This window comes from Lepisosteus platostomus, chromosome 9, assembly GCF_059453375.1.
Source record: "Lepisosteus platostomus isolate fLepPlt1 chromosome 9, fLepPlt1.hap1, whole genome shotgun sequence".
NCBI classification, from domain to species: Eukaryota; Metazoa; Chordata; class Actinopteri; order Semionotiformes; family Lepisosteidae; genus Lepisosteus; species Lepisosteus platostomus.
In genome coordinates this window covers 5438565-5673385 of record NC_142619.1, presented here as the reverse complement: position 1 = coordinate 5673385, position 234821 = coordinate 5438565, and the positions used below count along the sequence as shown (strand labels likewise).

At 40.0% G+C, this 234821-nt stretch overlaps 2 protein-coding genes and 1 long non-coding RNA gene across 4 annotated transcripts; all 3 read left to right on the top strand.

The window, feature by feature from the left end:
* The first annotated feature begins 5930 nt into the window (after positions 1 to 5930).
* Positions 5931 to 71126, top strand: fbln1 (fibulin 1). Of its 2 annotated transcripts, XM_088646652.1 has the most exons (17): positions 5940 to 6234; positions 14824 to 14932; positions 17761 to 17896; positions 19472 to 19622; positions 21427 to 21486; positions 21841 to 21933; positions 23335 to 23472; positions 23964 to 24101; positions 25248 to 25391; positions 25906 to 26031; positions 26347 to 26472; positions 27236 to 27355; positions 27761 to 27892; positions 30103 to 30226; positions 43851 to 43993; positions 48067 to 48207; positions 70357 to 71126. In XM_088646652.1, exons 1-17 carry the CDS (start codon positions 6180 to 6182, stop codon positions 70494 to 70496), a joined length of 2076 nt encoding a protein of 691 aa, XP_088502778.1. In that variant the 5' UTR covers positions 5940 to 6179; the 3' UTR covers positions 70497 to 71126. The 2 variants fall into 2 exon arrangements, with proteins under 2 accessions (XP_088502779.1, XP_088502778.1); XM_088646653.1 differs by lacking the exons at positions 43851 to 43993; positions 48067 to 48207; positions 70357 to 71126 and adding an exon at positions 37529 to 38173 and having other exon boundaries at positions 5931 to 6234.
* Positions 71127 to 83762: 12636 nt separating this feature from the next.
* Positions 83763 to 180219, top strand: atxn10 (ataxin 10). The gene is made up of 13 exons (XM_088646651.1): positions 83763 to 83920; positions 84784 to 84972; positions 98866 to 98951; positions 113807 to 113903; positions 119640 to 119807; positions 123038 to 123118; positions 124647 to 124809; positions 126656 to 126764; positions 128421 to 128590; positions 143718 to 143781; positions 177908 to 178133; positions 179030 to 179070; positions 179226 to 180219. The coding sequence occupies exons 1-11, from the start codon at positions 83790 to 83792 to the stop codon at positions 178090 to 178092; spliced, it is 1443 nt and encodes a 480-aa protein (XP_088502777.1). The 5' UTR covers positions 83763 to 83789; the 3' UTR covers positions 178093 to 178133; positions 179030 to 179070; positions 179226 to 180219.
* Positions 180220 to 187967: 7748 nt separating this feature from the next.
* LOC148654443 (uncharacterized) lies at positions 187968 to 191870 on the top strand. Its single transcript, XR_015941451.1, has 2 exons — positions 187968 to 189369; positions 189809 to 191870. It is a non-coding gene; the product is annotated as an uncharacterized LOC148654443 (long non-coding RNA).
* Positions 191871 to 234821: the final 42951 nt, after the last annotated feature.

Below are 234821 nucleotides of genomic sequence, written 5' to 3'. Positions count from 1 at the left end.
AGTCTTTGAGAAGATAAGCTCTCATTAATACATTGCCAGCAGTTTGTCATACTGTATAGTTTATACTGTTGATTTTTTTTATGTGACCATGAATAACAATCTCCTTAGAATTCTGGAAGTTTTACCCATATGGATCCTGATATTTAATTTCCTGTGGCTACCCCTCGGTTTTACTACTTAATCCAATACAGGATCAGCCAGAGCCTTTCCTGGCAAGCAACGGGCACAAGGCAGGATACACCCCGGACGGATAGCCAGTCCATTGTAGGGCAGACACACCAATTTTCCAATTTTCCCAAAAACCAGTTACCCTACCAGAACCTGGAGGATGTGGAGGATACCCACATGAACACTATATTCATGGAGATGGTGCAGTTCTCTGTAAATGCTTTCTCAGTGATCCCAATGATAGGGGTTACCGCAATAATAGGCCATTTTTCTCCGTTTTAGGATTTTATTTCTGACACCAGGGTTGGGTTGTTCCCAGGCCTGCTCTTGGAAGAAGACTGCATCTGCTGGTTTTCATTCCATTTGAGCTCTACACTTCCAAGGCGACGTGAAGACAATATTGATTTGCTTGCTCGTTTAGGCTTGAAATCTCATACTTCAGCCATTAGGGAGCGTCAAAAAACCCTATTCAGGAATACTTGTCCTAGCAACTTCAAAACGCAGCACTTTACACAGCCTCTCCTCAGCTGTCTTGCTCTTATTTCCAATTAAACAGCTCTTCCTAGTTGACTTATTGATAGTGGATGGCCGGTAGCTATATCGCCCAGCAACTCACAAGTGGCAGCCCACTGTAGCTCAGCAGGTGAGAGCCTGGTCAGTACCTGGATGGGAGACCTCCTGTGAGAGTTATAGTTGTTTCTGGAGGAGGTGTTAGTGGGACCAATAGGGGGCGCTCACTGTGTGTGTCTGTGTGGATCCTAATGTCCCAGTAATGTGAGGGGGACACTTCAATATAAGTGTAAGGATATTATGAGGATATAGATAAAAGTGAACAAGTGTATTTATTTCTTCTAAATTCATCTAGAGTTGATCCCAATTACAAATTCCGTTTTACATTTTTACAGACCAGAGATCATATTTACAAAAATACCCCAAACAGAAAACTGAAATCACTTTTGATTCAGCCTTCTGCTGGAGTTCCTGTCAGTAGTTCTTATACACACCCAGTGTCTGTGCTTGGCTCAGGAGCCTATGCTGTGAAGCTGCCAGTTTAGGGATTATGACTGAAAGCCTCAAAATCCGAATCCCCCTAAAACATTTTATGTCTCGTACCAGGTTATAAGCTATTAAAGTCCCCAAAATCTTCACAAAAGCAGAACGTTTCTTGTTTAATTATTGTGAAAGGATGTTCATTTAATAATGAGCAGCGGTGCCTTCTAACTATCTAGAACAGTGTTAATTCTTCTTGTACTTCTCAAGTCTTGCTTTAACACTTGGGGGTCTTTCATTGGTGATAGCCAGTTTATTACAACTCTTGTTTCAGGAAGTACCAGTGACCAGATCTGGGGACCACAGTTCTAACACCTATAGCATTCAGACATAAGCATTTAGAACCGAGTTATATGAGGTGGTATTTTATCCATTCTGATTTCTTCACTAATTTGCAATTCAAAACAAAGCATTCTGATTTGCTACTAGTTGTAAATCCTCAAGAATCAGGGACATATCACCGGCCCAGTCTCACTGTTTTAGAAAGGGTGAGTCACTGTGAAACATATCATTCTTAAGCTTTTCTGTAGGTGATTATTTTATGAGGGACTCAGAGCTCATAAAATAATTAAAAGTAACCCAGGATTGTATTTAAATGCCAGTTGAGTTGCACCATAAAAACGATAATAAAATATTAATCAGATAGTTCTAGATTAGGAGTTAATCTTCACTTAATGATTAGTAAATTGCACATGTATGTACAGCATTTAAAAGGAACTTAAATATAAGCAGTGTTAAAGATCTATATTCCATTTTTCTCAAGTAAATAATGCAATTTACCATGCAGGTGACATTTATAAGCAGCACGCTTACATCAAGTGAATTTAAAAAATACTTTTGATTAGTGTGAAGCAGGGGTGAAAGCTAAAACTGTTTTTAACTATAGTTCATAATTTGATATGGTTTCTATATTGGTGCAATCAAGCATGCGTCTTTGAAGTTAGCTCACCATTATCCATTTAGTTTTGACAATTTTCCATCTGGGTTGTCAGGTTGTATTTCAAAGCTTTTTGATTTCATTTATCGTAATGCTATTCCATACAGATGATGCCTTCAGTTCAATTATTGTTTTCAAGCATTTTGGGCTTTTCACCTTATGTCCTACTGAGAGCTTTGACCTCTGACCCCAGGGTACCACAATAACTTTTACATACCGTGTAACCATTAGTCTGTTTGTGAGGTATTAAAGTCTCCAAAAGCATAATGAGCGCGGAGTGTTGATCATTTGATTATTATGAATGTTCATTTAATAATGAGCAGTGCAACCTTCAAACCCTAGAACAGTGTTAATTGATGTTACACTTCTCAAGTCTTGCTTCAACACTTCTAGAGCTTTGATTTGCAATTTCCAGTTCAGTTTACATCTCTTGTTTTTGGTATTGAAGTGACCTACAAGTGTCTGTCACACTTACTTATGATCCACAAAGTAATTTCATCTGTATCGTTGCGTGCCTTGGGTAATGTGCCATTCTGTGCACTGGAGGCATTTAAAACTAGCAATGGATTTCCAGAAACAGGCAGGGAAATTTCAAGCTGCTTTCATCATTAGCAGAACCACTGCTGTTTGACACAGACGTGGACAGGCAAGTTAAATCAGGCTTCAAAAGGGGGAAAAAAGTGCCCTTGGAAAGATTATTGCCATTTAAAACTGACCTCAGTTTCAGTTATTTCCTTTACCAAGGAAAGCTTCGTCTGAGATTGCTGTTTCTCGTTAAATCTTTGTGGGGGGTAAATGGAATGAAAAAGCTTTGTGCAGAGGGTTGTTTGTGAGGGCCTCAAAGATTACTTCTTCTTTAGATCTTTTTGGGCCTGTAGTTTAGCAGCCCTCTAGTCTGTTTCCAATTATGTAGCATCTGTTCAAAAATGGTCCTTTCTAACATTCTGTGGTCAACTCAGATGAAAAGGATAAGATAAGTGTGCTAGGGGCTAATGCTTTATTTATTGTGGACTCCATGATAAGATTCAATTTGGTTACAATTAACATAGATATAGTATGAATCAAAGTCCACTTTAAAACTTAATACCAGGGTCAAGTAATGGCTAAGTGACAAAAAAGGAGAAACATCAGTTTAACATTTCAGCATTCTTATAAAAAGCCTTGTCTGAGTTGCTTCCATTGTGTAAATAGCTTGATGACTTAAAAATAATAGAATTTGCAGAGCTTAGTACTGCCTTTACCCTTCTTAACAGTGTTTGAATTTGGACTGTGTTTAAAGGTGATACTTTAAAATCAGTGTTAGAAATGTGGACAGTGTCATCCCGCAACTGTGTTCATTTGCTCAGGAGTTTTATATCATGAGCACGCAGTCGAGTTTGTGTGAATGCCGAAACACTCAAGAAAATCAAAGAAGCACAAAGAGACTTGAGGAGCATGACTGTACACGAGTATAGCATGCTTACCATCAAAAAGTAGTTGGTCAAAAGGACAATCTTGCGCTGAGCACATGGCAGCACTTTCAAGCTAGTATAATCTTGGTGCTTTTTTCTCCCAAATCCAGGGTGACTGAAATTTCATAGAACCGAGCCTGGTATCAAAACCAGGTCTTTTACTTTGATTGTTTTTAAGCTTGGCAAAATTATTTTTGCCCTGGGGGTTACATTTGGAATCCATTTTCTGATTATTTTTTCTCAACCAAATGGTATACACCTTTGTCGGTTAAAGATGCAATTGAATATGTTTATATGTTTTCTTTAACACTCCTAAGGTGTTAGTAAAACAATGTTTTTCTTTCACACAACATATGCTCTAGTACACAGATGTCGTCATAGCATATATCTGCAAGAACAGACGTATTAAAATTTTACAGATGCCTGATCTGTGTATGACAATTTCAACAGGGCCTGGGGCTGCATATGTTAAAATACTTAGGAAGTGCCTATGAATTTGATGAACAATAACAGCTTTGAATGACAGCCTTACCTTTAAGATCAATGCTGGGGGTTGATGAATTGAAGATGTATAAAAGATAAGGTGAAATGTCAATAGTCTGTTGGGAATCACGATGATGCAGTGGTTAGTGTTTCTGCCTCATAGCAACAGGGCTCTGAGTTTAATTCTAGACCTGGGGTGCTGTCTGTGTGGAGTTTGTATGTTCTCCCCTGCTTCACATGGGTTTCACATGGGTTTCCCTGCTTTCCAGTCCAAGACATACTGGTAGGTTAATTGGCTTCTGGGAAAATTGGCCTTGGTGTGTGCGTCTGTCTTTCCTAAGAAGGACTGGCGTCCTGTCCAGGGCATATCCTGCCTTGTGCCCGTTGCTTGGTGGGACAGGCTCCGGCTCCCCTGCAACCCTGTACTGGTTAAATGTGTTAGAAAATGAACAGATGGATAATAGCCCAATAGCCTGTCGGGGGTAATATATTTTTTTATCTGGCATTGTTTGGCACTCTTCATTATACACTGAGTGTGGAAAATTGTCTTTTCAGGTAATACAGCTCTGATTGAATCTCCCAAATCTTTCTGTGAAGTAGATTTTCTGTGTTTTACAAAAGGTTCTACTTTGCTGTTAATATTCTGATGTTTGGGGGTTTTTGTTTGTTGTTTCTTTGATGGATATCAAGTATTGAATGGCTAAAATAAAAAGCAGAGAAGCCATTTTGGAGCACTCTCCCAGCTAAAAGTCTTAACAGACTTCTTCTTCAGCTTTGGCTCATCTTTACGTCCTGCTGTACTCTCTATCTCTCACAGGCTTTGCTCTGCATTTTCACAGAATTGAAGTTCTTTCTTACTTGCTGTTAAACGGTCATGAGACAGTGAACTGCCTGTGGCTGTGCCACCGATTTCATGAGTAGCTTTCAAGACAGCACCGTCTCCTGACAATCTAAAGCTCAGCGATTGTTTGGCAGATGACATGAGGATCACTATCACCATCACTTTCAATAATGACTTATCTAGTTTATGGGGTGGTGGGGAGCTGGAGTCTATCCCATGAAGCTTTGGGTGCAAGGCAGGGTACAACCTGGATGGGATGCCAGTCCATCCCAGGGCCAACACACAGACACGAACACACACTCACGCCAGGGACAATGTTCCCAGAAGCCAGTCGTCCTACCAGCATGTCTGGTGGTCATTTGGGACAAAACGCATGTGAATGCAGGGAGAACACGCAGACTCCATGCAGATAGCACCCCAGGAAACCCACTGCATTCAAAATTTAAGAAGTCCTATTATTGAATATTACAGAAAATGACATCAGGCTGTCTCATCAAGACTGGTAAGTTAAAAGCAGGTAATCGGTTTATTGGTGCTACAGCTTAGTTACTTATTCATTTCAATTATTAACCAATTTGTTTGAAGATGGATTCAGCGAACCATTTTGCGGTTTTTAAAAGTTTATTTCCACACGAATGTCTACAGTAATAGTGGGACATCAGTGCAACAAACCTCACCACAGGTTTATTAACTGATCGGTTAATTGCATCTCTCACTCCTTAAAATGAGGGTATCCCTTTGAGACTCAGTAATGCGCGTAACGCGTTGATGATATAGCAACTAGCAATAGGATACAGTGTTTTAAATCAAGATGTGCAAAGCTTGCGGAGGTCTGGGTAAAAGTAAAATCGCATTTTAGACATATCATTACTTTTATTTAAAGAGGTCGTGAAATCTCACCGTCGTTATGTTGAAGCTTATCTTCAGTTCTGAATTACTAAACGTCTCACTGGTAGTTGAAAGAAGCCCAGCCCTAGTCTCGGGAGATAGCCCCCACACGACCCCCCGGAGAGACGGGATAATTAGAGCTTCGCTGCTAGACAGTCGTGCTGTGTTTTAAGCCATTTATCTCAGAGCGGCTGTTGAATCCCTCTCATTAAAGTGCGTGTGAGATGGTGAGAGTTGTTTACCCAATAGAGAAGACTGCTTTCAACACAGAATAAACTGGACACACAACCAAAGAAAAACAGGCTGAATTTTTCTTTTTTGGAGTTCAGTTTCATGAATTTGGTTCCTTTTTGCTTTTGTAATGGCACTCTCAGGCGTGTTGCTTTTTGCTTTATTCGAAGTTCTCAGCGGCCAAGGTAAGAAACGTTACCTCTCGCCCTGTTTTCAATAAAAAGTGAAGTTTTCACGTGGAAAAGGACTTTTTCTTGTAATGTTGGGCATTGGAAACAGTTTATTATGGGTTCATGTTGATCACCTACTGACCGCATTTATGCACGACTAACAACGCGAATGCCCGTATTTCACGTGTGCTTTTTTTTATCCGTTTGCAAGACTTCTTCAGCAAACGTGATAAACGTGCTCCTGTTCTGTCTGACTTGCTTATAAATGAACGAGAGAACCAACAAATACTTATCGCAATAGCGTGCAGAATTTGACCGATTAAGTATTAATTGCTTCTTTATGTTAAATGTCAGAAGACATTTATACCTACGAAAGATTTTGCCTTGCAGGGGAAATGCCTTTTTTTCTTTAAGCAAAGCAACAGGATTGAACGCCGGGCGAGGGGCATTATTCTGGTTTCTAGGCATGAACACCGGACACGCTGGATATGTGACTAATGGTTGGTGAAAAGTGTCTTTGAACGCGTTACCCGAGGCTCCAACATGCAGATTTTGTGACGGGAAATGAGCCCCAATTGTGCAGATGAGACCACAGTTACTGATCTCATCCGCACATTGTCCAAGTGTGACATCACTTCGTATTAATCGCCTTTTAAATATTCTAATACGAGTAGGTGTAGCTATGAAATAAACAGGTGCTCTTTCTTAATTTGTTAAATCAGGTTACTAATGTTTTCTATAATGCACATGTGTACAAAATGTTATTTTATCCGTTTAAAGACACAGTAAAGGGTTACCACACTGGTAGTTGACAGAGTAAATTCAATCTAATCAACACGCTTGGGAATTTTAGCTCTGCCTATAGGATTTATGTTATTTCGGTACCTTGATCAAGTCAAGAGTTCCAGGCAAATATATAAATTAAAGGAGTTAAGCACCTTAGCTTGTCTGGCAGACTATCCTATATCATAACTCCATGTTCACTGGTAGATCTCCATGTTCTAGTATCTTTTAATATCCTGAGCAATTTGCTTAAGTTTTCTAACTCTGGAGATCAGATCACTTAAAAGAGTCACAGGCTCTTATCTAGTATATATGCTAACATTGATTCTTCTAATTTATGAATATCAAAACATAAACATTATTTTTGGCTGTTCAGAACATATGTAGTTACAACGTTTTTGTCTAAAAAAGAATACATATTTGGCTTGTTTTCTAAATGAATACATATTGTAATTGCTGTACAAGTAGTTATTGAGGAACAGTCAATATGGCTGCCGTCATCTAGGTGGAGGGGAGTTCCCATTACCTGTAAAGTGCTTTGAGTGGAGTGTCCAGAAAAGCGCTATGTAAGTGTAAGCAATTATTATTAATTTAATGTTTTTTTTTCTGTTTGGAAGGCATTGTCTGATATGGAGCAGAACTCCACAAAAGTAATTTGTAGTGGGTCTGTATCAACCTGCATCTATAGACTCCATAGAAACCTTTTTTTCCCCACTCCTGTTACAATACTTGGCTTTAATTGGTAGATTAATTGTGATAATTATCGGTGTAGACTGACAAACACAATTAAAAATAAAAAAAAACAACTCAAACACTGGGAATGAAAAGCAAGACCTTGCTCTTTTTCATCTACAGCTTAGTCATTTATAAAGGGTGAGGTGAGTCCATCAGAAAGTGAGCAGATATCACTCCCAGGACACGAACATTGGAAGGAGAGCAACATGGATACAATGCTGTTTTTGCACAAGTGTTAGACTGTAGTTCTATCAACTTACATATGGGGTTTTACTGAACAGGATGGTTATTGAATTTGTTTGCTAAATAAAATTATATTCTGTGCTTGTCCTAGGAATTGGACTGTATAATTCTAATCATGACCTGACCCTTTGTGTGTTTCCTCTCACAGTACAAAACCATACTAGTAGGTTAATTGGCTTCTGGGAAATTTGGCCTTGGTGTGAGTGTCCTGTCCAGAGTTTATCCAGCCTTGTGCCTGCTGCTTAGCCTGAATAGGTTCCATCTTCCCACAACTCTGAATTTGGAAGAAGTAGTTAGAAAATTGATATTCTGTTCAGTTACTTCATAAGCTCCGTTCTTTCCCTCTCAGTTGCTATGCTGCCCTCTGGACATTTCATTACATATCAAACATCTCTCTGAAAAGAAGAACTTCATCAGGGATCAGACACAGGTGTGTTTGAGAGCCATGCACACATGGGCAGATGTATGAAAATACTATTGTTGGGATTTGGAATGATTTGGAATGAAAGTATTTTGTAACAGCACACCATTAAATAAGGTTTATTTAATTACAGTGATGGGCTCTAAAAAACATTTATGTTAATCTGGTCTTTCAATATGGGAGTTTAAAACTTAATTCAAGAATTATTTAATCTAATTTCCACAATAAAATACCAACATTGACAGGCTTAGGTGATTATATTCTTTAGAAGTTTCACAAGTTGTTGTTTTTTTACTGTAATCAGATTGTAATTGTTTGAGGTAATAGGAAGTAACCTTTAGTTTAAAAATTAATGCCTGTTTTCAAATAGCTGTCATGGCGTGGTTATATTGGAGCACTTGAAATGTTGCAAAGGACAATGTGGACGTCTCGGATGAGTTGCCTACACAGAATTCCACCCGAAATTCAAAATGCCCCAGCCAAGATGGAAAGCAAATTTAGTAAAGAAAAGTTGTCATGTGTAATACGTAATGGATAACGAAATCACACTTTTAAAGTCAGTGTGTGGCGTTGAATCAGAAATATTGCCTGGCACAGAACAGGTGTGCTTTCCCTCTAAGTAACTCTGTTTTTCAAGTGGTTAGCTGTGAAGAAATCGTTTTCTTTGGCCCATGTGCAGTAGAAGAAACGACCAGAAGACATGTTGCTTCATCACTTTTTCCAGTCTGTGAGGAATGCTTTCCCCCCAGCCTTTGTGTTTTGGAAAAAGATATCAATAGCTTTTGTAGTGGCCCTGTCAAGTAGTTTTGTCTACTTTTGAAGCAGATGTGTCTGCCATGGATAAGTCTTAATTGTTGAATAGTGGGGAACTCTGGGTTCTGGCTATTTTGGCTGTAGTATTTCTATTAATGATATTTGGCACCAGTCCCTAGACAGCACTGTGCAAAACCTGTCCAATAAAACCAGTCTGCCAAAACTAAGAAAGTAGAAGTAAAGGAAATATTCCTGACATTTCTTATGGGGAAATGCCAGTTTTCTTCTAGGCTTCCAAGTAGTGAATGCTTATTACATTTGTAAGGACTGTTTTTTTTTTCTTCTCTCTTTGAAGCCGTTCATGTCCAGAGAAAAGGAATGTCATACCAGGCAAGTGCACTGGGACAGGCGAGCCGTTAAATTTTGGTCCCACCACCAAAACCAAAAAAGTCTGCAGGAATTCAGCCCCCCTTCCTCAGACAGCTTCTGCTCATAAACCGGTCAATTAACTCCAGACTCCAGAGGTATAATCCAAAACTGTATATGTAAAAAATGAGATGCCTGTGCAAATGGGCTCTGGGTGGTACAGAACTGGTCAGGTTTGTGTGTTTCAGCCTGAGGCTTATTAAGCTACAGTGGTGTATTTATTTATTTTTAATATTTTGCATACATTTTATAGATCTTGGGTTCGCAGGGCCTCTTAGGGACACTTGCCAGCACTGGAGCTCAGCAGGTGTGAGCCTGGCCAGTACCTGGATGGGATTTATGTGTTCATGATACTGGAAATCTGTTTCCCAAAACCTAAAGGGAACCTGCTGCTATAGTACCTGTTTTTCATAGGTCTTTCAGAATACGTTGGGTGTATCGATTCCTTCTCAGTATCATTTGCAATAAAATGAGAACATTTCAGATTAATGTTCTCTGGGAAAGCTAAGGTTGCTGCTGGAAGAGGTATTAGTTAGGCCAGCAGGGGGCGCTCACCCTGTGGTCACTGTGGGTCCTAATGCTCCAGTATAGTGATGGAGAGACTATACTGTAAAAACGTGCTGTCTGTCGGAAGAGAGGTAAAACTGAGGTCCTGACTCTCTGTGGTCAGTAAAAATCCCAGGGTGTTTCTTGGAAAGAGTAGGGTTGTAACCCAGGCGTCCTAGCCAAATTTTCCATTGGCCTTTACCAGTCATGGCCTCCTAATGATCCTCAGATCTGGCATCTTTACTCTGTTTTCCTTCCCACTGATAGCTGGTGTGTGGGGAGCATTCTGGCGCACTATGGCTGCCGTCGCATCATCCAGGTAGATGCTGCACACTGCTGGTGGTGGAGGGGAGTCCCCATTACCTGTAAAGCGCTTTGAGTGGAGTGTCCAGAAAAATGCCATATAAGTGTAAAGAATTTGTATTCATTTATGGGGGTGCCTATTATTTGCCTTCTAAAATGTACCGTACCACTAAAAGGAGTGCTGCTCTTCTCCTCTGCAGCCGTTCCAATGATAAGCCCTATTTTACACTGCCAGTGAGGTGGAGCTGACGCACAGGCAGAGCGGACGTGCGCAGAGCTTGTGTTCACACCAGACATGACTCTGAAGGCACATTCTGCCCGAGGAATGATGCTCAAACCCGGTTATTTCTCAAATCTGACCTTCTCACGGTCTCTTTTATCACCTTTAGTGACACCCGCTGCCCTCTCTCGGGCTGCAGTGTCTTCAGACACTGTCCCCACAGCCACTCAAGTGCTGAAAGTCCTGCTTTCACATTTTTGCAAAGGCGGGTGGGGGGTGGGGGTTAGATTTATCGCAGGTCTTCGTCTCTTCAGCCCCATGATTTAATTTATGATGCATGTGCAATCCCAAATAATCTGTTAAATGCGTAAGCAGAGCTCAGCTTCAGTGACACTCAGATAAATCAGCACAGCATTAAGCTATAGATCCGCAGTGTATCAAATTCAAAACCCCAGATTAATACCAGATTTTTACAGATGGGTTGCAAACTGTGCTCCTTGGCTACAGTCGCTTTTATGAGTGTGTGCACCTCCCTTATCGCCTGCAAAGGGAGAGAAGGCAAACTTGTAGTGACAAGATGTAGGCTCTGACATTCTCATTCAGCTCAATAGGCGTGTTCAGTGTAGCAATAAGAAATTGAACGTTCTACAAACTACTCCCTGTTAGATGTATGCTTTACTGAGCGTCCTGGAATACCTTGTGCAGAACAAAGTTTTCTGCTCTCTTTTTGAAGTCTTTTAAAAACAATGCTCTGTATCACATCAGTATGTGCGCTAAAGCAAGAATTCTATTGTGTTTCCCGTGCCTTTACCAACAGTGAGTGGATGATCAATGCAAGGTATTGGCTGAGATGAATGTCTTGATTGGAAGCTATCTGCAAGTCAAAGGCTGACGTGATTACACAGATATTTAAGGCGAAGTATTGACACAGTTTTTCATTTGTTTTGGCTGTAGTTCATCACCCGACAGTCGTATTTTAACTGGATTTTTGCAACAGTTTGAAAGATCTGTGGACAAGTATGCCAACTTTAGGTTTTTCCAAAGACGTCTTGTGAACCATAGAGGCTTTCTCTGATAAACCAATGCTCCACTCTTCTTTTAAAAAAAGAGAATTGCAACTGAAAATCATCCAAGAAAATGTGTTGGTTTTTGAGAATGTACTGACCTCTTAAACAGGGCTCCACCGTTTAAGCAATAGTGATTTAAATAATAGTGTTTTTTACAATTAGGGCAGGTAGTAGCCAAAACACATTAATTAAATCAGAATTAAAGTTAATGGCCAGCTAGGATGACCTTAAGTTAATAAACAGTCATCTGCTTGGATGTAACTGCTGTTGAATAATTGCATGTGGTGCAGAGTAGACCTACTGTGTAATTGGATGAGCATATATTACAAGAAGAAAAAATACTCTTGCCACTGGCAAGTAGTTTTTAGGTGTTATTACTTAATTTCAGTGCATGTGTTAGCGTGGAATTACATGTTTTCATCCAGTGTATGGAATGCTGCATGATGCTACATGTGTAGGGATAATGTCCATATGCATATATGCATGTGCTCAAAATCAAGTTTTGAAGACTGAGACACAGGGATGTAGAGATGAGGGTAAATCATTGCATTAAGTAGACAGACACAAGCAGTAAAAGCTGTCATTGTAGCTATGCAAACTGAAAATAGCGGTGAAGCATCCACAGACTAGGGTAGACCCTGGGTCCCCAGCATCTCTGAATTGGACAAAGCAGTTAAGAAGATGGATCTTCAGAAAAGAGCTCCAGTATAGGGTTCATGAAGCCCAATGCTCTTTGCCTAGGATCTATCCACTGGTTAGATCCCAGGCAAAGATCAAAGAGATCCCAGGATCTCTGGATTTACATCCAGTGCTGTGGGGATGACAGATGTATGCACGTCAAGCCTTTGGGGAAAGTAGAGTGCTTGTGAAGATGTGCATGTTGACAGTCCTCATTACCCCTACTGATGGACATGGGCCAGAGGAGGTATTTTAAACTTGATAATAATGGTAATGTTGCTTTATTAGCCCTATACAATTTCTTGCATTAGGAATTCGTCTTTTCGCATACCCCAGCTTGCTCTCCGTGAGACACAGGCACACAGACAGGGAGAGAAGCTTGGGGTCAGAGCGCAGGGTCAGCCATTTATACAGCGCCCCTGGAGCAGTTGGGGTTAAGGGCCTTGCTCAGGTGCCCAACAGAGTAGGATTCCTCTGCCAGCTGTGGGATTTGAACCAGCAACCTTCCAGCCACAGGCGCAGATCCTTAGCCACAGAGCCACTTCTCCTGACCACCTGTTGATTTTATCTGTAAAACCCACGTCATCTGTTAAGGGTTTTGTCCTAAAAATGACTATTCCTGCATTAGCACGAAATATTAGTCAAATTTATTTTTAATTTGGTCATTTAAAACCTTGACCACCGCACCTTGTGGGCGGTCACACACCCTGTTGTTTGAGTGTGCAGGCGTTTAGAATGTAAGTTTTTATTTCTTAATTCAGGACCCCTCACCTTTTGCAATGAATGTGTTAGTAACCATACAAATGGTCACCTCTATAATTACACTAAACATTTTTAATGGGTATCTTTTCATTCAGTGGTTGTTCTGCAGTTTCATTTTGTTCTGTACTTGGCTGGGATTATTCCTGAGATGTTGGCTCATCTCATGTTGGTCTCTGTTAGAGGCCCCTGGGCTGGTCATTTAAAGAATATCACAATTTAGAATAGTTTACCATTAGATTTGAGCTTCTGGTGTTTTGTATTCAACACCATAGAGATTTATAAAGTTCTTTTGGTTGAGACCTTCCCTTGGACCTGTATAATGTCTTAATAAAAGCATCAGAAACAAAACAACAATGAACATGTTTGAAAAAACTGAAGGACATGCACTTCTAAGGTACCAAGGTAGCAAAATCCAATCCAGATCTCTGTGTCAATAAAACCACCAATGTCTTTAGTGATATTGAGTAAATCAGACTCATTATCCACACAAGCCAAGCAGTGATGAATACACACATCTCACTTACCTTTATATCTTTTAAAAATAATTGTATAATTGCACTATAATTGAAGTTACACAAAGCAATGCTTCAAGGAAAGAACTCCTTTATATCCTACAGTGTTGAGTTGTGACCCCTTTGGAATTGGCTATATTCCTGCAGTAATTGCTTCTAAAAATCTGGTCTTATCTTCATCTCTGTTATAATAATAGATAAGTAGATAGAGTCTTGACCTTCACTTAATCTGTGCACTGTGGCCTGACCTGAAGCAGGCTGTTCACGTAAGACAGCCCACAAATATCAATTGAAACCGTTACGTAAAGAGGAACTGGCCAGAATAGACCCGAATCCATGTGCAGGACTCCTCAGCAGCTACAGGAAACATTTGGTTGAGGACATTGTTGCGAAAGAAGATTCCACCAGTTAAATTAATTTCAAAAGTTCACATTCTTTTTTTCCAGTGTAGACAGTGAATTTTTAAACTGTGTCTTCAATATAGACAAGAAGAAGTACCATTGTTTTGTTCTATCTTGTTTGATCAAATTGTGTTTATCTATTACTATGATGTGTTGAAGATCAGATCACATTCTGGGGGCCATTGATGTAGGAGTACAGATTATTCCAAAAAGTTCCCGAACTTTTTCTCGTGACCATAGCTAACGTACAGTCACCTGTTCTTTCTTGATGACAGAAAACTCAAATCTAATGACAGCTGCAAAAAATAACCTTGGTTCTAATCCAATGGTTGATCAATAATGCCACTCTAGTAGCAGCAAGAAAAGGGTATTTGAGGTTATTCCTAATGATCAGGCTTGCAGTGTGATTGAATCTTTCACAGCCCTCGTCTGTTTCCTTGAATGTGCCCAATGTGAGTATAGAGTAAAAGTCTGGTCCCTTGCCCAGAGTTTGCCAGTGGTGCAATTACAGCAGGGTTCTCCAAAGGGTGGAGTCACAGGAATACTCCTGGCTGGTGAAAAAAAAAATGATTCACCATCTAAAACAACTTCTGTGCATGGTATTTCTGTTTGCTTGTGTGAATACATGGATCTTGCAGGCATTCCCAGGGAAAAACAGAATTTCTGACCGTTTACAGAAGAGAAACTCCAATGATGATGATGCCGTATGATTTATTCTCAGTCCTGACGCATGGCTTCATATTTTTACACGCAGTGAACGCGCAGACGTCCTTCGACGACTGCTGTAGAAATGGACGAGATTGGGCCACCCAGAAACAGGATTGCTCGACCCTGCCATTGATGTCAGAACTCCCCACTTGCAGGTAAGTGGAAGAGACCGGTTGTGTTACAGCCTGCGCAGCACCACACAGAACACGAATGGGTGGCTGGGAGATGTGGGTGCTCAAGGACCACCTTAAAGAGAAAAGCAGACTAAAAATCTTGTTCTAAGAGTTCAGAGGTTTTCCAAAGCAATGGGTCGAACCTGTAACTAGAGAAAAGAGTCATTTTCATGTTGGTCTGAGGGTTAGGAGACTAGGAATAGGAAAGGCTAGGGGTAGCATTTAAAAAGTAGGTGAGTCGGAAAACCACACAGACATATCAGAGATTCTCTTGAAACAAAGGAGGAAATTTAGGGAAAAAAAGGCAAGAATTCTGCACCTCTTTCATAGAACGCAGTATCCAAGAGTAGAAAAATCACTACGTTTTGCAAAGGAGTGGTCTATTTGATGAGGGTGCCGTGCCATGAGTTTAGTTGCGTAGGAAGTGTGGGAATTGTTTCAGCCCTTTTCTTGGATGTGCGATATCTGCTGGAGGCCTAGTTTACGTTCTCTTGACCTAGTACAGTGTGAATTGAACGTTGTGTTTTGCTCTTACTCAATTGTTTTCACTCAAATGAAAAACAGCAGCAGTCAAACGTCCACAGACAAGCCAAAAAAAGATGATTTTTGTTACACAATCTGCCGTTCTGAGGTAAAATTATTTTTATTGGCAACGCAAATGATCCAGAATTTGTACAAATCAGAGAAAAGGGGTGGTGGGCCTTGGTTGTCAGTCCAGGAAATACCTTGGAGGTGAAGCTATACAGAGAGAAAGGACTGAAACTTGGAATAACAGGAAGCCCAAAGGATTATTTCAGGCAGAAAAAAGAAAGAAAAGAAAAACACTTCTAAAATTTTTCCCATAAAAGGCGTAGTGGTTATGCGCAGTTGTCTCATGGAAATACCCAGTTAAAAAAAAAATCCTGGTGAGACGAAAAGATGCTTTTTTATGAGCCCAACTGTTGTTTAGAGGACTCGTGGAGACCTGATGCTATAAAATTCGAAGAAGCTTCATGAACAGACTTCTGTTGGGCCTGGTTTCAATTTGTCACCAGAGGCCTTGCGGTCACATTGTAAATCAACCTGTCAAGACAATGACGTCCATGTGGGCAAGGGAAGGTGGGAGCTGTCAGGATGTGCCTCTCTAGTTTAAATTCTCCAGTAACGTGCTTCTTTCTTCATCACATGTGTGATGTGTCTGACGCACTAGCTGTCCTATTGGGTTCCAGGAATAAGGAAATAATTTATCTGTTTCATTCAAAAAGATACATTTTAACTCCAGTGAGGTTTGCTGCCCTGTCAATAGGGACCCAGAAAAGGACCCATAATGCACTTTACCACAACCAAGACTGTCCTGAATGACATATGTTATGTTAAATAGACACATATAGGACCCACAGGGTGAGCACCCCCTGCTGGCCCCACTAACACCTCTTTCAGCAGCAACCATTTTTCCCAGGAGGTCTCCCATCCAGGTACTGACCAGGCTCACACCTGCTGAGCTTCAGTGGGGCTGCCAGTTGTGAGTTGCAGAGTGATATGGCTGCTGGCTAAGTACACTATAAATGTACTGTGAAAAGCCGAATGCATTTCAGGACAATGAAATGAAATTTGTAATTTGAGATCAAAACATGTGAGGCAGAAGTATAGAATTTCAGCTTTTGTTTCTGGTTATTTTGCATACTGTACATGTTGAGCCATGTTGGAACAATGTCATTTGTTGTGTTCAATTTCCCCATTTCAGATGAGCATAGTTATTGGGACAATTGCCTGAGAAATGCCTGAGAATTTACAACAGGTGTTCGTGTTGCATAAATCTGAAAACTAGTTGCAAATGTTGAGCCTTTGGTTTCAGCCTTTGGAGTTGACCTTTTGGGTCTGCCTCTTCAGTTAGGAGGAACAGACCAAGAGGAAGACGACAGAGCTGTTTATGGTGGAAAAAGCAAGCATTTGTGAAGATGAGAGCAAACATAAATTCAAACCAGGACCACTGTAGAGAGATTGGACATGGCAAAATCAAGAATATGAAATTTCTTCAAAAAAGAACAACTCTGCTTGAGGAGTTAGGAATGGACGAAGACCTGGTCGTCCAAAAAAAGACCATAGCTGTTGATGACAGAAAAATCATTAGAGCTGTGAAAATATCTAAAAAAGAAGAATGCAGGAGAGAAAGTTACTTAATCACTATGTGCAGAAGACTTCGACCAGAATTTCAAGGGATACAGTTCAAGATGCAAAGCTCTCATCAGCACTAAAAACAGAAAGATCAGACTAGAGTTACAAAGTGCAAAGATGAACCTCAACAGTTTTGGAAGTTTTATGGTCTACCCAGACAAAGCCTTGATCAAAGTGACAGAAATGTGTGAAGTGTGAAAAATGGTGGGGATGGGGGTAGTGTCACATTAACTGCTCACATTATGTATCATGATTGAGGTGTGTTGCACTGGCTCTGTGGCTAAGTATCTGCGCCTGTGGCTGGCAGAGGAATCCTACTCCGTTGGGCCCCTGAGCAAGGCCCTTAACCCCAACTGCTCCATGGGTGCCATATAAATGGGTGACCCTGCGCTCTGACCCCAAGTGTCTCTCTCCCTGTCTGTGTGTATCATGGAGAGCAAGCTGGGGTCTGCGAAAAGACAAATTCCTGGTGCAAGAAATTGCATATGGCTGATAAAGTGTTCTTATCTTGTTACACTTTTAGATATGACCTGACAAAATGATGAAAAAAACATTTCTGTACAACATGACCACAGCAAATTAGATCTAATACTGTACCCCCTTCTGCTCCGATGACCCTAAGCTGCTGATGATGTCTTTTTCTTTTTTTTTTCCAGAATAGCACAGGAGCAATGCTGCATGGCTTTCCTAGAAGATAATCATTGCACAACTGGCATCAACATGGCGAAAGAGCAGGGGGTCTGTGATTTAGTCTTAGCAAGTGGATCCAGCTGTGAAAGAAGACTTTCCAAGGTCTGTGAAACAGGGACCCAAAGAGCCAGTCATTTCCCAAAGATAAACACAAGCCTTTTGTTCAATGTAAACTAGGTCTTATTTCTCCCAAGTAATGCTTGACGTCACACTTAACAGGGAACATCAGCTTTGAGAAACAGACAAAATGCTGTGCGTATGCTTTTATTTTAGTGGCTTTGCGTGAGCTGTCATCTCAGTTTGCAGTATCTCTTGACGGGAAGGATATATTTTCTGTAGCTTGGAATTGCCCAACTGTGCTCATGTGCTACATTGCATTCTGCCCTGCTGTTGAATGGTAGATGGAAAGCACTAAAAGATCAAATGTATAGATGTGCAGGCTGTCAGACATTAATATATAAATGAAAAAGCTGGATTTGTGATAAATTGTTTTCAGAAAGTCAGCAACTCCAATGACTATTTTACTTTATATCTTTTATCTTCACATTTGCCATACTCCTAAAAGAGCAACAAAGGGCAGATTAAACTGTTAGGAAGACTGTCTTGTGACTATATATAGGCCTGAGCACATCTGAGAAGGTTGGCACTGCTGTTCAGCGATGCTTATGTACTCAGTCTATAAGCTAAGAAATGAAGAACCTTGACAAATTCAGCTCCTGTGACTACAGCACTTTCACATTCGATTTTGTTGCCCCCAGGACTCTTTGGTGATCCCTATAGTGCTCATCAGGCTTTGCGGTTGAGTGATCCTACAATATCTATGCTTCTAAAAGCTCTGTGTGCATCTTCCAAGCCCAGGTTTCAGATATGCAAACGGAAACAGCACAGGGTTTGACTGTTCATTCCAGTACTTTTGGTGAATGCTGGCGGAAGGCTTTGTTTCGGAAATCAGTATGTTAGCATAGATGGAATGTTAAATATTAAATATATAAAACATGCTTGGCTATGGTGTTTTACACTTTGGATTATGCTTCACTATCCTTCTGTATACTTTGCCAAGGCTTATTTCACCCTGAAGACTCTCTTCCACCACCACCAGTGTGCAGCCCCACCTGGATGATACAACAGTAGCTATAGTGGGCCAGAACACTCCCCACACACCATTGGTGGGGAGAAAAACAGAATGATGAAGCCAGTTCAGAGATGGGGATTATAAGGAGTCCATTATTTGTTAAGGGCCAATGGGAAATTTGGCCAGGACACCAGGGTTACACCCCTACTCTTTCTTTCGTCCTGGGATTATTAATGACCACAGAGAGTTTTATGCCTCATCTAAAGGACAGCGCCATTTTACAGTATAGTGTCCCCTTCGCTACTTCGATACTGAGGCATTAGGACCCACACAGACCACAGGGTGAGCACCCCCTGCTGGTCCCACTAACTCTTCCAGCAGCAACCTTAGCTTTCCCAGGAGGTCTCCCATCCAGGTACTGACCAGGTTCACACCTGCTGTGCTTCAGTGGGGCTGCCAGTTGTGAGTTGCAGGGTGATATGGCTGCTGGCAAAATGTAGCTGACTGTTGTAAAGGACATCAGCAGTTAGCGTTAGGAGATCAAAGTCAATTAAGGTGATAAAAACAGTAAAAAGGTGGTAACAGGTTGTGGTTTTGTCTTATAGATGTGCTGTGACTGCTGCCTGTTGGGCCGAGCTTTGCATAAACAGGGCCTGAGCTGTGAGCAGAACCTGTCTTTGGGATACCACTGCGGTCTCGTGTCACGAGCCTGTTGCGATCATAGCAATTCAGAGGCCGACGCAAAGCCAAGTCAAGGTAATGCAGCCTCCAGCGTTGCTTGAGTGGTTTAAATCAAAGGCAGTCAAACACAGGGAGACACAAGAGCATGATGGCTCTAATGCTGTTGTCTCACAGCTCTTGGGTCCTGGGTTTGATTCCAGACCGGGATCACACAGTCACACAGACGGGGAGAGAAGCTGGGGGTCAGAGCGCAGGGTCAGCCATTGTACAGCGCCCCTGGAGCAGTTGGGGTTAAAGGCCTTGCTCAGGGGCCAAACGGGATTTCTCTGCCGGCCACAGGTTTGAACCGGCAACCTTCCAGCCACAGGGGCAGATCCTTAGCCACAGAGCCACTGCTCCTCTCCGCACCCTGGACGAATGGAAGAAATCTTAAACTAAAGAAATTGAAACTAGAAATAGCAATCTTAGGTAGCATAGTCACTCTCATTCTCTGTTATGGATGCACAAAATCATGGTATAAGATCTGGTGTGACTGTCTCAACTGTCTTGTCAATGACATCTCCCACAGCTTAAGAATCAGTGAACGGTCTCAATGGTGGGCTCCACAGTGGCAGAAACTCTGTGTGGAGTGTATATGTTCTCCCTGTGTTAGTATGGGTTTCCTCTAGGTGCTCTGGTTTCCTTCCATAGTCCAAAGACATGCTGGTAGGTTAATTAGTGTCTGGGGAAACTGGCCCTGGTGTGAGTGTGTGGGTGTTTGTGTGTTCTTTTGCAATGGACTAGCGTCCTGACACAAGTGTAGCCCGCCTTGTGCCCGTTGTTTTCCGGGATGGGCTCCGGCTCCCAGAATTGAAAAAAGCAGTTAGAAAGTGGATGGCTGGAAATGTCCAGGGCATGTTTTGGCACTTGCCATAGTACTACTTACTGGGGCGTTGGTTTGTATATTTTGGAAAGGAGATTGGAAGGTCTTCACATATCGGTCCACCAAAGGGAGAAGTACCGACCAGGTACTGATGAGATCTGAAAAGATCAGCCATCAAGGTGCTGATGCTGAAAGAACTTCACTGGTTACCTGTATTATCTAGGATAGATTTTAAAGTTCTTTTACTTTTTTTTAAAGCTATAAGTGGTCTAGCACCTATGTACCTTACTGAATGTCTGTCTTTCTATGTTCCTGAACATAACCCGAGATCTGCAAATACTGGCCTTCTGCAAATAGCACATGTGAAATATAGTAAGAGTGGAGAGGTTGCTTTTTGTTTTTATGTTTCTAAATAATGGAACTCGCTGCCACTTTTTATTAAGCAGTCAAGCTCGGTACATTGTTTTAAAAAACGTTTGAAAATACTTCTTTGTTCTTTCTATTTATCTTTCTTTTTTATTTATCTTTTATTGTTCTTATTTTATTACGACTTTCCAAATTTTTATTTACAAGCATAAATTGACATTTATGTTGCTTTACTGTATGGCTGTGTTTTCCATTACAACTGAAAGTATATCTCTTCATTTTAAGATTTTATTTTTACGCTTGGTTTGTAAAGCACTTTGAGCTGCTATTTGTATGAAAGGTGCTCTATAAATAAAGTTTAATATTATTAAAATATTATTATACTCCTGCCCTTTAACTTTATCTACCACTTCTGTCAAAATAGTAAAATTCCTGCTTCTCGACACAAAACTCCCATCTCTAATGAATCCAAACTATGGCCAATATCCAAACTACAACCAAATTAAAGTTTCTGTAGTTAATTATGTACAAAAAAATGAAAACAAAATCTGATGCTGAAGGGGACTTCTTTTGAAAATATATTTAAATGAATGAAGAAATTATTCAGTGCTGGAAATATTAATACAGGAAGTGATATTGTTTTTGTGACAGAAGACAAAGCCCTGCCTGCATCCGAAGTGGAAGATCCTTATCTGGATGACCAGTGTAGAGGTACAGTGAGAGTTTATTTTACGCTAAAACCATTCGTTTCTCGCAAGACAAAACATGGAACTGGGAACTAAAATGTCCTTATGAAGATCCAAAAGAAGGAAAATGGCTTTTCATGTTTTTCCAGCTAAGCAGAGATTCTGAACGTTTAAACATTTAGAGAAACCTTTAACATTAAAGTCCTGATAGTTGAATTCTTAAAAGCTGCGCAAGCCTTCCCACAGTTATTCATTTGACTTCATTGACAATACATCTCGCCTCCATCTGTAGCATGTCACTGTATTTTTGCTCTGTTTTTGGGAGAAACGAAGTGAGACGATTTAATAGCGGTCTTGAATGTCTCACTCTGACTTGCAGGAGCAGGCCAGTGTTCCCAGCGTTGCCACGGCAATGGAACTTGTTCCTGTTTCGAAGGCTATAAGTTAAAATCAGATGGCCAGACTTGCGAAGGTGGGTGTATATCGGGCTTTTCCGAGTGGTTCTCGGCTTCGTTTCGTCGTGGAATGAATTTAAATATGTGTGCTATTAGGTTTTAATAACATTTGAACTCTATAGATGGAATCACTGAAAGATAGAGTTACAAAGGCATGGTGCAGTGGTGAGTATTGCTGCTTGAAGCACTGGGGCCCTGTTTTCAATTCCAGATTTGGGGTGCTGTCTGTGTGGAGTTTGCATGTTCTCCCCTTGTTGGCGTGGGTTTCCTCCCACAGTCCAAAGACATGCTGGTGGTTAATTGGATACTGGGAAAATTGGCCCTGATGAGACTGTGTGTCTGTAAAGGCTCCAGCTCTCCTGTGACCCTCTATTGGATAAAGATAAGATCAGATCACTTTATTAGCTATATACAATTTCTTGCATTAGGAATTTGTCTTTTCACATACCCCATCTTTGCTCTCCATGAGACACAGACAAGGAGAGAAGCTTGGGGTCAGAGCATAGGGTCAGCCATTTATACGGCACCCCTGGGACAGTGAGGGGTTAAGGGCCTTGCTCAGGGACCCAACAGAGTAGGATTCCTCTGCCAGCCGCAGGATTTGAACTGGCAACCTTCCAGCCACAGGTGCAGATCCTTAGCCACAGAGCCACCGCACCAGCAGCAGTTATAAATAAAATTGAAAGATGGATGAATGAATAGAGCTACAAGCTACATAAATCTGTATAAAATTTAAGTTTTTAAAATAACATTTTTTGTTTCTTTGGATATGTAGCTATATGTATTTAAATGTGTAGCTCATGAATACAAAAGACATTCTTGATATTAGTGTAAATAGGATGATTATTCTTTCTTTTGAAAATCTTTGGATTTTTTAGTGTTCATCAGAAATATTATTTCTGATGTAGATATTCTTTCATGCTTTGGGCTGATGTGAGAGACAGAAAATAACAATTAAAAAGTAAACGTGAATCTGTTCTTTCTGGAGACGTTTACAGCTGTAGCCTTTTCCTTTCAGCCATTTTCAGTCAAGTCTGGTTGTCCTGCTTGTTATCCTAGACGAAAATACGGTATTGTATCCATCTAACCTAAATCTAAAGGTCCTTTCTCGTTACACATTTCAAAGTACACAGCAAGATCACACATGCTCTTTGATGGCGTGCCACTGAATTAGAATTTCAAGTGGGTAGCTGTGTCAGCATGCGTAAGCTGCAAAGGAACAGGTAAAGGGTTATTCCATGTCGAAAAGAGACCCAACATTTCGGCTGTGGGGCCTTCTTCAGGTGTCAGGAAAATTAGAATTTGCCTTTGGGTGGGGGACTGGGATTTTCATCTTTCAAGCTTGCCTCCTTAGCCTGTTTCTGCTCATTGCGAGTGCTTGAGCCAGACGTGAGCCAGAGTTCTCCTTTCCCATGCAGATATAAACGAGTGTATCCTGGGGTCCCATTCCTGTCGGGCTGGAGAGCGGTGTATCAACACTCAGGGATCCTACAGGTGTCAAAGAGAGATCAGCTGTGGAACTGGCTATGAACTGACTGATAGCAACCTGTGCAAAGGTCAGCTCCAGACTCCTCCGTGAACAGCAAATACTTTCTACGATATGTTATACTCTTGGTGCTTTCTTTAGTTCAGAAGTTCCACTTAAATACATCAGAAATGGGGGTCCTTTTTCACGTATTAAAAAGTGTGTGTTTCTGAAAATTCTTTGAATATCACATGTATTGTGTCTTACAGATTCCTAGGATAAGAAGGTCTAGCAATAAATTCAATGTATTTTAATTCAGCACTTCAGAATGTGGGTTTATTTTAAAACACCTAAAGAAGTTGTTCTTGAGGACCAATTTTTTTGTGTCAGTCCTACGGTGAAGTGGCATTAAGCCCCTCCCTGGAAAGTAAGGACTCATTTAATCATTTTAGTGTTGATAAAGGAAAATGGTCTCTTTTTTGAACAACGTCGGGTTTTGAAGAATCTGAGACAAGGGCCAAGGAGAGATGGTTTTCTCCCTGACTCTTCCTCGTTTGTTTTTTATTTATTTTTTTCCCCCAGACATTGACGAGTGCGAGCTCGGGACTCACAATTGTCCCGCGGAGTTCCAGTGCCAAAACACAAATGGGTCATTCCGCTGTCTGCCGCGAGAGCAGTGCAGAGTGGGCTTCATCCAGGATGCTCTGGGGAACTGCATCGGTAACATTTCAGCCTCACGTTCTCAAAAAGGAGTGAAATTCCGCTGGCCCCTGGGCTTTCAAAGGGAGCCCATTCCAATTTCCACTATTCTTCACGAAGCTGAACGGCGATTTCTAAACTCGTCCAGGGCTCATCCGGAACTTTATTCACACTGCTTTTTTCTTGAGGAAACAGCGAAGCAAAAGCCATTTAATCGGTTTACCTTTCTATTAGAGGAAACCCCTTTTAAGGTTAGGGTATGTGTTAAGAGTGCACAGTCCTAGTTGGCAACCTTGGATAGCTGGTACAGCTTGAATACATTTGTGTTACCAGTTTTGAGTTACAGGACTGTAAAGTGTTAGCTAGCTAGTAAAGCATGTTTAGCTTTACTGCCTCACAGGGCTGGGGCCCTGGGTTCAATTCCTAGGGTACCATGTGTGTGGAGTTTGAATTTTCTCCCTGTGTTCTTACGGGTGCTTTGGTTTCTTCCCACAGTCCAAAGACATATTGGTAGGTTAATTGGCTTCTGGAAAAAAATGGCCCCGATGTGAGTTTGTGTGTGTTTGTCCTGCTATGGACTTGCATTCTGTCTAAGGTACAGTATATGCCTAGATAGAAAATGAATGGATATAAAGTAGTAGCAGCAAGCCTTTTCTTGGTGCGGCTGTTCTATGGGGAAGGTTCACTGCAGGTATGGTTTGTTTGTATTAAGGTTTCTGGTGTAACATGAAGGCAGCTGAGAGTCTTGCCAAGACCGTTCTAAGAAGAATTTAAACACAGAAAAAAAATCCAGTACAATCCAATAGGAAGAGTACTTTAATCCTCAAGAAGCAAAATAAAAGGATGACAGACTTGTTTAGTTTCCCATTGGACAGCAGTGAACCTCATGCATTTTGTGCTATAAGGGAAATCTAGTCACTGTTAGGGATATTTGCCAAGATTTTAGCAGGGTAGTACAAATTTAGATTTACGTTAACAGGGCGACTTAAATTAATATTGTAAGAAGGTGTCAAATTCTGACTGACCGAAAGGGCTCCTCTCTTCTCTAAGATAACAGTGTTAAGAACTTCACGTTCAGTCCCGTCGGAGAGCACGGCGATCACATTTCCAACACGGCAGTCTATTCCGGGCAATTGGCATGTGCTCTCTCTCGCCTATTCCTTCTAGATATCAACGAGTGCTTGAGTCACAACGGACCCTGCCTCCCAGGTCAGACCTGTATCAACAATGTGGGCTCGTACACCTGCCAGAGGAATTTCATCAGCTGTGGCAGAGGGTATCATCTGAACGAAGAGGGAACGCGTTGTGTGGGTACGGTTCTTCTGTTGTACACTATGCAATTAAAGCTAATACCGCCTGCAAAGAAATTATAGACGGTATATGATGCCCTCCTGATTTATGAATATCTCTGGGGAACAAAATAACAGCATATAACAGGAAGATTTTGGATAATCTGGATAATGTGAGGGAGGCACAGTGACGCAGTGGTTAGCGCTGCTGCCTCGCAGAACTGGGCCTCAATTCTGGACCTTGGTGTTATCTGTGTGGAGTTTGCATGTTCTCCCCCATTCACGTCTGGGGAAAATTGTGTCTCTGTGTGCCCAGTGATGAACTGGCATCCCGTTCAGGATGTATCCGGCTTTGTGCGCATTGCTTGCAAGGATAGGCTCCAGCTCCTTCCCGCAACCCTGAAATAAGTGAAGGTGTTAGAAACTGGATTGATAATCTACCGCATCTTGCTGAAAAAAATCCCCAAATCCTGGGAGCAAGGCGACTAGCATCACAGACGGTGCTCACTGTGCCATCTGCCTGCTCTTTGCTCCAGATGTGGATGAATGCAGAGGCCCAGAGTCTGCCTGTGAAGGCCACATCTGCATCAACCTGATGGGCTCATTCCGCTGTGAGTGCAGGATGGGATACTACTTCAACAGCATCAGCAAGACCTGTGAAGGTGAGGCCTGCCTGTGGTTCGGAGACAGATAAGTGGTACAGCACACCTGCCGAAAATGGTAATGGGGCTTATAAATCACAAAGCAAATGCTATCCCTTCGGGGACAAAGTAAAAAAGAGGTTTTATGACCTAAGTATTTCATTTTATATTTCTTAAACAAAAATGATGTTTTGAGAAAAATTCCTTCAATCAGTGTATTTGTAAAGTGGCGCCGGCGCTTAAACAAAAGCCTGAAAGCATTGCGATTTCAGTTGCCTTCGGTGTTAACTGAATGCAGTTTTTCTTTGTGTTTCTCTTTCCTTCCCTGTGCTCTAGATGTTAATGAGTGCAGACACTACCCAGGGCGTCTCTGTGCTCACAAGTGTGAGAACACTCCTGGTTCCTATAAGTGCAGCTGTACCAGTGGCTTCAGACTTGGCAGCGATGGTAGAAACTGTGAAGGTCCTGCCTCGTTTTCTCAATAGCACTTCAATCCTGTGCCCATAGAAGCCTGTTTTCTAGCTCCCACGCTTAGCCACATTTTTATGATGTATTTACTTTTTGATTTTCATTTGATGTGTATTTTGGGGAGGGTGGTGTCATAGGGGTCAGCATTGCTGGCTTCCCAGCGCTGGGGCCCTGAGTTCAGTTCCTGGGGTGCTGTTTGTGTGGAGTTTGTATGTTCTCCCTGCGTTTTTGCATGGGTTTCCTCCGGGTGCTCCGGTCTCCTCCCACAGTCCAAAGGCGTGCTGGGAGTTTAATTGGCTTCTGGGAAAACTGGCCCTTATGTGAATGTGTGTGTCTGTCTGCCCTGTGATGGACTGGCGTCCCATCCAGAGCGTGTCCCGCCTTGTGCCCGTTGCTTGCTGGGATAGGCTCCAACTCCCTAGCGACCCTGAATTGGATAAAGAAAAATGGACAGGTGTATAGTGTGTATCTAGAACTAATGTCTGTGTAACACTCCAAAAAACATCACCAAAATCAGTCATCATCTCTTTAAAGGTGGTATTTAAAATAATGTTTCATAGTGTGCTCTTTCAGAATACTTTATGAATTTGCATATTTTGGACCGTAAGTTGTGAACGAAAGGGTTAGTTTGCTTCTGTGTTTCAGCAGTTTAATTAGTGAAAAGTCCAGCACTATTTAGTTACTACTGTATATAATTAGCAGTATGTCTGTTTTTGGATGCATATATCATTAAATAACATTCAGTATATATTTGCAGATGTAAACGAGTGTGAGAGCAACCCCTGTAGCCAGGAATGTGCTAATGTGTATGGATCGTACCAGTGCTACTGCCGCCGTGGTTACCAGCTGAGCGACGTGGATGGAATAACTTGTGAAGGTAAGAATTTGGACAGCAAACTGTCTTCATACCTGCACTGTGTTTCTGTAACCTATGCAGGTTGGCCTAGTGAAAGGTCTGCTGCGTCTTTAAGAAAAAAAAAGCATTTGCCAGAAAAAGTCCTAAAAATGTTTGTTTGAATTACTCTGAATTGTTTTCAGCTTGCTTCTGATGCTGGTTCCATTTCGCTATATATCAGCACGTCAACGTGAGGTCAGAGCGCGTTTGAAATACAGTATTTGTACCATTGCCTTTCGAAAATGTATATTCAGATCTATACTGAAAAATCCCTCATTGTGGTTCCAGTCCCGTCCCCCCCCCCATCCGTTTTTCTTCAGATGTCGTGTTAATGGCTCTGCAGGCAGAGCAGATGTTTTTTTATAAATATTGCCTTTTCTTGGCTAGATATTGACGAGTGCGCTCTGCCTACCGGTGGTCACATCTGCTCCTATCGCTGCCACAACGTCCCTGGCAGTTTCCAGTGCACCTGCCCCACCCACGGATACACGCTGTCTCCTAATGGCCGCACTTGTCAAGGTGAGGAGCTCCCAGTCTCAGGGGGTTTTGCATCTCAGGTGGAAGGTTATACTTCGCTGGCTCAAAATATACATGGCTGTATGGCAAAAAAGGCGGAGGGAATAAAGGCAACAACACTATCCTTTGTGTGTTTCTTATACTGTGTTTTTTTTTACTGAAACACTGCTGTTACAGGCCAGGCAATGAAAGGCATGAAGTGGCAGCGGTTGGCATAGTAACTGCACTGTGGGGCCTTTCATTTTCCAGAAATGTACTCGGGTTCTTAGTTTCCAGTGATTAAAAGGCAGTGTTGGGGATGTTGGCGATACCAAAAAAGGTGGGAACTCGGAATTGAAAAAAGAAAGAAAAGAACTCTTCAGCTGCTCAGCAGCTTCCCTGGCCTGTCTCGTAATGGGCCTTTAGTTTCGTTTTCTGGTCATTCTTAAATCCGGGCCTCCCCTCTTAGCCACCCCTTGGCTCTCTGGCTCAGCGGCTTAGACCTTCAGCACGTTTGGCTACTCTTTCTAGGTCTTTCTCGCAGAGCTCCCTGCCGCGTTGTACACAACCTCTCACCGGCTACATCGCACACCACCTAAGAGTGGAAGAATAAATCGGGAGGAACCCAGCTGTTGGCTGTCCTGACTGTACGGACAGCTGACACCTCTCAGGAAGGGATTAGAGCTGACTGCCTGTCACAGGCCTGAACTCTAGGTTGCAGTTTTGAAAGATGTCTAAACCCCTCAGGGCACTTCCAGCTGGCTCATTAGCTCAAGTGCTTGCTCAGAGTTCAGGTTGAGCCATATCACCAGGCATTGCCGGTTCAAGACTGGGCTCTGTCACTAGCTGACTGTGACTGGAGTACTCCTATGCAGAGGCGTAGAGTAGGGAAGAGAGTGATTCACATCGGTCGACCTTGAACGTCTCCCCGTTCAGAGCTGCCGGGTGCTTCCAGAATAGCGGTGACATCGGCGAGGGATGTACTGCCCCTCCAGTTTGTGATAAACCTCCTGTAGAGGCACTGGCGGAGCTCACAGCGAGATGAAAGGTGAAAGTCCCCTGACAGATGAAGAGTGGCTTGTGTCCTCATTCCGGTCAGGAGTGGTGGCTTTGAGGCCATAAACTCTTAAACAAGTGGCAATTCCACATCGGCTGGGAATATATATATATATAAAAAATGGAGATTCTAAATATTGAAAAGGGAGAATGCACATATCCTTTTAACAACTGTTGCTGCTAAGAAGTATCAGGCGAGAGGCTGGCATTGCTTCTGGTCTCATTTGTGTTTAAGAACTCAGTGCAGGACAGTGTGGAAGTGATGTTGTGCATTCTAGGGCCATCTTTTAGCAGTGTCTGATTGTAATTCTCAGTAGTGTTTGGGATATTTTCTTGGTGAGGTGTGGTGGTGCAGTGATTAACATTGCTGCTTCACAGCTCTGAGGCTCTGGGTTCAATCCCCGAGGTGCTGTCTGTATGAAGTTTGTATGTTCTCCCTGTGTTCATATGGGTTTTCTCCGGGCGCTCTGGTTTCCTCCCACAGTCCAAAGACATGCTGGTAGGGTAACCAGCTTGTTGCTTGCTGGGATGGGCTCTGGCATCCCCACAACCCAGTACGGGATGAAGCAGTTAGAAAATGGAATGATGGATTTTTGCTGGTGACTTTAGTTGGGAGGCAACTAGAGTAACACATAGGTTCTGCTGACTTTACAGCTGTGTAGGATATGAGTAGTGGAAAACAAAAACACCTTAAACTTTGTGAGTGTTGGAGAAAAAACAGCAGTAAGCCGGGGCAAAAAAAGAAAAAATCTCACCCATGTTCTCTGCCCAGACGTCCCATCAAAACAATGAGAAAGCCACCAGAAAGGATTAGCTTTTCCTTTTGTTGTTTATACGTCTGAATATTTTACACATTTGTTGCCTCTGAATGTGTGCAACTTTTTTGGAGCATCTCAATCCTCAGCCCATTCTTTAGGATACATATGTGGAAGGTGGGTCTGTTGCATTGTGCTGAGACTTAGTATCTATAATGTGGTTCTGTGCTCTATGGTGGAATTACCATTTGAATTGTCACATAAACTGATTCATCACCGTGATTGCTTGTGCTACAATTGATCTATAATTGATTCACCACCTGCTGATTATTTTTTTTAATTTGCATTTCGATACTGCTAATTTATTTTTTAGGTTCTACCACTGTCTTTTTTTTTTAAATGCACCTTTTGTGTTTTTTATAGATGTCGATGAGTGTGTAACGGGCATGCACAATTGCTCTGGCTCGGAGATCTGTTTCAACATCCAGGGGGACTACCGATGTCTGGCATTTGACTGTCCAAAAAACTATCACAGATCTGGGGAATCGTGAGTTTTTTTTTGTCCTTTTCCTTGTAGTACTGTAGCTGTTTTGAGGAGAAACAAAGCTTGTTCTGACTTTTAATCAAAATGGTTTTCCATCAGTACAAAGAACACAAGTTCCTGTTTTTGCTCTGCACGCTATTTCAGCTTTAATGACTGAAATGCATCTTTCGGAAAATGGAAGTTCTCAATCATAAAATTTTATTTCCATGTCTTTCTTGTGGGTGCATACCACTGGTTCGTAAAAGCATAGGCATATGTTTTTCTAACTCTTTGGGTTTTTGAAGTTGGTGAACTTGTGCTTGCATGTACAGTACTAAGTCGAACGAGCTGTAACAATGTCAGGTTGGCAGACCTTAAAAATGTCAGAGTGGGGGAGGTGGAGTCGAATAGGTAATTTTGGTTAATACATTTTCTGATATTTTCCACAAGGTCACTGGAAGGTTGACCTGCTTTTTGATATCTTTCTTTCCTATAATTCTCTGTGCAGACTGACTGACCTTTAAAGGCACATTTAGGAGGTTTCTGAACATCCAGCTATAGTTCATCCCATTACTGAGTTTGCGTGGTGTTCACTTTCACAGCCGAAATACTTATATGTTAAGGATATATATATATATTCTGTAGGTAATTTTCATATCCAAGCCACATTGTCCCATTAGTCCAGAGCTAATAGATAGATAGATAAGACTTTATTAATCCCGTAGGGAAATTGATGTGTTACAGCAGTCCAGCCCAAGACAAACAAAAACAAACCTCAAAATAGTTACAGTGCCTTGCGAAAGTATTCGGCCCCCTTGAACTTTTCAACCTTTTGCCACATTTCAGGCTTCAAACATAAAGATATAAATTTTTTATTTTATGTGAAGAATCACCAACAAGTGGGACACAATTGTGAAGTGGAACGAAATCTATTGGATTTTTGAAACTTTTTTAACTAATAAAAAAATGAAAAGTGGGGCGTGCAAAATTATTCGGCCCCCTTGCGTTAATACTTTGTAGAGCCACCTTTTGCTGCGATTACAGCTGCAAGTCGCTTGGGGTATGTCTCTATCAGTTTTGCACATCGAGAGACTGAAATTCTTGCCCATTCTTCCTTGCAAAACAGCTCGAGCTCAGTGAGGTTGGATGGAGAGCGTTTGTGAACAGCAGTTTTCAGCTCTTTCCACAGATTCTCGATTGGATTCAGGTCTGGACTTTGACTTGGCCATTCAAACACCTGGATACGTTTATTTGTGAACCATTCCTTTGTAGATTTTGCTGTATGTTTGGGATCATTGTCTTGTTGGAAGATAAATCTCCGTCCCAGTTTCAGGTCTTTTGCAGACTCCAACAGGTTTTCATCCAGAATGGTCCTGTATTTGGCTGCATCCATCTTCCCCTCAATTTTAACCATCTTCCCTGTCCCTGCTGAAGAAAAGCAGGCCCAAACCATGATGCTGCCACCACCATGTTTGACAGTGGGGATGGTGTGTTGAGGGTGATGAGCTGTGTTGCTTTTACGCCAAACATATCGTTTTGCATTGTGGCCAAAAAGTTCGATTTTGGTTTCATCTGACCAGAGCACCTTCTTCCACGTTTGGGGTGTCTCCCAGGTGGCTTGTGGCAAACTTTAGACGAGACTTTTTATGGATATCTTTGAGAAATGGCTTTCTTCTTGCCACTCTTCCATAAAGGCCAGATTTGTGCAGTGTAAGACTGATTGTTGTCCTATGGACAGACTCTCCCACCTCAGCTGTAGTTCTCTGCAGTTCATCCAGAGTGATCATGGGCCTCTTGGCTGCATCTTTGATCAGTCTTCTCCTTGTCTGAGCTGAAAGTTTAGAGGGACGGCCAGGTCTTGGTAGATTTGCAGTGGTCTGATACTCCTTCCATTTCAAGATGATCGCTTGCACAGTGCTCCTTGGGATGTTTGAAGCTCGGGAAATCTTTTTGTATCCAAATCCGGCTTTAAACTTCTCCACAACAGTATTACGGACCTGCCTGGTGTGTTCCTTGGTCTTCATGATGCTCTCTGCGCTTTCAACAGAACCTTGAGACTATCACAGAGCAGGTGCATTTATACAGAGACTTGATTACACACAGGTGGATTCTATTTATCACCATCAGTCATTTAGGACAACATTGGATCATTCAGAGATCCTCGCTGAACTTCTGGAGTGAGTTTGCTGCACTGAAAGTAAAGGGGCCGAATAATTTTGCACGCCCCACTTTTCATTTTTTTATTAGTTAAAAAAGTTTCAAAAATCCAATAGATTTCGTTCCACTTCACAATTGTGTCCCACTTGTTGGTGATTCTTCACATAAAATAAAAAATTTATATCTTTATGTTTGAAGCCTGAAATGTGGCAAAAGGTTGAAAAGTTCAAGGGGGCCGAATACTTTCGCAAGGCACTGTATAAAACAAAAGACAACAAAATAAATATAAAAATAAATAAATTTAAAAAAAGACATAGGTGTGTGGAAAATGTGATTATCATAGTCACTGTAAAAAAAAAATGTCCAAAATGTGCATAGGTTTATACAGACTGTCCAAAAAGTAGAATGGAGCAAACATGCTGTCCATAGACAAGCAAATGAAGGGCTAACAGTCCAAGCCTAGGGCAGCGTTATACTGTACATCCCGACAGCCACCGGGAAGAAAGACCTACGGAAGTAACAGTCCCATGAAGCGGATGAGAGGCGTTGTTCATGATGGCTGTGAGCTTGGTCAGCATTCTCCTATCCTAATGGATAGGGTGTCGGTCCATTGCTTGGTTTAACCCCCAGCAATGCTCATCCCCATTTATAATAATAATTCCTTACACTTATATAGCGGTTTTCTGGACACTACCTGTAAACTCTTTGAGTGGAATGGGGACTCCCCTCCACCACCACCAATGTGCAGCCCCACCTGGATGATACGACGGCAGCCGTAGTGCACCAGTACTCTCATTGTTAAAAATAATTCAGTAGTTAAATTCTAATGATTAGATTTGTTGATTTAACTATAAGCAAAAAAAATGCAAAACAAACTTTAGTTACAGTTAATTAAGATGCAAATGTGATAATCAGTTCTTGTATGAATGTTGTAAGTGAATTACAAAATTAATGATAATCATTTAAACAAAATGCAGTAGTACTAATGGCTTAATCACACATTTACTATTCATTATTTCCTTAGATTAAGTAATGAGAATGAGCAAAATCTACATCATCTGGATGAATCTATTTTAATTGTTTGTTTTAAGGAAAAAAGAGATAATCAAGGTTTCAGTGCTGGTGAACCTTCAATGGGATATATAAGTATATCTGAAATAGTTCATTTTCATGAAACAGTTTAATTATTCCTACCATTTTATGGCAGTCTCAAACATTCAAATCTAGATCAGTTAATGATCTGATGGTTAAGAAGCAAAGATTTAAGATGTCCTGCTTTGGTTTATCATTTGAAAAAGAAAGGCAATGACTGTTTAATGTTTGTTTATTCAGAGTAATCTACGTGTATAATGATCTTGTGTCATTTCGAACCTTGGTCAATGCATATATTATAAGCAGTTTCATTTTTCTTAAAACTGAATTCAAAGGTTAGATCTCAAGTATATCAATACAATTGAGGTTGGTAAATACTGCCTTAATGCATCAATGTATTTTATAGTGCACTGTGATCTCGAAACAGTTACTGCATCTCAATGGTTAGAATTCTGAATTGCCTATTGTATTAGGATGCATTTGAAGTTAAAGTAATGATGATCATAACTGTGTGCTATGTGACAAACCCATGGGCGTGTCATCAAAAGATGTTTAAAATATTCTGGTCCAGGTCAACAAACAAACACAGCTGTGAGGTTAAGCTCCTTATTGCAATTTATTGTGTGGGAAAAACAAAATAGCACAACCCAAAAATACAACAACATTTTCTCCTCTTTGAGCTACTAACTAAACCTGTTCTGGAAGTAAGTAACATGGCCGAGCAGCAAAAGTGTATATTGGCCTCGATGAAGAGTAGTACAACTTTCAGTTGTTCAATACTCCAAGTTCTATTCCTAAAAACTCAAAGATTCCTTTAGTCCTTGTGCCTCTGGTGAGTCATGTACTGTACACAGGTGTACTGCCCACTGCCTACTCTATACAATAAACATGGACTCTCACTGACTGACACTGGAAGCTTCTGCTTCACTTGACCAATTGGAATCCTGCAACTGTCAGGTGACAGAACAGCAGCTCATTCCCCCAGAGCTGTCTGGGAAATGTGGTCCCTACAGGGTTGTGATCTGACAACAAGTACTGGTAATAATAATAATTGCTTACACTTATATAGCCCTTTTCTGGACACTCCACTCAAAGCGCTTTACAGGTAATGGGGACTCCCCTCCACCACCACCAATGTGCAGCATCCACCTGGATGATGTGACGGCAGCCATAGTGCGCCAGAACTATCAGTGGGGAGGAGAGCAAAGTGATGAAGCCAGTTCAGAGAGGGGGGTTATTAGGAGGCCATGATTGGTTAGGGCCAATGGGAAATTTGGCCAGGACACCGGGTTACACCACTACTTTTTTCGAGAAACACCCTGGGTGAGCGCCCCCTGCTGGCCCCACTAACACCTCTTCCAGCAGCAACCTTCGTTTTTCCCAGGAGGTCTCCCATCCGGGTACTGACCAGGCTCACGCCTGCTGAGCTTCAGTGGGGCTGCCAGTTGTGAGTTGCGGGGTGATATGGCTGCTGGTAGATCTGTTATTATTTGGTAGGTCATTTGGTAACTATCTTTGTCAAAACATCATAAATATTATAAGGTGAATTACAAAGTTAAAAGGAGGCGCTTACTTAGTTAATCAATAATTCATTATGGGATCAAAGATCAAGTAATGCACCATTAAGAGACATCTTAATTTAATAAGCAAAATAATAATAGATATCAAATGTGTGTGCAAAACTATGAATACAAAATTGTCCTCAGGAGAACAGTATTTTACTGAACTGGGGTTTTTTTCTGATTATTTTATTTTCTTGGGAATCTATGCTTACTTGTCCAGTAAGCCCTATTGTCCTGTGTGTCTGATAATCTCATTAGCAAGTGGCCGTGTGGGTGCAATGTACGAGTAGTGGCACTGTTGTTCTTTGGCAAATACATAAACTAAAGGAAGACATTGCTTCTTTTCTGTCCAATCACCTTCTTCTGTTCTTCATTTTTTATTAAATGTACTGTAACATGATCTACCACCTGTGTTCATATTTACAGTCCCTTATAGTGTCTCCCTATGGCATCCCATTTTGTGAAATTATGAAATGGTGCACACGCATGGTCTTAAACTTTGTATTTTATTCACAAACATGGATCTCAAATTGAGAACGTCTCAAGACAAGACACGCTGCAGTCAATAGCTGCAAAATCTAAAGAGGACAAACTGGAGTATGTCGATTGCATAAGTATTCAGACCTTTGAACTCAATATTTGATGGATGTAGCTTTGGGTGCTGTCAAAGCTGCGGGTCTTCTTGGGTTAGTCTCTGCTAATATTGCTGATCGGCCAGATCGGTGCCCATTCATGGTGGTATATTTGCTCAGACTCCCTCGGGTTGCTTGGGGATCACTCATGGAAAGTGTTTTTCAAGTCTTCCCACAGACTCGCAATAGGATTCAACTTTGACTGGGCACCTCAAGAACATTCACTTTTATTTTCTTAAGCCACTCCAGTGTATCTTTGATCTTTGTGCTTTCCCCCCAGTTTTAAGTCTTTAAGTCTAGACAAAAACATTTTCCTCGAGTATTGGCCTTTAGTTTTCTCCATCCATTTTCTTCCAGTGCTCACAAGCTTTCCAGTTACTGCTGAGAAGATGCATCCCTATAGCATGGTGCTTCCACCAATATGCTTGACTGTAGGGATGGTGTTCATTGGATGGTACTGTATATTGTTGATTTTGCACTAGATGTATTGCTTTGCAATTACACTAAAAAGGTCAGAATTCCACAGAAAAACCACGTTTTGCCACGTTTCTAGTTTCACTTGAGATGCTTTGTGGCAAACTACATGTGGGATTTGAGATGGGTTTTCCATTCTGCCATACAGTCCTATTTTTTGGAGTGGTATATTGTTGACTAATGGACATTGTCTTCCATCTCAGCCAACTCTGTAGCTCTTTCAAAGTTGTTGTTGGCTTCACAGTAATAATTATAATTCCTTACACTTATATAGTGCTTTTCTGGACACTCCCAAAGTGCTTTTCAGGTAATGGGGAATCCCACTACTACCACCAATGTGCAGCCCCCACCTGGATGATGTGACGGCAGCCATAGTGCGCCAGAACACTCACCACACACCAGCTGTCAGTGGGGAGGAGAGCAGAGTGATGAAGCCAGTTCATAGATGGGGATTATTAGGAGGTCATGACTGGTAAACGCCAGGGGGAAATTAGGCCAAGATGCCGGGGTAACACCTCCTTTCTTTAAAAAAAAAACACAGAGACCACAGAGAGTCAGGACCTTGGTTTTACGTCTCATCCGAAGGACGGCGCCTTTTTACAGTGTAGTGTCCCTGTCATATTGAGTATTGAGATTCACCAACTTCCAGATGTGCTTTTTACTTTTTCTCGTGGCCACGATGGCTTGAAATTAGAACAAATCTAATGATAGGTTTAATATCCAATATACAGATGCTAAAACTGCAATACCCTTTTTACAGCTGACATCAGATCTTGAATGTTAAAAAAAATCTTTCTTCGGTAGCCTTTCAATATTATTTATTTGCAAGATCTTTCCTGTAAAATTCCAAACGGAGCTCTACATCATGGTGGAAGGAATTTGCGAGATATTAGAATCCAGATTCTGCAGTATTTTTAATGAGGTGCTTTTAAATTTTCATTGTAGTTTTGTGCGTTTTAATAGGTGACCGCAAAATACTGAAACGCTTACAGCGGAACAGTTTGTCTTCTTCTGGGTCTCAAAGTATGCAGTAAATATTTTCATCAGTGCTTTTACAATGACACAAAAGAAATTGAAGGCAATTCGGAAACAAAAGACAGTTCGGGCAAAACAACATTCTGCTGCCCTGATCCTCTCTTTCCTAAGAGATGAATAACGTCTTTGACTGTCAATGTATTGAAGCAGCGCCCTTTTTCCATAAAATTGTCGACGTATGTAAAGGCAGGTTATGATTTTCCAAATGATTTTCAGAATAAAAAAGGCATAGCAAAAAAAAAAATACAGTCTCTGCTGCTGTTGCTGACACTTTGGCTCTGCTTGCTGGGCACTGACCTAACTCCTTCTTTCTTTTTTTTTTGTCTTCTGTTTGTTTGTTTGTTCCGTGTTTCTCCTTCTCACTTTTCTTGCAGTCGTTGCGAGCGCTTGCCTTGCAATCAGAATAGCGAGTGCCTGGCCCAGCCCCTGAGAATAACCTACTATCACCTCACTTTCCCTACCAATATCCCCGTGCCCACCAATGTCTTCCGCATGGGCCCTTCTAACTCCGTGCCAGGCGATGACATCCTCATCACCATCGTAGACGGCAATGACGAGGGCTACTTCAGCGCGCAGGAGCTCAGCAATGGTGGGACTGTTGCTGTGCAGAGGCCCATATCCCAGCCTCAGGACTTCCTACTCACAGTGGAGATGAAGCTCTTCCGCTATGGCACTGTTAGCACGTTTCTAGCTAAAATCCATGTCTTTGTTACAGCTGAGCAGCCGGTGTATACCGACGCGTCTCAGTTTTAAAACGCAGTGTGCGGCGTTTTCTTCTTCTTGATCATCTTTATTACCAGTAGGCCTTTGAGAACTACAAATGTGACGAGTCCAATTCGCAAGTAAGTGTGACAGATCTTTGGCAGCAGTTAACAAACACGGAGGCAGCAGCACCTCACAGGCGTTTTATGAGAACTCCCACAAGAGTTGAGAATGTCACTGGTTGCAGTTTGTGCAACCCATTTCAAAATTGGAGTGGTCATAAAATCCGATTCTGCTTTTGCCCGACGCTACGTTGTGTTAGATCGTCTGTAAAAAAAAGTCAAAGCAGATTAAAAAAAAAAAATCTCTCTGGACATCCATCATCTGATGCAACCAAGTCAGAGGCTGAGCTCATTTTGGCAATGTCTCATCTCAAAAGCATGAGAAATAACCAAATCATCCAGGGAGGTTCCTAGACACATGGAACCAGAGTCTATGCAAAGAGTTCTGGGCTTCCAGGCAGATTCTAAGGACTTACACTGAATACAATGAAGAAACAGGCAACATTGTAGGATTTAATCTCAAGACCTAAATGTCCCGTTAGCCGATTCTGATCTTGGAGATTACTCATAGTACAAAAAGTAGCGAATCGCAATTAATTCAACACATTTATATATTGATATAACATGTATACATCATTTTACTTTGTACTTGATTATATTGTTTATTAAATTTTACTGTGTGTTCAATCGCATTACATCTTGCAAGACCTGTTGTATTGACTGATGTATTATAAGAGTGCCAGCGGGTTACACATAAAAGTATGTGTAATTGCATTGTGCTGAGGGGGCACAAGGGGGCAGTGTAGGGCAGTGAAAGGTTCTGCCATGACTGTTTTCTTGGCTTCTCATGTGGACTGTTCTAGAGTTGCTCTTCCCGGTGTTCATCAATCTGTATGGTTCCATTTTGCTTACATTGTTGTCAGAGTCTGTAATATAATTACAGTATCCATACCTATGCAAAATATTTTTTCCATATGCATTAATCTCACGGAATGTCTTCCATGGAACACTGAGAATTTTGTATTCACTGAGCACATTGGCATGATATTATATTATTCAGTGAAAACGAACTGATCACAATATGCCCTCTGAAATCCTGAGAACTAACTTGAATAGAAACAAAGATCTGCTCACTACGTCCGTTCCCGAGCTGAGCATTATGTGTTTGTGGAAAGTTCTCTCCTGCCTGTAACATCTTTTGTAATACACCCCATCTTACATTTAAAACTTAATTATAGTTCACATTTTACAAACATTTTCTTGTAAATGGGTAAAATATCAAATAAAAACCTCCAATGATTTTGACCGGGTCTTTTGTCTTGCTTATTCCAAGTTTAAAATGGGTCAGATTCTCAAACAGTCAACAATAGCTAATGCAGGGAAGTGTTCCCAATTTTTTTTCTTGACTCTCCTTGTCCTGGCCCACCATCAGAGTGCTAATAGCGTTTTTCGGCCGTTTTGATCACAACTCAACACCATGTTGTAAATTGGGTCACATGATGACAATTATGTGAGGCAATATTATGTCCCTTGGTGTTAGTTCAGCGCTTCTTATTAGCAAATAATTATCTCAGTGCATTCTTTCATATTTTTGAAGTGGAGATTGGGGAGTCAATGTCATTTTTTTGCTAAATATTGTTACCGATGTACTAAAATACTCAAAGTATACTTTAAATTGCATTTTAGGTAGATCTGCACAGTTTGGTATTCTCCCAAAGCCTCTCCGAACTTTCTCTCTGTAGCTGTTGGAGTATTTGATACATGTTACCACTACCAATTTGATATATTACTTATCAGTTTGAGTTTATTGAATGCACTACAGTCTTGGTCACTGAACTAAATGTGAGGGATAAGCAGTGGTTTCTACATCAGGTTCCTTCTGAATTTCTACTAATTACCCTAACCTGGATTGACGTTTTTCTCCTATCATAATAGCCTGGGAGAATCCAGGACATTTTAAATAATTGAAATAGAATCCAGGACCATGATTTCTTTTGTTTGGAACTTTTTTAATGACCTTTATTGTGTCATTGGAAGCAGTTTTACTAACTTAAAGTCTGACCATGTCAGATCTCATAAGCTCAGCAGGGCAGGACTTGGTCAGCACTGGGATGTGAGACCAACACAGGAAACGCAGGTTGCTGCTGTAAGTGATGTCTGCAGACCAGTAGGGGGTGCCCTACTCAGTATTATCACACCAATAGCTCAGTGGAGTGACCAGGGTCACCATAAGTGACTAGCTGCTTAGGAACAGTAGGAGATACCATCTCTTGGAAGACATGTTAAACCTAAATCCTGTCTATAGAGCATGATTATTAAAGATCATATGGCACTTTTACAAGAGAGAAGAGGTGTTAGCAGGGTGCATAATATGGCTTTCCCCCTACTATTTCAGTTTCTCACTGCTCCACCCGATCAGCTGTGTAATGGAGCTGCTGAGCTTCACTCAGGTGGATGCTACGTTTCAGGTGGATGAAGTGGGTCCTGTCCTCTCAGTAAAGCACTTTGAGATCCTTTGGGGGTGAAAGAAGCTATACAAGTATTGTGCAACGAGTGATTTATACTATACAAGCATCTAGTGCAAGTGTTCACATTACTCCTATCCTGGAGTCCTTGCACTGGCTTCCGGACAAATTCTGTGTAGACTTTAAAATCCTCATGCTCACCTTTAAGGCTCTGCATGGCTTGGCACCTCAGTACCTGTCTGAACTATTATCGCCCTACTTCCCACTTCGCAACCTTCGCTCTTCTAATTCTGCTCTCCTTACTGTCCCCCAAGCCCACCTACATTTTATGGGTGACAGGGCCTTCTCCTGTTATGCCCCCAAGCTCTGGAGCTCTCTCCCCAAGGATATCAGAGAGTCACCTTCTCTAAACTCCTTCAAATCCAGACTCAAAACTCTCTTCTTCAGAAAAGCCTTTACTTAACTGGTTCCATTCTTCACCCCTCTGCTTTTCCTATTACCACCATCCACGGTCTCCTCTATATATTGTAATTGTGTTTTATCTTGTGTATTCTACTTATTTATTGTTGTTGTCATCCTGTAAAGCGCTTTGAGAAGCCACCTTTAAAGGCGCTATATAAAATAAAGTTTATTATTATTATTATTATTATTATTATTATTATTATTATTATTATTTACCTGCAGTGAATAATGATATGCTCCACTAGTATTTGCTGTGGATAAGGTGTCTTCCCAGATCCCTGAAAGGTTTAAAACATGACATTAGTCTTTCAGACCAGCTCCTCGTGTTATGAAACAGGTACAGTAATCAGCCGGTCCAGTAGAATCCACACTTATACACATTCTGCTGCTTTTACAGCCATATAAATGAATCTGCCCCATGACTTCAGCAAGTGGAGAACTGCTGGCGTGTGTCCAGTACTGGGAAAGTGTACAGACCATGCAAGGATGAAATAAAAATAGCTAAAACATTGTAGGTCAGTTTCTGGGCTGTGGCTTTTAATAAGTGTAAATTCAGACTGGCCCTGACCGAACTGCTATAAGCAGAGGAAGAACTTCTTTGGTGGGGATTTCCGTAAAATAAAAATATGGTATTTTATGGTCTGACATTGAGTTATGGAGGGCTTGGGTCAGGCTGGTGGTCTGCACAATTTGCGGTCAGACAGCGGCGCTTTTCAGAAAATTAATGATGTAGTGCTGTGTTTGCTTTGGTGTGTTATCAACTTGAAGACTATAAATAATAATAATAAAAATTTACATGCGACTGAATTGAAGACACTTACCGACCTCTGTTTTTGTGTCCATTGCTGTGCTTTTTTTAAATGGCCTGCGGAGTTGCTGCTGCATTCTGCTTTATTGTGGTCTCAGTCTCGAAAGAGACCCTCATCTGCTTTTGGGGGGGAAAAAAAAAACAGAAATTGATGTGAAGGAGAGAAATTGAGATCCACGTTACCATTTTTTCCCCTCCCAAATAAAAGACTGTCATTAGGAGTTGTACTCACTGACTGGAAAATTGCAAGAGTAGCTGTCTGCAAAAACATTTAGCCATTGGCTCGTGGTTAATCATGCTCTAGACAATATACTGTAGGGAAGTGATAAACCCACTCATCTAAATTACAGGATACGTGCGGAAAAGTTTAGATTTTAGATTGAGGGAAATTAGGCTGCAATTATAACAAGCAACTTCAAAGAAGAACAACTGGTAATTCACGGCTTAAAGAATATCGTTGTACCCAAGATTTCATTCTTGAGCAAAGGAAATCAGGAAAATGTAAATAGAAGTGCAAGAGAACAAAAACAAATCAAGACATAGAGCATTTCGAATTGGCAACAGGTACGTTTCTGTGCACATGAGATATGGTGAGTGTCTGTAACAGGCTGCCCAGACATCTTGTTGAACAACAGAAAGAGATTGTTAAATCAGTTAACTACAATACTTGTAACCCTGTTTTATAACCTTTCTTTTATACTTCTACTCTAAATCAACTATTTCCAACTCTGATCCTGAGTGATCCCTGCATCTTCCGGATTTCGATATATAGCTGAGTTCTTAAATGCAAACTTAACTTATTTCAATATCAGTTTGAGGCATATGTTTACTCTTGCTTTCAGCTCTTATAAAGTTAAATGGAATTTGTAACTTGGATCAGCTGAATTTGACGTTTCAGAACATTTCTGACTGTCAATTTGGGTTGATACAAGTTACAGATCCCATTTAACATTTTAAGAGCTGAAAGCAAAATTAAAAATACGCCTCAAGCTGAATATTGAAATAACCTAGTATTTTTAATTTCAGTTGAAGTTCTGCAGAAGCCAGAAAAGCTAAGCTGCTTATTGTGGGGGGTAATTGATACAGTCACACCCACATGTGTCTGTTCAATATGCATTTATGACCTACTGAGAGATGTTTAAACAATGATAAAGGAGTGATCTCTTGATAAATTGAGGAGAAATTGAAATCCTATATTACGAAGTTGTTGGAAAAACATTGGAAGAAGTCATTTGAAACCACAAACTGAGCACAGAAACAGTTCAACAAAAGTCGGAGCAAGATAAAAGCATCAATTACTGTAGCACCAGTGATGGCCTGCACAGTACAGTAGGAATACTGTAAATACCAGCAGTTGCAGGATTCATCCAGAACCAGAGTTGGGAACTACTGATATAGATCATGGAAATAAGCATGCATTTCTCCATAGCTCTCTCTGTTTCTTGGCGTATTTTATGTGCTTTTGTCAGAATAGATTATTTACCAAAACAAAATCTACTCCCAGACAAAGGACTGCAAGTATAAGTGATGTCTGTTGTGGCAAATGATGTCTGGAGTCTGAAATAACAATTTTTGGAAACTAATGAGAATATAACTAACTTCTTGTCTAGCTATAAAGACAGGAAAACAATATTTGTGTTCCACGTCCATGAGAGCATATGCAGCGTGTATGCAGGAATCATCTGGGCAACAAAGATTTCATTGTCGTCTCGGTAACGAAAGAGGGTCTCTGGGTTTTCAAGCTGTGAGAGGCCTGGAAGATGTCTTCACAGAATAAAAAGGATTTATCAAGTAAAACAATAGGAATGGAAAGTACAAAAAAAGTCGTCACCTAACCTTTTATACTTTATATCAGTTTCTTTGCACCAAAAGACACGACAAAAGTTTTTCTTTCTAAAATGGCAAATAAATCAAAGCCGTAAAAGATGCTAGGCGGCCATATTTTTGGCGGTGTCCTTTGTTTCAACCGTTTTTAATATCCTTACTCAAATTTGTTTTATTTAGAAAAAAAAATTATTTATCATGATAATATTTGTCTAGTGAGCATTCCTCTCTCCTGCTGTGCTTCTGACTTGTGGTGAGCTGCCCAATGTATTTTTTGGGCTGCCTTCCGATTGTGTATTTCATGGTGGTGTGCGGTTTGACATCGCTTATTATAGGCCCAGGGAACTTAACATTCCTGTTTCCTTATCTGCAGGATTCGAATGGACAGAACAGAAACCATCCGCTGTGTTAAGTCTTGTATGCCCAGGGACGTTGACTGCATACTGGATACTGTCCATACCATCTCCTATACAGTCATTTCCCTTCCCACATTCAGAGACTTCGCCAGACCAGAAGGTAGGGAGCTTTTCCTTATTTTCCATTTGTATTACAACATTCTTATTTTTAAATGGCTCTTTGCATTATCTAAGCAATTTTTCCAAATTCATAATTTTAGAACAGGAGTTTCTAACCCATGTCCCGGAGACCTCCGGGGATCTGTTTGGCAGACATTTGAAATACCCCCTGATTATTTAATCCAAGCAATTGTTAGTTTTCTTAGTCCAGATGAATGTGATCTGTAACCAGTGTCTGAAGACAGCCGTTGAGCCCAATTATGTGGGGCTCTGATGATTGTGTTAGAGCAGTTTTTTTGCAGCCTTTGAAGATTTAGGACCATTTTTTATTGCAGTGACTCTCAAGTGCGCCAACATCTTAGGGTGTGCACTGCTTGCGTCTTCCCGAGAGTCAGTGCGTGTCGAACGAATCCGCCCTTTGTTTTTTGGGATTGAACAATCCCAAAATCGAGGCCTCTTTTAACAGTTTCTTCCTTTTAAGTCCTTTTTTTAAAAGCAAGTGCTCTGCACAGGACTTGTTTCGTTCAGTCAACATTGAAAGGTGCTCTTGACATGACTAGACTCCTCTCAGTAGCTGTGGGATGGAGTACAGATGGGAAAGCCTGATGTCATACACCAGGTACATGTATGATCCATCCATTTTCCATTAACTTCCCAGAAGCCAATTAACCTACCGGTATGTCTTTGGACTGTGGAGAAACCGCTGTAAGCATGGGGAGAACATGCAAAGTCCACACAGATAGCATCCCAGGAACCAAACTCAGGGGCCCAGCCTTGTGAGGTGACAATACTAACAAGTGCACCACCACCTCACCCTTGCCGCGGATGTGTGTTTTATTAATGTTCTCTGGAACTCTTTGTGGCTGCTGCGGCACAGACTTGCTCACCTATTAAATGGCCTCTTCTCATAACCCATCGTAAAGAGTCGTGAGAAGTAAGAAAGCAAATTAAGAGGTGGCGAAGCTCTATAGCCTACTAAGAGGCCTGCACCACCTGCCCCTGACCACCAGCTTTGATTGGTCAGACTATACTTCTTTTGAATTCCCTACGTCGTTGAGAGGTAGAGTTAGTTAGAGGCAAAACTGGAATGGAGTTAAGAGGAACACAGCCTGCCCGAGGAATTTAAATGCTGTAAGAACTGTGCCAGTAACAGCGTGACCATGAAAAGACTTTCATCATCAAGATTGCGACAAAGCTTCTCCAGTGTTGTGAAAAGTGACCATCTCTGATACATCACTCCTCTCCGCCGTGTTGCTCGCTCTCTATATACTTTCAAGAAGCCTTTACAGACATGCTTGTGGCGTTCTTTGTGCTAGCTTGGAAAGCCCTGCGTGAAGACTAGTATGAAATGAAAACTGCTCTGAAAAGAAAATAAAGCTAGAGAGAAGACAGCAGATGACACAAATTGCCCCGTGCAGGATTAAAATAACAGGGCCGCAAATTTCATGGTTTGGTGTTTAACATGACACCAAAAGCTAAAAGGAATACATAAAAAAAACCTGAATAAGCCATGATTAAGGTTACTGGATTTCCAGAAGTCCAGGGTGAGTGCCAGTGAGGTCTGGCTGGTGTATGTGTTAAGGTTGTCACCTTCCAGAGGGATTGAAGGACCAACCAGGATGAAAAAGAACTCTGAGGGATAGTTGGGTTTGGATGTCCTCCTTGTAAGTGTATTTTGATTGTGTTTTCACTTTTTTTTCTGGCAAAAACAAGTTCAGTAGGAGTAAGAGCACCCAAGACTTTAACATATTGAAAGGTTTGTGGAGTTTTACTCACGATACATTTGGCTTAACCTGCTTGGCTGAGGGATGACCTCCCAGCCAACGGACGAGGAGGCTGGGACTCTTTTGCAGAGAGAGGAGTGACCAAGGGGCAGCTGGAGAGGTGGAGATGGGGTGGAGCAGGGATATAAGAGATAAATGCGAGGGAGAGGAGGGGATCACATACAGGATTTTTAATGTTTTTGGTGAGGAAATGAAGTCAGGACTGATTACAAATTACTGACAGCTGAGGTGGATTGAACATAGCTGATGTCATCCCTCCTGAACTTCTGTTATAAACTCCATATAACATGGGAAAGAAGTTACTGCTGTTTTTCAGTGTTTCTAGCAAATTAAAAAAAAGGTGTTTGTAATCTGGTTAAAATCAGAATTTTAATTGGACAATGTTGTGGTTAATTGTATAGCATACAGTATATAGTTACTTTGCAACCATGACATTTTGAGACATGTAAGAAAAAAATAACCTTTAAAACCCATCCTGTCGAGTCCTGGTGGCTATGGAACGAAATTGTCACTCTTAACTACACACAGGTTTATTATTAGTTTCCTTTTTTCATAATCTCCTTGTTTTTGAATAACACATTTCTTAAATCCATTTGATTTCTTAAATAAATAAAAAGTCAGCATGTATTAGGCCAACCATGATTAAACAGTAAAAGGACTTATTTTTTTACTTATTTGGAGAGCTTTTTAAAGAAATAGAATGTTGCCCAAAATGTGAATGTTAAATAAATACACCTAAATATGTACCAATGGGCTGGGCAAAATATGGATGACTGCTGACCTGGATTTAATTAAAGTACAATTGTCTCAATGACAGAGAAATAAAAAGCCAAAGAAAGACAAAATGGGATTAAGTCACAACATTTTGGTGTTTTATGTAAAGAAATAGCACTTTTAAATCAGTGTGCCTGATGCCTTGTGTGTAGTTTTATTGTCAAAAAGTAATTCAAATACCAAATGTGTGGAAAAAGCTTTGAAAACAGAGACATTTTGTTTTGAGCTCTGCCTTTGTAGGATACTGTGTTTCTCCTAATAATCCTCCACAACGCATTGTAAAAAAGCAAGAAAGTATGTTGTCCGTAATTGTGCCCAGTTCTGTTGAGTGCGTATTTCATTTCAATCAGGAGGTTGGTTCAAACTCTGGTAAAGACTTCAGCATAGATGTAAAAAAAAAAACCTGAAGAGTTTATAAACAGAATTTTCTAGAGCCAGTGTCACAGAGTCCCTACGAAAAAACAAACCAAACAAAACAGACTGATAGTGAATCATCTTTGCTTTGGAAAAAACCCCACTGGTGATTACCTTCACCACTGCAACATTTTGGGAAAGTTATTTAGCTTTAAGTTTGTATTTGCTTTTACATTTAAAAGCTTGTTTTGAAATATGCGTAAATAATCAATTTTGTTCTGATTCTGAATCTCTGTCCCTTTGTCATTTTACTGTCCAAACACCCTCCCTAAGGGAGACATACCTCCTATGTTGCCAGGCTAGTTAGTCAGACTGAACTGCGATCTATCTTTTCATGGCCTGGCACAGAAACAGACATTCAGCCAGCAGTAGAAGAAACAAGTTTAAGATTCCACCAATCCATTTTCAGGAATCACTTAGTTCAATACAGAATTGTGGTGAGCTGAAGACAGTAGACGTGAAAGGCAAAATACACTTCAAAGACACACCAGTACATTGCAGGGCATGCAAACACGTACTGTACAAGATTGCGACAGGGCAATTCAGAGGCACCTACTAACCTAGACAGCACGTCTTTGGACTATGGAAGAAAACTGGGACAACCAGAGAAAACCCACCTAGCCATGGATAGACCATGCAAACTCCACCCTTAAGGTGCTCCAAGTTCCCTTACAGGGAAATTCAGAGATACCAACAAACCCAGACAGCACATCTTTGGACTATGGGAGAAAACTGGGGCAACAAGAGAAAATCCACCCAGCCATGGACAGACCATACAAACTCCGCCCAGAAGGTGCTCCAAGCTGTATTCGAACCCGGGACGCAGTAACTGTGAGGCAGTAGTGCCAGCCTTCATGCCACTGTGCCATACAGGTGCTAGATGCATCATTGAAAACATCAATGCAGCTTGCTAGACCAATATGTTCTCATATGTTCTAAACTGTGGAAGCAGAAATAAACAGACACTTGGCAAACAAGCCAAAACTACTCGTCTTTTTCAATTTTATCAACTTGCTCCAGCAAGCCCACCCAAGAAATCCAGCTATGCTTACAATGCTTCAAAGTTATTTTAAATTGATATATTTTTAATTTCTTCCTACAGAAATTGTTTTTCTAAGAGCAGTGTCGCCAGCCTATCCATCAGTCCAGACAAGCACTCCAGACATTGTGTTCGACATTACTGAGGGGAATCTACACAACTCTTTCGATATCATCAAGCGGTATGAAAATGGCATGACAGTGGGTGAGTGGCATTCATTTGTATCTTGGTTCTCTGGTTTTGAGGTTTTGTGATTTTAGTCAGAAGACTCCCGCCAAGCTACAAAGAAGTGTATCATGAATCTTCACAGGACCCCACTGTGTGCCTCGTTCAGTGAAATTAAATTTGCCTCATGACAAAGAAGCGGTTTTCTGACCTAATTTTTGCATTATGAAATTACTCTTGTTCACAAACCAATTGCATATGTTGGGTTTTTTTTGTAAAGGAACTGGAATCGAATAAAATGATAATTGTCATTTAAAAAGGCATAAATTGTACAGTTTTGTTCTTAGAAGACCAATTAAGGGCTTCTGGGAAACACAAGCGAACGTTAAGCCTTGTTTCCATACCAAGTCATAATATAATGTTAAATCAGTTTTTCAGAAGTGAGAAATCTGTGACAAACTCCTTCTTTCTCCTAATTCTAATTGTGAGTATTAGTTTAATCCTGAAATCTGAAATGTTTAAATTATTTCTGTCTCTGGTGGACTTTTGAACAGGGCATTCAGGTGTTGAAGCTGTCAGCCAAACAGTCTTTATTTTTCAGCTCATTTAACACCTTTTACATGTTGATAAACGTCTTAGGTTAAAAAACAAAGAGATCCAGGAAACTTGACAGGGTTGCGTAGTTTTATAGTTAGAAAAGACCTGGAGCTATTGTAGACAGTGTCTGCACAGCAAAAACGAGAGACTTTATTGTGAGTGTGCCTATGTGGGTGTTTTTGTGTGTTTTGGCCCTACATTGTCACCATATAAAATATTTTTGAAAAACCTGGTGCTCACAGAACCATACTACCACCTTAATTACAATACTATTTACAATCTTAGCATGTAGCATGCAGCAGTTCTGTTTTTAATTGAGTTTCCTATCCTGTGTAATATAGGTGATTACATAATGCAGGGCTGAATTACAGGTGCTGGTCAGATCCCGTTTGTGGTTCTTGTATTGTCCCTTATGTGAATTGCAAAAATGGGAATGTTGGGAAAAAATGCAGTTTCAGGAATTTTCTTATGATTAGAGAACCCAATAGGAAAATGAAAGATTTTAGCAACCTTTGGGAATTCAAATATGGCAAAATTTCAATCAGTTTTCAGGCAAATAGAAGAATTTGGAAAACCAAGGGAATTAAGCAGTATGCTAATTTGATCATCTCCAAGGTATTTGCAGAGGATCTATTTGCACATAATTTAAAAACCAAATTTTTCAAGCTGGAATGATTCATCCACAATCAGACAGCAATAAGCTGGAGCTTTTTCCTAGACATACAGTATAGGGTGCTTTCCCCTCTTAGACAGAACGCTAGTCACAGGGTGTCACTGGAAAAGGAACAATTTAGAAACAGTCGATAAATCCTAGCCACCTAGTATGTCACCCCAAATTATAGGCACAAATAACTGCAACAATATAAGACTCTATAAAGCAAAACAGAAATGCCATGACTTTATAGAAAAAATAAATGTTCACACGTAATATACAGCAGATCACATTCAGACATGCGAGTAATTGACACTCTATCAAAGTTGTCCACAGTAAGTGTTTCTTCCTTCAGCAGAAGTCCAGTACGTCTTGAGAAGCACACCTGAATGAGGGTGAATGAGTCAAAGCTCAAAAATAAGCACAGGGTTGACTCCAATTACTGATTCCATTTTGATGTTTTAAGAGCTGAAAACAAATGCACAAATTTACCCCAAAATGGTCTGAATAAAACAGCACAGCAGAAACCAGAAGACACAGTGTTCCTCCAGCACCAGGGTTGGGAACCACTGACCTACATAATCATTCTTCTGTGCCTGTGAGGTAAAAAAGATCAACATTTTTTTAGACATAGCCAGCTTATTTAGTATCACTCTCTCGCCACCAAATTTCAGTTAAGGGCCCCATGTGCAAAACAGGGTGCCAAAAAAATCAAGTAGATAATTTGTCATCATAAACCTTTAAGCAAAGCAATTTGTTCCCAGCTAATTAGGAATTATTTCTTTACATCTTGGCCCGAGCTACAGCTCCTGTGCAATCTGGGGCGAACGGGCAGACATACTGTACTCCTGCAGTCAGCTTAACACTAATAGTCTCCTTTGGAAATATTGCAGGCTCGAGTGAAAGTTCCATTAAACCCGTCTGCCTTGGTGTTTCTTAAGTGCTAATTCTGAATCTGTGTTTACATTTTCAATCACTATTTGGAGTGTATTTTATTTCTCTCAGGGCTGGCATGCAACTGTTATTTTAAAGGTTACAGGTGAAATAACTCGTCTGCTGGTTCATTCCCGCATTGTCCATGAAGACCCAACTTTCCTGAAGCATTCCTGTGTTTCATCCTTTACAGTTTTTATTGCAAGATGCCTTGAATTGCTAGATACAGTGCAGTACGTTGCTGCCCACCTTTATAGAGAAGTGTTATGCCATCATAGAAGACAAATGCAAAGTCTGAAATTGTGATAAAAACATCCTAAACAACATCTGATGGAGATACTGTGGATATTAAAAGTCTTGATTGAAATTTCAGCTTCTGTTGATGTAAAGGCTGAAATCAAGACAAATCACGTCAGACCTTTTTTCACCTTTAATAAGATATTGTAACCAACAGTATTTAGGTGGAAAAAAAATTGATCATTTTTAGGAAAAACAATTAAAAATAAAACACTTTCATTGCCTTAGTTGCATAAGTGTGCACACCCTTTAACTAATACTTTGTACAAGCACCTTTTGCACTGATTACTGCAGTAAGTCTGTTAAGATAGGTCTCTATTAACTTAGCACACCTGGAGTTTGCAGTTTTATCTCACTCTTCTTTGCAGAAGAGTTCCATCTCAGTCACATTTTGAGGGGATCTCCTGTGCGCACAGCCTTCTTTTGGTCAGTCCACAGATTTTGGACTTGATATCCACTGTATATATTACTGGAATGTTTGCATGGTGTTTGCAAAATCTGACACTTTGAACTTTTAGACTAACCTTTATTTTTTTCAATGGTGCGGAGAACAAGTAAATCTAAGTTTAAATTGAAAGTTTAAGGAATGACCACACACAGCACAGTCTTTCACACACAGTGTTCTTAAGAACAGCACAGACATGGCATGAACAGGGTAAAGAATCTGGTAGATTTGCGGTGATAAATTGGGCACAATTGCAGGCCTGGTGGTAGATCAGCATGACTTTTAACTGTTATTTGTAACCCTTAATTTTACAAATTTCCAAAAAGCATACCACTTACTGCCACAGTGCTTTGGAAAATTATTCACTCCCTTCCAATGATGTCCCTTTTAAAAAGTGTATACATAATTTGTAATTCAACACAATTGGACATAATTGGAACAATGTGCATATTTTTGCAAGATACTGTAAGTACAGAGTTTCAGTTCTGCTGAAGAGATTTATTACATTATGCTGTCTAATACTTTGCTGTCACCAATTTATTGCACATTGACAAAAATTAGCTCCTGTCATGGTCATATGAGCAGGCAAACTTAAATTACTTCCAAAAAGGACTACAGTTCAGTGAGTTACTAGCCACTTTGTGTGAGGGCAAATTCATGAGATGAAGAGCAAGTTTGTTCTTTGAAAAATCTCAAACAGTGCCGCGAATTTGCCAGAACAATTCTGAATGCATAGACTGTCCAATAACAGGGGAAGAACTGGCAGAATAAGCAGGGTTTCTGTTCTAACTTTATGCAATAAACATTATTTAATGTAGCGCCTTTAAAAGCATGTTCTCAAAATGCTTTACAGGAAAAGTGAATAAAAAACACAGTTGAGACAAACAAAAAGAGTGACACAAAATTAGCACACAGAAAACACATGCAATTAGAAATGTAGAGGAAGATGCCAGGAGCAGATACAGACACCAGTTACATAAAAGCCTTCCTGAAGAAGGTTTTGAGTCTAGATTTGAAGGACTTTAGAGAAGGTGTCTCTCTGATATCCCTGGGGATAGAATACCAAAGCTTTGGGGCGCCACAAGAGAAGGCCCTGTCATCTATAGAGTGGAAGAAAGCTTGGGGGACAAACAGGAGACCAGAATCAGAAGAACAAAGACTGTGAAGGGGGGTAAGATAGGTCAGATAGGTACTGAGGTGCCAAGGTGCCATGCAGAGCCTTAAACCTGATAGGAAGCCAGTGCAAGGACTCCAGGACAGGAGTAACGTGACCACTTGCAAGCCATCTGGACATACTGAAGTTTGTTTAGTGTGAATTTAGATATCCCAGCAAGTAGGGCATTGAAATAATTCATTTAATTAATTCTGGAAAAGACAAATGTGTTGACCAGCTTTTCTGCTGGTCAGCTTAACACTAGAGACAACCTAGGACGTTTTCTGGCAATATTTCTGAGGTGGAAGAATGATGTTTTTACACATGTAGATCAAAGGTCAAACCTGGATCAAATACCACCCCCACATTCTTCAATTTAAATCGAAATTCAAGTGTAGTGCCGTCTATAGATAGAGTTACTGGATTGGGTTTAGATAGACGATGGAAGGTGCCGAGAGGCATGACTTTATTCTTGTCACTGTTTAAATTAAGGGAAATTTTAGTCATCCATGTTTATTGTGTCAGAGATGCCGTTAGAGCATCTGACCGAAACTGCTTTAGCGGTGGGTTTAGTGTGGATGTAGCTTGGAGTATCATCAGCATGGAAATGATCATTTAGACCATGTAATTGTAATAGCTGCCCAAGTGGGAACATGTACATTTCAAACAGTAGCGGGCACAGTATCAAGTTCTGAACAACACCAGACTTTATGAGTCCAATTTCATAATAGAAATCCCAAAGACAGACAAAATGTTGGCGATGAGTAAGGTAAGGGTTGAACCAGTGTCTGAAAGTAAGAATAATAAAGATGAACTTAATGTGAAAATCAGTTAAGAGTAAACATTAACCAAAGACTGGGCATTGCATATCACATTGCTAGTGATCCTTTCTGAATAATTAGAATACAAATGCTAGAGTTAATGAGAAAAAGAATTATATCTATATTAACGAATCACAGTGATTGTTGAAAATGTTAGTTGTAGCCCTTGTGGTGTAAAGGTAACTCATTTTTTATCCATCATTCCCATGTCTGGAAGTAAAACACTAGATGTGGGGTTTCAGCAAGGGATAGCAGTTATCTGGCAGCTCAAAGGTGATTTTTCATAGATGGATTAACTAAATGCTGAGTACAGAGATCGAGTTAAGGGAATGCTCCCACGTTCCTCAAGAAAATTTGAGGTTTCAGAAAAATGATGATGGATCACTTTACCACATAGCCAAAATGTTATGCACAACAGTGCTGGAGCAAGAAATTATTTTTATGCTTTCTTGCGGTTTATCTTAGACATATTCCATTAGATGGCACATTGGTGAATCGAGCTGTACTCATGGCCATTGGTTATCAAGATGAAGACAAGACAAATGTTCTTTAAGAACATGTTGAGTAATAACCTTCAGGAAAGCTTAATCAGGTTTACAGTGGGCCAGCCCAACGGCAAATCTTGCACTGACAGGAGGAGGATTATAAATGATGATTTAGACTGTTTGCACTTAATCCTACAGCCAGTGTGTGGTTTGATCTAGCATACTGTACAAAACCCTTCCTGTGGCGTCATCAGACCTTTAACCAAAGCTCTTAGTATGCATACTGTATCTAGTACCTTTTTCTGTTAGTCTAGTTGAAAGAGTAGAAAGAGTAAATATAAAAAAATGCATTAATCTACAATCTGCACCCTTATTGCAGTTGAAGTTAAACATGCTGGAGAACTACAAAAGCCTATATTTTGGAATAATATTGCAATTTGTGGGAATAAACTGGCCTCCAAGGAGTCCCACTATACTTATTTTGTAAGTTATACTGCAGAAGATTCAGGATTGCCTCTGTTTTACATAATCAGCAACAAGGACTGAACTTGGGCAGGCCCGTTCGACATAATGGTCAGAGTGTGGTCTTCAACATGCAGGTTAGTGGAAACACGTCAGGCCAGGATCAAAGAGATTTCACAGGGCCTCAGAAAAAGAGTAAATGATACTCATCAGCCTAGAGAGGATTAAAAAACCATTTCAAAACATTCTGGGCTCCACTGTCAATCTACAAATGCAAAATACTCAAGACCACATTGACTCTACCCAGGACCTATTGTGCTGCCAAGATCTTCCCAAGAGCAACCCAGCAACCCGGGAAATCATCCAGGAAGTCACAGAGAACCCCACGGTAACAAATACCGCTTTTCAGATGGTAACATGCCCTGGTCAGTCTCACAGCAGCATTGTCAGGGTTTGTGCTTCAATCATTAGAAAGACTGAATAGGAATGGTTTTCATGGGAGGATAGACAGGACCACAGTCATTGCTCCCTAAAAAACCATTGCTGCCTGTCTCAGGTTTAGCTGAAGAATGTCTGGGCGATCCACAAGACTGCAGGAAAGGTGTTCTCAGGACAAGAGAAACAAAAATACAGAAGAACCTCATCCCGTCCATCATGGTGGTGAGAGTATCATGGCTTGGGGCTGCTTTGCTGCCTCAGGACTTGGACAGATTCCCATCACTGACAAAACCATGAATTCTGTGTTGCACCAGAAAGTTGTGGAGGAGACTGTCAAGCCATCTATTTGTTAGGAACGGGGACGAAAGTGGGTCATACAGAAAGACAATGATCCCAGAGATACAAGCAGATCTAGAGCACAATGGTGGAAGAAGAATTTTTGCATTTTGCGTTGGCCACATCAAAGTCCTGACCTAAACCTCACTTCACGAGGAATATGAACACCCAAGAATTAAGTGGTACTGAAAGGAATATGGAGTATTTCAGTCCAAATTTGGCTTAACCCTCTGTGGCTGAGGGCTAACCTCCCGTCCAGGGGACAAGGAGGCTGGGACTCCCCTGTGGACAGAGGAGTGACCAAGGGGCAGCTGCAGAGGTGGAGATGGAGTAGTGGGAGGCAAAAAGATGATATGAGGGAGAGAAGGGGATCACGTACAGTGTTTATAGTGTTTTAGGAGAGGGAATTATGTCAGCAGTGATTGAGAATTCCTGACAGCTGTGTCTGATTGAACTTGGCTGTGAACAATCCTTCCAAACTTTCATTAAAAACTCATTTCAAATGTTATGGCAGGACCTGTTTTGGTGAGCTATCCATGCAAGACAACCCTCAAATATCATCAACATGAAGCAGTTCTATAAATATGAATGGGCCAAAATTAAGAAAAGACAACGTGAGGTTTGCAATATTTTCATAAATCCAAAAACTTGTAGGATTGTTAAATTAAGGTTTTACATTCAACTGTAATATTGCACATGATCCCAGAATCATGAATAGCTAGACTAGAGGTTAATATCTATGGCTCTGTGCACAAGTATCTGAGTTCTGGGAAATGGAATCTGACTGCCTGGCCATGAATTTGTTCCTTTAATATTACAAATCTTTTTCACTAGGTTTGCTCTTTTTGCTTAAAGACATTCGGTTGTGATTCAGACAGTGTTTCTGCACAATGCTCTCACACATGCATTCTTCCTGCAGGAAGGGGTCTGTGACTCTAGTCCTTCAGAGTTGCAGTGTCTTCTGATTTGCATTCCAGACAACCTCAGAATGACATTTGAGTCAGTCAGTGGCTTAATTTGAAGCAGTTTACATTATTCCAGATCTTTGACCATTTAAGGCTACCTACATAATCAGCAGGACTGTAGCTATCCTTGACCAGACTGCTGTTCTACAGCTAAGGAAGTACTTTTTTTTGCAGTCTCCAACCAGTGATGTCTAGACTATAGGACCTGTTCTTCAGACTAGCATATTTCTGGCTTGAGCTTCTTGGTAGCAATGATAAACCCAACAGTGGTGTGATTCTTACGGTAGTGGAAATATCTTAAATATTTGTATGACAAGTAGGTCTAATCTGAAGAAATTAAATTTTTGGTTTTAATTAATTTAATCTGAAGAAATTAAATGACAAACTGAGTACTAAAAATTTGTCATGATTGTTTTAAAATTCCCATGAATAATTAAATGCTTGGGGGACAAATAGGAGACCAGACTAATTTCATTGCATGGCTTTTATCACAAAAATGAAAAATTCTACTGCATATCACAGCACATTATCAAATTTGCAAATTTGTCTAAGCAAGTTATATACAGTATGACACACAGCTTCAGATGCCAAAAGATTAATGCAGTTCTCAACTCTCCTATATGCAGAGCATAAGAAAATGCAGAGTGAGTGATTGCTTTTTTACCTCTTATTCCTAATATTGCAATAATATAATAATATAATCCATAATTCTTTGGGTTATTTCTATGTGAAATTTAAGAAGACATCTTATGATGCATAAAATAATATTGATTTCATATGTAATTCCATATAAAGTTCCCTTATATGACTGTTGAATACTGTATGTATTCCTCAAAATCATTTATTAAACTTATGTGGTAAACTTTCTCCTTCAAATACGCTTTCAGTCAAGCCTAAACAGATTCTACTCCCTTGGATACAAATATGAAGAAAGTAAAGCAAATGATAAAGTAATTTGGGACTTATTTTCTTTGCAGCTCTCTAAATTTGACATTTTTTGTTTTAGCTGACAGTAAAAAGACATCACAAGAGTTCCCAGTTTCTGTTTATGAAGGGCTAGTCTCTAGGATTCAATCTAAATAAAGCTCATATCCTCTTGGTTCAGTACCGATGGCTTTGGGAAGAATTGTTTGACCTTGAGCTTACACGTCTACACAAACAAGGCTGGTTTGTGTTGATGTGTACGTTGTGCACAGTTGGAAACAAACGGTGCAAAACCATAGTATCACAGCTGACAAACACATAAAAGAGCCGTGTTGTTTGTTTCCCACCATCTTTGAAGGCCAACTAAACAACTGCTTTCTCATACTTGACTGGAGCATGGTATGCTCCATTGGAGATCAACCCATAGTTTGTATTCACTTTGCATGTATCACACAACAACCAGTGTGTTATTATACAACACTGTGGTAAGGCCAATGCATACTTTTCATTTGTTTTTGGTGTTAAAACCGTTCATTTTGGATTTTGTCATACAAGTCCTCCCGGGATATAGAAACCATAAAACCGAAATTGTACTGTTTACTTGTAACCCTTCAATATTCTAGCCTGTACACAATCACAGAGGATGACAAATGCCTCCTGGCATTTATTCCATTTTGTTTTGTGGCAATGTCTTTGCTGCTAACATACATTTAAAGTTATTTTCTACTTACAGACTATTTTATGGTGCTGTGGAATTTGGGAAAATAGGGGTTTTGCTTCTGACAAACTACTGCCACACTTTTGCTTTGGCGGAATGTGGGTGAAATTATCCCTGCAGACACCACATTCTTTTATCTGGGAAGAAGTAAAATATATTTATATGTGTGGCCATTGTTTTTAATCTCCTCTTGAAGTTGTATTGGTGTGTCGACTCTAAATTTCAAACACTTACCAAATTTCATAAGCAGTGCAGACACCATTGGTGATGACATCACCTGATTCTGTGTCCCATCTCTAATTTCGGGACTTATCAAATAGGTGTGTTCATTTTTTAAAAGAAATTCTGTATTGCAATATCTGAAATCCTGATTGTTTGATTGACAATTGAAGAAGGAGGACCACGTAGAAGGAGGGAGGTCACTATGTCACTTTGACTCTGATAAAGACTGTAAGTTGAGTAAGAATTGTGAAAATGTTTTGAATAAAATTTACACTACACATTTTAAACATTAGGGACATTTTATAGTGCCTGTTGTGCTGGAAACAACAAACTTTATACAATTATAATAGAAGAAATAAAGTGCAACAGTAAATTCACACAATGTTCAGATATATATGCAAAGTACAGGCTCATCTCAAACAATGGGAAATTTGAGTTTGCAAAGATGTTTTAACGCAGCATTTAGAAATACACATTCAGACTTAGATGTGTTGCTCAAGGCTGGATATTCTGTAGCCTTGTTGCATGGCTGCAGCATCCTACACCCACTGTTTTATTGGTCAGGAACAAATTCAAAATCAAACCTAAACTTTACAAACAGAAATGAAAAGTCGCTAAAAATTGAAATTTGAGCATTTTAGTTTTGGATATATTAAGTTATATTTCTCAGGCAAAACAAAACCTTAGTGATATTCTTCACATGACTTTCAAATGCTAAAACTAGGGTCGATGATGACATCAAGATTTTCCAATTAAGACTGATCTAATTTTCAGTCCAAAGACAACAGCATTAATGCCCTCAATTTTATATACTGTAAATGGAGGAAACCTTGCAATTATGGCGTCTGTCTTACGATTAAGATGTGTCAAAGACAAGAAACAACCACTCAATGTCAGCATTGAAGTAGATCTGACAAAAATCGATATTAAACAAAACAGGACCCATAATGGAATCTTGTGGTACACCTGAAGATACCAAGAAGGTATTAGAAACTCTTTGTAACACTGTTTCAGCCTTGGGCTAAACTAATAAGAGCATTTCTAGCAACGTTACCTTTGTTCTCTAATCATTAAAGTAAAATTATTATTAACAGTTTCAAAGGAAACCTTAAGGTCTAAGAGATTGGAGATGGACAAGTCCAGAATATAAGCAATTATAACCTATAAGTAAATCATTAACCACCCTGATGAGAGCTATTTGAGACTAAAGTAATTGTGTAAATCCAGTTTGGACATTCAAAGAGCTTTTTTTTTATTAAATTCCCTTCCATTTGGAATTCCATAATTTCCAATAAAGTGAGAATAGAAATAAATCTGTAGTAAGACGTTCACAATAGAGGTTTTATTTCTTCAACAAAGTTGTAATTGCTGCTAATTTGTGTACTACGGTAACAGTTCCAGAGCACATAGATTCATTTATAATAGTTGTGACAAATGGGCGGAGAACAATCAGTGTGTTCTTAATTATTGCAGAAAAAAAGATACAAGCAAATTACAACTCACAAAACTTGGAAATCTTCAGCAGAGGTGTGGCATTCAGCCAGCACAAGTGTTCTTTCACAAACTGGAAAGAGAAGCCAGTTAGAGCTGAAGGATATTAGTTCATCTAGGAATCACAATGAAGAAAGATGCAAATATTGTTCTCTCCACCAGTTGCTCTGAACGTGCTTTTCCAAATGTTTAGTGTAGTTAGTTAGTAGTGTGACATTTAGTGTAATACCTACCTATACATTATATAACCACAAACAATCTTAGTATTTGTCTTTCTTTTTCATACTTGTATCTTGAATAAAACAGAACACATTTCCATCGTAGTGCTATTTATTTGTGAATCAGGTGCACCTTAAAGTATGTGTGTTATATGATTGCTAAGGCAAACTTACATACTGTTATGTAGGAAAGGCTTATGTTAAAATACTTTAATTTGCCAAATGATATATTTATGGCACCTTGGAGGGCAAGGTCAATGAAGGATGTTACCTCAGTTCAAAAAACTTATGTCTTATGGAGGTTTGGAGACAAGAATTAATGAGCAAAGGCTAGAGAACTACTTTCTTCAGAAAGCTGGACAATGATGTAAGAGACTGGTCAGAGGTAAGATATGAAACAAAGAGAGCAACAGCAGTTTTTGTTCTGCTTTGGATGGTAGATCTCTGAGCAGAGCTGAATTTTTGTGATCAGAACTGGCTGGCTAAAGAACAATAAAGCTAAACAATAATGTGGTTGGAAAATGGAGAGATGGAGTCATCCTTGCTTGGAATAACATGCTGAATAGTGCACCCAGTGAGAATATGTTGGATGTTCCTTAAAGATCTCTCTTAGACTTCAAGAAGACAGATTTCTTTGCTTTAATATTAGAGTGTCAGTAGATCTAGTTCTTGGTGGGTTAGTGTGGAGTGTAAAGACAAAGGCACAGAAACACTATTAACAAAATGTATTCTTGCAGACGTTTTTATATTGGTCAAAGAGGGTTCTTGCATGAACCAGCTGTGTATAATTTTTTTTAAGGTTTCCACTGGATTAACAGTTCATTTAAACATGGTTTTTATAGTCATTGGCAAATTCTTTTTCCTGTTGTAAGTTAACGATTATAGGAATTTCAGGGTTACTGGACGGGAGTAGAGATTTTGATCAAAGCAATAAAAATAATTCCACATACAGCGTCATTTTATCCCTACAGCTTGTTCTGTGGAATTGAGACTAGCACCTTTTGATCTAAAAAAAATTGTGCTACATTTTTGTTATCTATAAAACTGCTCCAATATGTCTAAACAATTACATTTTTTGTCCTTTCTCACTATCTGTTGCTTTCAACAGCATGGTGCCTAAATATCTCATTTATATTTAACTTTCTGAATCAGCTGTGCTTAGTGCTTGGTGCAGTCTTCTTTCCCTTTGTCCAACAGGTATTGTACGCAATCACGTTTCCTAGGAAGAACAGTTTTTCCTGTTGTTGCAGTATTTGCATGTTTCAACTGGATGTAGATCCATTCTTCTGGAGTTTCTGTCTTCCTGGGATTAAAGAAGGAATGTGTAGATGTGTGTGTGTGTGTGGGGGGGGGGCTGTGATAAATATCACAGCTGTGGAGGAGTGTTCTTTTTAATGTCTTGGAAAGTATGTAGTCAATAAGGAAAGGCTTGTTCATGGTGAGGATCCAGACAGAATTTTAAACCGGTGAATGAAATATATCACTGAGAACTGACACTGTCCACTTTCTCTTAGTTTTTCTCTCAGTAGTTTCTCTACTGAGCTTTGTCCTTAAAGGTGGCAACCAGACAAACAGTACAGAACTATGTATACATATAACTATGTATTTCCAGCTAATGGCCATTAGAGGGCCAAATCTCTGTATGCTAGGGGAATTCAATCCTGGTGCTGGTGTGCCCTCAGTTTTTCAAGGTTCCTAGATCTACTGACATTCTAATATTAAAGCAAAGAAATCTGTCTTCTTGAAGTCTAAGAGAGATCTTTAAGGAACATCCAACATATTCTCAATGGGTGCAGTGTTCAGCAACAGCACCTGGAAGAAGTTGTTCAATGGGTCCAGTGAAACCAGTAACCAGCTAGTTTAGCTCTTTAAGAGCTGAGTTGAAATGCAACTCTGCCAACTCACCGGCCCTAAAAGAACAGACTTTGACATCCCGGTGAATGTGTTCCACCTTTGGATCTTGAGTCTTAATTCTGCCAGCGTAGAGAGAGATGTGCAAAAGCTTTTGTATAACTCTTTTGAGCTGCATATACTTTTATAATTTTGTACGCAGTACTTATTCCATAAAAAACACTTTTTTTATCATTGCTGTGTATCACAGTAGCAGCTTGTGTGAAATTTCAAACTATTGTGTTAAGCATGAATTTGTATGGTGTTGATCTCTTACTCTACTGAGTGCATAACGTAAGTCATGTTAACTTTGTGAATTTGGAAGATACTCTGTAAAATGTCATGCCCTACTAAATGTCACAAATGGCTTTTAGGATTTCCATAATTTATTCATAGGTTTTCTTGCGTGGCTTAAATAAAATTCGCAAAGAGAATTTGTAATACCCTCTCAATACAGAATTCAAAATACCAGCTTCTATTTTTCTTACAATACTTAAATAAAGAGCTGCTACATCCAGAGTTGACTCTATAGGAAAACTCTTGGGATGGCAAGTTTTCTGTAGGAAAACCTTGAAGTAATTTTGGACACTACTGTATCTCTGCATCAACCAGATTTTTCATCTTTTACTGAAAAAAAGCACTAAATAAGCGTAGAATCACTGATGCCTTAATATTAAATTTGAAGCTCCAGCTCACTTGCAGGCAAAAGATCAGAATTTTTAGACTGTCCAATCATCTGTGGTAGTTGTTTGTCTGGAAGACCCCAGACAGTAGTTACAACAGCTTAGATCCCAAGAAAAAAGTCACAAGGCCCAGAACCAGCAGGCTACCCTGGCGTTTTTCTCCTTATTGATTCTCATTCAAGTCAACAGGACATAATCCATGATCAAAGTGAGTTCCCAACCCAGCATGTAATTCCACAGCCCAGTTCCCTGCCAGACACTCACATTTCCCTTCAGCATATTTTTACTCTTTGGGTAAACGTTCACAGATGAGGACGAGGTCTTCTACACGTGCCACCATCTGGGACAAAACCACTCCTAGCCTGGTCTCTGAAGCATCTGTTCGCAAAACAAGAAAGCAGGCAGAGAAATCCAGCACTATGAAAGCTGTGACTGAACATAATACTGTATATGGCCAGCAGCCATATCACCCTGCAACTCACAACTGGCAACCCACTGAAGCTAAGCAGGTGTGAGCCTGGTCAGTACCTGGATGGGAGACCTCCTGGGAAAAACTAAGGTTGCTGCTGGAAGAGGTGTTAGTGGGGCCAGCAGGGGGTGCTCACCCTGTGCTCCATGTGGGTCCTAATGCCCCAGTATAGTGATGGGGACACTATACTGTAAACAGGCGCCGTCCTTCGGATGAGACGTAAAACCGAGGTCCTGACTCTCTGTGGTCATTAAAAATCCCAGGGCGCTTCTCGAAAAGAGTAGGGGTGTAACCCCGGTGTCCTGGCCAAATTTCCAATTGGCCCTTACCAATCATGGCCTCCTAATAATCCCCTTCTATGAATTGGCTACATTACTCTGCTCTCCTCCCCCACTGATAGCTGATGTGTGGTGAGCGTTCTGGCGCACTATGGCTGCCGTCGCATCATCCAGGTGGATGCTGCACATTGGTGGTGGTGGAGGGGAGTCCCCATTACCTGTAAAGCGCTTTGAGTGGAGTGTCCAGAAAAGCGCTATATAAGTGTAAGCAATTATTATTATTATTATTATATAAGGAAGTCTTCAGGTCCATAAAGGATTTTTCTGAGCACAATATAAGTGTTTGCCATAGGCAATATAAGTCTTTTGCCAAATGCTTTAAAAATTCAAGCTCATCCTGTCAATTGCATTACAAAGAACTGATGCTTTCCCATTAAACTCACAATAAAACTCACCTGCTTCTTAAGAACTTAATAACCTGATACCCTCTCGCGTGGACTCTGGGAATCTCAGAAACATTCACTTAAAGAACTGACAGAACTAATTACCTCTATGGATTCAGCCTTTATCCCAGTGGGCTGGACCAATAAGACATCCTATTCCAGTTTTGGACTTCACTGGGCCCTGAATGCATTTCGGCACTTGATGGAAAACATATTACAGTACACTGTTAGTAATGCACCTGTCTACCTGTACCACCTTATCATTATTTTTAAAATGAATTAGGATTCCCAACTCATAGACAGCATGAAAGAAGTAGGTCTGACCAGTAATCCCAACCAAGAGTGAGGTGGAATTTGTCACGCCCCCAGTGAGCTCACCCCCCTTTATCAACTCCTTCACATTGCAGTGCAGTTTCCAATTAACTAATCAGACACACCTTCTTCCACCTGCCTACTTAAATCAACCTGACACACCACTCCCTGCTCAGAATTGGGTTTTACCTAGCTAGAGCTGTATTGTTTCCCGTTTCCCGTTTCCCGTTTCCCGTTTCCCGTTTCCCGTTTCCCGTTTCCCGTTTCCCGTTTCCCGTTTCCCGTTTCCCGTTCCCCGGCTTTGTTTCCGACTTCATCTTCAGGATCTCGACTTGGTTATTGTAGGTTTACTAGTTTTTGACCCTGGCCTGACCTCCTGACCCACGTTTTTGGATTAACTCCTACTGGTACTTTTGCGTTCTGATGATTCTGCTTAGGGTCCTTCTTCCGGATCGTAACAGAATTCACCCAGATTGTGAACACCATAGGCTCTTGGCCTAGTCAGCCTTCAAATAAATAATTAGGCTGTGTTAAGGATTCGGTAAGAGGGACCGAAACCAGTGAGTGAACCCACTTGCAGGAGCTGACAAAGCCAAGCCGTAATCCAAAAGCAAGCCGTAATCGAAGGAACGAGCCGAGAGTCCAGGGGAAGCCAGAGATCCGAAAGGGAACGAGTTACCGAAGCCGAAGCGTGATCCGAAGTCGTAGACAGTAGAGCAATCCGATAATCCAGGGGTAGCCAGTGATCCAAAACAGAGCGTAAGTAACCAAGCCAAGCCGAGATCCGAAAAGCCAAAGTCCAAAGGGAAAATCAGTAAACCGAAAGCCAAGACAAACACAGGGTAGAAGTAGGAGTAGCGCAACCAGGAAGCTCGAAAGGAAAAACCAATACTGAGCAACGAGGTAGGGAAAGACAGGTGTTTAAGTAGGATGAGACGGGGGTGTGGTGGTGAAATAGGAAAACTGATAGGTGAACTGATGGATAGGGGCTACGCCTACTTCTGCCTCCTCCGTTGCTGGGAGGCAGGGATCGTAACAGGCTGCTGTCAAAAAGAGGCCAGACTCCACATTAAGAGAGAAAGGAGGGGATCCTTAACTTGGACAAACACGCTACACCAGAGTGAGGAACAAATTCTTTATTTTCCGTTGCTGCAGCCTTTGGATCAAGTCGGGTAACTACATGCTTCGTTTTGCCCCTCCTCCCTACATGAAAAACATTTGAACACTCTCTTCTCTGCCTAGTCTTTTACACCACAGAGGGAGTTCTTGTGTCTGAGGCTCTGAGGTTTCAGCTCTTATTCACAAAAGGGAACCATAGTATGGCTGGCTTCAGCCCCCTTCTCTCACCACGTGGTGGGGATCATCTTCAGCCAGTTCTCTCGCCAGCTCATTGGTTGTGAGGCACCTCTTGACCTTCTTGACAAAATGCCAGACAGTTACAGAGGAACTCGAGGGGCGGACTCTGGAGGTAGTGGATTAGGAAAAGACGCTCCACCAGTTTAGTAGTGCTCGGCTCTCGTCAGTGACCAGTGAGATGAATTCAATAATCAAGTATCTGTAAAGGGGGCTGGTACTGTACATCCAGGAAGCATCTACAGTGTGAAAACCCTGGGATTCATTGTGATGCCTACTCTGGCTAAAATCTTCCTTATTTCATGGGCCTAGAAGGGGCTGCTCAGGCTGATGCTCAGTCACAGAAGGGTTTTTGATCTTGGCCCACCAAAAATGGTGGCACAGTGTTAGCCCGGTGTTTTGGGGGTCACCCATGTCATTGTGCTCATCCTTTCAAAGCCCAGCTGGTAGCCTTGGTAGTCATTGTCAGCACGTGTCATTGGTATTTGAATTTCCATGGCTGCCTCTGCCACACTGCCTGCTCGAGACACCCCAGTGACGAACTACTGGGCAGGAAGTTGCCTCTGTAGCAGTCTCCGCTGAAACTGGTTCGTCCTGTACAGCTTAAACATTGGCTCGTGTTGCCTGTTGGGCTTTGTTGGTTTCCTGCTGGGGCTACAACCGCTTGTATCAGTGCATTTAGTGCATCTTTAATTTTTTGTGTGTGGACAGTAATGCTTCAATTATCCACCATATATGGAAGATCCCAGAGTTTTGGTTACTGTGATTCACCATGCAGCTGATAATTAAAGGTCTGGATAGTGAATCTGACTGTATTACGAAATGGATCTTCCATAGATATTCCAACAAACTACATGAACTAAAATCTAGCTCTCTTGTGAGCGCTATTTTTACCTGTACAAAGTACTGTAACTACTGTATATGGTGCAATAACTAAGTTGTTTCTTAACTCAAAACATGAACCTAGAGTATTCACCTTCCTTTACAGCCTAACATCTATTTAATAGATTGCTCTTTGGATAACAGACAAATACAAACACACTTATATAGAAAGATTCTCACATGGACAGCTCAATAGCTTTATCAATTAACAATCATACAATTACAACATCTGAAAGGTACAATTTCAGTCATTGGGACTGTCTCCATGGTGACTTCTGTTTGCTGTCCTTCATTGCTACATCTTTTGGATGTCCATCTGTCACACTACTACACATTTCTTCTGTTGTAGCTCCTCACAGTTCATGAGATTCAGGAAATACAGGAGAATGAAGTTCTCATGTACCACAGGAGAACACACACAATAACAAGAATCCATCATAATCCTCTTGTATTGATTGGCCTGCCCGAAACAAGTTTGAGCAGTGCTGGAGGACAAATGCTCTGTGCATCTTTCTGCACCCAAGAATACACAAATCACAGAGCAATCCATTCTTTAATATGTGTAGAACTGCATCCAGCCTACAGCATGGAAAACAATGTCTGTTATTACAACTTTAAGGGCAAACTGCTGAGCATAAAGTCAGGTATAGTAAAATAAACAGAGGGACTTTGTCTTTGGCTGTTAGACAACAATAGAAGTTTACATTAAGCCCCAAAAAAATAATGAGGCTCTTGTCATTTTCAGTCCTAATTACAATTTTATTTGTTCTTTCAGCTTCTGTTTCAGCTTGTACCATGAAGCATATATATTAGCAATCACAGGCTGTCTGACTCCAGCAGCAGCAATGACCTCAGGTGTCTTCTTTCTAAAGCTCAGGGTTTTGCTAAAACCATAGTACATGTGGTGTTTAGCATGAGAATACAAGGGAAATGGAATCTCTCAGCCTTTAAAATTCTACTTGAAGTGGATTTAATTTAATGAGGTTGTTGCTGGTGCCGAAGGATATGTAATCTGTGTCATATTCGTTTTTTTACGTTATTGTCAGCTGTTCTGTGGCATATATTGAGTCACACAACTAACATATTAGAATGTAAATCTGTCTTAAAGACACCCAGTGTCTGTGGACAGTCCATAAATTGTGATGATGCTTGGAGCAGAGATATTTTATTCTTTAATTAGTCACTCCAATAATTAAATAAAATACCACTCAACGCCCATTAAAAAGAACACAATAAATTAATTTATTCATTAGAATTATAAACCAATTTAATATAGTGTCTACTTAAACCGATCAGCAGTGTCTCATTCATCAGCAGTAGGACGCTTATTTAATGCTGGTGTCATATTTTCACGGAACATTTGCAGTTCAAACAGTAGATCAATTAATTAGATTTGGCACTACAAAATACTAGGCTACCAATTAAAAACCTACATGTTATTATCCTAATTATTAGAATTTATTTCTTCTTGGAGCCCATTAGCAAAACTGAAATAGTGCAACAATAAAGTTAAGCCTGGAATCTCCACAAAGAGTGGAGCATTTGAAGGTCAGTTTTTTGTTTCATCGTGGGTTCAGTGAGTAATGTGTACTGCTGCTGATAATCCTTAATTCTTAAAGTTATTTTTCTTAATGGTAATTAAAAAAATCATTCTGCAGCTGATCTGATTCAGCAACCATTCCACTAATGATTATAAAACAGGAAGAACTTTGCCTTGTTTCTATTCTTTCTTGAAGAAAATACAGCAATGCTCATATAGTTACATACTTACCTATAAAAGATGATTTTTTTGTTGCTTGTGGTGAAGAATTTCCCAAAAGCCCTTCTAATTTTCCTGTGGAGAGTGTCACCATACAACAGCATCCAAAAGCACAACACCACGAGTGACAGGTTTAATAGGCTTCTGTTCTCACAGAAACATCTGCCCTGAATTTACATTTACACAGATTTGGGGCATTCTACTGTATGTATAAAAAAACGTGGTCATTTGCACGTTGTCAAACACCGTCACACATCGTGACACATCGTGACCTCACAAGGTTAATGAGAAGAAAATAGCTGGAATTAATTTGCTTCCTGTGATCTACAGCAACCTCTACTGAGGTGGTGCTTTAAAATGAAACCATTTAATCCCAAAAATAATATCCTGGAGGGAAGAGCTTAATTAAAACATCAAGATTTCTTGCATTGGTTGAGGAAACTGATATTTTCTCAAATATCCTAAAGATTATGGGAAGGATTACAAATGGGAAAAGGCCTATCTTGCCCATCCAGTTGTAGGTGCATTTTGGTGACAATAATAAGAACCGTAGGAATTAATAATAATTCCAAGGCCGCTTCTTTGTTATGGACTGCTCTTCCTCAGACTCTACAAGAGACAAATTCTATGACTCTCTTCAAATTCAAACTCAAAACTCACCTTTCTCCCAGGGCCTGTGTCTGATTGCCCTAGGTTCTGTCTGTATGAACCTGTATGTTCATGTTCAATATTTAAAAAGAACATAGTACAGGTTGAGAATCCCTTATCTGAAATTCCTGGGACCGAAAGTGTTGCTGATTTCGGAATATTTTTATATTTGCATCTATAAAATGGGACATCTTGGGGATGGGACCCAAGTCTAAACACGATATCTATTTACATTTCATAACATAGCTTATACATATACCCTGAATGTAGTTTTATATAAATTTGTAATAATTTTTTAATTATTAAATATATTACCATGAGAAAGGTAAGATATCAGTCTCCATCTACGATGTCATGTTTTGATTAAAATGTTGCAGTACACATATACCATTTGTATTTTATTTTTTACTATACAGGTATTAAGTTTTATGTAAGGCATAAAAACAAAGCATTGAATATGATTATAGGTAAATAAAATGAAAACTGAAAAAAGTCAGCATTTTATTTTTAAAGTAATGTACAAGTACAGGTAATGACACTAGTCAAGTTACACTCATACATGGAGGTGAAATTCAGATCTCACATAAAAATAATGTTTTGTACTTACTGTACAAAAACAAAACAAAACATGATGATCACTGCTAAAGTCACTGATAAATGCAGCCCCAGACATTACAACTACATCAGGTCCGAGAAACTTGAGGGAGGGGGTACGTCGTCGATGACATCACTGTGAGCTGGCAAGTTATTTGTGGAATTTTCCATTTGTGGCGTGTCATGTCAGCTTTCAAAAAACTTTCGGATTTTGGAGGTTTTCAGATTTTGGAATTTCGGATAAAGGATTTTCAACCTGTATCAGTTCATTGTAGCCTCACGTTTGCTGCTGCAGCACACTGCACTCTGCAAAAATGTTAGTCCAGAAAGCATCGGGTCATGTTAAAATTTAGGTTAGGCCAATGGTATGAACAGTGATCTTGACAGATATCAGAGACTCAGCTAAACTGGATAGGAACTGTTGCTGAATGGCAGAGCTACAACAAAGTTCGTGGCACTCTCTAAAATGTGTGCTGTGGGACAGACAATTCAATCCATTGCACCAAGATGGTAATGAAGGGTATTGTGTTATTGGAGGGGTTGTCAGTAGAAGACAACTTAAACTCCTGTCCACAGTGCTGTCTGTGGCAACATTCCCAAACGAAGGAATTTCTCATGACCACCTACAGTAGTATTCAAGTCCTCAACAGGGCATGTCCAGTCTATACTTTCCAGGATAATGGAAGACGTTTAAGGACCTGTCCTTCCAGGCAGAAATACCCAGTGGAGGGTTGATAGAGATTATGAGTTAAAATTATACCTATCAACAGTGAGTCATGTGAAATAAAAGTTAGAATATAAATGAAAACATGTTAAGCGATCTGTCTGGTGGAAGATATGGAAGTCAGTCAGCAAAGAGAGGAGATCTGACAGCAGTACAGTTGATCACAACATACACTAAATCTAGGCCTTCAGCTGTGTATTACTTTTGTTTTAAAAAAAGCCAATAACTATTTTTTTCTGTCCCAAGCAGTGTTTATTTTCATGGTTTACAGTTAAAAAATTAGTTGTATTTATTTGTTGTTTTGCAACAAATCCTATATTGAGTTTGTTTGGACAAAAAGCTGCCTGGGCAGAACGTGAAATAGAATGTGTACACATTAGAATATACAGGATACTAGAGCATGTATAGTATAATTTGTTTTAGCAAAATAAAACACAAGGTTCTAGCTTTGGAGGCTGGCTGCTAACCTGATATTTTTTTAAAGAATCCAATGGAAAAGGATGGAGACAGTGGAATGATTGTATTGCTTCCCTGCACTCTGGCGATAATTCTGTTTAAACAGGGCTGAGCTTAAATGTCACCGCTGCTCAGCGGAGAAAAGGGGTGCTGACAGCCTGTATAAACATTTAATTTTTTTCTGTAATCGCATGTTAACTTAAAAAGAGTTTCCAACAAATTCTTTGAGCGTTCGGTAATACTTGGTCTGGGTTTAGGTTGTTTCCCCACATAACTATGGTGTTAGTGAGTCTCATGTCACAAGGAGGGTAGAGAATAGGAGAGATGAAGGCCTGGCCCAGATGGAGAGAATAAATAACCACCTATCATTTTTAGGCAGCATGAAAAAATATCATGCTCGTCTTATTTGTTCACTCTTCAGTTTTACATTATTGTCTCAGAAACCTTGTCAGGTGAAAGCAGTTGACTGATGGGTGTTTATTTTTTCCCTATACCCTTATCTCAACAAAAGATGCTTAACAAAACGTTGTGTCTCTACAGGTGTCGTACGGCAGGTGAAGCCCATTATCGGTCCATTGCACATTGTCTTGAAACTGGTAATGAACTATGTTGTGAAAGGAGTCATCTCTCATCGCAATGTTGTGAACGTCCACATCTATGTCTCAGAATTCTGGTTTTAAATAAGACGTTCCCCCTCTCCCCCCTCCATCATCGCCAACACTTCTCCCTCCCTCTCCACTGAAAGCACAGATGTCCTGGAGCGAGTGTTTGGAAAGCCAAGAATTGCTCGTCGTGTGTGTTTGGACAGGGAAGACCCTGAAGAAATGAGATGAAACCTCTTAGCATACACACTATTTAACTACGATTCCCAGTCCAGTGCTCATGTTATTTAAGGATTCTCCTCCAGAGCAATTTATTTAGCTACTGAAGTGTCAATAGACCACTTTATGCTGCTTTATGATATACTCTAAAACAGCTTCATGACATTATATGACATGCTATATGCTTTCATTTCCATTCAGTGCATGTTAAAAATGTACGGCCTTGGAGCTGACGATGTAAATAGCTTTCGAAACTGAAAATGTCCTCTTGATTTGTTCTCGGTGATGCAAGTACAGTACGCTACCGCATCTCAATGACAAATGTGATAAGCCTCGAAAATAAAACCCAAGACTTCTGATGTAATAAAGAGAACCTTTGAATGTGCTTGACATTATTAGTCTTAGCCTCTTGGTGTTTGTAACTTGTTGAACATAACGTATCACAATTACGCCTGATGCCGTTGTCATTAAATAAATGGTTTGACATTTTATTGTTAACAGTGTGGTATTTTATAGCAACTTATAGTGTTGGGCAAGGGAAAGTAAACCACATCATAAATTCACAGTGTTGTGTTGGCATTTCTTGGTTTAGTGCCAAGCATGGTACACACAAATTTAGCATATTAATTCTGTATGCTGTATTCAGTTAAGTTCATACACACATATGTGTTATATATACTGTATGTATATCATATGGATATACACACTATATATAGTAGCAGAGATTTGGTTTCAGTGGCCAGTAAGAAGGCGAAGCTTCAAGCAAACTAGAACTTTATTACAAGATGCCAGGAATAACAAACCACGATACAGGGATTAGTGTCCCTGCTAATGGCCCACGCACACAGCCCATTTCAATGGCCTGCAGACCTCTCTTTTATAGGCTCCACATTTGCATTCATGCAAAAGAAGTGTTGAAAAGCAAAACCAATCGCAGCTGTTTCCTGGATCTGGCCACCCCAACACAACCAATCCTGGCTCTCACACACAGAAGGATGCCACACGGAATAGCAAGCATGCACAAAAAAAGAAAAAGGAAAGGAAAAAAAACAACGCACCAACCAGGCACGTTTTCGTTATGTCTCTCAGTTCCTAATTCTTCCATTGCAGTCCAAGAACTACTTGCACAGCCTGTCAGCTCAAGTGCACAGCCTGTGAAAAACAGTCCCAGTTCCTCTTCTTTCTGGATACAATATTAAAATGTCGTTTAAGCACATACAATATCTGACCTTGCAGATTGGAAGGTAAGGAAATGGTAAGAGGCAAATCTGTCACAGTGATTGAGTCAAGAAATGAAGATCCCACATAATATGAAAAGGTGGTCATGATGAGAGTTGAATTGGGAGTCCCATGGGTGGCTTTTGCAGGTTTATTTTGGGTCAGGAGGAGGCTGGCTTCCAGGGAATGATTACATCAAGATGCCTGGGATTAATAATTTATAAATAAAATCCATACTTTGATATATTTGATCCTACGTGAAAGTTAGTTTTAATTTTGAAGTCCATTGAAGTGAGAACTGATTAATTGATCAGATAAATAATTGAACAGAAAATTGCTCAGCTTTGGTTTGATGAAATTAATGGGGTACCACAGGGATCTATATTAGGACACCTGCTCTTCCTGCTTTACACTGATGACATAGACTCTTGCAAAGAATCCTTCCCAGTGGTGGTTTGCCAAATGTGAGCACCACATGGGAAACCTTGGTCACTTTTGGTGACATGACCCGGGGTAACTGGCAATGCCTAGAACTCTACTGAGGTTCTATCTGTGTGGAGTTTGCATGTGTTCCCCATGTTCGAGTGGGTTTGGGTTCACAGTCCAAACACATGCTGGTAGGTTAATTGGTTTCTGTAAAATTGGCCCTGGTGTGAGTGTGTGTCTGTGTGTTTACTGGTGTCTCGTTCAGGGTGTGTCCCTCCTTGTGCCCGATCCCTGCCAGGACAGTCTATGGCCCCTCCTGTGACCCTGTACTGGATAAGTGGATTAGAAAATGGCAGGGTGGATACACAGTCATCGAATCCTAAAGTACTACATATATACTAAATGACATATCCTTCAGCAAATGTCCTCTTGCTGTTGAAATCAAGCCATTTGAATTTAGCCTACATTCTGTGATTTGATTTTATTATAACTGCATGTCTGCATTGGACTGGCGCCCCCTCCAGGGCATATCTTGCCTGGCACCCATTGCTTGCCAGGATAGGCTCTGGTTGCCCCGCGAACCTGAATTGGATGAAATTGTTGGAAAATGGATGGATGGATGGATAACTGCACGTGAAATTATGTTTCTCTGGCATCATGCAGTTTTTAATTTTTGTCTGTACATATAGCAGCGCTACAGAGTTTTGAGTGAGGTGGTGAGAATTTAAGCTCCCATTTTCTATAGAAACCCCCCCCACCACCAAAATAAATAAAAGTAAAATCACAGCAACAGCAACAGCCGATGAAAAAAGATGATCCCTGTCTTAAAAAAGTCCAAAACATTCTGCCTGAAATATTTCTTTTCTGACACACAAGGAATCATTATTATTTGCTAAATGAGCTAGTAATAAGAAAATATTGTATAGTAATTGCTTACAGCTGGGAATTGGAGGAAACCTGGACGTGATTCATAGTTGATAACTCAGACTCCCTCCTTTGTTTCTCTCAGCCTAAACAAGTGAGAATTTGTTCAATTTACAGTCTTGCATTAGAACTGTTGTCTCTTGTTGTACAGCCCCACTGTTAAATTACATTGTTATTGACTTAAGCTCTTCTACATGGATTGTTTGCTACCGTGTTGTCATTTTGCTATCATTTCCAGGGCTGTTTTTGTTTAGTTTTTTTTCTACAAACTGCTGCAACGATTGAAATTATAGAAAACGGTAACCCCCCCCACACACACAAAAGTAGATGACATTTTGGCTTGATTGAACCAGAACTGTCGGTGTTCAAGTTATTGTACAAAACTACGGGTAGCCTCTGTTCAAGCAACTGCAGAGCAAAATGCCACACATGTGGTACCAAATGTTATAAAACCTATTTGCTGGAAGCCAAAAGCAGCTTTAATGAGTGTATCTGAAATGACTAGTTAAGCCTCCACACATTTCAATGGTAAAAATAGATAAAGAAAAATGTGAACTGACTTTGCTGAATGGAAGAAATGTGTCAGGCTTGGACGTTTCTTTGTGGTTTCTGGTATATGCGTTAGCAGATGCCCCGGTGTCCTGCTATGTCGCTCGACACCTGACATTAAAGATGTCTCCAGACAGCAGCAACTTGGGGCAGAAAGGCCCTGGCTCGCGCCCACAGCCAATCTGAGACGAGCCTGGGAAACCCGAATGTGTCGTGGCACATGGTTCTCCGCTCCTTCTCTCGCTCTTTTTTCCTGGCTTCCTCCACCTCGCCTTTACCGCAACACATGTTATAGGATATAAGTGAGTTCTTCTAATAAAATCTTGGCTGTTTTTGTATTTTTGTAAACCACTGTTTCTCATTATACAAAAACTCAAACTTTCAGCTTCTCGTGATGCGTCCAGAAGTCCTATTTCCTCGCAGTTGTAACAGCATTGGGATGCTCCAAGGGAGAGAGTTTGCTCAGGCTTACCCAAGTGTTGTGTCAGAGGCAATTATTTGTAGGACAGGTCATGCATACTAGTTTCGACCCCTGGTAGATGACGGTGTGAGACACACGGGGGAATGAACAGGGCAGGTTGTGTTGCTTATTTTAGTGAGTAGGGCTGCACCTTTCTGTTAAGGTACCTGTAAGGAGCCCAAAATGCGCAGCAAGGGGCAAAGGCATAAAAATTCATAAAGTGGACACTCAACAGGGATGAGGTGAGACTGACCTTTCCAGGCATGCTTTTTCAAAACGCTTTATCCAATACAGAATCATGGGAAGGCCGTAGCCTATCCTGGCGAGCAATGGACACATTGCATGGGACGCCAGTCCATCACAGGGCACACAAAGACACAGACACTGTCATGCCCTCTGCACCCAGAGGGTGCTCCTGCTCTGTCCTGTCCCTAGTTTCCTAGTTTTCTTTACTGTCTTCCGGTGTCTCTGTCTCTGGGGCTATATATTTCCGGGTCTCTGATTCTCCTTCGCTCATTATTGACGTTCGGATGTCCTGAGACCCACCTAGCATCCAGGTCGCCCCACGTCCGCTGCCTGAGGGCATTAGTTTCTATATGACTCTTGCACTGCTGAGCCCCGGGCTAATCCCCCGTTAAGCCACTAAGCATAGGGTCTTTTTCTGCTCTCCTGCCTCTCCACGGTTCGTCCCTTCCGACATCCATGACAGACACACACACTCACACCAGTTCTATTTTTGTTCCAGCAGCCAATTAACCTACCAGCATGAATTTGGAACATGTGAACCTGGACAGAACATACAAACTCCACACAGATAGTGCCCCAGGAACTGAACCCAGAGACTCAGCCTCACGAGGCAACAATGCCGAACACATTGCCACCCCCTAAATATTGATTCAGGTCCTTCTTGTCCTTTGGGATATACGGTAACTGCTAGGTAAGGAATGTAAAAAATGATCCTGTATATTTAAATGATGTGAAAATGATGATGTACATTTAACACATCCCTACATTATGTGAGACATAGAATAAAAAACATAGGTCTTTTACAAATGGATTGGAATGGTATGGTTCTATTATTTTTATGCTGCTCGTTTTTAATATAAATTATATGGGTACTCTGGCATACTTGTACAGTCAATCCAATTTTTTTAAATATAATGCCACTAACTAATGCAGAAAAAACTAACAACCAACATGAATTGTTTTCATGAATTGTTTTCATTATAATACACCCTTTCATTATAATAACAGTGTCTGGCACAAGAGTCATCTCATAACCCTGTCGCTGAAGAAACACTATATCCCCACTGTCTCAGACTCTGAAGAGGATTACTGAAAGTAAAAAAAATAGGCTGCTGCATTCAGCACCAGATAAAAGAAGTTTCTGCTTTCAAATTTCTGTTAGCTTTCAAGTGATGTTTTACAGAATTCCATTAGATGGCAGACACATGCAATATTCAGTCTTAAGGTGTGATTCCAAACTTTTCAAGTACAGGAAAAAACAAGGTTCCCATTCTGGATTATCATATTTCAAGAACAAACAAAATACTGTTTAATAACTACAGCTTAGAGACAGGAGGGTAGAAATCTTTTTTAAATTAGAATTTACAGTAGCTTTTAAGGTGGGACCCTCAGAATCTCTCTTCACTTCAGGCCAGTGTAGCATACAGATATGTCAGCCTTGAGTGTCTTGTCTAGTTGACAGTGAAAGTGCTCCACCTAAACTCCAGAGACACACTATTAGAGAAGGAACGTGACTGTCCATAATACACAGCATGAGCCTTAACCAAGAGCCATCCAAAACTGAAACAGAAACCTTGAGCAGAGTATGCAGGAAAAAAGTCAAGCCAAAACCTGAAAAGTTTCTTGTGCTCATGAAAAACTTAGAGTTTGGGGGGTTTTGAACAAAGCGGTGAAGAACATTTTGTGTGTGTGTGTGTCTAGAAAGTAGAGAGGGTTTTTGGGGTTGCTCTTGATTATTTTTATTTGAGGTGGAGAAACAAATAACATGCAAATAATTGATAGCCATGGAATGTTGGTGAAACATTCATGAAACAGCATCTTTCTATGAGCTTAAGGCTACATTCTCCAAGTTATGAATAAAAAATATTGAAGAACAGTAGAAATTTAATAACAGGACCAGGCTCTCCTCAATTAAAAACCTTAAAAATGTAATTACAAAGCTCTTTCCAAGAAGCTCATAAAAATGAGATATATACTGTTTCTAGTTTGTATTTCTGTTATAGTATTTCAGCAGCAGGAATCCCAGATGATGTACACTAGACATAAGAGACAAACTGTTTATCGCTAGTGAGTAAAAGCTGGATGACTTTCAAGAGTATGATTATAATTGCGTGTCAATTGAAATACAGCCTTCTATTTTATCAGTACTTATGATACAGTGTTACATGAAGATGTTTGCAGAAAAGGGTTAACTTAAAACAGAGTGAACTGGATTATGCTATCAAAGAAATTAGACAGTTGTCTTATTGTTTGTTGTTTTGAACAGTACTAAAAATATATCTTAGGTAATGGTTATAAAGATGCTGACCAATTCTGTGATAAAAACACAATGTTCACCTGGGTTGCTTCTGGGTGCTCCAGTTTCCTCTCACAGTCCGAAGACATGCTAGAAGATTAATTGGCTTCTGTAAAATATGGGCCCTGTTGTGAGTGTGTGCGTGCTTGTGTCGGTGTCTGACCTGTGATGAACTGACATCCTGACAAGGGTATGACATATCAGCATAACAGAATGTCAGCAGCATATCAGCAAACCATTGTTACTTTGACTGTATGTTTGGGGTCACTGCCCTGTTGGAATGTGAATCTTCACCCCAGACTTTTACCGACTAAAGCAGGTTCTCCTCCAGGATTTGCCTCTGTTTGTCTCTACTCAATTTTCCCTCTATCCCCACAAGTACCCCAGTCCCTGCCACTGAAAAGCATCCCCATATTGTCACGATCGCAAACCCCTCCTCTTAAGGGCGCTCCTTAAGCCCTTCCTCGTTCTGCCTCATTCCCCGCACCTGTTCCTTATTCCAGCCCCTTTTCAGTTCCCCCTTAAAAACCAGATGCAGACGATAATGGGGGCTCTACATTGACTCCTGGTTCATGTGAGCCTGGCTCCATTATGTTTTTAACTTTCTGTTCCTGTTCCCCCCCGCCGGTCCCGACCCAGTTCCCGTTTTTAATCTCCTGGATGGATTGCCTGGCCATGGACTTATGCTTGTGTTCTGGATTTCCCGTTTGGACTTCTTCCTGGATTGTTTGCCCTGCACTCACTCCCCCCTGGACACCTGTGCATTCTGGACACGCCCCCTGTCTCCATTCCCGTCTCCTGCTTGACTTTTCCCTCAGTGTTTCCTCACTACTCCGGATTGTGTTGTCTGCATAGGGCCCGGAAAGAACTGTTCCGTGACACATACAGGATGATGATGCTGCCATTGCCAAGCCTTTTTAGCTGTATGCAGATTGTGACAGGCGTAGGGCTTTGCCTTCAGGCCAAAGAGTTCAATTTCTGTTCTATCAGATGAAACAATCATCTGTCTTGGGGTCTTCCATATGATCTTCTTGCAAGCCTTTTGGAGTCCATCTAGAGGTTGAATCTGTGTAGTGCTGCAGAGATTTCTGTTCTCTGGATAGATTCTCCCATCACAGCCTTGGAAAACTGTCTTGGCTGGTTGCTCAGTTTGGAAGGATGGGCTGCTCTAGGAAGAGTCTGGATAGTTCCATATTCTTTCCATTTTCTAATGATGGACCTGACTGTGCTCCTGGGAACTTCCAACACCCCAGATATGTCTTTACACCTCTGCCACCTCACAATTCTATCACAGAGCTACATGGATAACTCCTCTGTCTTCATAGTAGGCTTTTTGCTCTGGTATGTCCTGTGAACTCAGGGATCAAGGCTAGGCAGACACATTCTTGTGAAATCATGTCAAGCAATTGAACTGACCACAGGTGGACATTTTGGAGTGATCGCACAAAGAAATTCAATGAGCACCCGGGTTCCATCTGGAGTATCATAGCAAAGGGGCTGAATAAAGGCATTTCAGATTCTTTTTTAAATTACATGTAAATGACTTGCAGGACTTTCTTTCTTCTTTGACATTATAGACTAATACTTCTACTGACGTTTGCAACATACAGTAGATTGTGAAAACTCTCAAGTGGGAGTGAATGTTTTATGAAGGCTCTGTTAATATATATAGCCAAAGTATGCTGTACTGTATATATGTATGGTCACGCTTCTTTGTGTTCACAATTTAAAAATGCAAAACCCTGCCACAAACACATATGGTCAACATTTATTATTCAGCATATATGAAGAATTAAGAATAGAAAATGTCACTCTAAGTGCATCACAGTGGAACTTTATTTCGGTAGAAGTGCTGTATTGGTTCTGAAACACCTCTTTTACAGTTAACAATTTCAAGCTTGTACATGTAGTTGCTCTAGGAAGAGTGTCAGGTGATTTTTCAGTAACATGAAAGGCAAATCACACTCTTCCTCGCAAACGCCGTTCCATTCCTGTCACGCCCACCACTCTCCCTCGCAAACGCCATTGCATTCCCAAACCCACTGTTTCACAATCACATTCCTAATTGGACCCATCACATTCCCACATGCACCAGATTCCACAAATTCTCACTCCCAAACCAATTATCCTATAACACATCCCTTTCCTTTCAGTATTTAAGGTTCCCTCTCACTCCACCCCTTGTTCACTGTTGTGAAGCCTCTTGTAGTATTCTCCTGTGTGCATTGTCAAGCCTTCTGGCTGATCTCCTGTTACTAACTCTTTGCTCCTACCTTTTGGATTTTGTCTTTGGATTGTCTTTTGGAAATCTCCTGTTGTAGGACCCTTTTGGCTTCCTTATCTACCAAGCCTCTGGATCTCGTCTTTTGGATTGTTTTTTGGATATCTCTCGTTACAGGACCCTTTGCCTCCCTTCTCGACCTAGCCTCTGGATCTTGTCTTTTGGATTGTCCCTTTGCTACTCTGTGTTCTGTGGGATTCACGGTCACGCACAAGGAACCTCCTATTCTACCGATAGGTTCCCTGACAATGTGCTTGTATGCCATAGTCATTCATTGGCATTTTTGGTACGTAGGGTTGTAAAATGAGGGGAGAAAGGTTACATCAAATGTAAATGCATGTGAGCTCTTTAGAAGAATAACACATTTATAGTCAGAACATGGGCAGAAAACAAAATGTATTTACAATACAAAATTACTACATAAGACACATTGCATGATATTAACCAGTTACTGTATGAAACATCAGAACAAAACCATGCATCTCGGAAACCTGTATCCTGCAGTCCCAGAATGTTAGCTAGCCCTGAAACCTGAAACATTATTCTGTACAAGGCCTACACAGACTAAAAGAACAAACCCTGCATCTTAAATAAAAGAATCTGACTTGGGACTAAATTTCCCTTGCTACAGCCCAAAAGTGAATAGGAATCATTCTCCCTATTCTCAAAATAGATCACCAAGTAGCAGACAACATCTTTAACATTTCACAATAAAGGAAATCCGAATTTCCTCAAATTAATAGGTCCCCAAGGTCTCTAAAATAAGGTCCGCAATCTGATCTTGCAGGGTTCTCTCACATAGCACAAGGTTTGGGGAAGAGGAGTTTGAAGCCATTGTTTTTCTCCTGTCTCTGACTTCTCCCATCCTTGCTTTCCCTTTTTTTCCCATGTTCCCTGTATTTATGCTATGTTTTGTTTTAATGAAGGTTCTAATTATTTACCATAAACTTAGTTAACCAGAGTAAATCACCAGAAAATCCCCTTTTGATCATTTATGTTCACCTGCTCTCGGCTCTCTTGCAGCTAGGCAAAACCTCAAATTATATCAACCATTCTCACACATTTTGAATGAGGTCTTCAGTAGTGCAATACGATGTGAACTGCACATGTGATAGATTTTCTAACCCACTCATGGATACATAGGATGCAACAATATATAATCTGAATATATTAAATCTAACTGGAGTTAGTGGATGAATTCCTCATGTAGAGGAACACCACCTACTCCTAGAAACAGAAATATTTGTCTGATTCAATAAACGTTTTGGAGGGCTTTAAAAAAAGCTTTACCTCAGCACTAAGCACAATAACCAAGAGAGAAATATACTAATCAATTTAAAAGATGTCAGATATAGCCCTCGACTATTATTTACCAGTAATTTTTTTTTCACCATCTGGGAAGTCATCCATCTGCAGTCGACTGAGTTCTAATAGCAGCTAGAACTACTATTACTGAGGGTGTTGTTGACTGATTACCTGCCAGGAGGTCACTTAGCCCACTGAGGCAAATACCAAGATTAAAAACGGTCTGAAGACATTTGCCTTTTATGTGATAAAACCTCTGAGGTTGGACTTTCAAGAACAGAAGCTAGAAAGTGAATAAAAACAGTTCTCTTCCCTTGATAAAAGCATTTCACATTTTATTTTCCATTCAGTTCATTCAGAGGTTGTTTAAATTGACAGTACTTTAGCATTTTGGGGGAATTTTCCAGGCAAAAAAAAAAACATTCAGCCAAATAAATGTTTCAGTACATACTTTCAAGAACTGTCATGAACTGCATTTAGCAATTGCCTTCTTGAATTGTTTCAGATTTGTCCCTCCCTTACACTAAATAGCATCCCCCTTAAATTAATAATAATAATAACAGTAATAATAAACTTTATTTTATGTAGCGCCTTAAAAGGTGGCTTCTCAAAGTGCTTTACAGGATGACAATAACAATAAATAAGAAGAATACAACAAAAAATAAGAAGAATACACAAGATAAGACACAATTACAATTACAATTACAACAATACAACAATAACAATAGAGGAGACCGTGGAAGGTGGTACTAAGAAGAGCAGAGGGGTGCAGAATGGAACCAGTTAAGTAAAGGCTTTTCTGAAGAAGAGGGTTTTGAGTCATGATATGAAGGAGTTTAGAGAAGGTGACTCTCTGATATCCTTGGGCAAAGATTTCCAGAGCTTGGGGGCATAACAGGAGAAGGCCCTGTCACCCATACAATGTAGACGGGCTTGGGGGACAGTAAGGAGGGCAGAATTTGAAGAGCGGAGGTTGCGAGATGGGGAGTAGGGTGATAATAGTTCAGACAGGTATTGAAGTGCCAAGCCATCCAGAGCCTTATAGGTGAGCATGAGGATTTTAAAGTCTACGCAGAATTTGACCGGAAGCCAGTGCAAGGACTCCAGGATAGGAGTAATGTGAACACTTGCACTAGACCTGGTCAGGATTCTGGCTGCTGAATTTTGGACATACTGCAGTTACTTTGTCCAAGGTTTTGAAATGTTTGTAGCCCTGACAGATGCTACAGATGCTATAGATGTTACCTATACAATACCCTTTTAGCTCATTATTGGAGAAAAAAGATATTAAAAAGTGAAATGGTAAGAATGAGCAATCTCAGCAGTCAGAATCTCAGCTCATATCTACAGTACGTGTTGTCTTCTCGATTTAAGACTAAACATCACTTCTTTTAAAAATTACAGCATGGTGACTTTTTGCCCTAGTGACTTCCCCTTGCATTAATTCCAGAGCAGCAATGTTGTTTTTGCCATGAGGTCACTAAAATTGCTAATGGAAACACTATTTGCAATGAGACCTTACTGTTGCAAGCATGTGATACATACAGTACTGTACTTTGCCTTTGATGCCCACGGCCTTCAGTCTGAGAATGAATCTTTTACGAAACACAGTATGATACCTTTATGAAAATCTGAACTAATTACTAAATGGAGTTTATATAACTGTCACGCCATCTGTAGCCAGAGGGCGCTCCTTCTCTGTCCTGTCCCTAGTTTCCTGTTCTTGCTCTCCTTCCGGTGTCTCTCTTTCTGGGGCTATATATTTCCGGGTCACTTATTCTGCTTCGCTCAGCATTGACGTTCGGATGTCCTGAGTCCCGCCTTGCACCGTCCGTGGCCTGAGGGCATAGGTTTCTATATGGCACTCCAGAACTCTTTGCACTGCTGAGCCCGGGCTAACTCCCTGTTCCGCCGCTTCGCATAGGGTCTTTTTCGCTCTCCTGCCTCTCCACGGTTTGTCCCTTCCGACATCCGTGACAATAACGAAAGTTAGGGAGGGATCACAACAACCACGCTCAGTCGTTCCCAGCCGTCAGTAATTAGCAATCACTCCCTTCATCCTTCCTCGACCGAACACTATAAATACCAACGCGATATCTCTCTCCCTCGCGTGTGACTTTTGCATCCCACCTCCACCCCAACTCCACCTCTGCAGCGACCCCTTGGTCACCCTGCGTGGGGGTCCTGGCCTCCTCGTCCTATGGCCAGGAGGTCGGCCCTCAGCCAAGTGGGTTAAGCCAAATATCCGCTCCATAATAGTGTCATCACTCTTTGATCTTGGGCGTTGTCATCAGTGAAATGGGCTAGACTAACTGAATGGCCTTCTCTTGTTTGCAATTCATCTACCATTCACATAAAAGCATCCATTATTGCTAATAATGTTCTAAACCCATGTTCCTTTTCCTTTGAATATTACAGTTTACTGCATAAGTTTAGGTTTGTTTTTCTTTTTATGGGTACTGTTCTTCCCTTTTATGTCACTTTAAATCTACACTTTAGATGAGAAAAGCTGAGGACGAAAGACAAAGTCAGCCGTGTTAACAATTTCATTTTCAGCTTCTGACACCTGTGAGGGGTTTATCCCAATCCATGTGAGGAAAATCCTGTCGGGAGGCACAGCGGTACAATGGACAGCATTGTTGCCTTGCAGCACTGGGTTTGTGTGTTTTCTCTGAGTTTGTGAGGGTTTCTTTTGGGTGCCAGGTAATTCTAGGGAAACTGACCCTGGTGTGAGTGTGTGTGTGGTGTGTGTGTGTGCGCTCTGCAATGGACTAGCGTCCCATCCAGGGTGTATCCTGCCCTTCACCCATTGCTTGCTGGAATAGGCTCTGGCTCCCCTACGGCCCTGTACTGGATAAAGTGTTTAGAAAATGGATTGATGCATGATACCTTTTTTTTTACACACCTTCCTAATTTCAATACAAGAGACTGCATTGTAATCGATATCTGAATCTGGGGGACTGCATCGTATACTGAACACTCGAAACTGATTGTTTCTTTTTTTAATGACCCGTATACAGTAGGTTCTGGACAGATACAGCAGGTTGAGGATCAACAGTAGTTAATGTACAGGGATGAATCTTAAGATCTAAAAGTGGAATCTGACTAATGTTGTTTCGAATGAAAAATGTGGGGGACCTCATAACAATGTTTAAAAAAACTTGAAAAAACGAACCGTTTAAAAGTATACTCTTCTTCTTCTCAGCTGGAGGATATCAGCCATCGACTCCTCCTCCAAACAATCTTTTCCACTCTAAATATAATGGCACAAATGGATGCATGAGGGATTGATATTCAAAAACACGGAGGGCAGTTAAACAAAACTGTTCCAAAGAACACCTCTCAAACTACCAGAGCTTTCAATAGAAGTTCCGCCCACACTGATTTTGACCAATGTGAGTCCAATAAAAGCGGAAGCTGGTGGTGTAAACAGAAAAAAGAGAAAACATGGCGGCGCCCAGTGCAATCATGTTGGATTTGGACGTGAGCTTGAGTAAACTGATTGAAGATCGTTCTAGCCGTGGTCATTTGGAAGTATTGCAAAATCTCACGAAGGCTTTCCGAGAGCAGGAATTCAGGTGCGAAAAGTTCAGTGATAAACCACCAAAACCGTTTGCGTTTCTGATTCTCTAATATTGATGTTCGTGGAACAGCGTTCACGATACATCAAGGAGACATACCGGATTTAGTGTCGGGAAAATATGAAAACAATTGAGAGAAGAGAGGCCGTCAAGGTGCAAAATGTACCTCTGTGTTTCAGTGTAGGCGATATATTATTATATTACTCTAAAAGTCGGCCAGTGTTTTCATTTGCTTTTATAACGTGGGTATAAAGTAAATCAGTACAGTAGTATTGTCTTGGCCATGTACATCACGAAGGCAGATATTTAAAACAGTTTTCTTGTACGTTTTTGATATAACCTACAGTACACTTAGAAAACAATCGTGTTGCCACTTACAAACAATGTCTTTTTCTGGTGATGTTTTTTAGAGGTTATGTAAATTGTCCTAAAGAGAGCATTTAGAGGTAATATTGTCCCTTATATTTTGACTTTGACGGTGAAAACGGTAGTCCAGGGGTTGTTTTTGGTCAAAACTGACAGGATACTATATGTGTGTAATAGAAACCTGTATATCACCATTGTGTCTAATATAAAAAAGGTTATTAGTCCACAAAACAGGCAATGCATAAGAAATTGAGGTCTGTGAAGGTGACACTTATGCAATGCTTTATGTAATATGGTAGAAGTCAGCATGCAAGAGCTGAATGTATAAAAAGCATTTAGGAAAAAGAAATAGATAAAGGTTAACTGCAGGACAGTGAATACACACCTGGGTCATATGTGAAATCTAAACAAATCTCAAAGGAAACAAACTTGAATCTTTTTTTGCGGTGTGTCCCCTGTAATGCACAAATACAATTTTTCAATTTCTCTTGCAGAGCCGGTGTGGAGAAGAGTGTGTTTCAGAGTCTGCAGCAGATCTTGTCGAAGTTGTCTAAAGAGATCCATGCTTTCCATGACAAGAAGGAGACGGAGGCTCTCTCCTTGTGCTTACAGATGACTGCAGAGTGCTTTAGGATTCAAAGGAATTCCTGTGTGCAATGTGCAAGGAATCAGTGTCTTATGAGGTACATTAATATTCACTTTACTAACCTGAAAAAGGTCTCTTTGTGCTATTATGACCCCCTTAGTATGTATCTATAAGCTGAGCTGAATATATGGCTTTGAGCAGCTTTTTTCTGTGTAACTAGATAGATAGATAAGACTTTATTAATTCCGTAGGGAAATTAATGTGTTACAGCAGTCCAGCCCAGGACAAGCAAAAACAGACATCAGAATAGTTATAAAAACAAAAGACAACAAAATAAATATAAAATAAATAAATACATAAGTGTGTGCAAAATGTGATGATCATAGTCGTTGTAGAAACAATAAAATATGTGCAAAATGTGCATAGGTTTATACAGACTGATTGTCCAAAAAGTACAATGGAGCAAACATGCTGTCCATAGATGAGCAAATGAAGGGCTAACAGTCCTAGCCTAGTAGTTCAGGTGGGTAGCTGCGTCAGCATGCGTAGGCTGCAAAGGAACGAGTAATAGGTTTATTCCATGCTGAAAAAAAGAAGAAAGAGAACACAAAGTTTTGGCCGTGGAGCCTTCTTCAGATGGCACCACTCCACAAAGTTGGTAATCAAGCTCCTATATTTCTCCTCCCTCCCCTCTCTAATACACCCCACAATTGCAGAGTCATCCGAAAACTTCTGCAGATGACATGTCTCAGAGTTGTACCTGAAGAAGGCTCCACGGCCGAAACGTTGTGTTCTCTTTCTTCTTTTTTTCAGCATGGAATAAACCTATTACTTGTTCCTTTGCAGTCCTAGCCTACGGCAGTGTTATACACCCTAACAGCCACCAGGAGGAAAGACCTGCGGAAACGTTCCCTTGAACACCGTAGCTGGAGCAGTCTGTGTCTAAAAGTGCTCCGCTGCCCAGTAACAGTCCCATGAAGCGGATGAGAGGCGTTGTTCATGGTGGCTTGGTGAGCTTGGTCAGCATTCTCCTCTCAGCCACCACCTCCAGGGGGTCAAGGCTCATCCCCCACACAGAGCCAGCCTTTTTGATAAGTTTATTGAGCCTATTTGCATCTTTTGTCATGATGCTGCTGCCCCAGCACACAACAGCGTAGAAGATGGCCGCCGCCACCACTGATTCATAAAAAAATATGTAGCAGTGTTCCACACACACCAAAGGACCTGAGCCTCCTAAGGAAATAGAGTTGGCTCTGACCTTTCTTGTACAGGGCGTCAGTGTTACCAGACCACCCCAGTTTATCATCCAGGTGTACCGCTAAGTACTTGTAGGACTGTACCCCCTCTATGTCCTCACCCTGGATGGAAACAGGGTTCAGCGGAGACTTATTCCTTCGGAAGTCCAAGATCATTTCTTTGGTCTTGCTGGTGTTAAGCTGGAGATGGTTAAGATGGCACCACTCCACAAAGTTGGTAATCAAGCTCCTATATTCCTCCTCCCTCCCCTCTCTAATGCACCCCACAATTGCAGAGTCATCCGAAAACTTCTGCAGATGACATGTTTCAGAGTTGTACCTGAAGTCCGAGGTATAAAAGGTGAACAGGAATGGAGCAAGGACAGTCCCCTGTGGAGCCCCAGTACTGCTAACAACCTGTTCAGACACACAGCTCTGTATAACAATGGCTTCTCAGACTTACCATTTTACACAGCAGTATGTGATTCTGTTACTGTTGATTTATCACTGGCTGATAACAGTGCCTTCCCAATGTGCCTTGGTAATCTAATCTGCCTTGACAATTGTTTTATGTACTTGAAAAACTATTTTCTAGCCCTGACAGGTTTTTGTCATTTCCAGTTCCTCTTCCTACACTTAATTTTAAAATTAGGCTTATTTATCCCTTTAAAAACTTTGAAAATGTGGTTTTCCTGTAGTCTTTTTAATTTCTGCACTAGATAGATGGGGTTTTGTGTTTTTTTTTTACATGGAGAATGTAATAGTTTTTTTTAATACTTTTTAGCAATTCTCTTTCACTTACTGTTCCATGCTATGTATCCAAGTCTCCAGTTTGCCTAGATTCCTAAAGTGTTGAACCTACTGTACACCACAGATGACATAGGAGAAAGCAGTGAGGTCCCGTAGTATTGGTAAAATTACAATTTTATTACCTACAGTATATGCAGAGTTTAAAATAAATTTATAAGATTTTATTTACTGTGTACCGATCTAAATCGGAATCTTTTCTAGATCATCTTGGGTTGTGGAAAACGCTCTTTGTATTTCTTTTTCTGTTCTTCCCCTATTTGTATTTTTGGTCCTTTCCTTTGCATTCAAAACTTCTTCAGAATGCTACTATGTCCAAATTCTAGCTGGAATTTTTCATGATGGGGGGCCTGGGGAGAAAAGTTTACTATTCGCATCTGTGAATTGTTGCTCATGTGCTTCATGGAACTTGAATATATGGTTTGTCACAAATGACACACATGTCCTATATTGTGGGGAAAAGTATAATCAACTCAAATGATTTGCCCTGCAGATATGCTTTTATCCAAAACTGCTTCAATTCGCACTCATGTTTACAGCTAGCTGTTTTACTGGAACATTTTGACTCAATGGTACAAATTCGGTGTCTCACCTTTGATTGGAACCTATAGTCTTCCAGTTAATCTGTCCAAATAAGTGCTCCACATAGTGCAGAATTTCTTCTTTTATAGTGCGCTTTCAAAAAATACAAAAACAAATCAGCTTACATTAAATTAATTTTAAAAAAGCAAATTGGTGGTTGGTTTGAGTACTTTTTTCAGCTATTTCTGATTCCTTGTGCTGTAGTCCACTGAAATGGCTTTTTCGGACTTACTCGGTATCAGCAGTGACATACAAACCATAAATGGGACTTATGTTGAAGTGCATTTTAACCTCAGAACAGGTGTTTTTTTACACAAAGGGTTGTGGGAGTGTGGAGCAAGACGTCCTGCCCTGTAGTCGAAGCTGATGCAAAAGTCACCTTAAACAATGGCTGGATGAGATCCCCAGATCAATCAGGTACAAGCAACCAAGTGGTCTAGTGGTTAAATGGTCTCTTAATATTGGTTAACTTTTATTATGGTGGTGCACTTGTGTATACCTGTAGCCATCCACCTGAAAAGTGTGTACACCCTGGATGAGATGCCAGTCCACTGCAGGGCACCCACACCCACACCCACACCCACACACCAGGGCCACTTTTCCCAGATGCTAATTAACCTATCCGTTTGTCTTTGGACTGTGGGAGCAGACCCGAGCTCCTGGCTGTAACCCATGCAAGCCCATAGAGAACATATAGACTCCACACTACTAACAATAGCAATACTAACTGCCGCACCACTGTGCCACCGTCTGTATGCTTGCATATAGGCCGAAGTTAAGTCCTTCACTGACATGCTTTTTTTCCAGGGAGAAGCTTTATGGATTGCCATGGACACTAAAAATGCGAAAAATAATTTAATGGAAAAAATTAGAATATAGTCTAAATATATTACTCAATGTTTATGCAATATATGCAAAGATGTATATGCTGCCGAACAGATCTGGTGTGACAGCATGCTCGAAGTGGATGATGCAACAACAAGTAATAAGTTCAATACTTTGAATTGATTGGAATGTGTTCCAAAATGAAACCTCGATTGTTGTGATGTTTTTTTGTCAGTCTGTCCAAGCTCGGAAGTAAGCGTGTTGTCAATTATGGTTGGATTTTTCAACCTTTTTAGGTGAGGGCAGAACAGTGCCAGTGGTTTCCTCCATGCAGCAGGTAAAATCCTCAAAATTGCTGATAAAAGGGGTTATACAACTTCGGTTAGCAAGCTTTTTTTTTAATCGCGCAGTCTTGCGTTTTTAAATAAAGAGGAGGCCATTTGGCCCATACCCCTTGTTTAATCTAGCGTGTTTTCTCAAAACAGCAAAGCGTTTTGTGTGAACATCTGCATCCCATTCCCAGTCCTATCTCTTTGTGCTTAATTTCCACAGATGGCCTCTTGGGGAGGGGAGAAGTAGCTCTTGGGATGAAATTGCCTCTCGCTTGTTCTGAGTTTTAAAATATTCCTTTAGTTTCTCCCTGAGGTGTTAGTTTCAGGCGGAAATGTTGAGATTCTTCTCAACGGTGCGTTTGTGATGTACCTGCAAGTCCGGCAAATGTTGTGGTTGCTCTCTCTCGTAAGCTTTCTAGAAGAGCAGTGCGCTTTTTGGAGATTAAATTCTTCTTCTCTCAAGGTCGCTCATTGACTGCCTGGCAGAGGTGGGGCCCTTAGTTCAGTACTTGTCAAGGGATGCTGTCTGCATGGAGTTTGTATGTTCTCCCTATGTTCACATAGGTTTCTCCCAGTGATCTGTTTTTCCTCCCACTGTCCAAAGACATTTTGGCAGGTTAACCTTGAACTGGAAGAAACACTTAAAAAATGGATGGATGGATTTCACAATTTGTGCTCGGTATTTACTTCTTCATCCTCTCAATGAGGACACTGAAGTGTCCTAAGTTTTGCTGGCAGTTTCATTCTCTACCAACCACCTGCTTGGAATAATTTCTATCGGCTTACATAGTTTGTCCAAGATTCTTACTAATCCTTAGTGCATCCGAATCGTTAACATTGTCTAGACGAAGTATTATTGATCCTAAGAGGCTGGACTGTTGAGGCAGTGGCTCTTAACCTTTGCTGCTGCCTTTACCCCTTTGGTTCTCAAAATCTGTCCTCACAAATCATTTAATTTGGTCAGTTGATTAAACCTGAGATGTATCGCAACATAGAATGAAAGAGAATTGTGAATTTTAATTTTGCAGTAAAAAAAGTGTGTAATCCTTCATTTATTAAATTTACCTTCAAATTACCAAGGTTTACTATTTATTGCTGCTTTGTACTGCTTATGATGTATGGTGAATCAGATAGAGTTTGCAAGATTTAAGGCAAAGTGTCCCATTTTCACTGTTGCATCACCAGTAAAGTGTTAAATTCATGACGGGTTCTTTCTAATGTGCAGCTTTGCATCCAGATTGGCTGTGCTCTGTTTAAGCCTTTGTGTAACTTTCCAGGAGCCTTGGAATGAGAAGGGTTGTGTTTCTGAAGTTAATGAATACAGTCTTCTTTCTTTTTGAAGCCGACAAGTGAGTTTGAAAAATGTAATATAGGAAACTTGACTTAACCGTTGGCAAAAAATAACCTACATTTGTTTTGTTTGTTTGAGAAAGCCAGGCGGTTTAGCTGCTTTCATAGATCCAGAATGATTGGCAGGTCTGTGCCCCAGTATGCATAATAAAAGTACTGTTAATGTTAAACAACAGCTTTAAAGTTGCACGAAGAGCAGAGTCACCCTTTTTGTTTGATGGCGTATCATCATCTATTTTCACCCTCATTGGTTTGATTTAGGCTGGCTTTAGCATTGACGTACAGCTCATCTCAAAATGAGAGATGTAGCACATTTTTCTACTCTAGCAGCTACAAGAAGAATTCAAGTGTATGTGTGAGTTTCCTCCAGGTGCTCCTGTTTCCTCCCACAATCCCTGAATTGGATAAAGTGGCTAGAAAATAAGATAAGATCACTTTATTGGCCATATGCAATTTCTTGTGTTCGGAATTTGTCTTTTCGCATACTCCAACTTGCTCTCCATGAGACACACAGACGGAGAGAAGCTTGGGGTCAGAGCGCAGGGTCAGCTATTTATACGGCGCCCCTGGAGCAGTTGGGGTTAAGGGCCTTGCTCAGGGGCCCAACAGAGTAGGATTCCTCTGCCGGCCGCAGGATACGAACCGCAACCTTCCAGCCACAATTTAGCACTGATTTTTTTTTTAAATGCAGTTGAGTCTCAAAGCATCTACACAAGAGTTCAAATGTGAGGCAGTGACACACCCCTTGCTGACTATCCCGCAAGCTCGCAGAAACCTGGTAAGGTGGACGGGGTTGATTTGAGGCTAACCAGTTCTGGCAGTGCTTGGTTAATTATGACCTCGCACTTAGGAAATCCCAGTCAGCCAATAACATAATGGATGACCGAATTGAGCACCTCGGATCTCAACCTGCACTCCTGTAAGTTCTTTTGCTGGTAAAACGATTGATAAAGTATCATTTTTTAAAAGGGGAACTGCAGTCCCAATTTCTCAGACCAGTTATTAAATCTCGGTAACAAAATCGATTCATTGACAGTCTAGAAAAAAAATTCGAATTGAGCACAAAATCGGGGACTTCGCGAAAATGCCGCAAGTCGCCATGTTGTCGCAAACTCCTGGTCTCGCAGCAGGCGGAGAGTTCCCCAGAACTGCGAGGTGATGCGGCCCTTCCTGCTCACTAGTCACTGCAATGATTAGTGTACTGCGATGTGCCAGGGAATAAGTATGGGTTGTGCAGCAACCGTTGCACTGCAGAAAGTTTACAGCATGATCTGCACACAGAGTTAACAAGTCGGTTTCGTTTATCGGCTAAACTCTCTTAAAGTCGAGAGCAATTTTTCCATTGGATTAAAAGAGATGTATCGCAAGCCTTCCTGTTTACAGCATCACAGGGCTGCAACACGTCACCGGAAGTTTTGTTGCCTTGTTCTGAATCGCAAAATATCGCGCTGCGCATACCTGGAGGTTGTGCCGTGTACATTTTACTTTCATTGTAGTTTGAAATGGACTCGTCAGTGCTGATTCTTTCCAACCCCGAAATACAAAAATAGCGTTGCAGTTCCCCTTTAATAAGTATTGAATAAACAGTAACGGCAGCACTGACTCGCAGATGCCTTATGGCTCACACAATTTTGATTAAGGATTACACTCTCACTTGACAAGCCTCATCTCAACAGTGAAATGGTTGTCTGGTTTCTTTTCCATGTTTTCCATTCTTTCTGCCCTGCAGAGTAATAATAGAATTGGATGCTGGTCTTTAGTGGGGGGGATGAAGAGGGTCCTCTTTGATATTGAACAGCTCATAAATGCAAGGGATTATTATTAAATAGAGAGTGATTCTAGAGAGGGTCAGATATAACTGTAGGAGCCTTTTCTTAACCATGCGTGCTAAATAGCTGTTGAAAGAGATCGCAGCCAGCAGCATTCTTGGTAACAGTGTGATAGGGGAGCATGAAATTGTAGGCTTTGCTTAAATACACAGGGTGTCAGGAAACAGACTCAGAAAGGCAACAATAAGGGGCAAAACAGTTCTTTTATAATAAAGTGAATACAAAAAAGGAACCCAACCACAGCAAAGGTCTAGCTCTTCACTGAGCTTGTACTTGCTATCTACACATTGGGCACTTACTTGTTAGTATAACAAAAAATATCAAAGGTGCCAGTGCAAATAATAACTCACTCAGGTCGCTCTGACGGTTTCTAGCTAGTTGCTCATTCTCCTCACTGTTCTGCAGTTTCACTCCTTGAGGATCTGCTTTCTAGCAGGTCTGGGTAGATGGGAAGCTTTTGGCTTCTAGTTTGTGTCCACCCACCTGACCAGCTGCTGTAACTTGGTTATGTGATGTTCCGCAAGCTGGTCGTTCACACAGGCCTTACTGGGGAAAATATTCCGACTCATTGTCCTCCTGCTCTAATAACTCAACTGCAGGAATTCATATCCGTTTCAGCTTGCCTACTTGCACGCGGTATCATTATTTAGCTGGCACCTTTATCTAAAATCATTTGTAACGAATGAATTGCAAAATATTTTACGTAAGTGATGCAGAGTGGTCATCAACAAATGAATTTCAATTCAGTAACATTGTATAATTTTTCAATCAGAATAGGATCAATTTCTTAGCCTCTAAATGCTACAGTGACTAAATTTTAAAGAAATGCTAATGCCTGTGTCTTAACCAGTGGGTCATCAGACTCTGATGTTTCTGGTTCCACAAAGGGGTTCCAATGAGAATGAGGGAACATGGGTTGGAGACAAGAGAAGGCCAAGTAAGAAAAGTCTTAAATGTTTTTACAGCTTGAAATATTATGGCAGAAATGGGCAGCCAGGGTTGTTGGGGGACAGTGGGCAGCTGGTCCAGTCCACAGAGACAGTCCCAAGTGGAGTAAAAATGGAGCAGAGAGGTGGGTACCAAATATTTTGTCTGGGATGCATTGCAATATAATTAGAAGGTCACAACAGCTTTCCTTATTGTGTAGAACAGAGCAGATGACCAGATAACACCTCCTGCTGCTTTTGAAGTCAACAAATGAGTCTTCCAAACTCCTCCCTTTTTAGTTGAGTTTAGGGTGAGTTCTGTGATCTTAACTCTTCCTCCTGTTTGTCAGCGATGTGCCTTGTAGTTCATTGCTCCCTGCTTACTTTATGAAGAGCCGTACCACCCTTTTTATGTAGTAGTCTTAATCATGTTAAATAGTCTCCATGTGAGCATGAACTCAGTTATGCAATGTCTGCCTCAAAGCCATCCAAATATATTTCCACACAAAAGAAGTTTTCTTTTTGCTCCACATAAAACATTTTTTTTAAGACTTACAAATACTAACAAAATCTAATGAGCCAGAACATTCTGTTTTGTGTGATTCACAGCTGGGCATTAACGTAAGGCTAAAAGTCTGAAACAGATTGTTTGCAAATCATTTCTTCAAAACGGGGATTTTTCCTTTGAAAACGGAGAAACAAAGGAGGGTTTTACAGGGATGGTGGAAACCGTAAAAGGGTAATTTTGGGATTTACGTGTAAAGTGATCGTGTGCAGTATGCTTCTCTCTTCTGTTAACAAGTACATTTCTAAATGTAAAGTTTAAACTAAACTAACAAAACCTCACACCCGAAGAAGGCTCCACAGCCTAAACGTTGTTTTCTTTCTTCTCTTTTCAGCGTGGAATAAACCTATTACTTGTTCCTTTGTCATGAACTACAACTACATCCCTGGAGTTAAAAATTATGAAAAATTTGCAAGGAACCAGACCATTTTCCAAAAAGGTGTATCCGTACCACTTATCTAATGGTAATGTTCATTACAGTTGGATTTTGAACAGAAGGAGTACATTTCCTCCATCACCTTAAAGTTATTTCTGTAAAATACTGTCTTTCTCAAACAGTACAGGACGAGTTGGTCACAATGCGTTACAGTAAACCTTCAAATGAAATCTCTCAGCTCACAATATTAACTAAAAGTGCAGAGCACAGAATCCATTAATTTCGGTTCTTATGTACTGTAATGATTAATATGCCCTCCAGCAACTCCACCACATGGGCTTTCCTTCTGAGTTAAAGCTCTCCGATAAGCAGCAGACCATCAGTGATCTTGCACTGCGCTTAGTTGTGGTGAGTGCAGAGTTCTACTTTCCCCCTTGCTTTCTGTTTTGTGGTGACAGGAACTTATATTTACCAGCACTGCAACAAAATCAAAAACGGTTGTGAACTTTGGTCGTCTTATTAAACGGAAGATCTTATTACTCCAGCACTGCTAAAAGCGAGGGCAAAAATGGAAAATGTCTTGGAAAATGTTGATTGTTTCACATTACTTTATAGTTGCCCTTAGGTTAGCCATAGTAAGCTTAAGCTTCTTGCATGCACTTGCTAGAAATTAACTGAAAATGAGTTCTAAAAATGTTCTAGACAGAATATCGTATTGATTAAGCCACGATGTCACTAGGGATGTATTGTATGCTATTTCACAAGTATTCACCCCTTGAGTCAGTACTTGATGGAAGCACTTTTGGCAGCATAACTGCTGTGAGTCTTTCGAAACAATTTCTATCTCCATTTCACCTGAGGCTGATTCAATTTTGCCCTTTCTTCTTTGCAAACATGCTCAAGTTCTGCCAGGCTCATTGGGTGGCGTTGGTAGACAGGAATGTTCAAGTCTTGCCATAGAAAGGCACATCCAAAGACATTCGCCGCCTTTTTGTCAGGCCAAGCTTTGGCTTGTGCTTTCAGTTATCTTGCTGAGAACTTATCATTTGTCCCTTGTTGTTTTACCCTAATTAATAATTTCTTTACACTTCTATAGCACTTTTCTACAGGTAATACAGGTAATGGGGAATCCCACTATCACCACCAATGTGTAGCCCCCAAATGGATGATGCGATGGCAGCCATAGTGCGACAGTACACTCCCCACACACTAGCTATCAGTGAGGAGGATAACAGAGTGCTGAAGACAAGATTTGGCGAGATTAGCCTGTAGTTTGCTCCATCTTTTTTTCTCCTCTGTTTTGACAAGTTGCCCAGGCTCTGCCGAGGAGAAGCAGCCCCATATCATAGCACCACTCAGCAGAGATGGGTGTGCTGTGTGGGGTTTGCGCAAATAACACTTTGCAGTTAGACCAACAATTTCCAATATTGTCTCTTCTGACCGCAAAACCTTCTGCCACATGTTTGTAATATGCTTTGTTGCAAGCTCCATGTGGGCTTGAAATGGGATATTGTTGACTCATGGATGTTTTCTCCCAACTCGGCTGCTGTACTTTTTTCCATGTGCCATTGACCTCATATGGGCATCATTAATCAGTTTCTTCATTGCCCAGCTGCTCAGTTTGGACGGCTATCCTGATCTAGGCAGTGTATAGATGGTAAGATACACCTTCCACTTCTTAATAATCTCATTTTCCATGTTCAAAGGAACATTCAGAGTCTTTAAACATTTTTTTTCAACCCTCTCCTGATAAGTGTCTTATCACAGTTCTATCCTGGTGTTATTTTGAAAACTCCTTCCTCTTCAAGGTTAAATCTTTGCTTAAAATTCACTCCCTTATTGAAGGTACTTACGGACATGGTGGTATCATGAAATGATGTAAACCATTATTTAATGCACGGAGACGGAGGTCTCTCAGTTAACTGTCACTTGTCAAATTAAATGTGTGATTCTGGATTAATTTAGATTCATTATAGCAAAGGGTGACCCCAAATTAGATGTAGTGGTTAGATAATGGAGGGATGGGTAGCATGGAGGGGGTGGGGAGATTTTTATCCAATCATCATTTGCTTAAAAGTTTATATTTTAAAACCAATAGGCATCTTACACCTGAATTCATTTTCAGCTTTGCAGTTCCAATTAAAAGATTTAACTTGACAAAAAAACATGTATGTTATTTATAATTGAACAAAATGGGTCGTCATTGGAACATTCTTGCAAGATACTGCAATAGTTGTAACCCTGTTTAAAAGTTCCTAAATAAAACTAGTTTTGAAAGATTTTCTAAAGTGGGAGAAGCAAAAACATTTGGTCTTGTTTTGTTCAACTTAATGCTATAAACATTGATTAAAATTGTTACAGATACTAGAAGCACTTCCTCTGGTAATTGTCCATTTTAAGCGATAACTTCCAGCATTTAATGTTAAAGGGGAATTTTGGAAATAATACCCGTAATATTTTTTTAAAGGGTAAGTAGAAAGCAATATTGAGCCCAGATGGAGCGCCTTCTCAGATGACGTTTTCAACTTAAGATGTTTTTTAGAAGTAGAAACAAAAGCAAAAACTGCATAGTTTTTAGATTTCAGTATTTTCACCTGAGCTAATAATTTTGTTTGGATTGATAGTAGATTCAAGACTATTGAACATAGTGTGTGACAATCATAATGACAGTGGAAAAAAAAATGTAGGTGGCAGGTTCTTGCAAATTGGGGTGTCAAAGCTATTAAAACGACTACAGTTCATTTAAGAATTTTTCGCCTGATTGTTTCTTTGTGTCCACTTTAAGAGGGCCGTAGCCTTTCAGTTGGTTTCTAACTGCATCAGCATTGTGTAACAGAAAGCAGGGGTGTACTGGAAACATCTGCCGTCTCAATTAAAACACATGTTTGTTGTATACATTTGTTTGTTCGCACGGTTGATTTTTAATAAAACTCAGACCTTTTGGTATTTTTTAAATTCCAGAAAAATGACTTGATGCATAGTTTTTTTTTTATTTTGTGTCTGTTTCCCATGGAAAATGAAGGCTGCACAAACTACTGTACTTCATTTGTCTTTGAAACAAAATGAAAAATAAAATAATTCTTTAGCTGCTTTAGTTATCCCCACCACAATTAAGTACAGACTGCCTAAGTCAACGAATGTACAAGCTGAGGCAGCTTTAAACGTTTTTTTTTTTCCCAGGACTTTAAAAACTACCCAGAATCAGGAATTCATCCAGCATCGCCCTACTTTAATCACAAAGTAATTTGAAAATTCCACATCTTTATGATTTAATTTTGTATGTTATTGCCGAGACAAATTTATCCTAAATCAGATTTGAAGTTTTTGTTCTTTCAGTTCTGTCATTCAGGCAATAAAGCATTCTGACAGCAGCATGACCAGCTTCTACCCTGGTCTTTGTCAGAGTTTAGCCCAGTTGGACCTGGTCAGTCCATGAATGCCAGACATTGAAGGGAAAATCAGCTTGCGACTGGTGGAGACACTGTTTTAAGAGGTTTAATCATTCAGATGGTACTTTAAGCCAAAGTCCAGACAACATGGTCATTACACTCCCTGGCTGAATTCCACTCTGGTCTTGCACAGTGTGGCTTTTCAACAATATCTTCTTGATCCCAGTGTTAAAGACATTTTTCACTCTTCCACTCCACTGTGTAGTGGGGATTCTGGCACATAACAGCGGGCATAAAATCAAACAGGTGGCTCTGTGCTTTTGTGGAAAGTGGGTCGCACCTAATGTGCAAAGTGTTTCGGGGTGAAAAGTGCTTTATAAATGCATGGGATTTATTAATGTAGGAAAATACACACTTCCATGGGTCGGATTGTGGGAACACAAGCAGGAGAGAATGGGGGCAGCTTGTGGAAGACTGAGTGAGATGAACTCTCGAGAAGGGTCAAGACTGTGACTGTGTGCGGGGGAGAGGTTTTTTTGTTTGCCCCTAAGACAACTGTGACTTTTTCACACCAGTGTGTTGTATCAGTGATAATAAAAAAAAAACAGATGACAGAATGGAATGTTCCTGTCCTGTTTGCTTGTGTTTGACAGACCTCTGTAAGTGTCTTGTGCCTTGTGTGTTTCTTTGATATGTTAAAGTCTCGCCTACTTGTCCTGTATAAATGGAAAAGAGTAACTACAAACGAGCATGTTTACTGAGCAATAGGAGATGCCCTGACTCTGTGTTATGCTCCCTTTCAGTTCAAGTTCAAGTTTGTCATTATACTCATAAACATGTATGGTATAACGAAATGCTATTTAGCTAGCTCTCAGACATAAGTAGTACAAGAAAAAAACAACAATACAATTGTATAACAAAAGAAAGACAGAGACAACGGGCAGTGTGCAAAAAACAACAACAGGCGATGTGCAAAACAACAAAAAGGTAACAGGTTATGTGCAAAAATATGCATCAACAGAATGAAATAAAGGGATAGAAATTATGGGGAGTGAGCTTTTGACATGTATGGTAGAGGTAGATTTTCAATGTGTTTGGGTTTTTGGAAAGAAAGAAAGAAGGCACTGTGAGGTTCAGATCATAGGTGAGAGTGAGAGAGGCTGGGAGTTGAATAGTTTGATAGTGCGGGGGTAAAAACTGTCTCTGAGTCTGGTAGTCTGGGCCCGAATGCTCCGGTACCGTTTTCCAGATGGTAGCAGATCATAAAGTCTGTAGCTGGGGTGTGTGGGGTCTTTGATGATGAAATGATTGAATTAAAGATCTCTGTTTGACAGTCTCCTAAGCCGAGTAAAGACTGAGTTTTCTTCAACAAGCTGTAGGTTAGACTTCAACACTCCAGGTCCACCGGTGTCCTGGCAGCAACTGGGTATAGCACAGCTGGCAAATGCATCTCCCTGGCTGTGCTCAGCAGATTCTGTGCTCCCACTAGGAACTCCCAGGCCCAGTCATTGAGTGGTGTACCCTTGACTGAAAATGGTGATCTTCAAGCAGTTGATTTCATCCAAAATTCCTGGCAGAGGTCTTTCCCAGATGGTCCACTCAGAAATGTATTTTCATGCCAAAGATTAACGTTTTATTGGGGAAATTCTATCGCAGATTAAAAAAAAAGGTTCCAAGCTGCAAATTTCCTGAAGCGTTTTATACAGATCCTGAGACCACTGATAAGTGAGTTGTCACTCCGAATATAAATTTCTCTTTCCCTTTTGCTCAACAGGGATTTGGGATTCGTTGGTGTATCGGAGCAAATTCTCATGTTACTCCCGAGACTTCAGCTGGTGAGTTCGGACTGTGTATTAGAGGGTAAGTTAATTAAATCCAATTGTACCTTCTATTTCAAAAGTGTCTGTTTGCCAGGAAGATGGTTTCAGGAGTCAGCTTTAATAGAGCAGTCTTTTTTTAAATAGCTGTCCGGTGGGGGCTGTGCGTCTACAAAAGGTCTGGTGTAAACAAATTATGGGTTTAAAAAAAGTGTTTTTAGCAGGAATGTTAAAGATGGCTGCGGTCATAGAAGAAGAAGTTCTGTTTTAGTGATGTTCCATTCCTCAAGTGTCTGAATAGCGCAGAAGATGCCAGAGCTGTGTTCAAGAATCACACAAAGAACAATAAAAATAAATAGCTTTATTAAAACCAGATATTAAATATTCACTTGTAATAAAGTTCTAACATGAGACACCGAACATGTGGGTTTTCATTCTGGTAATCCGCAATCCAGATGTGGAGATTAGTATCTTTGAAGTGCCATCTGATTCTCCAGACCCTGCTAAAGCCAAGTAACCAGTGAGAGTATTTGGACCAATCTTGGGAGAGTCAAGTCTGAAAGAATGACATGAATTCCTTTTCATAGTGTGCGCCTGTATGATATTAGCATCTATTAAGTTATTTTTCACTACTTAAATAATAACAAAATCCTCCTAGATATTTACCAAGCCAGTAATTTACAACAGTTGTTTTAGAGAGCTAGTGGGAGAATGTAATATTTCCAATGAAGTTGTTACTGTGTACTCTACATGAATCCTACAGTATGTCCAAAGAGAATGCGTAAAATGCTTTATGGTTGTATAACTGAATTGTTTTTTATTTTTAAATGTACGATTGTAAATGTGAGCCAGCACAATAGGTAGGTAGCTTTGCATCAGGATATTCTAAATGTTAAAAACCTCACGCAAAGCATTGGTGAATGTGAGAGAGTATAAAATAAAGTTTATAGCACCTTTAAAGGTGGGTTCTCAAAGCGCTTTACAGAACAACAAGCAATATAAAAATACACAAGATAATGTCTCCTCATAGTGTATATGTGGAGACAGTAGATGGTGGTACTGAATACAGTAGGAGTAGAAGGGTAAAGAACAGAACCTTTTAAGTAAAGGCTCTTCTAAAAAAGAAGGTTTTGAGTCTGGATTTGAAGGAGTTCAGAGAAGGTGACTCTCTGATATCCTTGGGGAGAGAGTTCCAGAACTTTGGGGCTAACACGAGAAGGCCCTGTCACCCACAGAGTGTAGACCAGCTTGGAGGACAGATGGGAGACCAGAATTACAAGGGTGAAGGTTGCGATGTGGGGAGTAGGATGATAGTAGCTCAGACAGGTATTGAGGTGTCAAGTCATGCAGAGCCTTATGAGGATTTTTCTATACAAAACCTGACAGGTAGTCAGTGCATGGACTCCAGTACAGGAGTAATGTGATCACTTGCACTAGACCTGGATTGTGCCTGTCGAGTTGTGGACGTAATGGCGTTGGTTCAGTGTGGATTTAGATACCCCAGCGAGCAGAGCATTACAGTAGTCAATTCAGGAGAAGACAAATGTGTACTTTTCTGTGCTGCAATGCGCAAGAGTAATTTAAGGAAAACAGGTATAGTGTTTTTTCCATCGAATGTTGGAAGTGCATGGCAGAAGTGCATGGCAGAGTCACCCCGATATCTCTCAGTATTTCAACATTTGAAATGGTCCATTGCAGCTTAAGGGGAGATCAAAAGTGAAACAAAAATCAAACTGAAATGTTTAGAATGTAAAGTATGTAGTTCTTTTATCATAATCCTATGCTACTGAACATCTCTTTAATGCCACGTGATCCAACTCAAAAATCAGTCCTCTCGGGAAAGATGCCTTCTCTATATACTGGAGAGGACAGGCACTTGGACTAACAGATACAGACATTGCAGTGTCTGTGGACACACTAAAAAAGTCCATGTGGAAACACTCAGTATATCTTGTAACAATATGCTTCATCGGTGCCATGTTAGTGGTTGTGTGGAGATAAATACAAATGATGGACTGAAATTTGTTTTGTTTTCCAGTGAAATAAGAAATCCAGCTTCAGTGGAAAATGTCAGAGTTAAAAATAGAGCTTCTGATATAAAGTCCACCTCAAGTCGGTTCTGCGATCTTTAGGAAGAGCGTGATCCAGGGAGAGTTGCAGGTGTTAACGTTTCACCCTAGAGCTCCAAAAGAGTCTGGCAGACTAATCCCACATTACAGAGCTCATACTGAGTGTGCAGCACTTCCTGGGAAAATCCCAATAGCAGCGGAAGAACCAGATTTGCATCTGGAATCATAGTGCTCAGCCTGTGTTTCAGTAAGCTCCTTTATTGGTTAAGCCCTCCTGAAACCTCCCAAAATGATGACTGTTTGCTTGATCTCTCCGTGAAGCTGAGGCATATTAAGGTCTTCATTGCACAGGTCTATAGGGCCAGGGGTGGGACTGTCCAACTCTGTGCTGTAACAACAGATCCCATAAAAGCTTTTTCTGAGCCAACTCCTAAGTGCTGCTGTCTGATGGGTGTTCTTGGGGTCTACTCTAATTGGGGATGAAGGGAGACATAGGAGAAAATAGGCGTTTCTTGCCCTCCCTTTTAATCAAATTTAGGCTTTAAGACAGTTCTTTGGATTGGGCAAATATCCAGTGTTGGATCATTCTTTGATCTGAATTATTTTACCCCACGATTACACTATTTTTATTCAATGGAATGCATTGAAGGTAATCCTTATTAACTGGCATGCAGCAATACAGTATCATAAAAACTCTAAAAGAACATAGACAGGAACCCAGGAACAGTATATAGTTATTCCTCAAACCTAAAAATGGAGGGAATTCCATGCTGAAAGTGTTAGAGAAGGCATCCTTTGTTAGTTAATTTATTTGCACTGTCCGGTTTCTGCAGAAGTCTTTTGTGTGAATACTGTCACATTTCGTAATTAACAAGAACCATAAATAGGACTGTGAGAGGTAACGTTATACTTTGTGAAGGACTAGATATAATAGTGAGTGACCCAGGATCTCAAACTCCATCTGCTCCTCGTCCCCTCTCATCTTATAATAAACTTGTAAAAGAAGTTGCTGTTAAGCGTCTTGTCTCCAAATTGGTAAAGTAACCCGATAGTAACAAAGCAGTGATGAACTATTTCTTATTTTGTATTTACCATGAGATTCTTTTAATGAGTTTAGCTCAACAATTGTAGATTGAGCTCCTGAAGATTTATGAATCTTATTAGCTCACTGTTTTCCAACCAAGTATTATATGAGGACAGAAGATTGAGGCTTACATTGAAATAAACGGAATATTACCACGCTCTAGTGACACGCAAGAGACTGTTTTTGTCTTTCTTGATCGCATCTTAAAACGGGTTTTTCCCATGTGGACATTTCTGACGGCCATTGATGTTGCGAATGGCATTGGTCATGTATATCAGAACAAGGTCTCCTTTGTGGAATTAATGTTCTAGCTTGGAAGGCTCCACTGGTGAGAATGACTTTTGACATTTTTCAGTGATGCGCTGTGACAAAGCTACCTTTGACCAGGCAGCTCATAAAGGCTAACGACGTGGACAAACCATGAGGACCTGTAAAATACTGTATAAGGACGTTATAGTCAACCTCCTTCCGCAGGGTAGCACAGTGGCACAGTGGTTATCATTGCGGCCTCGCAGCACTGAGGCTCAATTCCTGGGGCGCTCTGGGAGTTTGTATGTCAACACGGTTTCCTCCCACAGCCCAAAGACATACTGGTAGGTCCATTGCCTTCTGGGAACATCGCCCCCGGTTTCAGAGCACGCGTGTCTGTGGTAGACTGGTGTCCTGACCTGGGTTTATTCCACCTTGGGTCTGCCGTTTGCTGGGTTCGGCTCCCAACTTCCCCCATGACTTTGTCCTGGCTTAGCGGATTAGACAATGGCTGCACACCATGTGAACCTCTATACAAATAATGGAGGCCCTAAAGACTTCTTGCTGCAGATCAGTTGAAACAGCTGTGCTAATTACCACGGTCTTACCACAGTTGAATCTTGTTCAGTATATTCTAACTTGCAGTTTAGTGTAATTTGATTTTTGTTTTGTTATTTTGCACTAGATTTTCCCTCTTCAATTTGCACATTTATGACTCATTCAGCACCGAGCATGATGTATACTGAGCGGTCCAAGTGCATGCATGTTTGTAGAAAACACATATGGCTTTTGTATATTGGTTAAATGTTTTTGGTGTTATTTTTGCTTAGTAGATGTCCGACCTTGAGGTACTGCATAAACACTAATTCAGCTCAGAATGTGCTGAGGTAGTCTGCAGGTAATTTGATGTGAAGGTAAGTTGATTTCACCCGTTAAATGTCAAGACTGGAAAATATCGGACCTGATCTGCTTATCAACACAGTGACACATTGCTATATTCAGTGGAGGAAGTCAGTGCATTTTTGCTGGGTTTCAAAGACGGCAATATTGACTTGGCAAGATATTCCAGCCAAGCACTGTTCGTCAACGACACAGTAGGTCATGATTTGGAATAAGATGCTTCTCCAAGCTCAACACATCATTAGAGTATGATGGCTGGTCAGGAGTGTCTAGTTGCTCCAGAACTCTAGCTGTTGAGGTTGATTGCAACTTGAGTGCTTGGAACTACTGTATATTGATCAAGTCCTCGGACGTATTAACTCATCATGAAATGACAACCTTATCAGCAGGACAGCGCATTTTTTCATGCTGCTTGAGTATCAATGCTGTTAATGCGCGATATAAATGTGAATGAGGGCATGGTTGCCTGCCTTCCCAGTCTTGAGCTTTATTGAACATTTGTGACATTAAAGGCATAATTACCAAGACTCATGAACAAGCAACCTGGTCCGAAGACTTCATCACAAAGGAACAGCTTGTATTGCTTCCAAACGTGGCCACTCACGCAACCACTGTGATCTATGTCAGTTTCTGCAAAAGAGGAATTTTCCTTTGAGCATGAGGTTTCCTCTACCTGTCTTTTGAGAAAGCACAAAATCTTTACTTCTTGTGAGCAAAGGTTACTGCTGTTTTTTACAGTTACGTCATGGCAGTTTTTGGAGCTCCCTGTGGATCAGCTTGCTTGAACTGACACATAGTGTGGTTTGTGGAGGGGGCTAAAGTTGTAGGAGCAACTGGGACAATCTCATGATCTTGGCTGGTGACACACAGAAGAGCAGCAGACTGAGTCACGTGTGAGAACGGGAATTATCCTGTGGTTTGCCAAAAGAAAATTCTGTGATCAGGTGACTTTGGGCTTTACAAAAGTAGTAAACCACTTCCAATGCTGTCCCATTTTTTGTTCGAAGTACAAATTCCGTTTACACATTTAAGCACGTATTTTAATTTAACTTGAATGCTTAAAACGGAACACTTACGGGGATTGGCTCCGGCTTGCCCATGACCCCATATGGGATAAAGCAGTTGGAAAACGGATGGAATCTTAAACTGAACACTTTGATGCATGAAAGAAGTTTAATGTTGGGTCAGACTGCAAAGAATTTTTTTTAAAAAATGTTGATTGATAAAGTATGCACCTTCTTCGCTTTGGCAAACCTAAATTTGTTGATTCGTTATTTGTGTTTGGCAAAGAATAAAGCTGAAGAGTCTAACCGGTCAGCTGAACAGCCCAGGTCTGCATGCAATAGTAGTGGTTCATGTAACGTCAGAGTAAATACACTTGTCTCTGTCAGGTCCCTCCTTCAGGAGGTGAATTTATTTATGCAAAGATTCAACCATAAAAAAACAGCGAAGGAATTTTATAAATGACTCCAGGACAAAGTTGTATAAAGTCACAGATCAGGTGGAGGGCATTTTAAAGCTTCTTAAGGTCCTTTTGTGTACAGTGAAGGTGATTATTAAGATGTGGAAGGACTATAGGATCGTCCAGACAGTGCCTATATCAGGATATCTTTCCGAACCAAGTGCCCAAACAAGGAGGAAAGTTGGTAAGGAGTTTGGAAGAGTTCAGTGGCTAAAAAGGGAGAGAATGTTCATGGGTCAACATTATCCCAGTCGTTCCACAATGCTGGTCTGTATGGCAGAATGGCAAACCCATTTTAAATCCCACATGGAGTTTGCTTCAAAGCACTTCAGTGATGCTGCAAACATGTGGCAAAAGGTTTTGTGGTCAGATGAGACAGTATTGGAACTTTCTGGTCTCAATGCACAGTGTTGTGTCTGACGCAAACCCGACCCTGTGCCGAACACTTTTGTAAGACACTGCACATTTTATTTAGAGAGGCAGGCTCTGGAAAATCTGAAAAGGCTTAATGACGGAGAGCCGAAATGTAACTACCATATTTCAAATACGGAACCACAGAACGTGATGGGAACTGTTTCGAGCCGTTGGTTAAAAACCCGTGCTTGCGGACAGCAGGTGCACATCTTCGATAGTTATTGAATAGTTTAGTTGTTGATCAATTCTGCCAAGTAGACCAAGAAAATGTTTATTTAATGATGAAGGAAAGCATGGAGCACCATTTCGTTCGCAAGAGATGTTCTCCTCCAGCAGCTGATACGCGCTGCCCCTAATTGTATACTTGTGACCCACAGGTTATAAATAGGGAGGAAGACCACACAGTTTGACAGGAGCTTCATTCGATGCTATTAAATGTGGTCGATCCCACAGCACACAATTGACTCTTACAGTCACGGTCAGAGCTAAACCCCTTTTCTCTTGCGCTCAAAAACAAACCATGCTTTAAGTTTTTCAAAATTGAAGAATATGCACGTGTGCAATGGATTTCTTTCCCACATGGCATATATTTCTGTTATTTTTTGTAAATAAGATCTACCAGCAGTGTTTGGTATTTTTAACTAGGCACTCGAGGCAGTTCTTATCAAGAAGAAAAAAGTTTTTTTAGCATGGGGTTTCCTGTACTTTTGAGAAAACACAATGTACTGCCTGTGAGCACAGGTTACTCCTGTTTTATTTTTATTTTGTAGCGGGTGAAATAGAAGAGTGGAAGAGTTAAGTAATGTCAGTTTTTGGAGTTCCCCGTGACTCAGTTTACTTGAACTAACACATGGTGTGGTTTGTGCAGGAGTATGAAGTTGTAGGACCATCAGTGACAGAAAGATGGCCTTTGCTGGTACCTCACAAAAGAGCACCAGACTCTTTTGGCAGGGAAAATCATCTGGGGTTGTGGATCATGACACCATTGCAACCTCTAATCCTGTTTTCCAGGTGAGGCTCATCTCTGCCTGTGCAGTCAATGCCCAGACCCAAGAAATGAACTTTGAAGATTCAGTCTAATGGATACTTCAGACATTTATCTCAGAGGCTACTAAGGTCATGGAGCCTAACCTCTTTAATTCTATTCTCCTTCTTTATATACAAAGAGAATTGAATCTGTCAAGTCATATTAGAAAGCTAAATTGGTCCTGTTAAATATGCTCGCATGGTACTATTCCTTATTTTTGTCAGCTCAAGTCTGTATATAGCCAGCATACGGTGTTGAAGATGATGTTAAGTCTTAGGCATGCTAGTTGTTATTGTTTTGTAGCCAATATTACCCTAAGCACTTCACTAAAAAGAATTCTCTGGAAGCATGTTTTGGCTGAGTTACCATATTTGATGCTGCATCAGCCTGTTTTAGCCTGCTGACAGTCTGAGTAGTTTATCCAGAAGTGGTCCTCATCTTGGACACAGGCGCTTGCTGTATTCCAGCCGTTTCTGGCTTGAGACCTTGGCTCTGTTTTTAGCGGATTCTGTAAATGGTATCGTGGACTTTCGTTTTGTTTGCGTCGGTTTTTGTTTTCGGTTGACTTGAGTCAACCAAGGTATTCCTCAACACTGTCCCGTGAAGCAGGGATCATCTCTAAGCACTGCTGCTGGGGGCTGAGAGCAGTTCACGTCCCGCTGGTGGAACCTGCTCATTGTCGCGATGCAGTGGCTGTGTGGAGTGGATGTCAACGAGCAGTTCGAAAACTGAGGCTTTTAAAAGGGGGCTCCTAAATTGAAAATAAATAGTAATCTCACCAATTCAGAGTCACAGGAGAGCCTGAGTCTATCCAGACAAGTAAGTAGTGTAAGGCAGGGTACATGCTGGACAGAACGCCAGGACCAATGTTCCCAGAAGCCAGAATGTCTTTGGACTGTGGGAGCACATCGGGTCACCTGGAGGAAACCCATATGAACAGGGGTTGCAATACTTACCACTGTGGTACCGTGACACCCTTATATATCATATTCTGAAAATATTTTAGTGATGTAATTTGTTTTACAAGGGCATGCGTTGCCTCAAAATGTCTTTGTTACAATTTACTCTTGTTTAACCTGTTTTTTTGGTGTGAAGGACATAAGCACTTTAACCCCCTCTATAGTATAGGAAAGTGTGCCAGTGTTGCTTCTAAGTGAAGTCCTAATCTAACCATCTACTCCTAAAATCCTAATTTTAAGTTCCCTCATTGATTTATATTTATATCGCCTGATGAATTGCAAACACCCTCCATCTTCTTGTACTACTTGATTTGTGCTTAGCAATATCTGGAAAATCTTCAGTGTCTTTCAGTACGTTTGCATTGTCCAAAACTTTTGAAGCTTTTTGTATGAAAAGGATGCAAATTTTTGCTGGTGCTGCAGCAATTAAACAGCTGAAGTGAAGGAAATTAAAGAGGTTTTCCAACAGCTTGGCCAAAACGGAATTATATCTACTGTATTAGCTAGGGTTACCTGTCCTTTTCCTATATTCAGAAATCAACTACTTAGTTAGCTGAAAGTTTTGAAATGCTGTACAGCATGTTCTTTGACCAGATAAGTGACAAAGAGTTGGGTGTTGGAGGTTGAATGGATTTATCATTGTTTGCCTTTGTAGCGTAAATAAGAATCGCAAAAGCTGACTGTTGATTTGCATCTGTTTCAAGGGATAAACGTTTACATGATTTTTTTCCGAGTTTTGGAAATTGTCCCATACCTAAAACATGTCCTGATGTTAACTGTCTGCTGCTTTAACTCCTGATTGTGGACATGCAGCATAATTAAAATGGATGGTGAGTGCAGATATATGAAGTGGTAAATACCATCTGTGCTCTTCGTCAGGGATCCTCAGGGACGTCACACAGACCTTTCCCCTCAAAAAGCAGAAAAACAAGAGAATCTGTGGTTTTGGCCTATCATCTGCAGGCCCAAATTTGGATCTCCTCTAATGACACATTTAAATTAGCAGTGGTTAGGGTTCTCCAAATACACAGCAGATTCACCCAAGTACGTCTCCCCATCTCACTTCTCTCTGGTCAGGCCTCAGGCAACCACACACTGGGGTCATACTGTGTTTGAAACTCAAAGCCAGAACCATAATTTGCCTTTGTTTCTTTTGTTGCCTCAAAATAAAGCTTCAAGCTGTGCTGCAAAGGTCATTGGAAAAATAAGGAAAAAGTAAACTTGTCCCATGATCCCATGTTTAATTGGTTGCTTTAGTGCACCCATGACCGTTCGGAAGATAAAGCTGAAGGCTTTATGGCTCCCACGGTCTGCTGTGGTTCAAACTTTACAGGGGTGGGTGAGTCTAGAGACTCTGGTGACACAGTGAATCCCAGTCCAGGCAAGACAAAATTTTGTGAGAGCTTCGGCGTGGTGAGCAGCAAAATTTGAGCCCAGCTCAACCTGCATGGCAGCCATTATTCGGAAGATCCCATTTTGGGTGAAAACTTCACAGAAACTTCTGCCCTGGTTGGACAATTTGGAATTTTATACTGTAGGTCGGTCACACACATCTTCAAGCATGACGCCAATGCCAGGATGATTAATGGAGATGAGGACTGAAAATAATTCATGACCTGCTGAGAGGATAACTTCAGCCCCTCAGGTCAAGTAGAAAGGTGCATTGGGAAGAAATTGGCAAGACTCTCGCTTTTAAAAGCTCTGCTGGAGAAGTAATATAATAATAATTGCTTACACTTATATAGCGCTTTTCTGGACACTCCACTCAAAGCGCTGTACAGGTAATGGGGACACCCCTCCACCACCACCAGTGTGCAGCATCCACCTGGATGATGCGACGCCATAGTGCACCAGAACGCTCACCACACATCAGATATAAGTGGGCAGGAGAGCAGAGTAATGAAGCCAATTCATAGATGGGGATTATTAGGAGGCCATGACTGGTAAGGGCCAATGGGAATTTTACTAAGGACGCCAGGGTTACACCCCTACTCTTTTCGAGAAACTCCCTGGGATTTTTAATGACCACAGAGAGTGAGGACCTCGGTTTTACGTCTCATCCAAAGGACGGTGTCAGAGTATTCCTCTGGACATGTTAAAAAAGTATCCCCTTCGTGGGGACTGTAGTTATAAAAGTCCAAAGCTGAGCACATGATTAAATACACAACAATACTGAATTATGCTATTATGGCTAAGAGATATTTATCACAGGGGACATAGTATAAAACCATTGTAACGTTGGGTTTAATTAGAAGATGTGTTAGTTGACCGGTAACGGGCACTTACCCTGCGGTCTGTGTGGGTCCTAATGCACCAGTATAGTGACAGGGACACTATTCCATAAAAAGGTGCCATCCTTCGCATGAGATGTAAAACCGAGGTCCTGACTGTGGTTACTCTGACGTCCTGGCCAAATTTCCCTCTGGCCTTCACCAATCATGGCCTCCTAATAATCCCCATCTCTGAACTGGCTTCATTACTCTGCTCTCCTCCCCACTGATAGCTGATGTGTGGTGAGTGTACTGGTGCACTATGGCTGCTGTCGCATCATCCAGGTGGGTGCTGCACACTGGTGATGGCAGTGGGATCCCCCCTTACCTGTAATGCACTCTGATTGGAGTGCCCAGAAAAAAAATGCTATGTAAGCGTAAGGAATTGTTGTTACTAATAAACAATGTCCAAAGCACATCTGAATGAGATGGCGTTTCCACTCTAACGAGACTGAAAGCTCTCAGACTGCAGGCAAATCCCCTGGGTCATTATTACTTGGAAAATCAGGGTTACTGTAGCTGACTCAAGCAACTCAATCCCAAAATCGAGGCACGACCATGGTTTATGCTGCCCACTGAGAAATCATGGTTCATTTTATCTATAGATCATTCAGCCAGCAATGTCTGATCTATAGAGCTATAGAGCTCCGAATGATTGTCTTTATTCATGTTCACTGATCTGTATGATTTTTATATTTACTTTTACTTAAGCTCAATCAAACTGTATCATAACTAGGTATTGCAAATCTAATACTTTTTTACTGTACCAGATTCCCTATACTCTTGAGGGATCCTTCATGATTATGAAGAGATGCGACCAAAAAGCACGTAATGAGTCTCACTGAAAAGATTCTGTAGGCCTTTAATTCAGATGGTGCTAATTAAAGATGGGGAAATGGCAGTTCAGTTGTGCTCTACAGCTCAAAATAAAATGAAAGTCCACAGTGGTCTGTTTCACATGTTTGACCAATGTCAGGACATACCAAGTATGTCTGTCACTTTTTCGAACTTTCCCAGTCGTATCCATTTTCACAACAAGAAAGGAAGCCCTAGCCCACGACTTCCTAACCAAAAACAAACCATTTCCTGCAGCACTAGTCTTGAAAGGTACCCTAACCTCAACTCTTTCACACTGTCCTCATAAAAGTCATAATCCAAGTTCCATGAACATTCTTCATTGAAACTGGTCTAGAGTGAGATATTTTATTTTCACATGAGGCTGTTCTGATTCCCCAGCCAAGCTGGCCACAGCCCTTTCCGAATGACCTTCCCTCAAACCAGTAATGTCCCACTCCTCAGGCTGTTGTTCAAGAGTATGCTGAGGTTTCGGTTTTGTGAGTTACAATAGAATCTGTTGATGCCAGCTGAGTCACTGGAGGGCTCTTTCTCATGTCATGACTGCAGTGAGAGGCGATCCTTTCTTTGTTTGCTTCGAGAGGAGACACTTTCATCTTAATTTCATCTTTCACCTTCTTCTTTAGAAGAGCCTTTACTTAACCGGTTCTATTCTTTACCCCTCTTCAACTTTTCTTAGTACCACCATCCACGGCCTCCTCTGTATATTGTCATTGTGTTTTATTTTGTGTATTCTTTTTATTTACTGTTTTTGTCATTCGGTAAAGTGCTTTGAGAAGCCACCTTTAAAGGCGCTATATAAAATAAAGTTTATTATTATTAATTCAACCAAATCTTGGTGCTGCCTTGTAACTGCCTCTGATAATGAACGCATCTTTACCTTGGAAGGTTTACTGAAGTGATAACCATCTCACGGTGTTCAGAATAAAAAAAATGAACCTTTGGTTTTCTTAAAGGCCCACTATATTCAGAGTAGTCCCGTCACACAAGGTCTTAAAATTCATTGTCCATTAACTTTCAGAAGTAAAGAGAATGTGAAAAGTTTAAAAGCTAAAATAAAATGGTCCTTAATAATTATAGTGATACTCGTGTTTACTGTATGCTGTATATTTTTCTTTTTAGAATTATCAATCACATTTAGTTAAAAGGGAATGAAGATCCTTGCTATTAATGTAGCACTCATAGGAGTTACAACATTTATATTGAAGACCAAATTCACTGTACCTCAGCATGCAAATATGCATAAATTACTTTCCAGGTGACTGTAATCTGAATTTCTTTTTAGTTGACTTTAAGGGTTTGTTATAGTTCCTTGCCTCCTTCAAAAATATCATGATCATAGTAATGTTAGTCAATTTCAGTCTGAATGTTACGCAATTTCCATGGGCTGTCTGCAGAGTTATAATTAAGGGTTTTGTTCAACACTGAAGTTAAAGTGAGATTGTTAGACGAAAATTAAGCAGAAGAAAGCAATGCATTACTCACAGGGTTTACAGTTTTCAGTAAAGCTATTTTATTCCATTTTTCCTAAGTTGGTCAGAAGGTTTCTGTGTAGGGAACACAATTCATGTTCTCACCAAAAACCAACAACACAGCATTGTACTGAACATGCAGTGTAATAAAGTTTTTTTTTTTACATTTAATCCCACTGCTCAAAACAACCATTTTTCTTAATTATTACTGTGCAGGCAGCCCATGGAAAGTATATAACATTCAAAATGGAAATTGCTAACATTACCATTATTGTGATATTATTTAAGAAAGAGAGTGCATACACAGGACTTGAATCCACAGTCATCTGCCTACTACCTAAAATTTTTAACTTTTAAATGTTAACTCTGAGCTATGTAAGTTTCCAGGATGTCTTTGTGTTGTGGAAGGAAACTGGAGTACTTGGAAACAACCCTTGTGATTATGGGGGGAACATACAAACTCCACACAGACAGCACTCAGGGTCTGGATTGGCAGCATTGCACTTTACTGCCCATATAAGCAATATTCTGAAAATTAAAACAGGAATGTTATTTGTTTTAAAGGGGCACGCAATTCCAAAATGCATTGCCAAATAATGTTTCTGTCAGCAGTTTCGCTGCTACTCTTGTTTCACCTGTTTGCGTGTTGTGGAGGACCTAAGCATTTAAACCCCCTGTTTAATATGGGAAAAGTGTAGAACTTGGGTGGAGGTTGGGCCAATCCTGTTTTTACTAGCCTATCCAACCCTTAACGTACAGGACCTATTGGCCATTCCGTTAATACTAATTTTAATGAAGGTGTCTCCTTAGCAAAAAAAAAAAAAAAAAACCAGTCCTAGCCACTACTCCACACTGCTATCCTTAACTTGTTATGAGTGACATATACCGGTTTCTTCTCACATCCATCCATTAACTTTGTATCAGCTTTTTCCCTTTCAAGGTTGTGGGGGTGCCAGAGCCTGTGCCACCAAGCAAAGGGCAGAAAGCAGGGTATGCTCTGAACAGGGTGGCAGACCATAGGAGCGCAGACCGATATAAAAGCAGACACACGCGCTCACACACCAGACTTTTCCCAGAAGCCAAAGCTACCAGTATGGCTTTGTACTGTGGGAGGAAATCGGACCACTCAGAGAAAACCCCTGCAAACATTTAAACTCCACACAGATAGTACGCCAAGATTTGAACCTAGGACCCAAGTGCCACGTAGGGCTAACCACTGTGCCAGCATGTTCTAATAATTATAGGTCTAAGGAATTATTTAGCGCTTTTCTGGACTCTTCACTCAAAGTGCTTTACAGGTAATGGGGATCTCCTCCACCACCAACAGTGTGCAGCCCCACCTGGATGATGCGATGGGAGCCATAGTGCACACAGTACTCTCACCACACATCAGCTATCAGTGGGGAGGAGAGCAGAGAAATGAAGCCAGTTCATAGATGTGGATTATTAGGAGGCCATGAGTGGTAAGGGCCAATGGGAAATCTGGCCAGGATGCCAGGGTAACACCCCTATTCTTTTGTAGAAATACCCTGGGATTTTTGATGACCACAGAGAGTCAGGACCTTGGTTTTCATCCGAAGGATGGCACCTTTTTTCAGTGTAATGTCCTTGTCACTGTACTGGGGCATTAGGACCCACACAGACTGCAGGGAGAGCGCCCCCTGCTGGCCCCTCTAACACCTCTTCCAGCAGCAACCATAGTTTTTCCAAGGAGGTCTCCCATCCAGGTACTGACCAGGCTCACACCTGCTGCGTGGGCTGCCAGTTGCAAGTTGCAGGATGATATGACTGCAAGCTGTGTTCCACTTGTCTTCCTATGTTCTGTCCTGTGTCCCTTTCATTTTTGCCTTTTCTTCTCCTTTTTCAGGTGGAACGTTGCTGTGGTAACGGTTGTACTTGACACAATGTTGTGGCTTCTGTTTTCACTTAAACTTTTTGTTTTGCTTCTTGAAAAGCAAAGTCTGTTTCTGCCGATTATATCTGTTCAGCTCCTGTATGTTCCGTCCAATCCCTGTGCTTCGGGCTCCGACAGTCTTCCTTTCTGGTTTTTGTCATCTGCCACTCTGATGCCTGTCAAAAACATTACAGCTCTCAGTGAGGCTAAATCCAGTTATGTTTTTTTGCTTGACTTTTCCAGTTTTGCGTTGTGGGATCCAGTTCCTTGGAAACTTTGCTGTCAGTAACCAGGTTTGCAAAGATGACGTCTGGAAACACAGCTTTCCCCATCTCTTCTTGTGAGTGTTCAGATTTCAGACCACTGACAACTCGAACCTCGGTTTTATTGATGTGCCACTCTCTGCAGAGTAGTCCTATCGCACAGTGCTCTGTAATGAAATAACTTTCCATGAACTTTTAAGAAATGTAGAGAATATGAAAAGTTTAAATAATGATCATTCTTAATAATGATATTGATAATCGTGTATATGCTTTATATTTTCTTTTTAGACTTACGGATCACATTGCTCTTATATAGTGATTGGGGTTTTAACCTTTACACAGAAGATCAAATGCACTGAACCTCACTATTGTGAAATGAAAGAAAGAGCCTATTGTAAAAGGCTGCCTTGGTGCTGTTCTGAAGTTCAAGATATCAAAGAAAGCACCCTTAATTTGCTTTTAATTAAGCATAATTAATTTACCATTTGTAATGTTCTGAAGCTGTATACATCTCAGTGAATTGGGCAGATGTATTAGGATATTGGCATTGTTATGATTCATGGTGGGCGGCGCAGTGGCTCAATGTTCAACACAGCTGGCTCCCAGTGCTGGGGTCCTGGTTTCAATTCCGGACCTGCGGTGCTGTCTGTGTGGAGTTTGCATGTTCCGTGTTTTTCGGTGTCCTCCAGGTGCACTGGATTCCTCCCACAGTCCAGGTAAGTTAATTGGCTTCTGGGATAATGGGCCCCAAGTGTCAGTGTTTTCGTTTGTGTCTCTCTCTGCCCTGTGGTGGACTGGTGTCCCATTCAGGGTGTACCCTGCCTTGTACCTGTTGCTTGCTGGGATAGGCTCCGGCCATGTACATGAATTGGGAAAAGAGGTTAGAAAATGGATGGATGGATTATTCATGGTTCATCCTTGCATAATTGTTTACCTAAAGCCCTATCTTGCAGTGAAACACCCCTTGGCATATATACCTGATTCTGAAGAACAAATTTTAAATGTTTAAATTTTTGGTGCCGTCACTGTATTTGTTATTGCTTCTCATCTGACGTATCAGAAATGAATTTACAGTACAGAATATAAAATTGCCCGCATTTAGTCAGAATTTATAGACAATCAAGAACAATTTCTCCGTATTGCTTTAAAAGCCACAGAAGATATTTTTATATTACTGTAGGTATATGGATTTTTTTTCTGTATTGCAAAACAATTAGTTCAGTCATTGCTCCTTTTATTAACAGTGTCATGAAAAAGTATTTAATTTCCTCTATTATTGCATATTTGTCACACTGGATGTTTTCAGATTTTTAGACAAAATCTAATATTTGTTCGCTCAGGTTCCCTTTATCTAATAACACTTTTTCATTATTTCATTTATTTAGTCAATGAAGGTGTCCAAGTAATTGCCCCCTTACACTTAATAACTGGTTGCGCCACCTTTAGCTACAATGACTGCAACTAATTTCTGTAACTCAATATCTGTCTTTCACATCACTGTGGAGGTGTTTTAGCCCACTCTTCCTCGCAGAACTGCTTTAATTCAGAATTTAATTCAGCATGAACTGCTCGTTTTAAGTCCTGCCACAGTGTCTCTGTTGGGTTTGGGTCTGGACTTTGACTAGGCCACTCCAAAACTTGAATATTGTTTATTTTCAGCCATTCTGATGTGGACTTGCTTTTGTGTTTTGGATCATTGTCTTGCTGCATGACCCAACTATGTTTCAGCTTCAGCTCAGGATGACCGGACATTCTCCTTAAGATAATTTTCTGATACAGAGCAGAATTCACGGTTCCTTCAATTATGGCAAGTCCTCCAGGTCCTGAGGCAGCAAAGCATCCTACACCATCACACTACCACCACCATGTTTGACTGTTGGTATGATGTTCACTGTGGAATGCTGTGTTTGCTTTATACCAGACATAATGGGAGCCATGTCGTCCATAAAGTTACGCTTTTGACTCATCTGTCCATAGAGCATTCTCCCAAAAGGCTTGGGGATCATCCAGGTGCTTCTTGGCAAATGAGAGACGAACATTTATCTTCTTCCTGGTAAGCTGTGGCTTCTACCTTGCTACTTGTTTCGGTGTATCTCAAAAAGCATCCTGGCCAAATTTCCCATTGGCCCTTACCAATCATGGCCTCCTAATAATCCCCATCTATGAATTGGCTTCATCACTCTGCTCTCCTCCCCACTGATAGCTGGTGTGTGGTGAGCGTTCTGGCGCTCTATGGCTGCCGTCACATCATCCAGGTGGGGCTGCACAATGGTGGTGCTGGAGGGGAGTCCCCATTACCTGTAAAGCGCTTTGAGTGGAGTGTCCAGAAAAGCGCTATATAAGTGTAAGAAATTTTTTTTATTATTATTACTCTCTCATGAAGCCCATTTTTGCCCAGTTTTTCTGATTGTGGAGTCATGAACACTGCCCTTAGCTGAATCAAGAGAAGCCTGCAGTTCTCTAGATGTTTTTTTAGGATCCTTTGTGACTTCCTGGATGATTTTACGCTGTGCCCTTGGAGCAATTTTGGCAGGCCGGCCACTCCTGGCTAGATTCATTTGTGTTCCAAGTGTTCTCCATTTGGAGATTGTGGTTTGGTGGAGTCCCAGAGCCTTAGAAATTGCTTTGTAACCCTTTCCAGACTGATAGATATCAACAACCTTTTCCGATCTCTTCAGGAATTTCCTTTAATCGTGGCACAATGTGCTTGTTGAATATTTGTGCTGGCAACTTGACTCTGATGGTAAGGGTCAAAATAAGTGAGATTTATGTTCAAGCCTGGCTGTGTTCAATCAGTTGACTCTAAATTATCCCTTTAATTGGGTTGATTTAACTAGGGGGCAATTACTTTTTCCACACAGTGCCAGTTGGTCTTGGATAACTTTGTTCATTCAGTAAATGAAATAAGTAATAAAATGTATTAGTTGTTCACAGGTTCCCTTTATCTAATATTAGATTTTGGTGGAATACCTGAAATCATTCAATGTTAAATGTGCAATAATAGAGGAAATCAGGATACTTTTTCATGGCACTGTATATTATAATACAATGGACCCAATTACCTATCATTAAAAAACTTTGAAGACTCATACCACGAAACTCAATACCCTGGTTAATGTGATTCACGTGGTTTATGAATATGCTAGGAATGTTGAGTAACCATGTATAGTTGTGCCTTGATGTACTTTAGGACTTCATTCTAGTAGAGTGCATGGTATAAGGAATCAATGACATACAGTAGGCTTACATTTTATATTGATTTCTGGTATAATACGTACATCAGCTTGGCCTAAATTATATCCACATTCTTAAGCTGTACAAATACAGAACTGTAGTTTTATTTGATCTCATTTATAATATAAGTAGCAGTTGACCAGAAACATTTTTTTGTCAAACACTGTTCTTGTATTCTAAGTCATTGCCATATCTCTACATCTTGTGCAAGAAATGATGACTCAAAAACAGTTGAACAGCAAGTAAGAAGACACCATCTAAATTAAATGTTTGTAAACAGTATTTAGCTTGATAGCTCAGGGTTGAAGATGAACATTGAATAATTTGATTAAACATATTTTATACAACTCAGTAGAGGAATACCATGTGATTAATTTTATTTTATTTTTGTTCTAGTTTCATATGTAAAAACAAATGCCTTGATTTTAATTGTGTAGTGAAATAATATTTATCAAATCCAGACAGCAGGTATAATCGATCATTCTTATTCCAATGGGAATATACTTTTTAAACTGTATGACTCGGTGAATAACAATACTTTTGCTTCCAGACATGACGATTTATTTGCTCAAAGCCGCTTAAGATGTATAATTGCAGTTTAAAATTGCCACATGGCAAGAAAACCTAGAAAGGCATTGTGGACTTTCAGATTGGAAAAATATGCTAATTTGTCTGCCTTTACGAGTCTGTTTTGTCTGCGCTCAGCAAACAGGGCGGGCCAGGAGTTGCTCACCAAAGGTCGAGCCCACTTTGTGTTTGAAAAGCAAACAAAAACGCACCATCTGAAAATAATTTCCATACATCCTTCAAAATTTCCTTGTACAGTTGCAGAAATAGATTAGCATGTTCTGCCAGTCAGTATGCCGAGTGCTCTGTACGTCCTAATTTTACCTTGGGCATCCTGCTGTCTGATTTGCGATTGTCATTTTAAAAATAAATGTGACACTGATATAGTCAACAAGTAATTTTGTGATGGTTTTCTTCCTAATACACCTCTACAGAGCGCCAGAAGATGGCTCCATTTTTGCTGTGTGTGCTGTGTGTTTGGTTAATGATAACTAAAGTGGCTCCAAGATTAATTGGGGTCCTTTTGTTCTGTTGATGTAGACCAGGTGTCACTGTTGCACAGGTCTGTATTGAGGAAGCGGACTTTGTTTTTGTGAAGCGACAGCATGCTTACAGCTCGCCCCCAGTGGATCAGGTTTCTTATACACTGACAATTACATTAAAACTCAGAAAACCCACCATATGGTATCTAACTCCGATGTTAGTTTCCAAACTCTTACTTTCCAATATCATAACAATATCGTAATCCAAACACTGTAAAGCATGCCCTTTTCTATCACAAAAGTAAGTTCTCAATAGCACTTCTTGAGTAATAAAAATGAAATCCATCAGGTCATTAGTTTTTGTAATTTCTTTGTGGTCACCACAGTGCTGTAAATATTTTTCTGCTGTAGAACTGTACAGTAAATGGTTTGCGCATTTCATTCACACTTAAAATACCTATCACTCTGCAGCGTTTTCAAACAAACATGTGGTCTGCAGCTCTCAGACAATAAATCTCTCTTCTGTCACCCATCCTGAGAAAAAAATAAACTGCTTTATTGGGACTTGATTGATTTCTAGGGTAATGCATTTGTGTTGAGTTATGTTTCAGTGATTATTTTGTTGATCCACAGACTAGTTAAAATAGCAGTTCAGAGCCATTTTAACAAAACAAACTTCTCTGCAGATTAAATGTCAGCTCATTATCTAAATGCTTTTACTTTTACTCTGATCTGTGACTTTCTTCTTCCCTTACAGATAAACCTCTTCCTTAAGTACAGTACTAGAACACATATGAAGCAGGTCAAATCTTCTTTTGTTCAAGCAGTGGTATATAGCGGTTTTCATTGCAATATTCCACATCTTATTTGCTTGTACTGTACAGAGTGGATCAGATACTATTTGGCAGAGGAGGAAAACATGGACCAAAAGCAGTTTCCATTAATTTTTCCATCTAACTCCATGTCAACACCCTCCATTTTTTCCCCTTCATTTCTTCACCAGACCTCACCAGCTGCATAAACGCGCACCACTCTGGAGTTCGTCTACAGCCGGAGACGACTTCCACTAACCAAATAGGAAAATAGCCATCCCATCCTTTTCCCCAGCATGTGCTACTGTGCATCCATCTGTCTTCTTAATCACTGTTTTTGCAATTCCCCCTTGGCTGACCTCTTCCAGGGTTTCTGACCATCATCCTCTTGGCTAGACTGTCCTCCCTCAACCAAGTGGGCCAGAGCCAAAGAACGGCTATAAATTAACCTATGTAGAATCTGCTGGAGACACCGGTTGCTCCTCATTTTAGGGTGTGCCATTTTTGCAGTGCTTAAGGACATAAGCACATGGTGACCTTTACCGAAGGACTATTTAAAAATGTATGACGTTTGACAGATGAGTGTGGAAAGGGCCGCTTTGTTGTCATTTCGGGTGTGCCACTGAGAAACCTCGCTCTTTGTTTGAGCTTTGGAGCTTTGACTGCCCTCCTTGGACCCAGTGTTACTCATTTCCAGTTTTTGCCCGTTGTCGTGCAGGACTTTCCTTGACCACAGTGACGAGAAGACTGTGACCTATTGTTCCATGGTACTTCACACCTGCCTGGATGCTGAGAAAGTGACGGACCTGGTCCTAGGCGAGGAGCACCAAGATGTCGCCATGAAGGTCATCAGCCTCTGTAGGAAACAGCCAGAGCTGGACTGGCCGTAGGTTTATCTTCACATTTATTCCAAGCTGAAGAAGTGCTCAACCCTAGACAGCGCCAGGACGCTCTGGAGGATTTGGTGCTCTGCAGAGCACAAAGTTAAGATATATTTTTTTAAGATCTCTTTATTGGCCACATACAGTTTCTTGCATTAGGAATTTGTCTTTTTGCAGACCCTAACTTACTCTCCATGAGACACACAGACAGGGAGAGAAGCTTGGGGTCAGAGCGCAGGGTCAGCCATTTATACGGCGCCCCTGGAGCAGTTGGGGTTAAGGGGCCTTTCTCAGGGGCCCAACAGAGTAGGATTCCTCTGTCGGCCGTGGATCCTGGGCTACAGAGCCACTGCACTGCCCAACTTCAGCAAAAGTTGTGCTTTTGCTTAAATATTTAAAATTTGATTTACTTCCATACATACCTTGCTCTGCACAAAACTGACCAGACAGATTTGCCCTGGGAAATAAGTCTGTGGTTTATACAAAGTCTGCTATCAACATTTTGAAGTGTAACTTGAGTTGGTTGTACATGACTGTCAAATTAAAATCCCAGTGAAGACCCAATAATTCACCCTTAAAAGCATCTTTTCATTTTGATCACACAGATGTAGTTTTCTATACACAAGCCGCTGATGTCGATTAAAGCTGTTACACAGGTATACATTATCTAGTTGTAATATAATTTCATATATATGTATACTTTTTACACTATATTGTTCAGAAAGACCAAGGTAGGGGTGGTTAGGATATTGGGAACTTCTCATAGTTTTTTAGATATTTGTGAGTTGTGGGAATAGGGCCTTTTAAATTTTGAATTGGCTTTAGTTAATCCCATATTGTCATTCTTCTTTTATAAATAAATTCCTTATAAAACAAATGACAGTATCTGGAATGATGATACCATGGTCTTTCTTACCTTACTTGTTGAATGTTTGATCGCCGCAGTGATCATAAGGCTCAACAAGATGCACAAACATGCTGTCTCTCCAGACTGTCACGTACTTTCTGAGCTCGATTAAACCAGCCAAAGTTGAACTGACATTGATGTCAACCACCACTCTGTTTGAAAGTCTACAGAGCATCGGAGAAAATTCCAAGCAGGCTTTAATAACATTTGCTATATTTTAGCATTGTTGCATGTTATTTAAACGAGCAAAGCACTTTCAGATCAACAAATAGCGAAACTCCTTCTGTTCTTCTGCATGGTTTCCAGCTGTCTTAGATGCATAAAACACATTAAATGTATCCTGCTTGTATTATTCATGATTTATATGAAGAGAAATTGACTATTTCATAAGGCAATTGAAGGCATTACTTCAGTTGTGCAACTTCTTGCATCATATTTGTTTGTTTTAACTCTGACTGATCAAATTACATGTAAATTCCAAACTTATACAAAGCCATTTTTCTGGTAAGTCACCTGCAACTTACTGTACCTCAAAAAAAAAAATGTTAACAGTATTGTCTGTGCTGAATTACTTTTTAAACCTGATGTTATCCTAGTCATAACTAATTTCATCTGTTTCCCCTTGCGAATCTGTCCCAGTTTTCAATATTTGCTAGATAAAAGGAGCACTTACTAATAACAACAAGGGCTGTGCACAATTCAAATGAAATTTTTTCTTAAGGTCCACACTTATCAAATGTACTAAGCTGAAACCCTTTAACATGTTCCTATATTCGAATTGGTAATATGCCAAAAGTACATCATTAAATTGTCTTTGGATAAGAGAAGATGCTTCTCATTTACACTTAAATGAATGTTGTGTTTAACTGTGTGTTTACCGTGAGATTTTAGGACTGGATGTGCTGGACATACAGTGCCGTCAAAAAGTATTTGCCCCCTTCCTGATTTCCTCTATTATTGCATATTTTTGACACTGATTGTTTTCAGGTCTTCAACCAAAATCTAATATTAGATCAAGGGAACCTGAGTGGACAAATAACACTTTTTTTTTTTACTTTACTATTCGTTTTTCATAGTCCTGTTATTGCGGAAGTCTACTTGCAGTGACTGTTCTAGTGCTCACATGTGCTTGTAATACTTATGACATAATTCAGAACCTTCAGCTGTGTCAGTCTAGAAATAACTGAAGGTTGTTGTATTGAAAGCCATGCACAGGGGGCACTTTAATTGAAGAATTGCAGGAGTACAGAACACGCTTTCCAGCCATGTTGTTGAAGCTGATACCTTGGGTTCTTTTGAGATCCTTGGATCAGTTATGTACTCTCAGACGGGCAAAATAGGCTGCATAGTCTCTTATTATTTATAACCTTTCTGTTGTTAGTTGCTCCTGCTAAATTCTTTACATTGTTTTAAAAATCATCGTAAGAAACAATTCTGCAGCTCTTGACTGCCCCAGTTGCTGATTCTGTTCTCAGATTAATCAAGAACTCCCGTTCCAGTCCAACGCTGAGCAACGTTAACATGTCCTTTGCATTTTCTGGCTTTCATTACCATGCCTACTGCTTTGAGCAACAAATCATTTTCCATGGTGCCTGGTAAATGTAAGCCATGATTTAAACTTTCAGATGTAATATGAACATCAGAAATCTAACATGCGAAAAGCTCATCCTGGTTAAATTTTAAAAAGAAAAATGAGAAGTCGTTTTGATTTGGATGGGAGTCCCAACATTGTGCTTGCTGTGGGGGGTATTAGGTTGAGCATGACAAACAATCAAGGCAAAATCCACAAAGCCAGATCAATTATCATTCAAGCATATTGAGTGTCTCGCATATATGGCTTCTTTACTGTACGTCTATTTGAGAAATACAATGAGAAGCAGCTCAAATTTGGTTAGGAGTCCTGAGATTGCGCAGTTGAAATTGTGCTTATTTTAGGGAGAGACGGGGCAACTTTGGTTGAGTCAGACTAGCATTCAAGGCAATCCACAAAAACAGATTAAGTCTCTTCTATGCACATTGTCTGTCTCATATACTGTATGCCTTCTTTACTGTAGGCATCACTTTCAGACCTGTTTTCAATCTAATTTGTGATTTTGGTCTTCTCTGTTTCTTAGACTGGAAATGCTTGGACCAAAGGAGTCATTCTTCTGTTGCAGAGTTCTTTACCATTACAAGCCCTGTATTGTGTTTTGTGTAGTATAAATGTATACTAATATATACAGATTAAATGTATTTCCTAAGAAATGAATTTCGGAGAACCATAACACAATCTTAACAATGTGGAATTTTCTTTTTAGCGAGTGCCTAATGTTGTGTTTTTTTTTTTAGGGTTTTGATTGTAACGCAGCATTTCCTAAAATCCTCCGAGCTCGTTGAAAAGATGTTTGCAAGGCTGAATAATCAGGAAAGGTAATCCCAGCAAACCAGTGCGGTTTTGTTTTGTAGCTCTCCTTCCTGACGGGGGTATTTTGTTCACAAGGAGAAGAAAAAAAAATGTGGTTTCAAATTTGGCAACAAAAGTTCAGATGTATGTTTTCATGACAGTAATGGTTTGAGATTAGTTGGTAAACATTGCAGTTCAGCCACAACTGGGAGTTATATTTGTAAGACTACAGATTCTCTTTTGGCGCCATCACCTAGTAAAGAATTTATGAACAGCACACTAAGGCAGGGATTCCAAAAACACAATTTCTTTCCACATTTAACAGGCAAATTCATTGAGCTTTTCTGCTCAAAAGTAAAAGGAGATAATTATCTTTTGTAATAATATAATGCTCTACTGAGTCATATTGGCAATTCGTAACTCGGTTGCTTCTCATTTAGATCATACCATGATTAATAATACTTCTGTGTATCCTTTTTCATACAATTTCACAGAACTGATGAACTAAAATTGTATTGAAGTGCTGGAAGATTACCATTGATGTAATATACGCAGTACAATGAAAATGTTAAAATGATTGTATGTGCCTTTGACTTTTCTACATGGGAATTTATTAGTACATTTAGTGATATAATAAAATACTAGTTAGGCTTGTATTGGAGAAAAGGTAGATAAAATGACTATTGCACTACTGAATTAGAAAATTATTTGCTGTCATCTGCAAAAGAAACTGTATTTTGACAATATAAGATACTGTGGTTATTCTTCAGTCATTATACTATACTGCCTTCATGATACTGAATCTCAGCCATTTAGAGCAACCCTGCTGTTTGGGTGCTTTATGCATTGGTGAAAAAATCCCCATCAGTTCCTCAGTTCTTAGACCCCTAGATTCCTAAATCTGACTTAGGGTCTGACATTCTCCACAAAACCTTAGAGTTATGCTATGTGTTTGCTTTCAAAGCAATGCAAAGCACATTACACAGACGAAGCCGTCTCTAACAGGTTTGTACAGTCCCCTATTGATGTTCAGTTTACATCTATTTTTAAGATGGATGTTGACATGCAGAATGACTCCTCAGAACAGGCAGGATCCTCAGTTTACAGGATGCGTTGGAAGATGTGTTCTTCTGGTACAACATTGTTGGGCATGGGTTATTAATTACTCTTAGCAGTCCAATCTGTGTCCCAGTAACTTCAGTAACAGGGATCATAACCACATGCTCTGTACATATTGAAAAGTCTGTCGACATGTGAAGCTGAGAGGCCTACATGCGTTTTATCTAAGTAGTTAAATTCTGTCAAATTCAAAGTTGAATTAATCTTTGCATAAATCCACCATAAATCAGTAGACTTTCGCTATTTCTCTCTTTCAGAATTATGTATAATCTCTCATTAAAGAGGAAAAGCTTGAGTTCTACAAGTAACGTCAGCTGACCGAAAAGTGCATAATTACACGCGTTATACCATAAGTTATTGGTAATCTGAAAATGATCTTTCCTGGTCGTTTACAAGCTTGCTCTCTTAACCATGGGCTGCTGTATTCCACTTCAGGATCACGTTATTAGAACTGGTGATGACGCAGCTGGGGGAAGAGGAGGAGGCCATCGAGGAATCCGGTATTTCAGGAAGGCTGGCCAAGTTCTTCGCCTCATGTTTCGAGGACCAGTGCAAAGCCGTGTTAACTTTGGCGTCCGATCCCTCACCTACTGATGAGGTATGGCTCGCCGGCACTCTTCAGCTGTGAGAGCTTCACGGGATACATGCTGAATTATCCCTTCTTATGTCTGGTTTGCTTGTTTTGATGCAGTGCTTTGGAATTACTGGCCGGCCTTGTGGGTTTCTCTAGCCCCCCTCCTGTGTTAACACGGTCTTGGATCCGTGGCGTCATTTTAATTTAATCAGCGTTAATTTGGCATGGCGTCCACTGAGTGAGTCAGTTGTGTTTTGTATATCCACACCCCTTCCCTGTTTATTGACCACTCTAAACTGTAAAGCCTTTAAATCTGAGTCATAGGGCTTAGTTTTCCAAGCCCCACTCGTTTCACTTACATTTTGTTTTGCTTGAAATACAGCTTACTCGTATTAACCTAAAAAGGTATCGCAAGAATTATAGAATAAAGTTAAAGAATCACGAGCCGTCCCTAGGCACCTTGGCACACCTCAAAATAGCTGTCCCAGAGTGCAAAAATTCGTTAGCATCGCAACACCATCTCACTTTAATTTGGAAAGCTGTAGGGATCTAAATATCGGTTATATTTTTATCCGTTTGTTTTCATTTTGAGCTTAAAAGTGAGTTTGCTGCAAAATTTAGTTTTCGTGTTAATCTTGCTAATTTACGCTGGGCATTCCTTCCATTAAGGACACAAGTGGAAACGCATTTTTTAACCGGGAACAGGAAGTACTTTACGCAGAGGGTTGGGGGTGGTATAAAACAAGCTTCCCTGCCATGTTTTGCATCACTGTATCAGCTTCAACAACATCTGGATGAGATCCTGAGATCAATTAACTACTAACTTCCAGAGGGGTAGTTATAAGAGGTTGTTTCAGAAGGCTTGATTTTAAGTTTGTGGTCTTTCTCCATTTTTTAATTCACCTGTAAAAAAACCCAACATTCTGCTTCTGCGATAAAAACAGCAAATTGTTGGTTTGACTTCAGACTGCATTGCGAGCTGGCTGTGACTGAGATTTCCCATGTGATAGCTGGAGATTGGCAGTGCTGGAGGAGTGGAAAGGGTTTGAGTTGCCCAAGACATCCTGGTGCTAGAGAGACCCTTGTGTCTTCCCAGATGCTTGTGCGAATGTCCTGTTACCCCTTGAATCTCTGCACTCTTTTAGGGCTGGCCTAGTAAGAAAATATTAGATGGCTCTGGCACAATTAAGGCAAACAGGTACATCCAATGCTTCTGCTGGTATCAGAATTGTACAGCTGTAGCAAGGGTGGTTGATTACAATTGTTGATTTCAAATTGTGTGTGTTTATAAAGATCTGAAAAGAAAAAGGGTGATTGCACATTTAAAAAACATAGCTATAAGAACATTGCATAAATATTGTGCATGACAAAAAAAAAATGTTGATTCATAAAAGGTGGTCCCCTGCCCATATTTTAAGCATGCATGTAGCATAAACCACATAAATATAACTGAGTTATGTAGATATTGAATTAATTGAAATATTGCAAATGATATTACACATGCAGTGTCATAGTATAATAAATGTTTGAAACCTTTGGAAAAAGAAATGTGCCATTAAAACTCATTGATGAAACGGCACAAAAACATGTCTGCTAGAGTAGCGCCAGGGCTACATTTTAAATAAATTTCACTGGAGTGAATCTTTTATCTTGGCAATACTTTAAATGTGTGGTGCTTTTGGGCAGCTTTACATCGCCTTCTTGGAATAGTGTTTGGTTTAAGATAAAAAATGCAAAGGTAATTGAATATTTAATTTATGACAACCTTGAGATGAAACTTTCTTTGCTTTTAAATATGTTTTACTGAAACAAATGTGTTTTTATGGATGGGATCCTAGGAATTTCCTCTGACTCTGCTTTTTTTTTTCAGGAGGCTCTTTTCGTAATGGGTCTCTTAGATGTTCTCTGTGAGATGACATCGGACCGCAAAAAGTTTATGTTCCTGCAGAATTATTCAGAACTACTGAAAACAACTGTTGGTAATTATAATGCACATATTTAATATGAAATACAGTGTTCCATATGTATTTTGCACAGGATGGATACAGATGTTGAAATGCATTCCAGCCATTCTGAACTTTTTTTTTTTATTCTGGCTGAATACATGTTTTCTGCAGGATGTTTTCAAGATTGTAACCTCTGAAATGTTTTAAATATGTATTTCCATATTTATTTACACACCCACTAAACATCAGTCTGGAAGTTGAAGGAAGTGTGTGGAGGAAGATAGGTGCAAGATTAGTTCTTTTGCCTCTGTGAAATGCAAAAATGCAGTACTGTACATATAGCTTTTGTTTTTGTCAGTGTTGTAGGCTCTTTTTTAATATGAAAACTATTTTTTTAATTTAATCCGCTCAATTAATACAGTTGTACTCATGTATTGAGACTGTTTTTAGGCAACAATCCTTGTACCAATCAAAAGAGAACGAAACGTCTGGATATATCTGTTCACCTGCTTCACCAGGATCCACAGTGTCACAGAGTTAGAGCTAACTGGAAGAAGAGCAGGCAGGGCCAGATTTTGTGTTTGGAGGCCGTCGGCACTTTCAATCCGAAATGTGCAAAAAGAGGGGTAAACGCCAATTGAAGGACGACTGACATGATGCACTTTAAACTATTCTAATGCTAAACCACGCGATTGATGGAGCGAGTCGAGTGATCATCACTCGATACTTCTTGTTTCTAGAACGGCCACTAGATAGCGCGTGATCATTGATTTGGAGCAGCTAGAGTCAATCGCAAGCCTGTTGTTTCAGCTTGTTGTTTGCTTAGTCACTAGTATTTCCCTCCTTCGTAGGCCCTACAAATTTCGTAGGCATGGGAAATCCGGCACTGGTGGCAGGTCTTTCTTTGATGTCACTCTGTAACTTTATAACTTTAGTTACCCAGCAGGTAAAACTAGTTCCAGGTTGGAAAAATCCCTGTTGTAATTCCCCAGCACTCAGCTACTAATGTCCCACAGAAAATCCTTTTCACAGTCAGCTAAGTGGGAAGACCCATGCTCAAACACGTTATCTCCAGACTCTAGACATCATTGTGTACTTCATTGACTGAATCAAAAGGGAGGCCCTTTGATAATATATTATGTATTAAAATATGCAGTAAAATGTCTAGATCTAAGTCAATATCTCTATTGGAGCTGGATGATGTTTTCTTTATGCTTCTTGCAGTGCTGCATGAATACTGCTGTTTTTAAAGGCAGTGCAGCTGACTGATAGATAATTTCCAACATCTGAATCAGAATAAGTTAAAAAGATGAACACGGGCCATAATTTTATTTTCTTTCACATATATTTCTGGGAAAGAATAGGATAAAGTGGACTAATAAATGTGAACTAAAGCTGAAAGGTTTATAAAATGAAGCACTTTCTGTAGAGAGACCTCTGTATTATCCTACTTACAGTCTAAAACTTTTGAAATCTATTTTCTTTGTGGGGGGGGGGGAGCATAGTAGATCTTCCTACTGCTGTGTTACCACTATTGTCATGGACAAGTAGCTGAGGTATTCTGAAATAACACAAAAGTTGGTGGTACAATATATTTTTTCATTTGACAAAATGCCTAGGAAATAGCATTCCGTTGGCCACTTCTTTTTAAAGATCCAGGGTTGTTTTTTTCTTCTTTTTTTTTTCCAGAACTTTTGAAAGAAGTTCATTTTGTGGGCAAGGCAAGTCGGAATGTTTTTACTGCGACTCATGACTTCTCTGAATTGGGAGCTTCTGGGAACCCTGCTATGGGATTCAAAGCGCATCTCATCAGGCTTATCGGGAATTTGTGTCACCACAACAGAAACAACCAGGACAAGGTACTGTACTAAATGCAGGTGTTAAAAGATACACTGATAGGACTTTTGATCATGCCATGAGGTGGAAAAACAAGTGCATGTGCTTTGAAGATGGTCTTCGGGATTTCTGTTGGTGGTTGATGAGTACAGACAACTCGTCTTCACCGTCTAGTAATTTACCATGCTAAGCCCATTGGGAATTTTCAGTTTTAAATGCTAAGAGATGTAGTTGTAAATGGTCATTGCCAGTTGGTGTTTGATTGACAAGACAAACACCAGCTCAACCGTGACCCTGAATTGGAAAGAGAGGTAAGTACATGGATAGAAGGATAAATGGGAGCAGTGACATATCTTAGGGAGTTTTTGCACTCGTAGTAGAAAAATGTCTTCTAGAACAACTCATAGAAATGAACGCACAAAAATAAACACAAGTTTCCGAAGAAAAAATGCACAAAAATCGATCAAGAAATCTAGAATTGAAATCTGTAAAGTATCCCAGAAAATGAATGTAAATGTTATTGGAAAGAAAACATTGTTGTTGGAATCTGAATCTCTGATCGTTATGGAGTCATTCCTAAGCTATAGGATGAGAGCTTTGATCTTGTTTTCAATATAGATAAGTGTTCAGAGTCAGTTGTGTGTAAGTGACATGAAGTAGTACATTTAAAATGTCCATTTTGAGTAAAATGCAGCTATGTTAATGGCCTTATACGTAAGCTTTTAAAATCAGCTATAAATTGTTTGATTAACCATTGCAAAAATGGCAGAAAAGTTGTTAAAAGCTGTAATTTACAGGTCAGGTAAAGCACTGTTGTAATGAACTCTAAATGTCACAATGGCATAGGGACACTTTTCAGAACCTGCACACACTGCAGGGGATCGTTTTTTTCTGTTTTGTTTGCATTTAACATTTAAAATAATTTTGTGGTAGGACAAGTGTAAAAGTTGTCAGCGTGGGAAGTGTTTAGCTCAAATTATGTGGGGGTGTTAGGAGCATGACTCAAAGGATTAACTCAGGCAGTGGAGATAATTTCTGCCTCTAATTGGAAGGAAAATTCCAAAATTCAGTGTTCCAAAATGTTATCGTTAAGCCCCTGTACTGCCATGCAAGAAAAAATAGCCAAAGGAATATTGGAATATGCAAATTATTTTGGTAATCATCAAAGGAAACTCAATAATTGGATTTCTTTTCTTTCCTTTCCTGTCAACCACAGCATTTTACCACACTCTGTTAGATTGTAGTTTTGAATTGAGCAGTAGGTTTTGGCACTTGGGGTTGTTTTGGATAGACTGATTGTCATAGAGATCAATGGAATGTTCTGGCCTCTAATCTGTCCATGTTTGCGGGGGTTGTCATTTCATCTGTCAATGCCTTTTGATTCTTTCAATTGTTTTGCATTGTTGTGCTCCAAAACCCCTCTATAGGTTTATTTTATTCTCTCTTTCACAGTTGCCCTGCTAAACGTTTTAATCCCCCTTCTGTCTTTTGGAAGGTGTGGGTGGATATGCAGCAAGACAATAGCAGCGGCTAATCTCTGGCTTTGTCAGTAGATTTGCTAAAGACATGCGTTTTTCAGTCAACCTTTCCTGACCTCTTCCTAAAAACTTATCCCTATTGTAGAGTTGTACTCTTGCTCTGAAGGTGCTGTGCCTCCAATTAAACTTTGCCTCTTTTTTTTAGAATCCCCTGATAGCAAGATATTCACAGCCTTTAGATAATTTGCAAGGTCTTAAAATTGCTTGCCAGCTTCTAACGATGGTAATGACAAAGTAGCGTCGAGTCACAAGTCAAAGTGCAAGCCAGAAAGGTCAGAGAGAAGCTTATAACGGGTTACATTTAAAAAAAAAAACTTGTAATCTTCTTGAGCTTTGCCTATCAAAACCCGGGCAGGGCCTATAGTTTGAGCATGTTGCCTCTTAATTCCTTTACTCATCATCTGCTGTCATTGATTGGTTAGAATGCTCTCTGTGCAGCCCCGACGAACACAGTTTTCCTGCTGAGTCATTGTACTTTAGCTGTTGGCTTTCTGTAGACTGTAACCAGAAGTTACAGCTTTCCCCTCCGCGTTCTTTTCAATGGTGTGCTATCTCCAGCAAGCCAATTGAAATTCCATACTCGCTGATACTAATTAACAGTGTAAAATTCCACACTCTGGCTTGCATTCTGCTGGCTGTCATTATTTGAATCACGTTGGGATGGCTCGACATAAATTGGCACGAATCCCCTTGGGGGGAGGTATTGTTTTAACCGAATGGGGTTGCCCATTCATTATTTGCATGCAGACATCTCCAAGACATCGAGCACAGATAATGAACTAGATGGGAAAATCTGGCAGTTAGCCCCTTGCAGTAACGGCTTTTGAATCTCAGGCCTTTGAGACGGAATCGTATGGCAGAAAATGAATATTAAATCACTTCGCCAGGAGATTTTTTTTTTTAGTACTTGTAAAGATGTCATTTATGTCATTTGGCTTTTTTGGGGGGGTATTAAAATCTTTTTTTCTTCTGATGTGTTGGGCTAGATGCTTTCTGTGCGACTCTTTGTTGTAGGACATTTGGCCTGCCAAACCCAGTTCCCCAGCAACATCCTTCTCCTGTAAAAGACATCTCTTACTTGACAGAACACTAGTCCCAGTAGGAAGTGTACACAAGTTACCTTTCAGTGCGTTCCTACAGCAAGACAGTTATGGGGCAAGGAAAGTTCTGCGGTCAAGGACAAAGTAAAGGATAAGTAAATGCAGAAGAGTCGAAAGAGGAGTCTCAGCCTTCTTTAGGTGTCAGAAAGGTAGAGTACATCACCTGAAGGAGACTCAAAAGCAGAAATGCTGATTCCTTCCTGCATTTCAGCATGGAATTAACCTTTGTGTTTCTTGACAGCCAACACATGCTGTTTGAACTCCATACTTTAACAAAATGTGCTCTGTATGTGGCAGTTTTCATCACAAAGCTTAAGTGGTCATTAAAAATCCCAGGGGGCTTCTCAAAAAGAGTAGGGGTGTAACCCTGGCGTCCTGGCCAAATTTCCCCTGGCCTTTACCAATCATTGCCCCGTAATAATCCCCATCTATGAATTGGCTTCATTACTCTGTTCTTTTCTACATTAATAGCTGATGTGTGGTGAGAGTACTGGCTGTCATTGCATCATCCAGGTGGAGGATACACTTTGGTGGTGGTAGTGGGATTCCCCATTACCTGTAAAGCGCTATGAGTGGAGTGTCCAGAAAAGCACTATATACATGTAAGGAATTAAGTATTTTGAAAAGTATTTTCGATTTTAAGGACTAAGTATCAAATTCACTTCCCTTTGGTTTTCTAATTGTCAGAATGCTACTGATTTGTTTTTATTTTTATGCGATTTAAATCTACTGTTATATGTGTAAACAATCTCCAGAAGATGTGGGGCACCATTGATTTTGGCAGGGGTTTGGGTTCTGATCACAGATAGACACGTGTGAGTACTGTGCACTTTCTTCTGGAATGTGCATTTTGCCTGAGCAGTTCCTCTTTTAGCATCAATTGGTGTTACAACGGTCATGTCAGTTATATCCTATTTTCCTCAAGGCTACCGATCTTGGTTTCGGTCAGCCAATTATGTATTGCCAATAAAGATGACAGCTCCCTACTTTAGAATTGAATCAGTGAAACCTGCAGCATATATCTTGATTTGTTTTAACAAATCTGAATTTTTAAAATAACATTTGCTGTTTATGTGCTGGATAACCTAAGAGGAAAGAAGGAAGAAATACAAACAAATAACAAAAAATGGTAGCTACTGTAGTTTGAATGTGCATATCAAATTCCAGCATTCTGAAGATAGTTATCTTAGTGTCATTTTCCTGCTGTGTCTTTGTTTTACTGTGTGTTAGAGTGGGCTGGTGATGCAGAGGAATGTTATATAAGTATGTCGGCAATCCAGGTTCAAGACCTGCTTAGGGCACAAGTTTTGGGGCGGTGCGGTGGCTCTGTGGCTCAGGATCTGCGCCTGTGGCTGGAAGGTTGCCGGTTCGTATCCCGCGGCCGGCAGAGGAATCCTACTCCGTTGGGCCCCTGATCGAGGCCCTTAACCCCAACTGCTCCAGGGGTGCCGTATAAATGGCTGACCCTGCGCTATGAACCCAGGCTTCTCTCCCTGTCTGTGTGTCTCATGGAGAGCAAGTTGGGGTATGTGAAAAAGACAAATTCCTAATACAAGAAATTGTATATGGCCAATAAAGTGGTCTGATCTTATATTTTAACAAAGGATTTCATAATTTTGCATGTTAAATTGCTGAAAGGGTTAACATGCAGTTTAAATGAATCACCGGTGCTCCGGTGAACTCAGCTGGTTTATCTGAACATAGGAACAAAAAAGAACTTTGTGCTGTTGTACTGTATGTTGTTCTTAGTTTTTAACGTCTCTTAAAGATCCCTGATCCACCGCCAGGTCATAAACATGTGGTGGCAGTAGACCGGATCATAGAGATCCCTCATTTTTGGAGGGCGTGACAATTTAGAGCTGCAGAAAGCCTTGGGCAAGCCTGCAATTATGTTTATTTTGCTGTTCATTTACATTTTTTATTTTCTTGTTTATGAAGCGGCCGCACTGAGTCATTGTTTTTCCTCAAATAAATGTGTTGACTGTAATTTATCCTCTTGTGCAAATTAGTTGGCTGAAAAATATCTAAAGCTGGACTTCAGAGCATTAAACTCTACTGATTATGTTTACTCACCTAATTGCCTCATATTATGGTGTCATATCTTCTTTTTCATCTTTGGGGCCCTCTATCTTTTTCTTAGTTCTTATACATTTGTTATTTATTGAATTAATTCCTATATTAACTAATATAGTGGCACAGTACAGCAATGTCTGGCATTACCGCTGGGCCCTAGGTTCAAGGTTCCTAGGTTCCCAGGGTGCTGTCTGTGTGGAGTTTGTATGTTCTCTCTGGGTTTGCGTGGGTTCCCTTTAGGAGCTCAGGTTTCCTCTCACAGTCCAAATACCTAGTAGTAGTTTTCTGGGAGAATTGGCTCTGGTGTTTGTGTCTGTGTGCCCTGTGAAAGACTGGCATCCCACCCAGGCTGTATCCCACCTTGTGATCCTGAGTTGAACAAAACGGAAATTGGACGGATATATTTACTAATATTTATGCTTCCCTGGTGAGTTAACTGTGTCATATTGAATAATGCTCTGTATAATAATAATTGTCTTGGTGGTGGATTGATTTCTACTCATAAAATCATGTATCTGGTTAAGGTATACGTGTTAAAACCAGCAGATTTTAATATCGCATTCGTCTTTTTGTGTTACCTCACCATTAGTCTTCAGCCTAATGAGATTGACAGAGCAGTGAGAAATAATAACCTTTTAATATTCTTACTGAAAGGCCATCACTAGGTAGCAACAGACTCCAAACCTTGTGTGACATAGCTCCTGAAGTATTTGTAGCTGTGATTTGCAAGCGAAGTGACCAAGGGATGTGTCCCCTGTTGCTTTCATTTTGGTCCAAATTTCTTCTTTTTGAATAGTTCTTTATTTGTTTAAAACAAACTGTAAGCTGAACTGTAGGAACTCGGTGGGCCTGAGCTCATCCTGGTTATGCAGCTTCAAGTGGAGGTGATATTTTGTCAGTGCTGGTCCCCACTTCGATGAGCTGGTGGACTAAAGCAACTGGGGTCAAGTGTTTCTCTCAAGAATGCAACATTGGTATCTGCCGGGAATCTTTAACACAATCTCGCAGTCATGACTCCAATGCCTTACCCACTGCACTAAACTATACCCCACCCCTACACAACAAAACTGTATTTTAAGCTAACCTTTTTTTTTTTAATTATAAGCAGCTGCATGATGTTGTGGTCTCACTGCAGGTGCTGCTGTGGCGCACGTAACTTGCTTTGCCGAGCCCCGAACAGGTTAGGGTAGACAAGTGCAGCTGTGGTTTGGCAAAGATACTCCATCCTCAGTTACTTCATAGGCCACAATTCTTACCAGAGCATGTCTGTCTACACCACTGGAGAGAGCAATTAGACCTAATTAGTGGAAACCATGGTTGATTGCTTTCCCTGTAAAAGAAAACTAAGTAAATAATTTTGGAGACTTAAATACACTTTACAGGAAACCTGTGACGTATGGTAATATTCTTAAGGGGGTAAACATAAGATGCAGGGTGTAGAATGGAGCAGTCTTCTCAGCGCTGAATTTAGATACTTAGGTGCCACACTGTGTGACAGTGCAACCTTTTTTCATTGTGATCTCAGGAGAAAGGGTGGAATACGAATATACACTAGTTGATATTCCAGAACAAGCTGTGGAGAAGATGCTCTTGTAGAGAAAATTAACATTATTGTACGCAACATGCTTCAGAATGCGTTTTGATTGTCCTCTGGAAAGCTGTGGACATACTGTAGCTGTGTCAGACTAAGATTTATGGTAATGTAAAAGAGTTCAGAACCTCCTGGTTAAAGAGGAGAAGACATCAAGGGGCCATTGAATCATTGATTCTCTGAGATGCTGCCAAGATGCTAGACTTCCAAAGCTCTCCAAATTCAACTTTTTGAGTCCGTTCTTTTCTCCAGTTATTCCCAGTATAAAGACATCCATGCTATACTGGATTCAAGCATAGAATGAAGATTGTTCTAGTGCGTTTCTCTTTGACGACAAGATTCTCTTGTGATGCTCTGATTCTGTAAGTTAAAGGGTTCAAAGTAAGTCACCAAGGCTTTTCCAGCCTCAGGAAGGCTAGAAATGTTCTGGCTAAAGATGCCACCTTTGTGCTTTTTGTCTGAGTGTGTTCTGCAGTACAGTGTCAAGCAGATGAGCATTACAATTCTGCACTCCTCAATACCATATAATGGCGCTCTGAGTGTCTGCAAAATTACCCCTCCAATCCATCTCATAATTTGATAAAAGAAATCAAGCTTCCATAATAAATAAGATAAACTTTATTGTCCCCTAGGGGAAAATTTGTATGGACACACATTGCTTCTGTACATCTGAACACATCTCAAAACATTATATCACAACTATTGCACATATGAAACTCATTACAAAAACGATCATGACATATTAAACGTAGAGTACATAGCTTGTTTCAGCAAATTTATTCTGACCCAATTGCATTCACCTGACCCCTTGCTATTTATGCTTAACTGCTTTAATAGATAAGGGAGCCAATGAATATTTGTGTCTATTTGATCTATATTTAGGAACCCTAAACAATTTCCAGAGGAAAGAATTTGATATTTAGAATTAAAAATATGAAAAGGATCCAATATAATTTTTTCCACCTGTCTAATAAGAGATTGTTCAAAAATTGCCTGCAAGGTGGAGTGCTGTTTGGACAAGACAGGTGATCCAATTTTTCTTAATTGGACCAATAAAGTACCAAACCACACTGTTATACCATACCATAATGAGCTGGCTTAATGTTCTTTGGAGTCCTTTGTCACAAGCTGTCCCGTTCAGTGGTACATATAACTCTTTCCTTACCCATCACTAAGAAATAATTGATTTTACGATGAACATCTCTTTACAAATCCAATCTGATGGTTCCATGACCTCTTTCTGCCAAATGATACTTTACCAGATTTCTTCCATTGTATTCCCTAGCATTTGTGATGTTCAAAATTATAATCTGTGCCCTAGCCATAAGTGACATAAATGGATCTTCCCAGAGCTGCAACTGAAATGCAAGTAGCAGTGTAGTTCACATCCCTGATCTGAATTTTACCCCTTTCATTGGTCAGCTTCATGGTACCAAGGAGAACCAGCCCGTGGCTTGAAGTGCAAGTTCTTCAAATTTTTGGAGTTATCTGTGGGGAAAAATCAGTAAGCACTAGGTGAGCAGTAAAAGACACTGTGATTATATTGCCACAATATCCAGCATTAATGTAGCAAATGACGTGCTGGGATGAAAACTTGACAGCTCAGACAGCTCAGCCTTTTTAAAGGCGCCATATTTATTTATTGTAGAGTCCAGTGCAGGGCAGTACAATATAATCCCTCCAGTATAAGGGTAATCTGTCCTTGTGCTCTGAGGTTTTGATAGCTGATTTCCTCTTCCTCTTTTATTCCACTCTTGAAGTACTCATTCATGCTATTACTCAGCTAATTTGATCATTTCTTTCCCGGTTTTATGTGGCCGGTGGCTTTGATAGGTACATGTATATCAATGAGGCATTTGTTTTCTCCTGTGTCTATGAAAGGGACTGCATACAGTCATTTAAAAAGGAAACCTTGTGCAGTGGGATCGTATCCCTTTATCGGCATTTGTTTTTGTCCAGGAAGCAGAGCTTGCCCGTTTGCAGTTCTTTATAAAAGTGTAATGGCTATAATATGTAAGAAATTTCTAAATGCTCAATAAGAATTTTGGGGGGGGGTTATGTATAAACACCAAGATGTGTTCATTCGAATACAGAAGTCCATTTTGGTTTCCATTATGATTCTACCGTATACTAGAAAAAAATCAATACATTAGCCTTGGTAATATCTAGATTAAAATGATCTTCACACACCTGAAGAAGGCTCCACGGCCGAAACGTTGTGTTTTCTCTCTTCTTTTTTTTTCAGCATGGAATAAACCTATTACTTGTTCCTTTGCATATCTAGATTAATCTAGATATCTAGTATAATGATGGGGTTTGTTGTCATTCATTATGCTCAACGGCATGCTTATACTTGCAACACGCATTATATAACCAATGATTTTGACATCATTTTACATGAAAGAAACACTCTTACCAACTCAATGCACAGAAAATCAAATTTGTCTCACCTACGTTATTTTGCAAAATAAGTGTTAGTCCATAGATCATTTTAGTTTTTGAGGTTTTTGCATTCCTGCCTTTGCACTGTTAATTGTTGTTTCTTTAACCATCAGAAAACCATAAAAAAGTGCGGTGGTCAGCCTCATGGTTTGCAAAATGTCAAATTACCAGCAAAAGGGTCACAAAAAATGGAGTTGCAATGGTTTTCGTATTTTCCGTGCTGGTATCGGCACATTGTAAACTGGTAGAGCTCTTCTCTACGTGTACTGTATCCTGATGTGGGCTGTGGCCAGGTCAGTGTGTATCCAGCTGTGTAGGATAGCTTTTTGGCTGGTGTTAAACAAGCTTGTAAAACTGTGAAAGCTGGCAGTGATCCAACATGCATGTTTCTGTGCAGTTTTTCCCTCTGTGCTTGTCCCCGGCTCATCTGTAACATCTGTGTATTGCTAGTACCGTCTTGACCGGAGAGCGTGCCCCTTGGTTGGATGGCTGCTCCTTTATTTCCGCTTGCCTGGCTGTCTTCCAGTCGATCTTGCTTCAGCTTGGGAGATAGGTGCCTGGTGGTAAAGGTTGCAGTTTTCCAGCTGTTGGATGTTCTCCTGCTGCTACAATAAAAGGGAACAGTAGCCGTTACCTTCACAATCATTGCTTCCAGCTGTGTGATTTCTGGAAAGAGCAACAGGTTATTTTTCTTGTGCTTTTTTCTCTCTTCCTCTGTTTTAGTCTGATTTGTCTCATTGTCAAAGGTTTTTGGGGCATCTGTTGATTATTTAACTAAATCCATTCATACCTTTGTAGTTCTGCTTGAACAAAAAGCATTATATACTGCTAGTAATGAGAGTCAAAATACTGTTTTTACATCAAATGTTTGTTCTAAGTTTTTTTTAAATGGGTGAGTTGTGATGTTATTTAGCTTTTTGCAGTGTAGTTTTCTCAGTTTGCAGTGTAGGATACATAATTTCCTTCAGCTTAGCAATTGAGAGCCATTTGTAAAGCTTAATGTTGGCTTTAATTGATGGAAAATATTGTGCATGTGTCAGAACATAACCAGAAATGACACTTACTATAATGGATTTCTGGTTTGAGTGGTGAACTAATATTGAAAATCTTCTTAATACTGTTATTTCAGTTGTCAATATTAACTACTATAAGTATAGTGCACAGTCACACTTGAAGATGTGGAAATACTTACCGCAGAGCTGACCAGATGTTTGAAATCTGGTTTATCTAGTTTCTTTAAAAACTAATTGAATTTATTTTTGAAAATTACAGTAGCCAATTTGAAATTTTAGAAAAGGGGTCTTGTGAGCCCATTTTTCACATTATGATAGTAGTTCAAGTAGGTAGCTGCGTCTGCATGAGTAGGTTGACGTTAAGAGATTTACTGCATCTCTTTTCAAAGAAAATGTCATGGCTGTAAGGATCAAAGATGTCTCCAAGCCCATAGTTTCTCATTTCACATCTAAAGGCCTTGATCATTCTGATCTCTCAAAATTATCCTGAAATTAGGATCACACCTTCCCCCTTCTCTCAACAACAGACTCATTTCCTTCTGATCCTCTCCATTCATTTGCAGGTTTTGACTTCACACCACCAGAGTGTCCACTGTGCCTCCCGCCCCCTGCTCCTGCCTCCTCTCCACTCCCAGCTTTTGTTCTCCCATGTTTTATTAGCTGTTGACTTTCCTCTCTTTCTCACACCTGATGAAGGCTCCACAGCTGAAACTTTGTGTTTCTTTTCAGCAGGGAATAAACCTTTACTTGTTCATTAATATTAGGATATTTCTGATCAAAGAGATTAATGTTGTTACTGTAGCATCTTTGTCATCCTAGCCCATTGAATCCATTGTGAAATTCTACAAAAACCAGCCATTTCTATACACAGAATTGTGTGATAGGTTTAGTCCATGCTGAAAGGAGAAGAAAGGAAATGCAACGCTTTGGCTGTGGAGCCTTCTTCGGCTGTGAACTTCAGGTGCGACATCCGAAGAAGGCTCCACAGCCAAAACGTTGCGTTTCCTTTCTTCTCTTTTCAGCATAGAATAAACCTTTACTTGTTCCTTTGCAGCCTACGCATGCTGACACAGCTCCCTACTTGAACTACTTCTGCCGCGACCCACTATGCCTTCCGCTAAATCTTTTTCTAGATCTCTTCGTCATTCCTTCTCTTCCTCCCTGGGCCCCCCCCCCCCCCTTACTAAACCAGCATTCCGTTTCTTCACAGCGATCTGTTCCAAGACCAGGCTTTCTAACCACCTCCTATTCTTTTACAGGTGTTGTCGCTATAATATCATTCCCGAAGGATTTCGCCTGAAATTAAACACTTTTTGCTTTGACTCTGACACCACCCAGAGTAACACTCAGACACTTCTACAACAATTTTTGAGGAAACTAATGTTTTGACATCCGAAGAAGGCTCCACAGCCAAATCGTTGTCTCTTTTCTTCTCTTTTCAGCATGGAATAAACCTTTACTCGTTCCTTTGCAGCGTACACATGCTGACGCAGCTACCTACCTGAACGAATTTTGTAATATTTTACCTGTCTATTTTATCTTAGAAATGTCTTGTATTTTGCTTTATTTTCACTGTGATGGACTGGGGTCCTGTCCAGGGTGTATTATGGCCTTGCACCCATTGCTTCTTGGGTTGGGCTTCGGTTCCCTCATGACCCTGAACTGGATTAAGCAGTTTAGAAAATGGATGGATGGCTTTGTGTAATTCATAATTCCTGTGTTGGAAGTGAAGGTCATATTTTGCGTGGATTTTAATTACATATGGACCACACCACTGAGATAATATGATAGATAACGTGCTTTATCTTATGCAGGACATCTTTTAAGACATTTTCCATTACTGCACATAGATATAATCTGACGGTGCTTTCGAACATTTCTTGTGCACAGAGACACAAGCTCCTTGTTTTTGTTAATTACTTTGTGGTCTGATACGCAGGCTTTAACCCCATCAAAAAAAAATGCACAGACAGAACAATCTCACCATCTTTTCTCTCTCTCTAATCTTCTCTGGTGTCAAATTCCAGGGCTGTCCTTAATAATTAGAATTCATCTGCTTAGGAATCTTGAGGAAGAATGCAGAAAGGGTAGTAATAATTGGACAATTGTAGTTTTGGGTTTCTGGATATTCAGGTGATTTTAACCAGGGTGACAGAACACTTGAATTGTGTTGCTGGAGAACAGTCATTATGAAACCTGTGGTGGAGATTAACATTTGGGAACAGTGACTTCAGTGGAGAAACATCACTGTTCTGAAACATTTAAACTAAATTACTGATAAATTGTGGTAGTACATGCCCTAAAAGTTTTCAAAATTATATTTCTGTATACTTGTACACATTTGAGCAGAAGTCAGTATCTCCCTCCCAATTATCTTTTTTTACTGCACTTTCTTATATTGGAGCTTCTTTCATATCAAATTTAGCAATGACTTTCTTCAAAGTCAAATTGAAGGAACGACATATTGTTTTCATGCCGTCTTCAAAATTACAGTTTGATTCTCCCCTCATCATAACTGAGGAGGACACTGAATTATCCTTTCACTGTGCAATAAAATAATTTCAAACACATAGCAGTTAGCACGCCATTTTACCTCTCCACCGACTCCCTTAAAGCCTGTGGCGCTGGACTTGATATGATATTTGTGGGTAAGAAGTGGAAGAGCAGATTTCTGCCTGTGGAAAACACCCAAACAGCATAAAATCTGTAGAGGAGTAGGTCTGTGTACCAAACATGTAACAGTCACTCAACAGCAAAGGTATCTGCTTAATGAAAAGTCAGTTAGAAAAGTTTCATAGAACTGTTAGAATCATAAGGGTCTTCAGAGAAAACCCATTTTTGAATTGAAAGGACTTCTTTGCTGTCTTTAATTGTCCTAGTATTAGTAATAATAGTAGTGGTAGCAATATTAGTGGTGGTAGCAGTAGCATTTTTATGGAATAGTGTTTTCAGTTCTGCAAACATATCCTCTTACATTGAGGCACTGTGAGGCACACAGCCAGTCTTCATGTAAGGGAGAAAGCTTTTAAATGATTGAATTTCAGTTTTAAGCAACCCTCATCAGCCTGGATCAGAAATGCATCTTTAGGTTAAGTACAACCGATTCCGACATTTTGTTTGAATGACTAGGCAACACAATCTGTGCCTGTCTGGAATTCTTTCTCCTACTTGTTGTATATCTTGATATATATGATTTGCAGTTATTGTTTCAGCTGACAAACCGTTCTGGCCTGGAGGGCCTCAGCAGATAATCTGAGATCAGAGAGGAAATGCCAGGAGGAATGCAGTCCATCAGAGTTTCACCAACTGGCAAGAAAAGCAACACTTCTTAGCTTCCTCCATGCACTTCCTGTCTATAAGCTTTCTCAAAACCTTTATGTCAAAGTAGGTGATTTCCAAGAAAAATGGCAATCTAAGCAGGGAAAGGTAGAGAATCATTTTGGGATATAACACAGCAGAATTTTATATTATGAAACTATTCCTTGAACACTTGTTAATATGGAAATATGTGTTACAGTACTAACAGCTTTAATTGATCTATTTTGTATAGGGCTCAAAATTTGCTTTTTTCTATAAGTGGTCTTTTATAATAATAATAATAATAATTGCTTACACTTATATAGCGCTTTTCTGGACACTCCACTCAAAGCGCTTTACAGGTAATGGGGTCTCCCCTCCACCACCACCAATGTGCGGCATCCACCTGGATGATGCGACGGCAGCCATAGTGCGCCAGAACGCTCACCACACATCAGCTATCAGTGGGGAGGAGAGCAGAGAGTAATGAAGCCAATTAATAGATGGGGATTATCAGGAGGCCATGATTGGTTAAGGCCAATGGGAAATTTGGCCAGGATGCCGGGGTTACACCCCTACTCTTTTCGAGAAACGCCCTGGGATTTTTAATGACCACAGAGAGTCAGGACCTCGGTTTTACGTCTCATCCGAAGGACGGCATCTGTTTACAGTATAGTGTCCCCATCACTATACTGGGGCATTAGGACCCACGTGGACCACAGGGTGAGCGCCCCCTGCTGGCCCCACTAACACCTCTTCCAGAAGCAACCTTTGTTTTCCCAGGAGGTCTCCCATCCAGGTACTGACCAGGCTCACACCTGCTTAGCTTCAGTGGGTTGCCAGTTGTGAGTTGCAGGGTGATATAGCTGCTGGCAGCTATATCAGTTTCAGTTTTAAATACCTTTAAGAACTGAAACATGGGATTTAGTTGTGTTGCGATTATGAATTGTAGGGAGTATTTTGCTCGGCTTTACGGTTTATCAAAGCAAAGCTCTTCTTTCCAAGAAATTCCACCAGTGGGTTGCGTGTTAAAACTCGCAAAAGTATTCAGACCCTTGAATTTTTCTCATGTAGTTGCTTGAAAACATGCCGTTATGTTACTTTGAAGCAGCAATTGATATTTGTTAAATACATTTGAAACAGAAAGAAGTAAATAATATGACAGAGTAGTCCTCCCTCACTGGCCTGGGTTTTTTTTTGCAACGCCCAGCCACTGACTCAGGTATTCTCTGTTTCCTGAGTTCAGTTTGTGGCAGATGTGCTGACCAGCGACTGGGTCCTTTCAATGGTGCCCTTGCTCTGGGGAGGCTGGAACCCTAAGTCTCTCACCCATACCCATATCTCTCACTCCAGAACTGGACATCTTTGGTGAAACCTAGAGATTGACAGGTCCACTAACAAGTCATATTTCTACCGTAAGCAAATGAAATACTGATACTGAGGGCAGAGGACCTTGTGGAATGTGTAACCACCCCTTCCCCAGTGTTTAGTTGCTGTAACTGTGTTTTCCCCTTCGGTGGATAGTGACAGGGCACTGTAAAAAGGCACTTTCCTTCGGACGAGACGCAGGACCTCTCTTAAGTGCACACACTTGCCCTGATTGCTCTAACGACATGATTAATCTATTAATCCTTAAGTAGCCCTTTAACTGGCTCTCTAGACACTCCCCAGCTGAGAGGGAGCCCCCCTTGCAATCCCACTACTTTTACTACTTCTCAATGACCGCTGGTCCTCTACAATACATGACCTTTTCCTAGTTTTTTTTTTCTTGAAAATGTATGTTTTCATAGTTCTTCATAACCCAAAATGTGGCAGACTTACCTTAAATGGCATTAACACCACACAATTAGTCCAAAACATGAACAATGAAATGTATCTGGGTCAGCAAATACTCTTGTGCGTATAAGTTGACAGGTGCAGCGCTCTCTTAATAATGCAGCCCCAGCTCAGTGATCCTTTTAATTTGTCCTTTTTTTCATTAGGTTACCAAAATAAAGTACCAAACTTTTGGCGAAAACTGAAAATACACTTACCTGTACGTGTGTTTAGATTGGACCCTACAAGCTAACATTTCCACTTCTCCCTCTATTCCAAAGGTACGCGAATTGGATGGAATTGCTCTTCTCCTGGACAACTGCAATATAGATGGCAACAATCCCTGTATCCTTTGGTAAAAGTTTTTTCTGGTACAGTATGGATCTGAAGAAGTGATGACTGTATGTAACATAACATAACATCACTTTATTAGCCCTATACAATTTCTTGCATCGGGAATTTGTCTTTTCGCGTACCCCAGCTTGCTCTCCATGAGACATATAGACACACAGACAGGGAGAGAAGCCTGTGGTCAGAGCGCAGGGTCAGCTATTGCACAGCGCCCCTGGAGCAGTTGGGTTAAGGGCCTTGCTCAGGGGCCCAACGGAGTAGGATTCCTCTGCCAGCCATGGGATTTGAACCGGCAACCTTCCAGCCACAGGCGCAGATCCTGAGCCACAGAGCCACCGCTCCGCCGCTATGTTGGTTTGACCATAAGGTAAGTGAACTTTACGTGGTGAAAAGGATTAAAAGGCAAAGTGTCAAGCTGGTTAACGGCTTAACCTTCACAATTTGTTATATTTGAGTACTGGACTTGGGTGGTGTGATTTTTTTTTTTTAATGACCACTATGTGATAACTTTTATTATATGTTATATAGTTTGATAGCCTACATGGAAGAATGTCTTCACGTCAGATAGTGTCCTAAACTATGACGGAAAGATTTGTGTAGGTATGGCAGTTACATGAAAGTCTTAAACACAAATGATAAAGATAAAACGTGTTGAAATTGTAGGCAAATGTTTCAATGATTAAACGGTTACAAATGGCCAAGTATTTTATGATGTTGCTACATCATGTATGTGTTGCTACAAATTGCAGTTTGCAGAGAGGCTTGTGAGGGTTGATTTTGTGAAAAGTTTTTTAAATAAAATTCTCAGAAGCGCAACAGTAGTTTTGACCCAAAACACACTGCACACTTAATCGAAATCTGTGTGGGTCCTAATGCCACAGTGATGTCGACACTATCTAAAAAAAAAAGGCGCTGTCCTTCCGAGATGAAAAACTGAGGTCCTGACTCTCCCAAGGTTACTAAAAATCCCAGGGTGTTTCTTGAAAAGAGCAGGGGTGTCACCCCAGTGTCCTGGCCAAATTTCCCCCTGGCCTTTACCAATCATGGGCTCCTAATAATCCCCATCTATGAATTAGCCTCATCACTCTGTTCTGCTCCCCACTGATAACTGATGTGTGGTGAGCGTTCTGGCGCACTATGGCTGCCGTTGCATCATCCAGGTGGAGCCTACACATTGGTGGTGGTAGTGGGATTCCCCATTACCTGTAAAGCGTTTTGAGTGGAGTGTCCAGAAAAGCACTATATATTATATATACTTAATATAATTATTAGATACTTTGTTGGGCATTATGTTGTGAATTGATGGCTATTAGGGTTATTAAATACATAAGCTTTTTCAAAATACCCTTGCCAGCTGTTTGCCATTTTCTGGTAACTTTGAATCTCTACTGGTTAGTGTTATTGGTCATACCCTGTACCGATAGTGGTTGAATTGATCATTTTAGATCAGGGATCTCAAACTTAAATGAATATGGGGGTAGGATTAGATAAAATATGCTAGTCGGCGGGTGGCAAATGGTGATGTCACCGGAAATAAAAATAACACTGGGATAAAAAAATAAATAAGAAAAATATTATAGATGGAAAAATATGCTCTAGATGAAGATACACATTAGACCAGGACTCATTCTGGTGTATTAGTTTATTCATTTTAATTGGATATAACCTGTAAAGTGTCATGTTAAAGCAAATCAAGAAGCTGTGTTTATTTTTGTGGTCAGAGAATATGGGAAGATTTGAAAGCCTGGGCAGTGGTGTCTTTCTCTCAGAGTGAGGGAGGGGATGCGTGAGTCATCGATGACAAAGAGAGCCGCGGGCTTGAGACTCAATGAAGTGAGCTGCACTCTAGCCAGAGTGTAGTCAGTAACATCCCTCTGGAGGTTTAACCGCAGAACTCAAATGAGAGCAATTCTAATAAACCTGTCACTTAATTTTCAGGGTTTCTCTTTTTTTATGGGCTGGTTATTTGTAAGAAGCTTTTTGTCACAGCTTGGTATCCTCAGTTTTAACTGAGTAAACCTCACTCAGCAGGCTGAATTGTGTTTTGGCTTTTAGGGCCTCTTCTAAGCTGCTGTTGGAAGCTTTTCTTTTAATTAGAAAATGGAATAACCACACTTTTGCTTATTAGAAACCTCAAATCGCAGATATACAGTGCCTATAGAAGGTTTACACACCCTTTACAAGGTAACACTTTGTAGCCTGAAATCAAGACAATAAATCTGAATTTATTTTTTATTATACAATGAAACACAACCTCCAGGTGAAAAACAAATGCTCCATCATTCTTAATAGTCATTACAAATTAAGACACTTCAGTGAGTTTGATACTTGGGTAAAACCTGAAACTTTTTACACTTATTTTAACAATCGAGAGACTTTCTGTAATTAAGAATTCCATTGTACCAGTACGTGTACAATGGAATTTACAATGGAAGAACCGGAATTTGTAAAAAAGTTGTATACTGCACATTAAAACATCATAAATGCTATTGTCTGTAATTTGAGCAGTGCAGTAACATGTTGTGCAACATTAGGTTGATATAGAAGTATATGTGTGTGTTTAAAAGCCTGGTCAGCTTCGTCTTTGTGTCTCCAAGATGTGTTTACAGGATTCTTCATCCATCCATTTTCTATCTGCTTGTTCTGATTCACGGTCTGAAGAATCTAGAGTCTATCCCAGTGAGCAACAGGCTCAAGGTGGGATACAACCTGGATGGGATGCCAGTCCATCACAGGGCGCACGCACGCACGCACGCACACACACACACACTCCCTCACTCCCTCATCTGGGCCAGTTTTCCCAGAAGCCAAAGAACCTACCATTATGTTTTTGTACTGTGGGAGAGAACCGGGACACCTGCACATGATTTAATAATAGTAATAATTCCTTACACTTCTATAGTGCTATCTGGACACTCCACTCAAAGCGCTTTACAGGTAAAGGGGACTCCCCTCCACCACCTCCAATGGTGCACCAGAACGCTTCCCATACATCAGCTATCAGTGGGGAGGAGAACAGAGTGATGAAGCCAATTCATAGATGGAGGATTATTAGGAGGCTTGATTGGTAATGGCTGGGGGGGAAATTTGGTCAGGATGCCGGGGTTACACCCCTACTCTTTTCGAGAAACGCCCTGGGATTTTTAATGACCACAGAGAGTCAGGACCTCGGTTTTTATGTCCCATCCGAAGGACGGCGCTTTTTTACAGTATAGTGTCCCCGTCACTATACTGGGGCATTAGGACCCACACAGACTGCAGGGAGAGTGCCCCCTGCTGGCCCCACTAACACCTCTTCCAACAGCAACCTTAGTTTTTCCCAGGAGGTCTCCCATCCAGGTACTGGCTAGGCTCACACCCGCTGAGCTTCGGTTGATATGGCTGCTGGCTGTAACCCATGTGAACACGAGGAGAACATAGAAACAGAATTGAAGGACTGAACCCAGTGCCCCAGCACTGTGTGGCAGCAGTGCCAACCATCATGGCGCCACTGTGCTGCCTTCTTCAGTCTTTAAATACAGTATGTGCAAAGGTGCAATGACGCCAACATGAGTTCAGATTTTTGACCAGTGCAGATCACCAGTGATATCCCTTATCCTGCTTTTTTGCAGTACATGTAATCTGAGTTTTTTTTTCCCCCGCAGACATTACTTGTGAAAAGCAGTGTTTATGTTTAGAACCCAAAGGCACTTAAAGGACTTTGTGGTAGGAGATACTTATGGTAGACAGTAACTTGATCAACTGCAAGTGATTCACTTTGCTCAAGTCCTTTCCCCCTTCACCAGTAAAGCAGTGGTACTGAGAGATTTCTCTCAGTGCATCCACTCGGACCTCCGACAGAGAAATCCAGTAATTCCATATATATTAAAATCCATATTTTTAACATGTATAAAAAATCACCAAAGACTTCTGTTTTAGAGCAAGTAGATGACCAATTTTAGGGACTTAGTTACTGTTGCTGGTAAATGGAGGAATGATGACCAGGAATGTACACATCCCTGAAACTGTCACCGGACACTGTTTTCTGATGAACTGAGTAGCTGGATTGGGGGCTACCTCTTGACAATGAGTCAGGTCACAGAGAATGGGACAGAGGTTAGGTGGCTAGCAGAAAATCCGCCCCTGGTCTCATAGCTTAGGGAGGTCATGAGTTCAGAGAACCGTAGCTAAAGTCTTTGTTGTTGATTCCGGGCAGGAGATGGCAGAATGAGTTCTCGCAGTTCATTCTTTACTGACTCGAGGGTTCGCGATGGCTTGAACTGGGCAGATCGTTGCATTTTAATTTTTAAGTAATGTAGACTACAAAAGCCTTTGAGTTTTAGCACTGTCAAGCGGAAATATGGATAAACTGTATATGTTTGAAGTAGTGCTACCTAGTTGAGTTTTACATATCTCAAATTGATGGAATTACTCTGAAATATGTTTAATACTGTATTAAACTGTATTAAGCTTAAACCCCTCAGCCCAAATATAGGATGCACTACTGAATGAATAAGTATAGTCTTCTATATGTATTCTGAATTTCTGTTACAATTATAGTTTTGTTGGATTGTTGTTGGGTGAAATTGTGTCTAATATTGAGGGCTTCATGGTTCATGGTTAATGGTCAGGATTGTAAAACTTAGAACTGGGCATGTGATATTAATACATTATTTTGATGAAATGAAAAATAGCTCTGCACTATATTTCCTTTTTTTACAATATTTTTTTTTATTGGGCTTCCATGCTTTGAACAACAAGTCATATGTGATGCAAATGAATTAATTAACACATCAGTTTCACTGTGATGTAGTTCATTGTAATTGATCTTAAGTATCCTGTTTCATCACTTCCACTAGAGAAATGTACTCATTACTGAGTCTGTGCACTGTGCACAGTGCAGAATTTCCTTTCGGGTAGAGAAAACAGCCACTGGACTTGTTAACATGCTTAATGAAGCGTTGAATTCCAGTTTTCATGTTTACATTTTGTGTAGAGTTTCTGATGCTCACAGTTTGGACATTGACCTGCTGTTTTCTGGATGCTGCTTTTTTTTAACTTCAGACAGGAGAAATTTTGCCAGCACGTCTGTTCAATAGGAGTGAGCAACAAATCTCAACTTGTGCCCTGCAACATATCTTCTGAATTGGTGGAGGAGGGCTTTGAGAAGTTGTCATTTTCAGTTATCGCTGAAATTATCAATGCTGGTCTCGTGTTTTAGCAAGCCTACTGCCGACAGACGATACATACGGGTCTCAGTCTTGTAACTAGATGCGAGCCAATCTCAGGATCAAATGGGATGTGGTGATAGAAGGTGGTTTTTCTCCCTTATTTTTCATTTGAATCAAGGACCATGATTTGTTTTAAGTTTCTCTTTTTAAATCCTAACAAAAACCCTAAATCACTAGTTAAACACCCTTACGATAAATCTTAAATTTCTTACGTTATCCAGAACTCAGTGATGTTGGCCCACAAGCTCTGGTGTTACTAGAAGAAAAAAACTTTAGTCTTCCAGAAGTCTTTGTCAAAAACCTGTCATGATTAAGCTCTTGAGCCATTCAGAGGATATCTTAGAGTATGTTTATGAAAGGCTCTAGCAACAACCAGTGAAAGGTGTATGGTTTCAGGCTCTGTTGTAGTCACACAAAAAAACATTTGAGACAGAACTCTTCGAGGAATTTGGAAAGTTTGGTTTAGTGAATTATTAACATATTTCCATCATGTATTGAATTAATAGGAAAAGGTTTGATGCGCTTATACAGTGCCATATTAAATATTATTGCATATTTTTCATACTGGATGTTTTCAGAACTTTAGACAAAATCTAGTATAAGATAAAGGGAACCTGAGTGAAACAAATTACTTGATTATTATTTCATTTATTTAATTAACAAAGTTATCCGACACTCATATCCCCTGTTCGAAAAAGCAATTGCCCCCTTACACTTTACTGGTTGTGCCACCTTTAGCTGCAGTGACTGCAACCAAATGCTTGCTATAATTCTTTCACATTCCTGTGGAGGAATTTTAGCCCACTCTTCCTTGCAGAACTGCTTTAATTCAGAATTGAATTCAGCAGGAACTGCTCGTTTCAGGTCCTGCCACAGCGTCTCCATTTTTGTTTAGGTCTGGACTTTGACTAGGCCACTGAAAAACTTGAATATTGTTTCTTTTCAGCCATTCTGATCTGGACTTGCTTTTGTGTTTTGGATCATTGTCTTGCTGCATGACCCAACTATGTTTTAGCTTCAGCTCAGGATGGCTGGACATTCTCCTTAAGATAATTTTCTGATACAGAGCAGAATTCATGGTTCCTTCAATTATGGCGAGTTGTCCAGATCCTGAGGCAGCAAAGCATCCCCACACCATCACACTACCACCACCATGTTTGACGGTTGGTATGATGTTCATACTGTGAAATTCTGTGTTTGCTTTACACCAGACATAATGGGACCCATGTCGTCCAAAAAGTTCCACTTTTGACTCATCTGTCCGTAGAACATTCTCCCAAAAGGCTTGGGGATCATCCAGGTGCTACTTGGCAAATGAGAGATGAGCATTTATGTTCTTCTTGGTTAGCAGTAATTTCTGCCTTGCTACTTTCCCTTGAAGCCCATTTTTGCCCAGTCTTTTTCTGATTGTGGAGTCATAAACACTGCCCTTAGCTGAAGCAAGAGAAGCCTGCAGTTCTTTTGATATTTTTTTAGGATCCTTTTTGACTTCCTGGATGATTTTACGCTGTGCAATTGAAGATGTTTCGGCAGGCCGGTCACTCCTGGGAAGATTCACTACTGTTCCAAGTGTTTACCATTTGGAGATTGTCTCTCACTGTGGTTTAGTGGAGACCCTGAGCCTAAGAAATAGCTTTGTAACCCTTTCCAGACAGATAGATATCAACAACTTTTTTTCTGATCACTTCAGGAATTTCCTTTGATCGTGGCGCAATGTGCTTGTTGAATCTTTGTGCTGGCAACTTGACTCCGATGGTAAGGGTCACAATAAGTGAGGTTTATATTGAGCGGGGCTGGCTGTAATCAAGCCTGGCTGTGTTCAATCAGTTGACTCTAAATTAACCCTTTAATTGGGTTGATTTAATTAGGGGGCAATTTTGTTTTATTTTTTAATTTTTCACACAGTGCCAGTGGGTGTTGGATAACTTTGTTCATTAAATAAATGAAATAAGCAAAAAATCTATTTATCTAGTACTGGATTTTAGTTGAAGATCTGAAAACATGCAAAATGTCAAACATTTGCAATAATAGAGGAAATCATTAAGGGGGCAAATACTTTTTCATGGCACTATAGCTTAAAGATCATTCCTGTTGCATTACTCTCTTTTTTTGAATGCTTTGACTTGTTCACATTGTTTTTGTCATTGCGGAGTGCCATATTCTCCGATTCAGAACGAGGCAGTAAGATTTCCGGTGATGTGTTGGCGACCCTATTACATTGTAAATAAGCAAGCTTGTGAATACATCTCGCATTTGATTTCGAGAATGTTTTGCCTACAAATATTACTCGTTAACTCTGCATGCAGATCACATGGGAACATTTCTGCAGTGTGAAATGTCTGCTGCACAACCAGTACTTATTCTCTCGTACATCGCATTACACTAGTCAGTACAGTGACTAGTGAGCAGGAAGGGCCCCTTCATGGCTCAATTCTTGGGAACAGGAATGAGAGTGTTAAAGTACTTTCACAGTCCACGATTTTGTGCTCAACTTTTTTTCTATAATGGCAATTAATTCATTTTGTTACTGAGATTTCACATCCGGGCTGAAAACTGGAACTGCAGTTCCCCTTTAAAACACATGCAAACCTCTTTTGTAATTCAACAACATGGGACGTAATTGGAGGGAGGTGAATATCTAATAACTGTGATACTGCTTTTTATATTTGAATGTATAGGGATCCATTTGGGGCTCAGGTTAAGCGTTTTAGGTCAGATATTGTGACGTAAGTTCTCTATTGACCGAAACTCACTGGGTTTGACCACGTGAGCAGTGCACCATGCACAGTGAACCCTGTGTCATACTGTAAGGTGTCTTGGAACTTGTGGTGACGTCCATGAATATTGCTGGTCTCTCATTGTCACTATGGGGGAAGACAAGGTGACGAACAGATTTTGGAAGTAGTGGTAAAATTTCAGTGGTAAAATTCCATATAAATATTCAATACTTAAACGGGCACGGTAAAGACATTAAATATACATATACATACTGTATACAGTACAGTTTGCATACAGTAATATGTTTATGTTCCTAAATCAATATCTTTTATGAGTATGTGAAAGGAATGGTGAATCGGAGATTCTCAAAAATTACTGTACTTTGCGTGATTGGAAACAAATGCATGATTGGATCAACAAAATGCTGTGGTGTTACTTTTACAAAGACGGTCAATGAAAAAAAGAATGTGGACCAGGGCAATACTTTGAGTTTACAGTTTGTCCAAGGTCATTCATTATAAATACTATAAGTAATATCTTCTGTAAAGACTTTGATGGCGATAGCTCAAACATGAGAGGTTGAGCTTTATTAGCTCCACCTTGCGGAAATTCTGGATACTATTATTTTACTTGCGATAAAGACATTTAAATCTTTCTACGACCAACCAACGCACCACTAGTGCCCCTGTCGGTCAACCAATCACGTACCGCGGTATGACGCGCGATGACGTAGACAAATGCCCGCGGTACATGTTTGTGCCACGCACTTTGAATGGCTGCATCTGTAGTTCTATTTATGTTGTTGAAAACCTAAAGGACCAAAAATGCAATGCAGTACAGAATGAATAGGAGTAGTTACAATATACTGAATTGCTGTTCGTCGTATATTTTTTCATTGGATGATTGTGAGGCGACATGGTTTCTCATTTTTGTTTGATATTTCGGGGGTTAAATGGTTTCTAAAATTGAGAGCTTCACAGCTGATACTATAAAATTCTACTTAGAGCTGGCCGTGTAAGTTTAAGATGTTAATCATAAAAAATAATCTAGCTCATCACTGTATTTTCTTTCTCAGTATTGATTTTTTTTTGTTTTGATCCAAATTTTTTGGGGGCTTAAATAGTCATTAATATTGAGTTTTCTTTGGGCCAAACTACCAATATTGAGATCTTACTATTAACTGGTTTTGACATATACAGTAATAATGGTTAGCTTTACTTGTTTAAGCATTGTGCGTATAGATGCTCGCTGAACACCAATTCCTTGGCAACTTTTTCAGCTGTTACACCAGTGTTTCTCAGTGGGCCGTGGATCAGTGGTGTGCCTTTATACTCCAGGAAATTTTTAAAAAGGCACGTCCGAGAAATATATGAACTCTTGTTTATAAAAATGTGTTTTATTTGCGGAGAACCAGAGTGTCGCGTTGCACGGAGGCTGCGGTCTGCGATTGTTCACACGGGAACAGTGAGCGGCACGTGTTCAGTTCAAGTCGGGGGAAATACAAAAAGGGAGCAAGATCTTGAGAGCATCTGAGAAAGAGCTCCGTGTTTCTCCATCAGCGGTTCCTGTCAGGTTAAGGCAACCGAGCACTCTGTGGCCAACTCAGATCAGACACAGAAGTTTTGTTAAGAATTTTAATGATATTGTGATGGGGCTTGTGCTGTGTGTGTGGTGGGCAATACTGTTATACACTTGCTTGAGGTGTGTCTAATAGATCAAAACATCATTCTAAAACCCTGATGCGATTGTTCTTGCACATTTATTCATCTTTAAATCTCTGACTTTTGATGGAAACCTTTCATTCCCACCATATGCTTAAGGACAGGTGGCATACTTTACAGTCTAAGGCCACAGCATATTTCAAGGCTGTGCTTCGATGTTGAGATGTATCAATTCAGCAATCTCTTAATTGGAAATATATATATATAGCTGCACTGAAATGACTGCTTCTGTGTAAACAGAAACTGTGACTCATCAGTGCTGAACCAAAGTTATGCCACTTCAGACCACAGACAGATAAGTCTGAAACAACGTCTGTCAGCTTGGAATGATGTAACTTGAGTTTAATAACTACCATTATATCCTATGCTTCTTCTGTTTTGAATTGGCTTGCAGTAACGCTCAGGCACATTGTTAGTGAAATCTTGAATTTAATTGCCTGCTGAGATTACCCACCTTCTTCTTTATCTGCGGAGACAAACCAATTTCTCTGGGTCAATTAAATCAGTTAAGTCCATGTTAAAAAAAAAAACAAACAAATGTGTTCAGCTGCCATTTCTTTGTTTTTTCTTCAGCTGTTGATCTTGGATTCTCCATCTTGTGCTTGTTAACGATGGAGTGACTTAAATTTATTCTGCGTTTTATCATCCGCTGCAAAATTAGGCACGAGAGAAAGAAAAACATGCAAGGCTAGGTAGGGTTTTTTTTCCCCCCAGATTATGAAGCATTGAGTCTTATGGGAAGAAACATTTTTTTTTCTTGTGCTGTGTGTTCTTACTTTCCTCTATGCTCTAATAAAAGCAAGAACTAGGTAGAGGCAGGTGTTGAAATCTCGGGCATAGTTCTTATCACTTTCGCTATTCAGAGCTTGACTCCACTGGGCATCTGGGAATCTCCATCACTCTGTGCCAGGGTTAACTGTGATAGTGCCAGTTCATATTCCCTGCTTTACCCCCCCTGCCCTCAAGCTCTGGCAATACTCTGTCCCACAGATAAGTCCAGGATTTAAGCCACAGATGTCCATGTCGGATGACTCACCCTCTACATTAAGTAGTTTAAGCATCTTAACCTTTTAATGTTGCCGTGTGTGGAGAGTGAAATGGTCTACAGAATTGAGATGAAATTAGATTTGACCACCTAAACTGGTTGCATTACATTCACAAAACATCTGGAATTAATTTCACTCGTAAGTACAATCGTCAGCACAGTGTCTTCTTCAAATTGTAAGCCAATAGCATCTGAGCACAAAGCGGCGATTGAGAAGCCATGGTTAGACATCTGTTTTGTGATTATTAAGTATACCAGAAGATTTTTGTTTTAAGTGCAACAGCTTTGCAGGAGTTGAATTTCTAAAACTGACTACTGCGTCGTACAATGGCAGATTTTAGTGCTAGGAAGGTCAGGCTGTACAATTTTCATTGCCAGGCTTATGGAAACGTTTCAGCAGAGGTATCTGGAATGCTTCTTCAGTCAAATCCCATTTCAACAAACAAGAACCACAGTATGTGTTAATTTTATAATTTAAGACACGTACGTTGGAGTGCCTTAACAGACTTGATGTTCATGCAGAAGCTGTCACAAAAGAAAAAAAAAGTCACCAGCATCCCCATAAGTCTCTTAAGGCTTCCAATCTGCTCCAGTTAAGTGAAGTCCATTAGGAACAAAGTGGTCAAATAAGTGTCTTGAAGAACTACTCATCCATCAGTCCAGTCTGACCCCCTTACCTAATACAGGGTTGTGGGGAAGTTGTCCCTGCAACTTAAGCAAAGCAGGAGACATCCTAGACAGAATACCAGTCCATCGCAGGGCACATAAACACACAGACGCATACTCAAAGGAGCCAATTAACCTGCCAGCATGTGTTTTGGACTGAGGCAAGAAATCAGAGCACCAGGAGGAAACCCATGCAAACACAGGGACGACATAAGGAGATAGCACCCTTGAAATCGAGGGGTGCCCCAGCTGTTTGAGGTAGCAATGCTAACAACTGCGCCACATTGCTGCCCTTCTTGAAGAACTAAAGAAAATGGAACTACCAAACCACGAAAGACAATCTACTCAGATGCCTATGTTAAGCAAGAATTATCTTAAATGTTCTTGCTTTTTATGCTTTTGCCTTGTAATTTCAGTGCAGCTATATATATATAACCACTATTTCTGTTTGATAAATTAGATACATTTTCTAGCATTAGGCAGGATTCTTTTGGGCTTTTTTTATTTTTATATTAGCAGTTGCAAAATTTAATTTTAGAAGACAAATGATCTTGTGATCTTATATGCGTTTCAGTTAATAAACCTAATTATCTTATTGGTTGTTATTTAATCTTTCTTTAAATAATTTTGCAAACAAAATGGTGTTTTATGTTAGAAATATAATTCTCTGTGGTGGTCTTAACCATAAAAGTGAATATTAAATTGAAATACTGCATCTTGCTGACGGAACTAGTGGCTGTCAATAGAATCAAGGTCCTGATAACTGAAGGTTATTGTGGTCACACTCCTGATTAATATTGCAAAATGTTCTCAGCCACATAGATTTCCATCACATTTAACATCATTTCAGGCTTTATTTTGACTCCACGACTGATATTCTTGTTTATTTTGGTAGAATAAAATGACAGATTTATACATTCATGAAGGGTAAGTAATATCTGAAGTTGGTCTGCAGCAAACCAGTTGTATTGATTTTTGTCTTAGCATTGAATTTCTGAAGTGTTCTTAATCAGAGATCCTTGTCTCAAATGTACAGATGAACCTCCCTAAAACAGGATGTTTAGAAAATTGTGACTCAAGGTCTTCTGGAGACTTGGTTAGGATAATTAAATGATAGATATTGTGCAAAATTGGCATTCTAAAGTGCTGATAAAACATTTTATCCACTGGTTCATTATCTACAATAGACAGAGGATAATATCCAGAATCTGTACTTTTCTATTTGCAAATTTCTGAAAGAGTCAACTCGCTATAATACCATATTTAATTATAATAATGTAATATTTGATTCAGTCCCTTTGAAGTGGCATGAGAAGAGTTTCTAATTGTTGATGGGTAATAGTGCAAGTGTCTAGGAGTTGCAGATTTAAAAATGCAGTGTAAAAGTGACGTATGTCCACAAAACACCATGTCCACAAACACCATGGCTCCAATAAAATCCAGTAACAGAAACCCTGAGCACTGAGCACCCCTGATCTTGAATCTTTCTGTCAGCCAGCTACTCCTTGAGACTATACTGAGATCAACTGGGGAAACGGGTGCCTCACTTCTTCTAGTGAAGTGCTGAAGGAGGGTCATCTGTCATCCTTCTCTTGCAATACATACAAATAAGCTCATCTGTAGAATCGGGGGTTTGTAAATAACACAAATGTACTGCATACCTGATATGTTCGGGCTTGATTTTGGATTGCTGTTTTTCTTGCAGGTGATAAGCCTGGATTTCAAACGGTGGGGGTGGGGTGGGGGGTTTCTAAAACACGTCAGCTGTGAGATCTTGTGTGATACTGACCCTGGGGAGAGAACGTTTGCCGAATCATGAGACCGTTGCCGTAGGAAAGCGTTTTATATGCAGACAGCGAGGCTTAAAAATTCTTCTCAACAACAAAGCCAAAGAGCTTTTGTGTAAATTGCCTGAACTATAAAGATAAATGATGTTGGGAAAGGATAGGTCAACAACTTTTAAAAAGAAATGTGCTCCTTTATTTCCCTTTCTATATTAATATAAAATATTCACAATATGTTTAAAAAATGCTCACAGCTTTATATAAATATGAGGACCACAGAATGATGAGATCTTTTGTAATGAGAACAAAGCAGTGCGAATGAATTTGCAACTTCAAAATAAGATATTTTAGTTAGTTTTATGTCCTCTAATGTACAGTAAGTGAATGCATTGCATATTGTATAAATCCAAATTAATTGTAGTATCTGTAAGTTTTAGACATATGATTTGCATGTAGACAAAGTTTTGATCTCTTGCATTAACCATTTTACCAGTGCCAGAGTGCTTAATTAATTGGTCTTCCTCTAGAGCAGAGGTTCTTAACCTGGGGTACGAGACGTGCTAAATGTTTATAGAAGATAACTCATCAAAAACGCAGATTACTTTGAAGATTTTTGATAAGGGCGACGAGAACATATTTTGAGAACCAAAAGGATGCAGGCTGCTGTAATGGTTAAGGACCACACCTCTAAAGCTAATTCTCAGTGATAATGTTTTAACACAAGTGTATTTTTGGTGAGGAAATCTGGATGCAGTATTTCCAAAATCATCAAAACCTCAAAAACAAATAATATTTTGCCAATACATTGACTTCAACTATTAAAGAATATGTTGCATATAAAAATACATTTATATGAAGTAATTTAGTTACTTATAGTCATGCAAAATGTAATAAAACTGTTCATTTTTGTGATTCGGTTACACAGTTTTACACTAGGTGTCAGTGTTGTGACTGGCTCCTGATAAGATACACCATGCCTGCCCCAGTTTCTTCCTTTACATTGAAACAGTACAGAAAAGTCACCTGTGCAAATAAACTTTACTTTACAAGAACTTCATTATTCCTTTCTGTATGCAAAATTAATATTGTGGATATTCTTTTAGGATATTAAGAATCATATTTTTTGCGCACACTATATTTAATGTTGAAGGAATGGTTAAAAGATGTCCTTTTCACTCTCTCTTGCAGATTAATACAAGTGCAAGGGAAAGTATAATCAAAACTACAGAAGGTAGAGGCAGATTTTGTGACTGACTAGATGTAAATTAAATTAGAATAAGCTAACCAAACCTAGACAAATATACATGTGTGGAAAAATCCAGCTGCTTGCATAACTTATTTCAAACGTTAAAAAAAGCTTCTATTGTTAAAACGCCTACTGTGCCATAGAAATGCAGTTTGTGCTTTTTTCTGGATTAATTAAATTGCATAATTATTTTTCTGTGATGTTCCCATCTTACATCTGGCACTGTTAAGACAAGTGTACATCATTGATTAACAATTATGTTTGGTTAGCAGCAGGGTCTCATTACGATTCTCCTTTTGCACCTTCACAATGTAGGCAGGAATTTCTCTGTATTCAGATAACTGAATTTCAGTGGAAAAGCTTATAATTAGACAGGGTCCCTTTTGAGAGGTGTTCAGAAACCCACACTCCATAATATTTACAGATATGTGACTTGGCGCTCACACTACCTGATAAAGGTGATCCTCACACACCACGTCACAAGCCCTATTGTGCAATATACAGTACAGTATCTCCATTGTTTTGTTTTTTTCCCAAGGAAGCTCAATTACAAACGTAGAGAAAGATGTATGCTTCACTTGATCTCATGATTAACTTGCTTCCAATGTATTTTTTTGACTCCAGAGATTCACATTTTGCGACCTGCGGCTCAGACCTCTTTAAAATCATTCCCCGATTGTGTGGCTGAAGTACCTCAGCGCTGTTTTGTCACTGATAAAAGAGTTGCACAGGAGGTTTCTGTAGAATGTCAGGAATCTGATACCCTGGCTGCGTGCTTTGTCTTTTGATTCTAGAAAGTAGATCCATCTGACCTCCCACGTTCCCCTGTCTTTCTTGTATTCTGTCTTTCTCTTTTTCATCCTTTTGAGTAGTGATGCTGAGAGGTCTAGACTAAGTGAAGGAGTGCTCACATTGGCAATTTAGTTCATTTGAGTCTTATCCGAGTAGCACATTAATAGTTTTGGGTTTGTTGTATGGTTCTCCTCACACAACGTGGCCTTGAGGCATTCCCAGCCCCTAGAGCAATTAAGCAGCATGCTAAATTTGCATATGTAAGAGCACTTTACACTTAACTATTAGTTATGTGGTTTTATAATGAGTTTCTTTTTTTTTCTGTGTGAATGGAAATCTGAGTTGAGTTTCTGCGCCAGTTGAACCTTCAGGGCTTGTTGCTGGCTTTATGTTGGAGTGGGAAAAGAAACAGATTGAGTTTAGAGTGTTTAATATTCCCAGTCAGGGCTTTTGCCTTAAATTGTCAGAATTCATTTCCATTTTAAGTTGAAGGTAAAAGGAGTTTCAGATTCTCAAGTGTTTTTTTTTTAGGGGAAGCAGGATTTACAAACACCAGATATTTTTATATTTCCTCTTTTTTATTAATGGTGCATCGTGATTTGTGCTTGGACAGCAGTTGTTGTTAAGATGTACTTTTATTTATTATTTATACTGACGTGTGCAAATAGCATTGTGCTCGCGATGAATTTTATACCTTTCACGGCAGAGAGACTGATGTGATCTGAATGGGCAAGTCAAACAAATAAATTAAAATGCCAAAACAGTTATGAAGCTGTCCCCCTGGGAAATCATGGTTCTTTATTTGTTTTTTTCCCATCCACTTAGTTTGGATGTTGAATTTGAAAAGTGGTGCAAATGTATAAATTACACTCCCTCCAGACATTAGCAATGCTGTTTTTCCGTTGGAATGGATATGGATTCAGGTGTGGCATGGTGGTGCTGTTGTTAACCTTGCTGCCTTGCAGCTCTGGGGCCCGAAGGTTCAATTCCAAATCTGGGGTGGTGTCTGTGTGGAGTTTGCATGTTCTCCCCAGGTTTTTGTGGGTTTTCTCCCATAGTCCAAAAACATGTCGGTTGGGTAATTGGCTTCTGGGAAAATTGGCCCTGGTGTGAGTATGTGTGTATTTTTGTTTGTGCCCAGTGTTGGACTGATGTCCCGTCCGGGGAGTATCCTGCCTTGTGTCCATTGCTTGCTGGGATAAGCTCCGGCTCCCCCATGTTAGAAAATGGATGGATGTGAATTATTGCTTGAAAGAAGAAACAAGTGACGGTGAGATAACCTACCGTCTTGTATTCTCTTTCTTTTGTTGGATGTGTATCAAAGGATTATTTAGTCAGAGATTCATTCATTTTTTAAGTTATTTGAATTTGTACTTCAATGCACATTATAATTTATAATGTAGTTCACTTTTTGTTTTGTTTTTGGTGCACTTGGATTATAAATCCTATAAATCATCAGCTAATAAGATAAGACTCTGAACACCCAACAAAAACAAATATCATACAGTGAGCTAGGTGACCATAGTTCATGTGTAAAATCTCATTTGCTTTTAGAGTGAGCAAGGAAGCTTCACTTCACTCCGATAACTCCAGTAAAATCCAAGGCTATATAAATTGGTACAAATATAAGTTGTTTTGCTTTAAAAGGTCAGCCAATAAAACAGTCAATAATAATAACGATGATGATGATGATGATAGCCTTAGTTAGTAGTGTGAGATCATGAGAGAGCTATAGTTGAGTGAGGGAATGTCAAAGAGCACTATCCCCACCATGGAACAGTCTCTCTGTGACACCAGAAAGGAAAGTATATTAACATTGAATCAGATCTATTTCATGGCTGTAAAGTGCTATTGAGCTGGTTCATTCTCGCGAGTCTAATAACACACAAAATAAATTAATTTAGGATTTTAAAAGGAAACAAATAAGAAGGGCTTGCTTTTTCAGGCCGGACCTATTGGTTGAGCAGCGATATGCATCACCGAGGAAATTACAAGATTATGGACTGGTTTTTGGCAGTAGCAATTATCCTGAAAGTGGTCTGTAATCTGTGGTATTTCCATGATGTGTGCGAGTATTACCGTGATTGTATGTCACCAAGCAGAAAGGAAATGCGCACATTTCTCCTGTATCTTTTAAGTTTTGTGTTCCTCCTCTGACAATACAGTTCCTTAAAAGGAAGGGTTCCTGTCACATTTTTCTTTTTAGGGATTAATATACATTTCTAAGGATCTTTTCTCTATTGGGCTACGAAGGGAATATGAGCCATTTGTTCTTTGTTTTCTAATCCACTTGTGAATTTCACATCTATTGACATCCCAGTCAATTCAAGGTTATCCTTGTCCCAGTTAACTCAGATATGTTTTTTTTTGCGACCTTGCAAGGCAAGGAGAGTGAAAGCAGATGAGTGTCATCTAGTTTCTCGTTACAGACATCAAACCTCATCGGCGCAAGCTTTCACCTGAAGAACTAAGCTCCTCTTTTTAAAAATCCCAGCGCCTCCTTCAATGGGTGTTTCTGCAGCCAGAGAAGGTTCTCAAGTCATTTTCATTCTTACCCCTTGCTCCCTGTGCTATATTTTGTACCAGCGTTCTGCCCCTAATATACGGTAACCCCTATTGTGTAACTATGTTTGGCAAAATCGGCTTTGTGTATTTTTGCAGTCTTGCAGATAAACTAAGTCCCTTTTCAGGCCTCGCAGCTCCTGAGGCAGGAGAATATCCCACTTTGAAAGTATCCCAATTTAGCACTGAATGGATTGAGGGTACGTTATTCCAACTTGGATGGGGTATTGTCAAATTCCACTGTTACCCCCTTTAATTCTGGTATCCAACTATATTTAAAGCTCAACAGACGTCTCGGGGGGAATCGAAGGAATAAACAGTGTATTCCACCTGTTAGGAGCCCTTACCTCTACTTTTTGATAAGCATTGCTGATGTTTCTCTAACTTAAATCTCTTGCAAGGGGTTTTAAACCCCTAGAATGCAGTTGCCGTAAAAGTTGCTTGAAATTTTACTCTTATTTAACACCTTCCTTTTCTACTCACTATCAAGTGGTCATCTTCTGTTTTGAAGACTTTGAAGGCTTTGCTCCAAGCAGGCCCCTAATACCACAAGTCAGAAATTGGAGCACAGCTTTTAAACCATGTGAATTGGTTATTATTTCAACAATTAGTAAAAACCACATCCTTGATCTAAATGTTTGAGTAGATATTGTCAATGCGTGTAGACCATGGTTTAGAGAAGCAGAAGTCTTATAGATTTTTTTTCCACTTAATTTCCAGTGTAACTGTCTTGTTTGCAATGTGTTCACCATATGCGGATTTCGACAAAACTTTAGTGTCTCCTCCAGTGAGATTTCACTGTGCTTTTGAGTTTTATGAGCATTTAAACAGCAAACAATAATTCTGTCAAAACCAGTGTTCCACTTCTTTCCTTTGTTTTTTTGAAGATGTTGAAGACTGAACAGATTGATTAAGATTGATTGCTTGGGTTTTCGGAGGAAATGAATAAGGGATTGTTCTATCATGACTTCAGACGACTGTAGAAATAAATATTATGAATGGTACTGTATGTAGCATTGTGTTGACCAGTACGTGTTGAAATCTCTCAAATAACTGTCCATTAATCTATTTTCTAACTTCTTCTTCCAATTCAGGGTTGCCTATCCCGGCAAGCAACAGGCACAAGCAAGGGAACACCCTGGATGGGACACCAGTCCATCATAGAGCAGACAAGCAGACACAGTAAAGACACACTCACAGCAGAGCCAGTGTTCTTAGATGCAGATTAACCCACCAGTATGTTTTAGGGCTATGGGTGGAAACCCACATTAACAGGGGGAAACATGCAAACTCCACACAGAAAGCACCCCACGTCTGTACCCTGAGCCCTGTTTTCTCTTGAGCGCAGTTTTCTCTGGACCACAGTTTCAAAAACGAATGATCCAGTATAGTGACCATGAATGCTTTGCTGTAGCAGTTTCAGAACTTGCAAAATGTCTTTTAACCTCATTAAACCGAGGTTTAATTACTTGGTCACTAAAGCTCTCATTGTACTTATCTTAGGAGTAGGGTTGTTAAGTGCCGTGTCCTGGCTAAATTCCACTCAATTCATTTGGTGAAGTGGATTTTTTGTATGTATATTGGCTGCCACCTTTCAACTCAGATTGACAAAGTATGACCCTTGCCATGTGTAAAGTATGTACAGTAGGTCCTTTTGGATTAAAGTGATATATATTTGCAAGGAATGATGATTTCTTATTAGTTTTCCAGTTTTTATTAACTCGATTAATTGCCATGTTACGGTTTTTGTGAAGAAGTGAAAACCAAATATTTAAGCTAAAAAGTATAAAGTTACTTCCTCACCATTTTTCTTGGGGTAGCTACAAATGTGGCCAGACAAGCGCTTGAGTTAGCCAACAATGTTACATCCACTCCGTGACATGAATTAGATGCTCTCAGTTGATCTTTATTTCATTTGTTTTGCTGTGCCTCTGGAAAGTGAAAGTATTTTCAAGGTGGTGTTTATATCCAAGATTCACATGCTAAATGGAATGTGGCCACCATAAGGGACAAGGTCTATAAAGCACAGACCAGCATACCTCTTGTCTTTGCAGTGGTAGTGTGAGATGCAGCCAGCATCATATGTACAGTATACACAGGAATGGAGAAGCAGGCACTCCAGCAGAGTCAAGCCCAAGAATTAATACACACCAGAGATGAGCCATCTGATATTTCATTTTTCATTTAATTAAAAACAGCAAGAAAATGCACCTGCTGTCCTCATCGGAAAGAATGAAAAAAATCAGACCAGTAGACGTTTGATTTTAACGAACGTTCACAGTTAAAATAAGATCAGTGACCAGCCGTCATGAATTTCATCACCTTCAGTGATGAAAAGCCGTATAGCATTAACTCTTAACTCGCGCAATCTGAAATGAACCGAGGGGTATGTTGGCAAAATCATCAAACATTTTTTTTTCTCAATGCACGGAAAAAAAAAGAAGCCTGTGTCGATGTGTGTAATAAAGACAAAACACATAAGCCGTTCCACTTCAAGGTGAGGTCTGGGATGCTCCACCCTTTCTCAGAATTTGGACAGGTGAAACGATGAAGGACAGTGATAAGGACAGTACATGATAGGTTCTTTTATGTCTTTTTTTTTTTTACTGGGCCTTTATTTTTCCACAGGCTATCGCTGGGCTTGCCCATTCTGCCATCAATCCGGTTGGATTGCTGGCGTGCTGCCACGTTGGATATGCGTGGCTTAAACCCAGCAGTCTGAAAACAAGTCTCTGTTGTCTCAGAGCAACATCCTGGTTTTAATCTGGGGAGATCAATATCCAATGTCTACTTAATCAAGTCTTTTTTTTTTTTGGTCAAAACCCCTTGGCATGAGTTCCAAGCTTCTTTTTTTTTTTTGCTGGTCTTCTCAAGCGCATAGGGATTGCATTAGTCAATGAAATCATTTATTTATTTTTAGTAATATTTAACCAGGAGTGTAGCGTAACAAACTGAAGAGTGGCACCATTTATAGGTGGACCTAGGTGAAGACTTGAGATGCACAGCCCCTGCAGAACCCAGCAACATGAGAGAATGGTCTTTTTTTCCCAGCCTTCACCATACAAAGTCTTTGTTCATATATTGCAGCTGCCCAGTTTCTTAGCAGTTTTGTTTGAATTAATTTGGCATTGCAAGACATTTACATTTCCAGATGAAATTTACTGACTTGGGATATTGATTAAATGTCATTATCAATTGGATCAAATCCAATGGGTGGGACTCAAGTTGCTTAAACACTAAATCAGCTCATCAGTGATGGAGTTGGTTGGGCACAGGTGGTTGATTGATTTAACCCGTTAAATGTCAAGCCAGGTGACAATCCAGAAAAACGCAGAGAGGAATTAATGATTTTCACCTTCCCGATGACGATGTTTTGCAGTTACATGTGACGGGTTTCTTTTGATGCTGGGTATAACGAGTTTGCATTTATAGCGCCTTCTTGGGTGGAAAAATAAACTTAACATATGTTAATTGCATGAGTATCCATGTCCTGAATTCGTTCAGGTGTACAGAAAAATGGTGTGATGCAGCACTAAGAAAACCAAAACTGCTCTTAAAGTTTTTATGGTTTTCTTAGTAAGAAGGGATCTGTGAATGGACCTGGAGTTCGTCGTGCATGATTAAATGAAAATTGTCCTTTCCGTTTGTTTGAAGAGGGCCTGCTCTTTTAACTGACTGAGGGCTTTTTGTGTTCCTCCTGAGATCTGTCATCCCCCGGTTGCTATGATACGGCTGTAAAGCTGTTCTGTCCAAAGCTGACCCTCCTCGGGCTGTAACGATAGAGAGAGTCATTCTTTTTAATGGCACTTAGTGTTTCGGTTTTGCTTTTAAGCCGTTTACTGGCCTGTAGGTAATAAATTGAGACCCAGTTAATCAGACAATAATATAATCATCTTTGCTTAACTTAAAAAAAAAAAAATCTCTTCCGGATGAAGGTGCAAAAAAGACAGGCAAGAACAGAAAACTGAGAAGCACAGCGTGCTGTTTTATGGTACATGGGAGGGCAAACAGATTGGAGAACGCTGCGATAGTGGAAGCAACATTCGTGAGTCAGTATTATATGGTGTCGGTTTTTCTGCAGCAACAGCAGACAGAAATCTGTTACTGTAACTAAAAACAGTTAAATGACCCTTTTGTGTCATTTGTACAAATCTCACTGGCTGCATCATCATGGGGGCCTGCTGTTGAGGTACTGTAAGCCTGCTGAGAAATGTAGTATAGGACTTAAAAAGATCCCCCGCTATTCACTTTTTTCAAGTTGAGGATAAAGTGTTGGTTGTTTTTTTTTCCGGCATGGTATACTACAGACATGCACACTCTCTTTCGCAGTATTTATTGAAGCGATTTTATCAACCAATCTAAGAAAATGGGAGCTTTAAATGTCTGAGGCCAAAAGGGCAGATAGTGCAGACAGACTGATCTTCTGTGAACAATAGGTGCATTTTAAGTGTCAGGCTGTGATGCAACAGGCATGAAGCACTAGCAGTCTCAGTGGATGTTTCGCCTCTGTGTACCTGGAGAGATTAATGCTGATGTCCGTGACTGTTAGCTCGCCAGATAGTGATAAATGGAAGTATTTAAAAGGTTTTAGACAGATTGCCTACACTAAGCAGCCTGACCGAAGAAAGAGAGCTCAGTGTTGAGACTTTTTATTAGTGTCCTCTTCAAACAGAACGCTTTGGCAAACTGCACTTTCACGGAGTATGTGAAGCAAGAGAAGCTAGCTTAGGTGCATATAAAAAAAAAGTTTCTTTTGGAGAAGTTGTTGCATGTATTGTGCACAAATGAGAACATTGTACGTGTCATATTAACATTGAACTGACATGGTTTTGAAAGCTGTTTTCACAGTATAGTAATCTGATGAAAAATGTAAAAATGACAAGTTATAAAAATAGGGATAAGGTTATTGTAGCTTAACTAAATGTAAAATAAACCAAGTACGAAAATAATAATTTAGCTGTACATAGAATGATTCTATTCAGTATGCAAATTCTTCAAATTGTCGCGTCTGTGGATATTGTCTGTACATTGGAGAATTGTGTACATTTTCCTGACAGGTTCTGTGTAACTGAACTCTTGCACAAGGACCTATCCTTTCCACACCCAAGAGCTTCACATCTCCTCTGCCGGGGAACCTGGAATTATTAGACCGTGGAAAAGGCATAAAAAACCAAAGTCTTGTGAAGTTTGGTTTCCACTCACAGAAAAGTATAGCAGTGCTTTTGCAGACGTTGTGTTCAGTGTGTGTATCTTTGGCAACGTTAAGATGGGGCTTAGAAGAAAATGAATAATAAGAAAATTATTTTGTAGTGTATGCAGCAGTGCCAGTTAGTATCCATGAAGCCACTGAAGTTCTAATTGTTTGACATGAATTTACAATTAAGAGGTCTGAACTCCCATTATAAAACATTGTGGTTTTCTGGCTAGAACTTCCCTGAAAGCCTTAAGTTACCAAGAAATTATAATGATGTAGCTTTCTCAAACCCCATAGGAATATACAGGGAGACTAAAAACCCTGCCGCTACATGCTATGTTTTTACTTGAAGACAAAAGTCTGTACGGTTGCTCTGCATTTAATTCTCTGGTCTGTTTCTTCAAAGCCATCCCTGCCACTACTTGATGTAGTTTTCTTAGTTTAGAGAGTGGATGCGATACATTAACAATTGGATAATTTTAGTATACTAAGTCATAAAAAAATACAGAGAATAAAATGCATTTTCTTTTGTTCATCTTTGTATGGTTTAAGACTGTGGGATTTTAATGACAGACTGACAAACCATGATGTTCTATTGAATTCCTCGTATGAGCGTTATTATTGAAAGTTAATTATTCTTGTGATACAAGTTGTCATTTTTATAGTTTTGTTTTCTGTATGTTTTTACGATTGGTTTCTTTTACAATGTGCTGCATTTCCATTTTCCCATAAGCAATGAAAAAGGATGGTTTTAGCAGGACATTTTTGAAAATTTACTTCAGTGCACTGAGCACAGGGTCGGTAATTAAAAAAAAATGTAGTCTACAGTATTATAAGCTTGATACTGTATGTACTTGTTTTATGAATGTCAGAATCACAAAACTGTTTAGATTTTTTCTTATGTAGAGCCAGCATAGGAAATTAGAGTTTAGTGCAGTGGCCGAACAGATTTTGATCCTCTAAATTGTCATTGTTATAGATCTTAAATGGCCTTTATATTCAATGTGGTTTTCTGGAAGAAAGTCAGTCTTAACCATAGCCTAAAGGTTGTTGTTTTTTTCCCCCATCAAAAACAATTTTTTCTAACTCTTTATCGACCAATCCACCAGGAGTGGATTGTCCTGAATCAAAAGTAGTTTTTCTAAAGCTCCCGCCAACGTGTAAAGTCTAACTAACCAATCAAATCGGATCATGCAACATCACGCTGCAGATTGGTACACCTGCTGGCACTCAAACTATAGCCCTGCAGTATGAAAAGGTCCCCTGTGCACAAACTTGTGTGAAGTTCAGGCACAAGCTACAGTACTTCACCACTGTTAACCACTGCGAATCCTAATGTATGTGAAACCTTAAGACAAGAAAAATGCTAAGGTGCTCGGAATTTGCTAGGAGCTAAACAAGATGGACCGATTTGACTTGTCTTCTTTGGTTGTATTTTTTTAATGTGGTGGGTGTGGGAAAACGGGCAGTTGTCTGTGATGGGCAAGTAGAGTTTTTCAAGCCCGTATGAGCATCTGAAATTGTCTGGCAAGTTCTGAGAATTAGAGTGTGTGTCTGTTAGTCTGTCTGGTTTCTGTTATGGGTTGCATATTGTTGGCCTTTGTTGTGGTCTGACCTTATGTTTTTATGTGTTTAGACATTGTCCTGGAGGCAAGGGAACATGTCGCTGTTTGTGTTTCAATTTTGGTCTGAGTATGGGGTGAACAGAGAGTTCAGTGTGGCCTTCATCCAGGACCAACATTTCATTTAAAAAATCCCAGACCGGGTTTGTAAAATATGTGTCGGGAAGGGTGTGCTTATTTCTGTGTGACACAAACACAAAATGAAAGATTTCACCTCATGTCATGAGTTTTTGTTTGCAGAAGTGTTGGTTTGTTCAGACTGATCTTAAACATAGCATCATCTCTTGAAACAAATGCAGCAAAAACATTTCGCTGTTTACAGATACAGAAGGGGAAAAGATGACTTTTTTTTTTCCAGGCATAGCTTAAGTCGCCCATTTTAATGTATGTTTTTTTTTTTCACAAAAGCTAAACCCTAACGCAGCCTAAAGTGGTGGCATAAAAAATAGCTTGTGTGGTCTTAAAAAAAAATGTCTAAACAGATGTGACTGTTTAAGGCTTGTAAGCACACACACATTAGAATCCATTGTTTATATTGTATGAATAAATAGAGAAATTGAAATAAAAATGTTGGATAAAAGTTTATCAGCGGGCCATGAGTTACTTTTTTTTTAGGCGTATTGAATGCCATTCTTTTGGTCTTATATTGTCCTTTTAGCAGAAATCAAATATGGCAAGATTTTATACTTGATAGTTAATGATTATGAATACTTGTAACCTATAACACTTGGCAGCGCAGATGCAAAGATGATGAATACTTTCAGCTATCCAGGTTGTCTAAAAAAATTGGTGTGCTAAATTTAATTTATATTTATTTAAGAATTGGACCATTGCAGAAGCAAAAACTAACACACTCATTGAGGGAGTGTCTGATACAGTGTCACTCCTGCCTGTGTCTGTTCATCATCAGCTGATGAACTACCTTAATACAAGCAGTTTAGTCAGAAATAACAGCCAGCGAGGTGCTTGAATAAAATTGTGTGTTTTGAAGTTGCAGGGAACGGCACCCTTGAAGCTGAGTATTTGACTCTCGGGTAGAAACAAGGTAAATAAAAGTTTAAAGACATTAACAGATCAATTAGCTTACTTCTTGGAATAAAAACTAGTAGACCAGTGTTTTATTCATATAGTGTGTTTAAGGACGAGCCTAAATTTTGCATTTGAGAATTTGGTTACCCTTGTTAGATATTTGCATTTTAGTCTGAAATATTGTATTTGAACCTACTGGATTTCCATTTTCCTTTTTAGTTGGTGTATTCTTTTGTTTCCACCAAAAAAATAAACTTTCTACATTTACCTCCTTTATTTTTTTTTTTAACGCAAGGGTGTTAACTCTAATTCATAAACAACAAAAACCTTAAAACCTTTTGGTTCATGGGGAGTATGATTAATGGGAATCAATCCGATGTTATGTGCAGTATGTAACGCATCGCCGTTAAAAGACCCAAGTGAAGGTACGCTTTCACTGATTAAATAGCATTTAAAAGAAACGATGGATTCTCTCTCCTTTACTTCCTCATTTGAGTTTAATCCAGTGCAAAGCCTGGTTTCCACAGTGCCCAGGGATGGAAATGAATGACCAAACTTTCGTTCTGATTGGTTTACTCTCAAAAGAACTTGTTTTTATTTAAAATAAAATAGAGCCTCTTACCGGGATTAATATAAGGTATTAAAGCCCTTTAGATAAGGGGTGGGAGGGGTGAGTTAAAGAAAGCTGTAAAAGCTAACACTTGTATTTGTGAAGATTTTCTTCCAGAAATGTCTGTTGCGCTGCCAGTTGCATTTGTTCTTTATGTAGATTTGCAACAAACAGGCCTGGTGTATTATTGCAGTCTCTATGGAAACAACTGAGGCCTTTCTAGCAAAGCACAGTCCAACAATAAAGGTGCTTAAAGTGTTGGTAGGGATTAGAAACTTCAGAACATGTTGAATTTTACCTCTTTGGCCAGTGTGACAAGAGGGCAGTGGGAATATTAGCTTTCACTCATTTTAATCTCTTGTACCACTTCAGTGTCAGTGGGCATGTCTAGGGATATCTATACCGTTGCAGTATGTCAAGAGCCCTGCTCATGTAATATTCATCACTGGCTCTGTGAGCTCAGCGGTACTGTTGAAAAGAACGCAGTCAGTTCAAGAATTGAGGCACTAAACGTTGGCCCGCTATTGCCAAATAGATCATAATCCATCATTTCAGATGATGCATTTTAGCTGTACTGTATTAAAATCTTTAAATTTGAAAGTTTTTGTCACTGCAAAAATAAGCTCCTCTGGTTTGTGTACATGTGTAATCCTTAGTTTTTTCGGAATTGCAGCATTTTTCACTTAAGCCACAGGGGTATTAAAATTAGCTAAGCTTATGTTTTCCAACATCTGAGATGCCAAGAGACATTTGTATCTCTTTCATTTTCTTCTTCAAACAGTGTTTGTTTTTGGAGTGGTAGGTAGCCGGCATCAATCACTTGCTGCCCGTTTCTCAAACTGTTTTTTATTTGTTCCCATTGGGTGCAATTTCTCAATAGCGTCTGAGAAAAATGACATCCAAGTGAATGACATCATGAAATTCCAGGTTTTTGCAGTTTGGGTAAGAAGCAGTGTGTATTCAAAGCAAGGGAAAGTCCCATTAAACTCTTGTCCCAATCATGTTAATTCAGAGTGTATTTATCCTCAGTTCTTAGATTAATAACATTTTATGATTATTGTAAAGCACAGGTTTGCCAATGCAGTCTTGCTAAACATACATTACGTAGTGTACACAACAAATTCGCCTTTTGCAGCAGTATGAACTGTAGCCAGTTACAGAGTACAGTAGACTCCATAATTTACTCCCAGCATAAGAAAACACTATAATGACTTTCTTAAGGAGACTGTTTTTACAGTCTATTTTTTATTTTTAGGCTGTGTTTTACCCTTTTTCCTATAAAACGTCATGAAAAATCTGTTTTTCCTTAAAGTACAGCATTTCTAATTGTGTTTACCTTATTGCAGGACAGAAAAATGTGCATGATTACGATTTAAAAGAGAGCCCAACGGATGTATTTATTCACACTGAAACAAAAGATCGACATTCTGAGGCTTGAAAAAAAGTGTTGTAACGGAGCCGTTTGCTGAAGATTTTATGAAAAACAGTATTCTTTGGGGGGGGAGTTTTTCCTTATTTAAAAAAAAGTTAATTACACAACAGTGATGTTTATCGAGTTTAAAGTAAAAAATATATCTTGTAAGAAAAACAAGAAACCTAGCAACATGAACCATAAGTTTGTGTGTGTGTTTTTATTTTGTTAAATACTGTATTAAAATGTATAGAAAAGGGAATGTATAGCACAAGTAGTTTGCACAGTTTTTAATGAAACCATTGAGAATATAAGCTCTTTTTAAAGATGTGTTCAAGTTTGCATACTGCAGCAGATGTCTTAAGTATAGCATTTGTGTTTTTTGTTACTATTTTCTACTTCATTGACATCTCCTCATAAGCAATTACTGTATGTAATTGTTAGTTTATGCCCACAGCTCCTTGACACATGCAGGTAAGGAGTAAAACTGTATATAAATACTTCCAGTGTTTTTCTGCTATCTGTCTGATTTGAGCAATGTCAGCTTCTATAAGAAACAGCACAAAAATAGTCAGCAGCTCTGTAAAATTGTAATCTATTTCTTTTTAAACACCTAACAAAAAAAAACAGGCGATTGCAGCAGAGAACCATAAGTATAGCGCAAAAAGTTCTAATTAATGGTGTTGGACTTAATTATAGCAAAGATTTCCCACATTGGCAAGCATGCACAGGTATAAATAATACCCTTGTCTTCCCTTTGGTAGGTACAGTGGAACCGGAATTGATTCCTTGTCACTGTAATAAAATGAATAGTTATTGATCGGGGTATGGCTAATGCAGTATCAGAGTTCAACGCTACCACGGAGTTGGTGTACACATGACTGATATTGATCCCACATAAAAATGTCAGCTCTGCCAAGTGTTATAGGTTACAATCTCTTCCTTCTTGAGAGTTATGCCCGATTTTTTTCCCCCCTCATGTTCCTTCATACCAGCATCGTTTTGGAGACATTGAAAAATTAACCTCTTTACTCGCTTAGCAGAAGGGGTTGTTGCAACACGGATGTAGTGTGGAGACTGTTCTGTTCGGTTTAGAGAACTGGAAGAAAGCTTTGAAAAGCAGAAAGCGGAGCAGTGGTCAGTGAAGAGGGCATGCTGTTGCCGATGTAAGAGGGGAGAACAAGCTGGCCAAGGCTGATATTTGATAATGCACGTGGAAAGTGGCCAAAGTTATCTCGGCTCTCTCCTGAGTAGGAGAGCGATCTTTTGCTGCAGGCTGACTCAAACTATTACCCCGCCCCCGCCAGAATCCACATCCTAAAGGGAAAAAAATGAGTGATATTAGTAAGCCCTATTGCGTTGTGCCGCAAAGCCATTTCGGTTTGTTTCATTCCAGTTCTGCTAGGTGTTTACTAGCTACTGGTTTATTTGCTACAATATATCCACTGACCCTCAAAAGTTTTTTGTTTCCTCCCCTTTCTTGAAGGTTATAAGTAGGAGAGGGGAGCTTTCTTTTATTATCATGACCTTAAAAAAGGGATAATTGAAAGACTTGCAGGGGATGGGTTATAAGCAGTGTGGCAAGGAGAGCAATTGTTTAGGAATGCAGAGGAGGTTGTCCACATGTACAGTTTCCTGGGATTTTTGGTCCTCGCTTACTTCATGGATCCAGTGGCTATGTAAGGGAACCCCCTCCTCCCTCAGTGTTCAGACCTGAATTTCTGCCTAATTCATGACCCTTGCCTTCAGCGCTCAGCTACAGTAAAACCACAAATAGATATAATTCTGCCAGGGTATCTGTTATTTTGTCGGTGTTCATGCCTATCGGTAAATTTGAAGTTACCTCACAAAACCGGTGTGAAGTTGAATCTCGTCTGTCTTTATTGCCTGCCGTGTCTTCCCTCGTTTCTCCATTTCCTTCGGTTGAACGAAGGAGAGATCATTTTCTGGAGTCGTGCCGTGCTTTTATGAAGTACCTTATACCTCCTGGGATGGAAGGAAGCAAAATGCCCACATACTGTAGAGCAGAATCTGAAAATGTGACATCTGTGTTTCTGCAGCTGTTACAGCCGCTTTTATAACTTACTGTACCTTCTTTTATTGGAAAACACTCTGAGTAAGAGCGCTTTTCACAGAAGGGACGAAAGAGGGTGTGGCACATCAACTGCTGAAGTGTATAATATTTAAGTAAACTCAAATCCTCACAAAAATTTTAATTCAGTTTAGGCGGCCGCTCAGCCACTAAAGCACTTGCTCTGAAAACAGGTTGCACGCTGATTCTGAGTCATGTTGCCAGCCGAGTGTGACCAAGATTTCCTGAGGGACAGCCACAATTGGCAGAACTCTGCTGGAGTAGGACTGAGATTTCTCAAGCAGGGCTCCTTTGGCTTCCTGGCAAACAGTGATGCTTGCAATCTTTTTTTTTTTTAAAGGGTTTATTAGTCTTTTATATTAGCATTGTGAAGCTGTTCACTGAATCCAAGGGTTCCAATGGATCCATTCCATAAATCCTGTTACCTTACATTAGAATTAATGTTATGTACAGTATAGCAAAAACGGAAATATAAGATGAAAAAGTAAAGGGGTGGAGCTTGATAAGACCTTTAGAGTCACATCAAATGCAGATTAACTAAAGTTAACTTGAAGGTATCAGATATTCTTGCTGTCTTTTTTTCATTGCACGTTTGAAGGAATTGTGTGGGTTATTGTCAAAGAGGAAATTAATAGTACTTAGAATTTAGTAGTTCAGGTGGGTAGCTTCGTCAGCATGCGTAGGCTGCAAAGGAACAAGTAATAGGTTTATTCCATGCTGAAAAAAAATAGAAAAAACACTTCAGGTGTGAGAGAGACAAGGCAGTAGGCAAAGGTAATGTAGTGGGAGAACAAAAGCTGGGAGGGAGGGGTTAGAGGTGGGAGGAGGGGTTAGAGGTGGGAGCAGGGGACAGAAAGAGAGGCCAATCAAGAGGTGTGAAGTCAGGATAGGTGTAGAAAGGTGTGAAATGAAACTTCCAATGAATGGAGAAAATTTAGTAGAATAGTAGTCTGTCGTTAAGATAAGAGGGAAGGTGTGATCCTAGCTGCAGGATAAGTTTGGTTTCGGTAGTCTTTCTGATGTATGAGTTCGGAAAACCAGCTTTGAGAACAGACGGAGAGATTAGAGTGGTCGTGGCCGTCAGAGGTGAAATGAACTTAGAATACTTAGAATTTGATCATTAGCATTTATGCGTTTTGATATTTCACAAACAAAATAATAGTTCACCAAAAAGACAATACAGTGGGTTGGACAATGAATATTTTATGCGCACAAAGCACGGTAAATTCCCAGAAATAATTGAAATGTTCAGTTAAGAATAAGTTAGATTAAGTTTTAGGCAGAGAGTTGCAAAAGATGCAGGTGGTATTCATAAGTTAGATCTTGCATGTCACTGTACATACAGTATGTCCTGTTCAGTGTTTTATTGGGTACATCCTGAATATTACAGTGAAGTTCTCTAGTTCTGGAGTTTAGACCTGGACCTATGTTTTATTCCGGTTAATATTATATTTTAGGACTGATATCCAGAACATATGGCTTAGTCCAAGCGCCACAAAATTCCTGAAATTCCTAAATGGGTTGATTGGAAAAGCATCATGATCTCTTTGGAACTCCTGACCCTTGAGACTTCCTGGGTACCTGCAGGTTTCTGCGAGAGATGTGCCAGCTGGCCCATCAGGACCCTGTTTCGTTTGCCTTTGAATAACCTACTGTATGACCCGATGGACGGACAGATTGTGGACGTCATCTGCCCTCCCTCATTCCTGAGGAGCAGTATGTATAGGAGTTGCTGCTGTGAGCTGAGATGTTAAGAAACGATTAGGAATTCCTGATGTGGATATCAGATATAAAATATAAAGAAAATCAAGCAGTTTAGGGCTCATACCACATTCAGCGATATACTTTTAAGCAACAGGACAGGTGCTTTTCAAATGATGAGTCGTCACTTGTAGATACGACTATGATACAGCAGATTCAGGTGCTTTACCCTTGGAGCTGTTAAGGTGGAGCTGTTAAAGTTTGGAAGGTCTACTCACTCATCAGTGGAATACTCACTGTGGAACTAAGTGACAGAAATATGTTCCTTTATTGACTCTGCTCGGAACGTCACAGAGCACAACATAAACCACGGAAGCACCAGCCTTGAATTGATTTGGCAGGCCTTTATGCCACAGTTCCATGAGTCACCGTAGCCCGATTGTTTAAAAGGCAGTTAATTGATTGGTCTTCTGCTAAATAAACATCTTAATGGCTTTGCCTCTTCAGACGGGTCGATTTAAAAGTTTATTCGCCCACAAACGTCAATGGTGAGCAAAGTCTTTGTTTACAGTAGGAGAGTGGATCCAGGGCCACCCCACAGCAGCCAACGAGAGAGGCAAAACTTAGCACACTGTCATTCTGTGAAGATCCTGCCCCGCCTAAAAAAATAAAGAAATCCCCATAAGTGGTGATTGAGATCACAAGTGTAACTAGCTCCAGCATCAGTTCCTTTTGGTACTCCCCACTGAATGACATAATTGTGTGCCCATTAAAATTTACTTGTAAAACACAAGATACTGTTATTATTGCTGCCCAATGGTGGAAATACCCATTGTATCCAACTGTGAGGTAGGACTGGTATCACAGTATGTGAACTTGCATGCTATCGATTTGCCTTGTGCCCCTCAAACCGTTATTACCTGAAACAGAGTGTCTTTCCATTTGCCAGTTTCCATATGGGCAACGTTATCCCTATCAAGAAAGATCTTACAAAGCTTTTCTGTGTGGATTATTACACATTTATTCATCTTTTTGGGATGAAAGTTTCCATTTGAAAGTGTTAATTCACTGGTAAGAATGCAGGTGGACCTGCACATTGGTGGTGGAGGAGCACTTTCCTATACTCTTTTTTTCACTTTTAAGAAACTTCTGAGAATACAACTGTTTTTCAAATCATTAGTTGTTTTTTGGAAAGGAAACCCCTCCAGGGTTACGTAGGGCTGAGGATGATTTGAGTTGCTGGAACTCCGAATTATTGCGATAATACCGAGAGTGGGCATCCTGCGATGAGGTCATTGAAATTTATAAGGATTTTCAACAAGACTACCTGTTAGGTTAAAGGAGACCAAGGAAGATTGTTTCCTGGTTTCAGTGAGTTTGCATTGAGGGAGCTTTGCTTTGTCTATTAGGAAGTATGCACCTGACATGATTTCAGGCCCCTCTTCTACAGTCAGAGGAAATTGACATCACCTTGTTCTTGGTCATCTAATGCTAACCATCTTCCAAATTTAAATACGTGAGCTTATTACCAACTTGCTGTACATTCCTGTCAGTTGATCACTGGCATTCCCTTTTAGAACAGAAACTAAAAGAGATTAAGTCCTTTATGTCAATTTTGGAATTTAAAATACCTCGTATTAACAAAAAAATAATTTTATTCGCTTACTTCTATTACTTTGATATGTAGTTTAATGGAAGTACCCAGTATAACTGCTTAATAAGTTGGCAACACTGCAGTACATAGTGTATGATACCAGAAGGGCTGTTTTATTGTTTGTTTTTTTTGGAAAGAGCATCTATTTGACTGCTGATAAATGTCTCATTTAGTCTATTTGCCCTTTGGGATAACGGTTCAACAAATTTTCTTAAAGTAGAATGCAAATGACTAAATGCTGGTAAGTAGTACAGGTCTTTTGGTAACTTGCTAAGGACTGTTAATGGTAAACTACTTTAGAAAGAAAGCTAGTTTCATTGTTGCTGCCGATAACTGGGGCAGTGCGGTGGCTCCGTGGCTAAGGATCTGCGCCTGATCTGCGGAAGGTTGCCAGTTCGTACCCGCCGGCCGGCAGAGGAATCCTACTGCGTTGGGTCCCTGAGCAAGGCCCGTAAGCCCAGCTGCTCCAGGGGTGCCATATAAATGGCTGACCCTGCGCTCTGACCCCCAGCTTCTCTCCCTGCCTGTGTGTCTCATGGAGAGCAAGTTGGGGTCTGCGAAAAGACAAATTCCTAATACAAGAAATTGTATATGGCCAATAAAGTGATCTGATCTGATCTAACTCTTGAGATATATTTGTCATCAATAGTGGACTTGTTTTCCAGTGCCTGCAAAGGCAAAGAAAATTAAGGCTTTTTCAATGGGGACTGAATCTGGGTATGCAAGCTGGTAAGGTATGAGCAAAAGTTGATTCCCTGCTGAAAAGTATACAAGAAAAACTTTTTTTTTAAAAAGTATTTTCACGTGTAGCACACCCAGATGGAGACTCAAAATCTGAAGATATTTCTTTCTTTCAACTTTTCCCGTACTAGATAAATGTGGGTTTGAGACCTTCATGATTGATTTAGGCTTGTACATAAATTCCCGGACACCAGCAGTGGGGCTTTTCCCACTTCAAGTGCGACGTCCTAGTTTGTAGACGCCAGCCTGAATGCGCTGTTGTATTCTTGAAGCCTCTACATTGAAAGCGACCGAACGTTCTGTCCTTAACCGAGTACGGCAGTTATCAGCCAGTGGGCCATATTTGCTGTCCGGAACGTGCTGGACCAGAACGAGCAGAACCAAGAGGTGCTCAGGGCACTGGAGGGACGCGGCGTGGCCGATTACTCTGCTCTCAGAGAGATGGGCTTCAGACTGGAGGACAGGGATGGAAGTCTGCTACTCAGACCGGTCACTAAGGACACCTAATGGCCACAGGAGGTGTCCGCTGTTGAAAGCAGGACGATTTGGTAAGAGTTTTGGTTTGAAGGTTGAAAATCTGATTTCCTTTCATTTGTCTTTCTTCCTTGCATTACCTGTTCTCAGATATTTAATTCTCTAGCTGCCTTTTTGCTAATATGTTAGTTGAATGCAGTCTTGGGCTAGCATAAAGGTAATAATGGTCATAATCCTTTACAACCATTTTTCCCAGTAGAAAGCACCGGTAGCGATTTATGCATAACACCACTAACCATGAGAGGAAACATCACACGCACGTAAGACAAAGCATAAAAGCTTTGTGTTTCTCATCTAATGTTTCTAGTTTTACTAGGTGCAGGCCCTTTCCGACTGTTCATTGAATATCATCTGCCAAGTGTTGGAACGGTCTTGAATTTTAGTTTTCTGAGTTTAATTTGCAGCTTCTATGCTTTTGTAGGGAAGATTATTAGCGCCACAGAGAAAAAAATAAATATCTTGTTTATACCAGAAAAATATCTCGTTTAAACACAATAGTTAATTTGTGAACAAGGTCGCCTACTGTATTAGTACTGTTTATTGCATTGTACTGTATATGCAATAATATTGTCTGGTGCAAAGTAGCATTGTCTTTAACAACAGCAGAATATCATCACACTCCCCTTTTTTAGGGAAAAAATCATCTTAAGGAGCACGTGTTCTGTCTTTTGTAGACATGAAGTACAACACCATGTCAGTAAGCATTCCCAGGTTAAACGCGGATTGTTTTCACCATTTCTGTGACAAGTAGAAATGACACTGCTTTCCAAACGTATGTTTGTTTCTTGATGTGAAACTGACTGTCAAGTAATCATAAATCTATTCTGTTCAATGTTTAAAGAGTAAAGGCAAAAACCCATGTACAGTCCATGTTTGTGCAGTTTCACTGTTGTTGTTTTTTCCCTCTCAGGAGTGTGAAGAAATTGCAGTATTTTTATCAAACAAATGAAGGTAAGCCATTTGAGCAAATACAAAACTGATGTTCCCTAAGACCCTGTGCATCTGCTATATTGGCCATTGTTTTATGATACTTTTCCTTCTGTCCCAGTTATATTAATGTCATTGGCATTCTTAATGCATTTTTTATTTTCTTTTTTTTCCCCCAGATTTCAAGATGATGGAAGAAAGCTGTAACATGCAGTCATTTTGCCGGAGTTAACGTTCCTTAAATGTACTACTTAAAACCTTGGTTTCAATTAGAAAATCCAAAAACTGTAAGTAAGCACTGCATGATTCCAACTAAATGTACAGTATCACAATATCCCTAGAAATGAGACGTTGAAAAACTTGAAGGATTTTTGGGTGTTTCTGGCTCAGTGAGATGCTATCTTCTGTTCTCTGTTCAGGGATCTGATCAAGTTCTTCCAATATATATACAGTACAGTGGATATAAAAGTCTACACACCCTTATTTGAAATTTCAGCTTTTGTTTGTAAAGGCTGAAATCAAGGCAAATCGTGCCAGTCCTTCTTTTACATTAAATAAGATCTTGTGACCAACCATATTTAAGTGAAGAACAAATTGATTATTTTAAGAAAAAATAATTAAAAGTAAAACACTTTCATTGCCTTGGTTGCATAAGTGTGAACACCCTTCAACTAATACTTTGAGAAGCACCTTTTGCTTTTATTACAGCCGTAAGACTGTTTGGATAGGGCTCTATCAGCGTGGCACACCTGGAAGTTTTTGAATTTTACTTATTTTTCGTAAAAATGATCGATTTGTTTTTCACTTAAATATTGTTGGTTATAATATCTTATCAAAGGTGAAAAAAGGTCTGACATGATTTGTCTTGATTCCAGCCTTTACATCATCAAAAGCTGAAATTTCCAAAAGGGTGTGTAGACTTTTGATATCCACTGTATATTGCATGTGTGAATAATAAAGCACAACATATGGCAAGCCATCGATTGACTATTGGTTATCGAAATGACCATTGCAGTGTCATTTTGAAAGAAGGCATTGTTTTAGATGCAAAGTAGAAAAACTCCTAGTGTTTATCAAAGTATTAGTAGTATTCTTAACTGTGCCTTCTGTTTTCTTGTTAAATAAATCCTGTATTATGCTTTTTCCTGCTGTTAATAAAGAGAATTCCATCCACATTGTGGCAAGGTTTGTTTTGCAATGAATGCCTTAAAATGTTGATCTTTGAGGGAGTTCAGATTTTATTCCAACTAGATCTCCGTTTCTCACCTGTTGTACACCACTTTGCAGCGTTAAATGAAAGTACAGTACTACAGTTACACAACATGTCCACTGTGTCTTATTTGCCCTGCGTGATTTCCCGAGACCGACACAGCACGACGTTCAGAAATCACTGCTGCGATATATTGATTCAGGTTCCTCTGCTTGCGTTAACAAGAATTTAACAAAAAAAAAGGCTTCACCAAAGCGTCAGTGCACAGAACGCACGTGTCAAAAAGCAGAAACGTGTTCTGTCCGCCATTTCAAATGGGCAAAGCTCTAAAGTTCTGAAGTCTGGCCTTTTTTTTGGCGCTTATTTTAGCTTTCCTATTCCATTTCATTTCTTTTCAACTCGCAACAGGTGACGGCGAATGTCCCCAATTTTTTTTTTTAAAAAAAGCCCTCTCCTGCCTGTTCTGTACGTTTTTTGGAAGCTTCGATCTGGGGGAGCTCGTAGGGGTTAATTCCCCAGGGAGCAAACAAAATGGAAATTCCTCCGTGGTTTGTAGAATTAGCCAAAAAAAGCCGTGGGTGTCCCCTTGGTTCCACTTACCACTTTGGAGTAGACACTTCTTCACCTCCGCCCTTGTCTGCCAAGCAGTGGGATACACAAAACACATAGGTATAATCCATATAATAAAACCGCAGATGAATGGGTTTTGTGGGAAACTACAAGAAGGTAATGCTCTGTGTTTTCTAAATGGGAAATTGTAGGGCTTTTCAGAGTGAAAACATGCTGATTACTGTATTGTAAAGTGCCTTTTGATTCGCTTTGCAAGGTTTAATCCTCAGAACACAACAGCATCCCTGTCTTCCACCAGTGGCAATTCAGCCTCCGAGAGACTTCTATTACAGACCGGGGGGATTAATCCTGCACCCGATCAGTCGTTAAAAACAAAAAAAAAAAAGAAGCCAGCCCTTCTTGAATTGGCAAATGGTAGCCCCAGTCATCCAGTGCTTTTGACCGATGTGCCTCTTTCTTCATAGAAAACGAGGTTCACAGTTTGTTGTTTAAAAACAATGTGAGGGGGTTTGTGAATACAGCTTCCCACTATGCTGTTTTTTTCTGCCCGGTTTTGTTTTTTTTCTCCTTCTACGGAGAGCAATTAGAGGGAGAATTTCATAGAAGAGCAAGGCCATAGAGAGGAATGGGGATGGCGAGCTATTATCCAGCTAACATGGTGAATGAGTCACTACTGCTCAGTGCTCACAAAAGGAGAGGTTGAGTATAGCCTCATCAAAAGACAGACAGCACACAGTATCATGTGGCCATATTTGTTTCATATATACTGTATGCGTAACGTATTGCATTGTATGTTGAAACTGATAAGCTGTTTGATATGGCTGCTATCATATCTTTACAAAATAAAGGCCATGTTTAGATGAATTAAGACCAGAAGGGACAAAAATCAGTTCTTGGGGGAAAAGCTTGCAAAGCCTTGTTGAAACATGCATTCAATTTAATTATCCCAATTTCTAGGTACACAAATTAAGGATAAGCCAGTGTCACACAGTTATCTTGAACTAATAATTACACATTGAGCTTCATCAACAAAGGAAAAAATAGGAATAAAGCTATAAACAAGTAGATATTGGATTGAGAGGACCCTATCACATTTATCGAAATTATCCCAATAATGACAACTCAAAGAAATCACCCTTTTAACCTTGCTTGTTTTTGTAGGATTTTTTTTTTCAGATGTTTTTACAGTTCCTTGTTCAATGGCTCATACAATCAAAGGTTTTTTTTCCTGTTTGTCCAAATGTGTTATTTTTAAATCTTTTTTTTTAACAAAGATCCCCAGTTTGCTCCCAAAAAATATCTGGCATATTTTATTTAAACTGGGCTTTAGTCTGCAACGAGCATGCTATCGCGTTGTACAGTACATTCTGCTTATAATGACTGCTGAGGCTAGAATTTGAAATAAAATTCGTGATGGCCCGAATTGAATTGTTAGTGCCATTAAAACTGCTATCTCATCTTGTATGTAACTGTGCATGTAAACAAATCTCTTAAAAGTCCACTATGTGCATGTGCATTTTGTATGAGATTGTAGGTAAATGCTAAATGTTATATACAGGTTAGAAACATGCACCGACTTCTAAGTAGTAGTCTTAAAAAAAAAACAGCTTTTTCTCAAACTACTCAAGGTATATTTTGGAAAGTCTGGATGCATTTTTGTATTACAGTTAATCTGTTTTCACTTTTTTTTTTCCTGTGTTTTCTGGCAAGGCTGTTATTGTTGGCTTTAAAATTAAAAAGAGGGTGTTCATAAGGGTCTGGATGAAAAATGAAACAATAAAGGAACACACTCCAGAGGCAGACTGTGACTCTTGTTACTTTTTCATTCTGCCTGTTTCGTTTTGGGAATTAAAGCAACATGTGATCGTGACATAAGAAACCACAGGGACTCTTTAGTACATTTCCTTGGGATCTTTGGGTTTTTTTTTCAGATAAATTTTGTTCATTTGTGTTTTTGCTGTTTTCTTCTACATGTTCATAAAATAATGTACCCAGATTATTCCAGTGCTTTACTGAGTTTAACATTCTAAAGCTTCATAAAGTTTATCTTGTGAGCAGTTCAAATACAAAAAAGGATACAGATAATTATTAAATTAGTGAATAAACCTTAAAAAATAATGTGTTACCCTGTCCTAGAGGGTCATTGTGATCTGTGTATTATGGACAATGACCAATTCAAGGCACTTGTTGTTCATGGGGCTTAACAATGTGTGCCAATATCTGGAAATAAAGCCCCTTTAATATCCTGCTTAGGAACAGCACAAGAACCTCTCCAGTTAAGCCATTGTGTGGGTTTCTTAACAGGTGTGTATTTAAATAGAAAGCCTTTTACTGCTTCTGCCACCAGAGACCCTGGCCTTGTGAACTCTCCTTGCCTTTCCCCCTCACAGTGTTTTTTTTATCAATGACAGCTTTTCAGCAGCCTGGGAAAAGGGGGAGTGGATTGACACAGCCCTCCCTCTCCCCCAGAGATTAGCCATCCAACTGCAGTATCTCAGCCTCTGCTCCAGCGGCAGGTAGGCTGCAGGCCAGTAATGAGCCCTTCGGGCCTTCTCAGACAATCCTTCCTTGCCCTAGCCCCTTAAGACACACGCACCAGCAACACGTGATATTGAGTATTTTAGGAAGCAAAGTTTGGGTTATGTAGGTAACATCCGACACGAGAGTGAATTCCATCCCCCTTTCTCGTGCTGACTGAAATACACAGCCTGGCAGGATCACATCCCAACTCAAATATGCCTTTGTTGGCATTCTGTTGTCCCTTTTTAGATTATATTAAAGAGTTGGACTACTGGAAACGTCAAATAAGTGGCTACACGTTCTCTGTGGGTGAGAGGGCCTTCTATTGCTGTTCCCCAAAGCCATAGAATTCTACCCCCAAGCATTGTTCCTTCTAAGGACACACACAGAGGTTATGAAATCAGTGCACATAGGAAATTGAATTGCGCACAAAAAATTAAATCCCCCCCCAAAAAAGATGATAAAACAAACGCAGTCATCAATTGAAAAATGCTAACTTGGCCACACGAGACTGGCTGCAAGAGGCCCAACTTGGCTGTGTGCATTATTATTGCTACTCGATAATCGGTATCTGTGCTCTCGCAGTCTCGTACCTCACGGCTCATGCTCGCCCGGCACTCAGTCTCTATGACTGGGCTCGTTGAGTCACTGTCCCCATCTTTTGGATCTCTATGCTTCTATGAGGATGACGATATTAACAAAAAATAATTTCAGGTTAACAATTTGACATTCACTCAATTTAGTGCGCACACGTTTTTGCCTCTGAGAAAAAATTTAAACAACTTGAAATTTTTGCGCACACAGGCCTTTATAAATTAGAAGGAATGTTGTCCCCAAAGATATCAGACCGTCAACCACCCTGAGAGCTCTTAAATCCAGGCTCAAAATCTTCTTCAGAAGGGTTTTTATGTAATTGGTGCCAGTGTCTGTTCCTGGTATCTTCTACTACATTTTGAATGCTGATTTTTGATATCTCCTATCTTTTTTTCTTTTGTATCAGCCATTTTTCCCCCCGTAAAATGCTTTGAGAAGATATTTTTAAAGACACTTTATCAAATAAAGCTTATTATTTTTATGATGATGATGGTGAAACCCATCTTCCTGTGAGAGAAATATAGACTGATTATCACGCGTTTTCCCTAAATGCAGGTAAATATGACATTGCATTCAAACAATCTTCCCAAGTTCGGCTCTTGAAGATGTACAGTATGATACCCAATATAGTGCTCAATTCGGAACAATTCCCTTTAGTCTTCAGAGGATACTCCCAGGATATTCATTCTGTGGAACACAGGTTTTCAACTCCTGGAGAGTTTAAGAAAACAAAGTTAAGGTATTGATTGGGTCATCTGTAAAACAAGTGAACTATAGTCCCAAATTATCTCTGCATTTAACAGGTTTTAAGTAGTGAACGAGTAATTAACACTCTGGATTCAGAACCAGAAGGCCATAAAATGCCCAGCACTCTAAATGGGCACAAATATCAGTTGCTTTGCGAAAAAGAATATCTGCTTCATTAAATAATAATTGATCAAGGTTCAATTGTTCAAAGTCCATGAAAGGATTATTTAATGTTTACCAAGCATACCTGGGTAAGTTCTTTCCAGAATTAGACTTGGATAGCCCTGCTGTTGCCTGATAGGAATAGGGTATTCATTAAGATTTGCTGTGCGTGTGTTAAAATGTGATGAGTCACATGGTACCATGCAATGATTCACTCATTAAACCATCGCAAAAACAATGAGGTGAATGATCAGTGTGGATTATGCCCTTATAATCTACTTACAGTGGATCAACTGTGTCCAAGTTTGATCAGGATAAAAGCAACAGGTTAATGTCGAACACATTCTGTGTTTGTTAACGTACGTTTCTAAACAATAATACTGTAAAGATCAGCAATTGACTATCGAGGGAGTAAATAGGTCAAAGGTTGCCAGTTTTCAAATGGCAATAAGCTTGATAAGATGATTACCTTGGAGAATAAGTAAGGATGGTTCAGAAGATGCCCAGAATACTGCCTTGGTTTTTCTCAGGTCATCATTTAAAACCACAGTAGCTCGTCAGCTGTGAGCAGTAGTGCTTTCTCTCGTGTTCCCCCGCTGTGTTTAGTCTCCCGGTGTTCAGACTTTCCTTTCTCTGTGTCACTCCTGCTTATGACATGCGGACGGCCAGAAAAAAAGGTCGTCTTACGCATTTCGCCAACACGCATCAGGAAAAAAAAACCGTTTGTGGTGAGGATAGTCAACTGTGTCCAGTGAGTCTTCCTTCTATATTCAGCCATGTGGTCGTGTTTACAATACAGGGTTGCTGCAGCGTTGCCTGGAAGAGTCGTCCAACGATAACCTAGCCACACTGTTGCAGGGAATCCAGTCTAGCTAATAGTTTCCACCCCAGGAGAAGCTGTAGACACTTCCTGTGGCTGACTGAGTTTTTGCCCACACCACGGTGTACCGCTCAGAGGAGGAAGCTCTCGCTCTGCCTAGGGCGAGGAAGCTGGAACTGTTTGGTTTCAGTTCATTTCAGGCTCGTCTCGCTCGTTTCCCCAAATGTCGACAGCAGCCCAGAGGATGGAGCCCCCTCTCTGTCTGTCTCCACTCTTTCGCGCGTGGCAGGGTGGCTAAAGCATTATTTGGGGAATCTGAAAGGAGGTGGGGAGGTTCTTTCCCAGAAAGGAAAAAAAAAAGCTGCAAGGGTAGTTTTTTTTTTTAAGGGCAGTTGTAAGGGAAAATATCTCTGCGCGAAGGAGGATGATACCGTTGGCTGTGTTCATTGTCTTAACAGCTCCAGTTTTATTCCACGTGTCTAAATTTTCATGTCAACTGCGCTGAGGCAACGTTAATTTTTGTTCAAATTAGAATGTCTTGAAGCTTGCTGACTACAGCATGTCATCTAAGCACTATTGTGCCGAGTGGGCTCTGAAAGGTTAAAGGTTCATCCTTTATTTATGGCAGTTCATTTTTATTGATATATTTTTGTATATTGTGTTAATTCAATTACAGTTTAAGCCTTGTTTGGTTTTTCCCTTTTTGCTCATCAAAAGGGTGTGATGTATTTAACACTGTTTTGCTTGTGTGTATTTGGGATCAAATCCACCCCCAGTATGGGCACAGGGGCATTTTTTTGTGTGTGACAGTACCTCCTGACCATCTTCGTGGGATAGATTCATCCCAATTATAATGTGATATACTGCTGTATCTGGTGCTGGGCAGTTGTTAGTGCTAAATTACAATGTGATGAGTTTGTTGAGAAATACCGAAGAAGAAAATGATCCAGTGTCGTAAAACTCAACTCTTTTCAAGATGTTACTGACCCCAAGCACAATCCAAAATATGTGAAAGAGTTTCCTGAAAAACTGAAATACCGCCCATCCCAAACCCCTGATCTAAACCCAGAAGAAACAGCTGACATCAAGCCAAATTTCCCAGCTGTTAAACAGGGATAAAATGAAACGCTTGACTACAGAACCATGAAAGAATATTACTTCTCAATTATGCAAGAAAGACATGAAGGCAATACCAGCCAGCAACAGGAAAAAAGAGGTCCAACACAAAATTGAAATGAGCCAATTAAATACTACATAAAGATGTTTCCGTATACTTCCATGATATAATCCTCTTTATGCTTTGTCCAAGTGCCAGTTGGAATGAAAAAACACACAACATTCTTTGTAAAATTGTAATTCTCCAAACTGGGAATTATTCTGACGGTGAATGCGCTGTGATGTTCACCTAAGTTACTCAAGATCGCTCCTGAACACTTAGATAGTAGTGTTGATTGATAGAAAACAAGACACACTCCCATACCACCACACTGTGCTATAAATGGATTTATAACAGGTTAGATCTTAATCTTGCACAGTTCTGCTCTTGTGTATATAAGTCTCAAACCCGAGTCTTATTAACTCAGTGGGACTACAAAGTTGGTCAACAGTTTGTGTTAATATATACAAATATCAGTACTCTTTGTATTCATATATCCATTAATTGGAGATTTTTGTCCGCACAGCTGAACAACTCCTTGAAATAAGTGTCAGAATGTTGTTGTTTTTTTTTTTCAAACTTTGGCTCAAGCTTATTTGAGGATATATTATACAACTAGTAATGAAAGAAAGATTTTGTTTGGCAAAGTTCTGCAAAAGGTTATTTGGTTCTGTTATATACTGTATGCCTTAATCTATTAGATACAGTATGTATTAAATTTATGCTTGTTTCATATTTGCGTCCATTATGCACATATTTCTAATCTACACAGAATCTCTATGCATTATGGGAATGAGCATAACTTTGTTCTTGCTGCGTCATAAGTCTTGCAAGTCTATATTTTGCATATATGCATTTTAGAAATCTTTGTACACGTGCATGTATAGAAAATTTTGTCTTTGTAATTCAGGTTCCCCAAGCTGAAAAATCAGACAATTGAAACATCCTCCCCAATTGCAAGACTGTCCTAGTATATGTGTATAGCATAGACTTAACTTTCAGCGTCCATAATATGGGTGACACATTGACACCATAGTTGGCATTGGGGGGTCTGGAGCTCTGGGTTCAATGCTGGGGTGCTGTCTGTGTGGAGTCTGCATGTTCCTCAATTGGTCCAAAGACATGCCGGTACTGTAGGTTTATGGGAAAGTTGGCCCTGGTGTGAGTGTGTGTACGTTTGTGTCTGGACAAGTTTAGCATCCCCTCCAGGATGTACCCTGCCATGTGCCCATTGATTTCTGGGATAGCCTCTGGCTCCTCCTTTGCAACCCTGCATCGCATAGAGAGGTTGGAAAATGGATGGAAGGATGAATGGATGTCTGAAATATATATTAGAAAAGGAGACAGTTGCCAGCAGCCATATCACCCTGTAACTCCCATCTGGCAGCTCACTGAAGCTCAGCAGGTGTGAGCCTGCTCAGTACCTCGATGAGAGACTCCTGGGAAAGCTGAGGCTGCTGCTAGAAATGGTGTTAGTGTAGCCAGCAGGGGCGCTCACCCTGCGGTCTGTGTGGGTCCTAATACCCCAGTATAGTGACAAGGACACTATACTGCAAAAAGGCACCGTCCTTCAGATGAGACGTAAACCCGAGGTCCTGACTCTCTGTGGTCATTTAAAATCCCAGGGCATTTCTAGGAAAGAGTAGGGGTGTAACCCTGGTGTCCTGGCCAAATTTCCCATTGGCCCTTACCAATCATGGCCTCCTAATAATCCCAATCTATGAATTGGTTTCATCACTCTGTTCTCCTTCCCACTGAGAGCTGATGTTTGCTGAGTGTACTGGTGCACTATGGCTGCCGTCACATCATGCAGGTGGGGCTGCACATTGGTGGTGGTGGAGAGGAGTCCCCATTATCTGTAAAGTGCTTTGAGTGGAATGTCCAGAAAAGTGCTATATAAGTGTGAGCAATTATTATTATTATTATTATTATTATTATTCAATTGCTCCTTTCATAATATAATCAGTACTGGGATGAAGAGAAGTTAGTGGATGTTTTTATTGCATTGAATAATATTAATATACAAAACCAATATCTGCTACTGACTATCAGAAGTTGAGTCTTAGCTCTTATCGGGTTCTCTTAACATCCAAAGGCCTGCAGATGTTTAGTACTTTTGTAGTAGTGTTGACTGACTTAGGAGTAGCTTACAAATACAATACATTTTGTTTTATTGACAGCCGTATGTGAAGAAAAACATGTTTTCTTTAACACTGCTCACTTCCTAGGGGCCATGAGCAAACAGTACAAAACCACAACACTCCGAACTTGCAGTTTGCGCAGCGGACATGAATTCTCATCGGCGTCCGTGTTTTTTCTTGTAGATTCATTGCCTCGCTTGCCGAGACATGCTGGTGGGGGGACTTGAGACGGCGATGGCAGTCTGCAACTCATCGCGTGAGATTCGGCCATTGTTCTGTGGTGTCTGTGACAGTCGTCGTCAATGCAGCATTAATTAAAACGAAAAACAAAGCATAAACAATAAACACCGAACCACAAAAGCCACAGCTACCTCCCATGCTACCCTGGAACCATCCAAAGAAAGTAAATACAGTAATAAATTCAAGATTTCTTTCTGCCGAACTTTAAAGCCCCTTGTTACATATGAGCTTAAGTGCATTGCATTATTCAACAGATAGAACCGTAAGGATGTCATTCATTGGAAACGACGCAAACCGGCATTAGAAGTATCATGTTTCAGATCGGAGGCTGGTAGTGCTTTCTTGCAGATGTGCAGCTTGGCATTTTGAGTAATTTCTGAGCTTAAAAGGAAGGGGCTCCTTGAGCTCCTCATTCAGTGCGACAGGGCAGGGGGAAGTGGGGGGAGGAGAGTTTGTAATGGAATCACTTCATAAGTAAAATACCAGTTAGGGTACAATAGGCAGCCGCAAACCAGGCTGTGGTAGGAATGTTTTTCCAATATGCCATGTATTTATGCGAAGCATATTGGTATTAAAAATGTATTTTCTCTCCCCTCAACAAGAACCAGGCATGGCCCCGCTGCCCGCCCCTCAGGCTGTCAAAGAAGACGTTCCACTTCGAGCCCAAGGTCACATTTGGTGCGGGGCTCGAGGGGAACAAGACAAGCCGTCAGGACCTGAAGTCGAGCTGCTGAATGCGTCCTGGGTTCACGTCGTCGGTTGCCACAATGCTAAGTGCGAAAGCTTGGATAAACACAGGTTTTTGTTTCCGGCACTGATTTGCGGTACCGACTCTTTCCCTGGGCGTCTGTGTCGTGTTTTAAATGGACACTTGTAGATGAGAAATGCTCGATTTTCCTCCAGGTTCCCTTGTTAGTATGGCTGTTTTTTTGCTGGTTCAAGCACTGTTTTGACAGCCTAAAGAAACACACTCAAAAGCGCTGTCTCTTCCTCAAAGGTTTCCTTCTGTATCCTAACACTGTAACCCTGTCGCACTACAGTTGAGGCATGTGTATTTGCATATTTAAAAATACTAACCAAATTAACCAAAATGCACTCCTGTTTCAGGTCCTAAATGCAACCCTCGTCAGTGTTCGTGTTTTGAACAATTTTATTGTCGTGCCTTTCTGCATTGTGGTTCGTCACAGTTTTACTGGGAAAATGGAGCTCTCGAATCTGATGCCAAGGAAGTACAGGATATACAGGGATAGAAAAATTGCTCGCTAATCTGAAGTGGGCTTTAAATGCTGAGAAGCAAAGTGATGGTAGTAAACCAATGATGAGCAAATATAGTCTTTACATATGTGTTCATGCCTAACCTAAGGAGATCAGTCGTGGAAGGGTGTTCTGTCTCAGGCATCATCTAATCTCTCTGCATTAAGATATAAAGGTTTTATTGGAAAATGTCATGCTGGACATTTTACCTTTAAAAAAAAACCAAAACAACAACATCTTGTTAGCATACAAAGCCAGTGCAGGTTAATGACTATTTTCACTTCCTGTGCTTTGTTTTTTTTTTTGGGGGGGGGGTTCCCAACCAATGCCTGTTTGATTTTGCGGCTCAAACGAGAAATCGAAAACAAAGGAGCCACCTTCCCGCAGATGTGCATTCCCATGGATTTAGAAGTGCCCTATTGAAGGATGAACAGCATTCCAGGCCTTAAGAGACTTTGCAGGGGGAAAAAACCCCAAGATCGCCAAATGACATGTGGCTTTGTGGGATGCTTCACATGGTGGCCAGTGTGTCAGAGCTGGTTACTTCTAATCGCTGGTGATTGGTGGGAGGTTTGAACCTCCTGATGCAAATCACAACTGTTTAAGAAGACCATGACCACACAGTGACAGATTAACATTCCATGTGATTAACTCATATCACTATAGTTCTGAACTGGGTTTGAATCCGATTGGGAAGGGCTTTGCTTTGATGGCATCTTGTGGAAGTGGCCAAGTCTGCATTCTGAGTGTTTACAGGGGTGAAATGGACATAGAAGTTTACCATTCACCTGTGGTTTGAGTGTCTTTTTAACTGACCTCACAGCTCCTACCTTAAATATTGGTAATGTCAGGTCATGTCACATGGAAAGGAGAAGAAACACACCTTATATCTTTGCAGACACGACGCAGACTTCTGAACGTTAGTAAAACCCAATATCATCTAGCGTAAAAGATTGCAGAATTGATTGGCATGACTGAAACTCACTGGGGTGAAAAATGTCACACAAAACCAAAAATATTTCTCAGCAGCTTTGAGTTCGCAAACAGGTAATGTTAAAAAAAATCAGTTTGTTCTCCCTTCCTGTCTCATTTCCCTTGAATGACTCAACAAAATGGGAAAATAACTGTCAAATGTAAATCTATCTTATAAGGCTTCCATATGCTTTTCAACAGCTGGTCTGTGCAACTGACCTGTACTTGTCTTGCATTATGCCCCTGGAATAAAATAATTTTAAGCCTAACCTAATTCTTACTAAACAGTGTTAACAAGTGGAAACTAGTTCTGAGTAGTGTTTGAAAAAGAAAAATGAAGTTATGCTTGTTGACAGTACTTGTGAGTAAAAGCCTAGACAATCCCTATCATCATTGTCACTCTCTCCCCCTACCATAAAACAGACAAAAAAAGAGGAATATCTGTCCATTTTTCATCCAGGCTATTTGAATTTCTCACAGAAAGCTGTTATGTCATCTGGGAGTGCTTTTCCCTTAACCTTCAGCATTGTCCTTGCTTAAAGTACGAGATCTATGCAATTAGCTACCGATGTGGTGGCAACAGAGTTATGGAAAAGACATTGTTACTTAACACACAGGCAGCAGTAATCATAGATCATTAAGTCATCAATATATCCATCAATATGGAGATGGAGTGGTGGCTCTGTAGCTAAGGATCTGTGTCTGTGGCTGGGAGGCTGCCGGTTCATATCCCACGGCTGGCAGAGGAATCCTACTCCGTTGGGCCCCTGAGCAAGGCCCTTAACCCCAGCTGCTCCAGGGGTGCTGTATAAATGGCTGACCCTGCGCTCTGACCCCCAGCTTCTCTCCCTGTCTGTGTGTCTCATGGAGAGCAGGCTGGGGTATTTGAAAAGACAAATTCCTAATACAAGAAATTGTATATGGCTAATAAAGTGATTGTATCCTGATAATGCAGATCAATAATTGTATTAGTTGAACTAAATTAGTACTCTACTAGTATTCAGATCAGGAGGTCGTGAAGCACCTTCTCAATGCGGATGTTCGAAATACTTGTTTGTCCTTTGCGGGGCTATTTAAAAATTTCTGTTACGTGCCCTATTAAAAGAACAAAACACATGCTAGCTTAAGGTGAGGAATAAAGTTGCAGATCTCAAAAAGGATTCATATGAGAAAACAAAGTTGCCGATCTCAAAAAGGATTAACATTTTAACGCCCCCGTTCAAAGGCAATAGCTTGTTTCACTCTTTACATTTTTAATTTCTAAAATCATTGTTTAACTTTTGACCAGTTCTGAAGTTACTAAAACAGAAGATCTCTTGAGCTGTAGCTGAACCGTCTTTAGCAGCCCAGTGTTTTTTTTTAAACATGTTTTCAGTCCTTTCTAAGATTTAAGCATCAAGAGAGTGATTCACACCTGACCTTATCTTTAAGGTTTAGAATTAGAGCAGGATTAAATCCAAGTCTCAGTGAGCCACTCGCAAATTCCAATTCCAATGCATGATAGCATATTTCCTCAGTGGGTGTAAGCCGAAAGCTATAATCAAGTGACACAATGAGAATTTGTCACTGGTTGATGGGTTGAATTTTGGCTTAGTGCAGGTGCAAGTGACTCCTTAATGATTCCTGTTGGGATTTCACTCAGGAAAAATCCATGACAACTTTGTTTTTCTTTGTGGTTTGCCTTGCTCTTTTCCTGATAGGTGTTTTAGGGACCATAGGATTTTGTGAGAAAAAAAGTCTTCTCATTCTGAGTTGAGATTGAGTTCATATTAATCCTTTTCTTCAGCTGCTTAACAGCAGTACAAAGGCTAAATGGATAATGATTACTGTACTGTAAGTGGCTGTTAATATACTGTAGAACAGCGTGTTGAGCAGCTACATTCAATCTATGGTAAACAATCTTCTTTAGTACAGTCAGATACAATTGCACTAAAAAAGAAAGATGTTTCTCAGTACCATTCCACTGCTGTCTACACCAGTTCTGTTTCTTATTTATGTGTAAAATGAAAGAAGTGATAATAGAAGCAGGGAGTATTTTAAAGGAACTTTAGAGAAGCTTTGAATATCTCCTCATGTGATGTAACATTACTGTATATATTCCTTTATTATTTAAACATTTTCAAGGTCTTCAGCTATTTACTGTACAGTCTCTGTCAAGTTAATTGACAGTTAATTGGTTAGTCCCATCTCCTTTAACAATAATACCAACAATATTTTAATTTATATAATATATTCTGAATTTCCACAAAAATGTTATCTGTTCCTCGTGGTTCTGTTTAGTGGTACAGTGACAAACTTTCACACCTGCTACACGGTATAAACATTCATTCATGTCAGAATCAGCTGTTTCTTTGCATATTAACATACAGTATCATCGTGTTTTCTTTGGAAGGATGGTCACATGGTCTATGACTGGGTCCAGTGATCCAACAGACATTACTTAATTGCATAGAGAAGTTGTTCTCAACCAAAACATGTTCTTTTAAATAAATCACATTTGTAAGTGGCAACAAACAAAGGTATCTAACATCAAATTCAAGAAATGGTTTTCACTGTGTGTATCACTGTTTTGTGAGAACAGTTAGTCTAATTGGAGGGTCTCTTAGCTCTGGTCCTGGAGAGTCCCAGTTGAGTGTGTTTCATGGGTAACCTTTTGAATTATCACTTTATAAAGCCCTGTAACAGCTTAACTGCGATCATTTAATGAGGTGGTAAGGTCAATTAAGTAATTTAGAGATCAGCAGTAACAAAAATGAGAATATCCTTCAGCCATCCAGGGATAGTGGTCCCTTCACTGAAACATCCATCAATTTTCAAACTGCTTCTTCTAATTCAGAGCCATGGGAGAGCCGAAACCTATCCCAGCAAGCAATGGGGACAAGGCAGGATACACCTTGGATGGGACGCCAGTCCATTGCAGGGCACACACAGACACACACACACACACTCACACCAGGGCCTGTTTTACCAGAAGCCAGTTAATCTACCAGCACATCTTTGGACTTTTGGGAAAAAAATCTGAGAAGATCATACAAACTCCACACAGCTAGTACCCTAGGTCTGTCATTGAACCCAACGCCCTGTGAAGTGCTTAAACACGTGTTCCTGGCCTTTAACAGGTGATTTAGGGTGAACTATAATAATTTCTGGATTTAGAAGCCTGGGTTTTTGTGTCCTTGCAATATTATGGTTGATTTATAATTGAAGTTAAGCTTGAGTTTTTGTCCTTGAGGATAACTATGTCTTCAGGTTTTCAATCCATCTCAGCGTTTAATAACCTAAATCAGCTCATGATTTGTTGAAGGACTCCAGTTCAGCAGTTTCTCTGGGCTCTTCAGGAGTTGCAGCTTAGCAGAAATATAGAAAACCTGTACATCGAAGACCTTCGACGGAGAACTGAATAATTATATTTTTTTAAAATATCCTCCCCAGTGAAAATACACATACACGCTAATATGTGCAGTGCATACAACAGCATTTTAGGAAACAGCTATGGGTTTGTACCACATGAATATGAAAAATACAGAGCTAACCAGTGTCAATGGTGTAAGAATTCCTCTGACCACAGAGTATATGATTTCAATAGGATATATGGCACCAGTTCAAGGCAATATGCAGCAGCTGTATGTTTTATCTCATGCAGATTTTAGCACTGAAATACTTTCCGTCCTTCAAACTTTTCAAGGGAAAATGTGGACAAATGCCCAGAGATACGGTGTCCTTTTTTTTTTCCCCCTTCCAAAAATAATGCCTAAATCTGTTTGGCCATTATTTATTGCTGGCAGTTCAGTCTGTCGTATTTGGCCCGGGTGAATTAGTGTGAGTACAGGTTTTCACTTCACAACCTGTTCGGCACCAACAGCAAAACACTGCCCCCTCTCCCATCACCCAGCCCTGTGGCTGAAGGTGTCATAATGCTCGAGGAATGATTCCCTTCTTCAGGAGGCCTTTGCACTCTGGTGAAGTACCGTAAAACTGGCCAAATAAAGAGGAGTTTGCCACGGTGTAACAGCTGGCTGAGGAAACCCTGGGAAAGCAAAATAAAATGACGCTCAGCTCTGCAGTCACGGCCTCTCTGTGTGGCATTCCATTTCCTTTCAGCAGAGCGGACCTGTGAAAGGACGTGACATAGAACCTCTAACCGCTCATTGTCTTAAAACATCCATTAGCTTTTCTCGGCAGGTTTCAGATCAGCCGGGTTTCAGAGCCCCTGACCTGTTTTCTTATAGCATGTAGACTATTCTCACCCCGCAAGAATGTTTGTGTTTGTCTGGTCTCCTAAATTCTTATTAGTCACTTGTTACAGCCACATTCTCAGCCATCCCCTGTGCTTTCGTGGTCACAGCCTTCCTTTGCCAGTCCCTCCAGTGGAAGAGTTGGGTGGTGTGAAGGTTTTCTTTGGCCTCCACAACATGGGAGAGGTCCGAAGAGTGTTTCGGGGGCAGGGGTGGGTTGAGTCATGTGGATTGTCGCAGTCACTCAGGCCCCTCTGACGGTCACCTGTAGAGGAGGCAAGGCCTACGTGAAAACCAGTTTACAGCAACATCCACGGGACGTTGATTTCATGCTCCGGCAGCGCTGCTTGGCAGTAAATGAAACATGCGGTCTCGTCCCCTTCAGTGCAGGTAACCCGAAATTAGAGTCTAGACTGCGAAGAGTAACAAGGAGTGAAAAAAAAAAGAGCAGTCTGTAAACCCGTTGAGCGCTTTCGGATTTCTCATCTCTCACCCCACGTCTTTGAGAGCTGGATTGCGTTTTCTTGAAATGTGAACTCCCAAGTGCATTTACTGTATAGTTGCGAACCCACACAAAGCTGAGATCCGTCGTGGGTGCATGAATATTTCGCTTTCTACAGCTGTCAAGAGCTTTCTGAGCTCTTGATTTGACCTTGCTTTATGAAATTGATATTTATCACATGGTCAGTGCAAAAACAGCTCTGTAAATGATTAGATAGTTAGAGGTGCTTTAAAACCCCTTTGTTCCCAGTTAAGGGAGATTGTTATGCTATCAAACAGGCTAGTTGGACTAAATGGCCTTCTCTCTTTTGTACCTTCTCTTATATTCCAATGCCTGGTTCAGCACAGCTTGGAGGCAGAAGTGTTTGTTATGAGAAATGGACTCTTGGACAAACAAATCTTAAAAAATAAATGTATCAAGAATTGAAACTGGAAAAGGGCATGCTTATTTATCTCTAATTAATCAGGCAGATATTTTTTTACCAAAGTGACTTACATTTGTGTCCATTTGTACAGCTTAGTATTTTAGTAGAGCGATTCAGGTGAAGTACTTTGCTCAAGGGTACAACAGCAGTATCTCACCTTGGATTTGAACCCACAATCTTCCAGTTATGAGTCCAGAGCCCTAACCACCTATTCAGGACAATTCTTATTTGAAACTAAGTGCCTAACTATGCCATAGAAACCCATTCACTGGATTTCTGCAGATTAAGATTGTAGGATTAAACTGATGGAAGCAACTTTAGTAAATGACCTTGGTGGCCACCACATGTTTGTAAAAGTTCATGTGTACCCGTTTATAAGTGCTTGAGCTCTCTGTTTTTATTCATTCTTTTTTTGTCACGTATCTCATTGTTTTCCGAGGTTTTATCAACCTTTTTGCTGGAAATACCCTGCAGAACATCTGTGTAACAATATCCTCTGTGGGTTTTGTTTATTTGCTTTTGAGGAAGAGATGAAGGCAGTGTGATATAGTGTGAAATGGAAATTCTTGTGTCAAAAAAGTGCCGTACAGTCATGCACAGAGGTGGAGATCAGTAGGACTGCACTGTCTACTGGTTTTTCATCTGCCTGAGCTTTTCATTTGTCCCATTAACTCCCATTTTCCGATATACAGTACCCTTTTTCTCTCGTCTGAGGCTTTTGAAACTTTTGGTGATTTCAGAGAGACTAAAAGACCTAGGAAACCTCTATGCATTATGGCTCTCCGGTACAGGAGTTGTGGACTGACACAATATTAATGAAGAAGAATTGTATATTTGTTATATACTGATGGCACTACTAAAAAAACCCAAACAAAATCGTGTCCTGATTGTCACAAAGACGAGCCCTTAATACCAGAAACCTTTTTTTTTACCCATCTGCAGACCTATATTAACAAACTGTAGCTTGAGGAAGCTGTTAGGGTATGTTTCTGTGGGTTTAATACCCTTCTCATATCCTGCCTGTGCCCCTACCTTCTGCTCTGGCTTGGATTCAGCATACAAAGTTTCTGGATTTCATGTTGGTTAGCAGCATGACAAGGTTTGTTTTGGTTCTGCATCTAGCCTGTAATTTTAAAGATTTATGCCCCTCACTGCCCCTATAATTAACGAGATTTCTAATACTTAAGTGCATACATATATAAAAGTTTAATTGCCCTGCGTATCAGCACAACGGCAGTTATTGGTATGTAAGCTGCTAACTGAAAACACAAGTGGGTTTCCATAGTTACAGTCATCACTGGTACGCTGTTAGACCAACACCCGCTTGCATTTTCGTTTCTGTGCTCGAGCCAAATCTGTTTCTTATGTTTACAAAAAAAGACTGACTCTGTATTAACCAGGAAGTTTGGTTATTTTGTAGAGTGTAAATGATAAATTTGGGGAGAGGGGGAAATGCTGCATTTAATCTCTTAACAGATATCCATAGCTTTATGTTATTCAGTATGTGTGCACATGGGGACTGACTTGAGAGAAGTACCTAGACACTCACACTTGGAAAGAAAGCCACTCTGTTTTGGAAATGGAGATAACCGGCACAATACGAATACTTTTTCGATGGCTATTTGTAAATTAACACGTGAGGTTGAAATCATCGGTCTGGGCATTTGACTTGCATGAGATGGTCTTGGGAAATGTTTTGCGAGTGAACATTTTCACCAGAAATAATTAAATGATGCTCAATGGCCGTGCCCTGTAATTGGTCAGGCCAAACCACATCACAGATTCAAAAAAGGACTCTCCACCTTTTTTGAAGGAAAAACGAGCATTCATACTGTACAATGCTATACCACCCTAAGTCTTGTTTTGTAACTGAGTTCTGGATGCATCCAATGACATACCAACATTTTCAATACCCAAAGCTGTCAAATCATAAAATTGTCAATCTGATCACTGCCCATGAAGGGATTTCATGTCAGTTGATGCTTTCATCTCTTTGTAATGTATGGTTTATTTTCTTTCTTATAGCCTTTTTTTAATTTGAAAATGATTCTCTTTCCTGGAAAGAGAAGCAATAACAGGGAGAGGCAAAAAAAACCCCAACCCTTTAGAAGAATTTTAAGTCGCATTGTGCAGAAGGTGATATCAGGCATTCCTTTGCACACAGACAGCTGTGACAGCTGAATGACCCAAATATCAAACAACACTTTATCAGACGGATTGTTTTTGCTATTGTTCCAGTACCTGGTGGTAGCACACCCACAGACAGGCCCTGCTGGGGAACTGTGATAATCTGAGCTTCACTGGAAAAAATAACAGCACCCCTGAAGGCCAGAGGGAGTGACAGCATCTGTGTTGCCCATCACAGCTGATGACTGACATTGGTGTGGAGGGAGGGAGTGGTTTGATTGTTGCTGATCTTCCACTATGCCCTGTGCAGGGGAAACAGCATCTCTCATTTCTATATCTTTTCACGCTCACCTCTGATTTTTAGGGTTTTGTTTTTACAAACTCTTCTTCACACCAGGACGTGACCATCCTTTTTCGCTTTGGGGTATGTGAATTAAATACTGGGTTTGCCATCTCTAAAACCGGAGAATCACCCCCCTTTGACTCTACTTTGCGCTTTGGAGACATCCCAGGGCTAAAGTCTCCTTGGTTAGCAATGAGATCGCTTTCAAAGTCTGTCCAGGTCTTGTGTCGTTGCTGTCTGGAGATTGACACTTTCTCCAGTCTTTTCATGGATCAATCCACACATATCATCCACATTTCTCTTTGAATTCTAGCATGTATCTGTTTATGTCAGATTTTGACTGTTTATAGTCATCTAATTTCCCTGAAGAGAAAGGTTTCAGATTATGGTAAGTGCTTATTGATAGTCATTTGAATTGGAAGACAGTTGACTATTTAGTATTTCAGCTAGGTGAAAAGGCTTGGGCCTTTTGTGTACTCTTCAATGAATGATTTTAAGACTCCTATGCTTTTATGTTCTAAGATTTTGCAGGATTTAGTTTCATATTGTAAGAACTAAAACTGTAAGCTTTTACTACCCCAGAGATTCTTTTAAAACGACAGTTAAAGGAGAAATCTTTGATGCTGAGAAGTTCACAGTCTTACTGAGTTGTCAAAAAAGAAGTATCAGCAGAAGGTTAAATTTCTGTTCAGACATATCTTAAAGGTTAAGGTATTAGATTTATGTCTTAAGCTTGGCTCATTTTTGTTTATACATCACATTCTCAGAAAATACCACAAATACCACCAGCTTTTTAATCTAAAATGCGTTCCAGTGAATTGTTGATATATATCCAGTAACAAATACTGTGCAACTGGGCAATTTCTAGTGTTTTTCACCGGTGCCTGTTTATCTGTGGCAATTCACCTGTGGTAAATTAACACTTTATGTAGATGTATTGCTTTCTGTTTTTATTTTATTAAGACGACGCTAATAAAAATTACAAGTAACATTTGTACATATTTAACAGATGGTTAATTAAAAATTATTGAAAAAAGATATATGTGGAGCCTGTCATGAAATTTGCAGGAGCAAGGCAGAACAAAACTCTGGATGGGAGATTAGACCATAAGAAAGGTTGTACTAACAACAGGAGGCTGTTCAATACATCTAGTCCATTTAGTAGTTATCAGCTGATTGAACCCAGGATCTCATCAAGCTACTCAAACACATGGTTGGGCAGCTTGTTCCACACTCCCACCACCCTTTGTGTGAAGGAGTGCCTCCTGTCCTGATTGGAGGATCTCATCTAGTTGTTTCTTGAAAGAAGCCGGCGTCTCAGCTTCAAAAACATGGCTGGGGAACTTGTGCCACACTCCCACCATCCTTTGTGTAAACACGTGCCTCCTATTCTCTGTTTTTAATGCACTTACGGTCCATTACAGGATTCCATTTACAGCAGAACACACATTCACACACAATTTAGAGAAATCTTTTAACAACCCCAGCATGTCTCTGGGAGGTGGAAAATTGGACAAAACTCTTAAAACTGCCTGCAATTTCTTCAGTGGACTGCACAACCAGTCATGCTTTTAGATGTGTTTTGTGTTACTTTCCAGGAACTGAAGGTAGACACTCAACCTAAAAACCTAGAATCTCCCAATCTGAAAGGAAATTCACCTGAGCTGATCCTGGCAGTGTGGAAGTCAAGCTCTAAAATGTTATGTTTGATTGGAAACTGACTCTTCATAGAGATCTGTTGAAAACAAGGTACAGGTATATCCCAGCAAGCAGTGGATACAAGACAGATCACACCCTGGACAGGATGCCAGTCCATCACAGGGCAGACAAACACACAGATATGGACACACACAGTCACACCAGGGCCGATTTTTCCCAGAAGCCAATTAAACTACTGGGATGTGAATACGTGAATTCAGGGAGAACATACAAACTCCACACAGATAGCATCCCAGGTATTGAACCCATGGCCCCAACACTGCAAGACAGCAGTGCTAGCCACTGTGCTGCCCTAAATTGGTTCATATCACTTTTAAATAATTTTATGGTTTGCACCTTACAATATCCTTATAGTATTTACAAACGGGGACTGTGGTATCAGTTTAAACTGTCATGTATATAGTTTGTACTTTAATAATAACACTGGCTCCATCCATTGGACAGCATACCAATATTGTCCATGGATATACAGGGTAGTTATCCACATCCTAGATTTCTTTTGGATTTCTCTGGATTTTCAATAAATTGCTCAATTGAATTGCCTTTTGTGAATAAGGCACTCTTAAGAAGCTGACCTAACCCAGTGAGTTTGACTACAGCCGACTCTACAGCAAAGAAAAGCTAGACTTACCCCAGGGCCTGCTTGAAATCACCCACTCCCTATCGCTACAGGGTTTCCCACTCAGTCCCTGCCATCTTCGATCATTTCCTGTACAAGCTTGGTTTTTCCTACCGGCAGCCATTTTGTTCCTGCACCTCCCACAGCCTTACACACAAACGCACCTACCCAAAACACTTTGAACCCATAGTGAAAATAAAATCTAAATCACAAGTAAATACAAATATGTTCGTTTTTAAGTATAAGATGGGACCTGAATGAATTGCTGTGCCAAACAGGTAAGTGCTATATAATATGTTTGTTTATAGTCTTTATGGTGAGGGTAGGCCTAAATTCTGCAGTTGGAACAACTCTTTCTTTGATATCTGTATTCAGTCACATTCCTTACCTACGCATTAAGATTTTGACTGATTTTCACCAGATCCATAAAGAGAATGTGATTTATTATTTAAAATAATAAAATTCAAGCAAAACTTCCTTATATTCTCAGACTTTGTGGTAGGCCTTCCATCCTAGAGTAGTATCTACAGCGAATGAACTTGGTCATATTTAGTTTTAGCTTGAGAGCTAAGCAACCAAAGCAACAATCTTATACTGCCTTACAGCATGTGATGTAAGTGTAACAAAATATCTTAAATACTATTATTGGACTGTTCAATTAGGATTGTTATTCTTGGACTGTTATTTTGGGAATAGAAATTTGACAAAATTGTTTTGTGAATATTAATATTGGTGCCCCATTGAGGCATTAATTAAAACAATTAGCTTTCAGGAGATTTTGTTCCCTATAGGCAGGAATGTCTGGGCTCGAAAATGTCCTATTATTACAAACTCCTTGTATGTTTGGAATAAAGTCAAAGTATTCTAGGTTTTTGATCAAGCAAGTTGCCTGCTCATGTATTTTTAATGTCTTATCTAGTTGTGCGCTGTGTACGGTATTCCAATAATCTTTTTATTTTAAATTCTAAAACGTTTGCTTGTTTAGATACTAGGTAATGCACTGTATCCTTTAAAGTGTAAAACTATATACTGTATTTAATGAGGGAAAATAATGTAAGATTTATTAGGATTTATTATGATGTTAAGCCATTTTTCCGCTGTAAGAAACAGGCTCTGATGGCTTGCTAACCGCAATCTCATTTTCCATAGTATTAATTTTGTTGCTGACACCTTACTGGCATTAGGCCATTATACCATCCTGACAAAGCAGCAAATACATCATACCGATCAAGATCGCTATGGATATGTTCTCAAACTGGCTTAATAGCATTTGATCTGCTTCCTTACATGCAGTCTGCGTCAATTAGTTACTTGATTTCTGAAATTGTGTATCACGAGCAGATGTAAACGGAGAATCTACTGGAATTAATCCTTCACTGCACACTGTGTGCTCTTCAAAATTCATTTCACTTCCAATATGGGCGAGATATTTATAAAAAAAAACAACAACGGAAACTGCTCCAGCTTTTTCCACATTCCATCTTTTTTTTTAACTCTTTCGAAAAATGCCATATGTGGGTTTTTTTAAAGCACAGTATCCTCACCCTGGCTTGTATTCAGCTTGGCAGTGTCCCAGGTCCACAGCTGTAATTAAAATCCCGAATGATCTTCCCATCATGAAAAATCTATATTATCTTGCATTTCTCAAAACAAAACAAGACGACAACAATAAAGCAGTTCAGGCTGGGGTCAATTCTCCAACTTAATTAAATTCTCCTGCAAAAAAAATGATTTCAGTGGAAGGTTCTACGACTATCTGCGTATTAGGAAACCATAACAGTGCTTGCGTAAACTATAAACACATACCTGTTGATGTGGTTAGTGGTTGCAGTGCAATATTGAGTGGTGCAGATGGATTCTGAAAGAATCTGGCAGTAGGTACTACAGCTCAACATCCCTTACTCCTACACAGCCTCCTTGTGCATGGAAGCACATATTCCAGCCAAATTATTTTCCTTTTAACATAACTACCTATTTGTTCAAGTCATCCACATGAGTTGGACAGTTACATTAGAGCGTTTCTCTGTGTTTCTGAACCCCTTGTTTAAGTACTCATGCTTTATATTCTTTTTGCTAGTTTTGACCCCCCATTTTAAAATACAAAATAGTTAAGGTTCATTTTTTTAAATCCTGCACCTCTGATTTAGGCACATTCCTTTAAATATCTTGACAAAACAAGAAAGAGTAATTCAGCTGGGATCAGATTTAGTTATGGATAAGTGAAATTTACAAAGTTAATTGGAGATGAGTAAATTTAGCAATGGAAAGAGGCATGAATAATCTGATGGAAGCCTTAGTAACACTTCCAACCAAACTAGTGAGAGTAAAGAGTTTGGGGTGCCATGTTCTGGAGAATATTGTTTTGAGTGAAGGTAATGAAGGAGTTACTGAAAAATAAATTCTGGAATAAAAGGACTTGACTTACAGCAGGTGCTGGAACTTGTCTCCATGCAAAGACCCCCCAAAACCAGGTGATCCAGATTGCAAAATGCTGATGAGTAATCTGAACAGAGAATATTTTTCAAAGCCTGTGGGTTTCCAACTATTTCTTCTGTAGGAAAGCATCTGTGGAATTGGGCAGGTGGCCTGGAGATGGGGGTGGAACAGGTTGGGGGCCAACACTGCACCATGTAGGACGCCAGCACAGAAGGGGGGATGTAGGAGCCATTGCTGCCATTATCTGTGTCACAGTCGAGACATCTAAAGGATCATGGACTACAGTGCAGGAGTAGAGAGCGTATGGTCAGATACAGAAGCCATAGTGAGAGGGTGGGGTCGAGGTGGACTCCTGCAGGACAAAAGAAAGAGGTGAATAGAGAGAAAGGAGATGAAAACACAGAAGACGTTGCTAGGGCCAAAGGCCCAGTGAGTAGGAGACCTAACAACGAAAAGGGGAATGGAAAGAATGTTTCCCTTGGAATTTCCCCTGGAGGTCGCAGTTGAGCCGGTGCTCCATGGAGTGGGGGTGGAATCATCCGGATGGGCTGAGAGAGAATGGAAGATGGCATGGCGTGTTTTTCGTGGCACTTGGAAAGGTTGCACTGGTGTGGCTGTACCTGTACGAGTACCTTCGTTTGGAAAAGAGACATGGACCAAAAATCAGACTGAGCTGCTGGAAAAGCTGAAAGCAGACAGGTCTGACTGAGACAGGAATAGACAGAGGCTGGGTTGAGGAGGCCCACTGTGAAGAGACTTGAGAGAAGGCCAGTGGGCTTGAAAGGACTAAGAGCAGGAGGCTGAGCAATGACGGGGGCCACATGGGAGTCAGATGATGGATGCAGGTTTGGCACTTGGAAAAACGGCGAGCAGTAATAAACCTGGAACTGGGGAGCATTTACTTTTTGGAGACATTTGGGTTCCCAATTCGACAGGACGTGACCTCCTCCAGAACTTCCATGTAAAGCATCAGTTAACCTTTTGAATAAAAAATATGGTCATGTAACAAATACGACCCTGCGTATAACAGGGATCTCAGCCACCAGGGATGAGGGAGTTCTCCTTTAGCTCAGCCGGCAAGTTCTCTGTTGCGTGATGCCGGAGACCTGGGTTCGCGCCCAGGCAGTGAGGGACAAAATGGCTGTGCAGGAGAGGTAAGGGTAGAAACCCCAAGAACCGTAACTGTTACAATGAATTAAATTGTTTTAATTCTGTCTTTTCAAATTTTGCATAGAAAGCAGAATGATGTCAGTATACGTGATAAGTGTACATTTTGTGTGAATTTTGCAGGAGGTCACAACTCATGTGTGCTGTGCACTTCTGAGCCCTGCAAAAACAGTGATTTAATAACTTTAATAAGTTCTACTACAGTATATAGCTGCAAGCTGCAAAAACACTTAAAACAGAGGAGAAACACATTGTTTCGCCCAGGCAAGCCAGAGCTCGCGGCCCTTGGTCTCCGCAGTAACCAGCCGTGTTTGCACGACGAGTTGGAAGGAGTTGAACACCTCCCCATGGGTGCCTTAAGGATTTGTCCAGGTCGATTGTCAACTGCCCCCACTAAATGAGTCGTCGTCTCATTAACTTCTGGATATTTAAACCCTGATCTGCCTATGGTCTGGTGCTCTGTCATTGAGCTCCCGTCGCTGCCAGAGACATGCTCGCAGCACATTCTGCTTGTCAAGAGAAGATTGATCTGCCAGATTCAGCCCGTCTGTCTGACCAGGTTCAGAACCGTGCTTCTAGCTGGCTCGCCATCTGTCTTCGTTCACAGCCCTAGCCCAGCTTTGTACCAGACCAGCGGCAGTGTGCCACAGACTGGTACTCCAGCCTTGCTTGGCCACGCAGGTTTCCTGTTCTGATTGGCCCTGATTAGCTCTGCCAAGCGTTCACTGTCTAACCAACCCAACTGTGCATCCCCTGCTCAGCACTCTCCATCGCCCCATGAAGAGACTTTCTCCCCACTCTCGTTTCTCCTCATGCCTGCAGTAGGCTCAAGCACTTGAATCCTCTGTCCAGCAGATGCAGCTTTTTCCATCTTACTGCCACTCATAACATATACAGTGCACTTTCAGAGTGTGAATAATAGATGATCACAGCAATTTCATGTTATTTTAATGTCTACCTAATAACCATTTATCATCTGGATATCACCATTTAGTTCTCTTTAGGTTATGTTTGTGGTCACCTTCTTCCCAGTACAAAGGAAATGACAATTGATTTTAGAAAGAAATGTTCTATTCCTGCAATCCCTGTAACTGTTTATGGGACCAATAGTGAAACAGTAAATTAATATAAATACCTTGGTACTATTAGTGACTGTATATTCAATGTGGAAGAAGAGATTCAAAGGTGCAACAAAGTTCGTTAAGGAAGTTAACGAGTTTTAAGCACAATGTTGACACTTTTTTGTAAGATTTTTGTTCAGAGCATACTAACCTTTTGTCTTCAGAGCTGCCTCCTCTTGCACATAAAATTTTAGATGAGCCCTTTTGAGCTCATTTAGAATATACAGTACTCTCCTATCCTCTGGGAGGAGGTAATAGATGCCCTGTATAAAGACTAATACCTTTATACCTAAAACCATTCAATTATTGTATAATAAAAAAATTGTTTGCATACTGGATATTATATTATTATTGGTTTTAGATTTTTTATAATTGACTTTTAACCTTATGGTACTGGACGAATTCTGAGTGATGTTGTCGAATGTTGTTTTGTATTGTTTTTGTATTGCATCATTATCGTGTACAACGTTAATGAGCTTTTTCACGAGCACAACAAATTCCCTTAAACCCATAAAGGTTAATTCAATTCGGTACCTTGTGTGTCACCACGGCAACACATTTTAAATACTTTCACAACTACAGTAGTTTCAATGGCCAGACTAAGAGAAAATGTGTCGATGGGGAATCAGGCCACGTCATAGTACAATGGTTCTAAGGCATTTGTCAGACTATGGTTTGTGATATAATCATTGCAAAATTCTTACTAATCAACATCAATTTACATTGGACAGCAAAAGAGGTAGCACAGGATGGGAAGATGCCATATCCTCTGATGAACTGAGATTTAATCTGACCTTTTCAGATGATTGAATCTGTATCCATCAACTCCAGGGAGAGGGATTTGCACAGAACTACATTATCAAACAGGTTCCATCAGGACTTGTTTTACAGGAAAGTCTAAAATTAAGAGAGCAACATCACGCAACAACTATTCCTCCTTCCAGAAGTCAGAAGTGGAATACACAGATATCACTCTCTGCCATTGTAATAAGCAGTCATCCATATGCATGATATTCAAGTGTTGGGACGGCCTTCAATATCACCTAATAAGAATGTTACTGCATACTGTATTTCTAGACAGTGTAGATCTTAGTTTTTGATGGCAACATTTTCAATCACAGACCATAGTAGTTGTAGTTGGCCATTTAACATCATTGGTTATTTTTTTTTAACTACAACTAGTTCAGATGTTCACTGATGCTTCAAAAACTTCAGATATGTGGCTCGACACAAGGTGGTTGCTCCTGCTACTATACATCAGTGATCCTTGCATCTATTACATCAGTTAATCTTTCCAGTGTAGACTCTGGTTGATTCCTAAGCTTATTGCATTGATAATCTAAGTAGCAATGAATTTGCCATATGAACCTTCATTGTGTCATAAACTCAGTTCGGTGAGTGAAATCTTTTTTTGTTTTCCTCTCAGTATATTTAGATTTTTGGTAGTGTTTCACACTGTCTGTCATCATGCACAATTTCCTGTAAATATTACAAAGAATATCTTTGAAGTGGTTAGCTTTGCTGCCTCTTGGCATTGCTGATCTGGATTTAATTCCTGGGGTGCTATCTGCATGGAGTTTATACATTCTCTCTGTGTTCACATGGGTTTCTTCCCACAGTCCAAAGACGTACTTCTTCTGGGACTTATGGGAAAACTGACCTTGATATGGATGTGTCTGTGTGTGCCTTGTGATAAAGTTTGCTTGCTGAGATAGGCTCAGAAACCCCCGTGACCCTCTATTGGATAAAACAGTTGGGAAATGGCTAGATAAAAGTAAAAATTGTGAGAGTGCAGGAGGCCAGATCAGTGACCCAGTCCTATCAATTGCAAATGCTGTTCAAACAAATTTCCAAACTGATAAATAGTTCCCTTATTCTGAAATGCAGCTTTTCAAAACACCGTAAAACTAACAAGGAAAATTTGAGGAATTTAGAGCAATTGAGGACATTTAATGTTACTAAATTTTCATCGGTGGTTCATAGTGACATGGGAGACACTAACCTAACTGATTTGAATCAGCTGGGAGCTGGTCTTGCCGTGGTGATATGACTGGCTTGATTCCTTGTTCTCTTGACTTGGTAAATCAGTTAGCTGCCTGAGAGAGACATGCTTTCTCTTGAACTAAGCGCAGTTTGTAGGTCTGATCTGCACAGTAGCAGCATCATTAGGCTAGTCCCTTGGCTGTCAAGCGCTTCTGCTTATCTTCAAATACTTTGTGTTCATTTTTCTGTTTTTGTGAAATCACCCTCAAAGGGCCAGTTTACATTTATTCTTCAAGGAAAGTGAAGACTTCCACACCCACCCAAGATCGATATGGCCATTCACACAAAAGCATCTAAATGGTTTCCTATTCCAGATGACATGTCGGATTTGAGGAGGCAACATCTCTTTAAAACACAGACTGCTGTCAGCACTGGATATTCCCAGAGAAGATTACCGCGTCAGTTCAGTAAAGGATGCATATTGATGTTTTTAGTGTGTGCCTGTAAACCAGTGAATGTCAGTGAAACTGAGTATCTTCTGCTAAGTGCAGACAGTCTACAGTGCCAAGGATAATGACCCCTATCATGGTCTAGTTTAAAAAGACTTCTGTTTCAGCCTTAGGAAACCAAAGACACTTGAGAGCCCTAGAACTAGAGTGGGGAAAAAATTAAATATGTAAACATGCCAATAAAAAAACACTATCAACCCTGCAGATATCCTCTGAATAAAGAGATTTTTATTAAATGTTTTTTTAATTAATTTAAAACTAGCCCATCCTTATATTTTCCATGTATTCATGGTTTGATTAAAATGACAAATTGAACTATTAATAAAGTCCTAGACATTCAGAACAATATGACTGACATGGTCTTCTGCCCAAAACCTCAAGCTGACGATCAAGTAACTCCATTCAAACTGATTTACTGCATCAGCTGTTGAACGGCCATAATTGTCTGTTATTATTAGAAGATATTTTATACCTAGGCAGTAACTAGTGTGATCAGTTTCAGTGGAGTGACTTGATTGACAATCTGAGGTTTTGGACTGAAACGCATGATACTAAGGTCATTCTTATTCACCCTTGATTTTCACTCAAGGCACTTGAATATTATTTTCAAAGGCAAACTGGAGCACACTTACTCTATAGACATGATCAGCTGAGAAGCAGATGTTGCATGTTGACATTAACATGTCATACAGTATCTCAGATATTCATATGGCTGTTATGTCAACTTCTCTTCGCTTGTTTAGAAGTATGCTCATGGGTTTTGTAAAAAATTACAGTAACCGAGGAACGTCACAGCCAGGTGGTTGCCTTACTCATAATATACTTCAGCTTGAGGGTCGGAGTTCCAGTCTTTCTACTGTTTTTAACATGGGACTGTAAAAGCAGAAGAAAACATAAGTTCATCAAGTTCACACAAGTTCATCCATACCAAAGCCACTGCTGCTGCCCATTAGAGAGGAATTTGCAGAATAGCCTTGTAAATTGTCTGATATGCAGACACTTCCCTCCCCCCGACTTACCAGTGGAGAAATGTTCGGGTGGGGCATCGTAGTGTTTGGCAGGAAAATGTCTGCCAGAGAGCACTCAGAGATGCTTAAATAGAGACATATGTTCCCAAAGGCATCACGGGCTGGTCTTGAACAGCAGGCCCTCCAACGTAACTCTATATTCACAAAAAAAGGCATGGAGGGGAAATGCCCGTTTCAAAAGATAGAAGATGACAAGAACTGATTAAATGAGAGGAATATGCAGTGACTGACCGCATAATTCAATTCAATCCTTCATTCAACCAGGTTGGTCCAACCCGGAGCACATTTTAACAGTATTTACATTCTGGCAGGGGGAATAAGGGTGCGTACATGTGTAAAAGCTAGGGATAAGTCTTGGATAGAAAACAGCGTCTCTCTGTTGCAACCACAGAACATTATGTCCATTACAGTACACAAAGCACAAAGCAAATTGACCCTCAGTCATAGTAAAGTGACTATTTCTGCCTATTCCGGATATGTTGCCATACAAGGACATACAGTATTCAATGGGGGCTACTTGCTATAATACGCTAAGTAAACTTTCATATTCCTCAATATGAGAAGTGCTTTCTAACAGCGTTCTCATACCCTCTCTGTTATTTTTCTGAAAAGCTATTCAGTTCTGAAACAAACCCCTCCCAGAAGTTGGTGCTGTCTTGCAGGGCAAACTGTCATTAAGACTCATTTCACTAAGACTGGGTCTGTGACCCAATCTTTACAATGAGGTGTGTTTTTCAGTGCATTTGAGTGGACTGTAAGTAAGACATTATTTTTCATTCGTTTTCTTAAAGGCTTTTTTTCAAGTTACCTTAGAAATGATCTGTACAGACACACTAACCAGGCTATTGTCCTGTCTCACAGTTAATGGGGAATCCCACTACCACCACCAATGGGCAACCCCACCTGGATGATGCGACAGCAGCCATAATAGTGCGCCGCTACACTCGCCACACACCAGCTATCAGTGGGGAGGAGTACAGAGTGATGAAACCATTTCAGAGTGGGGATTATTAGGAGACCATGACTGGCCAATGGGAAACTTGGCCAGGATGCCAGAGTAACACCGCTACTCTTTTCGAGAAACGCCCTGGGATTTTTAATGAGCACAGAGAGTCATGACCTCAGTTTTACGTCTCGCCAAAAGTGTCCCCGTCACTATACTGGGGCATTAGGACCCACACAGACCACAGGGTGAGCACCCTCTACAGGCCCCTCTAATACCTCTTCCAGCAGCAACCTTAGTTTTTCCCAGGCGGCCTCCCATCCAGGTACTGACAAGGCTCACAACTTCTGAGCTTAAGTGGGGCTGCCAGCTGTGAGTTGCAGGGTGATATAGCTGCTGGCATTCTGACTCTGGTTCCCCAAGGAAGAGGTGCAGAGTTGTCTGAGGAAAGCACAGGCTTTGCGGACTTTCCCCGCATTGCATGTTGAATCAAGGTGATCCCTATGGCATTTACAAGTGGCAATTAGATCATTAGTGTAAACTAAAAAATAATGTGTAATTTCAGAATAAACATTCTTTACTTACTGCAGCTAGCATTTCTTTGCTATTACAAAATAATTTTTTGCATCTTTATCAGTGACATTCATTTCCATTTCCAACGCTGCCAAATTTGTTGTATTATGAACGCGAGGCTCAAGTGTCTTTTCATGCTTTAAATGTTTTTCCTGAAATGTTATGTGTAATAGTAAAGAGACATTAACTGCACAGTTACAGAATCGCTGTAGAGTGGAGGTTTACATCTCAGTAGGGATAAAAAAAAGAAATTGTCAGGCAAACAATATATATATCTCTTCTGCATAACACATCCTCCCCGAGCATGTTTAAAATCGCCTCTTTTAGGAGGCTGTAACTAAAGGCCGAGCTTGATAGGATTAATTCTCCCACTTTCCCTACACTTGCCACTGTGCCATCAATGAAAGCCAACATTATTTGGGAATCTGTAGTATGATAAGGCTCCCTGAAAAGACTTCCCCAAACTGGTTAAGATTACATCACTTCAGGATGTTGTTTTTGTTCCTCCACAACTGTCACAGCTAAAGAAGTCTCGGCGAAACTTTCAAAAAGGAAATAGTTTCCTTAACCCTAATTTCAACATGTTATTATCCCTCCCCAGATGAAAGCAGCCAGTTGGATTTCACTAATGTAATGGTCCTCATTTAACCAAGAGAGGATCTGTTTATTTTTGGACTTTGTTCTGCAAAGATGGAAGTTACTGAAGACTCTATGTAGGGAAACGTATCTGTGAATTCATTGATGTGTACATGAATGGAATCAGAATTTAAAACATAGCCCACATTTTTTTATCTCTTTCCACGAGGTCTACCAATGTGGCAGATGCAATATTCATACGTTCTCAGATAACAATAATAATATGGACACCCAACGATTTAGGGAGGCCATTTTAGTTAACTAGTGACAGTATTTTCAGTTACAATAGCAGGTTCCTTTTGGAGGAAGTCGCAGTCTTCAGAAAGCCATGACAAGAAGAGGAGACTGATGAAAGCCGATCTATTTTGGTGCAACACAGGTGGTCAATGAATCAGTCTTAATAATTATTCATTACCCTTACATTCAGTGCTTTTCTGGACACTCCACTCAAAGCACTTTACAAGTAATAGGGACTCCCCTCCACCACCACCAGTGTGTAGCCTCCACCTGGATGATGCGCCAGTACTCTCACCACACACCAGCTCTCAGTGGGGAGGAGAGCAGAGTGATGAAGCCAATTCAGCGAAACTGATTATTAGGAGGCCATGTTTGGTAAAGGCCGGGGGAAACTTTGCCCAGGACATTGGGGTACCACCTGTACTCTATTTGAGAAATGCTGTAGGACTTTTTTAATGACCACAGAGCATCAGAACCTCATTTTTATATCTCATTCAAAGGATGGCGCCTTTTGTTTATAGTATATAGTGTCCCCATTGCTATACTTGGCCATTAGGACTCATATAGACTGGTGCACACACATAACTGGTCCCAATAACACCACTTCCAGCAGCAACCTTAGTTTTTCCCAGGAAGTCTCCCTTCCAGGTACGGGCCAGGCTCACACCTCCTGAGCTTCAGTGGGCTGACAGTTGAGAGCTGCAGGGTGATATTACTGCTATTACTATTCATAAATTCTTCTTATTGTAGTTCTTATTCTTCTTGTCCTAAAACGGTGGTCCTGGTCCTGCTGACCCACCCCCTGTTGGTTTATGTTCGAGTCGAGCCCTCAGTTAGACAGTCACTCCCTTCACTGACTTATAAAGAATAAGATTAATTTGAACCATTTGTTCCCAGCTCTTAAACATGTTGTGTTTTGTAAGTGAAATAAAATCCCAGACTTGTGAGTAGAAACAAAAAAATGCAAATATTCAGTTGAAGCAACTTCTTAGATTAATTAAGGCTTCAGTTTGTTGGCTCACCAGCATTAGTATTGGGAAGCACGATACAATTCTATTAAGGCAATCATAAATATGGCAAACACTGGCAATAACCAAGACAAGAATAATACTGTAATACTCGCAAATGAGCAGACACTACAAGGGATTACTAAAACAAGGTTAAATACAGTATGCTGATTATAATACCCAATTGTATAATAGTCAGACTTTAAACTTGAATATGTTATCAGATATATACTGATTTGAAATAATAGTTTAAATCTCAAGCACTACAATGTGAATGTTCGATACACTTCAGAATTACCACGCTTCGCCACGGAATATATTCTGAGAGAAAATATCGAGATCCACAGGAAGAGAGCATCCAGATTGATATCAATTCTTGTCCTACTGGATTTAGTGATCGAGCAACATTATACTTGGGAGCTTTATCCATCGTTGCCAAGAAAGCTTTGGGCAGAATTCAGTTGCTTGTATGGTCTACCTGGACTCAGCAATTTCTTTCAGCTAAGTTCTTTTGCCTTGCTGTTTGAGCATGGACACACATGAAGGATCTTGGTGAGTGGAAATTGAAGACTGAGAAGCATCGATGTGGGGTGTTATATCACTGGTGGAGTCAGGACAGGCGTATTTTATGGTGGCCTAGTTTGGGTCTTGGAAAGCATCACGTTAATCATCTGGCTCAGAGAAGATGTAATTTTGGATGTAATTCTAAGTTGAGAAGAAAGATTTATTATTGTAATCTTTCTGAACAAATCATTGTAGGCCTGGCCGTAACCTTTCTGCTGTCTGAAACTGTACGAAAGAGCACAAACATCTTGTCAAAGATGGCAATACAGTATGGGAAACAGCATCTAATAGCAGACAGTGAGTGCTCATCAGTGAAAACAGAGGAAGCAAGACTTTCAATCTTGCAATCACGCCTCACCCCCAAGCACTCTTTGGCATCAGCTGGTTTGGTACTGTAGATATAACCACAATTTTCTGCTTTTTGAAACACTAACTTTCCATGAACCAACACATGAATTCAAGTTTTTAGAATTCATGAATGAATGTTTTCATGAATGAATTCCATGTTTTATTGTGCAGAACGTGAATTCATGTTTTCAGAGTTTTTATGGGGGTGGAACCATAAAAAGCTGGTGGTCTCGGAAGGAACGGAAAATAAGAGGGTTTCTACTTACCAAATTTTCAGTTGTCAAACGAGGGCAGTATTTTCTTTTCAAGATCATGCAACAGACATTCATGCAAAAGTTGGAAAAAGAAGAATCGCATCTTCATCTGACTGTCAAGACTGTTGACTGTCCAGTTAGAAAGCATGAAACATAGAAGCATATGTGTGACATCTTTGAAAAATATGGAAAATATAGGAAAATATATCTCAGCAAAATCCACTTTCCTGAAACCATTTAAAGAGATGCCACATGAGAAATAGGCCAAGTGCAGTCACAGAGCTTGGGATTGTAAATGTTGTCCACAGGAAATACTGTTGTAAGTACACAGTCATTTTCCATTCAGTATGTTTATATATCTACAAATTGATATTTTATTATAAAAAAATCAAAATAAAAAACTGACCTTTTTATATTTTTATGCACTTTACAAATACAATTCTCTGATCAAAGTATTTGGTATTCAGTCTGTATTCTAAGTGGAATGTTTTCCAAGTAATCAGACAAAAACAGACATTTAGAGTGAGTGTTCAGGATCTTGTTGGGACACATTTTGTTCAAGTGAATTCCTAGATGCCTTTTTTCAGATATTTTCCATTTTTCCATTCATCTCATCTCTTATTAGGACAAATGTTCCAATACCAACATTCCACCATCTGCGCCAAAGGAATCATCTGACCCAACGACTGTGCTAAAACTAAGCCCAAAATAAAATAATTTTATTGCAGGAATGGTTATACCTCCTTATTGACAGTGTGGATGGTGGATAACAGTCACTCCAGCATTTGAATTAGTCCACTTACATTCTGTTCAGTTGAGGGCTATAGCTTAAAATGATGCATCCAATACTTTACACATTAAAAAGGTGGCTACTGTACCATATGGCCAGAAATGATGAGTGATGTTGTGGAACAAATTCATGGCTTATCAAAAGACAAGGGTAAGATGACTACCTGCCAAAACAGTTTAGTGAAGAGGTTCTCATGCACTGCACCCATTATCTTTAAAAATCAAATATAAATGTCAGTATTGGGCAGTTTTCATAGCTACTGGTTTTCGTAGAGATAATCGTTATGATCCTATATTGTTTGTGAAAATGGCTACTGTCACTGACCACTAATGCACACCTTCGCCCAAAGGGTTGTAAGAATAAGGAATAAGCTACCAAGCCATGTTGTTCAAGCTGATACCTTGGTTTATTTTATGAAATAAACCTTTATTAAGTTCTAACCACTGGGCCTATTAAACCAAAAAAAGCATTTAGGTCTGATGTTTCTGATGCTCTCATACCTTTATTCTCATTGATTCTTTTTTATTTCAAATCGGATATGAATTTTTACCTCCTCATCTTAGAATGGCCAATGGTTTCCATAAACCAATGCTCATAGCAGTGTCCTCTGAACCCTGCATCCTGCGAACTGCCAGAGAACTCGCCTCTGCTCACTCTTGTTCTACCTGGATTATCCTGCTCTCTCAGTGTACAGAGCAGAAAAGATTGCACCTGTTGAGAAATCACTTCACCTGCTGGGAGTGCAGACTGCAGAGGTCCTGTAGCTGATTTAACCTGCAGAGGTGATGATCATCTACAGTCTATAATAGCTAATCCAGACTATTCAGTAAAAAGCACATTTATCTTAAATCTCTTAGCCCCAGAAAAGTGCTCAGAGACCAATCAGTTCTGCTAACTCCTAAACCCCTAGGTATTACAGTTTTTCTCTCTGCCTTCATTTTAATTACTTATTCTCTTCTGGATAATCCTGATGTTCACTCATTGGGTTTATGATTGCATTTTTCTTTGCAGATCGTTCCATTGATATTTTATTTTAAAGGTGTGTGTGTGTGGCGGGGGGGGGGGGTGTCTTTGTTGTGGCTGTTTCTACTGTGTTTTCATACTGTACGTCAGGAAACCGTTGATGTGGGATTTAAGCGTATTATGTTGGGCTTGTGGATGTGTGTTCAAGCCCACAGGCGTTAATGTTACTTTGCAATGACACCCGTTTCCACATCAAAAGCAGAGTTGTGGCCTGCCTTTTTTCAGCTAGCCAGCTTTGTGGAAATGTTTTTTTTTTAACATTGAATTTGTACGTAGTATTTAAGCATTTAATAGATCACAATTATATTCACAATTATTACTAATTACACAATTATAGTGGGGCCATTTGAATTTTTCATCTGATTGCATACTGTCTGGCGCAGTAAATTAACGTGGTGGGTAGTCTCCCTGCCTCGCAGCACTTGGATCTTGAGCTCGGTTCTTGACCGAGGTGCTTTCTGGGTGGAATTTGCATCGTTGGTCATGGTGGTTTTCTCTGGATGTTTGGGTTTCCTGGGACGGCCCAGAAACATGGTGTCTAGGTTAGCTGGCATCTCTGAATTGTCCTCCAGGTGTACGTGCACGTGGCAAGAAGGATAGGCATTACGTCAAGTGTGTGTCCTGCCTTGTGTCCATTGTCTGCCGAGTTAGGTCCTGGGTCTGAGTGCCTCTGCATTGGTCTAAGCGGTTGTTAAAAATGGATAGTCTATTGCTGATTTTCATTACATACACCCAGCTTCCAGTCCCTCAGTTTGCCATTTAGTGCTACTTTTAAGTGTTCCTTATGACAACTTGCTGTGTTATACTATGGGACTGTGGCTTGAATTCACCTAGAATTGCGTAGCTTGCTTCACAAATGGCTTTGTGGGTTTCATCAATGTTGTCCCCTCCCAAGAAAAGTGCCCAGGTGTGTGCGAAAGTGTATATGAGTTTCGAAAAAAGGTTGTTTTTTTATATGAGGTGGTTTTCCTGATGTCTGCCTGACCTGCCATGGGTGCCTGCCGGCAAATTTGCCATTTATGTTTCTTCAGGTGTTCTAAGGCTTTACTGCGATGACCCTTGCACCAGCACACTGAGGTCACCTTTTTATCGCCGTCTACCATCTTTTCAGGCTCAAAGGGACTGAAGAGGTGAAGGCTTATTCCATGTTGAAGGGAAAAGAGAAGACGCAACATTTAGGTTCTGGAGCTTTCTTTTGGTATCACACCTGATGCAGCATGGATGTCAGTGTACGGTGCCTCAGTGCTTATTGCTGAATGGTGAGCCAAGCATATCCTGGACAGCCCAAGTCCTGGAGTTGCTTGACTGGTTGTAAGTACGGTATCTAGGCCGAATCCTACATTCTCAAACAATGTACCCTTACACCTTTTCTCCCTTAGAACAGCAAAACACTTCGCTTGAAAATACTTTTTTTTAAAGTTCATCATAGAGTGGCGGTCTGCGATTTGTAGTGTAACTTCAGAGTTCGAAGGGCTTTCTGAGACAAGAGGCCTCTCTAAACCACAAATTTTGCGTGTGCTGCAGTAGCCTGAGATGGGTTTGCTGCTCGACTCAGTTATGGAGGGGCTAAAACAGAGTGACATTGTGAAAGATTAGCGAGTGTTATGCTGTTCTGATCTTTTGGCCTTGATTAACTGTCTCATGGTAAATACAAGATCTTAAAATAACACTTCACCCTCTCGCCTGGCCTCATCGCTTGCAGAGGACAAAATTCTCTTTGTTTACCTTTATTGTGGCTCAGAGATTCAGCCAAAGGAAAGGCACAATAAAAGGAATCTGAAACTTCTTTCTAGCTGTTATATAGCAACCACCATATTAGCATAATAACTATTGAAGACTTTAGTTATGGCCCTTTTGTCTTAAAGTTTGGTGACAATGCAATATAGCTGCCCAGGACAAAAAAAAAACATTTTAAGAAGCAATTAAAGAGTTTTACACAGTTTGCAAAGAAAATAACTCAACTGTTAATGTGTTATTGAGTTGACAGTTAGCAAAGCCCAGCTTAGGCCTGTGTACTTGTGAAGTTTGTCAGGTCTGACAATCTTTGCAATAAGACAGCAGCAGTCAATGCTGATAAAAGTGAAGGGTTTTTTACCTAGTTTCTTAAAACATTCCTACATAAAGACCTAATTTATAGTATATTTTTTATTTAATCTTTCCGCAGCAATGTATAATTTGGTGCATCTAATGGGTTGGTTTAATGACAATGAGAGTATCCCAAAATACAACATCAAATACCATCATTTTAGAAAAAAGATCATTTCACTCGCAGCTGATAACGTGCACCTCATTGTGTTATGTTCAGTTTCAGCGCATTTGTCGAGTCAGAAACAGCTCAGTGACATTTCTATTTAAAAGCTACAGATTTTCTGTTGTGGTTTTTTAGCTTGCTGGGCCTTTTCCAATCATTGAGAGTTTCACATAATGTCAGATTCCAGTGTGAGAAAAAAGGACGTGTGGCTAACACATCTTCTCCTTGCTTGGATTCAATTGCTTTCAGGCACCTTGTAGCCTGAGACTGACCTAAACTTTCTACAAAAAGACAGTGCTGAATTTTTCTACATCAAAAGTCTGGCCTCCAGTCTTGGGAGAATTTATGGGTGTCAAGGTTCCTAGTGCATTACTGTGTATCACTAAAATGGACGACCGAATGTTACACAGACGCAAATCCAGAATGAATGAATAGAAACTGATAGTATAAGTGTTTTGTTTTGAACATATCATCAAGTTCTATTGCTATTATGGAATCATAAGGAAGGTCTTTAAAATGGGAGCATGGAACCGAAGTAGGAGAAATTGCTAACAATTCTAATATGCTTGCAAATTAATGATAGGCCTATAGAATAATTTGCTCAGCAATGCGTTAAAAATGAAAGTAAATATCGCCATCGTTTTGAAAAGATTTATTTATATTATCAGTAAATCCATTGAATGATGAATAAAACAGCCATAAGATGACGTACATTGCCTTTGATTTTGCAGTTCACAACTGGATGCCTGGGTCTCAATTTTCCATGAACAAACAATTTTCCATGAATGTGACTCGACACACTTACTCTGGGTTTGCAGTGCTGTAAGTAAGAGCTACTGTATTTCCCTCCCCTGGTCAGTTCTAACTGGGTACCATGGGGTCTACAGTGCACGAAATGGTACTGTAGGTGACTCATTGCTGTGTATTATGGACGAAGGCAAGCATAATGCACATCCCTTCTGTGTTGGTATGAACTTGTGTTATTTCTGAGTTGAGCTAAGGATTCTGTATTACGGGTGTAAAGATGAACTTCAACACCCAGAAATTAACATAACAATCCCATTATGACACTTGAAAAATGTTCCTCTCAATTTTGTTCTTGCTGAATTACCTTGTGCACTATGGAGTACAAAACATCAGGAATAAAAAATATACAATGTTTTTGTTTTGTGTATTGGAGGTGTCTTTTGGAATTACCAGCGGTGATTTCACAATTTTCAAGAATGCAAAAAATGTTTAACCTTGGGGAAAAGTCATAAAATACCCAAAGAAATTCTTAATTTTACTCACCTCTAACTAATTAGTGGCTAAAGGAAATATTTTGGCAGTATTTTGTGTTGATACAGGAAGACTCCTTGTACTTGCCACGTCTGCAACAGTCTGGATTCATAAACATTAGGTTAAAGGTCCCGTGAATCAGAGGTAGAAATGATTGCACAATTATTTCTACTGCAAATGACATTAAGCATGCTTATTTGGACTTGCCGTCTGCTTTAGCGCCTTTAAAAAAGCAAATTAAGACTGATTTAATGTTTTTCAGACATGGCACGGAAACAAAAACTTTTAAAATGAAATCTACAAATAACAAACTGTTGTCCTTATCACTAAGAAACAGTTATACTGTATGTGTTACTACGATTTCTGCACTAGTTGATATACAGAATCCAGTTACAGTATGTTTTTACAAAACTGCACCTTACTTAATGTATGCAGTTTCCTAGGCAGGCTGTTTCTTTACAATGTCAGTATGTATTTTTATTAACCATGAAAGCTTAAATGTAGTATAAATAAATCATATATTAAATAATTTAACTTTCTTGCTTACTTTTTGCATAACTGCAGCCATATGTGGCATGTAGTGCATTCTCTTTAACTACATGGAAAATTCTAACAGGAGCTAAAATTGACTAATGTTATGCTTGAAACCAAAAACATTTTAAAGAAATTTAATCTTTCATGCCGAAACAAATTCTAAATATTGTATTTTTCGAAAGAAAGGAACAATATACATCTTGATCGTGAAAAGAAAATCAAGAACTCTTAAAGAGCAGCAGTTGAAGGTTTTTTCTTGAAACAAAACTGTTACAAAATGTTCACGTTAAATTAACTTTGAGTTGTCTTCGAAGTTTCAACATGATTTGCATAATTTTTGTACTTGTTGACAACATATAGCGTGCTGCGTGAGCTAACCCAAATGTCAAAAATGCAAATATTTTCCAAATGTCCAGAAATTTCTTCTTCAGAGTATTATGTTTTGTGGTCTCAGCTGCAAAGCAGATTGACGTGGTTTTATCAATGGCATTTGTAATATAAGCACAATAACATAGAGTTTTCCTACCCTTAAAGTAATGGCACTCAATTTTCTGTTTCCTTTAGAAAAGATTTGGGTACATATTTCTTGGAGACTATACTGCAACACCTTTTTATTTCAAAGCCTGCTAGTTGACCACCAAACGACGGTTTTACACTTTCTTGCGAGAAAATGCACAATTTCATCAGGTCTTGAAATTCCAGGAAAAGCCCCACTTCAGTCTTCAGTTAGAGAGCTGGGTTTGGAATCAGGGTCTGGATCTGGAATCTGAGTCCTTAAACCATCAAAAAGGACTTTAAAAAAAACGAAAACCCAGTATCCTCGCCACGTGACAGGTGTGAGACCGGGTGTCAGCAAAAAGCAAAGAGAAGCAGCACATTATGGCAGACCAGGTTTTTTTTTCATTTCCAGAATGATTCGATTCTCTTACTTTAACATGCCGATCAAGCTCCAGTAGAGTTTGCCTCTTCACAAGCTTACTTAGTCTTAGTTTATGGGGAAAGAGTTGTTCATTTCCTGGGCGAAACAGTGGTGCATTGGGTAGCATTGCTGCATTGTAGAACTGGGGCATTTAGTTCAATTCCTGGGGTGCTGTCTGTATGGAGTTTGCATGTTCTCTCCGCGGTTGTGTGGGCTTCCTCCGGGTGCTCCGGTTTCCTTAGGTAGATTAATTGGATTCTGGGAATACTGGCTTCAGTTTGAGTGTGTGCCCTGTAATGGACTGGTGTCCCATCCACATGGTGTCCTGCTTTGCGCCTGTACCTTGCAGGGTACAGGACAGCACAGATTCTGGCTCCCCCATGCTCCTGCATGAAATAACGGGGTTAGCAAATGTGTGGATGGAGCCTTTAATTCCTTTAAACTAAAAGAAGAATACACCCAGAAAATGGAGTAAACATTCTTTTCTTTGGAGCTTTATTAATTTTCTTCTTGTTGAAAATTTTGGTGTGGGAAAAAAGTAAGATTATGCCGACTAAATTTTCAACGGCTGGTGAACGAGTTCTGTGCGCAGGCTGTTGAAGAGAATGTAGCCTGCTGTTCCATGAAAGAAAACCTGGTTCCTCAAAGAGGTCAGAAACGAGGTGTTCTTGTAGATTGGATGTGAGCCTTGACCATGGTGCCCTAAATTAAAATCCTGTGCCATCAAGAAATACATGATTAACATGCCGATTTACAACATCTACTCAATTTCAGAAAGTAAGTCATGAGAGGGCCTCTCCTTTGATTCTCAAGTTTTCTTCTTCAGAGGACACTAGATATCCCCCCAGTCGTGTTTCTAAAATTTAAAAACGTAACGTAATTGAGCTCCTTTTCACTCCTATCAACAAAATCTTTTGCTATGTTTTTAAATTTCGAAAGATCAGCCTCTAAGTTTGGCATTCATCACTGTAACCTTTTGAGCTGCTCAGCCCTGTGCACATATCTTTTGGGTGCTTAGACCTCAGGATCACAGCGTTGTGGTTAAAAGCCCCTCAAGCATTTCATAGTAGGGATGACTACTTCTCATACCAGTCTCTCTGATAAAATAAACTTGTTCGCCCACTCTATCATTTTTACTCTGCCTAATGGTACAACTCCCCACTACGATGATAAGATCTCAAGCTCAAAACAAAAACAGAATTGCTCACAAAGCTGATAGGCTACTAGGCCTATGTTACATTTTTAAAATACCTCCACCAGATTTTCTGAGAGCTCTGTGGTGAACTCCAAATGTTCGTGTAATTGATATCCAAGAATGAGTTTGATTATAGTGGCTATTTTCAGTTTTGGTGGGTAAAGGACAGCAGTGGCACACTTGTAGAAAACCTTTTCAAAGGAAACCAGATGTGATCAAGTCGGCTTCCTAAAACGCAAGAAAAACTGAAAACATACTTCCAGCTCATAGCCCAGTTGTCTACATTTTGGCCAGTTCCTTAACATTCAAAATACTCACTGCAGACATTCCTTAGAAAGGTTCAACAGCTTTATTCACTCCTCACAGGAATTAAATGTAATTGCAAAGCAGCGAATTGGTAGAAGTGAAAAGATTGTTGGCATTGTATGACGATTTCTAATGCTTTAAGATGATTTCATATGATTTAAGTTGAATTCATTTCATATCAGAGAAAGTGAAGTCTTTAGACAGATGTCACGCCTACTTTATAGGGACTCTATTCCTACCATCTTATTTTCCAGTCTAGAAATTAACAGAAAATTATGAAGTGGCTCTGTTCCATTTACTGTACTATTCTCAAAGCCTGAGATCTACTGACAAAGATCTACTGTGAAACAAATCAGAGAACACAAGTTGGAATTAAACCGCACTTGAGACTGCGAAAAGGAGGCACCTCTTCGCACAAAGGGTTGTGGATTTCTAGAGCCTTGTTAACCGATCTTGCCTTTGCAGAAGACACCCTGAGATCCTTCAGGAAATGGCTGGGTGAGATGAATTAGGGGCTAGCATTCCACCAACGTGATGGAGCTGAATACCCTTCTTTGCAATCATCCTTAGGTTCGATTTAAGTAATTGGTGATATGGAATAAGAAAGTCGTTTCGTGCTTTACTGCTTGTCCCTGGAATGCAAGGGTTCCCAAGCTGACCCAAGAGGAACACACACCATCTGGTTTTCATTCCAGTTCAGCTTAAAAATTGAATCCGTTTTTCGAGTGAGAGGCCTGATAGGAATATTTACAATTAGGATTTTCTATTACTCATGAAATGCAATTATTAAACCAAAAAATGAGTTGAAAACAGTCACACATTTAATATTAATTCTATTATTAAGTCAACTGCTATTTCAGTCATGTAATCAAGAGCTCAGCTAGAAGAAAAACCAGCAGGTGTGTGGGTCACCGGAACCAGGATTAAAAACCTTGCTGTAATGGGTGGGTTCTACCAACAGAAATGGAATCTCCTTCTTAGTTCTCCAAAAAATGTACATGGCCAAACATAAGTAAGCATGACCATTCTACCACCAGGATATTACGCCAGTGAGCATGTGTGGGCTAACCTCAACCAATCTCTGTCTCGCTACCCCGCCACAAAGTGTTGTATTAAGCCCAATGAACTTTTGCCAGTAGTACGTGTGTTTCCAAAACCAATAGGTGTTCTTTGCCAAGCTGGGCATCCATTTCCTCCTGTCTAACCTTTTACAAACCAAGCAAAAGTTCATACAGTAGTTGGCAATTCATATCTAACGTCGACACTTTGTTAAAAACGGACACCTCAGCGCATTACATTCCATAGCTTTGTTATCCCTCAGTGGCAGATACTGTTTATTGTTTAATGTTTAAAATGATTAACTCTTAGTTGGTTTGCATAGGTTCTGAAGGCTGCTGGATGTTGAGCTTACATTTCTATCTAGATTGACTAAAAAGGTTTCGATGATGTTTGGAACAACCTAAAGAGCATCACATCTGAAAAAATCTAGTTTCTAAAGGAATATTCATAGATGAACGATCCAAGCACATCCACTAGCTGATAGCCTCCTCGATAAGGGCATGTCGTCTGTGATAGCTGTGTCGTGTACAAAGGAAAACTCAACTGGACGCCGCAGGGCACTAAATCATTTATGGCTAAAACATTTCTGTGAGAAATGAGCTATCATGAACTTTCAACACTCCAGCTGCTACAGTTTTATGAAATTGCCCACCTTGGTCTTAGGCACGTTGAAGCAGTTGCAAATTAGTGCAAAGGAATGTTTGCGAAATGAGATTGTATGTAGGAGTTGCACTGTGACTCATTATAATAGGAGAAGCTGAGCAGAACAATGTGAGGGCAATGCAGGTATTTTCAACCTCCTGGCTGGGGCTGACCATCCCTCACTCACCCTGTGGTTTATGATGTCACTCAGACCTTTGCCTTTGAATAGGCATGTGCTTCTTACCACTAATATCAAACAGATGACGCAAAACCTCAAAATGATGGTCTTTCAATGAGACAAGCAGTCAAAACAACGTAAAAAAATGATGAGAAACACCATTCTAACCTAACATTAGATAAAAGTTCAAATGTATTTTTAACCAGTGCATGTCGCAGGTTTCCCTGTTATGGTGCGTTGCTACAGTTTTGCACAGCAATTAGAAGACAATTTGAAGACTTGGGGCTTCCCAAGAAAGCCTTGCTCTTTTTTTAGTGAAATAAATCAACTAAGCATGCCATCATTCACAGCTTCACTGCTACTAACTTGTATTTCATTCTTGAAAAATGAATAACATAAAAGAAGAAGAATATACAGCCTTTATATTCATGTGGAGACACATTTAGCCCACAGGCATGCTGGGAAGATTCTGTTGAAAATAATTTTGTGTGAGAGACTTTCGTTTTTCTGCTCTTCTGTTTGTTTTTTGGTAGTTCATTGTTCAATGCCATTTATCTCATTTATCTCACTACCTATAGTACTGTATGTGTATGTATTGTAAGGCCAGTCGTGGAATGAACAGAAGAGCAGTGGAGACCCTATGCGTAGCGGCAAAAACGGGACAAGCACAGAGGTTTGCTCCAGGCTCAGGTTGTCAGGCGATGTTGGGGATGAGGCCTATGCCCTCAGGACACGGATGTGGGGTGACCTGGTGCTATGCGGACCTCGCAACATCCGTGCCCTAATGCTGAGCGAGAAACACAGGAGACACAGGGACTTAATAGGAAACGGAAACAAGACACACTAGAAGGACATGAATAATCACACGGAACTAGGAACAGGAAAGATGTGGAGCGCCTTCTAGGGGTTGGATGTTGACTGAGCAAGTACCACACGTAGAATAAGCTGCACAGCACAGGGGGGAGGAAGAACCTCATTTAACTGTCAGGAAACCTCTGGGAGTCCACGGCTGTGAGCTACCCCCTCCTCCAGGGTAATACAATAAGCTTTATTAACATGTGGTAGAATGAGCCGGACCGAGACATGTATGCTTTACTATTTCCTGAATTCAAGGCAGGATTGTTGCTGAGAGTTCAAGATTCTTGCAAACACTCTTTCAAAAAAAAAAAATCAATGTTTGTCTCTCAAGGCCTTTCTCATGCCAGAATCTGACGTGGTTTAAACACCTGATTCATTTCTTTGCAGTTTCTCTACTTTTTGTAAAATCTCTAACAGGGGCTTTCTCCTCCACACAGCTGGCTCTTATCTCTGGTGGGAATTCTTGGCCCATAAACCCCTGTTTTGTTAAAGCTACAGGCTTCATCAAGGCCATAAGGAGATCAGTAGATTTATTATGCCGTCACATACTGTAGTCTCTGACATAATGCTTTTATTCAGATTTTTTTTACTGGAACTTTAATGGATAGAATAGCCCCAACAAACAATTGTGATAAACAGTTTTCACACCTAAAAGGACAAGCAAACTATTTTTTCCCTCACTTGGGATCACTGTTAGACTGTCAGACATTAGACTGGAGTGACAATGTGAAATGTTGGAGTTTCTGACCAATGGTCACCAAGGATAAGCTGATCGTGTCTGGAATCCTCACTACAATTTTAGCATTGTTTTTCAGTACATATGACCATTACCCAAAGGTGGGTGAAACAGTAGAAGGCGTAAATGTTACTTTGAATGACATTTTTAACGCTTTTCATGTAAATGATTCACATTTAGTGTACTGCAAAAACCATACATGTTCTAAGGGACACTTTGAGACGGGTCGAAATGTAGTACTAACCCCCTTGGAATAAGTGGTTAGAAAATGGGTGAATATTTTTAATCAAATCTCGATTTGAAAACTGTTACGGGTGGATGAAGGTAAGTCTGACAAAAAACGAAAAGAAAAATCCCCAAAAACGTTTTGATTGCAGACATTTTCTACCTTTCTTACCAAGGCATAAAGCATCCCTTCCAGTTTCTTGTATTATTTTTTCTTAGTTTCAGTGATGACTAAGACTTATTCACATACGCAAAGGTCAGGAGTTTTTCAGCCTATCAATCTGAGTTCAAAATTGTGCTAATGTGGGAGTGTTACGCCTGCATTGTGGAGTCTGAGTATCTCATGGAATAAAGGTTGGTTGATTCACAGCAAATAACATTTGTGGAAAAGTCCACAGACTTTATTCAGTAACACAAGATCTATATACTTTTTCTTCACACCCTGCTAAAGCCATTGTAATTGTGATTGTGCTCTCTTGAGACGTCGTTCCAATGTTTTGCTTACTCATTTTGCCTTTCCCTGTGGGCTGAGGAGCGATTGTATGCGGTGTTCATCTTGTGCATTAAAGGAAATCTGCAGGGTAACTGAAGCAGTAATTATTCTGTCTCTCAGTGGAACAGCTAAGAGTTACAAGGCTTGTGAGAGAGTGTGTCCGGAACTGTTCCTACTCAAGCCTCTCTCTCTGTGGGTCCCCTATTGCTTTGACAGGGATTCACTGAGAACTGGCAGCTTTTTTCTGCCTCTTTTATTTACTTTACACACCATTTCTTAAGTGGTTAACAGACACTCTTTCTTGCCAGAAATGGTAGGCCCCTCCCCTGTCCCACTCCACACTGCCTATCAAGTGTGAAACGATTAGAGATACATAGTACACCAATTATCAAAACCCCTCATCTCACTGCTCACCACTACTTTGTCAAACCCCCCCACCCCCGCCCCTCCCCAGTCTGGAGTTCATTTGAAAAGCAGACACGTCGCTCCCAGTGTGAATTCGACCAGAAGCATTAGCTTGCAAAATATATGCCAATGAACTAATGATTCTGACACCTCCACAAAGGCTACTTTAGAAGAAGGCACACACACAGCAAAGTCTGTTTTTCTATCTCATATTTTTTAATGACAAAATGTTTGTCAGAAACAAATGGAATTATTTTTCTCAATCCAGGGTATAATATCAGAGCTTATGCGGTTCCGGGGCCCCAGGTTTCAGACGACTAACAAAACACGTCTTACTTCTGCTCTGCTGGTTCCCTGTTATGCTTTTCACATACAGGAAAGGGACTGAAAGCATAAACCAACTGAATAAAGCAGTGTGGCCCTCTATTCACAGCTTATGAAGCACCACATGATACGCTTAATTTAAAATGCACCTGTAGCTGGTTTATGTGATTAGCCGGGGGATTTTATAAATACATTTCTTTTGTAAAAATCATAAACAAGCTCTGCATATGATACAAAATTAATGTCAAGTTTTCCTGAGAGCAACAGTACAACCCTGACAGCCAAAGAACTCCCAATTTTCCAAGCTTTCTGATGAACTATCATGAGTAAAATGCTTTCCGTTTACCACCCTAACCTTTCAGATTTTAGATGAAGTACGGTATTCTTCTTAATGCTATTTCAATTAAAGAAGCATTCAGTTTTCTTCAGCTTCAGATTTCAGCTATAAAGTGCATGCTGCTCTTGAGATCTGAGATTTCTAAGTTGGTGTACAGTATGTAAAAGCATTACATGTACAGTAACATTGTTTAATGATGTTTCTTCTTTTAATTTAATGAACACCCATCCCTCCTAGTAAACTTTGGTTAAGATGTCCTCATGAATTAATCAGTTCAACATAGAAAGCAACTTACTGTATACATCTGCCGTTGCAGTGCTAGAAATAATAGGGTATAGTCTCTACATAAAAAAAAATAATAATCTGAAATTCATACAGATCCCCCATTGTTATCTTACAAATGCTTTTTTTCATGGGAAAAGTCTCAGGTCTGGAGAGTGGAAGTCTTAGGATCAAGGTTGAAATGCAAGCTGGTACAGTGCAGTACAAGATACTGAATCCAGAGATTCCTATACAACCTCTTTCTGTGACGGCTTGATAACAGCCACCTGCCAGTTTTCAGAAGGTGTTTGGCAGATTTCACAGTCTTGCGCAGGGAGACGGGGTGCCCTCGCTTTAACTGAAACGAGCATAAATGGAAACATCATGAGCTCGAACGCATCCAGGCTTTTCCAATTTAAAGCCCTCAAACAAAGACACAGCCACAGGAAAATCCTGATTCGGCAAGGATTCAAACACTGACTGATCTTGAAAGAAAGCTGGCTAAGGAACTATATACTTCTTATGGAGGAAATAAGAAACATAAATACATATACTTCTGGGCAAATGTCTTGGACATCTTAAACACCATCAGGAGGATATACATACTGTATATGTATGCAATAAGGTTCAACAATTCACTCAAAACCTCCACCAGTGTTTTCTATTATTATGACAACTTTGATTGTTATTAATACAGCTTAGGTTGGGTGGGAAGAAACCAAGCCTGTCATTTAGACATCGTTGCTTCACGTTAACAGAATCATCAAAAGCTTGATCATAACAGCCCAAGATAAACTATACATGAGCTACCAATTTAAAGTGTGGTAGAAGTCAATCCATCACTTTTACCAATCAGATCTACTTGCCTCATTGACAGATGTTTCTCATCTTTCCTGCATCTTCTGTTCTCATCCATAAAGCTGAAAGGCTAGTTTGTACTACAAAACAATCAAGCTGAAGTTTGAGCTGAAAACGAAATATGTTTCAGTCAGATGTGAAATATTCCTTTTTTGGTCAACTGTATATATACTGTACTGTATATATCGGGGCAATTCATTTTCTTTGTGAGATGTTTCATTTTTTTCATCCACTTTTCATTTTTAGGCTCTCTCCCTTCTGTTTAACATTTAAAAAGTTACCAGAACCCCAAGATTTTTAAAAATGGATAATAAATGAAAAAAGACAGTAACAGTAAATGCCAACAATATTTCAGAAACATGCACACAGTAATTACTTTTTCTCCTACTTGTCATTTTAAATTTGTAAATGATGTTTTGATGACCGAAAGGACCTTTTATTAATGGAGTGTGCAATAAATATTTTTTAATTTACTGCGAGAGCATTTTGATCAATAGAATGAACAACAACTGGTTTTATGTATTTGATTAGTATTGGCAATACTTTACAGGAGCCACTTGTAAAAAGCTACAGAATCAATTAAGGATCAGGTCTTACTTACTGTAAATGTTTTGAGTAGGCAAGGAGTCTCTTTTGGAGTTACAAAAAAATGTGCCTGAACATCCTAATATGATAGTCAATTTAACAAAGTGTCAATTTTTTTCTCTTACTTCCTCACTGCAGTGTTCAGCACCGAAGTAAATATCAATGTGCAAGAAATTATTTCAGTTTGGAAAGTGTTTGGGTCTGGTACTGTGGGTTAGTCGTTATTAAGCAACTCTTCATGCATACAGTACCTAATACATGGATCCCAACATGAAAAAATGTCCTTATTCAATACTGTTTGCTCTCTGTATGATTCCCAATTCCACAACTGTTCTCTATACACTCTGATTCATTTCAGTTTCAGTGACCCAGATCACCCCAATTCATGCTTAGCCAGTCCAGACAAAAATAAAAAAGGAAAGACGTAAAACACAAAAGGAGGCCTGAGTCCATTCCCATTTGCCACAGGTCATTTGCACTGGGGGGTGTATTTGGCCTGTTACTTGCTATAAATTGATATGAAATTAACAACTGTGCGTGGGGAACACAAGCTATGTAGACTGCAGTATACAGACATACTGTATATACTTTAAGAAGGGAGCTGCATCAGGAAACTGCGAGGGAACAGGTAAAAGTTAATTCCACGCTGAAAAGAGAAGAAAAGAAACACTGTGTTCCGTCTGTGGGGCCTTCTTCATCTGACGATGCTAATCTTCTCATTCTGAGCTAATGTACAGTTATTGGCTGCCGCTACATAGTGTACCATTATGCAAATCATAATGATGAAAAGCATAACTTTGGAGTTTAACTTTTTAACTAAAAAAACGTTGATTTAATTGTTTTTTTAGTGGAATTGTACTAATTGGTCATTCCTGACTGAGCGACCCTGTCTGTTGCATGAGCCCCAAGACAGCTCATTGGTGAGGGAGTTGATCTGGCATTACGAGATCTAACCTATTAAAAGGCAAGCCTTCTGAAAATTAAGGAAGAAAAACACAAAAAGTAGCAAGTACGCCATAAATATTAAACAATATTTCATCAAATAGAAATGTTCAAACAGCCACATAAACTTGATCTCTCGTCAATACAATTATGGTTCCAAACATATTGTCCAGGTTTTAACAATTATTTAATTGAGGTTTAATTGAATTTACTAGTAAATGAACAAAGTTTCATAGTTCTCTTTAGTTTCACCCAATAGTCCATCCGTATATGCTAAATCACACCTGAAGAAGGCTCCACAGTCGAAACGTTGCGTTTCTTCTCTTCTCGGCATGGAATAAACCTTTACTTGTTCCTTTGTATATGCTTCCACTGCAAAATCCCATCGGAACATCGACACTGTCGAAAAAAGCTGGAAGCTATAATCAACACTCTCCTCCAAGATACTGTCTTTCTTAAATTCAACATTTTTTTTACAGCTCTTTGAGGTGGATTCTTAAGATTCAGTTTTTAAAATCTGGAAGAATTAGTCTTGCAAGTACTCTTTATAAAGCCATGAAAGGCTGTCTCTTGAAAGTAAACAAAGGGCTAAAATGTTGGTTATAACTTGTCTGAACCACTTTGACAGCAGAATTAATAACTTAATACCATGAATTATCCTTGAAAGCCTGATTTTTGGTAGAGCATGTCTAATTTATCATCAGTTTTAACTGTGAGATGTTTTTTTCATTTTGAGCTAATTTACAGTTATTAGCTACTACCACATACTATGTACTGTACTATTATGCCAATCATAATGATGAAAACTATAAACTTGGAATTGAATTCCCCTTACAATTTCAAAGTTGATCAGCGGATTCTTGATGTATATCATATATATTCATCGTATCTATGAAAATTGATTTATTTAATAATCTGTCCTCTTCAGTTGCATAAAAATGCCATATTGGGTGACTGAAATCTTTTAACAGCTTTGCGTTAAATCTATCCCATATCCAAGCTGGATGAAATGGATGCAGGAGATATTTAATTATTCTGAAAAATCCAGTTTAAAGATTAATAGATTACCATGCCATCAACCTGATTTACTGTATATACAGTAGTTATCTGCATCTGAAGCAGAGATAATCATTATCTCTAAAATGGTCCAGGGAGGTTTGACACAGGGAAAGAAGTGTGTATATGAGCACTTGTAATGCTTCAGGGAAACAAGAGACAGATGTTTCCCTCTGTTTGACATTAGAAAATTGAAGGCAATAAAAAGACTAGCGTGGTGAAAACCTACAGGGATTGACAGTTTGACTTTATTCAGGGAACCCAAAGACAGAGCAGTTGTCCTGCAAATCGGAGATGTTGCTGTAGATATAGACCAAAGAAAAACAAATCTACCCTCCTAACTGAGTAGTAAAACAATATCAACAGATCAGAGTACCCTGCCCATCCTGTTTGTTTTTATAAGGCTGTCCTGACCAACGGGATAGCACAGTTGTTTTTTGTCATGCTTAAATGCATACATAGGAATGTATTGGTATATAAATATCCCCCCCCCCCAAAGGCTCTGATCTAAAACATAATCTTACGCATTTTGCACATTTTCTTCTTCAACAAACTATAGTATGTTTGAGAGTTACGTTTTTTTTTTCTCATAGCACTATGATATTCAATGCGTATTACAGTCTGACTTCAGCTGGCTTTCCACAAGTTTCGGGGGATTGTGTTCATTGCCTGCCAGGGATCGTGGTGTCAAAGAAAAATGTCCTGCTTAATTCTAAACATTGACATTGGCTGAAATTAGCACAGCACTTACACTGTTTGCGTGTTTTGTGGGCTGGTTGTAGATATCTTCGCAATAACTTTATGGCTAATACAATGCTTAATACTTGGTAATCTAACTCTAACATCTTGAAGTTCAAAAATTATATTATATTTATTGTTATATTATATAATATATATATTATATATATTGTCACAATTGCTAGGCTGGCTCCATAGAACAACCAACAGGCTGGCTCTTGCTGACCCAAGTGAAAATGCATTTCTTTCTCAAAGGAGACGTTTTCCCAGTTGAGTCAACTGAAATTCCTGTACTGAACAGGTGAGCAACTCCTACATCAGTATGATCTCACGTAAACTTTCAAAGAGGAAAGTGTGCATTAATTGAAAAAAAATGACTCTGTTCCAAAATGCAGGGAGTGAATACTTGGTTTCTACTGCAAAAGCTCGCTTTTTCTTCCACCTATGCAGCCTAGTTTCTGTTGAAGAGATCGTGTCTGGTGGTGCTTATTGACGCTAGATCTGTTTTAGAATGTTTTCACTAAGTGGACTCAAAGGCTGTGTTTGGTTTGCTATACTTTTCATCACACACTGTTGACACCAAAATCACAAATGACTTTTGGCTTTACTTGAACTAGGTCATTGTTCTGTCAAAAAAAATAATAGCATGATTTCAAATGCTTTACATTTTTTCCCGCTGGCTTCTACCAACTGTTGTATACCCATGGGCAATCAGTGAGACCCCGTTCACAGCCTAAAAGGCCTTGAGAATATTTTTCTGGCCTGTGTGGGCTATTTCCCTCTGTCACACCTTTACAATTTTCAACTCATGTCAGGTGCCTTTTATTTTTTGAAGGGACCCTGGACTGCAACGTCAATAACAACCTCTAGTAAGGCTGTTCAAGATTTTTAACCGTTTTACTGTGGTATCTTGGTTTTGTGGTATATTTGGTGAGATTGTTTCCCTTCTTTACTATATAAGTAGAGAACATACTGGAGTGTATTTTGTGGAATAGAAAACCTATACCTTTGAGCCCTGGAGTTTGGGAGGCTTTCATATTTGACAGTCATTTTGGCTCAAGTTTCCTACTGAAAACACCAGAGCCAGGATAGTTGTTAATTGCCAAACAAACGATCAACAGGTGAAACATGTTAAACAGGGCACTAATGCAACAATTAAGAGGGGATTGAAGTGAAAGAGCAAAGAAGGGGGTATCAAAGTTAAAAAAAGTGTCCAAATATCTTGAATATTTGTTTCAAGGAATTTGTTTTTCTACTATAGACATAGCAAGATTAGCCTGCCTCAAACTAGAATGAAAATGGACATCTTTTTAAAGTAACAGGCAGTCAAGAAAGACAGGTTTCGTTTTGTTTTAGTGAGGTGGGCTTTCAATTTTGTTTAAAGCAGAGTATAAAGATTTAGCAGCTTTGACACCACAGAGACGATCTGTAAATGCACAAACTAGCTTACAATTAAGCAGTAATTGAAGTCTTTTTTTTTAGATAGCTCGATGAGATTGTTCCTTAATGTTTGTGAATGCACAACCATTGTTGTAGTCTGTATAGATGAGTAAGATGGTCATCAGGCTCCAAAAATACTGTACTGTACTTGGAACATTAGGGTTTCCAAACAATGCATAATAGAGTATTCAATATGCTCCAAAACTGAGCAATCTCGTCCAATGTACTGAGAGCTACATTTTTGCTTAAATTTCATTTTTAATTATGCATTGTAATTATCAGTTTAACAAAACTTAGTAGTGAAACCACATCTTTAAATTTCTTACTTTCAGTGGCCATAATTGAAAAAACTGCCTTTTGTAATCTACCATTACAATTTTGTGATCGTAAGAATCTTGACTACTTGAAAAAGAACTGCATCACCTTTGCCTGAATTTAAATTCATTATTTATTCTTTACTTTTATTATAGTAGTGTAAAGCCCTAATTTCCATGGATCCTCCAGGTTAAATTCTAACTGAACAGCTGATCTTAGTCTGATCAGTATTCTCATTACTGAAGGTGAAGTTATTAATAAGACATATTTAAAAAAGAAAAACAAATATTGATAGTGATGCTGATTATTCTTCCTTGTTTTAAACTTTTGACTATTTTATTGTCAGGATGTAGCAGCTCAAAACCAGTTTAACCTAGATATAGTAATTATTGCTTCCAGACACTGAGCAGACTCTGTTTTATGGTGTCCAGGTTGTCTGAACCCAGTCTTTGGATTAAAGCTGCAATGCTATTTTTATATTTCATGGTTAGAAAGAATCAGCATTGCTGAGTGCATTTCAAACTACAATAAAAGTACAATGTACACAGTAACTCATAAATCCTCTAATTTTCATCAGAAAATAAATGAAATTTCCAAGTACGCGCAGCGCCGCATTCTGCGATTCAGAATGAGGCAACAAAACGTCCGGTGAGGTGAAGCAGGCTTGTGAATAAATGTCTTTTAAAGCAATAGAAATATGGCTCTTGACTTCGAGACGGTTTTGCCTATAAATGGAACTTACTTATGAACTCTGCATGCTGAACACGTCGGAAACTTTCTGCAGTAAAATATCTGCTGCACACCCTGTACAGTACTTAGCGTAGTTCGTTCGTACGTCATGGGAACTCGAATTTGCGACAACATAG

Bases quoted from the DNA above. Each gene is read 5' to 3' on its own strand.
- atxn10 (XM_088646651.1), top strand. From the start codon at position 83,790: ATGGCGGCGCCCAGTGCAATCATGTTGGATTTGGACGTGAGCTTGAGT. The intron at 83,921-84,783 runs GTGCGAAAAGTT...TTTCTCTTGCAG, and splicing joins TTCCGAGAGCAGGAATTCAG to AGCCGGTGTGGAGAAGAGTG. The intron at 124,810-126,655 runs GTATGGCTCGCC...TTTTTTTTTCAG, and splicing joins ATCCCTCACCTACTGATGAG to GAGGCTCTTTTCGTAATGGG.
- fbln1 (XM_088646652.1), top strand. From the start codon at position 6,180: ATGGCACTCTCAGGCGTGTTGCTTTTTGCTTTATTCGAAGTTCTCAGC. The intron at 6,235-14,823 runs GTAAGAAACGTT...TTTTACACGCAG, and splicing joins CGAAGTTCTCAGCGGCCAAG to TGAACGCGCAGACGTCCTTC. The intron at 17,897-19,471 runs GTCTGTGAAACA...TTTGTCTTATAG, and splicing joins GTGAAAGAAGACTTTCCAAG to ATGTGCTGTGACTGCTGCCT.